Genomic DNA, 257,012 nt, shown 5'->3' on the forward strand with positions numbered 1-257,012 from the left:
CTGTGGGGAAGGGGGAGGAAGGGAAGTATGAATACCTACCTCTCACCAATAACAGAGGTGCCCGGGTCCCCAAAGAGACTGACTCCTGGCCCAGCACGGTGGCTCACACCTGTAATCCCAGCACTTTGAGAGGCCGAGGCAGGCAGATCACGAGGTCAGGAGTTTGAGACCAGCCTGGCCAACATGGTGAAACCCTATCTCTACTAAAAATATAAAAATTAGCTGGGCGCGGTGGTGGGCACCTGTAATTCCAACTGCTTAGGAGACTGAGGCAGGAGAATCGCTTGAACCCCGGTGGGGGGTGGAGGTTGCAGGGAGCCAAGACCATGCCATTGCACTCCAGCCTGGGTGACAAAGTGAGACTCCATCTCAAATGACAAAGTGAGACTCCATCTCAAAAAAGAAAGAAAGAAAGAAAGAAAGAAACTGACTCCCAAATTCCCACCAAGCCTTACCTATATAGCCTTTTTCTTTTTTTTTTTTTTTTGAGACAAAGTCTTGTTCTGTCATCCAGGCTGGAATGGCATGGTGTGATCACACCTCATGACAACTTGACTTCCCAGGCCCAATCGAGCCTCCAATTCAGTCTCCTGGGTGGCTGAGACCACAGATGCCACACACAGCTAATTTTATTTATTTATTTTTGTTTTTGTTTTTATTTTTTTGCAGAGACAGGGTCTCACTATGTTGCCCAGGCTGGTCGTGAACTCCTGGGCTCGAGTGATCCTCCTGCTTCAGGCTCCCAAAGTGCTGGGATTACAGCCACCACACCTGGCCTGGAAATAGCCTTTTAAGTATCCACCTCAGCATGCCTCACAGTGGTAAAATAAGTGGTTTTTTGTTTTGTAGGATCTATAGAAAATCAGGGAACTTTCAAGGCATTTGATAGCTTTTTGATGGGAAGAACTCTGAGGAGCTCTAGGATACTCCAACCTCCAGGACCCTCATTAGAGGGTAGTTGGGTTTCTGTTTGGCCTTTCCCCCTGGACCCCATAGCCTTAAACCTCTGCCTCCTACCTCAGCTGGGAGCACTATCTTCCATGGTGCTTCTACTTCTCTCCTCAACCTGGGGAACATCACAGGGCAGTGCTGCCTCAGGTCCTGCCTTCCCCAAAAGCTGGCTTCTTGCTCCAAGGAGAGAGCATTGGCCTGCATGCCACAGTCTTACCTTTTGCCCAAAGGAGCCTGGTCTTCGGGGCTGCATAGGAGACAGGTGCCTTCTCTGCCTCCCACTGTGGGGAGTACTCATTTCCTCCTTCACCAGAACTTTATTCCAGCCACTAACCCATTCTAACTCTTCCCCCTCTGACTCTCCTGCCCAAGGTCTGTTCCTGGTTTCCCAGATGCATAAAGGAAGACATATCCCTCCCCTGGGCAGCAAGGCTATAATGGGATGGAGGGTGAACATGGGAGCATGTGAATAAAATGGCATTAAATACTGAACCAGGGAGTTCAGCCTCTGCTGTTGCTGCTCTTTTCTTTCTCTGCACCCCAAAACAAAGAACTAACCATCCTGACAAATCCTCTGTCCCATAAAGATCTAATAGAGGTGCCTTTATTTTACAGGCTACTGTAAGAGTTAGCTAGATAGCTAGAGGAAGAGCTGTTCAGTCCTCTCTTATGAACATGGAGTTAGCCTTTATTAAACACAAATGTACCAGACACTGTGCCAGGCACTTCACATACAGTATTTCTTTTAGTGCAACAACCCTGCAGGACTGGTATTAACCTAATGTTGCAAAAGGGGAATCTGAGGTTCCACAGGGCTAATTATCTTGCCCATAATCATAAGCAAGTAAATGTGATTCTCGAGGATTCCAAGGCCCTTACGAAGTTTACTGGCCATGCTGTTTTCTTGCATTTTATGTAGGAAGAACAGGACCCAGGCATCTCCCTCCACCATTGACCTCCAGAGAAGAAATGACACAGTTGGAAGGGCTGTCTAGGACAGGGAGGAAATGGAGTTGGGGGCCAAATCTGAGTTAGGGGATCACTTCTCAGGAGTGAAAGAGCACAGGAGAGTGGTGGCTGGAGTTGGAACTGTTAGAGGCCTGAGGTCTCCAGTCATGCCCCTGCTGCAGCACCAGCAAGGTTCTACTGAGCAGACAGGTATTTGCTTCAGGTATTAGGCCTCTGGGAGGGTGACATTAGCAGGGAATGAAAGGGTGGTGGAGCCTGTGGCTGAGGGAGTAATGTCCAAGATTGTGTCTATGGGTGAGCTGTCAGTGTTCATTCAACGTGGTATCTATGGCTGAGCGAGTGGTATCCAAGGTTGTGCCCATACCTGAAGGAGTGGTGTCCCCACCTGATGGGGTAGCGTCTACAGTTTGGGGACGACAGTGCATCCAGTGGTCGGCAATATTTCTGGGATAGCCTTTCTCGACTCGAAGTTGTTGGTTGAGGCGCCAGTACACTTTGCCCTTGAAGAAGTAGAGTCGGCCGTCCTGCCAACTCGTAGCAGCTGAGGGCTGGTTTGGCACTCCCGTGAACAAACCCTTGATTGGTTTGGGGTAGCTGCTGAAGTCAGTGTGGGCTAGCTCATCCCACTGCCAGTACCCGGAGCCCTGGGTATGGGATGGATGGGGACAGGGGAGAGGAAGAGGAGAGAGCTTAGGGAACCCGAGGTCTACCCCCAGCCCACTGCAGCTGCAGAACATCTCCCTTCCAGCACAAGCTTCGCTTCTCAGTATAAGGTAGCCCACCCCTCCTAAGAAGGGATTTGCCCTTGCTTTGAACTTTATACCTTAAAGAGGAACACCTTTTTGTTGAAAGGCCAATAGAGAGCTGCATCCAGGTTAGGTTCTACTTTGTTCAGCTTCTTGGGGAAGCCAGGAGACATCTTGAAATTAACGTAGCGCCACACCCTGTCTCCTGAGAGCATGTGAGGAGAGCACAAGTCACCTCAGGTGATAGGTTTTGGTATCCTCTGGTCCACCCTTTCAGTAACTTCTCATCTCCCTCCCTTTTATAGTTTCTTTAAGATTAGGCCCTCCTCAAGTAAGACACTGTAATTAGCCCCCTTACCCTTAAAGAAGTGAATCCATTGTGTTCGAGGAGAGTAGACAGCAGCATCCAGGTTTCCAGGGAGCCCCTTCCAAAGGGCAGACACTCGGAACAAGGGGCCCAGTCCTGAATCTGATACAGTCCACACGTAGTCCCCCTTGAAAGCATAGGTCTTCCCACTGGGCCCTGAGAGTAATGGTGTGTCAACAAGTCAAAAAGACAGAGGTCAAGTAGGCAGAGACTTAGGGGTATCTCAGGCAGACTAACAATTTGCCCTCTCCCTGCAGACTGATTCTTCCAAAATTCATTCAACTTTAATTCAAGGAGAAAATTAAAGGCAGGGAAAGAGGACTCAGAACCTTTGTGGATCAGAACATTTCAGCTTTGGTCCACTCAACAGAACAAGAGCCCTGCAGATAGCTGTTCCTCCTTGGGAACCTCACCCTCCTCTCCAGGTGGCTTCCTAGTTGTCCTTCCAGCCAGGTGCAACACCCTCTCTAACAGGCAATCTGGCTAATATAGTTTTCTCCATATTTCCAAATGTGTTCTAGTGGCCCTTGGAGGGTGGCAACCTTGGTAAATGCCTGCCTAAACCACCTTTAATTTGGCTCTGAACTCTCCCTCCCCATGTCACATGTCTCCTTCCATGGTCATTAATACCTGCCTGTGGTCTAACTTCCGTTGCTCATGCTAAAGTCCCATGTCACTCCCATATGTCCAGGCCTCAGGATCAGCAGGCTGCCCCCACTGCCTGCCAACAGCCCGGAGGGGAAGGGCCTCACCCAGCATCATGGCATCCAGTTCACTACTGCAGGGGTCTGGCATGGGACTGGGTTCTGTGGGCACTGGGGGCACAGTGGGCTGCTCTGTCTCTTCTTCCTCATTCCTTATCACTGGAATCTTCTTGCCTATAAGGTGAAGTAAGGCTGTTTAGGGGAAGAACTTACAGCACCTGGCTTCCATACCAGTCTCCTGTGAGTTTTGCTTACAGGAGCAAAACTTTCCCCATACAGAGGGGATAAGGGAATCCTAGAGTGTTTGCATTCGTGGTAAGCAGTATTATGTTGATATCAGCAGGAGACTCATTATAGGTTTGAGAGGCATCAGAAAGGGGGAAGGCAAGGAGGACTGTTAGAATGTGCATTCTCACCCAGCACGGTGGCTTACACCTGTAATCCCAGCACTTTGGGAGGCCAAGGTGGGCAGATCACGAGATCAGGAGTTCAAGACCAGCCTGGCCAACATGATGAAACCTCATCTCTACTAAAAATACAAAAAAAAATTAGCCAGGCGTGGTGTAGCATGCATGTAATTCCAGCTACTCAGGAGGCTCAGACAGGAGAATCGCTTCAATCCAGGAGGTGGAGATTTCAGTGAGCCGAGATCATGCCACTGCACTCCAGCCTGGGTGACAGAGCAAGACTCCGCCTCAAAAAAAAATATATATGCGTTCTCGCTGGGCCCCATGGCTCATGCCTGTAATCCTAGCACCTTGGGAGGCCGAGGAGGTTGGATTGCCTGAGCTCAGGAGTTTGAGACCAGCCTGGGCAACATGGTGAAACTCTGTCTCTACCAAAATACAAAAAAAATTAGCTAGGTGTGACGGTGTACGCCTGTAATCCCAGCTACTCGGGAGGCTGAGGCAGGATAATTGCTTGAACCCAAGAGGCAGAGGTTGCAGTGAGCCGAGATCACGCCATTGCACTCCAGCCTGGGTGACAGAGAGAGACTGTTTTAAAAAAAAAAAAAAAAAGAAGAAGAAGAACAAAGTGCATTCTCCATCCCCAACCACGAGTGTAAGGAGAGAGAGGCCTGGAAGGAAAATTAGACATAGAAAAGTCATAGAGAAACTGTTCCTGAAAATGAAGAAGCTGGCCAGGCGTGGTGGCTCACGCCTGTAATCCAAGCACATTGGAGGCCAAGGTGGGCGGATCACCTGAGGTCGGGAGTTCAAGACCAGCCTGACCAACATGGTGAAACGCCGTCTTAAAAAAAAAAAAGAAAGAAAAGAAAAGAAAATGAAGAAGCCTGAATAACCGGGCTGGAGGAGAAGAAAGATGCCAAGCTATATCTTTACATGGAGGCTAGACCTGTCTCTTCAAGCTTAGACATGGGAGTCAGATTGACCCTCCCCCTCATTAGGGAAAGGGACTGACCATAGAGAGCCTGGATCCCTGCCACATCATCTGAGTGCAGCTTGAAGTGGGGCTGGTAGCCATGGTAGACTGGGGCCATGAGGGCCTGCGTATAACGAGAGTGCCCAAGCCCCAGGGCATGGCCCACTTCGTGGGCTGCAATGATGCGCAGGTTCACCCCGCGGTAGGTCCCCTCAGTCCAGAACTCGTCTTCATCGAAGTGCACACTGCCCAGTTCTGGGATATCAGCATGGGCCAGGACTCTCCCTGAACAAAGGCAAAGGTGAACAGGAAGGAGGTCAGAGCCCGTTAGGCTAGAGCATACCTGCCTATTATAAACTCTAATTAATCCATGCCCTTAAAATTCCCGCAGCTACGTTCACTGTCTCTTGGATGTTTCTTTCTCTCCTTTCAGATTCCTCTGTCATCACCTAGTTCTCTCAGGAATGCCCATCACTGTCCCTTTACCTCCCACCACTCCCTGTCCTCTGGCCCAGTCTTCTCTGGCCCAGTCTTCTCTGGCCCATACCTCTAAGGTATTCCTTGAGCAGGGGAACTTAAGGCAGAAAAAGAAGCATAGGCAGCCAGGGGTGATGGCTCAGGCCTGTAATCCCAACACTTTAAGAGGCCAAGGAAGGAGGATTGCTCAAGCCCAGGAGTTTAAGACCAGCCTGGGCAACACAGCAAAACCTCATCTCCACAAAAAAAAAAAAAAAAAATACAAAAATTAGTCAGGTGTGGTAGCATGTGCCTGTAGTCTTGGCTACCTGGGAGGCTGAGGCAGGAGGATCACTTGAGCCTGGGAGGTTGAGGCTGCAGTGAGCCATGATTGTGCCACTGTATTCCAGTCTCAGCAACAGAGTGAGACCCCGTCAAGCAAGCAAGAGAGGGAGGGAGAGAAGAAAGAGAGAGCTGGGCACAGTGGCTCACGCCAGTAATCCCAGCACTTTGGGAGGCAGAGGTGGGCAGATCACCTGAGGTCGGGAATTCAAGACCAGCCTGAACAACATGGAGAAACCCCATCTCTACTGAAAATACAAAATTAGCCAGGCGTGGTGGTGCATGCTTGTAATCCCAGCTACTCAGGAAGCTGAGGCAGGAGAATTGCTTGAACCCAGGAGGTGGAGGTGGCAGTTAGCCAAGATCGCGCCATTGCATTCCAGCCTGAGCAAAAAGTGCAAAACTCCATCTCAAAAAAAAAAAAAAAACAGGGAGGGAGGGAGGGGAAAGGAAAGAAAGAAGCATAAGTTTCAAAGAGGATGCTCCATCTAGGTGACCAGCTGCTCCCGTAGGGAATATCAGAAGGTAATTAGAGCGTGTACAGTGCAGGTGGGGTAAAGGGCAGCCCAAACATCAAGATTCCAGAGTCCCTGGTTCAAGGAGACAGCGGTAATCTCAGGGGTCTGTGAGGTGGGAACTGAGAACTGTTGCCTACCAGGCCCATCAAAAGCATTGGAACAGTACAGGCTTTGGCGGCCATGGAAGGAGAGGCGGATGTCAGCCCCGCCAGCCTTCACCTCTCGGAAGGTCAAGGGAGCCACGTTGCTCCAGTACTGGAAGGCTTGACGCAGGGCTGCTTGGGCTGTGTGGGGTGGAAGGGTGGAGGGCAGGTTCATGATGCGGAAAGTCAGGTGCTTCTTTCTCCAGCGGCCTAGTTAATGACCAGAAAACAGATTAGAAATACAGATCCTTCTGCCAACCCCAGAGAGCTCGCCTGGGTTTGGGCACTCAACCCCCAAGACAGGTGATAACCAGGTCATCACCAGGTGATTATCTATTCAACACTGAGCTGGTCCAGACTATGCTAATGCCACGCATGCTCCAGAACCACATCACCCCCTCCTCTCCTTTTCTTTTCCAAGCTCCGTTCTTACCCAGCAGCAGGTATTTAAGGGTCTTCTGGTTGAAGGGATCCTCTAGGCCACAACGAGGCTGCCTCATGCGGGCCCTTGTGGCATCATCCAGCTGACCTGAGACTGGAAGTTCAGATGCTTCCTGAAAAGCTCTGAAGGAGGGAGAGGGATGGGTCTACCAGGACAGGCAAATCTGGAATGACTGGGAGCTGGAGATGATTGCTCTTTTACTTCCTGCTGCCCAAGATCATGGCCAAGAATAGCACAGAATCCCTGAAGCTGACAGGGTTACTCCAGCCTCCAGTCCTCATAATCGGGACTTTCTCTTCTGTTCTGCAGAAATGGTGATAGTCCAGCTTCATCTCCCCATTTTCAGTCTCTTTTATTCAAGTAAGTTTGCCCTCAGGTGTAGCCTTCCTCCTCTGCTGCAATTTCTTTCCTTCTTTTCTTTTCCTTCCTTCCTTTTCTATTCTATTCTATTATTTTCTTTTCTTTTCTTTTTGGTAGAGATGGGAGTCTCACTATGTTGCCCAGGTTGCTCTTGAACTCCTGGGCTCAAGCAATCCCCCTGCCTGGGTCTCCCAAAGTGCTGGGATTACAGCATGAGCCACAGTGCTGAGCCCCGCACTGCAATTTCTAACCTTCTCCTATTCTGTGGAGGTGTCTGGCTCCCCTGCTCTGGAGATCTTTCCACTGGTGCTCCCACCTGACAGCCTGTCCTCCTCTGGCCTTCTCCTCTCCTGGCCGGATACCCCTCCCAGCCCAGCTTGCTCTGGAGCAATTTCATTCAGTTATGGACTGTCATAGAGCCTGTGGGCTTTTCAAGGGACCTAAACTTATCTGAGAGCAGAAAGGAAAACAATCCTTTACATCAACATATAAAACTATAAAATAGAAATAAGTACTGAATCAAAGGCCCACAAAAGGTAATAGCATGTCAACAACTCAACTCATAGTTTTACATATCATTATACTTTACGTGGGCTGCAACTAAATATTAGTATTTGAGATATGATGTGGGCAGAGACTCCAAAGGAGTGCATAGGGCCTAGGAAGATCCAATGACTATATTCCTTATCTGTGAATCCCCGTCTCACCCCATGCCCCACCACTGTAATAACGATCTACACCCATCTCTAGATCCCTGGCATGGTTTAGGGTCAGGTGGAGGTGGGCCTGGAGAGAGGAAGAGATGAGAAGGGAGAAGACCTTGAGACCTTGGCCCTAAAGGTATGCACCTCATAGCTTCTCACCTCAGAGCCTCGGTGATATCTTCTAGCTTGAAGTTATTAGGTCCTTCTAGAGGCTTCTGTAGGTACCCATATTGCAACAGGTACTCCTATAATGGGGGTGGAGATAAGCAGATTAAAAGGAGTTAGTCTCAGAATAAAGCTTCTAAGTGACCTAACAGGTCAATCAGGAGAGGATAGAGGCCAGGTGCGGTGGCTCACACCTGTAATCCCAGCACTTTGGGAGGCCGAGGTGGGCAGATCACCTAAGGTTGGGAGTTCGAGACTAGTCTGACCAACATGGAGAAACCTCATCTCTACTAAAAATAGAAAATTAGCTGGACATGGTGGCGCATGCTTGTAATCCCAGCTACTAGGGAGGCTGAGAAGGAGAATTGCTTGAACCCAGGAGGTGGAGGTTGCAGTGAGCCGAGATTGCACCATTGCACTCCAGCCTGGGCAACAAGAGTGAAACTCTGTCTCAAAAAAAAAAAAAAGAAAGGAGAAGAGGAGCCAGATATGGAAGCACTAATGGAGAAGCACCTTAGAGAAGGGGCTCAGGTGGAGCAAGGGGAAGCAGCGGGAGATGGGCAGGGTAGACCATGGGGCAGAGGGAGCAAGGGAAAAGCAGGAAGGCTGAAAGAGGGAGGCTTGGATGGGGCTGTGGAGCAGTAACCCCCGTCTCTCCCCTGGCCCAGGTCTCTTTCCTGGGGGACTTACCATGGCCATCTCCTTCTCTGCAAGCCCCGGGACCCGGCCTGAGACTGTCATGGGAAGTAGCAAGCTCAGCCACAGCTGCTGCCAGTTCATGGTCCCACCAGATAAGAGCTCCAGCGGCTGTCCGTGCACTCTGACCTGAGATTTCTGGGAGCCTGGGGGAGCAGTGCTAGGCAGAGGGGCTCTTACCTCCGGTTCTTTTTACTCTCCAGCCTCTGGTCCTCTTTATAACAACTGAGGGGAATTGGGGGAGAGGCAGAGGGAGGTGACTCAGCCAAGAGATATGTTGCAATTCACCATTTACCCTTGCGCTACCAGAGAGCGGAAGCCGAAGAGAGTTCCCAGTCCCGTCCCTCAGAGTCCTCTGCTGGAGATGGGAAAACTTTTCAAAAGTACTGCCCTGGGGTGAGCATCTGGGTAGGATGAGAACCAGAATCTCTGGAGAGACTAGAGATAGGGATCGTGGCCATCCCTTGCAGTAAGACATTGCTGTGCCCCAGGGGCCCTGGTCCAGAAAAATTGCTCTGCTCCTACCTTCAGGTCTCCCTAGGATAAGCTGAGAGGTAGGAAACAGCTGAGGTAGTTTGGATTTCAGGTGAAGAGTCAAGGGTAAAGTCTCAGTTTCTTTGCATCCAAGACCAAGTTGGGAATATAAATGCTCCTGAAACAACTTTTGTCTGCTTTAATAAAAAGTCATTATTTTGGCTAGGTGTGGTTGCTCACGCCTGTAATTCTAGCACTTCGGGAGGCCGAGGTGAGTGGATCACGGGGTCAAGAGATTGAGACCATCCTGGCCAACATGGTGAAACCCCGTCTCTACTAAAAATACAAAAATTAGCCAGCCGTGGTCGCGCACACCTGTAATCCCAGCTACTTGGGAGGCTGAGGCAGGAGAATCACTTGAACCCAGGAGATAGAGGTTGCAGTGAGCCAAGATTGCGCCACTGAACTCCACTGGGCAACAGATGGAGACTCTGTCTCAAAAAAAAAAAAGCAAAAAGTAAAAAAAAAAAAAACATAGCTACTATGTGTTACATACTTTATATATTACCTCCTTTAGTTCTCACAACCATCCTGTAAGGGGAGAATTCTTCTGGCCACTTTTTGTAGGAGGAAGTAGATAACTCAGAAAGGGAAATTTGACCAAGAACATGGAGCTCCCGACTGGCCTGACCTTATTGAAATCCCTCTGCTGACTCTGTAACTCATGCTCTTTCCTTACCCCACACTGACACTTAGAGCTTTGTTCTTTAATTAGTTAGGAGCCCCCCGAAGCCTCCACTATCAGTTACGCATCATACAAATTTGCATCTTGTTCAAAAGCACAGTGAAGTAGACATAGGAATGGGGAAAAGGGTAACTGAACTCATTCTCAGAAGGGCTAGGAGGCCACGGAACACCTCACAGCCCAGGACCAAGGTGGGGGGATGCTCTGATTCATACTGCTGCCCTCAGTGATGCTGGTCCCTCTGACCCCTCCAACACCCAACTGATAACCATTGGGTGACTAAGTCCCAAGTGATCAGTGGCAGGCAAGGAAGGACAGAAAGTCTCTGAGTGATGAGTGACAGGGCCCATCACCAAGGCTGATGCACCCAGGAAATGATGATGGAGTTTAGGGAGAGCTCAGCCCCCTGCAGGGCTCTTTGTCCTCACTTTCCTCCTTTTTACCCCCTACCCTCCAGTCTTTCTCCTTTTGAGAAAAGAACATGGGTCATTTAAAAATTAATTATGGGCCGGACGTGGTGCAATCCAAGCACTTTGGAGGCCAAGGCGGGCAGATCACCTGAGGTCGGGAGTTCAAGACCAGCCTGACCAACATGGTGAAACCCTGTCTTGAAAAAAAAAATTAATTAATTTTGATTTTTAAAATTAATGTTTTGTGTTTTTTTTAATAAGTTATCCATTATTCATTATAGTATTTGGTGTTAGAAAATACCAAAACAAGGAAGAAAATGAAAACCACCAGTAAATGCTACCCAAAAGAGAACCACTAGTAACATTTTGATGCATTTCTTTGGAGACTGGCTGGGATGAAGGAGAGAGCTTAAGATGCCAGTGTGGATAATGGGGGAGAGGTGGGGCAGGGGAGGGGAAGACACAGACAAGGAGGGTGCAAGGGACAGGAGTAAAGTAAAATGAATGTTACAGCAAATTACTCCCTCCCTTTAGAAACCGCATGTAAGGAAAAAATATATATATAATATACATATTATATATATATATATTATATATTATTATATATATTATAATATACATATTATATATATAAAATACATATTTTATATATAATATACACATTTTATATATATAATATACACATTTTATATATAATATACACATTTTATATATATAATATGCATATTTTATATAATATGCATATTTTATATATATAATATGCATATTATATATATAATATGCATATTTTATATATATTCAAGGCTGTAATGCCCAGGCTGGAGTGCAGTGGCGCAATCCTGGCTCACTGCAACCTCCACCTTCTGGGCTCAATCGATCCTCCCACCTCATCCTCCTGTATAGTTGGGGCTATAGGCACATACCACCTAGCTCAGCTAATTTTTGTATTTTTTGTAGGGACAGTGGAGGGTGGAGCAGGCGGGTTTCCTGTGTTGCTCAGGCTGGTCTTGGGCTCAAATGATCCGCCCACCTTGGCCTCCCAAAGTGCTGTGATTACAGGTGTGAGCAACTGTGCCTAGCCAGAGGAAAAAAATATATATATATATGTGTGTGTGTATATATATATATATATATATGTGTGTGTGTGTGTGTGTGTGTATATATATATGTGTATATATATATATGGTTAGTGTGTTAGTGAGAGACATAGTGGTTATCATAAGCTAAGAGTGGGCACTAACTCTGGCCTCAGAAGGCCTGGGGGTGAAACCACATTCTAGCAGCTTAGGAGGCAGGAGAGAGAATAATTCAAAAGTGAAAGCTGCCACATAGTTAACTTCATTTAAATTTCAACAACAACTCCTGAGTCAGTATTATCCTTTTTTATTTCCTTTTTCTGAGACTGAGTCTCGTTCTGTAGCCCAGGCTGGAGTGCAGTGGCGCAATCTTGGCTCACTGCAACTTTTGCTTCCCGGGTTCAAGTAATTCTCCTGCCTCAGCCACCCCAGTAGCTGGGATTACAGGCGCGTGCCACATACCAGGCTAATTTTTGTACTTTTAGTAGAGACTGGATTTCACTATGTTGGCCAAGCTGGTCTCAAACTCCTGAGGTCAAGTGATCCGCCCACCTTGGCCTCCCAAAGTGCTGCGATTACAGGCGTGAGCCACTGCATCTGGCCAATATTACTATCTTTATACAGAAAAAGAAACTGAGTAACAAGTTGCTTCAGGCCACATAGCTAGAAAGCAGCAGAGCCTAGAGCAGACTCTAAACCTGCCATCTTTGCTTAGCACTCTTCAGTCTCCCGGAGTTCCCACAGGCACCCAAACCAAAGCCTCTAGAGTCAGGAGCTGCAGGCCAAGTACCTGTGCAAGGACTGTATGACTAATTGTTGCCAGCAAAGCATCATGACCACCCCCTTCCACCAGCTCCTACCCCCTGAGCCAGGCTGACCCAGCTCTTTTTCCCTCTGAATTTGTCATCTCTCACTGGGGGAGATGTGGGCATGTGTGTGAAGGGTTAGGACATGTGGCTGACCTGCCCCAAAAAGAGCCCTTGATCTGACAGAAACAAATGGGTTCTTTGTCTTTCCTGAAAACTGATTTTCCTCTCTGTCCACAAATTGTGGCAAAATACTTTTATGGCAATATTTTTAGTGACAATATTTTAAACTATAGCAACTGGGAGTAGGGTAGACTTCTGAGAGTATTTTCTTTCTTTCTTTTTTTTTTTTTTTCCTTTTTTTTTGAGATGAAGTTTCGCTCTTGTTACCCAGGCTGGAGTGCAATGGCGCGATCTCGGCTCACCGCAACCTCCGCCTCCTGGGTTCAGGCAATTCTCCTGCCTCAGCCTCCTGAGAAGCTGGGATTACAGGCATGCACCACTATGCCCAGCTAATTTTTGTATTTTTAGTAGAGACGGGGTTTCACCATGTTGACCAGGATGGTCTCGATCTCTTGACCTCGTGATCCACCCGCCTCGGCCTCCCAAAGTGCTGGGATTACAGGCATGAGCCACCGCGCCCGGCCCCTGAGAGTATTTTCTAATGAACAGGGGCCACGGGGCTAGGGGTGGAAGGCAAAAGTTTATAGAGATTTCTAAGCCCAGGAGAAGCTAATCTCAAAGCCCACCCCCTCTGACATCCACCCTTATCCTGTGGAGGCAGTGGGCAGGGAAGCTGGGGAAAGAAGAAAGGGGAATCCTGGAGGGCTGGACATCCTAATATAAGGGCAAGTCTGGAGCCTGAAACTGGAAACTGGAGGTGAGAAAAACATGAGCTGTAACCAAGTTAGGGCTGGCCCTAACTTTGCCCTTGAGCTGGAGAAATGGGGGAGTTGGTGGTGTTAGGCTCTGACTTGTTTCCCCTTCAGAGCCCCAAGGGGGTCAGGAGATAGGGAATCTTCCCTGGCAGAGTAGGGTGGAATTTTTAAGCTGTTACCCTGGAAACCTCTGTTTTTAAGAGGACTTCCCTACATACCCACAAACACAGACATACACACACACTTCTTTAATTACTCATAAGTTCCTAGAAGCTGTATGGGAAGTGATGGTCAGGACTGTGCACAGCTGGAACCGGTTAGTGACCAGGGAAGTGGGAGGGGCTTGAGGATGGCTCAGGACAGGGCCAGCACATTCTGTTCCCATGATGCTTCAAACTTCCTCAACCCACATAAGAACACTTCCCATTGTTCCCACCCACCTACCACTGCCACTTGCACACACACTGCATCAGGCACTGGCCTGCATCAGCTCAGTTGAGAGGACATCAGACCCAAATCCAGAAGTTCTTCAGTTCCTGCCAAAGTGTGAGGGAGACTAACATCTGCTCCCCTTCTCCATTTCTCAGAAAAAGATGCTGTTCCACAGGGCTCCCCCAGAAATGGCCAGAGCCTTTTCTTTTTCTTTTTTTTTTTTTTGAGACAGAGTCTCTCTCTGTCACCCAGGCTGGAGTGCAATGGCATGATCTCGACTCACGGCAACTTCCATCTCCCAGGTTGAAGCGATTCTCCTGCCTTGGTCTCCCGAGTAGCTGGAATTACAGGCGCATGCCACCAAGCCCCGCTAATTTTTGTATTTTTACTGGAAATGGGGTTTCACCATGTTAGCCAGGATGGTTTCAAACTCCTGACCTCAGGTGATCCACCCACCTTGGCCTCCCAAAGTGCTGGGATTACAGGCTTGAGCCACCACCCCCAGCCTGGAGGCTTCTACTGGTGGTCTTATTACCCAGCACAGGCCTTGTTACATGAAGGAATAAATTCTAGGCCCTGGGACAAGGAGGAGACTAGAGAAATAAGAAATGTCGGAGGGGGGTTGGGGAGGGATAGCATTGGGAGAAACACCTAATGTAGATGACGGGGTGATGGATACAGCAAACCACCATGGCACGTGTATACCTATGTAACAAACCTGCAAGTTCTGCACATGTACCCCAGAACTTAAAATATAATAAATAAAAAAACTAAAAATAAGGAAATGTCAGTGTTCTCTCAGCATCTGGGATGATAGGGAAATGGAGGTAGCACGGGGTTTTTTGCCTCTTCTGGGAATGGTAGCCTTTTCTTTCAAGAAACCAAACTGCTTTTCCTAAGGGAGGTAGGATGTGGGTGAGCACTTTGCCCTCTTGTCCTCACCCTGTGACACCAGGAAACACATCTGTCTTGACGTTTGGGGACTGTCGTGGGCCTGGAAAACCCATGTTTGGCTCCTTTTTTTGTTGGCAAAAGGGCTTGATAGGGGATTGGCAAGGGAAAGAGCCCAGCACTGACCTCTGCTTTTGAAGAGGGTAGTAACTAGATGAGGGAGGGAAAGCTGGGAAAAACCTAGCTGTGATTCTGCCAGACCAGCAACGCAGAGAGGGGTGCTGGGGTGAGAAGGCTGTCCTTGATGGCGAAGGGATGCCTTGACACCTGTTTTGATGGATTCGGAGGTTCTCCCCAACCCCTGTTTTGCCTCCAAGTTTCTTAAGGACACTGGGTGTTCACCAGTGTGTTTTTATTCTTTTTTAAATGCAATTCATTAATTTGACCATAGGGGAAGCGTTGATGCTACGTACAAGTACATCCTGCACATAGGAAGAAAGAACTAAAAGGTTTTAAAGTGGTTTTAAAGGGGCACAATTCCAAACTCAACCTGGAATTGAGCTGTGTGCAGCTGTGGCACAATGAGCACTGCTGCTCAGCTGTGAAGAGTTTTTGAAATGTGAAATAGGAAAAGATAACTGACAAAGAAGACTGTTGATCGTAAGGAGACTGTTTTCTCAGATTGTTCTTTTTTTTTTTTTTTTTCCTTTGAGATCTCTTTTCAAAGTTTTCTCAGATTTTTTATCTTTCTTTGCATTTGCTGGTTTGGAAACTCCTTCACTCTGAGTCCCTCCTGGGCAAACATAATACAAGCTGGTGCCTTCACACAGCCCTGCAAACTGCAGAGGACATTTTACAGGGCTAGCTAGTCTCACCCTCCTCAGTGAATTACTGGAGCCACACAGTCTTGGTGCATAGCATGGTCTTCAGGTCTCAGTTCCCTTCTTAATCCTTAGTCCTGTGGTTTTTAAGTGGAATCAGCATCCCAGACTAAAAAGCAACATCTATGTAGCTCCTTGAACAAGCCACCAGGGAGGCACAAATACCTCCCCATTGTCTATAATACACCCTTACAGATCACAAGCTGGCTGTGATTGTCACCCTGTCTGACCTAGGGTAAAAAGGCACAAAGGAGGAAGCAGAAGGGGAAATTAAGTCTGAACTAAACAATGTCATAAGACAAAGATTTTCCAGACTGTTCTTTTATCCTCTCAACTTCCAGAAGGACCTAAGACCCTGTTAAGTGAAAACTCAAGAAATGTTGACTACATCTTCTGCAAAAGGCTGAAAGAAGACAGAGTGAGGTTGCAGGACCTGAGGATTGATTCCTGGTCCTCAGGGCCTTTTAATTGAAATGGGCAGGGCCCAGCCAGAGAGGACCTAATAGGTTACTTGGATGTTTCAGATAATTTGTCCTGGGGTTGTTGGCTCTTCTCAGCCTCCGGTTTAGAAAACATATGTCTCAAACCATAACAGTCCAATGAGGACATTATATCTTCAAATCTTCCATTTTCAAGTGCCTCATTGCAAGTTGGAGAAACCTGGCCCAACACTTAGCTGACCCCTGACCACATTCCAGGCTTTGCTGCTAGTACAGCAGGGAATTGCTCTGTAGTGTGATCAAAAGCCTTGTTACAGGGGGACCAAAAGCCCTTCCACAAGGGGAACCTAACCCTGTGGATGCCCATCTCCTTTTTGGTTTTCGATGTTCTTTATTTAATATAATACTTGGTTAATATATTTTTTTAAATTGAGAGATAGCACAATGCAATAAAATGTATAAAGCGCACTAATTTTAAGTGTATATCTTGATTTTTAAAAATGTGTATATTGGCCTGGTGCGGTGGCTCACGCCTGTAATCCCAGCACTTTAGGAGGCCAAGACAGGCGGATCATGAGGTCAGGAGTTCGAGACCAGCCTGACCAACATGGTAAAACCCCATCTCTACTAAAAATACAAAAATTTGCCGGGCATGGTGGTTGGTGCCTGTAATCTCAGCTACTTGGGAGGCTGAGGCAGGAGAATCACTTGAACCCAGGAGGCAGAGGTTGCAGTGAGCCAAGATCAGACCATTGCACTCCAGCCTGGGCAATAAAGCAAGACTCCATCTCAAAAAAAAAAATGGGCAAAAGATCTGAAGAGTCACCTGATCAAATAAGATATACAGATTCCAGGTAATCAAACATCAAAAGATGTTTGAGGGCGGGCGCTGTGGCTCACGCCTGTAATCCCAGCACTTTGGGAGGCCGAGGCGGGTGGATCACGAGGTCAAGAGATCAAGACCATCCCAGTCAACATGGTGAAACCCCATCTCTACTAATACAAAAAATTAGCTGGGCATGGTGGCGTGTGCCTGTAATCCCAGCTACTCAGGAGGCTGAGGCAGGAGAATTGCCTGAACCCAGGAGGCGGAGGTTGCAGTGAGCCGAGATTGCGCCATTGCACTCCAGCCTGGGTAACAAGAGCGAAACTCCGTCTCAAAAAAAAAAAAAAAAAGATGTTTGACATCCTATGTCATTAAAGAACTGTGAATTAAAACAACAGTGAGATATCACTTACACCTATTAGAATGATAAGTGTGCTGCCAGGCACAGTGGCTCACGCCAGTAATCCCAGCACTTTAGAAGGCTGAGGAGGGCAGATCACCTGAGGTCACGAGTTTGAGACCGGCCTGACCAATATGGTGAAACCCCGTCTTTAAAACAAATAAATAAATAATTTTAAAAAAGAAAAAAAATCATAAGTGCGCTAATAACTCTTTGTTAAGCTCTATCCTATGTAACTGTTAAATAGACATGCTACAGGCACGTAGTACATTCTATGTCCTTGTACTTTAACCAAGATATCTGTGCTAGATGTGCTCACAGGCATGTCCTAGCTCTCCATTGCTTTTACCTGTTTAAAAAAGTTTTAAGTTGTTAGCCAATTCAGTTTTAGTTTAGATTGTGAGGTCTGGCTCCAGCCAACAGAGATCAGACACAGCAGTAAGGAATAAACTTATGCATATTCCCTTTGTTCTTTCTACTCTTGTGGCACGATGGCTACCAGAAGTACCCTTCCTGCAGTCCAGGAAGTAAAAATTGCATTGCTGAAAGATCCTTTGTCTCACTGCTAACTTTTCTTTGCAGCACTGAGTATCTATTTCCAACATTTATTTCCAACACCTACAAAATTAAACATCCTCTTACCATATGATCCAGCAGTTGTGCTCCTTGGTATTTATCCAAATGAACTGAAAAGTTATGTCCATACAAAAGTTTCCACACGGATGCTTACAGCAGCTTTATTCATAATTGCTGAAACGGGGAAGCAACCAAGATGTGAGCCGAGATGGCGCCACTGCACTCCAGCCTGGCAACAGAACGAGACTCCATCTCAAAAAAAAAAAAGGCCAGGCACAGTGGTTTAAGCCTGTAATCCCAGCACTTTGGGAGGCAGAGGCAGGCAGATCACCTGAGGTCAGGAGTTCGAGACCAGCCTGACCAACATGGAGAAACCCCACCTCTACTAAAAATACAAAAAATTCACCGCGTGTGGTAGTGCAGGCCCATAATCCCAGCTACTCGGGGGGAGCTGGGAGCTAAGGTAGGAGAATCGCTTGAACCCAGGAGGCGAAGGTTGCAGTGAGCCAAGATCATGCCATTGCACTCTATCCTGGGCAACAAGAGCAAAACTCCATCTCAAAATAAATAAATAAATATATTTTGGGGTAAATCACTTTTATTTCCTTCAGTCCCCACTTTAAAACTTAAAAAGGTTTTAAACGTTAAAAGTCAGGTTGATAGCTTTGGAGAGATTTGAGTTGAAGGTTGTTAGATAGAGATAGAGAAAGGAGCTGAAAAACAAATTTGGATAAGTAGAAAAGAGCAAATTTAGATATATCATCCCATATTCTTCATTAATCAGAGTCTTAGTTCTGAGAATAGATCAGTTTGGTTAAACAGCTGTGTCCCATTCCAGGAGGTGCCACTGCAGATGGGCTAGGCCTCTATTTATGATGCAGGCAAACAGATCTTTAGTAAGGGTCATTTCTACGGAACCAGAAGAAAAACAAAAGTTAATGTCTGGAGTAGTCTCTAACTCATTTTTGCAGAGTCTTTAAAGTATCTTCAGATTGCACTGGTGATCTGACAGATTTTTTTGAATTGTAACTCGAACCAGGTGTTCAGGTGAACTTTCTGAGTATCATATACGTTAGCAAGCACAAAGGCTGTTTCTACGTAAGTTGCTGTGGTGATTTCTCCTAGAGTTTGTATCAAGCTATCTAGCTTCAGTTTGCAGGGCTTCAACAAAAGCACAATTTTAATTTTTAGTGAGTCCAAGTCAGAAAAATCATAGGAAAATTTGAAAAATGTTAGTTTGGAGACTCGTATCTGGGAAAGAATTCAGAATCAGTCCAAATTGTAGGCAGATAATAAAGACTCAAAAACAATGCCCAGGACAGGCCAGGTGCGGTGGTTCACATCTGTAATCCCAGCACTTTGGGAGGCTGAGGTGGGTGGATCACAAGGTCAGGAGTTCAAGACCAGCCTGGCCAACATGGTGAAACCCTGTCTCTACTAAAAATACAAGAATTAGCTGGGCATGGTGGTGCACGCCTGTAATCCCAGCTACTCAGGAGGCTGAGGCAAGAGAATAGCTTGAACCCAGGAGGAGGTGTAGGTTTCAGTGAGCTGAGATCACGCCACTGCACTCCAGCCTGGGACAGAGGGAGACTCTGTCTCAAAAAAAAAATCAAAAAACACAATGGCCAGGGCTACAATCTAATATTACATGTACTATAAATATTTTTTGAAACATAATTTTTCTCTTTCCAGTTTCCCATTTCTACCAAAGACAAATAATAGTAAGATCAATTTATTTGCAAAATACATTTTAGTTTTATTTTACGTGGCCTGATTATTTGCATAAAGTGCAGCAAGAATAGTGATTGGTCATATAGGCTCTTTTAAAGTTGTCTTTGCTGGATTTTTTTTTTTAAGACACAGTCTTGCTCTGTCACCCAGGCTGAAGTAAAGTGGCACAATCTCAGCTCACTGCAACCTCAACCTCCCAGGTTCAAGTGATTCTTCTGCCTCAGCCTCCTGAGTAGCTAGGATTACAGGTGCACCCCACCATACCCAGCTAATTTTTGTATTTTTAGTAGAGACAAGAGTTCACCATGTTGGTCAGACTGGTCTCGAACTCCTGACCTAGTGATCCACCTGCCACAGCCTCCCAAAGTACTGGGATTACAGGCATGAGCCACTGCGCCCAGCCTTGCTGGAATTTTTTAATAAGAAACTTTAGATTCAACTTTTAAAAGCCTCAAGGCTAGAAAGCCAAGCCAAAGATTTATCATCAGATTGTGTTTGTAACACCTATATGAAACTGGTGAATTTGTTTCTTCTCAAGGGCCTCAAAATACCTTGAAATTCCTAGACCTGGGTTGAGCGTGATGGCTCATGCCTGTAATCCCAGCACTTTTGGAGGCTGAGAAGTGCAAATCACTTGAGACCAGGAGTTTGAGACCTGCCTGGTCAACACAGCAAAACCCCGTCTCTACTAAAAATACAAAAATTAGCCAGGCATGATGGTGGGCACCTGTAATCCCAGTTTAGGAGGCTGAGGCTTGAGAATCACTTGAGCCTAGAAGGTGGAGGTTGCAGTGAGCCAAGATCATGCCACTACATTCCAGACTGGGTGATGGAGTGAGCCACTGTCTAAAAAAAAAAAAAAAGAAAGAAAAGAAAAAGAAAAAAAGTAATTTCTAGACCTGTCAGAAAGTGGCATTCTTTACTTATCACAGGTCAGAAATCTTGTAAGGGAACTATGTAGACAAGGTAGTGGGCTATGCTTTCCAGGAGGCTTTATATCAACTTCAATTCCTGAAAGCAATCTGGTCATATTTGAAAATATGCCATTCCAGTCAAAGCCTTAGTAAAATAAGCCTCCAATTGTGTCTCATTACAAAAGAAAACAGATTCTTATTGAACTTATTCAAAAAACCATAATGCCATAAACCAAGAATACTTACAAATAGTTTCTGAATTCTGGAGGAATCAGGCAGAGAGAAAAGTGAATATTTTGATTTTGCTCATAGAAGTATAATTTACCCAACTGCTATAAACTATAAATAGCTCAAGACCAAGTGCAGCGGTTCATGCCAGTAATCCCAGTACTTTGGGAAGCCAAGGCTGGTGAATCATTTGAGCCTAGGAGTTCCAGACCCGCATGGGCAACATGGCAAAATGCCATCTTTATAAAAATTATCCAGTGGCTTGTGTAAAAGCACATCCACTGTATAGAATAAGAGAGAAAAAAATAATTATCCAGTGGCATGCACCTGTAGTCTCAGCTATTCAGGAGGCTGAGGAGGGAGGATTGAATGAGCCCAAAAGCTCAAGGTTGCAGTGAACCATGATTGTGCCACTATACTCCAGCTGGGTGACAGAGAGAGACTTTGTCTCAAAAACAAACATTAGGCCACACACAGTGTCTCACACTGTAATCCCAGCACTTTGGGAGGCTGAGGCAGGTGGATCACTTGAGGTCAGGAGTTCAAGACCAGCCTGGCTAGGATGGTGAAACCCTGTCTCTACTAAACTAGGAAAATTAGCTGGGCGTGGTGGCATGAGACTGTAATCCCAGCTACTTGGGAGGCTGAAGTGCAAGAATCACTTGAACCTGGGAGGCAGAGATTGCAGTGAGCTAAGATAGCACCATTGCACTCCAGCCTAGATAACAGAGACTATGTCTCAATAATAATAATAATAAATAGCTCAAAAGAAAAAAAACAGTTTTCATGACTCTGGAAAACAAAACATAAAAAGAATCAGCAATGTTTCAAACAAACAAAAGAAAGTCATTAAAAATTATTTTAGGCCGGGCGCGGTGGCTCATGCCTGTAATCCCAGCACTTTGGGAGGCCGAGGCGGGTGGATCACAAGGTCAAGAGATCGAGACCATCCTGGTCAACAAGGTGAAACCCTGTCTCTACTAAAAATACAAAAAATTAGCTGGGCATGGTGGTGCATGCCTGTAATCCCAGCTACTCAGGAGGCTGAGGCAGGAGAATTGCCTGAACCCAGGAGGCAGAGGTTGCGGTGAGCCGAGATAGCGCCATTGCACTCCAGTCTGGGTAACAACAGCGAAACGCCATCTCAAAAAAAAAAAAAAAATTATTTTAGTCCTCTATTAGTTCAGTCCCATGTAATTAATTTTTCTTCTGCTTGATACTGGGTTGGCAATAGCCATGATTAAAGACACTAATGAAGGTCAGGCATGGTGGTGCATGCCTATAATCCCAGTATTTTGGGAAACCAAGGTAGGAGGATCACTTGAGGCCAAAAGTTCAAGACCAGCCTGAGAACATAGCAAGACATCTCTGCAAAATCTTTAAAAAATAGCTAGGTGCCAGGCATGGTGGCATGTCCCTGTAGTCCTAGATACTCAGAAAACTGAAGTGGGAGGATCACTTGAGCCCAGAAGTAGTTCTTGGCTAAAATGAGCTATGATCATGCCAGTGTACCCCAGTCTGGGTGACAGATTGGGATCCTGTCTCTAAAAACAAAATAAGGAGCCAGGTGTGGTGGCTCATGCCTGTAATCCCAGCATTTTCTTGAGCCTAGGAGTTAAAGACCAGTCTGAGCAAAATAGTGAGACAACACCTCTACAAAAATTTTTTTTAATTAGCCAGCTAGTCAGGAGGCCAAGATGGGAGGATCACTTATGCTTGGAGGTTAAGGCTGTAGTGAGCCATGATTGCACAACTGCACACTCGAGCCTGGGTAACAGAGTGAGACTTTGTTTCAAAAAAAGAAAAGAAAAGACAAAACCACAATTGGTAAGGCAATATGGTTTGGCCGTGTCCCCACCCAAGCTGAGATCTTATTACAATTCAAGATCTCAACTTGAATTGTAATAATCCCCATGTGTGAAGGTCAGGGCCAGGTGGAGATAACTGAATCATGAAGGCAGTTTTTCCCATACTGTTCTCATGGTAGTGAATAAGTCTCATGAGATCTGATGGCATTTTAAACGGGAGTTTCCCTTCACTCTCTTGGCCTGCTGCCATGTAAGACATGACTTTGTTCCTCCTTCATCTTCTACCATGATTATGAGGCCTCCCAGCTATGTGGAAATGTGAGTCAATTAAACTTCTTTCCTTTATAAGTTACCCAGTCTTGGGTTTGTCTTTATTAGCAGCATAAGAACAAACTAATATATAAGGAAATTTGGCTACCTCTGTGGCATATAACAATTTTAATATAATAATCATAATTACTACTGATAACGTGTACCAAGTCTCCTGCCTGTAAACCCAGCACTTTGGGAGGCCAAGGGAGGAGGATATATCAAGGGCATATCAGAATTTTAGAAATAGTCTACATTTTGGAACACACATTAATAACACACTTATTAATATAACTCAAAGTTAAACATTATTTCTTATTTGCCAATGCTTTGGGGGAAAAAGACTTAATTTTAGAATTTGAAATGTGATTTGGGGAAATTAGTCAAATATCAATGGTTTAAAACACTTGATATTAAAATAAGAAAGAGGCCAAACATGGTGGCTCATACCTGTAATCCTAGCACTTTGGGAGGCCGAGGTGGGAAGGTCACTTGAAGCCAGGAATTTGAGAACGGCCTGGAAAACAGAGTGAGACTCTATCTCTACAAATTTTTTAAAAATGAGCAGGGACGATAAGCAGAAGCACATGCTTATAGCCCCAGTTTCTCAGGAGGCTGAGGCAAGAGGATTGGTTGAACCCGGGAGTTCAAGGCTGCAGTGAGCTATGATTGTGCCACTGCCCTCCAGCCTAGGCAACTGAGTGAGACCCTCTCGCAAAAATAAATCAATAAAATTAAGTTAAAAAGGTTTAAAACACTTGATCAAAATAAGATCACAAGTCTGCAAAATCATAATCATTCATTCAGCCAAAGTGATAATAATTCAAATATTTCAAAAAGCGAAAACCTTACTCTTTGATAGAGACTCAGTTTCCCAAACAATCAAAAGACCTATAAAGACAACACAAGGGGCTTGATGTGGTGGCTCATGCCTGTAATCCAAGCACTTTCAGGGAGACTGAGGTGGAGGATTACTTAAGTCCAGGAGGTCAAGACCAGCCTGGGCAACATAGCAAGACCCCATATCTTCAAATCAAGAAAGACAAAATAAGGCAAACAAAATCTCTCCCTCCCCAGCTCCCTTGTCATTCTTTTTTTTTTTTTTTTTTTTGGCAGCTTAATTAAAAGGTAAGCAAAAATCTTTTGCTATCTCTTATTAATACTGCACAAAAACCTTGTTTAAAACAGAAAGCCAAAGTCTATCTTTCCGTGTGTACTATTAATGCCAAAGCTAATTTTAATGAAATCGTATAAACAAATCCATCCAATCTCAACCAGTTTTGACCACACAAGGTAAAGTTTTCATAAACTTTTTATTTTTATTTTTATTTTTATTTTTGGAGATGGAGTTTCACTCTTGTTACCCAGGCTGGAGTGTAATGGCGCGATCTCGGCTCACCGCAACCTCCGCGTCCTGGGTTCAGGCAATTCTCCTGCCTCAGCCTCCCGAGTAGCTGGGATTACAGGCACGCGCCACCATGCCCAGCTAATTTTTTGTATTTTTAGTAAAGATGGGGTTTCACCATGTTGACCAGGATGGTCTCGATCTCTTGACCTCGTAATCCACCCGCCTCGGCCTCCCAAAGTGCTGGGATTACAGGTGTGAGCCACCACGCCTGGCTCATAAACTTTTTATAACCTCTTACAGTTTCTCCATTCCTTTTTTCCTCTGTTGCCCAGGCTAGAGTGCAGTGGCGTGATCTCAGCTCACCACAACCTCCACCTCCTGGGTTCAAGCAATTCTTCTGCCTCAGACTCCTAAGTGTCTGGGATTGCAGGTGCCTGCCACTGAGCCCAGCTAATTTCTGTATTTTTTTGGTAGAGATGGGGTTTCACCCTGTTGGCCAGGCTGGTCTCGAACTCCTGACCTCATGATCTCTCCACCGCAGGTTCCCAAAATGATAGAATTACAGGCATAAGCCACCATGCCCAGCCAAACCACCATTCATTTTTACAGATCAGGAAAAAAGGGTGAATTTGGAGCTGAGAGGCAAAAAAAAATCAATAACCCGCACAACCATCTTAGGATTGACCTCTGTTGATTATGTTTTCCCTTGAGAATTAGTCATATTTTTTGCTTTATGTGTGTGTTGAAGACTTTTGGACTTTTGGATTATATCCTAGACATTGTGAATGTTATGTTATACAGACTCCGCTATATTCTTCTGAAGACTGTTGATGTTTCTGTTTGAGTAAACAGCAGGTTCTGTGTCACCTCTGGTGGTGGGTGGTAGCTCGGATCTCACGGTAAAATTTTAAGGCTAAAATTATTTTAGCCTTAACTGCCAGCTTCTTTCAGATCAGCCAGAGATTTGGATGGTATCTATAAGCAGATTTGGGGGCCCCCATTTCCTGATTTTCTTCCTTCTGTCATTGCCTCCTCACTTTCCCATGACTGTGTATGCCCTGAGCTCTGAACTCTGGTTCTTCAGGCCAGACAGATGGTGGGTTTTTCATCGTAGTTTTAGCTGTCTCATGCCACACCATGTCTGTGGTATGCCCTTAGTCTAACAACACAGATGGGAAACTCACCCTGAAGCAATTCCTTCATCCATCTTCCAACTCTCCTCCTAAATATGCTTGCTTTGGCTAAGTCTCCAGAGCCTTCAGGTCCTTGTTTTATTTTGTGTCTTCGGTTCATGTTGCTATCTGCAGAAGGTAGGACTGTTAGAAGTTTACTTCACTATTCTGGAAGAAGAAACCACTATACCTATGTTACTTTTATTAGTAAATAAATTGCCTATTAAGAAGTAAGCTATAAACGTCAATATATAGTAGGTCATAACAGAGCTAGGCAAAGCTATCAATTAAAGAAATAGAATAGTTCCCAGGTTAGAACAAGACAAAAAAGAAAAACCAGGCCAATCAAAGTAGTTTTGTTAGTCATGGAAGTATCAAAAAGCAGAGCCACAGAAGAAAACACTAGTAGTGACCAAGGATGGTATTTGGGAGAATGAATCTTGGCAATGGACTTGACTATTCAGTACACCCAACTAGGCCATCCCGACTGTGAAAGTAAATGCATCACACAATGGTAGCCTGATGTCTTCAATCTTGCTAGCAGTATAACTCACTCCTTGCATTAGTCCATTTTGCTTGGCTATAAAGTGTTGGAAATAGGCCGGGTGTGGTGGCTTATGCCTGTAATCCAAGCACTTTGGAGGCCAAGGCAGGCGGATCACCTGAGGTTGGGAGTTCAAGACCAGCCTGACCAACATGGTGAAACCCCATCTTAAAAAAAAAAGAATAAAGTGTTGGAAATAGATGCTCAGTGCCAAAAATAAAAATTAGCCCTGAGACAAAAGATCTTTCAGCAATGTAATTTTTGTTTCCTGGACTGCAGGAAGGGTACTCTCACTAGCCGTCATGCCACGAGAGTACAAAGAACAAAGGGAAAACACACAAATTTATTCCTTACGTATTTGGGGTTGCCCTTACTGCTGTGTCTGATCTCCGTTGGCTGCAGCCAGACCTCACAATCTAAACTAAAACTTGATTGGCTAACAACTTAAAACTTTTCTAAGTAGGTAAAAGCAATGGAGAGCTGGGACATGCCTGTGAGCACGTCCAGCACAGATATCTTGGTTAAAATACAAGGACATAGAATGTACTATGTGCCTGTAAGCATAGCATGTCCAACAGCTACATAGGATAAGGGCTTAACAAGGAGTTAATAACACACTTGTGATTTAACAAAAAAGGAAACTTTAAAAAGGAACTTTTCTACTTCCCACAAAAGGAATACCTGAGACTGGGTAATTTACAAAGAAAGGAGGTTTATTTGACTCATGGTCCTGCAAGCAGTACAAGCATGGCACCAGTGAGGTCTCAAGAAACTTTTACTCATGGCAGAAGGTGACAGGGGAGCAGGCGTGTCACATCGCAAGAGAGGAAGCAAGAGAGATGCCAGGGTCTTTTAAATAACCAGCTCTGGTGTGAGCTAAGAGAGTGAGAACTCACTCACTCATTACCATGGAGAGGGCACCAAGCCATTCATGAGGGATCTGCCCCCATGAACCAAACACCCACCTCCAACCTCCAACATTGAAGGTCACATTTCAACATGAGATTTGGAAGGGGCATATCTCTAAACCAGGTCACTCCCCTAGTCCCAATTTCCATGCTGTGATAAGTCGAAAAATGTTTTCTGAAAAAAGATCTTCATTTCCTAATCCCTACACCCTGTAAACAATGCTTTATATGGTAGGAAAAAAAAAAGTCGGGGAGGTGTCTTTGCAGATGTGATTAAGTTCAGGATCCTGAGATTATATTACTCTGGATTATGTGGATGTGCCCTAAATACAGTCAGCTGTATTTGAGAGAGAGGGAGAGAGAGTGATTTCCCACACAAAGAAAGGAGAAGACAATGTGAAGATAAAGGCAGGGATTGGAGTGACGCCGTCACAAGCGAAGAAGTGCTGGCAACTAACAGAAGCTATAAGAGGCAAAGATTACATTCTCCCCTACAGCCCCTGGGGAAGAAGAGTACAGTCTTGTCAATGCCTTGATTTTTCTTTCCTCTTTTTTTTGAGATGGAGTTTTGCCCTTGTTGCCTAGGCTGAGGTGCAATGGCACGATCTCGGCTCACTGCAAACTCCATCTCCCAAGTTCAAGCAATTCTCCTGCCTCAGCCTTCCAAGTAGTTGGGATTACAGGCATGCACCACCACACTTGGCTAATTTTGTGTTTTTAGTAGAGACGGGGTTTCGCCATGTTGGTCAGGCTGGTCTCGAACTCCTGACTTCAGGTAATCTGCCCACCTCGGCCTCCCAAAGTGCTGGGATTACAGGTGTGAGTCACTGTGCCCAGGTTTTTTTTTTTTCTTTTTTTGAGACAGGGTCTTGCTCTGCCATCCAGGCTGGAGTGCTGTGGTGCAATCATAGCTCACTGCAGCTGTGACCCCCTGGGCTCAATCAATCCTCCTACCTCACCCTCCCTAGTAGCTGGGACTATAGGCGTGCACCACCATGCCTGGCCAACACCTTTATTTTGATCCAGTGATATTAATTTTGGACTTCTAGCCTCTAGAACTTTGAGAGAATACATTTCTGCTATTTAAGCCATCCAGTTGTAGTAATTTGTTACAGCAGTCACAGAACACTAATATGCATACTCACCAAGTAACCTTCTGAATATAATTTGGTGAACCAAGGAGCAATGTTTGTGGGCAGTTAGAGTGCTGGTTGTGCTGACTCAAATATTCTATTCCTCATGGTAGGTTTGATTTGTAGAAATTGATAAACTGACATTCTAATTTATATATTCTAGCTTATAAATCAGCCTTGTAAGCTTGACTAATATGAGTCTATCCTCAAGAGTTGGATCTACTCTCTGTGCTGACAAAACCAGGTGTCTGTAGGGATATTGGCAAGATCCAGGCCATGGTAAACACACTAGAAAAAGAAAACTATTTTGTTGAGGTGTCTTGGGAAGTGCATACCTGGTTTTTCCTCATTTTCCATGATCTTGCCATCAGTTTTCTACTTCAAAACTTCATTAATAACTAACTTTAGGCTGGGCATGATGGCTCATGCCTGTAATTCCAACACTTCAGGAAGCCCAGGCGGGAGGACCACCTGAAGCCAGAAGTTCACAATCAGCCTGGGCAATATAGCAAGACGCCGTCTCTACAAATAAAATTTAAAAATCAGCCAGGCGTTGTGGTGCGTGCCTGTAGTCCTAGCTACTTGGGAGGCTGAGGTGGGAGGATCACTTGACCCGAGTTGGAGGCTGCAATGATCTATGATTGTGTCACGGCACTCTAGCCTGGGTGACAGAGACCCTGCCTCTTAAAAAATAATAATAATAACTAACTTTAGTATTAGTATTACAGTTTACAAAGTGCCTTCATATTCATGACCTCATTTAATTTTCATAACAATGTTGCAAACCAGGTTTTATCATCATTTATATTTTTACGGTGAACGAAGGTAACAATCAGAGAAACTGAGAGTTTTGTCTATTGCAAATAGAACTGAGATTTGGGCAGGGCACGGTGGCTTACGCCAAGATCGCGCCATTGCACTCCAGCTTGGGCAATAAGAGTGAAACTCCGTCTCAAAAAAAGAAAAAAAAATTAGCCACGCATGGTGATGTGGGCCTATAATCCCAGCTACTTGGGAGGCTGAGGCAGAAGAATCATTTGAACCCAGGAAGAGGATGTTGCAGTGAGCTGAGATCCCGCCACTGCACTCCACCCTCGGTGACAGGAGCAAAACTCCATCTCAAAATTAAAAAAAAAACATCCTTTTACAACATAGTTCTTTATTTTTATTGTTTTTCTAATCTGTCTTCAGATAGAATAGTGGGTGATTGTTTTTTTTTTTTTTTTTTTTGGTGGTTATATGGCATTTTGTTGTATATCATAGTATATTTCACCAGTGGTCTGTCTGGGGACGTTAAATTCTTCTTTTTTTTTTTTTTTCATTTTGTAAAACTATTCTTTAAAAATCCATGTAATTAATCTTTACATATCTCCTTATTATTTCCTTAGGAAAAATTCTTTTCCTTCTTTCTTCTTTTTGAGACAGTCTCTTGCACTGTCACCTGGGCAAAAGTGCAATGGCTCACTGCAACCTCTGCTTCCCAATTTCAAGCGATTCTCCTGCCTCAGCCTCCCGAGTTGCTAGGATTGCAGGTACTCACCACCACACCCAGCTAATTTTTTGTATTTTTAGTAGAGACAGGATTTCACTATGTTGGGCAGGCTGGTCTTAGGATTACGGGCGTGAGCCACCACGCCAGCCCAAAATTCTTACAAGTATAATTACTGTGTCAGAGAAAATGTACAGTCTTAGCCCTCTCAGTTTAAAACTTTTCATACTTATTAATTGTGATAAAATATAAATAACATAAAATTTACCATTTTAACCATCTTTTTGTCTGTGTGGGAGATCGGGTCTCACTCTGTCACCCAGGCTGGGTGCAGTGATGTACTCATAGCTCACTGCAGCCTTGATCTCTGGGGTCAGGCATTCCTCTCACCTAAGCCTCCTGAGTAGCTAGGACTACAGGCGTGCACCACCATGCCCAGATATATTTTTTAAGTTTTTGTAGAAATGGGGTCTTGCTGTATTGCCCAGGCTGATCCCAAACTCCTGACCTCAAGCAATCCTCCTGCCTCAGCCTCCCAAAATGCTGGGAAAACAGGCATAAGCCACCACACTTGGCCGTTTTAACTATCTTTTTTTTTTTTTTTTTTTTTTTTTGAGACGGAGTTTTGCTCTTGATACCCAGGCTGGAGTGCAATGGCGCGATCTCGGCTCACCGCAACCTCCGCCTCCTGGGTTCAGGCAATTCTCCTGCCTCAGCCTCCTGAGTAACTGGGATTACAGGCACGCGCCACCGTGCCCAGCTAATTTTTTGTATTAGTAGAGACGGGGTTTCACCATGTTGACCAGGATGGTCTCGATCTCTTGACCTTGTGATCCACCCGCCTCGGCCTCCCAAAGTGCTGGGATTACAGGCTTGAGCCACCGCGCCCGGCCCGTTTTAACTATCTTTAAGTGTATAATGCAGTGGCATTAAGTACATTCACAATGTGTTATAACCATCCCCACTATTTCCAGAACTTTTCAATCATCCCAAATAAAAACTCTATGTCCATGAGGCAATAACTCTCAATTCTCCCTGCTAGTCCCCGGCAACTGCTATTCTACTTATCTCTGAATATGTCTATTCTAAGTACCTCTTATAAGTAGAATCATACAATATTTTTCCTTTTCTGTCTGGTTTCTTTCATTTGGCATAATTATTTTCAAGGTTCATCCATGTTAAAGCAAGTTTCATAATTTCATTCCTTTCATGGCTGAATAGTATTCCATTCTATGTATATACCACATTTTGTTTAACTATTCATCTGTTGATGGATAATTAACAGATGGGTTAACTAATTTGGGTTGTTTCTGCTTTTTGGTTATCAGCCTCTAAAACTTTTAACAAATTGCCCATACAAGAAATTTGCACTGGCCAGGTGCAGTGGCTCACGCCTACAATCCCAGCACTGAGGCGGGCGGATCACAAGGTCAGGAGTTCAAGACCAGCCTGGCCAATATGGTGAACCCTCATCTCTACAAAAAAATACAAAAAATTAGCTGAGTGTAGTGGCCGGTGCCTGTAATCCCAGCTACTTGGGAGGCTGAGGCAGGAGAATCGCTTGAACCCAACCCAGGCACTGCACTCTAGCCCAGGGAGAGAGTGAGACTAAGTCTCAAAAAAACAAAAAAAAAAGAAATTTGTACTACCACAAATATGTGAATGTACCCATTTCCCTGAGTCTTACCAACAGTGGATGATTATTTATTTATTTATTTATTTATTTATTTTTGAGACAGAGGTTCACTCTGTCACCCAAGCTGGAGTGCAGTGGCATGACCTCGGCTCACTGCAACCTCTGCCCCCTGGGCTCAAGTAATCCTCCTGCCTCAGCCTCCCGAGATTACAGGGATTACAGGTGTGTGCCACCATGTCTAGCTAATTTTTTTGTATTTTTAGTAAAGACAAGGTTTCACCATATTGGCCTGGCTGGTCTCAAACTCCTGACCTCAAGTGATCCGCCCACCTCTACCTCCAAAAGTGCTGAGATTACAGGTGTGAGCCACCATGCCCAGCCTCTTTTATTTAAACAACACAATAGTAAAGTATATCTTATTGCTGTTTTACATTTCCTTTCTGACAAAGACGCATTACATATATGGGAACAAAGAAAACAATGTAAATCTAAAGACAACAGAATGACATCTTTGAAGTGTTAATAAAAAAAAGTCAACCTAAAATTTTATACCCAGTGAAAATTGAATTGTCTCTTTATGACCATGACAAAGAAACTGGTATCTGACTAACCCATCTATCATTTTTTTAAATTTTTATTATTTTTATTTTTTTATTATTATTATTATTTTGTATTTTTAGTAGAGATGGAGTTTCACTATGTTGGCCAGGCTGGTCTCGAACTCCTGATCCACCCACATCAGCCTCCCAAAGTGCTGGGATTACAGGCATGAGCCACCACGCCCAGCCCCAACTACCATTTTAAAAACTTAAACTGTATAAAATATGTGCAACAACATTTTTCAGATGTTAGACAAAGGTAGCGTAAGATTATGATCCCTGAGGAAAGGGAAAAATAAACAAATTGAGTAAGACTTTCAATTATCCCATCTATCTCCCCAGAGGAACTTTCCAAACTATAGCACAGGAACGGGAAACCCAAGCAGAGCACAGTAGTTTTGCTGACCTGAAAGATCAAAGATCAGAGTTTGGGGAGCTTGAGGAGGTAAACATTATAGAAGAGAGTACAGGAAGGAAGGGAGCTATGCAAAGAAACAGCTCCACCTTGGCCTCCCAAAGTACTGGGACTACAAGTGTGAGCCACCACATGCATCCCTGAAAAACGATTATCAAAAGGAAATCTGAAAAGAAGCCAGAGAAAAAGATAAGTTACATATAGGAAAGCAAAGATAAGAATAATCACTGACTTATTAGAAATACTGCAAGCCAGAAGACAATAATAGAATGACATTTTTAAAGTGCTAAAAGAAAAAAATGTCAAGCTAGAATTCTGTATCCAGTGGAAGTAACAATTTACCCATCAAACATGAAAATATTTTAAGACAAACAAAAGTTGAAAATGTTATCATGTGCGGTGGGGCATGGTGGTTCACGCCTGTAATCCCAGTAGTTTCAGAGGCTAACGAGGGTGGATCACCTGAGGTCGGGAGTTCAAGACCAACCTGACCAAATGGAGAACGCTCATCTCTACTAAAAATACAAAAGTAGCCGGGTGTGGTGGTGGGCGCCTGTAATCCCAGCTACTCGGGAGGCTGAGGCAGGAGAATCGCTTGAACCCAGGAGCTGGAGGTTCCAGTGAGCTGAGATCGTGCCATTGCACTCCAGCCTGGGCGACAAGAGTGAAACTCCATCTCAAAAAAAAAAAAAAAGAAAGAAAGAAAAGGTTATCATTTCACTACAAGAAATTTAAAGGAGGTTCTGCAGATTCAAGAAAAATGATATTAAATGGTAAACTGAGATCTACACATACAAAAAAAAAAAAAAAAACAGGCATGCAGGAGTTAGAGACCAGCCTGAGCAACATAACAAGATTCTATCTCTACAAAAAAATATTTTTTAATTTTCCAGGTGTGGACACATGTGCCTATAGTCCTAGCTGCTCAGGAGACTGAGGTGGGGGCCAGGAATGTTGGCTCATACCTGTAATCCCAGCACTTTGAGAGGCCAAGGTGGGAGGATCATGAGGTCAGAAGTTCGAGACCAGCCTGGCCAACATGGTGAAACCCTGTCTCTACTAAAAATACAAAAATTAGCCGGGCATGGTGGCAGGCGCCTGTAGTCCCAGATACTTGGGAGGCTGAGGCAGGAGAATCGCTAGAACCAGGGAGGTGGAGGTTGCAGTGAGCTGAGATTATGCCACTGCATTCTAGTGTGGTGACAGAGCAAGACTATGTCTCAAAAAAAAAAAAAAAGGAGGCGGGGCGGGGGGAGATAATGTGAAATATCAAAAATAATCCAAAGACAACAGGAAAAGAGGAAGAAAACAAAAAAAGTTGTGCACTGTGGCTCATGCCTGTAATCCTAACATTGTGAGGCTGAGGTGGGCAGACTGCTTGAACCCATGAGTTCAAGACCAGTCTAGGCCACATAGCAAAACCCCATTTTTACTGAAAATACAAAAAATTAGCCAAGCATGGTAGCATGTGCCTGTAGTCTCAGCTACTCAGGAGACTGAGGGAGGATCACTTGAGCCCAGGAGGTTGAGGCTGCAGTGAGCCATGATGGTGACACTGCACTCCAGCCTGGGCAACAGAGCAAGACTCTATCAAAAAAAAAAAAAAAATAGATGGGACAAACAGAAAACAAACAGCATTATAATAGATTATGGTAGACTTAAACCCAACCATCTCAATAGGAATTGTCTCTTTATGTACTTTGCCTATTTTTCTATTGGAGTAGTTGTCTGTTCTTGTTGATTTGCAAGAGCTCTTAATATATTAAAATATAAATTCCTTGTTTTATAATATATCTTTTGTTATATATAAATGCTGGGCTGGACATGGTGGCTCACACCTGTAATCCCACAACTTTGGGAGGCCAAGGCAGGCAGATCACGAAGTCAGGAGATCAAGACCAGCCTGACCAACATGGTGAAACCCCATCTCTACTAAAAATACAAAAATTAGCCAGGCGTCACCGGGAGGCAGAGGTTGCAGTGAGCCAAGATTTCGCCACTGTGCTCTAGCCTGGGCAACAGAGCAAGACTCCCTCTCAAAAAAAAAAAAAGTTATGTTTGGGAAACCTTTCCCTTTCTAAAACAGTGTTTTGACAAGCAAAGTGAGAGGAATAGCATAAACTTAGACTCTGAGGGAGAAAAGCGTAAGCTATGTTCAGGAAGTAATAAGTAGGTGAGTTTGTCTGTAAAAGGCACTTAAGGGAATTATACAGTATAAGACTGAAAAAGGGCCAGGTGCAGTGGCTCATGCCTGTAATCCCAGCACTTTGGGAGGCCAAGGCAGGCAGATCACCAGAGGTTGAGAGTTCAAGACCAGCCTGACCAACATGGAGAAACCCTGTCTGTACTAAAAATACAAAATTAGCCAGGCATGGTGGCTCATGCCGGTAATCCCAGCTACTTGGGAGGCTGAAGCAGAACAATCGCTTGAACCCAGGAAGCGGAGGTTGCAGTGAGTTAAGATCGTGCCATTGCACTCCAATCTGGGCAATAAGAGCGAAACTCTGTCTCAAAAAAAAAAAAAAAAAAGATTGAAAGAGTAATTTAGGACCAGTATATAGTGTGCCTTGATTTTTCAATGGACAAACATAGGTAGAGCAAAGTGAACTAAGAAAGGTGGTTGATGAATGAAATGTACCATCAACATTGGGCTTTAGGGAGCTAACTCTTGTTGAAAATCTAAGTGTTTAGGACATACTGGGGAAGTGGGTGGTGAGGAGAGACCTAAGTTGAAGACCAGTTAGTGTGGACTACTGTTTTGTAGTAGTCTAGATGAGAAGTAACTAAGATATCCACCTGGGTAATAAAAATAGGGATAAAAATTATTATGATCACCATAAAAGCTCATAATCTTGGGCTTCCTTCAGCATTTGGTTTTTATTTATTTATTTATTTATTTATTTATTTATTTTTGAGACAGAGTTTCACTCTTGTTACCCAGGCTGGAGTGCAATGGCGCGATCTCGGCTCACCGCAACCTCCACCTCCTGGGTTCAGGCAATTCTCCTGCCTCAGCCTCCCAAGTAGCTGGGACTACAGGCGCACGCCACCATGCCCAGCTAATTTTTGTATTTTTAGTAGAGACGGGGTTTCACCTTATTGACCAGGATGGTCTCGATCTCTTGACCTCGTGATCCACCCGCCTCGGCCTCCCAAAGTGCTGGGATTACAGGCGTGAGCCATCGCGTACGGCCCAGCGTTTGGGTTTTTAAACAAGTTGAATTTGAAGCACCAACACCAAAATAAGACATCTGATGGTTTCAGAAAGATGGCTGTGCTAGAAAAAGATTGGGCATTATTGGCATAAAGGTAATTATTGAAATCATGGGAATAAATGAAGTCACCAAGAGAGACTTGAGTACAGCAGAAATTTGCAGATTTTCAGGATGTTTCAGAGCTCCTATTCATTTTTCCACACTCAGCCTTGGCCTCCACATCATCTCCTCTGGGAAGCCTTTCCTGAACACTACCTCCCCATCCCCATCTTCATAGCTAATTTAAGCAACCACTCCCGGCTGGGTGCCGTGGCTCACACCTATAATCCCAGCATTTTGGTAGGCTGAGGTGGATGGATTACTTGAGGTCAGGAGTTCGAGACCAGGCTGGCCAACATGGTGAAACCCTGTCTCTATTAAAAATACAAAAATTAGCCAGGTGTGGTGGTGCATGCCTGTAATTCCAGCTACTCAGGAGGCTGAGGCAGGAGAATCACTCAAACCCAGGAGGTGGAGGTTGTAATGGCCGAAATATCGTCACTGCCCTCCAGCCTGGGCAAGAGCAAGACTCCATCTGAAAAAAAAAAAAAAAAAAAAAAAAGAGCCCACTCTCTGCTTCCACCTGTGTATGCTCCTATTAGGGTATTTATCATATTGTAGTGTGGTTGGGTATTTACCTGTGTTTTCCTTTAGTTTCTAGAAAGGAAGTACCAAAATTTATTCAACTTTCTATTCTTCTGGCCCATAGAATGCTCCTGGAAAATGTTTTTATTTTCAATACTTTCATTTATTCAGATTCTATGACTTGTTGCTTTACCAAGGAAGAGATCCTTTAACATTTCTTTGCTCTTCTCCTCTCAGCCAATTATATTACCCCACACAGCCAGTTGTTCATTTGGGGTATAATCTCTATCCCTTCCACTGCAATAGAGCATCTTCTTTAATCTCCAGGAGAGAATGGAATGCATTCCTGATCTTTAAGAGGTGGCCGGCCAGGCGCAGTGGCTCACACCTGTAATCCTAGCACTTTGGAAGGCCGAGGCAGGTGGATCACTTGAGATCAGGAGCTCGAGACCAGCCTGGTCAACATGGTGAAGCCCCATCTCTACTAAAACTACAAAAAAAACTCCTCCAGCCGGGTGTGGTGGTGGGCGCCTGTAGTCCCGGCTACTCAAGAGGCTGAGGCAGGAGAATCGCTTGAACCCGGGAGGCGAAGTTTGCAGTGAGCTCAGATCATGCCACTGCACTCCAGCCTGGATGACAAGAGCAAGACTCCGTCTCAAAACAAACAAACAGACAAACAAACAAACAAAAATAGGCCAGGCACAGTGGCTCACACCTGTAATCCCAGCACTTTGGAAGGCCGAGGGGAGTAAGGAGTTCAAGACCAGCCTGGCCAACATGGTGAAACCCCATCTCTACCAAAAATACAAAAATTAGGCAGGTGTGGCAACATGCGCCTGTAATCCCCATGACTCGGGAGGCTGAGGCAGAGAATTGCTTAAACCTGGGAGGCGGAGGTTGCAGTGAGCCAAGATTGCACCACCACACTCCAGCCTGGGCGTCAGAGCAAGACTCTCTCTAAAAAAAAAAAAAAAAAAGAGGTGGCAATATTGACCAAAAAATGTACCTTCTTGGCCGGGCGCGGTGGCTCACGCCTGTAATCTCAGCACTTTGGGAAGCCGAGGCGGGTGGATCACAAGGTCAAGAGATCGAGACCATCCTGGTCAACACGGTGAAACCCCGTCTCTACTAAAAATACAAAAAATTAGCTGGGCATGGTGGCGCATGCCTGTAATCCCAGCTACTCGGGAGGCTGAGGCAGGAGAATTTCCTGAACCCAGGAGGCGGAGGTTGCGGTGAGTCGAGATAGCGCCATTGCACTCCAGCCTGGGTAACAAGAGCGAAACTCCGTCTCAAAAAAAAAAAAAAAAAAGTACCTTCTTGATCCTAGATTTTCTATCTTCCTCAATTTGTTCACCTCGGTTATATTGCAGAAGCGGAGGAAGATCTAGATACCCTTTCCTGAAATTCTTGGGAGCCTGGGGAGAAAAAAAATTATCTAGCAAAATAAACCTATCTACTACTCCGAAAAAAAGCTGGAGTCTAGCGTCAAGGTAACTTGCACACATTGGCTCCTCCTAGTACCACCTAGTGGACAATAAGAAACTAACACATAAGTTCTGAGCCCATGAAAGTAAATGACCAGTCCTAAAATAACTCACTTCCAGATCCCTAGAGTCTTGGTATTTACACAGTATGACAGAATCACATGCAAGGAGGAGAGCAATATTAAGTAAATAGCCTCAGAAATAGAAAAGAAAGTCAGGGGATAATTTAATTTGCCATAAGCTACAAGGGTCCATTGGGGAAGTAAACTAATATCCTTCTACCTCACGCATCCCAAATATATACATGTATAGATGTAGTATTATATGCAGTCATGTGCTACTTCACAACAGAGTTGTGTCTTGAGAAATGCATCATTAGGCAATTTTGTCACTGTGCAAAGATTATAGAGTGTACTTACACACTAGATGTACAGCCTACTACACACCTAGGTTATATGGTATGGCCTATTGCTCCTAGGCTACAAACCTCTATAGCATGTACAAGCATCTGCTGAACACTGTAGGCAAATGTAACACAATAGTATATTATTTGTGTATCCTAACATATGTAAATATAGAAAAGGTACAAAATGGTACACTATGAATGGAGCTTGCAGGACTAGAAGATGCTCTGGGGGAGTCAGTGAGTGAATGTGAAGGCCTAGGACATTGTTGTACACTACTGTAGACTTCATTATTGTATACTTAGGCTACACTACATTTATGAGAAAGTAATTTTCAGGCCAGGCGTGGTGGCTCACTCCTGTAATCCCAGCACTTTGAGAGGCCAAAGTGGGTGAATCACAAGGTCAGGAGTTTGAGACCAGCCTGACGAACATGGTGAAATCCCATCTATACTAAAAATACAAAAATTAACTAGGCATGGTGGCATGCACCTGTAATCCCAGCTACTCAGGAGGCTGAGGCAGAGAATCGCTTGATCCCGGGAGGCAGAGGTTGCTGTGAGCAGAGATTGTGCCACTGCACTCCAGCCTTGGCAACAGAGTGAGACTCCGCCTCAAAAAAATAAAGAAAGTAATTTTCTTCAATGATAAATTAACTTTAGCTTATTATAAGGTTTTTTTGTTTGTTTTGTTTTGTTTTGTTTGAGATGGAGTCTCGCTCTGTTGCCCACACTGGAGTGCAGTGGTACAACCTCAGCTGACTGCAACCTCCATCTCCCAGGTTCAAGCGATTCTCCTGCCTCAGCCTCCTGAGAAGCTAGGATTACAGGCATGCACCACCACACCTGGCTAATTTTTTGTATTTTTAGTAGAGACAGTTTCACTACATTGGCCAGGCTGGTCTCAAACTCCTGGCTTCAAGTAATCCGCCCACCTTGACCTCCCAAACTGTTGAGATTACAGGCATGGGCCATCACACCTGGCCAACTTTTTGACTCTTTATAAAAACAGCTTAAAACACAAACACATTGTACAGCTGTACAAAAATATTTCTTTCTTTATATCCTTATTCTATGAGCTTTTTTCTATTTTTAAAATTTTTATTTTTTTATTTTATAAACTTTTTTGTTAAAAACTAAGACATGGGGCCGGGTGCGGTAACTCACACCTGTAATCCCAGCACTTTGGGAGGTCGAGGCAGGCGGATCACCTGAGGTCAAGAATTTGAGACCAGCCTGGACAACATGGTGAAATCTCATCTCCACTAAAAATACAAAAAAAAAAAAAAATTAGCCGGGTATGGTGGCGCACGCCTGTAGTTCCAGCTACTCAGGGAGGCTGAGGGCTGAGGCAGGATAATCACTTAAACCCAGGAGGCAGAGGTTGCAGTGAGCCAAAATCTTGCCACTGCACTCCAGCTTAAGTGACAGAGGGAGACTCAATCTAAAAAAAAAAAAAAACCTGAGACATGAGAGCTGGGCACAGTGGCTCATGTCTGTAATCCTAGCACTTTAGGAAGCTGAAGTGAGCTAATTGAGCCTAGGGGTTTGAGACCAGCCTGAGCAACATAGTCAGAACCCCTCTCTAAAAAAAACTTTAAAAATTAGCTGGGTTTGGTGGCACACGCCTGTAGTCCCAGCTACTAAGGAGGCTAAGGTGGGAGGATCACTTGAGCCCAAGAATTTAAGGCTACAGTAACCCATTATCATACCACTGAACTCCACCCTGGGTGACAGAGATCATCTCAAAAAAAAAAAAAAGTCCAGGAATGGTGGCTTACACCTGTAATCCCAGCAGTTTGGAGGCCTATGCAGGCAGATCACTTGAAGTCAGGAGTTCATCACTCAAGACCAGCCTGGCCAATGTGGTGAAACCCCATCTCTACTAAAAATACAAAACCATGCCCAGTCAGCTGGGCATGGTGGCTGACGCCTGTAATCCCAGCACTTTGGGAGGCTGAGGTGGGTGGATCACCTGAGGTCGGGAGTTTGAGACCAGCCTGACCAACATGGAGAAACCCCATTTCTACTAAAACTACAAAATTAGCCGGGCGTGGTGGCACAGGCCTGTAATCCCAGCTACTTGGGAGGCTATGGCACGAGAATCACTTGAACCCGGGAGGCAGAGGTTGCAGTGAGCCAAGATCACGCCACTGCACTCCAGCCTGGGTAACAGAGTGAGACTCTGTCTCAAAAAAAAAAAAAAAAAAAAAAAAATACACACACAAAAACAAAGTGTGACCCTCATCTCTACAAAATATTTTTTTTCTTTATTTGCCCATCTAAATTGGTGTGATACTAAGAGGCAAAATATTTTTTTAAAAAGCCAGCCTCGGTGGCTCACACCTGCAATCCCAGCACTTTAATAGGCTGAGGAAGGCAGATCACCTGATGTCAGGAGTTTTTTGCAATTGTAGTAGAGACAGGGTTTCACCACATTGGCTAGACTGGTTTTGAACTACTGACCTCAAGTGATCCGCCTGCCTCGGCCTCCCAAAGTGCTGGGATTACAGGCATGAGCCACTGCGCCCAGCCAATAATGTTTTTTAAGGTATAGATTCCTGTAAGACGTCTATATTTACAAAGCATCAAACATCTCTGTATAAGCCAATTAAATCTTGCATATAAAATCTCTATAATTTTATAGGAATCCTATGAAAGGGAACTCAGGCTGCTTTTGGTTTCAGACTTGGCTGGGGTGCTCAGCCAAGTACTCATTAAGTGTTCAGCTGTGTGAGGCACTAATTATTCACCATCTTCTGTTCTGCACATGACTTAAAGCCTCATTCATTCAAATATTTGAGAATGTACTATGTCAGTCACTGAGGATGCAATGATGATAAATACAGTCCCAGGGCTCCCGGAGTTCATAGTTTAACAAGAAGGAGGGCTGACAGGTAAGGAAGCATGACAATATAGTATAATAAATGCTACTGCAAAAGGTAAGTTTGAGCTGGGTGTAGTGGCTCATGCTTGTAATCCCAGCACTTTGGGAGGCTGAGGCAGGTGGATCACTTGAGGTCAGTTATTCAAAACCAGCCTAGCCAATATGGTGAAACCCTGTCTCTACTAAAATCACACACACAAAAAAAAGTTAGCCTGGCATGATGGTGCATGCCTGTAATCCCAGCTACTCGGGAGGCTAAGAAAGGAGAATAGCTTGGACCTGGAAGGCGAAGGTTGCAGTGAGCCAAGATCGCACCACCGCACTCCAGCATGGGTGACAGAGTGAGACTTCACCTTTGAAAAAAAAAAAATGAAAGAGGGGCCCGGCGAGGTGGCTTATGCCTATAATCCCAACACTTAGGAGGCTAAGGCAGGGTCAAGAGATCGAGACCATTCTGGCCAACATGGTGAAATCCCGTCTCTACTAAAAATACAAAAATTAGCTGGGTGTGGTGGCACGCACCTGTAGTCCCAGCTACTCAGAAGGCTAAGGCAGGAGAATCGCTTGAACCCAGATGCAGAGGTTGCAGTGAGCCAAGATTGCAACACTCTCCTTCAGCCTGGGCGACAGAGTGAGACTCTGACTCAAAAAAAAAAAAAAAAAAGAAAGAAAAAGAAAGAAAAAAACTTAAGTTTGGAGTTATAAAGGAAGCAAATAAGGGTGCATAAATTAATATTTGAGAGTATGAGGCAAGTGATCACCTGAGGTCAAGAGTTCAAGACCAGGCTGGACGCAGTGACTCAAACCTGTAATCCCAGCACTTTGGGAGGACGAGGCAGGCAGATCACCTGAGGTTAGGAGTTCAAGACCAGCCTGGCCAACATAGCAAAACCCCATTTCTACTAAAAATGCAAAAATTAGCCGGGTGTGGTGGCACATGCCTGTAATCCCAGCTACTCACGATGAGTAAAGGAAGGCTTCCTAGAGAGAGTAACATTTAAGAGAGACAACGGTAGCCAGGCACAGTGGCTCACGCCTGTAATCCCAGCACTTTGGGAGGCTGAAGCGGGCATATCACCTGAGGTTGGGAGTTTGAGACCAGCCTGACCATCATGGAGAAACCCCGTCTCCACAAAAAAGTACAAAAATTAGCTGGGTATGGTGGTGCATGCCTGTAGTCCCAGCTGCTTGGGAGGCTGAGGTAGGAGAATTGCTTGAACTCGGAAGGCGGAGGTTGTGGTGAGCCGAGATCGCGCCATTGCATTCCAGCCTGGTAACAAGAGTGAGACTCCGTCTCAAAAAAAAAAAAAAAAGAGAGAGAGACAGAGAAATGCTAAGAAAACATTCATTAGGGGCTGGGCTCGGTGGCTGACACCTGTAATCCTAGAACTTTGGGAGACTGAGGCAGGCAGATGGCTTTAGCTCTGGAGACCACCCTAGGCCACATGGCAAAACCCTGTATCTATCAATTTAAAAAAAAGTTCATTAGGGAGTCAGAAAGTTTTCTAGGAAGAGGGACAAGCAGAGGCAAATGACTAAGGCTTAGACAGAATATGGCTCATTTGAAGAACTGAAAGAAGTTCAGTATAGCTGCAGCATACAGTTTGATCAGAATTGGAGAATGGAAAGATATGATGCTGGAGTTAAGTAGGGCCAGATTATTTGTGACCTTATGAGTCAGGGTAAGAACTCTGAACTCTTAAAATGGTTCATTACAGCTGACTTCTCACTCCCTTGGTCTCTAATATACTAGCAGCTAGCTAGAGAAAAAGGCTGCGATAAATGAAGATATGGAAACCAGAGGACATGTAAAAATTGTGACAGATCTTTTGACTGTAAGTTTCTCTACATGTGTCATTAATTTGCCCCACAATGTCATCTTGGGGTGGCATCTAAGAAGGTGAAATTTCAAAACAGCTGTCCTAGGTGCAGCTGTGAAGTAAGGTTATCTCCAGAAACAGTAAGGAAGGTACAAAAACTCACATTGCTATTCAGCACACTAATGGCAACATATAAATTAACATGTCAAGTTAAATTTGTTCTAAGTTTCATTTGATTATAACACCAATTTTTTTTACTGAAGTCTTGGCAAACATGCAGAAACCAATGCTGCTAATTTGGTGATAAACTCACAGTTTTAAAAAAATTAAATACCTCTGACCAGGCAAGATGGCTCACGCCTGAAATCTCTGCACTTTGGGAGGCTAAGGCAGGTGGATCACCTGAGGTCAGGAGTTTGAGACAGCCTGGCCAACATGGTGAAACCCTGTCTCTACTAAAAATTAAAAAAAATTAAAAAAAAAAAATTAGCTGGGTGTGGTGGCCCGAGCCCATAGTCCCAGCTACTCGGGAGGCTGAGGCAGGAGAATCACTTGAACCTGGGAGGCAGACATTGAAGTGAGCTAAGATAGCGCCACTGCACTCCAGCCTGGGCAACAAGAGCAAAACTCTATCTAAAAAAAAAAAAAAAAAAAATTAAATACCTCAGGCCGGGGTTGGTGGCTCACGCCTGTTATCCCACCACTTTGGGAGGCCGAGGCAGGCGGATCACCTGAGGTCAGGAGTTCCAGACCAGCCTGACCAACATGGTGAAACTGTCTCTACTAAATACAAAAAATTAGCCAGGTGTGGTGGCGGGCACCTATAATCAATCCCAGCTACTTGGGAGCCTGTGGCAGGAGAATCACTTGAACCTGGGAGGCAGAGGTTGCAGTGAGCAGAGATTGTGCCATTGTACTCCAGCCTGGGCAACAAAAGGGAAACTGTCTCAAAAATAAAATAAAATAGAAGCCGCGGTGGCTCCAGCCAGTTGTCCTGGCGCTTGAGGAGGCGAGGCTATGCGTTCAAGGCCAAGCTGGGCAATATGAGAAACTCTCATTCATTAAAAAAAATAATAAAAGTAAAAATAAATAAAATAAAATAAAATAAAATAAAAAATTAAATACCTCACCCTCATTGACACCAACTATGAGGCAAACAAGTGACTACATGAAGGCACTGCCCAGGCAACTGAAGCCTTTTGAGACTCTGCTGTCCCAGAACCAGGGAGGCCAGGCCTTCATTGTAGGCGACCAGATCTCCATCGCTGACTACAACCGGCTGGACCTGCTACTGATCCACGAGGTCCTGGGTAACAAGTGAAACTCCATCTCAAAAAAAAAAAAAATTCATTGGTCCTAGAGAAAGGGAAGCAAACAGCCCCTGCCTCCCGCTGAAGGTCCCCCTAGCCTTCATTGTGTGAGCCACCACACCTGGTGACCCACAAAGTTTCTAAGAGAAAAAAGAAATCACAAGAAATATTGGGCTAGGCGCACTGGCTCAAGCCTGTAATCCCAGCACTTTGGGAGGCTGAGGAGGGTGGATCACCTGAAGTCAGGAGTTTGAGACCAGCCTGGCTGACATGGTGAAACCTTGTCTCTACTAAAAATACAAAAATTAGCAGGGTATGGTGGCGAGCACCTGTAATCCCAGCATACTTGGGAGGCTGAGGCAGAAAAATCACCTGAACCTGGAAGGTGGAAGTTGCAGTGAGCCAAGATCATACCATTGCACTTCAGCCTGGGTGACACAGCAAGACTCCCTCTCAAAAAAAAACGAAATAGAAAAAGAAAAAAACAGAAATATTGACCAGCCAAGGTAACTCACGCCTGTAATCTCAGCACTTTGGGAGGCCAAGGTGGGTGGATCACCTGAAATCAGGAGTTTGATACCAGCCTGGCCAACATGGCGAAACCCCGTCCCTAGTAACAATTTAAATAAATTAGCCAGGTGTGGTGGCGGGCACCTGTAATCTCAGCTACTCTGGAGGCTGAAGCAGGAAAACTGCCTGAACTCAGGAGACAGAGGGCGCACTGAGCCCAGATTTCGCCACTGCACTCCACTCTGGGCAACAGTGCAAAACTCTGTCTCAAAAAAAAAAAAAAAAAATCACTCCCAGTACTTGCCTTCCTGTGCCAAACTTAGGAGATACAATATCTACTAGGAGTTGAAAATAAGGAGACAAAGCCAGACATGTTTACTTGTGTTTATTCTTATTTTTGTTTTTAAAAAAAAAAAAAAAAGATGAGGGACGGAGAGGGAATTAACCCATAAACACTGCGAACAGGAACCAAGACTCCAAGACTTGGGTGTACTCCCTCTACCCTCAGCCTCAGTTCTCCAAGAGATTCCCACCCACCTGATTTTCTTTTAAACAAGACACCCAAATCAGCAGCAAAGGTACTTTGGGTAGTCACTGAGATTTTGAACACCAGGAAAAAGAGGGGGAAAGTCCAAAAAGTAGAAGTTGGGAAGACAAGGGAAGGATCGAGGGAGATGCTAGGCTCTGGAGGACAGAGCTGGGCCGCAAGAAGTGGAAGTAAGCCAGTACGGGGGGTCCCCCTCCTGACTGCTGTTGCCCATATTCCTCCGGACCCCAGAGAGCCCCATGGTTTGTTCTGCAGTCCATTCCCTATTACCCAAAAGGCTCAGAGGCCTAACTCCAAGTCCTCTAACTCCTCTTCTAGTGCCCGCCTCCTTGCTAGCTTTTCCAGCTGCTCTTTACTGGGCTGGCTGACTTCCCCAGCCTGGATCCGCTGCTGCAGCTCTTCCACCTGCCGGAGCTTTTTCTTTAGGTTCTTTATCTTCTTGGCTTTCTCAGTGATGGCAGCTGAGTCAGGCTGGTCAGATGCAGCTGTGGGGGCTGCCCTGGAGCCCTGTGGAGCACTAGGGAGTTGGGCTGTCTCTTCCAGGGACACCTTGTCAAGAGTCCGGCTCAAGGCCTCTGCCTCTCCTTTCTCTTGCTGCTGCCGCCTCTTCTCCTTTCGCTTCAGGTTGCGTTTGGCTGTCTTGGAGAGGCCTGGTTCACCACCTTCGGGCCTGGATGGGGTGACAGAAGCAGTGGCCTCAGGGCTGAGCCCCGGGGGCAATTCTGGTTTACTCTTGAAAAACTTCACATACTTGTTTTCATATCTGCAGGAAACAGAGGATGTCAACAATTTCAGAAAATTACTGACTTGTTGATCCCTTTTCTTAAAACTTCCAAACACTTCGTCCTCATTACATTCTTGCTTCCTTTTTTGTTGTTGGTGTTGTTTTTGTGGGGGTTTGTCTTTTTTTTTTTCATTGAGACAGAGTCTCACCCTGTCGCTGGGCGCCAGGCTGGAGTGCAGTGGCGCAATCTCAGCTCACTGCAACCTCTGCCTCCTGGGTTCAAGCAATTCTCCTGCCTCAGCCTCCCAGTAGCTGGGACCACAGGCATGCGCCACCACGCCCAGCTAATTTTTGTATTTTTAGTAGAGACGGGGTTTCACCATGTTGGCCAGGATGGTCTCGATCTCTTGACCTCGTGATCCATCCACCTCGGCCTCCCAAAGTGCTGGGATTACAGGCGTGAGCCACCAAGCCCGGCCTGTCTGTTTTTGAGATGGAGTCTCGCTCTGTTGCCCAGGCCAGAGTACAGTGGTGCAATCTCGGCTCACTGCAACCTCCCACCTCCTGGGTTCAAGCAGTTCTCATGCCTTAGCCTCCTGAGTACCTGGAATTACAGGCTTGTGCCACCACGCCTGGCTAATTTGTATTCTTAATAGAGATGGGGTTTCGCCACATTAGCGAGGCTGCTCTTGAACTCCTGACTTCAGGTGATCCACCCACCTGGGCCTCCCAAAGTGCCGGATTACAGATGTACACCACCATGCCCAGCCACTTTTCTCTATCTATGGTCCCTCCCCAGCTTTCCTCTGCTCTGCAGGAGAGGTGCAGCAAAGTCCCTAGAACCTAAAGCTTTGGAGGTTCTGATGAACAGAGGTCAAAAGCATAGGACTAGCGATCTGTAACACTCATTCATCCCTGAACCTCAGCCCCTTCCTCTCCTTTCTCAGATAGCTGTTCCTCCTTCCATTTCCTTGGGGCTTAGAAGAGTCCTCCCTGAACTTGCAGGCATAAGGATATTCTATCCTTCTGTAGGGACCCCATCAGAAAACCCCTCCTCAAGCCTAACCACGCACACTGGGACCTCCTCCTGGGGCACGTAGCCTTCTTTCACCCTCCGCTGCTTGCGCCAGGTTCCGTCAGGTCGCTGTGTTGAGGCGATATACTTGCCTAAAATAAGAAAATTTAAGTTGAATTACTCTTTCTTATTTTCAAAAATTTTACAAGATGAGACAAGAATGTATAAATGTACACATCTTCTCTCAACACCCATTCATCCAAATGCAACCATTAATGCTCCTTTTCTCATACCAACACTCAGGCTCTCTCATCATTGAGTGCCTATACACTGTACAACAAGCCATCCTTGCCCTCAAAAAGCTTCTATTTGCATAATTTAGTAGGTAAGACAGGACAGGGACAGAGGAAGAATTTTTTAAAAAAAACCAAGGCAGCCAGGCACAGTGGTATGTGCCTGTAATCCCAGCTACTCGGGAGGCTGAGGCTGAAGGATCTCTTGAGTTCAGGAGTTCTGGGCTATAGTGTGCTATGCCAATCAGGTGTCTGCACTAAGTTCAGCATCAATATGGTGACCTCCCAGGAGCGGGGAACCACCAGGTTGCCTAAGGAGGGAGCAGGGGACCACCAGATTTCCAGCCCAGGTCGGAAACAGAGCAGGTCAAAACTCCGGTGCTGAATCAGTAGTGGGATCGCACCTGTGAGGTACCACTGCACTCCAGCCTGGGCAACATAGCGAGACCCTGTCTCTAAAAAAAAAAAAAATTAAAACTAAGGCAAGGCCAGACATGGTGGCTCACGCCTGTAATCCCAGCACTTTGGGAGGCCAAGGCAGGCAGATCACGAGGTCAAGAGATCGAGACCATCCTGGCCAACATGGTGAAACCCTCTCTCTACTAAATATACAAAAACTAGCTGGGCATGGTGGTGTGTGCCCGTAATCCCAGCTACTCGGGAGACTGAGGCAGGAGAATCGCTTGAACCCAGGAGGCAGAAGTTGCAGTAAGCTGAGATCGAGCCACTGCACTCCAGCCCCGGTGACAGAGCAAGACTCTGTCCATCTCAAAAGAAAAAAGAAAAACCGTAGGCAACTGTGTGGGGTGGGAATATGAAAGGCAGTAAATGAATAAGAAGCTAAAAAGGGGCAAAAACCATAGGGAGGAGAAATGACAAGAGCAGATGTTGTAAAGAAGGAGACATTTTTTAGATGGACCTTAAAAAATAGGTCAACTTTTAGGATTTCATTCTATAGATATATAAACACTGGTATACAAAGGATATATTTAAAGGGTATTTGGGGGTTTTTGTTTTTTGTTTTGTTTTGAGATGGAGTTTTACTCTGTCACCCAGGCTGGAGTGGGCAATCTCAGCTCACTGCAACCTCCACCTCCCAGGTTCAAGTGATTCTCCTGCCTCAGCCTCCTGAGTAGTTGGTATTACAAGCCCCTGCCACCATGCCCGGCTAATTTTTGTATTATTAGTAGAGACAGGTTTTCGCCATGTCAGACAGGCTAGTCTCAAACTCCTGACCTCAGGTGATCCACCTGCTTCGGCCTCCCAAATTGCTGAAATTATAGGCGCTAGCCACTGCACCTGGCCTTTAAAGGGTATACATTGATGCCTGATTTAAATTGGCAAAAAGCTGAAAGCAACTTAAATGGCCATCAATAAATGAATAATTAGCCAGCACTTTAGGAGGCAGAGGCTGGCAGATCCCTTTAAAGGAATACACTTTAAGGCTGGGTGCAGTGGCTCATGCCTATAATTCCAGCAATTTGGGAGGCCAAGGCAGGTTGGATCACCTGAGGTCAGGAGTTTGAGACTACTAGCCTGTCTGACACGGGGAAACCCCATCTTTACTAATAATACAAAAATTAGCCAGGTGTGATGGCACACATCTGTAATCCCAAATACTGGGGAGGCTAAGGCACGAGAATCACTTGAACCCGGGAGGTGGAGGCTGCAGAGTCTCAAAAAACCAAAGATGTTCTGACACTGCATAGTGTTATGATATACTAAGTGAAAAAGTAAGCTGCAGGATAACGTGTGGAGTAGTGGTCCTCAAACTTCACTTCAGAACCCCCTTTATATACTGTTCTATTGTAATATGCATATCATTACACAATATTTAAGAGATTATATTCATTAATCTCATCGCAAGAGTATTTAAGTACATGGAAGCTATCAAGCTCAGAGTGGGAGGTATAAGTTTTCCAAAATTCTTGGCCAGGTGAGGTGGACGTGCCTATAATCCCAGCACTTTGAGAGGCCAAGGCGGGCGGATCATCTGAGGTCAGGAGTCTGAGACCAGCCTGGTCAACATAGCAAAACCTCATCTTTACTAAAAATACAAAAATTAGCTGGGCATGGTGGCACGCGCCTGTAGTCCCAGATACTTAGAAGCCTGCGGCAGGAAGAACTGCTTGAACCCAGGAGGCAGATGTTGCAGTGACCAGAGATTACACCATTGTACTCCAGCCTGGGTGACAGAGTGAGACTCCATCTCGAAAAAATAATAAGTTTTCCAAAATTCTAATTTTCATTTGAGTGTTTAAATTTTATCACTGGCAACAAATACCATCAGTTATTTTCCTTCATTTTCAGGAAAACGACCATCAGATAGTCAGGTCTGAATTACCATAGTTTGTCATATTCTTTTTCAAGTAAAAAAAAATAGTTTTCCATGAAGAGAAAGTTTGTTTAGCTTGCAAATCAGACAACCATCCTACTTCGTTATGCAGCAGAAGTGTTTCATGCTTACTTCCTATTAGTCACAGAGAACACTAAAAAGATGCTTACTCAAGGGCTGGGCTTAATACATTAATCCTTTTTTATTGTATCATCAATGATATCCTTAGGTGAAACTGGCATTTACAGCAAGTGTGTGGCAGTGAAGAACACAATGATTAGTATAGTTTGGTGCCACTGCCATGACAAATGCATGCTTAGCTTACAGGGCCAGCAGTTTCATCAACCATGTCTTTTGCACCACTGGTAAAAAGTTAACCCCGTGAAACAGACAAATCTTAGTATGATTATGAGAATAGTTCTGCTTGCAGACCTCCCAAAAGTCTTAGGGACCCCCTAAAAGGTGCTGGACCACACTTTGAGATAGCTGGTATAGAGTTTGGTACTTTTTTTTTTTTTTGAGATGGAGTTTTGCTCTTGTTGCCCAGGCTGGAGTGCAGCGTCATCTTAGCTCACCACAAACTCCGCCTCCTGGGTTCAAGCGATTCTCCTGCCTCAGCCTGGGATTACAGGTATGTGCCACTACACCCAGCTAATTCTGTATTTTTAGTAGAGACAGGGTTTCTCCATGTTGGTCAGACTGATCTCAAACTCCCAACCTCAGGTGATCCACCTGCCTCGGCCTCCCAAAGTGCTGAGATTACAGGTGTGAGCCACCACGCCTGACCAGTATGGTACTATTTTTGTTGGAGTAAGGGGCAACACTTAAAGACATGTAGTCTGTGTACAGGGACAAAGAAAAAAGGTATGCAAGGACACATGGCAAACCTTTAATGCTGATTACCTTAAGAGAGAAACTTAACTTATATATATGTTTTGTTGTAGGATTGCATGAGGCCAGGAGTTCCAGACCAGCCTGGCCAACATGGCAAAACCCTGTCTCTACTAAAAATATAAAAATTGGAGACTAGTCGAGGTGGTGTACACCTGTAATCCCAGCACTTTGGGAGGCCAAGGCTGGCAGATCACTTAAGGTCAGCAGTTCAAGACCAGCCTGGCCAACATGGTGAAACCCCATCTCCATTTAAAATACAAAAATTAGGTGGGTGTGGTGGCAGGCATCTGTAGTCTCAGCTACTAGGAAGGCCGAGGCAGGAGAATCTTTTGACCAGGAAAGTGGAGTTGGAGTGAGCCAAGATCGTGCCATTGCACTCCAGCCTGGCCGACAGAGTGAGACTCTATCTCAAAAAAAAAAAAAAAAAAAAAAAAAAAAATCTGGGCACGGTGGCTCACGCCTGTAATCCCAGCACTTTGGGAGGCCGAGGTGGGTGGATTACTTGAGATCAGGAGTTTGAGACCAGCCTGGGCATCATGGTGAAATCCTGTCTCTACAAAAATACAAAAAACAGCCAGGTATGGTGGCGGGCACCTGTAATCCGATACTTGGGAAGGTGAGGCAGAAGAATCGCTTGAACCTGGGTGGCGGAGCTTGCAGTGAGCTGAGATCGCACCACTGCACTCTAGCCTGGGTGACATAGTGAGACTCCATCCCAAAAAAATAAAAATAAGTAAAAGAAATAAAAACACAAAAATTAGCTGGGCATGGTGGCACACTGGTAACCACAGCTACTGGGGAGACTGAGGCACGAGAACTGCTTGAGCCGAGGAGACAGAGGTTGCTGTGAGCCAAGATTGTGCTACTACACTCCAGCTTGGGTGACAGAGCGAAACTCTTTCTCAAAAAAAAAAAAAAAAAAAGACTTAAAAAAAAAAAGTCTAGGCCCTCCTACATGAATTATATATTATTACATGAATTGGTTTTTTGTTCAAAATGCAAATATCATTAATACATTAAAAAAAAAAGGTTGGGCACGGCAGCTCACACCTGTAATCCAGCACTTTGGGAGACCAAGGTGGGCAGATCACCTGAGTTCAGGAGTTTGAGACCAGCCTGACCAATGTGGAGAAACCCTATGTCTACTAAAAAGACAAAATTAGCCAGGCGTGGTAGCACATTCCTGTAATCCCAGCTACTTGGGAGGCTGAGGCAGAAGAATCACTTGAACCCAGGAGGCAGAGGTTGCGGTGAGCCGAGATCGTGTCGTTGCGCTCCAGCCTGGGTAACAAGAGTGAAACTCCTTCGCAAAAAAAAAAAAAACAGTTCGTTCTCAAACAGAAACTTGCACATGGGAATGTCGATAGCATTTTCAGGCAATGGCAAATAGACCAGTCAGGCTGAGCCAGAGAGAAGGCTGGAATGTTCAGACCCTGAATACCAGTTAAAGAGTTTAATATCTGGCACATGGCACGCATTCAACAAATATTTGTCCAATGAATGAATCCTTTATGCAAACTATTGTCTTAGGGCTTTGGATAAATGAACGAATCCTTTATACAAAGCAGTGTTTTAGAGTATTTAATCTAGCATAATAAGAGGGTGACTCGGGAAAAAAAAAAACACCAGAGACCGTGGAAACTAGTTATAGAAAAAAATACTGTGATAATCCTGGCATGAAGGGATAGAATCAGCTGAAACAAAGGCACCGGAAAGGAAGAGACTAATGGTAGATACATTATCAAAGAATCAATAACACTTGGTAATTCACTGACTAGGGAAGGACTAAGAGGGTTAGAAATCAAAGATAATTCAATACACTTTTTCTTTATTTTTTATTTTTTGAGACAGATTCTGCTCTGTTGCCCAGGCTGAAGGGCAGTGGCGCAATCTACGCTCACCGCAACCTCCACCTCCTGGGTTCAAGCAATTCTCCTGCCTCAGCCTCCTGTGTAGCTGGGATTACAGGCATGCACTACCACATCTGGCTAATTTTTATATTTTTAGTAGAGACGGGCTTTCACCATTTTGGTCAGGCTGGTCTCGAACTCCTGACCTTGTGATCTGCCCACCTTGGCCCCCCAAAGTGCTGGGATTACAGGTGTGAGCCACCATGGCCGACCCTCAATACACTTTTTCTTTTAGTAATCTCAGTCTCAATAATTTAGCATAAAGAAATAGTTACAACAGGAAAAAATAAAAACAAAAAAAGAGAGGAAGAGATAATCATATGAACATTATAGCATTATCAATAAACAGTGAAAGGCCAGGCGCAGTGGCTCCCGCCTGTAATCCCAGCACGTTGGGAGGCCAAAGGGGGAGGATCCCTTGAGCCCAGGCATTCAAAACCAGCCTGGGCAACATAGGGAGACCCCCATCTCTACGAACCACACAAAAATTAGCTGGGTATAGTTGGTGGCATGCAACTGTGGTATGAGCTACTCAGGAGGCTGACCCGTGTTGACATAGAGATTCTGAACCAAATATGAGTGACCATGGCCTGTGACACAGACCTCAGAAGGTCCTGAGAACATGTGCCCTAGGTGCTTAGGGTACTGCTTGGTTATATATATAAAATTTTTTTTTTTTTTTTGAGACAGTCTCACTCTATTGCCCAGGCTGAGTGCAGTGGCATGATCTCGGGTCACTGCAACCACCACCTCCCAGGTTCAAACGATTCTCCTGCCTCTACCTCCTGAGTATCTGGGATTACAGGTGTGTACCACCACATCCAGCTAATTTTTGTATTTTTTTTAGTAGAGATGGGGTTTCACCATGCTGGCCAAGCTGGTCTCAAACTCCTGACCTCAAATGATCCGCCCACCTCGGCCTCCCAAAGTGCTACAATTACAGGCATGAGCCCAGCCTGTTTTTTGTTTTTGTTTTTGTTTTTTAAGAAGGAGTTTTGCTCTTGCTGCCCAGGCTGGAGTGCAATGGCGGGATCTCAGCTCCCCACAACCTCCACCTCCCGGGTTCAAGGGATTCTCCTGCCTCAGCCTCCTGAGTAGCTAGGATTACAGGAATGTGCCAGCATGCCTAGCTAATTTTGTATTTTTAGTAGAGACAGGGTTTTGTCATGTTAGCCAGGCTGGTTTTGAACTCCTGATCTCAGGTGATCCACCCGCCTCCGCCTCCCAAAGTGCTGGGATTACAGGCATAAGCCACTGCGCCTGGCAGCCCAGCCTGTTAATAGAGATTTTTTTTTTTTACAAATGCAGATTTCCCCCAACAAAGGATGGCTTTTAAGATGTAGCAAGAAACATGTTTTGGGGTAAAATATTTTTATTTTCTTCCTTGTTATGTTAGAGTCAGATTATAAAGTAAGTAACAAGGCTGGGTATGGCTCATGCCTGTAATCGAAGCACTTTGGGAGGCCAAGGTGGGTAGATCACCTGAGGTCGGGAGTTTGAAACCAGCATGGCCAACATGGTGAAACCCCGTCTCTACTAAAAATACAAAAATTAGCTAGGCATGGTGGCAGATGCTTGTAATCTCAGCTACTCGGGAGGCTGAGGCAGGAGAATCACCTGAACTCAGGAGGCGGAGGTTGTGGTGAGCTGAGAATGCACCACTGTACTCCAATCTGGGTGACAAGAGCAAAACTCCATCTCCAAAAAACCCCTCTGATAAGAATGTATGATTTGGAGGGCATGACTCCACAGACCCCTTAGGTAAAAATTTCGGCAAGATAAAAAAAATCAGAGCTTAGTCCTTATGTGGGAGGATCAATTGAGTCTTGAACAACATATCAAGACACCATCTTTATTAAAAAAACTTTTTTGAAAATAATGTGCAAGGCCGATCACAGTGGCTCACACTTGTAATCCCAACACTTTAGGAAGCTGAGGCAGGTGAGTCACCTGAAGTTAGAAGTTTGAGACCAGCCCGGCCAACATGGTGAAACCCTGTCTCAACAAAAATACAAAAAAATTAGCTGAGCATGGTGGCGCATGCCTAAAGTCCTAGCTACTGGGGAGGCTAAGGTGAAAGAACTGGCTTGAGTCTGGGAAGTAGAGGTTGCAGTGAGCCAAGATCACGCCACTGTACTCTAGCCTGGGTGATGGAGCAAGACTCCATCTCAAAATAATTAAAAAAAGAAAATAACATGCAGCAACAAAAATTATATTGGGGTGATACGATTATAACTTTTCTGTTAAAATTTTCCATTAATGTTGTTGTTATATTGTGGGTTTTTAAAATATATGATTTTAGCTTTCAAGCCTAAATGGCTTAGACAATTACACAAAGGTACACAAAGGAGAGCGAAATTACTTTTGACCAGGTGATTCATAAAAGATTTTGTGGAAGACACAGTATCTGTTGTGATCCTTGGAAGATGAGCAGGATTTTAGACAGGTAGAGGTGGGGGTAGGATTAAGGAAAGAGGAGAAAGGAAGTATTTTAGCCATAGGGCTATGAGCAAAGTCACAAACAAAACTAGTCTTACCTCTATATAAAATTCTTCCTGGATTCCTACTGTCCTCAGGATATTTACACGGATGACGGAGCTGCACATAAAAGGCCCTCTTGATTTACCTCTTGCTAGTTTTCAGCCTTTTAGCATAAAGCCACTATACACTCTCCTCTACAAACAAATATTTGGCTGGTGGCAGTGGCTCATAACTGTAATCCCAGCACTTTGGGAGGCCAAGGCGGGTGGATCTCTTGAGGTCAGGAGTTCGAGACCAGCCTGGCCAAGATGGTGAAACCCTGTTTCTACTAAAAATACAAAAATTAGCAGGCACTGTGGCAAGCACCTGTAATCCCAGCTACTTGGGAGCCTGAGGCAGAAGAGTCACTTGAACCCAGGAGGCAGAGGTTGTAGTGAGCCAAAATCACACCATTGCACTCCAGCCTGGGCAACAAGAGGGAAACTATCTCAAAAGAAAAAAAAAAACAGCAACTGAAATACTGACAAATTTCAACCTGACCCATTTCTCTATTCTCTATGCCTTTTTGCTATTACTTCCTCTGGCCTGGAATAGACTACATTTGCTTATCTTAGTTCATTCCTACTGGTCTTTAAAGGTCAAATTCAAGTATAAACTCAAGGCAGCCTTCTTGACTTCCTTACCCCAAGACAGGTTAAAAGTTGCTTTCTGTGCACTCACAGCACCTGTTTTAGCTTTTATCACGTTCTAATGCTTAACATAATTATTTGCTTACTTGAAAGCAGACTGTCTTTGAACTTTGTAGCAAAGAGCCTGGCCCACAGAAGACACTAAATATGGATTAAATTAATGAATAAATAAATGTGAGTATCTCATTAGGGAAGAGCAAGAATCCAGAATGTTCTGGGCAAAAAGCATATATAATACAAAAAGAGACTCAGGGTAAATTAGTGAGACTATGAAAGGTCTCCAACCTTCACTGAGTTTGGACCGAAGCCTTACATTGTAGAACACTGATGGCCAATAAGGGAGTACAAGTGATCACTTCAAAGCAATGCTTTAAGATTAACCTGAAAAATGTGTACCATAAACTAAAAGTAGAGAAAATAAAAGCAACAGCTGCAATGTGAGAAGATTTGACTTAGATGGTTTCTACAGGTATTGAAAGGAAAATGAAAGAAATTCATTGTGAAGAATAAACCAAAGGGATCCAAAGACTTACCAAGATGTAAATCAGAGAGGAAATAAAACAGTGACACAGTGGATTCAATCTCATGCTTTTCACGTGTATTCTTATTTTTCTCAATATACCATAGGGTACATGGTAATCACATTTATTCACACATGGATTTTAAATGTTTATTGAGCACTTACTCTTGTGTTAACACTGTAACAGAAGCTAGAGATACAACAATGTATAAAGCAAGCAAGGTTCTTGCCTTTTTATAGTATACATTCTAGTGAGAAAGATAACAAACAAGAACACAAACTATTTTTTTTTTTTTTTTGAGAAGGAGTCTTGCTCTGTCGCCAGGCTGGAGTGCAGTGGCACAATCTCAGCTCACTGCAACCTCCGCCTCCTGGGTTCAAGCGATTCTTCCGCCTGAGCCTCCTGAGTAGCTGGGACCACAGGCACGTGCCACCACGTCCGGCTAATTTTTATAGTTTTAGTAGAGACAGGGTTTCACCATGGTGGCCAGGATGGTCTCGATCTCTTGACCTCGTGATCCGCCCACCTCAGCCTCCCAAAGTGCTGGTATTACAGGCGTGAGCCACCACGCCCAGCCGAACACAAACTATTTATAATACCACTCTTGAATTTGGAAAATTGGGAAAATAAAAACTACTGATATAAACAAAGTCTACAGGAGAAAACAACTTTGTGGAAACAACAATTCAATTATAGACAAGCATTTTACATGGAATTTGAGAGAAAGGGACAATACTGGAAACATATATTTAAGTAGACTGCATAGAGATTATAGCTGAAGGTTTAGGAGAAGTAAAGACAGACTGTAATGAAAGAGCAGAAGCTTCTTGAATGGCCATCCGGTATGGAAGCCCTCAGAGATACAAATAGCCCATTATCACAAAGGAGCACCTATTTTATGTTATCTTGGTTCCATCCTCTGGCCTTGATGGTATCCAAGGGTGAAGTCAAAAAGAAGGAAGAGGTTTGGCGGTTCCCACCCCTAGAAATAAAAACCAAGGGCAGAATATCAGGACTTTCAGATAATATCTTGCAGTCAAAAACTAGAGATTGGGGACTGCTACTATAAGAATTTTTTTAAGCTTTGTCATTTTCCCACATCTGCTGTTTTGTAATTTTCAATCTGTTTCCCTAAGTCTATCAGCAATAAAAACCCTTACACTGAAAGGGTCCTTGTTTCCAGGGGTTGCAGGTAGACAGTGAAAAGACAACAGCAAGGCATGGGAGAACTCCAAAGAGGTAGAGAACATAGTTGCCAAAGGTATGAGACCTGCTTCAAATAAGAAAAGAGAGCTAAGTCACAGGTCTAAGCCTGCAGATGATCTCAGGGCCAAAATGGTAAGACTGGTTTCCAACATAGAGAAAAGATAACAAAGAGAAGATTAGAGCTGGAGGAATTACCCTGAAATAATGGTCACGATCATTTCCCTCAAGGAAGAACAGGTGCCAGCAACAACAGGAAATGATTCATAGGAAAGGAGGACCAGGACAGCCATGGAGACCAAAAGTTTTAAATAAAGGTAGGTGATGGCCAGAAGTGATGGCTAACGCCTGTAATCCCAGCACTTTGGGAGGCCAAGTTGGGCGGATCACGAGGTCAGCAGATGGAGACCATCCTGGTAACACGGTGAATCCCCATCTCTACTAAAAATACAAAAAATCGCCAGTGGGGTGGCACCTGCCTGTAGTCCCAGCTACTCGGGAGGCTGAGGTGGGAGAACTGCTTGAGCCCAGGAGTTCTGGGCTGTAGTGTGCTATGCCGATCGGGTGTCCGCACTAAGTTCAGCATCAAAATATGGTGACCTCCTGGGAGCGGAAGACCACCAGGTTGCCTAAGGAGGGGTGAACCGACCCAGGTAGGAAATGAGCAGGTCGAAACTCCCATGCTGATCAGTAGTGCGATCGCGCCTGTGAATAGCCACTGCACTCCAGCCAGGGCAATATAGCGAGACCCATCTCTAAAAAATAATAATAAATAATAAAAATAAAATAAAAATACAAAAATCAGCCAGGCATGGTGGCACGCACCTGTAGTCCCAGTTACTCAGGAGACTGAGACAAGAGAATCACTTGAACCCAGGAGGCAAAGTTTGGAGTGAGCCGAGATTGCGCCACCACATTCCACATTCCAGACAGGGCGACAGAGCAAGACTGTCTCAAAAAAAAAAAAGCAGACCAGGCACAGCTGCTCATGCCTGTAATCCTAGCACTTGGGAGGTTGAGGCGTGCAGACCACCTAAGGTCGGGAATTAAAGACCAGCCTGACCAACATGGAGAAACCCCATCTCTACTAAAAATACAAAAAACTAGCTAGGCATGATGCCACATGCCTGTAATTCCAGCTACTCAGGAGGCTGAGGCAGGAGAATCACTTGAACCTGGGAGACAGAGGTTGCGGTGAGCCGAGACCATGCTATTGCACTGCAGCCTGGGCAACAAGAGTGAAACTCTGTCTCAAAAAAAAAAAAAAAAGTAAATGTGGGTGAATCACGAGGTCAGGCGTTCAAGACCAGCTTGGCCAACATGGTGAAAGCCCATCTCTACTAAAAATACAAAAAAATTAGCCAGGCATGGTGGCGGGCACCTCTAATTCCAGCTACTCAGGAGGCTGAGACAGAGAATTGCTTGAACCCGGGAGGCGGAGGTTGCAGTGAGCCGAGATCATGCTACTGCACTCCAGCCTGGGCAACAGAACAAGACTCCGTTTCAAAAAAAAATTTTTTAATGAAACAATTTACATGTTTGGCACATAAAAAGTGTCCAGCACATTGTTCTGTAATTATCACTATTATGTAAGGGTCATTGTATGGGTTAGAAATTAGTATATATGGCCGGGCGTGGTGGCTCACGCCTGTAATCCAAGCACTTTGGAGGCCGAGGTGGGGGGATCATCTGAGGTCGGGAGTTCAAAACCAGCCTGACCAACATGGTGAAATCTCATCTTATAAAAAAAAAAGAAAGAAAGAAAGAAATTACTATATATGGCCAAGTATCAGGCATAGTACTTGGGCCATTCTAAGTGCCTGCTAAAATTCTAGTTTCTGTTGTCCTGCAAATATTACTGTGAGCTCCTAAACTAGTCATCTTATCTCCAGTCCCTCTTGTTTCATTTCTTCTGATACACTGCTACCAGATTACTGCTTCTTAAGTACAAATTTAGTTATGTAATTTTTGTTCAATATGATTCATCAACCCAGAGTCTGCTGTTATATTTGGCATAATTCTTTCTAAACTTTTTAAACATAGCAGAATCAGATGGCATATACATTTTTATATCTTGCGTTTTCATTTAGCCCTATGAGGTAAATGTTTTTCCTTGCTATTAAAAACTCTATAAACATCTTTATAATACTGACAGAGTGTTTTATGGTTTGTATCTTACCTTTCTTCTGTTATTGGACTTTTAAATTATTTTCAGAATTTTTATTAGAACACTATGAATGTTCTAGTGCATGCATCTTGGTCTGCATTTAGGGTTAGTTTCCTTTTTTTTTTTTTTTTGAGCTGGAGTCTCGCTCTGTCGCCAGGCTGGAGTACAGTAGAGTGATGCTGGCTCACTGCAACCTCCGCCTCCCAGGTTCAAGCAATTCTCTGCCTCAGTCTCCCAAGTAGCTGGAATTAGAGGCGCCTGCCACCATGCCTGGCTAATTTTTTTGTATTTTTAGTAAAGACGGGGTTTCACCATGTTGGCCAAGCTGGTCTTGAACTCCTGACCCCTCGTGATTCACCCACCTCGACCTCCCAAAGTGCTAGAATTACAGGTGTGAGCCACCGAGCTGGGCCTATTTCATTTAAATTTTAATTGTCATAATAATCCTGTGTCGCAGGAGTTATTCCAATTTCATTGATGAGAAAACTAAGGCTTAGATTGCCAAGGTCATATAGCTCACAAGTACTGAAGATGGGATAAGGGTAACAGCAGTAGGAATAAAATAATATCTTGATAACTGATATATGTGAGGAGGGCAAGAGAAAAGTAAAAGATGATGCAAAAATAATACTCCCATATAAATAAAAACACCTAGTGATTAGATCTTAGTTTCTAACATTATTTTTCAGTAAAAAGAACAAGGACTTCATAGAGAAATGGTGGACCGTAGGACTGGAGCAGAGAACACAAAATCATACCTGCAATGATGGTGAATGTCAAAGGGAGATGGGTCAAGTAAAAAACTAAGAGTTCTCAATGTTCAAAACTGCAATATTTAAGCAATAAAGCAAGTAAAATAGTACTGGATTATAATCTAACATATAAAATAAACATCTGTAAGTCCATACTGATATAAATGAATAAACAAACAAAGGAGAAGAGAAAAATCTCCTGGGCAGAAGAACGCCAAATAATGATGGCCAGGCGCAGTGGCTCATGCCTATAATCCCAGCACTTTGGGAGGCCGAGGCGGGTGGATCACGAGGTCAAGAGATCAAGACCATCCTGGTCAACAAGGTGAAACCCCATCTCTACTAAAAAATACAAAAATTAGCTGGGCGTGGTGGCGCACGCCTGTAGTCCCAGCTACTAGGGAGGCTGAGGCAGGAGAATTGCTTGGACCCAGGAGGCAGAGGTTGCGGTGAGCCGAGATCACGCCATAGCACTCCAGCCTGGGTAACAAGAGCAAAACTCCGTCTCAAAAAAAAAAAAAAAAAGAATGCCAAATAATGTGTTTTTTTAATTGCTTTTTTGAGACAGGGTATCACTCTCACAAAGGCTGGAGTGCAGTGCCACAATCACAGCTCAATGCAACCTCAACCTCCCTGGCTCAAACAATCCTCCCCTCTCAGCCTCTCTGAGTAGCTGGGACCACAGGTGTATGCCACCTTACCCAGCTCATTTTTTAAAAAAATCTTTTTGTAGACACAAGGTCTTGCTATGTTGCTTAGGATGGCCTGAAGCAATCCTCCAGCCTCAGCCTCCCAAAGGGCTGGGATTACAGGCATAAGCCACCATGCCCAGCCCTTAATCTGTTTTTAAGAAGAGCACAACTCTCTATTCCTTATGTGTGGGCTAGGAATAGTGACTTCCCTACAGTATGGAAAGGAAGGGGGTAAAGAATAACTTTACAGTGAAGCCTTACAAACAGTATATCTGTCAGGTGATCATGGTCAATACTAACAGGCTGGGCATAGTGGCTCATGTTGCCATGCAATTATAGCAGTTTCTGTAAAACTTCAGTGCCATCATTTACTGCCCACAAGGACCCAAACCTATTGCATCATATTTTTTTCTCTCCTCTTTTCCTTGCTATAATTTTCAGTCTCTAGCACCATTGGAATACTCTGATCTCATAGTTCCTCAGCATGAGACAGTTGACTTTCCTTTGTATTTTCAAACCATTTGCACATCAGAATCACTACAACATGGACCTCATCTAAGACACTGAGTCAGGGTAAAGAAAATGATTAAAAGTAAAGAGAAGTTCGCCAGGCGTGGTGGCTCACGCCTGTAATCCCAGCACTTTGGGAAGTTGAGGTGGGCGGATCACGAGGTCAAGAGATTGAGAGAAGAGATTCATCCTGGTCAACAGGGTGAAACCCCGTCTCTACTAAAAATACAAAAATTAGCTGGGTATGGTGGCATGTGCCTGTAATCCCAGCTATTCGGGAGGCTGAGGCAGGAGAATTGCTTGAACCCAGGAGGCGGAGGTTGCAGTGAGCCGAAATCGCGCCATTGCACTCAAGCCTGGGCAACAAGAGAGAAACTCCGTCTCAAAAAAAAAAAAAAAAGAAAAGTAAAGAAAAGTTTATTGGATAAGTAGCATTTTCAAATCACACATTAAAAGTTGGTAATTAACGAAGGAGCTACTGGGTAGAGAACAGAAGGAAAGAGGTAGTACCACTTTAAATTGTGAGGTTGGGGTAAGTAGCAGCAACCTGGGTTGTCACCAGGTACCATAAGATAGGTGGGCTGAGGTGTAAGGAACATGGAAAGCAGCAAAGAAGCAAAAATGGCACATTTTAAAACAAACCGTGTGTACCAAGGCACAGGCACAGTGTTGCTTCTACAGACTACACATATGAGGGCTACAAAAACAGAAACACTTTACACTTGAACAGCATTTTATAAATTGCTTTCACATATATTATCTTACTTGATTATCATGCTATTACCACTATGCACATTTTTCTAAAGATGAGGCCATTAGGAAGGGACAAAACCATGATAAAAGCTGTGAGTCTCCGTTTTTAACACATACACAGCAGACACTTCAGCATCTCAGCCAGCCAGTCTGGAAATTCTTCCCTAGCCAGAAGGAAGAGTGGGTTTTACCCACTTGTCAAAGGAGCTGGGAGAAAAGCCACTAGACACTTTCCAGTTTGCCTTCTCCCACCTTAGACCACCCTCAATTTCTATCACCATCACGGGAGAAGGTAGAGAAGGGTGGTTCCATCAAGGAGAAAACTAAAGCTGAAAGTTATATCAGGATCCTCTTCCCTTCACACCTCTAGACCTCAGTGACCCAACAAATGAAAATAAGGAAGAGGAAAAAGCACTATGTAGAAACGAGGAGGTCTTCAGCAAATAAAGCTTCGAGAAAAATAATGAAAACGGAGCTGGGGTAGGGCAGAAAGCAAGTATAGCTGAGATGGGGGAGGGGAAAAGGAGGAGGGCAGGAATTGGAGGGAGCTGAGAGTGTAGGAGCCCCCAGGGCTGAAGAACCTAAAAGAGATATGAGTCCTCCAACTGCTGGAGAAAAGCTAAGGGCCCGTGAGGGTCCTGAAACAGGGACTAGCACGGAAGGACCCCAGGGTTTGAGTGACCGGAAGCAGAGACCCCCAAACACGAGACCAGAAGGGGGCGCAGGAGACACCCCGTAGGAGACACCCCGTAGGAGAGAATGAATGGGGAAGGCGGTCCAGGGGGCGGGGCAAAGGAGGGGCCCCGGGATGGGCGGGGCACAGGCCCCTTTCCATGTCCGAACCCCTGCCCCGAGAGCCCGGAGAGAAGCGGCTCCGCGCCTCCCGCACTCACCGCCGGTCTCGTCAGTAACATAGGGAGTCGCCATCTTGAAAACGCAAACCACTTCCGGCGTGAGCGGGCTGGGGTCCCGCCCCCCTCCCCACCGGAAGTGGAGTCCCAATCGTAGCAAGCCACCATCTTAGCCTTAAAGGGAGAGTGCACCATTTCATGGGCGGAGGTGGAGGAGGAGGAAGAGGGGAGAAGCTGAAATAGTTAATAAAATAAAGCCGTGGGCTCTTTTACTGCCACCGATACCATTATTAAGCGCTTGCTGCGTATAAAACAGTCCTCGGGGAGCCAAGAGAATTTCCGAGGCACAGTCCCTCTCATCTCAGGAACTCCTCATATGTCCAGGACCTGTGAGGGGAAAGGGCGCAAGGCCCACCTGCCCCCAGAAAGAGGGGCTTATAAATGAAGAAAGGAAGAATATCCAGGCTATTCTTCCTGCACCCAGATCTCAGAGCGGCTTGACGTGGGGCAGGCAAACTCCAAGAACGCACTGGGGCTCACGAATGTTTCTGGGGACGGTCGAAGACCCCATCTAACCCTCTCTAAGAAGGTGGGGAGGTCGAATTCGCATGCCGATTGCTATCGGCCGCCCCACTCAACCTCCAGAGACCCGCGGGAGGGGCGTGCAAGGCGGAGGGCGCCGCGGGTCGGTCACCTGTCTCCGTAGCCACAGGGTTGCCGGCAGCTTCCATGGCCGAAGAGGCAGCAGGCCAGGTTGGGCGGGTGGCCCTGGCCTGGCTCTGCCCCGCTGGGCGGCGCCGAGGATTCGGCGGCGAAATAACGGGGGCCGTAGTTGCTTCTCGCCTCGACCTCCTAACCCAAAGTGCCTCCTTCGGCTGGGCCCTAGGGTCGGAAGGCTGGGTGAAGGCTTCTGGGCGGACCTACTTAGTATTCTAATTAACCTCGTCCTACCGCTGGTGAGCTAAAGCAGGGCAACTCTCCAATAATCCGGTCCCGTAGAGTCGCTCCATTTGTGATCCTGCCCTGCCCTGCCCCGTACCTCCCTATTGTTCCGACGAACCCGAATGGTCTCCCTCCGCCGCCCATTTCATCAACTGTTGTTCCTTCAGGGCTAAGTCCTGTGAAACTTGTTTCCCCCTACAGCCTGGGAGGGGCCGGCTACAGGTTCCTCTCCTCAGGTGTCAACTGTGCCCTCCTCCACCCTCATATAGCTTTTTCCTTATCAACTCTGTACCTTTCTCCATATATCCGCACTTTGGCTTAGGTTAATGTACAGTAGTACCCCTGGAATGAGGGAGGAGGTAAATATTGGTGACTACCTCCAACACTAGGCAGCCAGCATGTCCCATTTGAAAAACAAAACTAAAAAACAGCAATGGCTGACTAGGACCTTTATAAGACAAATTAGGCCTCAGGTGTTTTCTAGGGGCCGCAGCTTGCCTTCCTTCCTATCCTCCATCTCCGTGACTTCCACTAGAAGCCAACTCAGAATGTCTGGGGGTGAGAGGCCGGGGCTCATTTAAAAAGTATTTGCAAAAATGCAATTAAAAAAAAAAAAGTATTTGCAGGCCGGTCCTGGTGGCTCACGCCTGTAATCCCAGCACTTTGGGAGGCTGAGGCAGGCGGATCACTTGAGGTCAGGAGTTCAAGACCAGCCTGGACAACATGGTGAAACCCGTCTCTACTAAAAATACAAAAATTAGCTGGGTGTGGTGGCTCGTGCCTGTAATCCCAGCTACTCGGGAGGCTGAGGCAGGAGAACCGTTTGAACCGCTGAGGCGGAGGTTGCAGTGAGCTGAGATGGTGCCACTGCACTCCAGCCTAGGTGATAGAACAAGACTCAGTCTCAAAAAAATAAAAATAAAAAATATTTGCATAGATAAACAGTTATTGCAAGTTTTCTGACACTGCTGTCTTTAACCCTTGCTCTCCTTTCACCAGTTGTGCTTCAGCACTGCAGGGTCTAACATCTTGTCCTTAACCTTGTTGCTAACGATTAAAAGTGAGACTGTGGGATGAAGCCTCTAAGAACTAATGGGATACATTGGTCTTGACTGAACTACCTCAGGAGTGGTCTCTGCAGCTTCCAGAGGCTGCTCAATAGATCTTTGTGCAGGAGGGAAACTTAAAGTGGGCCCTTCTCACTACCAACCCTAGGCCCCCTTTGCACCCCCCAGACATCCTGCCTCAGCTCTGGGGTTGACAGGAAGTGAAACTGAATTGTCTGCTTAGTAGACCTGCCTGGGACCCAACCCTAGGCCCCGGATGTGGCCCCCCACCCTGAGGAGGAACGGGGAAGAAAAGGCCGGGGAGACAGGCTGTTGTTTTTTCCTTTCCCTTTGTTCATTGTGGTTTCTTTCTTTCTGATTTTTATGATGTGGTTGATTAAAGAAATGAACACCTGGAACTGTAGGCATTAAACGCCTCCTCCTTAGATGTTTCTCGGCTTTTCTTCCCCACCCACACCCCCTAGTAACTGACTTGGGGTATGACGGAGCACAGATCCTAAAGAAGACCCAAAGAAGTCTAGAATAAGACTGATTCCAACTTATTCCTTACTAGAGAGATAGCATTACATCCCACTTTGAAGTACCAAAAACTGTCTTAAAAGGAGTGTCTTCAACTTTATTTAGGGACATATCTAAAGACAATAGAGTGAGAAACACAGGCAATACATAGGGTGGCATCACTTTGAGCATTCTTTGCAAGGAAAGCTGAGTGCCTTAGAGATTAATAACCTTCCAAGTGTTCTTTTTTTTTTTTTTTCCAAGAGTTCTAAATAAGAGATCCAGGAACAGAAAACTGATTGGCAGTGACGTTTGGGGGCCTATTCTTACTTATATTGTATGTTTGTTTAAAGTAGCTCAAAGCAGAGAGGTTTACACACACTGTACCTCTCTTTGGTATAGTCCTTAAACTGAGCTGTCTTTGCTTGTATTGCAGAACTAAGTGCAGGACTTGGTGTATAGAAGGTCTTCAGAAGAGTTTGTTTACTATGACTAAGGAAGTCATGGAGGAAGGAGAGATGAAGTTCTGCTAACAGTGAAGAAAATACTGTACTGTAAAGACAAAGGATGGGAAGTGTCAAGGCCCTTGTCTTTTCATGATTAGGGGTGAGAGGGCGAGACCTGGAGGGGCACAGGAGCAGAGAGACAGACCCGCTTCAACCTATGCCTGAAATCTCCAGTTTAAATAGAACAACAATGCTCTCAAACCCTATTACTCAGCAGCTATATTTCTGGCAAAGGTGGAGGAGTCTGTTCCAAGTCTGTCTTGAAAGAATCAAGAACTGCTTAGATTCCCGTTTCCACTAGAGGGCCTCATGTATTCATTCCCTTTTCTCTCCAACGCCCACCAAAAATATGTATATATTATGTGTGTGTATGTATGCATACACAATACCCACATATGCGTATACCCTTCTAGTCAGAGGTCTCCCCTCACCCTCCTTCCCACCCCAGGTGTAAGAAGGACTATTCCAGGAACCTAAGGCTTTGTTACTCTCCCCTATTTCAATGAAGGGTAGGAGGGAGTTAGATAGGGGTTGGGGGCGGGGCCAGTGAGCAGGATGCCTGGGTCTCCAGTTCCTGCCAGTAAGTCCCTAGGCCTTCATCTCTCTCCCTTGCTGTACCACATTCACCACCATCCATGCGATCACGAGAGCCTTGATGACTGTAGAAGAGATTCCAGGCAGGAGAAGCTGACAGGACCTTTCACTCCCTACTTTTGGCCGGGGTCTTCTGTACCACCTGCCAAGGTCAGCAGGTAAAGTGGGAGGATGAGGGCATGGAGAAAGGGTGGACACAGACCAGAGTGCAAACTTCCACCCTAGAATTAAGGAGAGGACATGAGTCTTGACAGGAGGTGTCCTTAGACTGGGGGAAATAGTTCTAAAAAGGAGGAGAGGAATATGGAGGAGAAGGTGGGTAGATTGTCTCAAGCAGAGTGGAGCCCTCGGTGGGAGGGAGGTGTTTGGTCAGGTTGTGGAGTCTGGGACTCTGGCCTTGCCCCCGTGGGATATCCTGAGTGTGAAGTCAGTAGTGGATGGAAGGGAGTTGGGCAGGGAAGTTCAGGATGGCAGCAGTCAGGAGAGAGTGAGAAGTTGGTTGGGTGCCCAACTGCCGAGCTGTTCTGTTAGCGGGCCCGCCCGGTATCTTAGCCTCCCAGGTTTGGGATGAGGGGAGAGGCTGTGAGTCAGTAGAAAGAAGGAAAAATAGATAGACGCAGAGCTGCCCCTGGAGCGGGAAGATGAGGAGCAGCTAATGGAGAAAATGTGTCCAAAGCCCCATACATATTCGAGGGAGGGTGGAGCAGGTAATGGTGAAGTGGAAACCTAGAAACGGGCTTCTCCAACTTCGAAGTTCCCAGAGTTGGGGGCGCCGGGCGCGGGCGCGGCGGGCAGGCTGGGGTGGGGGGCGGGCAGCTGTGTCGTCAGGAGCGGGGCGGCCCCGCTGCGGCCGCGTCTGCCTGGCCCGTCCCCTCCAGCCCAGCTCGGGCTCCAGCTCCGGCACCGGCGCTTCAGCTGCCACCGCGAGCCCTCCCAGACAAGGTAGAGACCCCGCGAGCCCCCCAGCGCCCCGCTGTCTCCCCCATTGGAACAGGACAGGGGTCGGGGAGCCGAGGACCCACGGGCTGCATTCGTGCTGCTGGGTCGGGAAGGAGGAAGCGTGACAGCTGGAGCGGGAAGGGAGAAGGGTCTGCTCTGGGACGCGCGGGGGGAGCAGCGGGAGGGCTGGGCCAGAACACGGTGGGTAACGTTTCCCAGACCTTCTCCTCCATCCCTTCCGCTCACTCGGAGGGATGGTGAAGCCCGGTTCCTGGGGACTCGACTCGGAGGGAAGTCCTTTTCAGAACCTCCACAGCGCCACACGGGTGGAGAAGGGTTCTTGTTTGGCCTCCGGGTCCCCAGCTTCCCACCCCATCCTCTCCCGACCTGTCACTGGGAACTTTCTGAAAATACCTGAGTCTGAATCTCACTTTTCACCTTTAGATAGGAGAAATGAGCCTTCCTGAGGAAGAAATGCAAATATTATTGGGCACCTCTTCAGCCTCAGCACAGACAAGCCCACATCCCCCAACCATGCCAGTATCGTAACTTCCTCCTGTACTACGCAATGACACCCTCTACACACACACACACACACACACACACACACACACACACACACACACGCCCCTCAGCCGGGGAACACTGCAGTCTTCAGTGTTTGTGGAGGCTTAGTGAGTTTTGAGGCTTCAAGTAAATGATTCCCTCTTGGGGGCTACCTACTAGCAGCAGGCGTCGGGTAGAGGAGGAGAATACAGTCTGTGATGTGACTCAGGGATTCAGAAGTCCAGGTAATCAGGCCTGGGCCCTCAAATTTGGAGCTCCTGCCCCTCGGCGTTTCTTGTTGGGGCAGCCTCAATATTCTAGGGACATAGCTATTTCCTGAGTAATGGTCGACTTACATGACTTGGAATGTGAGCAATGAATGCTTAAGTGAAAAAAGAAAACTTTAAATACTAACACAGACTTGGAAATATTTGTCTCTTGGTTAAAATTTTAGTATTTGATGTTTAAAATTAGATCCAGAGAGCCAGAAACTCTTAAGATTTTGTGGAATGGACTAAGGATGGGTGTCTAGGGTCTGACCATGCCCCTAAGAGAGTAATTCTCTCACTATGCCTCAGTTTCCTCCTCTGTAAAATACAAGGGTTGGTGACTCCCGGCTCTGTGGATGTTCTAAGATTCTCTGCCTCCAAGTCAGCTTCTTCCTTTCTCACCCCAAGTGGGTAGGGGAGGGCAGGGAAACCAGAGGAGGGAAGGGAAGGGTGAGTCACAAATAGCTGGCAGGCTGGCAGCAGACCCCACCCTCCCAGCCCTGGCATTCGCCTAGACTAGCCCAGGTTATAGCTTCAGGGTTGGGATGGACCTGGAGGAAAAAACTGGACTTGTTCCAGGTCTTTGAGGCCCTAGGATCTTGCAGTTTGCTGCCTTTCAGCTCCAGGGATAGCTAAACTTTCAGTCAGAGAAGTTAAGAGGACCACTGAAAAGATCCCAGGAGCACTCATGTCCAAAATTCCAGCCAAGGGGTGTCCTTGAACCCTGAGAGTCTAGTTCTAGCCACCACATCATCCTCCCAGAGGCAAAGTTCAGGATCCTGATACTACATGTTTGCACCTGACAGATATATTAATAACAAGGGGTAACATGTACAACTGGCTTCACCGATGCTGGAAGTCCCTGAAATTTATGCCTTCCTGGCTCAAAGACATCATTTTTCCTAATCTTCAGAAATGTTTCCCTAGGTACTACCCTTGTGTAATAATGATAATAGCTGATGTTTATTGAGTTCTTACTCTGTGCCATGATGTTTGCTAACTACATTGCATGCATCATCTTATTTAATGCCCATATTGCAGCTGATTTCTGTAGGTGCCCACTTTACTGATGAGAAAACTGAGGTTCAGGGAGATGAAATGACCTCTCAAAGAGCTAGCATTGTGATCCTTGCCTGTCCAATTTGCAAGTCCATTCTCTTAACTTCTACTATATACTACTTCTCCAGGCTTGAGAACTAGGGAGCTAGGGAGGGGCTAGAAAGAGTTGGATCATTGTAAAAAGAAAGGCAGAGGCCGGGTGTGGTGGCTCATGCCTTAATCCAAGCACTTTGGAGGCCAAGGCGGGCGGATCACCTGAGGTCGGAGCTCAAGACCAGCCTGACCAACATGGTGAAACCCCGTCTTTAAAAAATAAAAAAAAAAATAAAAAAAGAGAGGCAGAGAAGAAGCCTGTCCTCTCTCCTTTGCATTGTAACTTGTTCACTCCCTCCCTGTCACTTTCTCCCTCAGATTCCATTTCCTAGAACTTTGGAGTCATCTTAGAATCCCCAGGGGAAATCAGAGAAGCTAATTAAGCTAAAGAGGCCCCATTAACCATAAGACTATTAGTCGTCATTAGATCTGTTGCAGCAGAAGTTGGACTATTGTCATTGAAAAGTGCCAGATGGGTACAGTTCTTTCTCTAGGATGTCAGTATCCCAGAACCCTCTTCTAAGTGTTCCCAGAGAGCTGCTGGAACAGGAATAGTGTGCTGCATAAAGGTGGACAGCAGAGATGTCCCAAGGGCAGAGGCTGCAGAGAAGGTTCTTGCACCATCAGAAAGGAAAGGGGTTGGCCTATTCTTGAACACCCAAACTGATTCCCTAAACCAGCAAACCCTAAATGAGTGGGTGGAGATCGGAGTATTTGATGGGGTACTCAAGAAGTGCTTTTCAGCATCATTCATTCATTTAACAAATATTTATTTAGCACCTACTCTATGTGCTACAAATTATCTCCTTACTGTCAGGTGGATACTCTGGCATCCCATTCCCATGTAACCATATTTGGATTAATAGCCCCAAATTATGAATCCTCAGCTTTACGCAATCATTTGTACAACCAATATTGAGCGCCCACTACATACTGGGAAGGGTGTCCCAGGCAGACAGAACAATAAGTCTCATAGCCCTAAGCAGGGAAGAGTTTGGCATGCCTGAGGAACAGAAAGGAGAGCAGTGAGACCAGATGGCTGGGTGTGAGGAGAGAGTGGAACAAGAGGAGAGCAGAGTGACAGGCAGAGGCACTACCACATGGCCTTGGGCTGGAGCCTTGGATTTTCCATCTATCAACTACCTTAGGAAATCCAAGCTTCTCTGAGCTCGTTTCCTTCTCTGTAGATTTTATGCCAATAATTTCCTATGTCTCAGGATTTGATTCAAATTAGGATGTTATTCTAATTGTTAATACAATAATAGCTACCATTTCTTGTAGGCTTCCTAAATGTCAGGCATTATACGAGCCACTTTTCATGTATTATTTTTTTCTTTTAATTTTGAGCACAAATTTTTCTGATCATATATTATTTTATTTAAGCCACACAACTGTGAAAGATGCGTTCTCAGGCCGGGCGTGGTGGCTCACTCCTGTAATCCCAGCACTTTGGGAGGCTGAGGTGGACAGATCACGAGATCAGGAGTTCGAGACCAGCCTGGCCAACATAGTGAAACCCCATCTCAACTAAAAAAACAAATACAAAAAAAAAAAAAGATGGATTCTCATTCTCCCCATTTTACAGATATAACTTCCCGAAGTCACACAGTGGTGTCAGAGCTAAGAATGAAACCCAGATATGACAGATCCTAGCTCTGTTCCAAAACCGTGCTATATTGTGTTAACGTAAGATATATTATTACTGTTCTTGAATCATCAAGGGAAGTCGCCCACTGCACCTTGATCCCTGGGCAGGATCCACGAGATGGCTCCTCCTTGGTGCCTGGGTCCAGTAGCCAAAATTAGGAGCTCCCTAAGCACTGCTGACCTATAGGGGTGGAAGAAAGTTCCCAATAGCCGAGGCTCCAGCGCTCGGCTCCACCGTCCTGGACTGGGAAACCACGCGGATACCCAGAGCCTCTTCCCCTGCCTTCTCCCTATCCCGCGTGCCCGGGTCCCCGCCCTTCTCCAGTGGAGCTCCGCGGAACGCAGGCCAGGCGGGGCTGGTGCTAGGGACCTTATCAGAGCTGTGTCGCGCGTCAGAAGCGCTAGAGGTCGTTGCGGGGCGTGGGTGGCTCGGGGAGTGGGTGGCTGAGCCGAGCTGAGGTCCGGCGCCACAGGCGGAACAAAATGGGGTTATGCTTAGGAAGACGCGCTAACGCAGTAAGAGTCACCCAGAGGGCTGCGACTGCCTAGGACCCGAGATGGGAGAGAGCGCAGGCTGGGGAGAGTCTGCAGAGGCTGACGACGGCGGGAGAAAGTGCAGAAACAGACGAGGGACACACCCACAGAAACATACAGACTGAGAAAGCCGGGCGCGGGTGGGAAGGTGAGGGTGGTAGGATGAATCAGGATAGGTTGGGGGAAAAGGATTCAGAAATGGAGAAGCAGACGGAGGACAGACACTGTCAGGGAGGGTAGAGGCATAGGGAAGAGGGACATTGGGAAAGGAAGATATTTAGGGAGGGACTCGGAGAGAAGGAAAGAACAAAAATAATAGTGCGAGTAGAAACAGAATGGAGCAGACAGAAGAAAAGACACCCAGACAGCTCGCTTTTCCCACGGTACATTCTGTCACCTTTCCCCAGGCCTACCCTCTGAAAAGGTCCAAGCATCGGAAGTACTACTACCAAGTTGCCTTTCTGGCCATCCTTGAGAAAAACAGACAGATGGCCAAGGAGAGGGGCCTAATAAGCCCCAGTGATTTTGCCCAGCTGCAAAAATACATGGAATGTGAGTCTTCCTGTCAGGTCTTCAGTTCTGGAAACCTTGCCCCAGAGAATCCCTCCTCCCCCTCATTACACCCCCTACCCTCCAGCTTCCTTGGTGGCTTTGAGCAGTGTGCTGCTCAGATGTGTCCGTGACTGGGAATGGGAGGAGAGGGAGATAGGGAGATGCCCAAGGCCTTGGCTCTCTACCCACCCTCGCTATACCTGGACTGCTTGCTCCAGCTCTCAAGAGAAGAGGAGTAAAGACTGGTACTGTTTTGGAGGATCTGAAATATTTTTCCCTCTGTATTTCTGTGTTCCTTCCTGGAATTTCTTCATCTCATTTGAATCTTTTTTCCTGCTGGATTTCTCTGGCAGGAGAGCTCAGCTGGACTAACAATGCTGTTCTCTTACTCTCTCCACACCCTAGACTCCACCAAAAAGGTCAGTGATGTCCTAAAGCTCTTTGAGGATGGCGAGATGGCTAAATATGTCCAAGGAGATGTGAGTAGCAGCTGGGAGATCCTCTCCCTGACCAACTCTTCCCATCTTTGTTTTTGATCCCCAACTTCCAGGAGTGATTCCGGGCCTGTCCCTCGCTGTCCCCTCTAGAGATACCCAAGCATCCATTGTCACTGCGACTATTGCTTTAGGACAAAATGAAAGATTCTCTTAACTCAGGACTTAGTCAGAGAAACCATACTCCCGCCTCAGATGCTTCTTAGCTCTTCACTTATTATCTCTGTCCCCACTACTCCCAATTCTTCAGTCCCAGCTCCCACCTTGAAGACTCCCCAGGGTAATGCTCACTCTCATTATAGGCCATTGGGTATGAGGGATTCCAACAATTTCTGAAAATCTATCTGGAAGTGGATGATGTTCCCAGTCACCTAAGCCTGGCACTGTTTCAATCCTTTGAGACTGGTCACTGCTTAAATGAGACAAATGTGACAAAAGGTATGATCAAGCAGGTAGCACTGGGCTAAGCCTATAGAAGAAAAATCAAACTAGTATGGATTTGGAGATGAGAGTTGACTGAGTCACATGTTGTGCAGGTTGGGGGAAATTGGTGGAGAATAGTCAGGCTGGTCTAGGAGTTAAAGGGAGGAACGTTAACAGGGAGAGGTAGGCCGGGGGCAGTGGCTCACACCTGTAGTCCCAGCACTTTGGGAGGCTGAGATGGGAGGATTGCTTGAGCCTGGAAGTTCAAGGTGCAGTGACCAGTAATCACCCCACTACACTCCAGCCTCAGTGACAGAGTGTGACCCTGTCTCTTAAAAAAATTAGTAAAGAATTTTTTTAAAAAAGGGAGAGGTGGAACAAACAAAGGCTAAAAGATGAGCCAAAGTGGAGAGAGCCCTGATCGCAGATCTACTTTTTTGTAACCAGACGTGGTGTGCCTCAGTGATGTCTCCTGCTACTTTTCCCTTCTGGAGGGTGGTCGGCCAGAAGACAAGTTAGAATGTGAGTTGCCCTTCTGGAGTGAGCTGGTGGGACAGTGAAGGGAGAGACAGGTGTTTCCCAGCCTCCTTTCCCTCATTCCTTCAGGATTCCTAAAGGCTGACAGGGCTAGACAAAGGTGGGGCCAGAGAATGAGCCCATTTCCTCTGTTCTCCCAGACTATTTATACCTAATACCCTTCACCATAGCCACCCCAGTTCTCATGTCTTGTACATTCCCATGTAGGTGGCCTAGGATGTCCTTGGGATATGGATTGTGTACTGTCTCCCCTGACACATTCACTGAGGGTGGAATCCATGCCTGGTTTCCCTTCCTTTTTGTCTCTTTCTCAAACCCATCCCAGGCTCTAGGCTTCTCGCCCAAAAGCTCTCTCCCTGTCTCTTTGTTTCCCCTATATTCTGGTATGAATTCTTTGGGTATCTCTTTCACAAACTGACCCTAGCCCCCTAAAACACCCACAGTCACCTTCAAGCTGTACGACACGGACAGAAATGGGATCCTGGACAGCTCAGTGAGTTGGGGACCCTGTATGCTGGGCAAGGGAATATGTGTTCATTTGTCTACACCCTCCCGCCCCAACTCTTCCAGGGTCTTAAGAAGCAGAAGAGGATGGGGAGAGAGGTTGAGTCCTCTAGGACTAAATTTGAAAGTGAGTCCCAAGCTCTTGATCCCTCAAAGAGAATGCTGGAGACATGAACTGGGGACTGCCTTACAAACATACAAACACATTTATTTACTTGGCAGACGTACCTGAGAATGAGAGGTGTAAATCTGGGGTGGAACCCAGGAACACTGATTTCTGGGAAAGAGTTTGAGTGGTGATAGTAAGGGGGATATGGCTGTGGCTCTTGCCCTTTTTGCTCCAGGAAGTGGAAAAAATTATCCTACAGATGATGCGAGTGGCTGAATACCTAGATTGGGATGTGTCTGAGCTGAGGCCGGTAAGCAGCTCTTCCTTCATGTCCCTTCTTGTATCTTCTTCCTTGGTGAGTCCTGCATCTGCCTTACCTCATCTCTGACAGACAACCTGGTTGCCTTGGATAGGACGGCTGGGCTGGGTATCCTAAGAGGCAGTGGAGAGGTGCTAGGTCTGAAGACTCATTCATACCGAAAGTTCCTTTCTACTCTGTGCTCAGATTCTTCAGGAGATGATGAAACAGATTGACTATGATGGCAGTGGCTCTGTCTCTCAAGCTGAGTGGGTCCGGGCCGGGGCCACCACCGTGCCACTGCTAGTGCTGCTGGGCCTGGAAATGGTGAGAAGGAGACACTTTGGAGGATAAGATAGCTGCCTTGGGTTGTGCTTGCCAGGGTTGGCCCTGTAAGGGCCGTGACACTCCCTAGCATTTGCTGTGCCTTCCTAGACTCTGAAGGACGATGGACAGCACATGTGGAGGCCCAAGAGGTTCCCCAGACCAGTCTACTGCAATCTGTGCGAGTCCAGCATTGGTCTTGGCAAACAGGGGCTGAGCTGTAACCGTGAGTAATGGGACCTGGGAGATGGAGGAAGAGGATCAGCCCAGCGATCTGTGGGAGCTCTGCGCTCTGAACTTAGAAAGACCTAGGTCTGAATCCTGGAATCTGCCAGTGACTAGTTATGTGACTTTGGGAAAGCCACATAATTTCTTTAAACCTCAGTTTCCTCAACTGAAAATGAGGTAATTGTGAGCATTAAAAAAGCTGATGCTCCTGAGATGTTTAATCAGAAAAAAAAAAAATAGCTGATGCAAGAAAATGCTTCAGATGGTGTAGGCACATACTGTAAGATGCAATAAAAAACTATCTATTATGATTACTGTTGCTGTTAGACCTGGGCCTCCCATGCATCACCCATGGATGATGTGGGGCAGGCAGGAGGTAGCAGCTGCTCTTTTAGGAGGAAGAGTAAAGAAAAGGTGTGGGTTTTGGAGGTGGGCCCCTCACCCCAAACTTTAATTCTCTATTACACCCTCCAGCAAGAGATCATATCTGATCCTGCCTCACTCCCAGGTAAAGAGGAAATAGTGGGAGGGGCTGCAGCTAAGCTTTCCAACTTCTTCCTTCTCCCTCAGTCTGTAAGTACACTGTTCACGACCAGTGTGCCATGAAAGCTCTGCCTTGTGAAGTCAGCACCTATGCCAAGTCTCGGAAAGACATTGGTGTGAGTGACATCAAGCCCCCTACATTACCTCCGTCCTGGCCCTGGCCCTGGCCCTTGACCCATCGCTGCCCTCAGCCCCTCGGTCCCCTAGGTCCTGCTCAGACCCTCCCAGACAAGGGACTGCCTTTCTCCCCAAGGTCCAATCACATGTGTGGGTGCGAGGAGGCTGTGCGTCCGGGCGCTGCGACCGCTGTCAGAAAAAGATCCGAATCTACCACAGTCTAACCGGGGTGCACTGTGTATGGTGCCACCTAGAGGTCAGTTTGGGAGCCATCCCTCCTGGCTACATCTTAGGGCCCCGCAGAGCTGTGCTCTCCACGGGCCTCCCAGCCTTCCCTCCCTTACAGCCACAGTTGCCCCTGCTCCCAAGGGCTCTTTCCAGCCCAGACTGCCAGGTTGAGAGGAGGCAGAGTCCCCTTCGTGATCTCTCTGTGCCCACCTCATCTTTCAGATCCACGATGACTGCCTGCAAGCAGTGGGCCAGGAGTGTGACTGTGGGCTGCTCCGGGATCACATCCTGCCTCCATCTTCCATCTATCCCAGTGTCCTGGTGAGACCCTCGGCAGCAGCGGGGAGGGGACAGGAGTGCCTCCCTGATTTCCCACACGCACATAATGGCATTTAGAATAGAGAACTCATACTTTTAGGATTCAAGTCAGACCCCTTTATTTAGGGAGTCATGCACAATCCAGCTTTCCTTCCCTCTGCTTTCCTCCCCTCTCAGGCCACTGGATCAGATCGTAAAAATAGCAAAACAAGCCAGAAGACCATAGATGATTTGAGCACCTCTGAGGCTCTGCGGGTACAGGGCTGAGAGTCTTGGGCTTCATGGTGGGGGGTGGTTTTTCACTGGAGCCCTCATAAGTGGGAATGAAATGGGAGAGCCTGGTGGGGGGCGGTTAATGCTCACTCTCCAGAACTCCACCGTGGTAGGGAGGGAAGGGGAGGGAAACAGGAGGGAGAGGGGAATATCTTGGTGGAATGACAGCCCTCTGCCTCTGTCTCCAGGGCCACCTTAACTCTGACAAAATCCTGCTTTCTTTATCCTTACTTTCTTCCCCCAATGCAGATCGACCCTGTTCCTAACACCCACCCACTTCTTGTCTTTGTCAATCCTAAGAGTGGCGGGAAGCAGGGGCAGAGGTGAGGAGAGAGATATTGGGCCTTCTAAGATGAGAGGGGAGGGCCTGCCTGCAGCACTTGGAAGGTGGAAGGGGATGTGTGTGTCTGGAGGGGCATACCTTGAGGAAAACATCAGGAGGGTGAGGTTCAGAAGATCACCCTCCCTCGCTCCTGCCATGAGCTTTCCTTTTTCCCACACACAGGGTGCTCTGGAAGTTCCAGTATATACTAAACCCTCGACAGGTGTTCAACCTCCTAAAGGATGGTCCTGAGATAGGGTGAGCACAGGTTAGGGGCTGTGCTCCTAACACACAGTGTTTTCATGGGTCTGTGTATCTGTATATGTTAAAAGAGTGCAGGAAAGAGTGCAGGTTGGGAGAAGAGGACTAGAGGTCCCCAAGAGGCCAGAATTCAGAATGTTTCTTTCCCTAGGGTCACTGGGTATCCCATCCTCCAAGCTCTCTGGCCCATCTTTGTCCTGCTCTCAAAGAATGAAGATACCAGCCAGGCGCATTGGCTCACGCCTGTAATCCCAGCACTTTGGGAGGCTGAGGCGGGTGGATCACTTGAGGTCAGGAGTTCAAGACCAGCCTGACCAACATAGAGAAACCCCATCTCTACTAAAAATACAAAAAAATTAGCCGGGTGTGGTGATGTGTCCCTGTAATCCCAGCTACTCCTCAGGAGGCTGAGACATGAGAATTGCTTGAACCGGTAGGTGGAGGTTGCAGTGAGCTAAGATCATGCCACTATACTCCAGCCTGGGCGACAGAGCAAGACTGTCTCAAAAAAAAAAAAAAGGATGAAGATACCAATTTTTCCCTAACCACTGAGGAGTGACTATAACTTTCCCTGTTGTTCTTTTCTCTGCCCTTCATAGAAACTCAAGTCTTTTGACAAAGTGGGAGAGGGTCCTAAGGAATGAGAAACAAGAAGCAATCTGCCTGCCTAGGAGTTGGGTAGCCTCAGTCCTGTTATTCTTCTTCATCTTCTTTCTCCCCTTTGTCTCAGGCTCCGATTGTTCAAGGATGTTCCTGATAGCCGGATTTTGGTGTGTGGTGGAGACGGCACAGTAGGCTGGATTCTAGAGACCATTGGTCAGTGCAGGGAAGAGCTCTGGGAAGGGATCGGGGTCGTAGTCTTGCAGAGCTAACTCTTTCCATCCTTCTCTTCACCTGCCTCCGCAGACAAAGCTAACTTGCCAGTTTTGCCTCCTGTTGCTGTGTTGCCCCTGGGTACTGGCAATGATCTGGCTCGATGCCTAAGATGGGGAGGAGGTAAGTGGTTAGAAATGGTTTTGCTGTGGGCTGGGGGAAGTTGTATAGGAAGGGAAAGGCACTTAGAGAAGTATCTAGGCATCTGGTGTAGAAAGAGGACTGGGGAAGAAGAGGGGCACAGACAGGTGGTTACAAAAATGGAATGTCCAAAAAGAAGAGAGCTTTGGAAGAATCAGGGACCACAATCGGAACCTAGAAGGGTCAAGGGTGATAGTCCCCTCCCCTATAAATATTTTTATGCTTCTCCCAACCAACTATATGGCTGAGAGAATCAAGGAATATGGGGATGGGGGTCAATGTGAGAATAAGGAAGGTTGTATAAGAGCTAAGCCAGATGCTGAGTGATGGAGCTAGCAGGGAGCTTGGTCATGACTCATTCACTCTTTCAAACAATTAACCAGGTAGTCATTAATTAATTCACTATCACTTATTTTCAAGTATTGCAATAGTCTCCTAACTGCTCTCCCACTTCTAATCTCTTACTCCTTTCAAAGAGAAAGAGTTTGAGGGATGGTATTGGTAGATAAAGAGGTCAGTGTAGGGCAGATTGTGTTTGAGGAGTCTTGGAGTTGAGGTTATTGGGTTCAGAGTCCAGCTCTAAGATCCTGCTGGAGATCTTAGGGAATAGAGGTCTGCTAAGGGGAGCAGAGGGCATTCTAGGTGGAGGAGGTAGTGTAAGGCCAGAGGAGCCACCTAACATGGTGGTGCACTGGGGGAACCATAAGTCATTTGTCATGATTGGGACATAGTGTGCAAGGTGGAAAATGTGGAGAAGGAAGACTAGCTGAGCAGAGTCCAGATTATGGAGGGTTATGAACACTGTGCCAGGGAGTTTTTAACTTTATCCTGCCAGAGATTGCAAGCTGCAGTCCACAGTAATTATTTTGTGTTGTTTTGTATTGTTTGCCTTGCAGTGTTTTCAATTTCTTTATACTTGATTATTTCCCTTTTTTTTTTTTTTTTTGAAACAGAGTCTTGCTCTGTTGCCCAGGCTGGAGTGCAGTGGTGTGATCTTGGCTCACAGCAACCTCTGCCTCCCAGGTTCAAGCAATTCTCCTGCCTTAGCCTCCCGAGTAGCTGGGATTACAGGTGCCTGCCACCATGCTCAGCTAATTTTTGTATTTTTAGTAGAGATGGGGTTTCACCATGTTGGCCAGGCTAGTCTCGAACTCCTGACTTCGTGATCCACTGGCCTCGGCCTCCCAGAGTGCTGGATTACAGGCATGAACCACTGTGCCCAGCCTAGAAACGTTTTGAAATTACATATTTTGTGTCTTCCCTGTATTCTGCAAACAAGAATCAAGTTAGCAGAAACAAGCAAACAAGTTAGCAGAGCACGTCACGGTTTTCTGCTAACTTAACCTGAATTGTGACAATAAGGATATATATATATATAGAGAGAGAGAGAGAGAGCACTAATGAGAATGTATGTTGGGCTGGGCACAGTGGCTCATGCCTGTAATCCCAGCATTTTGGGAGGCTGAGGTTGGAGGATCGCTTTAAGGGAGGATCGCTTTAAGCCAGGAGCTGGAGACCATCCTGGACAACCAAGCGAGACCAAGTCTCTACAAAAGATTTTTTTAAAAATTAGCTGGGCATGATGGCATGCTCCTGTAATCCCAACAACTCAGGAGGTAGAGGCTGGAGGATTGCTTGAGCCCAGGACTTTCAGGCTGCAAGGAGCTATGATTGAGCCACTGCACTCAATCCTGGGTGACATGGTGAGATCCCATCTCTAAAAATAAACAAACAAATAGCCAGGTGTGGTGGCACATGCCTATAGTCCCAGCTGAGGCTGAGGTGGGAGGATTGCTTCATCTGGAGAGATGGAGGCTACGGTAAGCCATGATTGCACCACTGCACTCCAGTCTGGCAACAGTGTGAGATCCTATCTCAAAAATTAAAATTAAAATTAAAAAATAAAAAGGAAAACATGTTGACAGTGAAAAAAATCATAAGGTTTGAAGAGGGGCATTGAAAGGAGTATCACTATGGGAGCTCTGTGGAAGATGGAATGGAGGAAGGAGACAGAATAGAAAATTACCTGTTTTGCAGTAGTCCAGACAAGAGATGATGAACGCAGAAGCCAAGGCAGCAGCAATGGAGTTAATGAGGTAGAAGCCACAGCTCTTGATAACTGATGGGTTGTGGAGGAGGAGGTAGAGAGAAGTCTAGGATACTTCCTATGTTTGTGGACTGAGCAGATGGGGGTGGCACTTATTTATTCATTTATTTATTTATTATTATTATTAGTTTGAGATGGAGTCTCACTTCATCACGCAGACTGGAGTGCAGTGGCACAATCTCAGCTCACTGCAACCTCTACCTCCCAGATTCAAGCGATTCTCCTGCCTCAGCCTCCCAAGTAGCTGGGATTACAGGAGTCCACCACCACACCCAGATAATTTTTGTATTTTAAGTGGAGACGAGGTTTCACTATGCTGGCCAGGCTGTTCTCGAACTCCTGACCTCAGGTGATCTGCCTGCCTTGGCCTCCCAAAGTGCTGGGATTGCAGGTGTGAGCCACTGCGCCCGGCCTTGGAGTGGCGTTTATTGAGATTAGGAATACAGGAGGAAGACTACTTTAAGGAAGAAAGATTCCATTTAGGGCAGGTGGAGATGTTGTGGTGGGTAGTTAGAAATACATGTCAGGAATTTAGGAGAGAAGTCACATAGTTTAGGAGATATATGTTTGAGAGTCATCTGCTCCTAGGTGGTAATTGACATTCTGAGAGTAGCTAAGATTACTCAGGGTAAGATGTAAGAGAAGGTGAACAAGGACAGCAAGATCTTGGTAAACACCCTATTTCAGTTGAGCAGAGAAAGAGGAGTTATTAAAGAAGTCTGCATTAGTGTCCCATGGCTGCTGTCACCAATTACCACAAACAGTGGCTTAAAGCAACACAAATTTATTATCTGATAGTTCTGGATGAGAGAAGTCCAAAATGGGTCTCACTAAGCTAAAATCAAGGTGTTGGCAGGGCTGAGTTCTTTTCTAGAGGCTCTAGGGGAGAATCCCTGGCCTTTTCTGGTTTCTACAGGCTGTCAGCATTCCTTAGCTCAAGGTCCCCCTTCCAACCAGTGGTGTTATCACTCCAACCCGTGCTTCCACAGTCACATCTCCTTTTACAACTCTTTTCTGCTGCCTTCCTCTTTTATTTATAAGGACCCCTGTGATTACATTGGTATCACCCAGATAATCCAGTGTGATCTCACACCTCAAAATCCTCATTTTTTTTTTTAAGGCAGAGTTTCCCCGTCTCTTGCCCAGGCTGGAGTGCAGTGGCTTGATCTCAGCTTATTGCAACCTCCACCTCCCTGGTTCAAGCGATTTTCATGTCTCAGACTTCCAGGTAGCTGGGATCACAAGCGTGCACCAACATGCCTGGCTAATTTTTGTAGTTTTAGCAGAGACGAGTTTCACCATGTTGCCCATGCTGGTCTTGGGACTCCTGACCTCAAGTGAACCGCCCACCTTGGCCTCCCAAACTGCTGGGATTACAGGCATGAGCCACCATCCCTGGCCCAAAATCCTTGATTTAATTGTATCTGCAAAGTCTCTTTTTCCATTTAAGGTAACAACATGTTCACAGTTTCTTTTTTCTTTTCTTCCCTTTTTTCTTTTTGTTTTGTTTTTTCAAATGGAGTTTTGCTCTTGTTGCCCAGGCTGGAGTGCAATGGCATGGACTGGGCTCATTAAAACCTCCACCTCCCAGGTTCAAGCAATTCTTCTGCCTTAGCCTCTCAAGTAGCTGGGATTATAGGCATGTGCCACTACACCTGGCTAATTTTGTTATTGTTATTGTTGTTATTTTTTGAGATGGAGTCTCGCTGCATCGCGCAGGCTGGAGCACAGTGGTGCGATCTTAGCTCACTGCAACCTCTGCCTCTTGGGTTCAAGTGATTCTACTGCCTCAGCCTCCCAAGTAGCTGGGATTACAGGTGTGCACCACTACAACTGGCTAATTTTTGAATTTTTAGTAGAGATGGGTTTCACCCTGTTGGCCAGGCTGGTCTCGAACTCCTGACCTCAAGTAATCCACCTGTCTCGGCCTCCCAAAGTGTTGGGATTACAGTTGTGAGCCACTGAGCCCAGCAATATTCACAGTTTCTTGAGATTAAGATGTCAACATCTTTGGGAAGCTAGTATTCTGCCTACCACAAAGACTAAAAAGGAATACTCACAGAGGTCCTCTGTAACCAAGTGATATTTCAGAGGTTAAGTGAAGGCTTTCAAGAGTTAAAATGAGAACGAAAGATACACAGTTGGCAGGAGTCATTGGCAGTCTTTGCCAAAAATATTTCAGCAGGGTGGGATGGGTAACAGGCAAATTACAGTGGATTGAACCCTCAATGGAATGTGAGGAATTGGAGACTTTTTTTTTTTTGAGACAGAGTTTTGCTCTTGCTGCCCAGGCTGGAGTGCAATGGCGTGATCTTGGCTCACAACAACCTCTGCCTCCCGTGTTCAAGTGATTCTCCTGCCTCAGCCTCCCAAGTAGCTGGGATTATAGGCATGTGCCACCATGCCCAGCTAATTTTGTATTTTTAGTAAAGACAGGGTTTCTCCATATTGGTCAGGCTGGTCTTGAACTCCCAACCTCAGGTGATCCACCCGCCTCAGGGTGCCGAGCCAAAGTGCTAGTATTACAGGCATGAGACACTGCGCCCAGCTGTGGAAATATTTTAAAAATTCTTTTTCTCCCTGACTACAAATGTAATACATGCTGGTGGTAAAAAAAATAACTCAAATACTTCATATATATGTGCCAAGAAAGTAAAAGCTCCCTGTAATCTATGCCCTACAGTTTTCAGGGATGTTCCTCCATGTTTTACTTTTGAGATTTCTTTTTCTTTTTCTTTTCTTTTCTTTTTTTCTTTTTCTTTTTCTTTTTTTTTTTTTGAGGCAGAGTCTCACTCTGTTGCCCAGGCTGGAGTGCAGTGGCACAATCTTGGCTCACTGCAACCTCCACCTCCTGGGTTCAAGTGATTCTCCTGCCTCAGCATCCTGAGTAGCTGGGACTACAGGCACGTGCCACCACGCCAGGCTAATTTTTTTGTATTTTAGTAGAGATGGGGTTTCACTATATTGGCCAAGATGATCTCGATCTCTTGACCTCGTGATCCATCTGCCTCAGCCTCCCAAAGTGCTGGGATTACAGGCATAAACCACTATGCCCAGCCAGCATTCAGTTTTTTAATCTTACAAACCATGTTGCAGTGAACACTCGTGTACGTCTATCTCTGCACACAAATATGAACATTTCTCTAGGAGAGAATTCTAAAAGTAAAATTGCTGACTCAGAGAATCTGAACTTTTTTTTAAGTTTATTTTTTATTTTTTATTTTTCGAGACGGAGTTTCACTTTTGTTGCCCAGGCTGGAGTGCAATAGCACAATCTCAGCTCACTGCAACCTCCGCCTCCTGGGTTCAACTGATTCTTGTGCCTCAGCCTACTGAGTAGCTGGGACTACAGGCGTGCAGCACCACACCTGGCTAATTTTTTGTATTTTTAGTAGAGACGAATTTTCACCATGTTGGCCAGGCTAATCTCGAACTCCTGACCTCAGGTGATTCTCCCACCTCGGCCTCCCAAAGTGCTGGGATTACAGGCGTGAACCACCACACCCGGCATGAATATTTTACTATTAATACTTATTTTCTTTTTTAAAAAATTACACAAATAGCCGAACACAGTGGTTCACACCTGTAATCTCAGCACTTTGGGAGGCCAAGGCTGGAGGATCGCTTGAGCCCAGGAGTTTGAGACCAGCCTGGGCTACATAGTGAGACTTCGTCTCTATGAAAAATAAAATAATTAGCCAAGCATGGTAGCACACGCTTGTGGTTCCAGATACTCAGGAGGCTGAGGCAGGAGGATAGCTTGAGCCTGGCAGGTTGAGGCTGCAGTTAGCCAGTGCACTCCAGCTTAGGCAAGAGAGCAAGACCCTCCTCAAAAAAAAATTACACAAATAAATCATCAGTACATTGTAATTGTAAAAGATTTAAAGACTCTTAATATAATGTAAGTCTTTACATACAGCACTCCTCTTTCCTGTCCCCCACCAAATTCCATGTACCTTTGCAGAGATAAACACTGTTTCCTATTTACACTCATTTTTCGGTTTTTATATGCATGCATACATACACATATGCATACACACACGCTTTTTTTTTCTTTTTCTTTTTTTTTTTTTTTTTGAGACAAAGTCTCACTCTGTCACCCAAACTAGAGTACAGTGATGCAATCTCAGCTCACTGCAACCTCTGTCTCCTGGGTTCAAGTGATTCTCCTGCCTTCACCTCTTGAGTAGCTGGGATTACAGGTGCCTGCCACCATGCCCAGCTAATTTTTGTATTTTTAGTAGTGACAGGGTTTCACCATGTTCGCCAGGCTAGTCTCAAACTCCTGACCTTAGGTGATCTGCCCACCTTGGCCTTCCAAAGTGCTGGGGTTATAGGTGTGAGCCACTGCTCCCAGCAAAAAATATGTTATGATAAAATTTGATAAAATTTTGATAAAAATTGCCAAAATGCTTTCCAAAAATGAGTTATCAAGTTATGCTGCAGCTAACAGCAAATGAAAATGCCAATTATTCATAAACTCATTAACAATTTTTTTTTTTTTTTTTTGAAATGGAGTTTCGCTCTTGTTACCCAGGCTGGAGTGCAATGGCACGATCTCGGCTCACCGCAACCTCCGCCTCCTGTGTTCAGGCAATTCTCCTGCCTCAGCCTCCTGAGTAGCTGGGATTACAGGCATGCGCCATCATGCGCAGCTAATTTTTTGTATTTTTAGTAGAGACGGGGTTTCACCATGTTGACCAGGATGGTCTCGATCTCTTGACCTCGTGATCCACCTGCCTCGGCCTCCCAAAACACTTAATTTTCCCAATCTCTTTATACTTTGCCAGCCTGATAGACAACAAAAGTTAGCTAATTGTTTTAATTATGGTTCTTGAAATTTTTAGTAATACTAAGCACCTTTCTTATGCATATTGGCCATTTGTATTTTTCCTTCTGTGGTAGACTTGTTTTTATTATTTGCCCATTTTTCCCTTTTCGTTTTTTGTTTCTTTCTTTGTTTTGAGATAGAGTCTTGCTCTGTTGTCCATGGTGGAGTACAGTGGTGAGATCACAGCTCACCGCAGCCTCAAACTCCCAGGCTCTTGCAATCCTGCATCTCAGAGTAGCTGGGACTACCGTCACATGCCACCACACATGGCTAAGTTTCGTTTTTTTTTTGAGACAGTTTCACTCTTGTTCCCCAGGCTGGAGTGCAGTGGTGCGATTTTGGCTCACTGCAACCTCTGCCTCCTGGGTTCAAGCAATTCTCCTGCCTCAGCCTCCCGAGTAGCTGGGATTACAGGTGTCTGCCACCATGCCCAGCTAATTTTTGTATTTTTAGTAGAGATGGGGTTTCACCATGTTGACCACGCTGGTCTCAAACTCCTGACCTTGTGATCTGCCCGCTCACTGCAACTCAGCATTTTCAGCCTCCCAAAGTGCTGGGATTACACGGAGCACTGTGAGCCACCGTGCCTGGCCTATACTTGGCTAATTTTTACATTTTTTGTAGAGATTAGGTTTTGCCATGTTTTCCAGGCTGGTCTTGAATGCCTGGCCTCAAGTGATCACCTGCCTCAGCCTCCCAAAGTGCTGGTATAACAGGAGTGAGCCACTGCGCCTGGCCTTGTTTGTTTTTTGAGATTGGGTCTCACTATGCTGACCAGTCTAGTCTTGAACTCCTGGGTTCGAGCAATCCTCCTGCCATGTAGCTGGGATTATAGGCGCTACCATGTCCGTCTAGTTTTAAATTTTAATATAATTATATTTATCTTTTTTTTTTCTTTTGGGCTTCTGGTTTTGTATCCATTCAAAGATTATAAAAACATGTACTAATGTTTTCTTCTAGTACAAATTCTGGCCAGGCACAGTGGCTCACACCTGTAATCCCAGCACTTTGGGAGGCCAAGGCAGGCATCTCTACAAAAAAGGCCCATCTCTACAAAAAAATACAAAAGTTAGCTGGGTGTGGTGGTGTGGGCTTGTGGTCCCAGCTACTCAAGAGGGTAAGGTGGGAGGATCCATTGAGCCCAGGAAGTCAAGGCTGCAGGGACCATGGTCACAACACTGCGCTCCAGCCTGGGCAACAGACTGAGATTCTGTCTCAAAACAAAACAAAACAAATTCTGCTTCTTTTTTTTACATTTAAATTATTTGATCCATTCGAATTCATTTTAGTATAAGGAGTGACTTCTACATTTAGCACTATTTGTTTTTCTAATTTTGGATTCAGGGGATATATGTGCAGGTTTGTCACATGGGTATATTGTGTGATACTGAAGTTTGGGTTACGGATGATCATGTCATGCAGGTAGTGAGCATAGAACCCAGTAGGTATTTTTTCATGCTGCTCCTCCCTTCCCCCAGCACCATTTATTGAATAATCTTTCTTTTCCCCATTTATTTGAAATGATATCATAGACTAAATTTCCACATATACTTGAGTCTATTTGGGCACTCTATTCTTTTTTTTTTTTTTTTGACGGAGTCTCGCTCTGTCGCCAGGCTGGAGTGCAGTGGCGTGATCTCGGCTCACTGCAACCTCTGCCTCCTGGATTCAAGCAGTTCTTCTGCCTCAGCCTCCCAAGTAACTGGAACTACAGGTGCGCACCAGCACACCCAGCTAATTTTTTTTTTTTTTTTTTTGAGATGGAGTTTCGCTCTTGTTACCCAGGCTGGAGTGCAATGGCTCGATCTTGGCTCACCACAACCTCTGCCTCCTGGGTTCAAGCAATTCTCCTGCCTCAGCCTCCCGAGTAGCTGGGACTACAGGCATGCGCCACCATGCCCAGCTAAAATTTTTGTATTTTTAGTAGAGATGGGGTTTCACCATGTCGGCCAGGATGGTCTGGATCTCTTGACCTCATGATCCACCCACCTCAGCCTCTCGAAGTGCTGGGATTACAGATGTGAGCCACCCTGCTGGGCCACACTCTATTCTTTACTATTGAACCTTTTATTCCATTCCCTCTGCCAGTATAACACTGTTTAGACATGATTGCTTTATACTGTGGTCTGTCTGAATGGGGAGTAAAAGCATCAGGTGTCGAGGGTGAGAGAGGATTACCCCATCTGTTACCCATCTTTTTATCATTCTCCTGGCTATTCTCTCCAACCTTCCAGATGACTTTTAGCACCATCTTTGCATGTGCACACACATTGGAAACATTCACCCTCCACACAGTGTGGAGGAAAGGTCCATGGGAGCTGTGACCATGCACCCTGCCCTGTCACTGGCAATGGCTGAGAGGCTCTGCAGAAACAGGGCAGAAGGTCCCCGGGAATTTGTGGAGCTGGAAGCCGAGAAGAGGCCTTTTTGGGACCCAGAGCTCAGTGCTAACCCGTCTTCTCCACTCCTAGGGTATGAAGGACAGAATCTGGCAAAGATCCTCAAGGATTTAGAGATGAGTAAGGTGGTACATATGGATCGATGGTCCGTGGAGGTGATACCCCAACAAACTGAAGAAAAGAGTGACCCGGTCCCCTTTCAAATAATCAATAACTACTTCTCCATTGGTGTGGTCAGTGGAATGGGGCCTGGGGAGAAGGGAGAAAGTGGGGGCCAAGCAGGCCGTGGCTGGAGGAGAGCAGAAAGGGAAGGGGGAGGTTAAGTGACCTGTGACACAGGGAAATTCAGAGTGCAGTACAGTGGTGTGAGTTGCAAGAGAAGATCTTGGGACATGCCAGCAGGGAGCAGCATGGGGACTTGGGAGAGGGGAGACGGGGAGGGCGAGAGCGAGCTCTGGACTGAGAGGGAAGGCAGGCCCCTGACCTTCATGTCCTGAACTCTCCAGGATGCCTCTATTGCTCATCGATTCCACATCATGCGAGAGAAATATCCTGAGAAGTTCAACAGCAGGTGAGGGAAAGGAGAGGGGGATGTGGGCATACACAGTGTCAGGAGACAGGTTGTGACCAAGTTTGACTCAGATTGCTTAGAAGAGCAGTGACACTACTAGGATATCCCCCAACCAAAACTACCCTTATTCCCCATGGGACTGAAGTTAGGAGGTTGATGCCCTTCCCTGTCACTTACCACCCCTGCCAGCACTGTGTAATCTGTCCCTCCCTACTGGGCTTTGTGTTGGGGCTGGCACAGAATGAAGAACAAGCTATGGTACTTCGAATTTGCCACATCTGAATCCATTTTCTCAACATGCAAAAAGCTGGAGGAGTCTTTGACAGTTGAGGTTTGTATAGTAAGACTCAACCCTATATCCTTTTCACTTTTTTTTTTAAACTTTTTGAACTTTTTATTTCAGGTATGTCTCAGTACACTTTTATTTTATTTCACGCCTAGTGGTGTGAAACCTTTTCACTTCTTAATAGCCAAGTTTGTCTCTCCATGGCACCCTTAGGAACTTCCCATTTTCTTTCACCTATACTTCTTTGACCTCCCAGCTCTCCCACTCTAGTTTTCCAAATCCTCAAGATACACTAGTCTCTATTTCCATCCCTTGGACACCTCCAAATCCTGCCCTCCCCAGTTTGTCATCTGGTGGAGGAAGTGGTCACATCTATGATTGTGCCATGAGGTAAGGATCTGTGCCCTCCCCAACTGGGACTGTGCCTCCCTCCCCTTAGATCTGTGGGAAACCGCTGGATCTTAGCAACCTGTCCCTAGAAGGCATCGCAGTGCTGAACATCCCTAGCATGCATGGTGGCTCCAACCTCTGGGGTGATACCAAGAGACCCCACGGTGATATCTGTGGGATCAACCAGGCCTTAGGTGTTACAGCTAAAGTCATCACTGACCCTGATATCCTGAAAACCTGTGTACCAGGTGAGAGGAGCAGCCTTGGGAACTGAGTGGGCAGGACCAAGGGAAGGTGTGACTCCCTCTGGGGACACCATGTTATGTAAAACTTACCTCCCTACTTCATCTCCAGACCTAAGTGACAAGCGACTAGAAGTAGTGGGGCTGGAGGGCGCAATTGAGATGGGCCAGATCTATACCAAGCTCAAAAATGCTGGACGTCGGCTGGCCAAATGCTCTGAGATCACCTTCCAGTAAGGAAGACTCCACCAGGGTCCCTGAGGGAAGGTGTGGGGCCTGGACAGCAGAAGAGTCATGGGAATGGTGGGGAGGGGCTTTACTAGATCTCCCGCAGTGACAAAAGGTCTCTAAGCCAACCTGAGAAGCAGAGTTTTGGTATTCGATTGGTAAGGAAATCACCAATGTTCCTTGGCCTCCCATAGCACCACAAAAACGCTTCCCATGCAAATTGACGGAGAACCATGGATGCAGACGCCCTGTACAGTGAGTATTGTCTATGCCAGCCAAAAGCTGTACCCCTCCCATGGGCTCCATGGATCCTAAATCCCCATTCCACAGCTTCTTTATACCCTTCTGATGCCTGAACTTCCCCTGCACATCATTCATCCTAAACTCTGATTTCTCAGCCCCTGGCTTCCCTGTCGTGGCCTCTCTGGAAACCTAGCAACTCACCCCAAACAACACAGATTTCCCTCCAAACCTCTGAAGCTACAGCCCCAAAGCACCAGGTCCTGCCTCTGAATGTGCTCCCTTCCCTTCCAGATCAAGATCACCCACAAGAACCAGATGCCCATGCTCATGGGCCCACCCCCCCGCTCCACCAATTTCTTTGGCTTCTTGAGCTAAGGGGGACATCCTTGGCCTCCAAACCAGCCTTGAACCCACCTCCCTGTCCCTGGACTGGACTCCTGAAGCTCTGTACATTGCTGCCACACACTCCTGCCAGCTTGGGGGAGTGTTCCTTCACCTTCACAGTATTTATTATCCTGCACCACCTCACTGTTCCTCATGCGCACACATGTACACACACCCTAAAACACATACATTGAAAGTGCCTCATCTGAATAAAATGACTTGTGTTTTCCCATTGGAATCTGCTAAGTAAGTGGTACACTTCCTTCTTTTATACCTTGACTCCTTAAATGACATAGATTCTCCCAAGAAGCAAGAAAAAAAAAACCAGCATCAGGTTCTGAGTATTTATTTCAGGTGATAGTAGTCTCCCAGGGAAGATGGGGGGGAAATATAGGTGTTTCTGTCAACCCCAGGAAAATTATGGCATCATACAGGAGTATTCAGACCTGCTGCCCACTGAGAAGTGGGCTGTTCTCACCAATGGGACAAGTGTGGAAGATGCGGGGTAGACGCAGCCAGTGAGTGCTGCTGTGTGACAGCTGGGGAACAGAGAAGGCTGACCCTTGCTTCATAAGTCTGCGCCTGATATTGGGAGAAGGGGTAAACCTGTTAGCAATGGACAAAGGTAGCCTGTCTGTGCTTCTCCAAAGAAGGAAACACACCCATATCCCAGTCTGATTAGCCTTGATCCTACCTCCTTCCCCTTCTCCTCACCTCCAGGGTTTACCCTCTCTTATTTCTGTAGTAACCTCTGTCCATTCCTCCCTCACCCCATAAGCTTTCCTGGCTGAGGACTATGCTACCCCAGGCCTAGCGGATCTGCCCATCTTGCTGGTAGAAAACCCAAACTGCCCCCATTCTCAATATTATTAACAATAGTCATTAATATCAATTATTACACTCCTGCTTCAGAGTCAGGTGTTTTACTCACATTGTTTCTAATCTTTATAACAGCCCCACAGGGCAAGTATTAGTTTACCTACTTTTCAGAGGCTTAGACAGGTTAAGCTACTTCCCCAAGGTCCCACAAGCAAGACGACAGCCCAAGTCTGTCTAACTTACAAGCCTGGGCTCTTTCCTGGACACCATGCTTCCTCAAAGGGAGAGGTGGTTCCTTCTCCCCTTGAGGAAGAGTAAAGGGTGATAACAACATATAAGGGGGTCTGAAACTGTGTGGTGAGGCCCTTACCTATATATCAGAGATGCAAGGACCACAGCCATCAACACCAGCAAGATGCCCACAAACAGGGGAGCCTGCCCAAGGCCTGCTTCTTGACCTGTGAGCAGAATCCCAGGCACTGCTTCAGTCAGTGTCTGCTCCTTGCCAGCTGGCCTCTACCCACTCCCTTCCTCATCTTAACTCTTGTCCAAGGACCTACCAGGCATGACAAGCTGGGTGCTGACCACTGCCAGGCTGTTGGCATCAGCCAGAGACACATTGAGGCAGTATGTCCCTGAGCCACCATTCAGTATCTGGTGCAAAACCAGCTGGCAGGCTGGACTGGGTGGCACAGGCTGGCACAGCCGCTGGGCAGGGGGATGGCACCCTGGCGATGAGATCTCCATGCAGGCTTCCTTGGGCAGCCTGAAAGAGGTGTCAGGATATATAAGGGTATCTGGGAAGGGACAATGAATGCCAGAGATCAGAGAAAGAAACAGTCAACCTGCCGGGCGTGGTGGCTCACGCCTGTAATCCCAGCTCTTTGGAAGGCTGAGGCAGGTGGATTACCTGAGGTCAGGAGTTCAAGACCAGTCTGACCAACATGGTGAAACCCCGTCTCAAATTTAAAAAAGAAAAGAAAAGAAAAGAAACAATCAACCCAAGAGTTATCAGTGCAACTAGTGGGATACTCACCCGCCTTGGCAGGACACAGTCAGCTCAAATGCATCCCCGTCACTGGATGGCACAGCCTGCAGAATCTCAGCATTTTCAATACCCTCTGCAGAGTTGTTGCAAGAGTATCAAGTTAGGATTCCTCTACCAGGCCTCCTCAAAAGCCCATAGACAGGAAAGCCCCAGGGCTGCTCCACCAATCCCATCCCTGTGCCTTCAAATGAGGATTCTGGCATTTGGGTATTCTTCCTATCTAGGTGAGTAATTCTTCCCAAGGTATGCTTCCACTGACCAGCCCTAGGCAGCATACAGCTGCCTCCATCAGCCCCGAGAGTAGGCAAGACTCACGGACAATGTCCAGGGTGACGGAAAAGGAACCATATCGATACAGAACACAATCCAGGGGGACTTGTCTCTTCACCAGCCTTAAGGTGTCTGTACCATCCAGCAGGGGGCTGAGGGAACCTGGCAGGAGAGGATTGAGGAGGCAAGATAGAGAGACAGATGACTCATCTGGAGGCAGAGGCCAACCAGGCATTTTGTCAGGTTGAACCAGAGTTACTGCATTCTGGAGTCACTGACTTGGAATCAGATAAGATCAGAATCTCATTCTATAGATAAGGAAATTGAGGCCCAGAAGAAGAAAATGACTCCTCCAGAGTCATACAGTTAGGTGGTGTTGGAGTTTTAAAAAATCCTCAAATGTTTATTACGCTCCACACTATGCCAGGTACTAGGATAGGCATTCAACGTATGTTAACTCATTTAAGCATCACTATTTCATTACTCTCTTTTTGCTTTGGGATGGGAATCCAGGGGTGGGAAATGGAAGGATCAGGATCTCAGAATCTGGGAAGGATTTCCGTGCATTTATGCTTGAACAGAAAATGAGCTATAAATATGTAAATGATCACAGTCTGTTCCTCACCAACCATACTCATCAGTAGAGAATCAATAAGCTCTTCCCTCATGGCCTAGGGGAAGACCTTGGTTTCCTGAACTTCAGATCTATTCCATGTCATTAAGAGATACTAGAGAGCTTCAGGCCGGGTGTGGTGGCTCACACCTGTAATCCCAGCACTTTGGGAGGCCAAGGTAGGTGGATCACTTGAGCTCAGGAGTTTGAGACCAGTCTGGCCAACATGGCAAAACTCCATCTCTACTTAAAAAAAAAAAAGAAAAAGAAAAAAGAGATACTGGAGGGCTTTATAGCCAGGCCAGTGAGAGCTCTGAGGGGACCATAGTGCTAAGCAAAGGATTGGGTAACATCTGAGTCCTGGGTGAGACTTTCAGAGTACAGTAGGGTAGCCCATATCCATGAACTTCATTCGCACTGGTCCTCTTACCTGTAATAGCTTCTGTAGGCATGATTGAGCTGGCATCTGGACCCTCAGGCTCAGGGGTAGGTAGCTCTCCAGCTGTGGTCTCTACCAACTCTGTAGTTGTTGCCTGTGCAGCTGTGGTTCCAGAAGGCTCTACAATTGACTCCTCTGCAGGTGTCATACCTGTAGCCTCTGGAGTTGACATCTCTGCCAGTGTGGTACCCATGACCTCTGAAACTGGCACCTTCTCAGGTGTCGTACCTGTGCTTTCTGCAGTTGGCATCTGCACAGGTGCAGTGCTTATGACTTCATTGGTTGGCACCTGCACAGCTGTGGTTCCAGAGGGCTCTGCAGTTGGCACCTGACCAGGTGTAGTACCCATGACTTCTGTAGTAGGCACTTGGCTAGCTGTGGTGTTAGGGGCTTCTGCAGTTGGCCTGTAACTATCTGTGGTGCCTGGAACTGGGGAGGAGCCACAGGAGGTGAGAGGAATGGCAGCCTGCAGGACCACCTGGGCAGTGACTGGGCCAGGCTCCAGGTAAGTGTGGGTGACCACAAGTGCCCGAGAGATCAGGGTTCCACTACTGTCTCCAAAGTCCCAAGTATAGGAGAGGTCAGCTTCAGCCAGATAGCCACTGGGGTCATGGAGCTGGAGGGCAAATGTCAGAGGCTGATTTCTCAAGAAGTGCTTGTTCTCTCCATCCAAGGCCTGCAGCTGGGACACGCTCACGGAGAAAGGCACCTGGTCTGGGATTGGAGCCAGAAAAGGTGAGAACCAGGCCTGAGCCACAGCTTCTCCTTTCACAGCCACACCCTCTAACCCCAAGCTGACTGGCTGGCCCTTCACTGGTGCTAAGCCTCATATTTCTCTGCCTAGGTCTTCCTAGCCCTTCCCCTTTAAGTTTGCACACCATTTCACCTTTCCCCTTTCCAGTTCATTCAAGTCTCCCTGCCTTCTCTTGCCCTATAACTGGCCTTGCCCCTTCCTAAACCCTTACCAGTAATGGTGAAGGCCAGGCTGGAATGAGCAAGAGGTACATAGCTCCGAGATCCCCGGCGATGGTAGACAGTCACTTCCATGGTGTGTGTGCCCAGCATTGCCCTGCCTGTCCCAATGCTCAGCCCAGACACTGGGCCCCCTAGAACTTGCCAGTATTGGCCTGAAGTTTTTGGAATGAAAAGCAAGGAAGAGAACATTATTAGTCAAAGGGAACTGAGGGACAGGCTTAGAAACAGGGCACTGGAGATGGGAGGTCAGGAGGTATGATTACTTCTGAGGGTGTTTAGAAGGTGGTGATATGGGGGGACAAGGAAGGGGTCCTAATGGGGCATTCCATGGGGTAGGACCACAATTGAGGAAGAGGATTCCTCTACTAGGCCTCTGGCACATTTCATAATGCCAGAAAGCATTATGATAGAGTTGAAGGGGACTAGGTGCTATGGAAGAGAAAGGATCCCAGAGGAAAATGAAGATTAGAGAAAATCACAGAAGTTAAAGGGGAAGGGGCAGCCAAAAGAAAGGTGATCAGGTAGAAAGAAGTGAACACAAGTATAGATGACAGGCCAAGAAGGGAGTCCCTCACCCCAGGTCTTCCAGACATAAACAAAGCTTCTCTTCTGAGACCAAGGGCCAGATGAGCAAGGTCCACCATCAGGGAAGATGCAGGCATCGTCAGGTTCCTGGGGATACACTGGCTGTCCTCCCCACACCTGGCTCCCTGAAAGGTAAATACAGAGTCACTCTTAAATCCTGGCATTCTTTTTTATATACCAAAACCCCTTAAGTTGCTCCCAGGGTATCAGAGAGGGACTCTGGGAGTATTCCATAGCTAGAAAATACATTCTTCATGGTATAACCATTTGGGGTGGTAGTTGGGGACTGAGGGTATGGAGACTACATTTGTTTTTTGAAGACAGGGTGTTACTCTGATGCCCAGACTGGAGTGCAGTGGCACGATCACAGCTCACTGCAGTGTCAACCTCCCAGGGTCAAGCAATCCTCCCATTTCAGCCTCCCAAGTAGCTGGGACTAAAGGTGTGTGCCACCATACTCAGATAATTTTATTTATTTTTTGTAGAGACAGGGTCTTGATATGTTGCCAGGGCTGGTCTCGAACTCCTGGGCTTAAGCAATCCTCCCACCTCAGCTCCCCAAAGTGCTGGGTTTACAGGCATGAGCCACCGTGCCTGGCCAGAAGCTATAATTTAATTGGCCAGGTGTGGTGGCTCACGGCTGTAAATCCAGCACTTTGGGAAGGTGAGGTGGGAGGATTGCTTGAGGCTAGGAATGCAAGACCAGCCTGATCAACATAGTAAGACCCTGTGTCTACAAAACACATTTTAAAAAAATTAGCCAGGTGAGGTGGTATGCACCTGAAGTTCCAGCTACTCCAGGGGCTGAGGAAGGAGGATCACTTCAGCTCAGGTTGAGGTAGCAATTAGCTATGGTCGTGCCACTGTACTCCAGCCTAGGAGACAGAAAAAGACCCTGACTCTAAAAAAATATAAATAAATAGAAGAAGAAAGAAAGAAAAGCAAAGAATATATATGTGTATATATATACACACACACATATCTATATATACACATATCAAAATATTTAGAGTGATTTGCTCTAGCTAGTGGAATAAAAATAACAGCACTAGGGGGCTGGGTGCAGTGGCTCACTCCTATAATCCCAGCACTTTGGGAGGCCGAGGCAGGTAGATCACGAGGTCAGGAGATCGAGACCATCCTGGCCAACATGGTGAAACCCTGTCTCTACTAAAAATACAAAAGAATTAGCCGGGCATGGTAGCACACACCTGTACACCTGAGGCTGAGGCGGGAGGATCGCTTGAACTGAGGAGGCAGAGGTTGCAGTGAACGAGATCCTGCCACTGCACTCCGGCCTGGGCAGCACAGCCAGAACCTGACTCTGTCTCAAAAAAAAGGAAATGGAGGCTGGGCGCAGTGGCTCACGCCTGTAATCCCAGCATTTTGGGAGGCCAAAGTGGCTGGATCATGAGGTCAGGAGATTGAGACCATCCTGGCTAACATGGTAAAACCCCGTCTCTACTAAAATAGAAAAAATTAGCCGGGCGTGGTGGCAGGCACCTGTAGTCCCAGCTACTCCGGAGGCTGAGGCAGGAGAATCGCTTGGACCCAGGAGGCGGAGTTTGCCATGAGCCAAGATCACACCACTACACTCCAGCCTGGCAACAGAGCAAGACTCTGTCTCAAAAAAAAAAAAAGAAAAGAAAGACAGAAAGAAATGGAAAAACAAAATAAGTAACTTGCCCAAGGTCACATATCAATGACAAGTTTAAATATAGGTCTTTTCAACTTCTAGGTCCCCCGAATTCTGCTGTCCTTTACTTTAGAAACTGTAATTTTATTTTGTTTGCTTTTTGAGACAGGGTCTCACTCTGTCACCCTGGCTGGAGTGCAGTGGCGTGATCATGCAGCCTTAGCCTCCCAGGCTCATGATCCTCCCACCTCAGACTCCTAAGTAGCAGGGACTACAGCTGTAATTTTCTTTTTCTGTGTTTTCTTTCTTTTCTTTCCTTTTCTTTTTGTTTTTTGAGATGGAGTCTTGCTTTGTTGCCAGGCTGGAGTGCAGTGGCTCGATCTCAGCTCACTGCAACCTCTACCTCCCGGGTTCAAGCGATTCTCCTGCCTCAGCTTCCTGAGTAGCTGGGATTACAGGCACGCACAACCATGTCCAGCTAATGTTTTGTATTTTTAGTAGAGATGGGGTTTCACCGTGTTGGGCAGGATGGGCTTGAACTCCTGACCTCAGGTGATCCACGGGCCTCAGCCTCCCAAAGTGCTGAGATTATAGGCGTGAGCCACCACGCCTGGCCTTTTATCTGTGTTTTCTAACTATAATGAGTATATATTACACATATAACTTGTTTTAAAAAGTAGAGGAGGAAGGAGCATTCTCTGGGCTCGTTGGGCATACCAAGGAAACTGAGCCCTAGGAATAAGGACCTAGAATAGAGAAGTACTCACCATTAATGATAGTATTGTTGACCCAGATAACCTGCCCATCTGGCAGTACCTTTTGGCTTCCAGGGAAGTTCAAGGCAATAGAGAAGGAGGCATTTGCACCAATCAGTGTAGGCCCATCATTACTGACCTTGAGGGACACTTGACCACCTGGGAAAGAAAGCTACATTAGCTGGGACTCCTGGGCTTCCCCTCCCTGTATATGTTTCCCCTCCTTATCTTCCCAAGCTACACTCAATGCAGGTCATCTTGCTTTTTTTCCGACCATGCCCTCCCCTGGAACTTCCAAGTTTCTACCTCTCCAGCAGTCAAGTCTCTGGGCTTCTGTCCACTCTGGATACAGCTGCCTATTCCAGTCTTTGGTTCTGAGTTGCCTTGAGACAGCAAGCCAGTCCTGGTTTCTGGGTCCTAAAAGGAATGTGCCATGAGGACTCTAGGATCCTTTCAGTTCCTTCTCAGGGATAACACTCTATTCATGTCGCCCCATTCATTCTCACATTCAAAGTGCATTTTAAAAACTCATTTATTTGGCCAGGCACAGTGGCTCACGCCTGTAATCCCAGCACTTTGGGAGGCCGAGGCAGGTGGATCACCTGAGGTCAGGAGTTCGAGCCTATCCTGCCCAACATGGTGAAATCCTGTCTCTACTAAAAATACAAAACATTAGCTGGGCATGGTGACATGCACCTGTAGTCCCAGCTACTCGGAGGCTGAGGCAGAAGAATAACTTGAACTCAAGAGGCAGAGGTTGCATTGAGCAAACATCACACCACTGCACTCCAGCCTGGCAACAGAGAGAGACTCCAACTCAAAAACAAACAAACAAAAAACACAAAAAAGCCCTCATTTATTTATTAATTTATTACTATTATTATTGAGATGGAGTCTCACTCTGCCACCCAGGCTGGAATGCAGTGGCATGATCTCGGCTCACTGCAGCCTCTGCTTCCCGGGCTCAAGGAATTCTTGTGCCTCAGCTTCCCAAGTAGCTGGGAATATAGGTGCCCACCACCACACCCAATTAATTTTTGTATTTTTAGTAGAGATAGAGTTTTGCCATGTTGGCCAGGCTAGTCTTGAACTCCTGAACTCAAGTGATCCATCCGCCTCAGCCTCCCAAAGTGCTGGGATTACAGGCATGAGCCACCGCGCCTGGCCTGTTTTGTTTTAAATTGAGACATAATTCACATACCATAAAATTTACTTTTGAACATGATCAAATTTGCATTTTAGAAAGATCACAATGGCAAGCAGTGAAAAGGATGGATTAGAGGCAGGCAGAGATTGGGGATGGGGACAGGGAAGACAAAAATTATTGTAACTGACCGAGAGAGGTCTGAGAAAAAAAGGATATGTTGGACCTCCATCTGCCCCACCCAGGTCCAACAACTATCAACACCCTGCCACATTTGCTTTCTTTATCCTTACTAGTTGTTTTTGTTTTGGCTAAAGTATTTAAAAGCAAATCCCAAACATCTTGTCATTTTAACCCTACAAATTTGGTATGTATCTATAACAAATATGAGTATTTTCTTGCATAAGCACAATGTCATTTCATGCTAGACAAAATTATCAAACCCAGTCCATATAAACTTTCATGAATATCTAGAAAAATGTCTTATGATTTTTTAAATCAGGATCCAAAATATAAGTACAATCTTTTAAGAGCCTTAGGTGGGTGGATGTGAACAGACTCTTTCCAGAACACATTAAGGAATATAGTAAAAGAAGAAGAAACTGCAGCACAGTGAGGGAAGTCAGATCAAGGAGAACTTCCTAGAAATCTGTGAGACTAAGCATCTAGGGAGAGAGGAGGGGATGGGATATGATGTATATATTTCAGCACAGCAGAAACTATCCTCACCCCATATTTCTTTTCTTTTCTTTTTCTTTTTTTTTTTTTGATACAGGGCTTTGCTCTCTCACCCAGGCTGGAGTGCAGTGGCACATTCATCACTCACTGCGGCCTCAAACTCCTAGGCTGAAGCCATCTTCCTGAGTAACCTCCCAAGTAGCTAGGATCACAGGTGTTCACCCCCAGGTCTAGCTAATTTTTTTACTTTTTGTAGAGACAGGGTCTCACTATGTTGCTCAGGCTGGTCTTGAACTCCTAGACTCAAGCAATACTATGGCCACAGCCTCCCAAAGTGCTAGGATTACAGGCGTGAGCCACCACAACTGGCCTCCTCATCTCCTTTTTTTTCTTTTCTTTTCTTTCTTTTTTTTTTTCTTGAGACAGAGTGTAGGGCTGTTGGCCCCACAGGGTTGTGGGGTGTCCCTTATGCTGTGCTGGGTGCAGGATCCAAGAAGTAAAGAGACAGGACACTGAAGAACTAGTGAAGAGCATCTGGACTCGGGGGGCCATGCCATCTATAAGCGGAGACAGACAAGGCCCCAGAATGCCCAGAAGCATCCGTATTTATTAGGTACAAGCAGGGGGCAGGGTCGTAAGTGAGGTTATTATCTATAGGCTTAGTAATAGGGCATACATAATCATGTGAGTCACAAGCAAGGGGGCCACCCCATTATGTCACCTGGGCAGAGAGATGGGTCATGCACAGTAGGGGATGGTGCCATGTGCAGTAGTAGAGGGTCGTGTACAGAAAAGGGGTTCACCCCCATTAGGTCACCGAGGCAAGGAGGTGGGCTGTGTGCAACAGGTGTCTTATGCAACACTTTTATCTGGGGGCTAGAGACTTCAAATAATTTCTAATAGAAGGATACTGTAAGCCAATGCAGTGGGAGCTGACAGACTTGTGCTCTTCTCTTAAGATATTTATGGGAGGATGATTTGAGCTAGCACAGAAGTGAAAAAAGACTGACAGGGTGTACAGCTGCCATGACTGGTCACACCAGAGGGGTTCTTTTCCCTTGGTTATTTCCAGGATCTTAGGCCTAAGGCCTACTTTTCACAAGAACTGAATGCAAGGTACTACAACTCCTTTATCAGGAGGAGAGGCTCTTGCTCCAAGCCTGCCATGCAGCCTATGCCCTTTCAGGCAGGGATGCCACTGCCTGGGTCTCTGGTTCTTGTCCTGGTCTGGCTGTTTTCCCATGTACTGCTTCTGTTTTGTAATTGCTCTAGGCATTCCTCCTACTACAAACTACTATATGGTTATATAGAAGAATTATATAAATCAGCACTAAATGTGTCAGTACAGCTCCAACTACGACACCTACATAATTATATAGAAAGATTATATGGAACTAAGTGTAATTGTATATATAAGCTAAATATAGCAAGCAGTAAGTTATACTTCAGGCACTAATTGTGCCTGGGGTCTGCACAGTTCTCCTTCCTTGGTAACCATGGTGGGTGTTACCCACACAGAGTCTTGCTCTGTTGCCCAGGCTGGAATGCAGTGGCACAATCTTGGCTCCCTGCAACCTCCGCCTCCCAGGTTCAAAGTTCAAGCGATTCTTGTGCCTCAGCCTCCCGAGTAGCTGGGATTACAGGCATGCACCACCATGCTAGCTAATTTTTGTATTTTCAGTAGAGATGGGGTTTCACATATTGGCCAGACTGGTCTTGAACTCTTGACCTCAAGTGATCCACCTGCCTCAGCCTCCCAAAGTGCTAGGATTACAGGTGTGAGCCACTTCGCTAGGACTCATCCCCTTTCTAATGTGTGCTGTAACCCTAGTTGACTCTGCTGGGGCAGCATCTGGATCATCTCATTGAGCATCCCACCACTAAAGCAGGAGAAGTCATAAGATACCCCATTCTTTCTCCACTTCCAACTCTCCCTCCTCAGAGCAGCACGAGACATTCCAGACCCTCTCACCACCCCCACCCCCGCCCCTTGCTCCTGTCACGAGGCCCAATCCCCCAGAGCCTTTTCATGTGATGCTCAGCTGAGACCCCTTTGCCTATCTCTCTCCCAGCCCCAGAACAAAAGTTCTGGGCTGTGTTCACCCGTACCCATCCCAAGGGGAGAAGACTGTATCTCCTTAGTCTTCTTACCCAATACCACATTTTCTGACTCCCCACTTTAAATCCCCCACCCCAAGAAACATTTCCTAAAAGAGTCTCCCACACATTTCATCCCTTTGGAGTCCCTGCTCCAGCTCGCTGCCAAGGAAGCCTCAGAATCAGTGCCACAGAGACCTTCTATCTTTCGCCCCTCCAAGCATATGAGACTATTTTCAGGCTCAATCCCAAATCTCCATGTAGGGAGGGAGCCCAGGTGCCCACAACCTCACAAATCAAATAAGTGGGAGAAGCCTGAAATATTGCCGGTATCTCCCATTAGGAGGAGAGAAACCAGAGCAGGGGAATTCATCCCCAAGTTCACACCTGCTCATGTCCACATATCCACACATACCTTTTGTAGCCCCCACAGCCAGCAAAGCACCTATCACAGCCAAATGGAGAAGGCACCTTTTCAGCAACAGATGCATTGTGTTCTTCCCTCCAGCAACCAAAGACACTGAGGGGCTGGGATAGGCCCCTATATAAGAAAAGGGTGCTCATTTGCATAACCCTTCCTCTTCTCCCTCAGAGAAGGCCTGGGGGGTGGGGGGAGCCGGAGGAGAGGAAAAAGAAAAAAAACTGACAAAGGGAACCTGGGCCCTAGACATTGCTTTCCCATTCTGCTATTCAATGACAGTTTCTGGTTTCACTGGGTCATTCTCATCTTGATACACTCTCGGGCAAGAGCTGACTGAAAGGCAGCTGCATAACACATACCAGACACAACAGTTCATCATGGGAGAGTGAATTAAACCAGGAACTTCTCAAATAGACAGAAATAAGGGCGGGCGCGGTGGCTCGTGCCTGTAATCCCAGCACTTTGAGAGGCTGAGGAGGGTGGATCACGAGGTCAGGAGTTCAAGACCAGCCTGGCCAACATGGAGAAATCCCGTCTCTAATAAAAATGCAAAATTAGCCGGGCATGGTGGCACACGTCTGTAACCCTAGCTACTCGGGAGGCTGAGGCAGGAGAATCGCTAGAACTCGGGAGGCAGAGGTTGCGGTGAGCCGAGATCGCGCCATTGCACTCCAGCCTGGGCAACAAGAGCGAAACTTCGTCTCAATAAAAAGGACAGAAACAGAACCCTGCACCCCAAAACAGAGACAGCGTCGGGGTAGGCTATGAGGCAGAGGCAACGACTCTTCTGAGGCCAAGGAATCCTTTACAACGAGATCCCTGACTTCCTGATTTTCAAAGGAGGCTCCTGGGCCAGGTGGAATTTAACCTTAGGTCGATACATATTTTCCCCAGGAGTGGTGGAAATAGTGAGTTAGAAATCAAGAAATCCGTACAGACTAGAAACATAGAAACTCGGACCCTAAGCAGGTACATGGGAAGAGTGTTCAGCCGCCCCACCGGGGAAGAAACTTGTCTAGCCGCCAAGAACCAAACTTGCCTGGGGCGGGGTCATTTGCGGGGAGGAGCTCTGGGCTCGCCCCCCGGCTCTGACGTTGACCAATAAGAAGGTCTGGGGGCGGAGCCAGGGAAACGCGGGAAGGTGGGGCGGGGCCTCTGGTGGCGGTCGGGAACTCGGGGGGAGGCGGCAACATTGTTTCAAGTTGGCCAAATTGACAAGAGCGAGAGGTATACTGCGTTCCATCCCGACGCGGGGCCACGGTACTGGGCCCTGTTTCCCCCTCCTCGGCCTCCGAGAGCCAGGGACCGCCTTCTGCAGGGTTCCCAGGCCCCCGCTCCAGGGCCGGGCAGACCCGACTCTCTGGCGCTTCATGGAGAACTTCCAAAAGGTGGAAAAGATCGGAGAGGGCACGTACGGAGTTGTGTACAAAGCCAGAAACAAGTTGACGGGAGAAGTGGTGGCGCTTAAGAAAATCCGCCTAGACACGTGAGTGGCCTCTGTACCTGGGACTCCTAAGGGGACCTCCTCGACTGTGCCCCCCAACCCCCCACAGGCGGGTAGCGGTCCAGGGACCGGAAGAGAGCAGGGACGGACTTCTTTAGAAGTAGAGGGGTGGGTTGGGGGCCTGTAGAAGGTAGAGAGTATAGGGTGGTGTAGAATCTATGGAAAACTTTCTTCTCAAACTGAGCCCTATGGTGCCCCCAAAATGTGCGACCACAGAGACTCGGGGAGAGAAAGGAAGCCTCTGAGATGAAGTCCAAGACTCTCCATGGAGTTGAGTTATGTGGTAACCGACTAGGAGCGCCTTTCTGAATGAAGAGCCCTCCTCACTGCCCCACCCTCACCTAAGAATTCTCTCCTCTTTCCAAAGAATGGCAGTTGAACCTCACTGGCCCTTCTGGGGAGGCTGGGTGCTACTCCTGCATTTTTAAATTTATTTTTTATTTTTCTCCCCCGTTACAGTCTCCCTGCTTTTCCTTCACCAGGCAGCTTTACTTACCTACCCCTGGGAAAAGAGGAGATAATGACCTTAATATGTCCAAAAGCCACACCCTGACTACCCAGGAATTAGCTCCTTCCAGCACCCTTTCTCTTCTCTCACTTTCCTAGGGGGTGCTGGGTGGTGCCTCCTTGGGGGAAAGAAATGACTGGGTGGGGGGAAAAGGAGTGTTTGTAACCATATTCCCATCTCTGCTTTCCCAACCTCTCCAAGTGAGACTGAGGGTGTGCCCAGTACTGCCATCCGAGAGATCTCTCTGCTTAAGGAGCTTAACCATCCTAATATTGTCAAGTAAGTATGTGTCTGAGAGTAGATCCAGTTGGAAAGAAGGATGAATTCTGTCTGTACAGTGTGGCCATTTCTCTCTCGCACCTCCATTTCCTTGACCTTTCCTTCTCTAGGCTGCTGGATGTCATTCACACAGAAAATAAACTCTACCTGGTTTTTGAATTTCTGCACCAAGATCTCAAGAAATTCATGGATGCCTCTGCTCTCACTGGCATTCCTCTTCCCCTCATCAAGGTAATGCTTCTCATCAGCTCCCCACTATCATGGACGTGTCTTGGGGGACTGATGGCAGGCAATTCCGGGTGATATTTTATGATCTTGGCCTTCTTCTGAGCCCTCATCTACTACACACACACACTCCCCTTCTTTTTGTGTCTCCTTCCCTGCTCATTATACTCATTAACCCTAGGGTTGGACTGAAGAATCAAAGTTGAAACTCTAGTGAGTCAACCTAGCAACTCAGGTGGGAGGTCAGATGAAACTCAGATAAATGGGATTTGAGAGCACCTGGTAAATTCCTCCAAAAAGCCCTTCTGTTTGGTGGAAGAACTAGCCAATGAGTCTCTATTATCTATTTTAGGGCTGGATTCTTCACTCTCAGAGCTACTATCAATCTATTAACAAACATTTATTCAATGCACAGCATATAGAAAAGGAATGCAAAGTTGAGTAAGACTTGGTCCTTATCCTCTCTGGGCTGACAGTTTAATGGGAGAAATACCTTGTAAATATGTAACTATAATCCAACATAGTAAAGGCCTTAGTAGAGCTTTAGGGGCGCAGAGCAAACCCAATCTGCTCATTGTGGTGAAGAAACACAGTCCTCTCTTTCTCCTTTGTCAGAGCTATCTGTTCCAGCTGCTCCAGGGCCTAGCTTTCTGCCATTCTCATCGGGTCCTACACCGAGACCTTAAGCCTCAGAATCTGCTTATAAACACAGAAGGGTCCATCAAGCTAGCAGACTTTGGACTAGCCAGAGCTTTTGGAGTCCCTGTTCGTACTTACACCCATGAGGTGAGTCCCTTTTTGCCTTTCTTCTCTGAGTTTCCCAAGAGGTGTAAACTAGGGCATTCACAAAGTTACTAAAAATATCTGGCCAACAGTTTCTTACTAGGTAGAAGTAATCTCTTGACATCCTAAAGAGTCTTAGGGTATGCGTGGAATTCATGCTGCGTTGCTAACTGGGCTCACGCCTGTAATACCAACACTTTGGGAGGCTGAGGTGGGATAATCACTTGAGCCCAGGAGTTCGAGACCATCATGAGCAACATAGCAAGACCCCATCTCTACAGAAATAAAAAATCAAATAAAATTATGATGACCGTTTGTCTCAAGTTTTTCCAGGAAGATCTCAAATTAGGGGTTCAGAAAATATGGTCTCCAAACTATGGACTGGAAATCAGTGGGGGGGCAAAGATGGAAGGAAGGAAAGTGCTTGTTAAGAGGCCAAGAGTTAGCAGAGTAGTGCTGAGGAACTGAGATATGGGACTCTTTGTACCCTATAAACCACCCCGCCCTCCCTATTCTTGTCCCTCAGGTGGTCACCCTGTGGTACCGAGCTCCTGAAATCCTCCTGGGCTGCAAATACTACTCCACAGCTGTGGACATCTGGAGCCTGGGCTGCATCTTTGCTGAGATGGTATGGAGGCTTGCCCAAGTTCCACCCAGCCCCCTTCTCCCCACATCCAAGAACAACAGAACTGTTTCTCGGCCCAGACCTATGATGCTTCTATCACAGGGTTCTCTTTCTAAAGTAGCACCAAGGGGAATGGTGGGGAAAGGATGCAACTGTTGCCCCAATATCAACCACAATGTTAGGATATCCAACAACAGCCTTAGTACCTAGTATGCATCTCTATCCCTGAAATGAGGTAAAACATTTCTGCAGCTGTTTTAACCGCAGTCTGCATATATTTGGGAGAATGATTCCATTTAGTGCCTCTTTTATTTCAGGGTTTCACTTCAAGGCCTGTAGACCTTGTTGTATGGTGCCAGGAATGTAGTGAAGCCAGTTGTGGTCCCTTTGTTCACACCCTTCATTTAAACCGCAGATTTAGATAGGGCGCAGTGGCTCATGCCTGTAATCCCAGCACTTTGGGAGGCTGAGGTGGGCAGGTCACCTGAGAACAGGAGTTCAAGACCAGCCTGGCTAACATGCTGAAACCTCATCTCTACAAAAAAATACAAAAATTAGCCGGGTATGGTGGCACAAACACCTGTAATCCCAGCTATTTGGGAGGCTGAGGCAGAAGAATCACTTGAACCTGGGAAACGGAGGTTGCAGTGAGATGAAATAGCGCCACTGCACTCCAGCCCAGGTGACAGAGCGAGACTCCATCTAAAAAAAAAAAAAAAAAAAGATTGGCCAGGCATGGTGGCTCACGCCTGTAATCCAAGCACTTTGGAGGCCAAGGTGGGTGGATCATCTGAGGTTGGGAGTTCAAGACCAGCCTGACCAACATAGTGAAACCCCGTCTTCATTAAAAAAAAAAAAAAAAAAAATTTAGATCATGTTCCCCTTCAACCTCTGGCTTTTCAGACTGAAGGATCCTTGAGGCCTGGCCTTATGTAGAAGCTCCCATCTCCTTCAATACAACAGTGCAGTGCAGTAGGCTTAGGCTTCAAATCAGCAATATATTTTATGGTCCTTTATCTGGGTTGTAACCAAGAGCTTAAAGACCCTTAGCCTATACATACGTAATGTGCATTTATCCCCCAGTGCATTACCTTACAATTGCCCATATTCCTCTCTCAATTCATCAAAAAATATTTGTTAAGCACCTAGTGTGTACCCAGCACTGTGCTAGGTGCTGTGGGGAACACAGAAGAAATGGAAGACAGAGTCTCTGCCCGCTGTGCTCCTATCTAGAAGTGGCTGCATCACAAGGTTGGGGGATGACCGCAGTGTCTACCCCACACCCCGTGAGTGGCTTGGGATCCCTTTGCTACATGTCAGTGGCACCCCAGACATTCACCCCCTCCCAGCCCCACCCAGCCTTGGGGATCTGCAAAGTCATGGTTGGGGGAAGGAAGGAGGGGTCAAGGAGACAGATGAAGGGACTTCTTTGTCTCACGTTCAGTGTGACCGACCCCATGAAAGGCCCTGGGGAGGGAGTCATGGGGCCCTACTGACCTTTCACTGCCTGTGGGAACTCCTTTGTATAGAGGACAGTTTTGACTGACGTCAATGTGGGTCTTGGTATTTCCTCTTTCCCCATTTTCAGGTGACTCGCCGGGCTCTATTCCCTGGAGATTCTGAGATTGACCAGCTCTTCCGGATCTTTCGGACTCTGGGGACCCCAGATGAGGTGGTGTGGCCAGGAGTTACTTCTATGCCTGATTACAAACCAAGTTTCCCCAAGTGGGCCCGACAAGATTTCAGTAAAGTTGTACCTCCCCTGGATGAAGATGGACGGAGCTTGTTATCGGTGAGAGTGGGCACCTGCTTCCCCTCATTCATTTCTCCCAGGGAAGGGATTTTACAGGGTGAAGGAAGGATGAGACCCTGAACTCTGGGCCTCAGTATTCCAGTTCCCTGATTCCTTCTTTCCCTGTTGGCATGCTGATTCAGATACAGGAGGATGGAAGTGAGAATTCTGCCTTGGGTAGAAGGAGTTCTGGTTTCCCGATTTCTGGGAACACTTGCTGCCCATTTAGTCCACTACCACATCATTGAAGTCAACATGCATCTCTCCCCTCTCCCTCTAGCAAATGCTGCACTATGACCCCAACAAGCGAATTTCGGCAAAGGCAGCCCTGGCTCACCCTTTCTTCCAGGATGTGACCAAGCCAGTACCCCATCTTCGACTCTGATGGCCTTCTCAAAGCCCCCAGCCCTAATTTCACCCTCTCCTCCAGTGTGGGCTTGACCTGGCTTGGCCTTGGGCTATTTGGACTCAGGTGGACTCAGGTGGGCCCTCTGATCTTGCCTTAAACACTCACCTTCCAGTCTTAGCCAGCCAACTCTGGGAATACAGGGGTGAACGAGAGGGACTGGTAAAAATGAAAGGAAGTTTCAGTATTAGATGCACTTGTTAGCCTCCACTATCCTTTCTCCCTTCTCCTAATTATTGCTAAAGAGGGTTGGTTTTTTTTTTTTTAAAAAAAAAAGCCTCCCTACACATTAGATTTGCCATACCAATCTTTGAATGCCCCATAATTATTATTTCCAGTGTTTGGGATGACCAGCCTCCTGCTGCCACAATTTTTGTAAAGGCCAAATGATAGCAGGGGACTAAGTTGGAGCTTTTGAGAACCAAGTAAAACAAAACCACAGAGAGGAGTCTATTTTAACGAATTCCTTTGAAAAAATAGATCCAATCAGTTTATACCCTCTATTTTAAAGAATTTCTTTGAAAAAATAGATCCAATCAGTTTATACCCTAGTTAGTGTTTTGCCTCACCTAATAGGCTGGGAGACTCAAGACTCAGCCCTGATGGGGCTGCAGAAGAAATGATTGGCCCCAGTCCCCATGTTTATCCCTTCTACCAGCATGAGGAGTCTGGGAGGCCCTGGGACAGGGATTGTGCTTCATACCAATCTATTATTTCACCGCGGCCTTATGAGGCAGGTGAGAGATGTTTGAATTTTTCTCTTCCTTTTAGTATTCTTAGTTCTTCAGTTGCCAGGGATTCCTGATCCCATTTTCCTCTGAAGTCTACCTTCTACCCCATAGGAGTGGAAGTTAGGGTTTAGGCATCATTTTGAGAATGCCGATACTTTTACAGGGCTGTGATTGAGTGAGGGCATTGGATAAAAATATTTCTTTAAAAGAAGGATGAACAATTATATTTATAGTTCAGGTTTTATCCAATAGTAGGGTTGGCTTTTTTTTTTTTTTTGTCAGAGTGGGTGGATTTGTTGCCATGTGCACCTTGGGGTTTTGTAATGACAGTGCTAAAAAAAAAAAGCATCTTTTCTTTTATGATTTTGTCTCTGTCACCCTTATCCTTGCGTGCTCCTGCTATTAACGTTACTTGTAATTTAGTTTGTAGTTCATTAAAAAAATGTACCTAGTTTTATAGTTCATCTCTTTCCTCATCTTATTTACTAAAAGAATGGTAGGAGACAGAATATGACTATGTATATGTGATCATTGATTCCAGACCCCTTTTCCTAATCTCTCTGTAGATGTCTACCCACCCTGCCCCATTTTGGCTAGTGCTGGTGATAAACAAAGCAGTTATTATTGTCCCTATTTATGGCTGGGGAAACTGAAACCTATATACTTCCTACTTCACTTTCTCCACACACCAACAAACCTACTTTCCCCCAGCCAACATACCACACACACACCCCACACATACAACACACACACTACATATGCATATACCACACACACACCACATATACACATACACACACCACACACGCACACACGCACATACAAAACGGCAAGAGAGCTCCCGGGGAATCTGCCTCTCGACACTGCATTTACCAGTAAGCTCGCCGTTTTTCTCCTTTCTGTTTCATATCACAAACAGCAAAGTTTTCCAAAGATTCTTTTATTTACATATACATACGATTCTGAAAAAGCGTCTCCAAGCTACCACTGCTTGTAGTTGCCATTGTCTCAGTCCACCAAAAACCATCTCAGACCGCCCGCGGGCCACCCCAAATACTCCTGTCCCCTGAAGCCTCACTAAAAGGAGGAAGCGCTGATGTCAGGGTTACTTAAATTCCCAGGCTCCGGATCCCTAGGAGAGGTATTTCCCTTTACGACGGCGCATTTGTCATAGAAGGCGGGGCACTACAGCCAGCCCCGCCAAGTCCAGGGGAGGGGCGAAGGTCAGCAGCGGCCTTCCTAAGGCTGCCTTCAACCCCGCCTTGCTGCCAGTCAAATCTTGTATTTTCGCAGTACTGGTTAAAGTTTCGCTTTGACCCGCCTCCATCACTCACCTGATTAGATGTTTATGAGTCAAAAGGCGGGGTCATGGGGTGTCGAGATTTTACTGGTGGATACATGCGCCAGTCGGCAGTGTACCGCCCCACTGTCTTCAGGAGCTTGCTTTTTAATGGCTCCTTACCTCGTCCATCTTCGAGGTTTCTCCCTCGCTATTGGTTTGTGGCCCCGCCTGTCGAGTCCGTTGCTCGTACTTGTTGTTGACAGCACCCAAAGAGACCCGCCTTTCTCCAGAGGATTGGTGGATGAGTGCACATATAGCCCACCCTCGATGGTAGGCGGGTAATCGAGCTATTGGCTGGAGCCCCCGCCCCAGGGCGAGGAGGAGAAGGAGGGGCAGGAGGGTTTGGTTGAGCTGCAGCTGTTTGTCTGTTCGACACAGGCTTGGGGCCGACGGGGGAGACGGAACCCCAGGTACCGAGCTGATGGAACCCAAAGGGCAGGGGCGGAAGCGCCCGGGAAATGAGAGCAGCCTGGCCTGAGTGCCGAGGCGGGTCTGGGCCTAAGCAGGGGGTTAGATTGGCCCACCGGAGAAGGGAGAAGGGGGCCGGGCCCCGGCAGGCCTAATAGGGGCTCAGAGAAGGGGACTGGACGGGCTGGGACCCCAAAGTTGGTGAGTCGGGGAGGCGGCTGGGCTGTGGCGGCGGACGGGCCGGGGGCCGGGCACTGGAGGCCGGGAGCTTGAGTGAGGGCAGGGGCAGGCCTCATTAAGCAGCTCTGAAGAGGGAGGAGCTGGGGAAAGGGACAGGGCAGCGGGTGAGGTAAGCCCATTTGCCGGGAGGTGAGGAGGGGTCAGACCTGTCGCTTGAGCCCGAAGGCTGACTGGGGCTGGGTCCGTCCAGAGAGGTTCATTGGAAGGGCCTGAGAAGGGTTCTTAGTTGGATAAGAAGCGTTCTTTTCAGGGAAAGTGCCTATTGTAGAAGGGACTGAGGGTGTTGTGTTGAACTGAGAGAGATTTGGGTTCAGTGAGGGAGAACTGGGGAAAATGAAGAAGGCTCTATGAATCTAGAAGACTAAGTTAGTTGAGGAAATGGAAGCAGGGCCTGGTATCAGTTATGGGAGCTTCTGGGTATGCTGAAGTGGGGCTGGAGGCTCTGGGTCTTGGGAGTACCCACGCTTTTGTTCCTTTCAGTGTTTAGATGTGGTAATTTGAAGCTTTTTAGAACTCCCAGGGTAGGGATGAAGATGAAAGTAATTTTTTTTTTTCTCTCTAACTGTTGGCTGCTCCATACTCAGCTCCTGCACTTTCTCTTGGCTTCATACCTGGTCTATACTGCAGTCTGTTTCTTAATCTGTTTCATGTCCGGTGAAAGAGCTAAGAAGTTGGATTGGGGGCTTGTTTTGTCCACTTCTTTCATACTTAATAATGTGGTCTATAGTGAATACCGTGTCTCCTAGAACTGAGAATCTATTTCCTATCTATTTTATTATTTATGTGGGAAAGGGGCTTAGAGATCCTCAGCCATCAGGAGATCTTCTGATCATAGTTGGTGAAATTTTTGTGGGACTTAGACTTGACTTGGGTATTTCCCAGGCAGGTAACGGAGTTAACAGGTCCGAAACTATGAGGTGATATTACTGAGGAAGAGATTGGGGAAGAGTGAGAAATTCCATTTCAAAAGCTTGGCATCACCCCTTGTTCTTTGTCTACTTCTTCAAAAGCCCAGATTTCTGTGCTGTTAGAAAGTTGGGTCAAACTATGAAGTGTCTGGGGAAGATGGTGAGTAGAGAAAAAGACAGAGGTGCAGTAGTTTACACCTGTAATCCCAGCACTATGGGAAGCAGAGGCAGGAGGATCGCTTGAGGCCAGGAGTTTGAGACCAGCCTGGGCAACATAGTGAGATGCTGTCTCTACCAGAAAATTTTAAAATTAGCTGGGCATAGTGGCACGAGCCTGTAGTCTCAGCTACTTGGGAGGCTGAGGCAAGAGGATCACTTGAGCCCAGGAGTTCGAGGGTGCAGTGAGCCATGATCTTGCCACTGCACTTCAGCCTGGGCAACAGAATGAGATCCTCTCTCTGAAAAAAAAAAAAAAAAAAAAAAAAGGAAAAGATTGCCAAAGCAGAGGAGTGGAGTACCCTCTTCCCCACATGTTTTTAATGGTCTGCCAACCTTCTTCATCCCTCATAGATTGGAACCTGTTGGATTTCCCTTACTGTATTTCCTTCTTTTCCCCTTCTTTACCAATATATTTTATTACTACATTTCTTAATTTTACAAAAGTAATATGTACATATTTTAAAATATGTAAGCTGTACAGCAATTTAAGAAGTATAAATCCTCCCACACATACCTCACTCATATTTCATTTAGGAAGGTCAAGAATCAGAGACAGCAAATCAGACTAATCTTGCTTTGCTTTGGGGGATGTGCCACAAAAGTCAATTCTGTTTTCATGTTCTCACCAAACTCTAGTCTCATTCTTTCTACAGTTTTCCCTTCTGGGATGATACTCTGTTATTTATCGTGCTCATTTCACAGTTCATTTTGTCTTCTACCAAGTCAGACAAGCAGAGGTCTGTACTGTGGGTTAGCATTCACCTTTAGCACACACACACCAAGTTTTGTGGTGGGTGTCCTAGGAAATGCCCAAATAGATGAAATGAAACTTTTTTTTTTTTTGAGCTAGAGTTTCGCTCTTGTCGCCCAGGCTGGAATGCAGTAGCACTTGGCTAACTGCAACCACCGCCTCCCAGGTTCAAGCGATTCTCCTGCCTCAGCCTCCAGACTAGCTGGGACTACAGGTGCGCACCACCACGCCTGGCTAATTTTTGTGTTTTTAGTAGAGATGGGGTTTCACCATGTTGGCCAAGATGTTCTTTATCTCCTGACCTTGTGATCCACCCGCATCAGCCTCCCAAAATGCTGATATTACAGGCATGAGCCACTGTGCCTGGCCAGAACAAAACTTTATGGGGAGAAAGGATCATTTTTTTGAGGGATAATTGTTGGTATCTCTGCTAAAGAGAGGAATTTCAGACCTTTATCTCAAATTCATAGTCTCTGCATGTTCATGGCCTCTGCATGTTCACATTACTTGACTGTTCCTTTCTTATCCCTGATGATGATGGTTCTCCTAAGAGGCTCCTGTATTTGTCTTTCTTTTCTTTTCTTCTATTTTTAGAGACAGAGTCTTGCTCTGTTGCCCAGGCTGGAGTACAGTGTGTGTCTTTCTATAGTGATCTGAGAAGCTCCAAGCTTCTCTGGATTTGAAATCAGTTTTCCTCTGAATCTCAGAGTCAGAGTACAGCTAGGGCATTTCATACTACGACCTTATTAATTGAATTTGTCGTTACTGGCTTTAAAAGCCCTCTATTATACCCAGCCTTTATATAGTGCCCATAGGAAACCTCAGTTGTCTCCCCCAAGGAACTTTTCTCAACTGCAAGCCAGTTCTAGAGACAGTTGTATGGGGGCGGGGAGGTTTATGTGTGTTTCGTTGTTGTTTTTTTTTTGAAACGGAGTTTTTCTCTTGTCGCCCAGGCTGGAGTGCAATGGCACAATCTCAGCTCACTGCAACCTCCGCTTCCCAGGTTCAAGCGATTCTCCTGCCTCAGCCTCCAGAGTAGCTGGGATTACAGGTGTGTGCCACCATGCCCAGCTAATTTTTGTATTATTAGTAGAGACAGAGTTTCACCATGTTGGCCAGGCTGGTCTTGAACTCTTGACCTCAGGTGATCCACCCACCTCAGCCTCCCAGAGTGCTGGGATTACAGATGTAAACCACCACACCCGGCCATGTGTGTGTGTTTTAATCTCATCTAGTCTTTGCCATTTCGTAAACCCTGGTCATATCCTGTCCCTTTCTTCTGTGCATCCCGTTGTGGATTTGGTTGGTTGATTGGGTTTTTTTTGTTTGTTTGTTTGTTTGTTTTGTTTTTTTTTTGAGACAGAGTCTAGCTCTATTGTCCTGGCTGGAGTGCAGTGGCGCTATGTCAGCTTATTGCAACCTCTGGCTTCCAGGTGCAAGTGATTCACCTGCCTCAGCCTCCCATGTAGCTGGGATTATAGGCACATGCCACCATGCCTGCCTAATTTTTGTGTTTTTAGTGGAGATGGGGTTTCACCATGTTGGCCAGGCTGGCCTCTAACTCCTGACCTGAAGTGCTGGGATTACAGGCATGAACCACCACAGCTGGTCTCCCTTGGTGTTTTTTTGTCTTCCCCTTAATCAAAGCTTACCTTCAAGAAAGGATCTGGAATTGCTCTTATAAAGATGTAAATATCACAGTCACTTAAACTATTAATTTTTCCAACAGTTTTTTGCATCTTAAGAGGGAGTTTAGGAATAGAATTAACAATAAGGAATTTCATACATAGATCTGGAGTTGCAAAAATATATTTGTAGAAGAGGGCTTTCCTATTGCCCTTCAAGTCACACCTCATATCTTTCTAAATTAAAAATTTTTTTTTCTGAACAATCCCTACTGTAGAACATACCTCATATCATCTTTTGTTTTCTTTTCTTTTCTTTTGAGACGGAGTTTCACTTTTATTGCCCAGGCTGGAGTGCAGTGACTTGACGATCTCAGCTCACCACAACCTCCTCCTCCCATGTTCAAGCGATTCTCCTTGCCTCAGCCTTTCGAGTAGCTGGGATTACAGGCATGAGCCACCATGCGTGGCTAATTTTGTATTTTTAATAGAGATGGAATTTCTCCATGTTGATCAGATGATCCGCCTGCCTCACCCTCCCAAAATGCTGGGATTACAGGTGTGAGCCACCACACCTGGCCAGAATATAACTCATATCTTCTAACTCTTGCTTTACTTGGGAGCAAATATTGCTCATTGGTATGAATTTTACTTCTGAGAAGGAGGCATGGGGTAGAAGAAGGAGGCATGTAGTTTGCTCCCTAATCCTAGAGAATTTCAGATTGGAAAATAACCAAAGTGTGCGGCAATGAACTTATAATAAGGAAATACAGCAGCCCTCTTGGAGGAAGGATACCATAAGACCCTACATGGTATACTTCCACTTCCTACAAGCGTTTTGAGAAAGATTTAGTCATTGACTGAAGAGTAACAACTGAATAAGGAGCTACCCAGGTGAACAAAGTGTGTGTACATTTCTGGGCAAGTTTGTAGCTTCTGTTTAGGGACAATAGGTACCATAGAACTCCTGGTTCTATGGTGTTATGACTTCTTTTTTTTTTTAACTTGTGTTTCTCAAGTCAGGAATTAATAGAGAGACAGTGGCCCAAAGCTTTTGACCACTCAACATCAACTAAAAAGTCAGGGAACTTTTTTAGCTACCGTTGCCTCAGTGTTTGGGTGGGAGGGCCACATATTGGGTGTGATTAGGCCATCTGAAGCATAGTAACGGGTGACAGGAAAAGCAGTTAGCCCATGTGAGTTGCAATAGTACCTTGTGGGCACGATCCCAGGGGGGCCCTCTATCCAGAGAGATCATGAGGGGCCAGGAAGAGAACTGGTTTCCTAAGGCCTATTAAAAACATTCCTAAATGGAACTGAGTAAGATCTGTTCAGATGGTACAGAAAGGGAGGAGTTGACTGGGGGAAGGAAGTAGAATTACTTGGCCTTAATTTAGGGAGCATTTAGTGAGCACCTACTAGGGATCAGGCAGCATGCTGTGCTCTGAAGACTTAAGATAACATAAAGAAACTCCCACTTTTTAAGAACTTCACAGTTTAGCAGAGCAGACAGACACGATTCACATACTGTGGTAATGTGATACATACAATTATAGAAATACAGTTTTTTTTTCTTTTTTTTTTTTGAGACAGAGTCTCACTTTATCGCCCAGGCTAGAGTGCAGTGGCACGATCCTGGCTCACTGCAACCTCTGCCTCCCAGGTTCAAGCAATTCTCCCGCTTCAGCCTCCCGAGTAGCTGGAACTACAGGTGTGTGCCACCACGCCTGGCTGATTTTCTGTATTTTTGGTAGAGACAGGGTTTCACTTTGTTAGCCAGGATGGTCTCGATCTCCTGACCTCATGATCTGCCCTCCTCAGCCTCCCAAAGTGCTGGGATTACAGGCGTGAGCCACTGGGCCCAGCTTTGCTTTCTTTCTTTCTTTTTTTTTTTTTTTTTAGATGGAGTCTCTGTTGCCCAGGCTGGAGTGCAGTGGCGCAATCTATGCTCACTTCAACCTCCACCTTCTGGGTTCAAAGCAATTCTCATGTCTCAGCCTCCTGGGTACCTGGGATTACAAGCCTGCACCAACATACCCAGCTAATACTTGTATTTTTAGTAGAGTTGGGGTTTCACCATGTTTGCCATGCTGGTCTTACTCCTGATCTCAAGTGATTCACCTGCCTTGGCCTCTAAAAGTGTTGAGATTATAGGCGTGAGCCACCACGCCCAGCCAGTCTTAATACTGTGGGACCCTACGGGCCTCTAGAGAAGCAATGATGAATTCTGCTAGAGGAGAGGGTGATTATGCAATTTCACTGAAGTAACATTTGAGCTTGGTCTTATGAGATAGATATATAGAATTTTGCTAGGCAGACAAGTAGGGACGAGCATTCCAACCTTACCTAGGTCAATAATAGGGAGTTTGTACTACCATGCTGATAAGAGGTAAGTATGCTTTTTGCCTCTTGGAGAAATATAAGGGAAGGGGTGGGGACGTGGAAGGAATCTCTCATTTAATCTAGTGACTCATTGGGTAACATTGGATCAACAAAATGAAGAGCTGAGCCAAGTGGTAGGACTCTCATTTCAAGATTTTGGTTACTTGGGTTTAAACAAAGTTGGAGAGGAAGATGAAGGTAGTTACTGATTTCTGCTCTACCTTCCCTACTTAGTGAACCTTAGTAATCACAAGGCCCACCAAATCCTGCAAAAGTTACCACTTGTTTTCCTCCTATTGCCTCCCATTGAATTGCTTCTATTTCAACTGTCCTGGCAGGGGTTGGTCAAAGAGCTTCTAGAAAAGAGTAGTGATGAATTAATTCTTCTGTCAGAAGGCTATGGGACTGGATCCCAGTTGCCAGGGAAGACCTGGGTCTTCTTAATTTGTTTTTAGTAAGCAAGTACTTACAGAAACCCTATCCAGTCTAAGCTCTTGATCCTGTCCTGGTGTCCTCTTCAGAGTTCGCATTTCCTGCTTCTTTAAAAAGTATAGTGGTATAAAAGAGGCAGGAGTACCTGACTAGGAATCCTACATTTACTACTTAGCAATTGGCTGTATGGTAACACTTGACAAGTTGACTAATTTTATTTTATTTTATTTTTATTTATTTATTTTAGAGACGGAGCCTCACTCTGTTGCCCAGGCTGGAGTGCAGTGACGTGATCTCGGCTCACTGCACCTCTGCCTTCCAAGTTCAAGTGATTCTCCTGCCTCCGCCTCCTGAGTAGCTGGGATTACAGGTGGGTGCCACCACACCCAGCTAATTTTTGTATTTTTAGTAGAGACAGGGTTTCACCATGTTGGCCAGGCTGGTCTCGAACTCCTGACCTCAGGTGATCCACCCGCCTCGGCCTCCCAAAGTGCTGGGATTACAGGCATGAGCTACCACGTCCAGCCCAAGTTGAGTAATTTTATGTGTCTCAGTTTCCTCACCTGTAAAATATAGAGACTGGAATAAATGACCTCTAGACTGGCTCTGATCTGCCTGACTGACCTTAAGGCTGATAGTTGGTACTGGGTTGGACTCCAGTGACTTGGTCTCCATTGGTAAGTAGTAGACTTCTGGAGGTGTCATAGGTATTTGGTTTAGGGACTCAAAGCTAATAAGTGGAAGAGGGCTTGAGGAATGGAGTCTTACTCTAGCTGGGACTACTAAGACACCTTTACTATTATTCCTGCTTTCCTGCACTGCTTGGGAGATCTATGTCAAAGAACATCCTCCACCCCCATCCCCTGTTCCCAGTGGGCTAACCCATGGTCAGGCTTCAATCCTTCCTAGTTAATGGATCATTTGATAAGCCATTCTTGTGGAGTCGCACTTCTAAGGGAAGTTAAATCTGATTTCTTCTCTTCTGAGCTAAAAGGGTTGAAAGGAAGAAAAACCTCCCCATCTCCCTTTTTCTGAAGGTAATAATCATCATACCACTTGCTGGTTTACCAAAACATAAAAAATAAAATAAAATTAGTATTATTGTGGGAAAAAATCAGAATAGGAAATAAATCAATTGAATCTTATTTGTATTATTCATTTCTGTACCATTGATTTTTTGAGAGTCCAGCTATTACATTTTTTAAATGATACCCTTATAAACATGATGAGATTAAAAATCAAAACTTAGGGCCGGGTGCAGTGGTTCATACCTGTAATCCCAGCACTTTGGTAGGCTGAGGTGGGTAGATCACGAGGTCAAGAGATTGAGACCATCCTGGCTAACATGGTAAAACCTTGTCTCTACTAAAAATACAAAAAATTAGCCGGGCATGCTGGCACGGGCTTATAGTCCGAGCTACTCAGGAGGTTGAAGCAGGAGAATTGCTTGAACCTGGGAGGCAGAGATTGCAGTGAGCCGAGATCATGCCATTGCACTTCAGCCTGGGCGACAGAGCAAGACTCTTCTCAAAAAAAAAAAAAAAAAAAAGATCAAAACATAGAGGTGATCCATCGATTGCTGTGAACAGGGAAGAAGGCAGGACATACTATTTCTTTTTTAGAGATGGGGTCTCGTTATGTTGCCCAGGCTGGTCTCAAACTCCTGCGCTCAAATGATCCTCCAGCCTTGGCCTCCCAAAGTGCTGGGATTACAAGCATGAACCACATGTCCCAGTCAGAACATATTCTTGAGGTTACATATTACAGTTTGAGATAGTCTTTTCTAAGTCAGTAGTTACTGATCTCTGAGAATCCAAGGTTGCTTAATAGCAAGAAAGCTTGCTGACCACGTCTGGGATCTGGCTTGACTTCTCATGTCTGGGAGTTAGTGACAGGGACTTTGCAACTGAACTGTGTCTGCAACTGTTTCCTGTCTTTACACTACCCTAGAGTTCAAGTGATACGTTTAGCCATGAGAATTCAGTCCGTTGTAACTCCCACATTTTCCCATATTGTAGAGTAGTAACATTGAGGCTTAATATTCTACCCCTTGAATCACGTGCTTTGAAATACATAAAAATGTGGGGGAGTAAGTTGAAAAAACTAGTAACTTGTTCTACTGTTTCTTGAGAGTATAGCATATATATGTGACCTGAAGGAAATCTGATCAGCTTATCATCTGTTCTTTTTTTAAAATTGTGTCATTGTCTTGTCTTTTATTTATTTATTTTTGAGAGACCGAATCTTGCTCTGTTGCCCAGGCTGGAGTACAGTGGCACAATCTCAGCTTACTGCAACTTCTGTCTCCTGGCTTTAAGTGATTCTCCTGCCTCAGCTTCCCAAGTAGTTGGGACTACAGGCGTGCACCACCACGCCCAGCTAATTTTTGTATTTTTTAGTAGAGACAGGGTTTCACTATATGTTGTCCAGACTGGTCTCGAACTCCTGACCTCAGGTGATCCACCTGCCTTGACCATCCCAAAGTGCTGGGATTACAGGCGAGAGCCACCACGCCTGGCCTATTTATTTATTATTTTGAGACAGAGTCTCACTTTGTGGTCCATGGCTGGAATGCAGTGGCATGATCACAGCTCACTGCAGCCTCAACCTCCTGGGCTCAAGTGATTCTCCCATCTCAGCCTCCTGAGTAGCCAGGATGACAAGCATGCACCACCATGCCCGGCTAGTTTTTTTTTTTTTTTAATTTTTGTAGAGACAAGGTCTCACTATGTTCCTCAAACTTGTCTTGAACTCCTGGCCTCAAGCAATCCTTCCACCTCAGCCTTTCAAAGTGCCAGTATTACAGGTGTGAGCCACCAAGCCTAAACTCTTTCAAAGTTTAGCATTCTGCTAGTCTGTCCTCTTTTTCCTATGAGACAGTGTGTATGAATACCACATAAATATAAGATGTTTTAGAAGTAATTCATCCTCAGTAACTTAAGCATATCCTAAGAGTGACAGAAAAAAAAAAAAAGAAGTAATTTATCCTTACAGATACCTTAGCAGTAAGTTTCTTAAATATACACGGAACTTTGGAAGTGAATTCAAATTCTGCTCTTTGCCACTTTCCCCAATTCCATTCTGCCCCAAAGATCCTAATAGATAAGGAAACTGAGGATCAGAAAAACAAAAGGAATGAGTAGCCTAAGATCACAGTGGGTTGTGGCAAAGCAGAGAACGGAACTCAGACTTGCCTGATTCTAAAAACTTTACCAGCTCTACAGGACTGCCTCTAAGTTGGCTCTCCCCACTTTCATGATTGTGCTACAACTTTAGTGGCAGGGTTGGAGAATTCTCTGACCCCTGGAAGGCCCATCATTCAGTCCTCATCTGAATTTCATCCAGAAGTGCTTTGAATAGTAACCATAGCTATAGACTGTTCAGAAACTGAATTTATTTCCATCCCTACTAACCCATCTTTCAGTGTCAGCTCTCTCCAAAGCAATGTTTTTTAAACTTTTTTTCTTAAATGATAACTCATAGTTTGAAAAAAATGAATAAATAGTTTAAAAAATAACTGATTGCTGGGCATGGTAGCTCATGCCTGTAATCCCAGCACTTTGAGAGGCCAAGGCGGGTGGATCATGAGGTCAGGCGTTCAAGACCAGCCTGACCAACATAGTGAAACCTCATCTCTACTAAAAATACAAAAATTAGCCAGGCATGGTGGTACATGCCTGTAATCCCAGCTACTCGGGAGGCTGAGGCAGGAGAATCGCTTGAACCCAGGAGGTAGAGGTTGCAGTGAGCCGAGATAATATACATACATACATATTTATTTATTTATTTAGAGACAGAGTCTCGCTCTGTCACCCAAGCTGGAGTGCAGTGGTGCAATCATAGCTCACTACAACCTTCAACTCCAGGGCTCAGGTGATTGATCACAGCCTCTGCAGTAGCTAAGATTACAATCACGTACCACCATGCCCAGCTAATTTTTAAAAATGTTTTGTAGGCTGGGCACAGTGGCTCACACCTGTAATCTCAGCACTTCAGGAGGCCGAGGCGGGTGGATCACAAGGTCAGGAGGTTGAGACCATCCTGGCCAACATGGTGAATCCCGTCTCTGCTAAATAAAAAAAATTAGCCAGGCGTGATGGTGGATGCCTATAATCCCAGCTACTTGGGAGGCTGAGGCAGGAGAATCGCTTGAACTTGGGAGGCGGAGGTTGCAGTGAGCCGAAATTGCGCCACTGTACTCCAGCCTGGTGACAGAGTGAGACTCCAGCTCAAAAAAAAAAAAAATGTTTTATAGAGACTCAGTCTTGCTGTGTTGCCCAGGCTGGTCTCAAACTCCTCACCTCAAGCAATCCTTCCACTTTTATCTCCCAACCCCTGGGATTACAGGCATGAGCTGCCGTGCCAGGCCTGTTTTTTCTCTTTTTCTTTCTCTGTACCACTTTCATGTTGTAGTTGCTGCCCCCACCCCCAGAAAGAGTCTTGCTCTGTTACCCAGGTTGGAGTGCAATGACAGGATCTCGACTCACAGCAGCCTCCACCTCCAAGGTTCAAGCAGTTCTCCTGCCTCAGCCTCCCTAGTAGCTGGGATTACAGGTGCCCGCCACCACACCTGGCTAAATTTTTTTTTCCTTTTTTTTGAAACGAAGTCTCGCTCTGTCACCAGGCTGGAGTGCAGTGGCATGATCTCAGCTCACTGCAACCTCCGTCTCCTGGGATCAAGTGAATCTCTTGCCTCAGCCTCCCAGGTAGCTGGGACTACAGGCATGTGCCACCACACCCAGCTAATTTTTGTATTTTTAGTAGAGACAGGGTTTCACCATGTTGGTCAGGCTAGTCTCTGACTCCTGACCTCTTGATCCACTCACCTCAGCCTCCCAAAGTTCTGGGATTACAGGCATGAACCACCATACCCAGTGTTTTTTTTTTTTTTTTCTTTCTTTTTTTCTTTTTTTGAGACAGAGCCTTGCTCTGTTGCCCAGGCTAGAATTCAATGGCTCGATCTCAGCTCACTGAACCGTCTGCCTCCTGGGTTGAAGGTTTCTCCTGCTTTAGCCTTTGGAGTAGATGGGATTACAGGCATGCACCACCACGCGCAAGTAATTTTTTTGTATTTTTCGTAGAGATGGGGTTTCACCACATTGGCCAAGTTGGTCTCGAACTCCTGACCTCAGGTGATCCACCTGCCTCAACCTCCCAAAGTGCTGGGATTACAGGTGTGAGCCACCATGCCTGGCCTGTGGCTGCTTTTTAGGAATATATTGATAACAACTACTATTGAGATATATTTTAATAGCTATTATTATTATAACTATGCTAAACACATCTTTCACTTAATTTTTGTAGCTATGAGGATGGTATTTTTTCTATTTTACAAAGATAGAAGGTAAGGCTTAGAGAAGTAAAGAAATTTTCTTTATGTCGTATGATTAGTAGTTTAATATTTATTTAGTACTTAGTATATATCAAATACTTAAGTTATTTATATGCATGATTTCATGTAATCTTTACATAACCTTTATGAAGTAGGTGCTTATAAGGCTGTTACCTCATTTTGCAGATGAGGAAATGAATGCACACATACATTTAGTGACTTACTCAAGGTTCATAGCTGATAAGTAAAACTGGAAAACAAACCCAGAGAATTGGACTCCAGAACCTTTGTTCCTCTGCATTGCCTCCTGTATGATTTTCTGTCTTTACTATCTAGTAAGTGGGATTACTGAAATTTTTTAACCCCAATTTAACTCCAGACCCACTAATTGTGACAAAATAATAATGTTTCCCTACATGCCATAGAGTATGATGTCTGTTAAGTCACTAGGATCAGCTTTGGAAAAGGGAAAGATTAATTTGAACAAGCAAAGTACAACTGTCAAGGAGTGCTTACCTTTGGGAGAGAGATTTTTGCATGCTCTGCCCATGCTAACTCCCCTTTGAATTTTATAGCTCCTTTCTGCTCAGTCATGATGATGAAATATATTCAGATTTAGATGATTAGAATCTCCAAGTACCAACTCTTCTCTGTGTTCCCTGCCCCACCAGCAGCTTTCTTAGCCCTCTTAGAAGATAGAGGAGTTGATTCAGTATATTCTTTCATCAAATATTGATTGCTTGCCGACTTATCCCCTATACCATCCTCTGGAGACTCCTGCATGTGTTTAGAAAGTATACCTTTCTCTGCCTCTAATTTGGAGGGCTACAGCTGTTAGGCCTCTTTGGTGTGGAGGGTAATCTAATCCCTAGGCACCAGCAAGACAGCTGCAAGTTGGCAGTAGGTCAAGCTTACTGACTCTCAGACTTGATAGTCTTTCAGATTTGGAAAGAGGGCAGAAACAAAGTGAAAAAAGTGTTGTTAATGAAACAGAGTTGATAATGAATATGATTGGTTGGTTGTATTTCTTTCTTTACCTTCATCAAAAAATGAGAAAGGATAGATTTTCTGTCAATGGGACCCTGGTTAGATCTTTAGAAATGTCTTATCAGGGAGACCCGTCATATATGAAGAATATAGCAGCAGCTACTCTTCTCCCCTTAGAAGGGGTGACTCTTATCCCACACCCCTAGAGTGAATCTCTCATTCTGACAAAAAGCTAAAAGAAAAAGAACAACACAGCACCAGGATGCCAAGGAGATACTGGGGATCTAGGGTACCTGTGGGTGGATCTGGATATTCTTCAGGCCAACCAAAGGTTGATCAGTTTGTGTGACTCAAACAAAAAATCTTAAAGACCTGGTGGGAAATTACTAGGGAATTAAAATCTCTCAGTTTTCAGTCTCTCTATTTCAGCTCCCTTGGCAGTAGAGATTATGTGATAGGGCAAACTCTAGAAGCAGTTCTTATTTTGCTGTTCCCAACTCTTAGAACTGAGTATCAGCTGACTGGGACCTTCTCAGAGGTATAACCTGTCAATAGTGGATGATTGCAAGAGCTAAGTCCTCATAGGAGCAAGGAAATGAAGAGATTCTATCATTTCTCTGAAAAGCAATTGCAGTTCAATGGACCTATGTCTAATTTTATTCACTTTTTTTTCTTGCAGGACTGTTGAAGCCTGGAAATCCCCTCCCCTTCCCCCTCCCCCCTTTACGGCATCCCCCTCCCTCCACCCTTTCCTACTCTGATAATCTGGCCATGACTAGCAGAAGCACAGCTAGGCCCAATGGGCAACCCCAGGCCAGCAAAATATGCCAGTTCAAATTGGTCCTGCTGGGAGAATCTGCAGTGGGAAAGTCAAGCCTGGTACTACGTTTTGTCAAAGGGCAGTTCCATGAGTACCAGGAGAGCACCATTGGAGGTGAGTGCCTTTGGGTAAGAGGAGATTCAATGCTTGGTAAGGCTTTTTACTTTTTCTTTTTCTTTTTTTTTTTTTTGAGATGGAGTCTCACTGTGTCTCCCAGGCTGGAGTGCAGTGGCGGTATCAGCTCACTGTAACCTCCATCTCCCTGGTTCAAGTGATTATTGTGCCTCAGCCTCCCAAGTAGCTGGGATTATAGGTGCACACCACCACAGCGCCTGGCTAATTTTTGTATTTTTAGTGGAGAGGGGGATTCACCATGTTGGCCAGGCTGGTCTCAGGTGATCTGCCTGCCTTGGCCTCCTAAAGTGCTGGGATTATAAGTGTGAACCACTGCGTCCAACCAGTAAGGCTTTTGAAAAGAGATCTAGGACCTGATTATGGAGCTACCCCTCTTAGTCCTATTCTTTTCCCCAGGAATGGAAACCCTTTATAAAAACAGAGGCCAGGCCCAGTGGCTCACGTCTGTAATCCCAGCACTTTGGGAGGCCAAAGCAGGCAGACCACCTGAGGTCAGGAGTTCAAGACCAGCCTGGCCAACATGGTGAAACCCTGTCTCTACTAAAAATATAAAAATTAACTGGGCGTGGCAGTGGGTGCCTGTAATCCCAGCTACTCAGGAGGCTGAGGCAGGAGAATCGCTTGAACCTGGGAGGCAGGCGTTGCAGAGAGCTGAGATCATGCCATTGCACTCCAGCTTGGGCATCAAGAGCAAAACTTTATCTCAAAAAATTAATATATAAAAACAAAGAAAAATAATTGCCATAATGCCAAAAAGCTGGTATATGTTCATCCTTTTGCTTCCTAGAAGAAACAGAGTTTGACCTTTGCACACCAAGAAAATCTATTTTTTATGTCTGTCTGCCTCTTCCTACTCTATTGTCTTAATACCAGTGAAGTTGAATGTCATCTTGAGCAGATAAAAGTTGGTTTGGAGCCAGGCGCAGTGGCTCATGCCTGTAATCCCAGCACTTTGGGAGGCTGAGGCGGGCAGATCACGAGGTCAGAGGTTCAAGACCAGCCTGACCAACGTGGTGAAACCCCATCTCTACTTAAAAATACAAAAATTAGCCGGGTGTGGTGGCACCCACCTGTAATCCTGGGAGGCTGAGGCAGGAGAATTACTTGAACCTGGGAGGTAGAGGTTGTGGTGAGCTGGGAGCATGCCATTGCACTCCAGCCTGGGCGACAGAGCGAGACTCTGTCTCAAAAAAAAAAAAAAAAAAAAAAAAAAATTTGGTTTGGAGCAGTGATTCATAATCAAGAATGTATCAGAATTATTTGGGGGAGCATTTTCAACCTATTCTTGCTTGGGCTGGACCCTTGATCTACTAATTAGTATTAGAGGTAGGTTGAGGTTGGTAGCGGCAGCACATGCATGTTTTTGGAAAAGCTCCTTAGGTGATTCTCATCAAAATATCTGGTAAAATAAGCCAGGCATGGTGGCTTACGCCTGTAATCCCAGCTTTTTGGGAAGCCAAGGCAAGCAGATCACTTGAAGCCAAGAGTTCAAGACCAGCCTAGCCAACATGGTGAAACCCCATCTCTACTAAAAATACAAAAATTAGCTGGATGTGGTGGCATATGCCTATAATTCCAGCTACTCAGGAGGCTGAGGCAGGAGAATTGCTTGAACCCAGGAGGTGGAGGTTGCAGTGAGCCAAGATTGTGCCATTGCACTCCAGCCTGGGTGGCCAGAGTGAAACTCCATCTCAAAAGAAAAAAAAATTAGCTGGGCATGGTGGCACACACCTGTAATCCCAGCTACTTGGGAGGCTGAGGCAGGAGACTTGCTTGAACCCATGAGGCAGAGATTGCAGTGAGCCAGAATCACACCACTGCACTCCAACCTACATGAAAGAAAAAAAAATGAGGTGAAAAAAAAAATCTTGATAAAATAGAGGCTGGAACTAATGCAAACTATAAAGGGTATCTGTCTTTCCCATCTTTGCTGCCTTTTCCCGGCTACTACCCTAAAATAGGGTGCTGATTCAATAAAGGATCTTTTATGGGAATTTCTATATTATTCCTTCCTCTTTTTATTTGTATTTATTTATTTATTTATTTTTGCGATGGAGTCTCACTCTTGCCCAGGCTAGAATGCAATGGCGTGACCTTGGCTCATTGCAACCTCTGCTTTTCAGGTTCAAGTGATTCTCGTGCCTCAGCCTACTGAGCAGCTGGTATTACAGGCATGCCCCACCATGCCTGGCTAATTTTTGTATTTTTAATAGAGACAGCGTTTTGCTATGTTGGCCAGGCTGGTTTCAAACTACTGACCTCATGTGATCCAGGTGATCCACCCACGTTGGCCTCCCAAAATGCTGGGATTACAAATGTGAACCATCATGCCCAGCTTCTTTCCCCTTTTTATTAGTCATCTTAGAAATGTATTCCTGGACCTGCAGCAGATTATATGAAAAAGTAACAACCAAATAATATTAATAATGATGGTACTTGCCATCAAGCTTTAAAATATTCATATTCTTTTTTTTTTTTGATACTGCGTCTCACTTTGTCACCCAGACTGGAGTGCAGTGGTATGATCTCTACTCACTGTAACTTCTGCTTCCCCAGTTCAAGCAATTCTCCTGCCTCAGCCTCCCGAGTAGCTTGGATTACAGGTGTCCACCACCATGTCTGGTTAACTTTTTTTTTTTTTAATTTTTTTTTTTTTTTTTTTATTGCATTTTAGGTTTTGGGGTACATGTGAAGAACATGCAAGATTGTTGCATAGGTGCATACATGGCAGTGTGATTTGCTGCCTTCCTCCCTTTCACCTATATCTGGCATTTCTCCCCATGCTATCTCTCCCCAACTCCCCACCCCCCTGGTTAACTTTTGTGTTTTTAGTAGAGATGGGTTTTCACCATGTTGGCCAGGCTGGTCTTAAACTCCTGGCCTCAAGGTCATCTGCCCACCTTAGCCTCCCAAAGTGCCAGGATTACAGGCATGAGCCACCTCGCCCAGCCAATCTTCTAATTAATTCTTGATGTGACTTTTATCTGAAGCTATTGTCCTTGTCATTTGTTATTCTCCTATTTTGGTTAGAAGGATGACTCATATAAGTGCCAGTTCTTCTGTCCCTCTTAGTTTATGATATACCCCCATTCCTTAGCCAGAGACATTTCTGGCAGAGCCAAGGGCAGTCTTAATCCTGGTTCCAAGACTTACATGTAAAGAGAACTCAAAACCTTTTCCTATAGCTGAGTATCCTGTGGGGTGACTGGTCTTAGAGTGAGGGTAGTTATATTTTGAAGTGGGGTGTGTTCCCATTCATCCTCTCACTTATAGCATCTTCCCTTCCTTTCTCTTATCCATAGCGGCCTTCCTCACCCAGTCCGTTTGTCTAGATGACACAACAGTCAAGTTTGAGATCTGGGACACAGCTGGGCAGGAGCGCTACCACAGCTTAGCCCCTATGTACTACAGGGGTGCCCAAGCTGCAATCGTGGTTTACGACATTACTAATCAGGTAAGTGAGTTAAGAAGACTGTCCTTGCTTATATTTAGAGGAATTAAATTAGATGGAGCCGGTGGGCAGAAAACATGTTCTTGAAATAGCAAATTAGAGTACAAATTATGCTTCCAAGTGCTAAGAAGACAGAGATAATGAATTATCAGAGACCTGTGTTTTCAGTGAGGGAAGGCCACCTGGAAGAGGTGAATTTTAAGATTCATTTTAAAAGGTGATAGATATGGATTGGCAATCATTCCAGACTACTCATTCTCTAAATGTTTTCCTAGGAAACCTTTGCCCGAGCGAAGACATGGGTGAAGGAACTACAGCGACAGGCCAGTCCTAGCATCGTTATCGCTCTAGCGGGGAACAAAGCTGACCTGGCCAACAAGCGTATGGTGGAATATGAAGTAAGGCGGCCCATAGAGTTCCTGGGACCTTTTTTTTTCAAACCAGCCCTCTCTGAAAATGTCAGCTGAGGACATTCATTGTCTCATTCCCTAGTTCTACACCAAGTTAAATACAGCAACACTGTGACCCTAATGACAACCAGGAGATTTTAGAGGAGTCAGAAGAAAATTCCAGAGCAGAGGGTTAGGGAAGTACCAGCTGTGAGGGTACCAATGTGAAAACAGGAAGGAGGGAGCAATTATATTTGAGGTAAGGGACTATTCAAGTGTCAGAACCCAAAAGCTCCCAACCAACTTACCCTCTCCCCTATAATTAAGCTTTCTGACATTTGTGTTGGACTGAATGGACATGGGGTCATCTTGAGGGAGTTGTCATCAAATTATGCATCTGGGCTAGCTAGCTCAAAGGGATATTAATTAAGGGGAAGGAACTTAGGATTTTGCCTAGCTCTTGTGCTACATGGGAGTGGAAATGCAATACTTGTTCCCACCCTACATTCTGAGCACCAATACACCCCACTCCTTGCAGGAGGCCCAGGCATATGCAGATGACAACAGCTTATTGTTTATGGAGACTTCAGCCAAGACGGCTATGAACGTGAATGATCTCTTCCTGGCAATAGGTAAGGTCAGAACATCCTGAGGTCTTCCTTTTTCCCTCATTTATAGGCAGAATTATAGCTAACCCAAATGAAGGATAGGTGTGAGTGTCTCCTTTTGCAAAAACTTTAGGTATGGAAATATCTTAACTTTCTGTTGTGACCTCCATCCTTGGCTGCAGCTTTAGCTCCCTTGTCTTAGTTTGCAAACAGTGAACCTTCCCATCTTCAGAACATTCTTTTAATCTCTCGAATTCTCCCTTTTCCCCAACCCAGTAGCTTTTTTGGAGCGGGGGGAGGCAGAGGAGTAGGGAAGTAAAATCTACCATACTTTGTTCTCTTCTCTTTTTATCTCTAGCTAAGAAGTTGCCAAAGAGTGAACCCCAGAATCTGGGAGGTGCAGCAGGCCGAAGCCGGGGTGTGGATCTCCATGAACAGTCCCAGCAGAACAAGAGCCAGTGTTGTAGCAACTGAGGGGGTGGCTAGCAGCAAACAAGTACGGAGCTAGCACGAGAGCTAAGAAATAACCTCCATCCCTACCCCTCAGCACACAGCCCCTACGGTAACAGCACACTGAGCCCTGGCTCCCAAGGGCTGCCTCCTGACAGCTCCGTCATGGCACTTTTTAACGCTTCAGCAACCAACACCAGGCAGCTGTTGCCACTGGCCTCCTACCCCCTACTCTGGGGCTTGGGGGTCAACTCCCCCCAGGACTTACCTTCCAAAACAAACTTTCTTCACTTTGTATTATAGGTACAAGACAGTGACTTACTTATCTTTTCTCCTTCTCCCTAGTGTTCCTCCCCATTATTTCAGAAAACACTTCTGTCTCCTGTCCCTTCCCCTTTCTGCTTTTGGTCAATCCCTGTTCTTGATCTCTTTTCTCCTCTCCCCAGGATGCAGAAGGTGGTAAACCCAGGAGCTGAGGAAGGAGGTTTCCAGTTCATATACATTAAGGGCCCTGGGGGAGAATAAAGCTCAGAGCAGGAGGGAATAAGGAAACATTTCCTTTTTGTTTTTATTTGGTTTGAGTTTCTCATATTTGAAAACATTGTGGTATCCATGAGTTGGCCTTGTAGAGGGTGTTCCTAGGTAGAGGTGAGAATGGGGAGGCAAGCTCTCAGGCACCAGGCAGGAGGTGTCCTGTAAGCTAACTGGGCAGAGGTGGAGGTACAGTGTTACCTGTGGCTCTGTAACTCTTCCGAGGCCCAGTTTCCCCTCACGCAGCCTCTTAGGTAGCATTTCCCCTATCATGGGGATTGGACCCCAGAGTCCTCCAAAGAATCTTCACTGGTTGCCTGCATCTTTGGCTCTGCTGTGATCTAATTGGAGGAGGGGCCAGTTTCTGATACCCATCCTCTGATTTATACATATGCATTTTTTTCCCTCTGGCCTTTAGGTGGCCTCAGCCCCAACTACCATATGCCCCTGCAGTTTGCACTTTAATTGATGGTAGTTCATTTGGGGTACTTGTTTTATGGAAGTTTTGATTGATTTCCCTGCCCTCCCACCTTCTTTTTAATTCAGTGAAATCTGAGGTTAATATGAGGTTTTGGGAGAGGTTATAGATAAAAGTACCAGTGGCAGCTATTTAAGTCCTGTCTCCACTGTTAGCTTCCTCCAACTCAATTCTTAACCTATATTCTTGCCAACCTAGCTATTGAGTATAGGTTTGCCTTTCCTGGAGAATTAACTGAGCACTTGGGGAGTGTCTCAGGATAGCATAGGCCAAGGTAGGGGGGTAAAAAGGAGGTCAGGCAAAAGGGAGGAGTTTTCTATCCTTTCCCAGGTTTCACACTCAATTTGATATCCATTACCATGTCTTTTCTACTTCCCTGTAAATAGATATGATCTTTATTCCTACTGTACAGTCTGTTCTATCCTCTGCCTCCCACCAGGCCCTGTTTCTTTTTCCTTTGTTAATATCTTGAATTTAGTCTCTCCATTCTTAATCCCCCCATTCCTTTCCACCATGCAACCAGTGGTTTAATCCATGTACCACTAGGGGCTAGTACCACAGAGGCCTCCTTGTGGCGCCCTCATATCATACCACCTGTTCCTGTGGACAGGGAATGACCGGCACCGAAGGTACCTTACGACTGGCTCATATTATCAGAGGACATTGGTCCTTTCTAAATCTTTAGCCTCTCTTCATATCCCTCATTGGGTATTTTAAGATGTATCTGGGAAATCATCAAGGCAAAAGAGAACTTTAAGTTCCTTGTTCCAGCCCAGAGTTTTAGGAAAGAAAGAAAGAAAGCAAAGGTCACAGTGACCTAGGATTGGAACCTTTCTGCCCTTTTGGCTTGCAGATTGCCTTCTATCCCAGAACAGCTGAGAAATCTATGAAGCTGAGATTCTGAAGGACCCAGCTTAGGTTCTTCCACTTAGGCCTCAATTCCCTTCCTTTTCCAGGGGCAGCCTTAGTTCCCATGGCCCTGAAACACACACATTTCCCCCTTCCTTTCCCAGAAGCCACTGGCCCCCCAAAGCACCCAGTACATCCTTTTTATAAGTGGAAGAACTAGGTTGGCTTTCTAAAGTCTCCTAGAAATGAAGTTCTTTCTCTCTGCAGCTTTCCCCCATGGAGTAGGAGTGAAGATGTCTCATTGTCTTGGGGCTGGGAAACCATTTTCCCAGGCTTCTCCCTCCCCTACCCCCATAGAAACAGGATTTGGCCTTAGCTTCTGGGCCTACTGGCTGCCTTCCCTCTACTTCCTACCAGCTCTTCTGCCTTCCTTTGAGCTCTGTTGGGCTTGGGGATCTTAGGGGTTTTTTTTAAATTTCCCAGCTCATTTTTTTCTTCTGGTCAGTTTTTTTAAGGGGGGGTGTTGTGGGTTTTTGTTTTTGTTTTGCTTCTAAGAAAGTATTTGCCTTTCTTCCTCTCCCAACATAACAATCGTGGTAACAGAATGCGACTGCTGATTTACCAATGTATTTAATGTAAGTAAAAAAAGGAAAAAAAGAAAAGGGTATTGGAGTGTTTTTTTTTTTCTTTTTTTTTTTTTTTTTTGCTATTTGTTTGTCAGGTACTAGGAATTTGGAAGAAAGGATACCCAGTAATGTTTTATTGAATCAGAAATACACCTTCCCCTGCATCTTGGTACGTCCTTATTCCTTTTAATCTTTTCTTAAACATCCAGTTTGGAAAATATCCCTTCTATTGCTATTTAATCACCCGTATTCTAAGGCCACTAGATTGTTCATCAAATTGAACCCTATTGTATCTTTTTTAGGCCATCTTAACAGAATGTGTATGCATAGGGTGTGTTCTGTGGATCTTTGGGCCCACTGATGAGATTGGAGGGAGGTGGTGCTATTTGAAGTAGTATACAAAAATGTATGTGCATATTTCTAGGATCCATTTTTATATGTTTCTCAAAGGGGTTCATGACCTAAAGGTTGAAAAACATCACTGAATTAGTTTTTTGGTTGATCTTGTGGCTTCCACCTCAATGGGTAAATTTCCCCTGGATTTGCTCTTGACTCCTAGTGTACTTCAAACCCTTCAGTCCATCACAGTCTAAAAGCTGAGGGAAGGGAGATGAAATAGAAAGGATTATGTATAGTTGCAGGAGGTTTTAAATTCCAGAAAATCTTAAGGATAGGAAAGAGGATTGGTACCAGACAAACCTGGCATTTTAGGCCCGTCTCTGTCAACTTAAAAGCTGTGGCCTTGAGATCACTTACGTTAGTGCTTTCTGCCTCTGTTTCTTCATCTGTAAAATAAATGCTGAAGATTAAGGTCAATTATGTAACGCATCTGTGTAGCACAAAAGTAGATGACACTATTAGGAAGGAGGCTTTTTAGATAATCCCTAACTGACTTCTCTGTATCTTCCTTGGGCTGAGACTGTTTTTTAACTTGCAGCCCTTTCTATGTTTCTTTTTTTTTTTTTTTTCTTTTTGTTTGTTTTAACTGGTAGGATAGGTTGGGCATCAGCCTTCTTCAATAATTTGATTGTATACTGATTGAAATCCTTTCCATTTCCAAGCATTTAAGAGGCAAAGCCAACTTTTCACTGTCGGTTCTCTTACCTTATATCTCTTAGTAACACCCCCCACTCCTATTCATTGATTCCTGGTAAAAGCTCTAGTTGGAGAGCCGAAAGGAAAGGAAAATGATCTTTCAAAATTAAAGGTGAAAACCTTCACTTAAACTGATTAAAATTGTAGCTCCACCTCGGGCCTCTAGAGGGCAGTGTATGGACACATTTGCCCAGGTTAGGGGACTAGGTTTGATAAATTTTGTCCTGCATCAAACGATAAAATGGTAATAAAAAATGTATCCTATGAGTGTCCTTCACTTTAAGAGACTACAACCTTCATACTTTTGGGTGTTAAGCTGCCATTGCTCTTGTTAAGGGGTGATGTGTTTTTGTTTTTTGAGGTAGAGTCTGGCTGTCGCCCAAGGCCGGAATGCAGTGGCGCAATTTAGGCTCACTGCAACCCCCGCCTCCCGGGTTCAAGCGATTCTTCTCCCTCGCCTCCTGAGTAGCTTGGACTACAGGCACGCACCACGGTGCTCGGCTAATTTTTTTGTATTTGCAGTAGAGACTGGTTTCACCATATTGGCCAGGCTGGTCTCCTAACCTTGTGATCCGCCTGCCTTGGCCTCCCGAAGTGCCGAATTACAGGCATGAGCCACCACCCCCGGCCTTGGACGGTTTGTTTTTTAAGAGCTGGGGTCTCGGCCGGGCATCCCTATAATCCCAGCACTTTGGGAAGCCGTGGCGGGTGGATCACCTGAGATCGGGAGTTCAAGACCAACCTAACCAACATGGAGAAACCCCATCTCTACTAAGAATGCAAAAAAATTAACCCGGTGTGGTGGCACATGCCTGTAATCCCAGCTAGGCTGAGGTAGGAGAATCGCTTGAACCTGGGAGGCAGAGGTTGCGGTGAGCCGAGATTGAGCCTTTGCACTCCAGTCTGGCAACAAGAGTGAAACTCCATCTCAAAAAAAAAAAAAAAATACAAAAAGACGGAGTCTTGCTCTGTTGCCCAGGCTGGAGTGCAGTGCCCGCGATCTTGGCTCAGTGCAACCTCGAACTCCTGGGTTTAAGCCATCCTCCCGCCTTCAGCCTCCCGAGTACTGGGGACTACAGGAGTGTACCACCAAGGGGCGATTTTTCTTTTTTTTTCTACACAAAATAAAAAATGGCTATTCAGTGTTGTTTGTTCACTTTTGTTTGTGGAGAAATTCGAGTAGCCCAAGGAATCTCAAATTCTTGGAACCACTATTTTAGGTATTTCTGTTCTTGTGCCTGGATATGAGAATCGAGTGATTGACCTTGCTTTCCCTAAAAGATAAACAGTAGTTGTAGTTGCAACAGGACAGAGGTAGGTCTACCCTGGGGTAAAAGCAGAGATCACAGCCAGGAGAAACCTGACTGGATCCCGAGGCCTCCTCCAGGGTGGGGCGGCAGGGGCATCTCAAATCTCCCACCTCTCAACCCATGTTTTGGATTCCTCCTCACCTTCCACACTGCCCGAGCTCCGGACACACAGCCCCGGGGCGCGAGCGTCCCATTCGTTGTGCTCGGGTGGCGGGGGTGGGGGGGGGCGGCGTGTAACGGACTCCAGACTGGAGTGAAGAGTGGCAGCAAAAAGAGCCAGTGTCTTCTCCGAGGCTTCCTGGCAACCTGCCTGCCTCGGCTCCAGGGGGCGGGCGCAACAGCTTCGAGGCTACGCTTCCAGCCAATGGCTGAGGGATGAGGTGAGGGGCGTGAGTGGGCCTTCACTCCAACCGGACTTAACAGCCGCTGGGCCCGCCCCTTCGCGAGAACTCTGAGCACTCGGCCGGTATAACAGTATTACTGAGGACGCTGGACCCGGTAAGGGGTCTGGGGGTGGGAAAGAAGACGGGGAGGAGGGGGCTGCTGAGTCGGGCAGTGGAGGGGACCTTAAGGCCCAGGTGTGCTCCGAACCTCAGGGACAACAAAACTACCAGTACCTGCATCCACTCCCTCTGGATGCTTTTGAGATCGCGGGGTGTTGCAGCAAGACCCTTTTGTGCCCGGATGCCGGACATATCTTCCTACGTAACGTGCCCGTGGGGAGTGAGGGGTCATCACCTGCACCGACGGGTGGCATTTCTGTATTACAGCAAAAGGCTGTCCCTCCCAAACCTGGGATTCTGGTCTGAGTTCATCTGCGAGTCGGCCCTACCTGCACTGCTCCCGTCTAGTACAAGCAGGCTGCTGGCATTGAGGTAGGTGGCAGAGAGAGTAAGGGTCCCTTGGCCTAGGGGCAAAGTGAAGACTGCTCCTATTCCCATCTCTAGGTTTCTCTGCCTCCCTACCCACCACCCACCCGCCCTGACACATTGGTCTCCAGCATCTCATCAGCAGTTTAGACATTTCTCACCCCTCCTCACTTTGGCCTTGCTGGGTCAGTGCTCTCTGTTCAGCAATGTGAGGAAGAAATTCTTGCAGGGCAGAGAGCAGAAAAATTACATTCCTTCTCCAGCCTGCCCCTGACACTCTGGCCATTAACTCTTCAATTTGCTGAGCTCGCTGCAGTGGCATAGACAAGATGGAGGTGGTCTGGGACCCTGGGTTGGGGTCCAGTTATGAGCTGGGTTCAGTTTTTTTAGGGTGAAGGGAGGCAGAGTCGGAGACTAAAAGGCCTTCAAAGACAGTTATTACAGTAGTCTCCCCTTATCCAATGTTTTGCTATTCAGAGTTTCGGTTAACCATGGTCGACCACTTGGAAAATAGGTGAATATAGTACAATAAGATATTTTGAAGCTAGAAGTGGTGGCTCATGCCTGTAATAATCCCAGGACTTTATGAGGCCAAGGTTGAAGGATCACTTGAGCCCAGGAGTTTGGGACCAGCCTAGGCCACATAGTAAGACCTCATCTCTACAAAAAAACAAAACAAAACACCATGCATGGTGGCATGCACCTGTGGTCCCAGCTACTCAGGAGTTTGAGGCAGGAGGATGGCTTGAGCCTGGGAGTTTGAGGTTGTCGTGAGCCAAGATCATGCCACTGCACTCCAGCCTGGGCAACAGAGCGAGACCCCATCTGAGGTGGGGGGAAGCCAGGCACAGTGGCTCATGCCTGTAATTCCAGCACTTTGGGAAGCTAAGGCAGCAAGATTGCTTGAGGCCAGGAGTTCAAGACCAGCCCTGACAACATAGTGAGACTCCCATGTCTACAGAAAAATTAGCCAGGCTTGATGACACATGCTTGTGGTCCCAGCTACTGGGTAGGCTGAGGTAGGAGGATGGCTTGAGCCCAGGAGGTTGAAGCTGCAGTGAGCCATGACTGATAACTGACTTCATCACCCAGTTTTGTTTTTTTTTTTTTTTTTTTTTTTTTTTTTTGAGACGGAGTTTCGCTCTTGATACCCAGGCTGGAGCGCAATGGCGCGATCTCGGCTCACCGCAATCTCCGCCTCCTGGGTTCAGGCAATTCTCCTGCCTCAGCCTCCTGAGTAGCTGGGATTACAGGCACGCGCCACCGTGCCCAGCTAATTTTTTTTTTTGTATTAGTAGAGACGGGGTTTCACCATGTTGACCAGGATGGTCTCGATCTCTTGACCTCGTGATCCACCCGCCTCGGCCTCCCAAAGTGCTGGGATTACAGGCTTGAGCCACCGCGCCCGGCCTGTTTTGTTTTTTTTGAGACAGGGTCTTGCCCTGTTGCCTAGGCTGGAGTACGGTCGCACCATCATGATTCACTGCAGTATCGACCTCCTGGGCTCAAGCCATCCTCTCATCTCAGCACTTTTCCCACCACCCCAATAGCTGAAACTTCAGACAGACACAACCACGCCCAGCTAATTTATTTTTGTTTTCTAGAGACACAGTCTCACGATGTTGCCCAAGCTAATCTTGAACTCCTGGGCTCAAGTGATCCTCCTGCCTTGGCCTCCCAAAATGTTGGAATTACAGGCATGAGCCACCATGCCTGGCCAAAAAATAAAGATATTTTGAGAGAGATACCACATTCACATAACTTTGTTTTTGTTTTTGTTTTGAGATAGGGTCTCTCTCTGTTGCCAAGCTGAAGTGCAGTGGCACAATCAGCTCACTGTAACCTCAAACTCCTGGGCTTAGATCTTCTTACCTCAGCCTCCAGAGTAGCTGAGACCACAGGTGCGCTCCACCACGCCCAACTAACTTTTTATTTTTTGTAGAGATGGGGTCTCCAACTCCTGGCCTCCTGCCTAGGTCTCCCAAAGTGCTAGGATTACAAGAGTGAGCCACCATACCCAGCCCTTTTATTACAATATAATGTTATAATTTTTCTATTTTGTTATTAATCTCTTACTGTGGGTAATTTATTAATTAAACTATAAGAGGTATGTATGTATAGGGGAAAAAAAACAGTAATACAGGGTTTAATACAATCCATGGTTTCAAACGTCCACTGGGGGTTGTAGAACATATCCCCAGTGGATAAGGGGGTACTGCTGTACTTGTTGACTCTTCATGTTAGCTCTTCAAGGCAGATATTATTTCAGAGATGAGGAAGCAAGTTCAGAGAGGCTTGGTATCTTGCTCAGGAAATAGGGCTGGTTAATGAATAGCAAGATACAGTTTCACAAACCCAAGATAGTTAGCCCCCAGAATCTGGGCTCCTTCACCCAATTAGTCTGCCACTACTTTTTTCACTTTTTTATCCGTTTTAAGTCAGTCTGGGCCAGGTGTGGTGGCTCACACCTGTAATCCCAGCATTTGGGAGGCCGAGGCGGGCAGATCACCTGAGGTCAGGAGTTCGAGACCAGCCTGACCAACATGGTGAAACCCTGCCTCTACTACACATACAAAAATTAGCCAGGTGTGGTGGCAGGCACCTGTAATCCCAACTACTGGGGAGGCTGAGGCAGGAGAATCGCTTGAACCTGGGAGCCAAGATCATGCCATTGTACTCCAACCTGGGGGAGAAAGCAAGACTTTGTCTCAAAAAAAAAAAGTCAGTCTGCCCCTCAGTTGTCCTCTGCTGACTTCAGAAATAATAAACTGGCCAGTAGACATTTGGCTCTGGTCCTTTAGGCCCTTGCCCCAGGCATGGTTCTCTGTGGTGGACAAAGTTCAGAGTGGAAGATGGAAGACAGTTGATTCTAGAAGCACCCATTCCTCATACCCCATTCCCCACCCTCATTACCTGCCATCCTGTCAGCACAGTCTATCTCTGAAATGCTCCAAGTTTTCTCTAATGGCCCATTTGTACTCCCACTCTCAAGACTCCCCATTTGCCCAGAAAGCTCCTTGCTGACATTTTCTGTGTCTCCCTCCTACCCATTCCCTTAGGTCTCCCTAATATCCCCTCCCAAGGTCTCCCTATCTTGATCTCAGAATCTTCCTTCTACAGGTCTGCTACTATGCTGCTGCTGCACAGAGCTATGGTCCTCAGGCTCCAACAGGCCTGCAGGTAGGCCATCCCATTCCAGGACTTGCCTCCTAGCCCCCATCTCCTGCCCTTAGTGTCTTTTACATGTCTTACCTTCCAAATAAGACAGTTGAGAGAGTGTCCAGGGAGGACAGAGAAAGCCAGATCCCACTTTTCCCACCTATCCCTTGAGAAACTGAGTTCCAACTGAAGGAACAAATGGCCAACCATGAAGAAAAGAAGTAGATCCTAGGCCTTCACTGGCCCTTTCATATGACCATACGTGCTACTAAGAAGACCTCTCTCTCTTCTAGACTCAAGGCAGTCCACTTAAGGCTCTGCATTCAGGCCTGCTCCACAAATGAGTCATTTCAGCCCCAGCGCCCCAGCCTCACCTCTGGTGATAACTCCAGCACCAGGGGATGGAGAGTCATGGGGACCCTATTAGGTCTCGGTGCAGTGTTGGCCTATCAGGACCATCGGTGTAGGGTAAGTGGGGAAGGGACTTCATTGTCAGAACAGACTGGGTACAGTGGCTCACACCTGTTATCCCAGCACTTTTGGAGGCCTAGGTGGGTGGATCACTTGAGTTCAGGAGTTTGAGACCAGTCTGGGCAACATGGCAAAACCCCATCTCTAGTAAAAATACAAAAATTAGCCAGGTGTGGTGGCATGTTCAAGAGGCTGAGGCATGAGAATCACTTGAACCTGGAAGGCTAAGTCTTCAGTGAGCCGAGATCAAGATTGGGCCACTTGAGCCCGGGTGACAGAGTAAGACTCCATCTCAAAAAAAAAATTGTCAGAACAAAGGAATCAGTCCTAGTAAACTCCACAGGCAACCCAGGCTGTGACCCATGCTCTTGCAGTTACCACAGAGTCCACAGTCACACAGTCACACACTCTTCATGCACAGTGGAGATGAAATCTGCTACCTTCAGTTCCCAGTGGCCAAGACTGTGGGTTGGGTCAGGATGAACTAGAGTGATTTCTTCTTAATAGTCTCTTCCCTTTTGTCTTACTCCTTCCCTGCCAACAGGCTGCTCAGGAGTCAACACACATATACACTAAGGAGGAAGTGAGTTCCCATACCAGCCCTGAGACTGGGATCTGGGTGACTCTGGGCTCTGAGGTCTTTGATGTCACAGAATTTGTGGACCTACATCCAGGGGGGCCATCAAAGCTGATGCTAGCAGCTGGGGGTCCCCTAGAACCCTTCTGGGCCCTCTATGCTGTTCACAACCAGTCCCATGTACGTGAGTTACTGGCTCAATACAAGATTGGGGAGCTGAACCCCGAAGACAAGGTAGCCCCCACCGTGGAGACCTCTGACCCTTATGCTGATGATCCTGTACGTCATCCAGCCCTGAAGGTCAACAGCCAGCGCCCCTTTAATGCAGAGCCTCCCCCTGAGCTGCTGACAGAAAACTACATCACACCCAACCCTATCTTCTTCACCCGGAACCATCTGCCTGTACCTAACGTGGATCCAGACAGCTATCGCTTACACGTAGTAGGAGCACCTGGGGGTCAGTCACTGTCTCTGTCCCTGGATGACTTGCACAAGTTTCCCAAGTACGAGATCACAGTCACTCTGCAGTGTGCTGGCAACCGGCGCTCTGAGATGACTCAGGTCAAAGAAGTAAAAGGTCTAGAGTGGAGGACAGGAGCCATCAGCACTGCACGCTGGGGTGGCGCACGGCTCTGTGATGTGTTAGCCCAGGCTGGCCACCAACTGTGTGAAACTGAGGCCCACGTCTGCTTTGAGGGACTGGACTCAGACCCTACTGGGACTGCCTATGGAGCATCCATCCCTCTGGCTCGGGCCATGGACCCTGAAGCTGAGGTCCTGCTGGCATATGAGATGAATGGGCAGCCTCTGCCTCGTGACCATGGCTTCCCTGTGCGCGTGGTGGTTCCTGGAGTGGTGGGTGCCCGCCATGTCAAATGGCTAGGCAGAGTAAGTGTGCAGCCAGAGGAAAGTTACAGCCACTGGCAACGGTGCGATTACAAAGGCTTCTCTCCATCTGTGGACTGGGACACTGTCGATTTTGACTCTGCTCCATCCATTCAGGAACTTCCTGTCCAGTCGGCCATCACAGAGCCCCAGGATGGAGAGACTGTAGAGTCAGGGGAAGTGACCATCAAGGGCTATGCATGGAGTGGTGGTGGCAGGGCTGTGATCCGAGTGGATGTGTCTCTGGATGGGGGCCTAACCTGGCAGGTGGCTGAGCTGGATGGAGAGGAACAGCGCCCCAGGAAGGCCTGGGCGTGGCGTCTGTGGCAGTTGCAAGTCCCTGTGCCAGCTGGACAGAAGGAACTGAACATTGTTTGTAAGGCTGTGGATGATGGCTACAATGTGCAGCCAGACACCGTGGCCCCAATCTGGAACCTGCGAGGTGTGCTTAGCAATGCCTGGCATCGTGTCCACGTCCATGTCGCCCCATGAGCATGGAAAGGAGCCACCTCAACCCCTTTCCCCACCTACTGGCCTCACTGCTTCAGAAAAATATTTCCCATCTCTCGACATCTTGGATCACAACTCTGGCCTTCCTAAGCCATACCCAAGTATACGTATAGCACATTTCACCCAGGGACCCTCCCTCTTTGGACAGTATGTTACATACCCGTCTTGGCCTTTGAACCTGTGCCAGGAAGTGTGAGCTGTTACAGTAAGGGGCTAGAAGTGAGACAAGTAATTCTGGAGACAAGCACTATTTTGTCTTCCTACCTCACCTCCATTTCTAATGCCTACTGCCATCGAGGCCTTGTTTTGCTTTTCCTTTTGGAGTCTTCAGAGAAATGTGTGTGGCATGTGTAAGAAAAGTGTATATACTATTTTCTACTGCCTCTCCAGGTTGCCAGAGGGTTGTGAGGAAAGCAAGGGGTGCAACCGTCTCCTTTTATAGTTCTACTTTTCTAATAGTCTGTTTAAGATCATTACTCTTAGGCCTAGGGAGTGAGCCTATTGCAGGAGAGAGGACACATTTGTACTGGGATATATAATGAGATTAGTCCAAAACAAACAAAACTGGGGAGGAAGACAGAGAGGAAGCAGTCTTGTAGGTTAAAAAGTAAGGCTTCCGGCCGGGCTCGGTGGCTCATGCCTGTAATCCCAGCACTTTGGGAGGCCGAGGCAGGTGAATCACTTGAGGTCAGGAGTTTGAGACCAGCCTGGCCAACATGGTGAAACCCTGTCTCTACTAAAAATATGAAAAAAAAATTACCCGGGTGTGGTGGCTCACCCCTGTAGTCTCAGCTACTTGGGAGACTGAGGCACGGGAGACTGAGGCACGAGAATCGCTTGAACCGGGGAGGCAGAGGTTGCAGTGAGCTGACATCATACCACTGCACTCTAGCCAGGGCAACAGAGTGAGACTCAGTCTCAAAAAAAAAAAAATTAGCTGGGTGTGGTGGCAGGCACCTGTAATTCCAGCTACTTGAGAGGCTGAGGCAGGAGAATCGCTTACACCCAGGAGGTGGAGGTTGCAATGAGCCGAGATCGCACCACTGCACTCCAGCCTGGGCGACAGCGAGACTCCGTCTCAAAAAAATAAAATAAGTAGGGCTTCTTTCTCAGGTCTGGCAATATCTGCAGTGGCACCTAGGTGATTGACCTCAGGATACCAGAAAGGTGACAAAAACATGTACCCTCCAACTCCTCTCCCAACAATTCCAATACACTTGGTAGGAAAGGTAAAGAATGCTAGGAGTTGGCCAGGTGTGGTGGCTCACGCTTGTAATCCAAGCACTTTGGAGGCCAAGGCAGGCGGATCACCTGAGGTTGGGAGTTCAAGACCAGCCTGACCAGGTGAAACCTTGTCTTATAAAGAAAGAAGCCGGGCGCGGTGGCTCAAGCCTGTAATCCCAGCACTTTGGGAGGCCGAGGCGGGTGGATCACGAGGTCAAGAGATCGAGACCATCCTGGTCAACATGGTGAAACCCCGTCTCTACTAAAAATACAAAAAATTAGCTGGGCACAGTGGTGCGTGCCTGTAATCCCAGCTACTCAGGAGGCTGAGGCAGGAGAATTGCCTGAACCCAGGAGGCGGAGGTTGCGGTGAGCCGAGATCGCGCCATTGCACTCCAGCCTGGGTAATGAGCGAAACTCCGTCTCAAAAAGAAAGAAAGAAAGAAAGAATGCTAGGAGTTTACAATCAACATTGTCTTAAGAGGTTGTGAAAGTAAAATAAATCTTGGAGCCCCAGAATCACTGAGCTAAAGGGAAAAGTCAAGCTGGAACTGGTTAGGGCAAACTTGCCTCCCATTCAAAGTCATCTCCCTACTCACTGAGATAAATGCGTATCTGATTGTCTCCTTTGAGAGGAATACAACCATTTACCTCTTCTCTACCTATGACCTGGAAGCCCCCTCCCACCTTTGAGTTGTCCCGCCTTTACATATATTGATTGATGTCTCTTGTCTCCCTAAAATGTATAAAACCAAGCTATGCTAGGATCCCCTAGGGCAAGTATCAGGACCTCCTGAGGCTGTGTTACAGGAGCGTGTCCTTAACTTTGGCGAAATAAACTTCCGAAATGGAGACCTGTCTCAGATTTTGGGGGTTCACATGGTACAGAAGGAAAACGTGGCTCTAGGGGCAGAAGTGCCAGACCACGTAGGGCGTCCAGTGTGTGCTTAGATTGCAAACTGGGCGCAGATTAAAGGCTAGTCTTTGGGCTACCTTTGGCAGGTGATGGTGCCTTTCGGACTTAAATCTTTCGGTGCTCAGCTACTCTCCCCTAGCTCCTCTCCCTTTTTCCCCAGCAGTCTCCCCGGCTTGGGGACGCTCGGTGTTCGGCCAAGCCGCCTGTCGCCCGGTAGTGGGACCGGAAGTTGTTAGGGGGAGGGGGACGGCTGTAATGGGGGGGAATATTTGGGGGGGCAGGTCCCTTCTCAGGTGAAGCCGCTGATGGAGATGGAGCCACCGCCGCCGCCACCGCCTGTGAGCCCCCCGGTCCTGGCTCCGGCCCGGCGATTGCCGCCGCCTCAGTGACCTCACTCCCCCCGCACTGGGCCGCCCGGGCCAGAGTGGGGGACCCCTGCCGCCCCGCCTCCCTTTCCCCCAACACCGTCCCCTCTCCCCCACCCTTCACAGCTTGCGCGCGCGCGGAGACGCCTCAGGTGAGTGAGGGGCGGGGCTTGGGGGGGGCAAAGCGGGGGCGGGGCCTCGGTGGCCGGGGGCGGGGCCTGAGGGCCTCGGCCGTTAAAGAAGGGGGAGACGTGGGCGAAGGAAGGGGGCAGGGGGTCGAGGGGCGCGGGTTGGGTAGGGGTTCGAGGGGTGGAAGATGGCCGGAGGAGTTTGGCCCAAGGCCTCAGGGTTAAGAGAGTGGTAACAAGGACTTGGGGGTCCTAAAAAGGCGGGAGACGGATCGAGACAGGGGTCTGAGGACAGGCAGAAGCTGGCAGGCGCGGGGCTTCTCCGTGGGGATGTGGTTTGGGTATACAGCAGAAGGACAGAGAGTTGAAAGGAGCAGCAGAGAGGGTATCTAACAAAAAAAGCGAGGGACCCAGGTGTTGGGTCGAGGAATGCTGAAGACAGGAGTCTGGAGAGAAAGATGTAGGCCTAAGAAGATCTGGGAGGTAATGAGCATATTGGGAGAAACCTGTAGAGAAGAAACTTAGGATGGAGTGAGAAGTGCACAGCGTAGGGCAAGAGGTGTAGGGAACTTAGGAAGCAAGTCTGGGAAGGAAGAGATTCACTTCCTAACAGCCCTAAGAAAGAAATGCAACAGAGGAAGCCCCAGGGCAGACATCCAGATGGGAGCTGCAAACTTGGGAAGCAGGCTGCCTGCTTACTGTGTACTAAAACAGCCCTCCCTGTACCTCCTCACGCAAACCCTATCCCGTTATTTTCTTACCCCTTGTCTGCTAGAGTTGTAGGTTCTCACTTTTTAAATTTTCTGTTATTTCTGTGCCTTTAAAAAATATATATGACTAGTCCTGTCTGGGAACAGTGGAATGTCTAATGGAACGTACCCCATTCCCCCTCCAAGGTCAAGAGCTTCCAGGAATTTTTTTTTTTTTTTTTTTTTTGAGACGGAGTTTTGCTCTTGTTGCCCAGGCTGGAGTGCAGTGGTGGGATCTCGGCTCGCTGCAACCTCTGCCTCCCCGGTTCAAGCGATTCTCCTGCCTCAGCCTTCTAAGTAGCTGGGATTACAGGCCACCATGCCCAGCTAATATTTTATAATTTTAGTAGATATGAGGTTCCACCATGTTGGCCAGCCTGGTCTCGAACTCCTGATCTCAGGTGATGCACCCACCTTGTCTCCCAAAGTGCTGGGATTACAGGCGTGAGCCATCACGCCTGGCTGAAAAATATTTTTGCATGCCTTATTTTGCCTCATTTCTTTCTCACATAAACAAAACTGTCTATAGTTGTGACTCTTATCAACCCTCACTCGTATGTCTAGGAGCTCCTACTGTGCCTCTCTCCTCAGCATCAATGGTGGGCTTGGTATGTTCCCGACATGCTCACATGTCAACTTTAGGTATTCCATCATCATGGTTAACCAGATGACCACTGAAGCCTGTCTCCCCTTACTGACACTTGCTTACTTTGCCTGGGTGAAGATACATGTTAATGTCCTTAAGGAAGCATGAAAATGTTGTCTGACTACCTAGAATAGTTCCACTTAAGATAACTCAGATTCTGAGAACAAGGCCAGATAAAAGGCCAAATCAGACAATCTTTGAAAGCATAGTGTTTCGTTTGGTTGGGGTGTACGAAATGCCCAGCTGGTAATCCCTCACCTCCTCATGGACCTGCCAGTAGGTCAGTGAATCTTGCTCTGTGGTTTGCAGAAGGACTTCAGCTTTTCCTAACAGTCTAAAGCGAGAGAGTCCAGACAGCACCTTGGGTCATGAGAACAGTCAGATGAGTAGCTCCTGAGATAAAAATACAATCTTAAAAGAAGAAAATAGCCTTACCATTGGGAAGCAGGAGAAGTTTCACTGGAGCTGCTGGGGTGGGCTTCAGGGTGGTGTGAGCTGCCCTCATTTTGGCAGCTTCAGAATTATACCTTGCCCTTGTCAATGGAAGTGATGTCTCAAATACAAAACATCATGTCTTTGTTGCCCACTGAGTGCAGTTAGTTAGCTGAATTGTAGCTTCTGGGCAATCCCCTTCCTCTGAGTAGGTTAAGGGTAAGGCATATTTCAGGACTTGGCTCAGAAATAAGTCCTGACTTTTTTCCAGTGAAAATGCAACTGAAACTCTCTTTATGTCCTCTTAGTTTGAAATCTGCAGCTTGAACTTCCCAGCATGGGAGAAACTTATCCCACCTTTCACCCTGCCCCCTCACAACACACACACACCAGTATCCACAAAGGAATTATTTTTTTCCCCAGCTGACCATCTCTCTTTCTCTTTCTACACACACACACACACACGCGCGCGCGCGCGCGCCAAAGAAAAAGAAAGATAGGTATTTCTAGCTTCATTTTACTCTGTAGGAACAAATAAAAGTGGGACCCTGTGTGTGTGGACAATGCCACAGGCAGAGGAACTCCCTTTCTTTATTGGTCTGTTGACTCTGCTGGAGAAAGCTTTGAATTCCAGGCTTTGATTTGCTTCCTCTTCTTAGAAGAGTTATGGACTCTGTTCTGGAAACAGAGAGATAAGTTCAAAGTTTATCAGACAAAAGCATCTAAGAAAGGGTAGTGCTGATATGAATGACCTGGTCCACCTGGGGGTAGGATCCACATTGTAGGCTCTGATGCAATACATATGCTGCGGTAGTCCTCAAACTAAGAGACCCTGTTTCTACCTTAAAGAGACTTAATGACCGTCTAGTTTGGTGTTTTCCTCAGGTCCAATATCTCTGAAAAGAGACATAAGAGGAAGAGGATTATTTATCCTCGCATCCGTAAGCCTGTGTTTTCAGTTCAAGGATTTAGGTCACCAAGACGCAGACCCAAAAAAACTGTTCATTTAATAACCCAAGAAAGAAGGCAAGCAGGGTGGCCCAAATCTTCCAACTGGGGCAAGATTTAATATAGTGTTCCAGTGGAAAGAACCCTCTAATGGTAACCTGGGCTCTGCATGTCCTACTTCTGTTGTTAACCAGATGGGTGACTCTAGGCTTAGTTTCTTCTGTTAAAAACCAGGAGATTGCAGATCATCTCTCAACTCCATTTCAGCTCCAGGATTCCCCATGTCCTGGAGTACCTCTGCCCCAGACCCTCCCCATGAAGAAGAGAGGCTTACCAAATTGGATTATGAGAGCAAGATGTTAGCAGAGGAGGCTGAAAACATCTTTCTGGCCCAAGCAACAGTGAGCTTTTTTTGATCAGCATGTATTAGGGACTTTGGGCCACAATTACAATCAAAGGCAATTGTTCCTGTCTCTTCTACATTTTTTTGCTACTGTACCCTAGTCAGAATAGCTGAGACTTCCCTGTAATTTCAAACTTCACTTGAGAGAGCTAACCCTGTTTTGGGCTTCTTTGGCTTTAAAACTGATCTTTATAAAACTCAAATTGAATATCCCTGCTCTACTTTCTCCATCCTTCCCTGAACATACAGCAGTGACTTCGTGGGGCCTTTCTATAAACAGAGGGCAATACTTGGGGGAATACCCAAAAACCCCAAAAAGTATCATCTCCATTGTATCATATCTAGTGATGTAAAGTGTTTGGCCCTTTTCCTTAGTTCCTTATGTCCTGAAATGAGACACAGGAGGGATAGGATTGTTTCTTCTCCCACTCGTAAACCTTAGCCTTCTCTCTCTTCTGCAGTCTACATGGGGAGGACAGAGAAGCACAAAGAACAAGAGAAAAGATGCATCCATCTGAGATCTAAAAGGAGAAAATGAGGTGATATTTTCCCACTGCCCAGGTGTTGTGTTTTCAGTTCGTACCCCTTTTTATTTTAGAGACTGGCCATTCCTAGGATGACCTGGGAATTCATCCCCTCTGCACTGCTCCCCAAGCACTTGGATAATGAAGCTGAGCAATCTTCAACTGTATTATATGTAGACAGAAGGTTACCATCTACAGCCTGGTGAAAAATAAGTCAGACATTTTCACTGTAAAGACAGACATATGAGCTAAGCTAAGGTTGGTGGGTTTCCTTCAGAGAGCACTAGGTTGACCCTAAAGATTATTTCAGAGTTGCAAATTGCTCAATGTCTAGGTCATTTTCCTGGAAAGGGGCTTGCAGACAATGCCTAATTCCATACCTTTCTCTGGCCCCTTTGCCTTTTCCCCCTCCTCAATTATGCAAAGCTTTGATAGAGAGCAGAGCCAGCTATTCGACTCCAACATGTTTTTGCTCAGATTTCATTCAGTTCAGGAAGGCACAGACAGTAGAGGATGATGCTGTGGGTTTGCTCTACTTGTAGTACCTGAATGGCTCACACCCAAGGCACATGGGAAGTTCTGTCTTGTTAAGAACCACTGGTATCCACCTCAGAACCCAGGTCCTAAGGGAAAGTGGAGAAAATTTTTCCACTTCTCCCCGTTATAGTTTAGAAATAATAACTAAAAACATGGTAGGAATCCTTGCCACTCTCTCCACCTTCACCCTCTTTCCATTCTTCTCATGACCTTTTTACCCCTAGGCCACAATAAGCATGTGTTAAATGACTCTCTTTTTTAGGGTCTCTCTATGTTACCCAGGCTGGCCTTGAACTCCTGGCCTCAAGCAGTCCTCCTGCTTTGGCTTCCTAAAGTCCTGGGATTACAGGCATGTGCCACCATGCCAAGCCTAAATTCCAATTTTGAAGTGCCACTGGATTAAACAGGATTCTTGGTATTTGATGAGTTTTCATTAATTGTGATATCCATTTTATTTCAGGCATTCAGAGCCACCACATAGAAAAAACTTGACTTTCTCACATTTTTGTCACCAATACTTAGAGCCATGAGAATGTTTCTGGGGAAAGGGGGATGGTAGCTGATGCCTGACCTCCTCTTGGAAATCAGACACTGGATTGGTCCTCACTGCTGCCTGTCTGGGAGTCTGGTGGGAAATCTTCTGTCTAGAAAGGATGCCCATTCCCGTTCAAATGTTGTTGGGAGAAAGCCAGGGCCATGGAGGACTCTTGTTTATGCCAAGTAGATTCAAACAAATAAGGAACAGCTGGGCACAGTGGCACATGCACCTGTAGTCCCAACTACTCATGAGGCTGAGGAAGGAGCATTGCTTGAGGCCAGGAGTTTGAGGGTATAGTGTGCTATGACTGTGCCTGTGAACAGCCACTGCACTCCAGCCCAGACAACATAGTGAGATCACATCTCTAGTAAATATAATAAATAAATAAGAACAAGAAAGAAAATCTGTGTCTCCAGAGGTTACAATGACCAACCTTTCCTCCCTCTTCACAGAGATATTCCTTTTGAATTGGAAGACTGATTGTTTCTAGTTGCTTTGTGTTCAGCTCAGAGCTGAATTTACAGTACATATATGCCTACCCCCCATCACTGAGTGATGGTTATGTTGCTTTATTTATTTTGTGGCAGAGTCTCACTCTGTCACCCAGGCTGGAGTACAATGGTGCAATCTCGGCTCACTGCAACCTCTCTCTCCAGGGTTCAAATGATTCTCATGGCTCAGCCTCCCAAGCAGCTGGGTCTACAGGAACGTACCACCATGCCCTGCTAATTTTAGTAGAGACGGGGTTTTTTTTGTTTTGTTTTGTTTTTTTGAGACAGAGTTTTGCTGTTGTTACCCAGACTGGAGTGCAATGGCGTGATCTTGGCTCACCGCAACCTCCTCCTCCTGGGTTCAAGCAGTTCTCCTGCCTCAGCCTCCCGAGTAGCTGGGACTACAGGCGCGTGCCACCATGCCCAGCTAATTTTTGTATTTTTAGTAGAGACAGGGTTTCACCTTGTTGACCAGGATGGTCTCGATCTCTTGACCTCGTGATCCACCCGCCTCGGCCTCCCAAAGTGCTGGGATTATAGGCGTGAGCCACCGCGCCCAGCCAAGACAGGGTTTTACCATATTGGCCAAGCTGGTCTCAAACTCCTGACCTCAAATGATCTGCCCACCTCAGCCTCCCAAAGTGCTGAGATTACAGGTGTGAGCCACTGCCTCCAGCCGACAGTTATGTTGCTTTAAAGCCAATTTCCTTCCAAGATCTTCGATCCAAAACTGTCTGATGTAACTAACTTCCCTCTCCTTATACCTCCTCCTCCTGTAATGTGTCTCCAATTGGCACTGCCTAATTTGACCTAGTTCCTCTAAGGAGACACTCAAGATCTGCCTGCCTGGTTAGGCAGGGGAGGAGGTGCTTCGAGAGTGGAGAGTGGGAAGGTTGGGCAGGATGTGCTGCAGGGCGACTTGAGCAAAAAGTAAAAAGTACATCTACTGATTTGCTCCTGGTTCGCAGAAAACCAGGACTGAGAACAGCAGAGTTTCAGTCCAATCCCCTCTCACTTCCAGGATTACCAGCTTGGCATTAAAACCAGCTAGAGAGTTGGGCGGTGGCTCATGCCTGTAATCCCAATACTTCAGGAGGCCAAGGCAGGTAGATCACCTGACGTCAGGAGTTCAAGACCAGCTTGGCCAACATGGTGAAAACCTGTCTCTACTAAAAGTACAAAAATTACCCAGGCATGGTGATGCACGCCTATAATCCCAGCTACTTAGGAGGCTGAGGCACGAGAATCATTTGAACCCAGGAGGCAGAGTTTGCAGTGAGCCAAGATTGTACCACTGCACTCCAGCCTGAGCAACAGAGCGAGACTCTGTCTCAAAAAAAAAAAAAAAAAAAAGAAAAGAAACAAACACCCAGCTGGAGGCAGCTATGATTTCGCCCAAGATGTGTCAAAGAGCACCTGTTAAGAGCAATTAAGCAGGAGAGCTCAGTTTGCTGTTAGAAAGTCCAACTCAGAAAACAACTCCTTCTGACTCTTCTGGAAATTGTTTTGGGGACATTTGGGCAGAAGTCCAAGAATGAGATACACTTCCTGAGCCAGTGCTAGCTGAACGCTATGCTTCACCTGTTCTGCCCACCTAATGCTTGTGTAGCCCCTCATTTGCACAGGCATTAGGCATGCTGCACACACACGCGCGCGCACACACACACATGATAATATGAGCATATTGCTTCCTCAGAGCCAGCTCAACTTGTTCTTCCTTTTTAAGTAACAGACCCCACTCCCACAGGGATCATAACAAAGGAAAAAAATGCCTTACCTGATGTTTGCACCATGGAAAAGAATTAGCCAGGAGTGGTAGTACATGCCTGTAGTCCCAGCTACTTGGGAGGCTGAGGCAGGAGAATGGCTTGAACCCAGGAGTCAAAATCGTGTCACTGCACTCCAGCCTGGGCAACAGATCGAGGCTCCATCTCAAAAAAAAAAAAAAAAGAGAAAAGCAAGATATATGAAGGCCTTGAGTAAGTAGCCTGGGTTTTGAAAGGTTTAATGGAAAGAGGACACCTCAGAGAGGCAGACAACCTGTGTTCTTGTTCTTGTTCTGTTCTTACCATGAACCCTGGGACAAGTAATGTAACTGCTCTGAGCTTCAGTTTCTCTAAACAGAAAACGAGAAAATCCTTCTCATTTTGCCTCTCCTGCATGGGGAGGGTGTGTAAGGAAGGTTTCAAGTGACACTTTGAACTTTGCATTCTTTTTTTTCTTTTTTTGAGATGGAGTCTCCCTTTGTTGCCCAGGCTGGGGTGCAGTGGCATGATCTCTGCTCACTGTAACCTCTACCTCCTGGGTTCAAGTGATTCTCCTGCCTCAGCCTCCCAAGTAGCTGGGATTATAGGTGTCCACCACTATGCCCAGCTAATTTTTTTGTATTTTTAGTAGAGATGGGATTTCACCATGTTGGCCAGGATGGTCTCGAAATCCTGACCTCGTGATCTGCCTGCCTCGGCCTCCCAAAGAGCTAGAATTACAGGCATGAGCCACCTTGCCCAGCCTGAGCTTTGCGTTCATTTTGAAAAACCCCTAGCTTTGCATAGTGGCAGTATTGTAGCCAGAGATTTATCCGAGGCTCGATTATTGCTAATTGAAAACTTTTCCCAATACCCCACCATGACAACTTGCAATATAGTTGGCATTGGCAATTTTTGACAGTCTCTACGGAGATGCAATTAAAAAAAAAGAAAAACCCTAAAGGGCAATTTTGAATCTAATGATTTGGAAATGAAAGGGCCCCTGAATACCAGACTGCCCTCCTTTATCTTTTGATCTCTATCTCAAGTTTTGTGGCTAGTTCCAGAGAGTGTGAGTTCTCTAACTACTATGGACTTGGGCTCTTCTAATCATTGTTCCCAAGGGACCCTTCAAGGAATCACTTATCACCGTGGCTTGTTCTAGTGGTGCAATCCCAAAGTTCAGTCCATCCCAGGAAGGATGTCAAGAAAAGAGGAGCTAATAAACTTAGCTAATTTTTTTCTCCACACCCTGGCTTCCTAGGGAAATAGGATTGATACTAGAAATCTGTGACAAAATGTAAGAGAGAATTGTTTTGTCAAGTGAACGTAAGCCCATGTTTCAGGTTTTCTCATGAGCCTTTTAAAGGAGTCTCTCAACTCCAGACAACAATTGGGGGAGGGGGCAGGAAAACAGATACTTCTTCTGTGTGCCTTCCTGCACCCCCTCACCCCCACCCTCATCTCTCTCAATATAGCATTACAATCAAACCAAATTTTTAGCCATCTGCCTCAGTGAGATCCTTCAAAAAGACCAAGAATCCCCAAGGCAGCTCAGACAGTTAGTTCCCTTGCCCGATTCTTGCTTCTACCTCAGGTCATTTAGTTTTCATCAGATGAGTGGGGAAAGCAATTTTTTTTAGTTAGGGGGGCAGGTCTCACTCTTCGCCCAGACTGGAGTGCAGTGGCAGGATCTCAGCTCACCGAAACCTCCACCTCCCAGGCTCAAGGAATTCTCCTGCCTCAGCCTACCAAGTACCTGGTATTACAGGCACACGCCACTACTGCCCAGCTAATTTTTGTATTTTTAGTGGAGATGGGGTTTCACCATGTTGGGCAGCCCGGTCTTAAACTCCTGATTTCAAATGATCCACCCTCCTTAGCCTCCCAAAGTGCTGGGATTACAGGCATTAGCCACCACGCTGGCCCCAATTTTAGGTGTATGTACATTTCTACCAGATCCGATTTTTTTTTCTCTCCTCTCACAGGCTCCTAAAGAGATAACTCATTGCAACAAATTATCACTTTTAAGTGTTCTCAGTTCCTGATTGTTTAATACTCTACTGCCAGTTACTGCTTGCCTTCCCTCAAATAGACTAACCTTCATTTTAAATTCAGACTCTCCCCACTTCCTTTTTTAAAATAAGCATTGCAGAGTAATTGATGAGAGGATGGGGATAACCACTTAAAGGCTTAATTTGCTTATTACACCTTCAGTAGAGGACTTATCACTGAACCCTGAGTGGGCTGCTCTCCTCCATCTTCTACTTTTCCTGTCACCCTCCCTCACACCACACATCCAAGACAGAATCCCTTGAATGACTGAACCCAGCTTCTTCTTATTACTACCCCATGTTTTAACTGAGGTATAGAGCCTCTAAGGGGCTGTTTTGCCTCCTCAGGGCTGAGGAATAACCTGTCACCTACCACCTTAACTCCATCTACATACATGGTCAAAATCTCAAAATCCAGGACCATTCTGGATTAAGATAGTGTTTCCACCTCAGAGGCTGGGAAGCCCAGCAGAAGTTGTAAATTGGAGGAAATGTTGGGGTTTATAAATCAGGGTATATTGTCTTTCACCAGGACAAAGTGTAAGGTTTTTCTTCTTTTCTTTCTTTTCTTTTTTTTTTTTTTTTTTTTTTGGAGTGCAGTGGTGAGATCACAGCTCACTGCAGCCTCGACCTCGGCTCAAGTGATCCTCCCACCTTAGCCTCCTGAATAGCTGGGACTACAGGCACATGCTACCATGCCTGGATAATTTATTTTTATATTTTGTAGAGATGGGCTCTCCCTATATTGCCTAGACTGGTCTCAAACTCCTGGGCTCAAGTGATCCTCCCACCTTCTTCCCAAAGCACTAGGATTACAGGCGTTGAGCCACAGTGCCTGGCTAAAGTTTTTTTCGTTAAGATAGTATCAGACCATGCTTAAGTACTCCTTTAGGTTTCTTGCTAACTCAAGAAGTTAAAGAAAAGCCTCCTCCCTTCCCAGATCTATCTTCTAATAGCAGCTATTTTCTCTTTCAGCAGAATCTCTTTAAAATGGACATAGAAGACTGCAATGGCCGCTCCTATATGTCTGGTATGCCTTCTGTGTGTTCTGTTTGTTAGGGGCTGGAAGCAGACACTCTCCGGTAGAGCAGAGAGCCTTCAGCCTAGGCACATGGCCTCTAAATGTCCTAGTCACACAGCTAACACTCATGCTTAGTGGCACTTGATAGTGTGCAATTATTTTGATTTTACATTCCCTAAATAGTAATTCTCTTTTCCAGACTTCTTGGGGGGTAGAGGAAAGGAATAGGAGGGGAATATGAGTGGACATCATTAGAAGAATGATTTGAAGCAAATAGATGGAAAGAAAATATGGTTCCTTCTCCTATGCTCTGAAGTCACCAGCCAAACATGAAATTCTGTTCTATCCAGATAGAGTGGCACAAGGTTTTAGACCTCAAAGACCTGCAGGGGCCAGGTGGGCATGTGAATGAGTGAAGTAAGGTTAGGATAATAAGCAGAAAAGAATGGCGGGGGCTGTCATGAAGTGGAGAACACATATCCCACTTAAAGGGACAGCACCTTTCAGTTTCACTAGTCCTTGTCATGCAGAAATGTGTATCTAGTGTGGCCAAAATTTCTAAATTTTTAAGAGAAATCAGCAATTCAATTTTTTTGGGGGGGAGAAGATATTGAGGCACTTGTACAAAATTTTTTTTTTTTTTGAGATGGAATCTTGCTCCGTTGCCCAGGCTAGAGTGCAGTGGCATGATCTTGGCTCACTGCAACCTCTACCTACCGGGTTCTAGCGATTCTCCTGCCTCAGCCTCCTGAGTAGCTGGGATTACAGGGTACCCATTACCATGCCCGGCTAATTTTTATATTTTTAGTAGAGACGGGGTTTCACCATCCTGGCCAGTCTGGTCTCAAACTCCTGACCTTGTGATCCACCTGACTCAGCCTCCCAAAGTGCTGGGATTACAGGTACGAGCCACCGCACCCGGAGAGAAATCCAAATTTTTATATGAAATGTTTCCATTTTAAAATAATGACTCAAGGCTGGGCGCAGTGGCTTACACCTATAATCCCAGCACTTCAGGAGACAGGCAGATCACCTGAGGTCAGGAGTTCAAGACCAGCCTGGGCAACATGGTGAAACCCCATCTCTACTAAAAATATAAAAATTAGCTGGGCATGGTGGGGTGTGCCTGTAATCCCAGCTACTTAGAATGCTAAGCCAACATCATGCCACTGCACTCCAGCCTGGGTGACAGAGCTAGACTCTGTCTTAAAAAAGTCTGGGCTGAGGTGGCTCACACCTGTAATCCCAGCACTTCGGGAGGCCAAGGCAGGCAGATCACGAGGTCAGGAGATCAAGACCATCTGGCTAACACAGAAAAACCCCATCTCTACTAAAATACAAAAAATTAGCCGGGCATGGTGGCACACATCTGTAGTCCCAGCTACTCGGGAGGCTGAGGCAGGAGAATCACTTGAACCCAAGAGGTAAAGTTTTCAGCGAGCCGAAATTGCACCAATGCACTCCAGCCTCGGTGACAGAGCGAGACTCCGTCTCAAAAAAAAAAAAAAAAAAAAAAGAAACCAAAATTGGGTTTTGAATGTGAAGAGTATCCCTATCAGAAACCCAAGCACCATTGTGGAAATGACCTATAGCTTATTTTTTACTCTAAAGTAGGACCAATGAAGGAATTATTGGCATGCACTAAAGGAGATAGCAAGATGGGTCAGAAACACATATGAGAGTCATTGGCAACACCCGGGTAATGTAAGGTAAGATGTTGACTCTGACCCCTTTCTTGTTTAAGGAGGGAAGGAGTTGGAATGGGTAAAGGCATTCAATACCTGCTACATGCTTGACAGAATGACAGGGATCAGGTAGACTCATTTAATTAGAAGAGACTTTATTAGAGCAAAAGTCATGGCTCTTGTGAGGAGCGAGCCAGTCCTCCTACCTCCTCCTTAGTTAAGCCTATTCAGAAAACCACTACTGAGCAACAAGTACACTTGGGACCCTGTTTAGTGCTGGGGAACACTCAGATGGATAAAATCCAGTCCCTGCCATAAAGCAGGCAAATAAGAAACTACAAATCTTGTGGAGCTCTTTTCAGACCTGTTCATGGAGAATATTGGATGCTCGTGGAAAACTTCTGAGGTGATTTGCTTCACTGTGCTATGAAACCAAGCTTTCCCTGCTTTCAGCAGATTGGCATTTCCTAGATAAGAAGTGGCCTCTGCACAGGATGGTTTTTGAATGGAAGAGGAGGCCAGGAACTCCTCATCTGTACTCTGAGAATTCTAGATGTCAGCAGCTACCTTAGAAAGGGAAAGGGGAAAGTCAAGGTAGGGCTACCATTAGCTCTGAAAAGTACCCCTCTTAGGACTGGGCATAGCTGCCCTCATCACTGACCCCTCTCTCCTGGAAGAGTCATATGGAAGCAGAGGGAAAGGCTGCAGCACGCAGCTCTCCTGAAGCACACTGCGGGCCTCCACAGGCCATCACAGCTCTTCTGCTCCACGCCAGGTGACCTTCCCGCATCTGGCCACTTGATGAAAAGGGTATCTCTCTTGCTCTTCCAAGAGATTTGAATTCCTCCAGAACCTGATTCAGAAAATCTGTCTTTTCTCCCTTTTTCTCTTTTTAAAGGTACAGATTATTCCCTTCTGGAGCAGGGAAAAGGGGGAGATAAGCAGGAGTCTATTTTATGGCACAGATAACCACCCCTCCATTTCCCTATCTTTCAAGCAAAACAGAGTTGCTCAAACCCGGCTCATGCCATTAATCAACTGAGCAGTGAGTTTTCTGAGACTATGAAATGCTTAAGAGAACTTTAGTAGAAAGGGATTCAGGGGTAGGCAGCCCAAAGTTTCACAGCCCCGCCCACCCCCAAATTCTTGGAATCAGAAAATGTAGTCTTCCAAAGTAGGTCAGTTTGTCAGTGAGCAGCTCCTCTGAAAGGGAAGGGAGCAGAGGCCTTGTCCTGATAGAGGGTGGATTCATCCAGGGCTTTCGGCTGCTGGGGCCCCAGGGGCACAGGAGGGAGGGGAGGTGGGGAGCCTTTTTGCCAGGGATCTTAAAAGTCTCAGGGCCCTAGAGCAACACTAGCCTGACACCAGACTGTGCTGGAAAGGAGGGGGCTGTCAGTCCCCAGATCTAGAGAGTAACCTTCCTCCAGGAGGAGGAGGGAAAGAGTTTGGTGGGGGAGGGGCTTTCTGCCCAATCTGAGAGCCTTGAAGCTGTCCGTGTCCTGGGCCCCATGACCTCTGGGGCCTTGGCTTCCCCAGCTGGCACAGGATTGGGCCTTCCCTGGGGCCCCCCTTTTCTCCCTCCCACCCGCAGGCCCATCCATCTCTCTCTCTCTCTCTCTTGCACACACTCTTGCCTCTCTCAGGCATTTGTTGTGCAGTTCCTCTTTGTCTGCTGGGCACGAGGGCAACGGCATCTGCCTTTCCCTCCCTGTGCACACACCCACCCCCATCCCCTTCAATGTCTTGGAAAAGGGATGCTGTAGCCTAGCATCTCCCCCACCATACACACATATACATTCTCTCCAGCCCCCTCCCCAAGCACATCCAAGCGTGCTCTCCCCTCTCCCTCTCTCTGTGCCTCTCTCCCTCTCTCTCTTTCTCTCTCTCTCACACATACACACACACACACTCACACACTCAACACACATACACCCTGGGCTGAGCTGCTCTTGCTGGCTGCAGCCGTGGGCCTCTGCTCACCGTGCTGCTGCTGCTGCTGCTGCCTGCGAAATGACGGCGGTTCCCCTCACTTCCAGGAATCCACGCTTCCTGGAAGGTGAGTGGCTGGGCTCACCCCTGCCTGCCACTGAGACGCAGACATGCATACACCACCCGCACTCCCTCGCCGTTTCCAAGGCGGCGGCCGCGTTCGCACCCCAGGGTCTCACCGGCAAGGGAAGGATAATGTAAGTTCAGGCAGAAGGCGGCTAGTGGAGGGAGGAAGGGGGGTGCTGGGGCTAGGGAGCCAATTCAGTAACAACTCCCAAGCCTGAGGAGATGGAGAGGATGGGGGCTGTGTGTGTGTGTGTGTGTGTGTGTGTGTGTGTGTGTGTGTAGCGGGGGAGGGGGCGTTCCTCCTTTTACTTGCGGAGGATGGGAAAGGGTGTTTGGTGTTGCTAAGCAAAGACGGCGACTTGGACAGTGGGAGCCTGTGGTGACATCTTTATTAGGCCTTGGGGATAGAGGTAGAGCTGCCTGGGGTGAAATGCCGAGACAGGCCTGGGTTGGAAGGGGTAGTGGAGAAAATCAAGGTAAGGAAGAGGAGCCTTGGCAAGCAGATGCTTCAGCCTGGAACAGAGATCTGAGGGGCCTCAGCCTCCTCCCCACAAAAGAGCTGAGGATGGGCGTCTTTCTTTGCTCTTGTACCCACTATTCCCTGCTGGCAGGCTAGGATCCTGCCACCCTGGAGCCCATGGTCAAGAAAGGGAAAGTAGTTATGATGAGGTCCCTTGCAGGGCAGTGTGGAGGTTCTCCAAGCTCATGGCTATTCCCTAGAGGTAGTCACTATTTGAAGGTCTCAAGGAAAGGCAGCAGGAGCGGAGGGCTAGTCTCCTTTAACATGTGAAACACCTTTAGCTTGTGGCCTGTTTCCCAGTTCCTTTCTCTCCTCCTGCTTTTCAGCCTTTACGTACCTCCCAGTTCCTCTGATGTGAACCTCATGATTTGGCTTTGCCCTCTCAGGGTTCAGCCAATCTATGATGACTTTGAGCAAGAAAATTTCTCAGAGACCTAAGAGCAGCCTTAATTCTTGGCTTTGACAGTCTGGGATTTCTTGGGAGTCCCAGACTTTGAAATTCCCTCTCTGGGCTTTCTGGAGCTGAGAGAGGAACTGCTAAACTTTCTAAATCTTACTCTAGTACCCTTTACCCCTGAGCTAGAATTCAAAATCCTTGGTGCCCAAGAAAGACTTTCTGACTCCTGAAACAGATTCATTATTATACATTAGCCCCATGAAAGTAGACTTGAGCCTGTTTTTCCTCTTACCTTAATCTTAGGGAGGGCAATAGCATCAAAGAGCCTCTTGAATTACTGGTATGACTCCTGCTCCTCTTCCTGTTTCTGGGCCTTAATTGGGAAAGCCACAAAGGATGCTTTCCCCTCAGTGTTTCTAAGTGTACTTTTAAATATATTTTCCTCCATATAGCAAATTCCTGGCCTCAAGAGGTAGCCTCAGCCAAATAAGCTGGGACCAGTGATGGATTTCCAACAAGCTCACTCATCCTTTTAGGGTCAAGGCCTCAAAGCCCAGTGCCCTTTTTTCCCTGATTAGTAACATCAAGTGATTTAGGGCAAGTTAGCACTAACATTTGAAAGGGAATAAGAAGATAACCTTTTCAGCCCTTGTAACCCTAGTAAATTCTACACTTAGTTGAAAGGACATATTTAAAACAGGTTCTGAGTCTACAAGTCTTAACTCACAATCCTGAAATGCTCACTTCATGATATGTGTGTGGTTCTGATTTTGGTCAACATTTTTAGGTAACCATGGTTCACCTAAAGAGCCCCAGCTGGGAAAACTCAGATTCAAGCCATAAGGCTTTTTCTATAGATAATGAACAAATTTCCTCAAGCTTTGATGGGATAGAATGGGGGAAATGGGACTTTAGGAGAGGATATGAATGGGAAATGGTCCCAAAGTCCTGAGTGGTTGTTTTCTTCCCACTGACCAAAGCTGGAGAGGGATCCCTCAGGAGGGTGTGTTCCGGATTTCTTGCCTCAGGCCCAAGACTCCAACCATTTTATAATGGAATCTTTATTTTGTGAAAGTAAGTATGTGCATAGCTGGGCAATTGGGTAAAGTACTAATAGGTGGACTTTAGGGATGAATTTTAGGCTTTCTCTCTCTCCTGCTCTCTTGCTGTCTCTCTTGCTCTCTCTCTCTCTTCCATATTTAGGCCTGTGTGCACACATCCATGCATGTTCATGTTAGCAGATAATGTAGAAGGCTACCAGTATGTTTATCCCAGTAGGTATGTTCTCTTTATATGTATCTACATATGTGCTGTGTCTGTGTGTGTGTTTATCTACATGTATTTTTATTTCACCTATATATTTGTGCAGAAGATTGTGGGGAGGAGGGATTTTTTTAAAAAAGACATTCATATCTTTCTTTAGGTGTGTTATCTGATTTTGAAAAACGTCATGAAACCCTTGAAAAGCATTTTTACAAAGCAATTTATCAAAAAATTAAAACACATATATTGAGAATAAATTGATCACTTAACTGTCAAGGAATATAAAATAGTAAACATGTGATTGGAATCAGATCAGTAGGAGGCTTTCTAGAGCAGTCAAATTTTTGCTGAATTTAGAAAGTCTAAGGGGCCAAATTCTTCCCTACTAAGATGGTGACCCCCAATTGGCTCCGTAGGACATGGACACTTATTGTCTGTGATCCCAGTTCCACACTAGCAGCTATGTAACCTTAGACAAGGAACATAACCCGTAACCTTTTTTGTACCTCAGTTACCTCATCTGAAAAAAATGAAGATAATATTAGCACCTACTTCATATAGTTGTTGTGAAGATTAAATGAGATTATTTCAAGAGCATAGAATAAAACCAGCACGCAATATTAACTGCTATTATCATTACTAATATTATCATTAGATTCAGGGACAATTCCAGTTACCTTTCCTGCAGATCCTGAACCTGGCTGGGGTCCCGGAGAGGAACAGTAGGGAAGAATGTCTGTCCTGAACATCTATCCCTTCTGCAGCCCCCGTTTTCCTCTCCGCCCTGGCGCGCCCAGCCCCAGCCCTGCTTCCTGTGGACGTCAGGCAGTGATGCTCTTCCCCTCAGGCCTAGATAAAGGTAGGGTAGGCAAGGCCCAGCCACTGAGCTCACGGAACACAGCACCAGGCATCCAGACTGGCGGGGGCGCAAGGTATGGTGCCCAGCATATAATACTGCCTTGTACATGGCTATGAAGGAAATGTTTGTGAAATTTAACTGAATTTGTTTTTAAAGATTAAGCAATGGACAGTAGATAACTCCAGCTTCAGCTTTACCTGCCCTGTTGTTCTCTCCTCCAAGGTAGCGGGGACTCATCTCTGGAGAAGGAGTTCCTTGGGGCCCCAGTGGGGCCCTCGGTGAGCACCCCCAACAGCCAGCACTCTTCTCCCAGCCGCTCACTCAGTGGTAAGTATAACCTCCTACCACCTCCTGGCAGTAGGCACCCCCATTTGCATTTGGCCTTAAATTTATCTTCTACTGGCAACCATTTCCCCATCGTCTCCTCCAGCTAGTCTCCTGCTCAGTCTCTAAGAGCAATAAGGAGCCTAGTGTCTATGGTTTTTCTGGCTTCTGAAAGGAGAGTGAATAGTCACCGGCAGACTAGGGTAGAATTAAAAGAGATATGGGTAGGATTGAGATAAAGGTTTCAAAGAGAAATCCGGAATTAGAGAAGCAGGTAGATAGAAATAGTCATCAAGTGGAGTTAAATAGGAAATAGAGGGTAGAAGGACCTTCCCATCTCCTCACACCCCATTCGCCTACCCAGACAGGGTCCCCATGACTGCCCCTCCCCAGCTGGCCCTAGATCTGTGACATTCTCTAAATGGTTGGAATAGCCAGGAATGTAGGTCGGAGCTAGAGCCAAAGCCTTCTCCTCACTGTTTCCTCCTTCCTTTATCCCTCCTGCCCTGCCTCAGAGTTTTATGGAGGTGGAGGGTGTAGAGGGGTTCAGCCTAATGGGGTGGGAGGGAACTGTAAGCATGTCTGTCTTCCAGTTTGGCTCTCTTTGGCCTGTTGTCTCCCTTCAGTACTCCTAGGTCTGTTTTCCCGCCACTGTTAACTTGCTGACTTCCTGCCCAAGGCCAAAGCCAGACATCTTTCTTAATGACAAGAGAGTAGAGAAAAAAACTCCTCTTAGTCCCCTCCTCTCCTCAGTGACAGAGGACATCCTATGTACCCTCAACTTGTTTCTCTCTTTTTTTTTTCTTGAGATGGAGTCTTGCTCTGTTGCGCAGGCTGGAGTGCAGTGGCACAATCTCAGGTCACTGCAACCTCTGCCTCCCAGGTTCAAGCGATTCTCCTGCCTCAGCCTCCGAAGTAGCTGGGATTATAGGCATGCACCACCATGCCCAACTAATTTTTGTATTTTTAGTAAAGATAGGGTTTCACCATGTTGGCCAGGCTGGTCTCAAACTCCTGACCTCAAAAAAATCCACCCGCCTCGGCCTCCCAAAGTGCTGGAATTATAGGCGTGAACCACTGCACCCAGCCCAATTTTTTTTCTCTTGACACCTATTTGCCTGGTGGGTGGGAGAAAAGTTTGTCTCAGGTTCCAGAAGGACTCTGAAATCACCAGCAGGGATATTAGAGTATCGGCTCCATTTAAGGCTTGAATGTCTCAGGGTCTAAAGACACTCTCTTAAATTTTAAGAGTGCCAGTGCCATTCTGGGTTGGTCATGGTGGGTCATGCCTGTAATCCCAGCACTTTGAGAGGCTGAGGCGGGTGGATCACCTGAGGTTGGGAGTTGGAGACGACCCTGACCAACATGGAGAAACCCTGTCTGTACTAAAACTACAAAAATTAGCCAGGCGTGGTGGTGCATGCCTGTAATCCCAGCTACTTGGGAGGCTGAGGCAGGAGAATCTATTGTACCCAGGAGCTGGAGGTTGCAATGAGCCAAGATTGCACCATTGCACTCTAGCCTGGGCAACAAGAGCGAAACTCCGTCTCAAAAAAAAAAAAAAAAAAAAAAAGTACCATTCTGGCCTGGGAGCAGCTTCCCCCTATGCCTCTCTCTCTCTTCTAAACACCATCCCACCCCTCAGCCAACTCCATCAAGGTGGAGATGTACAGCGATGAGGAGTCGAGCAGACTGCTGGGGCCAGATGAGCGGCTCCTGGAAAAGGACGACAGTGTGATTGTGGAAGACTCATTGTCTGAGCCCTTGGGCTACTGTGATGGGAGTGGGCCAGAGCCTCACTCTCCTGGGGGCATCCGGCTGCCCAATGGCAAGCTCAAGTGTGACGTCTGCGGCATGGTCTGCATTGGACCCAACGTACTCATGGTGCACAAACGCAGCCACACTGGTAAGTAAGCCAGAGGGGCTCTGGGAGGAGCTCCCAGGGTGGGGTTGAAAGGCATGGGCAGTGCTGCGACAATAGCGGGGATGGGGCTGGAGGAGGCCCTGCAGGGGGTGGGTGGCCTCAGAAAGGGAAGGGTCTCTCCCAGCACATTTTTAAGCTGACAAAATGAGGTGGGCTTGGGTGTGGGGTGTGGAATTTGAATTCCCCTTAATAAACCTGTAGTCTCCTAGCACTTTTCTCAACTGCTGTTATGAAAAAAAAAAAGCTGATATGTTTCTCAATATATGAGGGAGGGGAAGGTGTGGTAGCCTCAAGAATTAGTTAATGATCCTACAGGGGTAAGACTCCTGGGTATTCTTTGGGCCCTCCCATCTCATAATTAAAAAAAAAAATTGGCCAGGCACAGTGGCTCACGCCTGCAATCCCAGCACTTTGGGAGGCTGAGGTTGGCAGATCACGAGGTCAGGAGTTCAAGGCCAGCCTGAACAACATGATGAAACACTGTCTCTACTAAAAATACAAAAATTAGCGGGCATGGTGGTGTGCACCTGTAAAGCCAGCTACTCAGGAGGCTGAGGCAGGAGAATCGCTTGAACCGGGGAGGCAGAGGTTGCGGTGAGCCAAGATTGCGCCACTGCATTCCAGCCTGGGCAACAGAGCAAGACTCCGTCTCAAAAAAATAAAAAAATTAAATTAAAAAACCCAGAAAACAGAAGCCTCCTCTTCTCAGCTTCCTCAGGCTTTGGGCTTCTAGGGCATAGTGTAGCCTGTGGGGCTCAGTTTTTGGTAACAGTCTTTTGGCCTCGTGTTCCAGGCCCCTCTCCCTGCCACACACCTCTAATCCACACTTTCCCCAAGGTAAGACTATTCCCAAGGGATCTTAATAAAGCAGGATTTGTGTGCATGGCACTTCTGCCCATCAGCAATGTGTTCAGAGCACCTCTCTTTGGGCAAGGTAGAGTAGAGGGTGGGGCCTTCAAAGTTCCTCACATGCAGTCCTCTGGGATTGTTCTTTCACTTGCAGGTGAAAGGCCCTTCCACTGCAACCAGTGTGGTGCCTCCTTCACCCAGAAGGGGAACCTGCTACGCCACATCAAGCTGCACTCTGGGGAGAAGCCCTTTAAATGTCCCTTCTGCAACTATGCCTGCCGCCGGCGTGATGCACTCACTGGCCACCTCCGCACACACTCAGGTCAGTGACTGTCCAGTGGGAGGAGGGAGTGAGGCTCCAGCACACCCAGTATGTAGAGCTCAGTGATTTCTCTTGTATTTGGGGAGTTTGTTTGTCATTGTTTGTCCTCCTCTGTTTGTCATTGAGGAGGGGAGAGCATTTACAGAGCAGATAGGGCCCTCAGCCTCTCTCAACCATCCTCTGGGCAGCAAAGCCCCATCGGGAATTTGGGAGACACCCTGATGGGGTATTTTATATCTACCATAGTCTGTGACTTGGAACAAAAGAAATATGGGCAATATTCTTTTTTTTTTTTAATTAATTATTTATTTTTAAGAGACGGAGTTTCACCATGTTGGCCAGGCTGGTCTCGAACTCCTGACCTCAAGCAATCCACCCACCTCAGCCTCCCAAAGCGCTGGAATTACAAGCGTGAGCCACCTCGCCTGGCCATATGGGCAATATTCTTGGCTGTTAACAGTCACCCTTCCCTGACTTTTGTTTGTTTGCTTTTTCAAGACAGGATCTTGCGCTGTTGCCCAGGCTGGAGTATAGTGGTGCAGTCTTGGCTCACTGCAACCTTGATCTCCTGAGCTCAACCCATCTTCCCACCTCAGCTTCCTGAGTAGCTGGGACCACACACACCACTACACCCAGCTAATTTTTGTATTCTTTTTTAGAGACAGGGTCTCCCTATGCTGCCCAGGCTTGTCTTGAAGTCTTGATCTCAAGCGATTGGCCCACCTCAGCCTCCCAAAGTGTTGGGATTACAGGCATGAGCCGCTGCGACTGGCCTTTTCTAACTTGTTTTAGATTGTTGATGTCGCAATCCATGCCCTATTACCCCCAACATCTAAGCCCCTGGGAGATCCCTACTCTCATTCCCGTCTGCTCCAGGCCTCACACCTGTCATCATCTTTACCCTCCTTTCCTCTACACCACCAGAGGTCTTAGGCAACCAGTCTGTCCTCTTCTTTACTTCCTGATGGCTCCTGGAAATATCCATGGGCCTCTCAAACTGAAAAAAAGGGAGCCTAGGACGTCCAAATAAGAAAAGAGTATCCTATTTCTGTTCTCTATCCCAAGATGTTGTCACCTTCCCAGATGCAAGAGAAAGTCCAGAGGGTGCCTAGAGATCAATGTTTGGAAGAATGCTGGGAAACTGGATTAACAAGATTTTCTAGCCCAGTCAAGACTGTTTGAATCAGTATCTGTCTGAATCAGCTGGACAGATAGCACTTTTTAGGCGTTTTACTAAGCTTTAGGTTTTTGGCTTGGACTTGGGAAGAGGCCAGGAGCTGAGCTGGCAGGAAGGAGGAAGCTCAAGATTGGGAAAAGGCAGGAAGAAAGGAAGATGGGGAAAGAATTAGTAGGGTCTGTCCTTGGAAACTTTACTGGCTATTTTTCTCTTTTCTTAAACTCTCCTGAGCCAGGATTTAAAGGGACAGAGCAATAATTTCACCACCCTTTACTTTCTCCATCCACTTACCTTGTTCCAGGTTCTCCCACCTTGTAACTGGGACCTCTTTATCTCTATGTATGTGGAGAAACAGGGAAAAAGATCATCATTGATTCATGCTTTATATCTACAGAGCATTTCACTTGTGTGTCTTCATGTGATCCTCATAACAGTTCCAAGGTAGATGTGATTATCCCTATTTTGTTGAAAGGAAAATGAAGCTGTTGTGGGGAATAATGACTTGGGGTCACATAGCTATTCTGCAGCCTAGCCAGAACCCCATCAAGGTCCAGTGCCAGAAATATGTACTCCTTTTCCTCAGAAAAGGGCCTACTCCCCCTGCTGGTTTGGAAAAAGGATAGCTTGGCTCCCAGAATTCCTACCGACTACACAGTGAGGTCAACTGGGTAGATTTTGGATGTTGTTCTGTAGATTCTTAACAACAGAAGCAGAGCCAGGTTCAGTGGCTCATGCCTGTAATCCCAGCACTTTGGGAGGCTGAGGTGGGCAGATCATGAGGTCAGGAGTTCAAGACCAGCCTGGCCAACATGGTGAAAGCCCATCTCTACTAAAAATACAAAAAATTAGCCAGGCATGGTGGCGGGTGCATGTAATCCCAGCTACTTGGGAGGCTGAGGCAGGAGAATCGCTTGAACCCAGGAGGTGGAGGTTGCAGTGAGCTGAGACCAAACCACTGCACTTCAGCCTGGGCAACAGAGCAGGACTCCATCTCAAAAAAAAAAATAATAAGAAGAAAACAGAAGCAGACACAGATCTACTGTTGCATTCAATCTCTGTGAGGTGCTTTCTGTTGTAACCCATATTATAAGAAAAAAGAGACTGGATATATGTTCTTACTCATGTGGGAGCTAAAAAAGTTGATCTCATAGAAGTATGGAGTAGGCTGGGCATGGTGGCTCACACCTATAATCTCAGCACTTTGGGAAGCCAAGGCCAGTAGATCACTTGGGCCCAGGAGTTTGAGACCAGCCAGGGCAATGTAGTGAGACTTTGTCTCTATACAAAAAAAAAAAGTTAGCCAGGTGTGGTGGCACACACCTGTAGTCCCAGCTACTCGAGAGGCTGAGATGGGGAGGATCACTTGAATCTGGGAGGTGGAGATTGCAGGGACCTGTGATCATGTCACTGCAGTCCAGCCTGAGTGACAGAGTGAGACCCCATCTTGGAGAAAAAAAAAGAAGTAGAGAGTAGAACAGTGGTTACCAGAGGGTGAGAAGGGTTGGGAGTAGGTGGATAGGGAGAGGTTGGTAAATGGGTACAAGCTTACAGTTAGATAGGAGGAATAAGTAGTAGTGTTACACAGCATAGTAGAGTGACTGTAGTTAACAATAATTTATTGTATATTTCAAAATAGCTAGAAGAGATGATTTTGAATGTTCCAAACACAAAGAAATGATAAATGTTTGCTGGGCATGGTGGCTCACGCCTGTAATCCCAGCACTTTGGGAGGCCAGTGTGGGCGGATCATGAGGTCAGGAGATTGAGACCAGCTTGATTAACATGGTGAAACCCCATCTCTACTAAAAATACAAAAAATTAGCGAGGCATTGTGGCGGGTGCCTGTAGTCCCAGCTACTCAGGAGGCTGAGGCAGGAGAATCTCTTGAACCCAGGAGTCAGAGGTTGCAGTGAGCCGAGATCACGCCACTGCACTCCAGCCTGGGTGACAGAGCGAGACTCCATCTCAAAAAAGAAAAAAAGATAAATGTTTGAGGTGACAGATATGGCAGTTACCCCAATTTGATGATTATACATCATATACATGTATAAAAATATCATATGTACCTCATAAACTTGTATAATTATTATGTGTCAATTAAAATTTGAAAAAAAAGAGAGGCTGGAGGATCATTCCGCTTTCAGATGTTAAACCATTTCCCCAAGGGTCTTTATGTGGATAGGGACCATGGTGTTCATCTTGTCCCTAAAATACAAGGGTTTACAGAGCCTGAGCAAAATGCAGTAGACTGATATAATCAAGGCCTAGCTTTGGCATGGCAGAATTAGGGGTGACTAGTAAATACCAGCTTCCTAGAGATACCTTCTCCTGTCTCCCTGCATAAAATATACACTATTTTGTTTCTCTTCACTTTTTTCTCTTCTCTCACAAATATCTCTTAAGAGTTATCTTTAGGCTGGCTGTGGTGGCTCACACCTGTAATCCCAGCACTTTAGGAGGCTGAGGCGGGAGGATCACGAGGACAGGAGTTCAAGACCAGCCTGGCCAAGATGGTGAAACGCTGTCTCTACTAAAAATACAAAAATTAGCCAGGCATGGTGGCAGGCACCTGTAATCCCAACTACTCAGGAGGCTGAGGCAGGAGAATCACTTGAACCCAGGAGGTGGAGGTTGCATTGAGCCAAGATCGTGCCACTGCACTCCAGCCTGGGTGACAGAGTGAGACTCCTTCTCAAAAAAAAAAAAAAAGTTATCTTTAAATGAAGTACCACTCTGTTTTCCAATTTTTTTCTTCAGTAGAAATAAGATCTTTATGACCTGTTCTTTATTACAAGCACATAAACAAACAAACTTGGTGTTCTCTTCTTTTTAACTCTTCTCTGTTCTTTTATTCTTTTTCTCTTTTCAGAATTACTCTATCAAGTGATGGGCTTTCTAGGTCTCTCTTGGTATCTCAGTGTAGAGAGACAGAAAGGCAAAATAATCAGTAAACCAGGCTAGGGCTGGAGGTCAAAATACAAATAAAGGTCAATGAAAACTGCCCCCTCCCCACATTGGGGAGATCTAAGGGCTCTCATTTCTGTCATGCCAGCCCACCAATTTCCCCCAAACCAAAGCAGATAGTTCGTAAGCAAAAAGTCCCCTTGTCTGATAAACAGCACTTACATCCGCCTGCCAAATGGAAAGGTTAAACCACAGTCTGGGCCCCAGATTCTGAGATCCTGCAATGGGGCCTGCCTGCCTGCCTGCTAGGGATGATCCCCTACAAGGTCCCTGGGTCCTCACTTCCTTTGAGCAGCAATTTGGCCATCCTGAACAAGCCCACCACCAGTCTGAAGCCACATGCCCTGGGATTCCCTTGTTCCCATAACTGTACATTTTCCCTCATCACCAAATATGGTTATTTGTCCATGGTTGCAGCTCAAGTTGGGGAATGAACAAGCAGAATGACTCAATTTAGCAACATCCTTTCCTCCCCATGCCAGTGTATACTTGCTACTGGCTGAATCTGGAGAGCCAAGGCACAACAAGAAATAGCTCTGATGCCATCTTTCTTCTCTCCTCCACAGTCTCCTCTCCCACGGTGGGCAAGCCCTACAAGTGTAACTACTGTGGCCGGAGCTACAAACAGCAGAGTACCCTGGAGGAGCACAAGGAGCGGTGCCATAACTACCTACAGAGTCTCAGCACTGAAGCCCAAGCTTTGGCTGGCCAAACAGGTAGGGCTGTTGATGTACTACTGGGGAATGAAAGGGGATGATGAGAGGGAGTGCTGGACAAGGGTGACTCTAACATCTCCCCCACCGAGGGATGAAGTCTGTGGAACAGGGGATGGTTACCCAGTAAATCTGCCAAGCACCCTATTCCAGGTACCCTAGTTGGTGCACAGCCTTGTCTGTGGTGGGTGCCTTAGGGAGATCGAGAGGTAGAGGAAGTTTGGGTCTATATCTTTAGTCTAATAGGAGAGAGAGAGAACACAAGCAGTATAAAACCAAGGGCCAAAGCCGGGCACAGTGGCTCATACCTGTAATCCCAGCACTTTGGGAGGCCAAGGCAGGCAGATCACGAGGTCAGGAGTTCAAGACCAGCCTGGCCAACATAGTGAAACCCTGTCTCTACTAAAAATACAAAAATTAGCCAGGCATGGTGGCATGCACCTATAGTCCCAGCTACTCAGGAGACTGAGGCAGGAGAATTGCTTGAACCCAGGAGGCAGAGGTTGTGGTGAGCTGAGATCGCGCCACTGCACTGCAGCATGGGCAACAGAGCGAGACTTCATTCAAAAAAAAACAAGGGCCGGATGTGTATGATTTTCCCCAAATGATCTGAAATGTTGCTGGGGTGAGCTTTAGGTAGGGTAAAGTAAACAGAGCCCAGTTTCCCAGGCATCTGATATGACCTTCCTTGGCTACTGACCTGCTGGTTTTCTCCAGGCAAAGGTTGCTGGGCCAGTGCTACCCCTACTCAACTACTACTACCTGTCCCCACCTCCTTCCCACTAGGTGACGAGATACGTGACCTGGAGATGGTGCCAGACTCCATGCTGCACTCATCCTCTGAGCGGCCAACTTTCATTGATCGTCTGGCCAACAGCCTCACCAAACGCAAGCGTTCCACACCCCAGAAGTTTGTAGGTAAGAATCTAGTTGGAAAGAGATATCGGCTTAAACCCACAGCTCAAATACGTCTGAGCTGTGTGGTCTGGAGATTTGGTTTAGGGAAACAAAGCAGTCTGGTGGCCTCTGATACTCAAATCTATCCTCAGTACGGAGGGAAGTAAAGAGGGAAGATGTACTCAAAGAGAGTGGAGAGGGGTTGGCACTGAAGACTCTTGTGGTGGTTGTAAGGGACAGAGGTTGAGGGATCAGGCTGTCTCTGTTTTTGAGAATAACAAGAACTTCAGTCTGTCTGTGTGGGCCCTTAGAGAGTGAGAGAAAGGAAATGAGTATGTGGTTCCCCCACTCCCCAGCACTAGTCATTAGCTCTCTAAGGACCTGGAGCTTTATGGAGAGTAATAAAATGAAGTATTAAACATCAGTGGGCTGGGATTGAGTCCTTCTCTAAGATTACAGCCTAGAGTCAGGGAGCAGTCCCACAGAGACCCTGGAGAAAGTAAAGTAGTAAATAATGTTACATCCAGCCCCACAGGTAAGAAAACAAAGAAGTAATCCTGAGGAGAGTGTAGGAATTATCTAAACCCAGCCCTGCTGAGTTCCTCTTCTCCACAGGCGAAAAGCAGATGCGCTTCAGCCTCTCAGACCTCCCCTATGATGTGAACTCGGGTGGCTATGAAAAGGATGTGGAGTTGGTGGCACACCACAGCCTGGAGCCTGGCTTTGGAGGTTCCTTGGCCTTTGTGGGAGCAGAGCATCTGCGTCCCCTCCGCCTTCCACCCACCAATTGTATCTCAGAACTCACGCCTGTCATCAGCTCTGTCTACACCCAGATGCAGCCCCTCCCTGGTCGACTGGAGCTTCCAGGATCCCGAGAAGCAGGTGAGGGACCTGAGGACCTGGCTGATGGAGGTCCCCTCCTCTACCGGGCTCGAGGCCCCCTGACCGACCCTGGGGCATCCCCCAGCAATGGCTGCCAGGACTCCACAGACACAGAAAGCAACCATGAAGATCGGGTTGCGGGGGTGGTATCCCTCCCTCAGGGTCCCCCACCCCAGCCACCTCCCACCATTGTGGTGGGCCGGCACAGTCCTGCCTACGCCAAAGAGGACCCCAAGCCACAGGAGGGGTTATTGCGGGGCACCCCAGGCCCCTCCAAGGAAGTGCTTCGGGTGGTGGGCGAGAGTGGTGAGCCTGTGAAGGCCTTCAAGTGTGAACACTGCCGTATCCTCTTCCTGGACCACGTCATGTTCACTATCCACATGGGCTGCCATGGCTTCAGAGACCCTTTTGAGTGCAACATCTGTGGTTATCACAGCCAGGACCGGTACGAATTCTCTTCCCACATTGTCCGTGGGGAGCATAAAGTGGGCTAGCAACCTCTTCCTCTCCCCTCAGTCTACCACTCCACTACCCTGCCTGTAGGCATCTATCCCTGCTCCCACCATTTCCCAAGGAGTTTTCCTTTGTAGCCCCCACTACTGGCTACCTGACCTCACGCCTGACCCTGACTCCTCCCCACCTATTCTCCTCTATCCTGACCGATTTAAGCATTGTGATGAAACAGGTCTTTTGCTTATGTTTTTCCTTTTTCTCTTCTCTTATCCCAGCATACAGAGTTATTTATTAATTAGTTGATTTTTTTTGCCTTTTTTTTTTTTTTTTAACTTATATCAGTCACTTGCCACTCCCCAACCCTCCTGCCCACAGTTCCTTTCCACTTTAGGCCAATTTTTCTCTTAGATCTTCCAGCAGCCCCAGGGTTAGGAAGCTTCTCTTAGTACTAAGAGATTTCAAGCTTCTTGCTTTAAGTCCTCACCTTTTACATTATCTAATCCTTCAGTTTTGATGCTGATACCTCCCCTGGTCCTACCTTAGCTCTGTGGCATTATATCTCCTCTCTGGGACTCTTCAACCTGGTACTCCATACCTCTTGTGCCCTCTCACTTTAGGCAGCTTGCACTATTCTTGAATGAATGAAGAATTATTTCCTCATCTGGAAGTAGGAGGGGCTGAAGAAATTCTCCCCAGGCACTGTGGGACTGAGGGTCCTCTTGACGTTCCTCTAGTAATATGAGTTCCTCAAAGCCTACATTCAGGATCTCCCTCTAGGATGTGATAGATCTGGTCCCTCTCCTTGAACAACCCCTCCACACTGCTCTAGTCCCTTCAACCTATGGGTCTATTCAGTGGTGGCTTTTCTCTCCTTGGAGTGCCCCAATTTTATATTCTCAGGGGCCAAGGCTAGGTCTGCAACCCTCTGTCTCTGACACATTGGGAGCCACAGGTGCCTAATTAGGAACCAGGACATGGGAAAGGGGTGGGTCAAAATTCTTCTCTTTCTCCTCCACCCCTCAAACTTCTTCACTAGTGACCTTCCTAGGCTCTCAGGGGCCCCTTCGGTCCCCATCCTATGAGAAACTAGTGGGTTGCTGCCTGATGACAAGGGGTTGTCTCAGCCCCTCAGTCATGCTGCCTTCTGCTGCTCCCTCCCAGCAGGATTCACCCTCTCATTCCCGGGCTCCTGGGCCCTGTTCTTAGGATCAGTGGCAGGGAGAAACGGGTATCTCTTTTCTCTCTTCTAATTTTCAGTATAACCAAAAATTATCCCAGGATGAGCATGGGCATGTGCCCTTCACCCCATTCCACTCTTGTTCCAGCAAGAATGGGATGGGTACAACTGAACTGGGGTCATCCTTTACTGTCCCCTTCTGCACTCAGCTCCCAGACACAGGGTAGAGGGGGTACTCCTCCTGGCTACTGCAGAGACCCCTGGCTATCTGAGTAACCTAGGATTAGTGAGAAGGGGCAGAAGGAGATACAACCCCACTGCAAATGGAGGTCTCTTCCTACAAGAGTTTTCTACCCGAGGCCACAGCCATCCCACTCTCTGCTTCCTTGAGATTCAAACCAAAGGCTGTTTTTCTATGTTTAAAGAAAAAAAAAAGTAAAAACCAAACACAACACCTCACAAGTTGTAACTCTTGGTCCTTCTCTCTCTCCTTTTCTCTTTCCTTCCTTCCCCTTTCATCTTTCTTTCCACATGTCCTTTCCTATTGGCTCTTTTGCCTCCTACTTTTCTCACTCCCTATCAGGGATATTTTAGGGGGGATGGTAAAGGGTGGGCTAAGGAACAGATCCTGGGATTGGGGCTCCTAAGGGCTCTGAGAGGAGTCTACCTTACCTTCTTATGGGAAGGGAGACCCTAAAAAACTTTCTCCTCTTTGTCCTCCTTTTTCTCCCCGACTATGAGGTTTCCCCAAGAGAACCAGATTGGCAGGGAGAAGCTTTGTGGGGTGATTGTTCCTCCTTGACAATGTAGCAATAAATAGATGCTGCCAAGGGCAGAGAATGGGGAGGTTAGCTCAGAGGAGAGTGGTCTCTAGAGAAAGGAAGAATCCTCAACAGCACCCAGGGGTGCTAGCTCCTTTTTAGAATGTCAGCAGAGCTGAGATTAGTATCTGGGCTTTTCCTGAACTATTCTGGTTATTGAGCCCCTTCCTGTTAGATCTACCCTTCCCACCTCTTCTGTGTCTGCTGTGTATTTGGTGACACTTCGTAAGGACTAATCCCTTCTGGGGTATCAGAGCCTTAGGGTTCCCCCATCCCCTTCCCCAGTCAGCTGTGGCACCTGTAACCTCCCGGAACATGAAGGACTATGCTCTGAGGCTATACTCTGTGCCCATGAGAGCAGAGACTGGAAGGGCAAGACCAGGTGCTAAGGAGGGGAGAGGGGGCATCCTGTCTCTCTCCAGACCATCACTGCACTTTAACCAGGGTCTTAGGTACAAAATCCTACTTTTCAGAGCCTTCCAGCTCTGGAACCTCAAACATCCTCATGCTCTCTCCCAGCTCCTTTTGCATAAAAAAAAAAAAAAGTAAAGAAAAAGAAAAAAAAAAACCACACACTGAAACCTACATGGAGAAAAGAGGTGTTTCCTTTTATATTGCTATTCAAAATCAATACCACAAACAAAAAACTTTCTAAATAGACACTTTTCCAGACCTTTGTTTTTTTGTGTCAGTGTCCAAGCTGCAGATAGGATTTTGTAATACTTCTGGCAGCTTCTTTCCTTGTGTACATAATATATATATATATATTTTTAATCAGAAATTATGAAGAACAAAAAGAAAAAATAAACACAGAAGCAAGTGCAATACCACCTCTCTTCTCCCTCTCCTAGGGTTTCCTTTGTAGCCTATGTTTGGTGTCTCTTTTGTCCTATACCCCTTCACCTCCTCCTCTCTTCTGATTTCCCTTCCCCCACTTTTTTAAAGAGTTTTTCTCCTCAAGGGGAGTTAAACTGGCTTTTGAGACTTATTGCAAAGCATTTTGTATATGTAATATATTGTAAGTAAATATTTGTGTAACGGAGATATACTACTGTAAGTTTTGTACTGTACTGGCTGAAAGTCTGTTATAAATAAACATGAGTAATTTAACACCTCTGGTTGTTTTCGCAGACTTCCTTGTCTTGCTTTTCTACGAAGAGGGAGGGGTCCTCCTTGCAGCATCTTGTATCAACTACTGAACAGTTTAGGAGGTGAACCAAGACAGAAGAATTTTCAGCCTAGAATGGGAAATGGAGGAGATTTTCCTACCAGGAAAGAGTGCCTTCAGGATAGGAAAGAAAGTCTGACTTGCCTGTCTGCCCAAAATAGAAATTAATCAAACATGTGTTGAGTACCTACTATGCACAAAACATTTTTTACTGGTGAAAAAATAAAAGCCCAAGAGAGAATAAATACCTTGTCCAAGGCTCACCAGCCAGTAAGTGACAGAACCAGAATTTGAACCCAGGGGTGTGTGACTCCAAAACATATGCTTATCCCTTTATGCCAGGGAATGCAGCCAGTGAAATGTCTAAGCTAGAAAAATCAGAAGTAAGAACATCAATTTGTTTGTCTTGAATATTAACTACTTTATTTCCTTCACTCTGAACTTTTTTCTTTTCTCTTCCATCTACCTCATTGCTATTCCATACACTAATGTCTGTCTTCTGTTTTCCATGAGACTACAGTGAAGTGAAAATTAGACACTCCTATCTAGAGTCTATCATTTTCCATGTCCCATTGAAACTGACAAATTCAAAGTCAAAACAGACAGGGAAGCCGGACTGGTGGAGCACACTTGTCATCCCAGCTACTTGGGAGACTGACTTGGGAGGATCACTTGAGCCTAGGAGTTCAAGAACAGCCTCAGCAACACAGGGCAACACCATCTCTATAAGAAATTTTAAAAGTTAGCTAGGCATGGTGGTACATAACCGTAGTCCCAGCTACTCAGAAGGTTGAGACGGGAGGATCACTTGAGGCCAGGAAGTTAAGCCTGCATTGAATTGTGATTGTGCCACTACAGCCTCCAGACCCATCTTAGAAAAAAAAAGGCCAGGTGCAGTGGTTCACACCCGTAATGCTAGCACTCTGGGAGGCCGAGGCAGGCAGATATCCTGAGCTCAGGAGTTAGAGACCAGCCTGGGCAACATGGCGAAACCCCATCTCTACTAAAAATACAAAAATTAGGTCAGGCACAGTGGCTCACGCCTGTAATTCCAGCACTTTGGGAGGCCAAGGCAGGCAGATCACGAGGTCAAGAGATTGAGACCATCCTGGTCAACATGGTGAAACCCAGTCTCTAAGAAATACAAAAATTAGCTGAGTGTGGTGGCACGCACCTGTAGTCCCAGCTACTCGGGAGGCTGAGGCAGGAGAACTGCTTGAATCCGGGAGGCGGAGGTTGCAGTGAGCCAAGATCGGGCCACTGCAATCCAGTCTGGCACCTGGCGACAGAGCGAGACTCTGTCTCAAAAACAAACAAACAAACAAAAATTAGCTGGGCATGGTGGCTCATGCCTGTAATCCCAGCCACTCAGGAGGCTGAGGCACAAGAACTGCTTGAACCCAGGAGATGAAGGTTGCAGTGAGCCAAGATTGCACCACTACACTCCAGCCTAGGCAACAGAGAGAGACTCTGTCTCAAAAAAAAGAAGAAGAAGAAAAAAAAGTAAGAAAACAGATTTTAGCTCCAAAAAGTGGGTTAAAGGTTAAAAGAAACCATGATGGGTTGCTGGAGGAAAGGTGAATCTTGTGTGCTCAGACTCTAGAGTGAGTCATGAATGAACAATGGTTTCCATCTGTGCTATCTTGGGTGTGAATGCTAAGAGGCCCTCTTGCCACCCTAGTGTCTTCAACTTTGAAGACAGTGGGTGGTTGATAGCCATTCCTGCTCAAGGATTAAGCTTTCTTTTGCTCAAGGGTTAAGCTTTTTTTTTTTTTTTGAGACAGAGTCTCACTCTGTCATCCAGGCTATAGCACAGTAGCCCAATCTTGGCTCACTGCAACCTCTGCCTACTGGGTGCAAGCGATACTCCTACCTCAGTCTCCCAAGTAGCTGGGATTGGTGTGCACTACCAGTCCCGACTAATTTTTGTATTTTTAGTAGAGATGGGTTTTCACCATGTTGACCAGGCTGGTCTCAAACTCTTGACCTCAGCTGATCTGGCCCCCTTGGCTTCCCAAAGCGCTGGATTACAGGTGTGAGCCACAGCACCTAGCCTAAGGCTTAAGTCTTTCTGATGGCTTTCCAGAGGTAAATGAAACTTATACATAAGAATCTTTCAATTAGGGGTCAGAATCACTAATGAGTGATGAAATAACTTTCGTGGTTTATGATCAGCATTTATTAAAATAAAATACAGAACAGAAAAAAACACAAATAAAATAGAGAAAAGAACATACCAGTGTACCTTATGACATTGTTTCATGAAGCTTGTGTTTCAGTTTTGTATGTGCATGTAATTGTGCTTGTGTGTTGTACTGGGCACCAATGTAAAATGTATTCGTGCTACGGATCTGGGTGAAAAACGTTTAAGTCATTAGTCCAGGCTATTCCTCCATCCATTTGTTAGGTGACATACAGCATAGTATAATGGAGCCAGAATACCTACTGCACCTCAGTTCTTCAATCTTTATTTTTTTAATTTTGTTTTTGTTTCTGGGTTGGTTGGTTGTTTTTGTTTTTTTACGGAGTTTTGCTCTTGTTGCTCAGGCTGAGGTGCAGTGGCGCGATGATCTCGGCTCACCGCAACCTCCGCCTCCCGAGTTCAAGTGATTCTCCTGACTCAGCCTCCTGAGGAGCTGGGATTACAGAAGCCCACCACTATGCCTGGCTAAATTCTTCGATCCTTTTTTTTTTTTTTTTGAGACGGAGTTTCGCTCTTGTTACCGAGGCTGGAGTGCAATGGCGCAATCTCGGCTCACCGCAACCTCCGCCTCCTGGGTTCAGGCAATTCTCCTGCCTCAGCCTCCTGAGTAGCTGGGATTACAGGCACGCGCCACCGTGCCCAGCTAATTTTTTGTATTTTTAGTAGAGACGGGGTTTCACCATGTTGACCAGGATGGTCTCGATCTCTTGACCTCGTGATCCACCCGCCTCGGCCTCCCAAAGTGCTGGGATTACAGGCATGAGCCACCGCGCCCGGCCAATTCTTCGATCTTTAAAGTGAGGATAATAATAGTACCTACCGGCCGGGCGCGGTGGCTCACGCCTGCAAACCCAGCACTTTGGGAGGCTGACGCGGGCAGATCACGAGGTCAGGAGTTCGAGACCACCCTGGACAACATGGTGAAACCCCATCTCTACTACAAATTTAGCCGAGTGTGGTGGCAGGCGCCTGAAATCCCAGCTATTCGGGAGGCTAGAGCCGGATAATTGCTTGAACCTGGGAGGCAGAGATTGCAGTGAGCCGAGCCGAGCCGAGATCGTGTCACTGCACTCCAGCCTGGGTGACAGAGCAAGACTCCGCCGGCAGGTGGCGGTGGCGGGGGGGGGTAGGAGGGTGGGAGGGACATAGCACCTACCTATAGGCTTGGTGAAAGTTAAATGGGTTAATATTTATAAAGGCTCTTACCACAGTGCCAGGCATTGTGCCCACGGGTCCAGAGATAAAAAGAATGAGAAATAGTCCCAGCCTCAATGCACTTCGTTGTGGGGTTTTCTCCTTATTGGAAGGAGGGATTCACAAAATGTTTCTCTTAGGTCTTCCTCTTCGTAATCCTACACCTAGCTAGTAGCAAGGCTGTCAGAGAAATGAGCCGAGAGCGTCCTCCGGTGGCGCAGCGTCGCCTTCAGTCTAAGGACTTGGGGCCGGGGGTCCTCTTGGCTTCGCACTACAACTCCCACCAGGTATCTCTCCTTCTCTGGCCTCCAATAGAGAGTGCGCCTTGTAGTCCAGCGCCGGGCAACTTCCGCGCCTACCGTCGCATAAACCGGAAAACTACACCGCCCAGAATTGCGTCCGGGTCGACGCGGCGCGAGGTTTGCTGGGAGACGCATAACCTCGATTTTCTTCCGCCAGCCGGCTAAATAGTCCCACGTGCACGTTGTTCCACGAACAAATAAATGCTAGGAACGCCTTCCAACCCTGTATTTCAGTAGAAATGCTAAACGTAAAGGAATATTTGAGTAAAGTGTGTTGCCGTTCTTGACGCCCGCCACCTAAGGATTCTCCCGGTGTGCGCGTAGGGATCTCTTACTATATAAGAGGGCCCTGCGGCTTGTCGCCTTCTTTCTCCGCTGCGAGCTTCCAAAATGGTGAGTCCTGCCGCGTGGTAAGCGTGGGGGTCGGGTGCGGACTCTGGGATTGTGGAGATTTGAGATCCTCGAGCACGGCTGAGGAGTGGGTAGAGTGTACGTTTGCTTCGGGGCTTGGCGGGATTTGCGGAGGAACAGGAGATCCGAGCAGCGCCTTCCTGGGGGCTGCCAGTGCGGCTTGTGGCCTGAGGCTGGGTAAGTTGCGCGGTCTTCTTAACAGGTTTTCCATCCTGATGCAGACAAAGAAAAGAAGGAACAACGGTCGTGCCAAAAAGGGCCGCGGCCATGTTCAGCCTATTCGCTGCACGAACTGTGCCCGATGCGTACCCAAGGACAAGGCCATTAAGAAATTCGTCATTCGAAACATAGTGGAGGCCGCAGCTGTCAGGGATATTTCTGAAGCGAGCGTCTTCGATGGTAAGTGAGCCACCGGCGCCAACTGCGCGAGGATCTCAGTACCTAAAAGCCTTTCCCGAACCTTGACTTTCTACAGGCTCCGTTCGTTGGAGCCTCTCAGGCAATTTCCACATATTTAAGGTGGTTGCTGGTAGAAGACAACAGTGTAGTATATTTTCTTGTTTGTTGTTTTGATTCTTCTCTGGGCAGAGGGTGACTTTTTGTGATAGAGCACACAGCCTTTACTGTGAGGTAAAAGTTTGCCTATTTCGGGTCTGAGATTCCAAAAAACACTAGGAATTTGGTAAATTTTACAATTCTTGTACTATTGATTATTTGTAGAGAGCAAGGTTCGGGGTAGGCATTAGGGCTGGTGTAGCTGTTGAAGGAACTGGATTCTCGGTTTATTGCATTTAGAGTGTCAGTCTGGTCCTTGTAGTGTCAAGGTGAACTCACATGGGATGTTACTCATTTGTAAAACTGTGGGTTGTACATCAGGTGCTTTGGGGGTCCTTTTGTGTGCCTGACAGGCATTTAAATAAGTTTAGCTTTACTTGATGTAAATATGTCAGATGCTATTCGTTCATGTAACAAAAAAGCAAGGTAGGTATATGATACCAGTATAACTTAATTTTCTATTCCTTAGCTTATGTACTTCCCAAGCTCTATGTGAAGCTACATTACTGTGTGAGTTGTGCAATTCACAGCAAAGTAGTCAGGAATCGATCTCGTGAAGCCCGCAAGGACCGAACACCCCCACCCCGATTTAGACCTGCGGTGAGTATTTTAAAAGGAGACTGGAAGCCAGGGGAGTGATGGTTTAAATTAAGATCTTTGCCTCAGGTTTAGGTGTAAGACAGGTGAGACCCACGCCTGAACATGCTTATTAGAGACACTGCAAAGCAGTGTTACAATCAGAATTGGTTTTCAGGAAGCAGAGTAGTGTTCTCCCTCCACCTAAACCAGCTTCCAATGCATTTGTAGCCTGAATACATTGAGAGGATGGTGTCAAGTTATATAAGGGAAGGAAGTCTTGGATCCATGGTTTTTAATTTACTCTTGTTTTTGTTTTTTTCTTAGCTGCAGCACAGAACAAATTTACTCTTATTCCTTTGTCTTTCAGGGAGCTGCCCCACGACCCCCACCAAAACCCATGTAAGGAGCTGAGTAAAAGATTGAAGACAACTATTCTCTGGAGAAAAATAAAATGGAAATTGTACTTGATAATTGTCTATTAAGTGTATCTGTGCCAGATAGGGTGGGGATTTTGTGTGTGTTAGACCAAGTGTGAAATAACAAGTAGTATTTTCATGGGGAAGAAAGCTTATTTATGTAATCAATTTTTTTGTCGTTGTAGGGGGAGGGGTGGGAGATGGGAGTCTTGCTCTGTTGCCCAGGCTGGAGTGCAATAGTGCTGTCTCAGCTCATTGCAACCTCTGCCTCCTGGGTTCAAGCGATTCTCCTGCCTCGGCTTTCCAAGTAGCTAGGATTAGAGACGTGTACCACCACACCCAGCTAATTTTTTGTATTTTTAGTAGAGATGGGGTTTTACTATATTGGCCAGGCTGGTCTGGAACTCCTGACCTCAGATAATTCACCCCTTAGGCCTCCTAAAGTGCTGGGATTACAGGTGTGAGCCATCATGCCTGGCTGTTCATTTAAATTAAACCTTGTTTGCAGTCATGTCCTTGGCCTCACAACTTGCATAGCTGTGTGAAATAAAAAGTTTAGGCATCTGTGACTTGCATTCATTCAACTGCGTCAATTTTAAGTTGACATCCTAAAAATGGGTAAAGATCAGGAGAATAAGGAAAAACAGTTGAGAGAGGAGCATATTGTGAAGTGACTGAAAATTGAGGTGTTTATACCCCTGGAGGGGGGACTTGAATAGTAGATGGATGTCTTGAATAGCTTCAGAGCCTGAAAGGATTCATGTTCAGATCCTTACTTTCCTACCTTGGAAAAAGACACAAGGCAGTTGTAGAAACCTGAGACATCCCAGAAAATACATAGAGAGGCTCTACCTTACTTGTATGTGACAACAGTTTTGTCCTAGAATTCAGGGAAAAATATATTTGGGAGTAAATTGTTCTTACTGACTGCCAGTAAAAGGTAAGACCTATATAGCTTGGAGATTTTAGACACTTGGGAGCTGCCTGCACCCCTGTCCCCTTTAAAGCAGTTCTACCTCAACCTCCCAAATTGCTGGGATTACAGGCATGTGCCAGCTAATTTATTTTTTTGGTAGAGATGGAGTTTCACCGTGTTTGCCAGGCTGGTCTCGAACTCCTGACCTCAAGTGATCCACCTACCTTGACCTCTCAAAAGTGCCGTAGGCCACCACACCCAGCCTAAGAAGGGTAGAGTATTTAAGTGTGGAGGTTGTCCTGTTAATTGGAATGCACTCCCCCACAAAAGTCCCAGACGGGAACTACTGACCTGACTTGACTATCAATATACCAGTGCATGTACTGGAATAGCTGTGGCAAATCCTGAGTTTGTAAGAACATTCAATTTGGCAATATAGATCCTTTAGGGAGACTCAAGTTATCAGTGCCCTTCCTTTACACTTACTACACTGTAATAACCTGATCACACCAAGGGTAAACAGGAAGTGACAGAAGAAAATTAGAGGTCCATGGCAAAAATGGGTGCTGAATCTGGCTCTAAATTCCAGCTTGCTCTGTATGAGCAGATTCAAATACTAAATCATGGCTGTAGTTCTATTTACAGAACTGATCAAGATTTCTCCTGAAGTGTCTAGAGGCACAGCCTGTCACGTGGGTCCTAAACCTGTTCTATGAGTTTACAAACTCAAAACATACTCTTCGTTCTAAGTATAGAGTATGCTGTTTGATTCTGACTCCAGGGATTCTTTCAAGAACCTAGCTGCTCCCAGACTTTTTTTTTTTTTTTGAGACGGAGTCTCGCTCTGTTGCCCAGGCTGGAATGCAGTGGTGTGATCTGGGCTCACTGCAGCTTCTGCCTCACAGGTTCAAGCAATTCTGCCTCAGCCGCCCGAGTAGCTGGGATTACAGGTGTGTGCCACCATCCCTGGCTAATTTTTGTATATTTAGTAGAGACAAGGTTTCATCATGTTGGCCAGGCTGGTCTCGAACTCCTGATCTCAAGGGATCTGTCTGCCTCAGCCTCCCAAAGTGCTGGGATTACAGGCATGAGCCAGCACGCCTGGCCAGGAATCTGCATTTTAGTAGTTTCCCAAGTGATTGTGATGCAACTGGTTGGCAGACTAAACTGCAGAGCAGATGTGAGGGGAATGTTGACATTGGAGGATTTTATTGATGGTGAATCCTGGGTTCCAGAAAGCTGTGAAAGGGTTTCAGGAGATGGGTAAGAGTGCAAATGGGGTCAGAAAGGGCTGCATGGGAATTCGAATCAGAGATGTGGATTGAGCTGCAGTCCTGGGCTTCTGGTGACTGCATGAACAGATGCTACTGAGCCCTGGTGAACATCATGCTCACAAGCCAAGTGTGCAGTGTGACCTGGAGTCCCAAGTCACACTACCTACAGATCCAAAGACCCTGACTTCACAGCTGCCTCCCAAGGCTATTTTCCTACCCTTTTCTCTCTGCTCTCGTCTCAGATCAGTGTTGCATTCATCATTTTTGAAATATGAGAATATGTGGGAAGGGAGCAAGGTGAGATAGGCCCAGAAACATTGGGAGGGGTGTGGGGAGCAGTTGGAGAGGAATAGATAGATTGGGGTGGGGAGGAAGAATAGTCTCCCTCCCACATCCCTGGACCCCAAAAATAAGTTCTTAGGACACATCCATTTTTCTAGGGTAATGTACTACTTACCCTGATCCAGGCACTCTGGATGAAAGTTAGGTGGGTGGCTTCCTGGCCGTGGCTCACGCCTGTAATCCAGCACTTTGGGAGGCCAAGGCAGGTGGATCACCTGAGGTCAGGAGTTTGAGACCATCCTGACCAACACGGGGAAACCCTTTCTCTACTAAAAAATACAAAATTGGCCAGCTATGGTGGCATGCACCTATAATCCCAGCTACTTTGGAAGGCTGAGGCAGGAGAATCGTTTGAACCCGGGGGCAGATGTTTCAGTGAGCCAAGATTGCGCCACTGCACTCCAGCCTGGCAAAAGAGTAAAATTCTGTCTCAAAAAAAATAATAATAATAAAGAAAGGTGAGTTCATTAGTTTACAGTTAAAGATCTCATAGATAAGAAGCCAGGCCTCACTGATGTTAGTACCTCGGGCAGACCGTAGAGGGCAGTATCATGCAGCAGTTAAGAGCCCAGCTTCGGAGTCCGACAGACCTGAGTTTGAATTCTTCCTTCGCTCTTTGGTAGCTTTGTGTGTACCCTTGGGTAAGTTACTCTATCTAAACCTCCAAAATTTCATTTAAAAACACTTCACAAAACTGTTCTGAGAACTAAATGAAATAATCTATGCAAAGGACTTTGCAAAGAAACTGCCAGATAATGCAACATTACAAATGGGAGGGGTTACTATTTTTGGCCCAGTTTTATGCTTTGTAAGTCTTTTTTTTTTTTTTTTTTTTTTTTTTTTTTTTTTTTTTTTTTGAGTTAGAGTCTCGCTGGAGTGTCGCCCAGGCTGGAGTGCGGTGGCAGGATCTTGGCTCACTGTAACCTCTACCTCCCAGATTCAAGCAATTCTCCTGCCTCAGCCTCCCAAGTAGCTGGGAATACAGGTGTGTGCCACCATGCCTGGCTAATTTTTTGTATTTTTAGTAGAGATGGGGTTTCACCATGTTAGCCAGGATGGTCTCGATCTCCTGACCTCGTGATCCACTCGCCTTGGCCTCCCAAAGTGCTGGGATTACAGGTGTGAGCCACTGCACCTGGTTGCTTTATAAGTCTTTTTTTTTTTTTTTTTTTTTTTTTTTTGAGTGCAATGGCGCGATCTCGGCTCACCGCAACCTCCGCCTCCTGGGTTCAGGCAATTCTCCTGCCTCAGCCTCCTGAGTAGCTGGGATTACAGGCACGCGCCACCGTGCCTGGCTAACTTTTGTATTTTTTTTAGTAGAGACGGGGTTTCACTGTGTTGACCAGGATGGTCTTGATCTCTTGACCTCGTGATCCACCCGCCTCGGCCTCCCAAAGTGCTGGGATTACAGGCTTGAGCCACCGCGCCTGGCCTTTTTTTTTTTTTTTTTTTTTTGAGACGAAGTTTCGCTCTTGTTACCCAGGCTGGAGTGCAATGGCGCAATCTCGGCTCACCGCAACCTCCGCCTCCTGGGTTCAGGCAATTCTCCTGCCTCAGCCTCCTGAGTAGCTGGGATTTACAGGCACGCGCCACCATGCCCAGCTAATTTTTTGTATTAGTAGAGACGGAGTTTCACCATGTTGACAAGGATGGTCTCGATCTCTTGACCTCGTGATCCACCCGCCTCGGCCTCCCAAAGTGCTGGGATTACAGGCTTGAGCCACCGTGCCCGGCTATAAGTCTTAAAAAATCAAATTTTTTGTTATAGATTTGTTGAGAGTAATTGAAGTACAATACATTGTAGGTATTTAAAGTGTACAATTTGAAAATTTTTTGTTTTTGTTTTGTTTTGTTTTTTAGAGACAGAGTCTTGCTCTGTCACCCAGGCTGGAGTGCAATGGTACAATCTCAGCTCACTGCAACCTCCACTTCCTGAGTTCAAGTGATTCTCCTGCCTCAGCATCCTGAGTAGCTGAGTTTATAGGCAAGTGCCACCATGCCTGGCTAATTTTTGTATTTTTAGTAGAGATGGGTTTCACCATGTTGTTCAGGCTGGTCTCGAACTTCTGACCTCGTGATCCGCCCGCTTTGGCCTCCCAAAGTGCAGGGATTACAGGCATGAGCCACCTCGCCTAGCTGAAAAGGTTTGACAAATGTGTATACCCATGAAACCATCACCATACTCAAGATAATGGACATACAGATCACCCCAGAAGTTGCCTCTTGCACCTTTGTAATCTCACCATCCTGCCACTCCCAGCCCTGTCCCCAAGCAACCACTGACCTGCTTTCTGCAACTATAGATTAGTTTGCATTTCTAGAATTGTAGAATTGTACGTAAATGGAATCCCACAGTGTATATGTGTGTATACTAAAAATATGTAAATTAGCCAGGCATGGTGACAGGCACCTGTAATCCCAGCTACTCGGGAGTCTGAGGCAGGAGAATCGCTGGAACCCAGGAGGTGGAGGTTGCAGTGAGCCGAGATCATGCCACTGCACTCCAGCCTGGGCGACAGAGTGAGACTCCATCTCCAAAAAAAAAAAAAAAAAAAAAAACACCAAATAACATTGCTACAAACATTTGTGTACAAAGTCTGTGTGGACATATGCTTTCTTTTCTCTTGTGTAAACAGAGTCATGTGTCCTCAAGCACAGGGATATGTTGTGAGAAATTCATCGTTAGGCAATTTAGTCATACAAACATCTTAGAGGTACTTACACAAACCTAGACAGTATAGCCTACTACACACCAAGGCCATATGGTAGAGCCTCTTACTCCCAGGCTACAAACCTGTGCAGCATGCTCCTGTACTCAACCCTGCAGGTAATGGTAACACAATGGTATTTATGTATCTAACCATATCTAAACATAGATACAGGCCAGGCGCTGTGACTCACGCCTGTAACCCCAGCACTTTGGGAGGCCAAGGTGAACTAATTACTTGAGGCCAGGGGTTCAAGACCAGCCTGGTGGTTCAAGGCCAACATGGTGAAACCCTGTCTCTACTGTAAATACAGAAATTAGCCGGGCGTGGTGGCAGGTGTCTGTAGTCCCAGCTACTCGGAGGCTGAGGCAGGAGAACTGCTTTAACCCTGGAGGCAGAGGTTACAGTGAGCCAAGATTGCACCATTGCACTCCAGCCTGGGTGACAGAGTGAGACTCATCTTGAAAAAAAAAGAAAGAGAAAAGGTACAGTAAAAACATGGCATTAAAGATTAAAAATGGTCTGCCTGTATGGGGCACTTACCATAAATGGAGTTTGCCGGACTGGATGTTGCTCTGGGGGAGTCAGTGAGTAGCGGGTGAACATGAAGGACATCACTGTGCACCACCATTGACTTTAATAACACTGTACACTTAGGCTACATTACATTTGTTTTTAACATTTTTTTCTTCAATAATAAATTAACCTTAGCTTCCCATAACTTTTTTTTTTTAATTTTTCTGAGATAGATAGTGTCTTGCTCTTGTCACCCACGGTGGAGTGCAGTGGCACAATAATGGCTCATTGCAGCCTCCACCTGAGTGACTGGAACTACACGCATGCACCATCATGCCTGGCTAATTTTTCTTTTCTTTCTTTCTTTCTTTTTTTTTGTAAACACGAAGTCTCACTCAACTAGCAAGGGAGGCTGGTCTTGAACTTCCAGGCTCAAGCAATCCTCCCACCTTGGCCTCCAAAAGTGCTGGGATTACAGGCATGAGCCACTGCATCTGGCCCCAGGTTAATGTAATTCTTTTACTTTATAAACTTATTAACTGTTTTACCTTTTGACTCTTTTGTAATAACACTTAGTTTAAAACACAAAAACATTGTACATCTGTACAAAAATATTTTTTTCTTTATGTCTTTATTCTACAAGCTTTTCTCTATTTAAAAAATCATTTGTCTTTTTTTCTTTTTTTGAGACTGAGTCTCGCTCTGTCACCCAGGCTGGAGTGCAGTGGTGCAATCTTGGCTCCCAGGTTCAAGCGATTCTTCTGCCTCAGCCTCCTGAGTAGCTGGGACTACAGGCGCCCGCCACCATGCCTGGCTAATTTTTGTATTTTTAGTAAAGACGAGGTTTCACCTTTTTGGCCAGGATGCTCTTAATCTCTTAACCTCATGATCTGCCCACCTCAGCCTCCCAAAGTGTTGGGATTACAGGCATGAGCCACTGCACCCAGCCAACTTGTTTCTTATAAGTAGAAAATGTACACTCTAGGCCAGGCGCGGTGGCTCACACCTATAATCTCAGCACTTTGGGAGGCCAAGGAAGGCAGATCACGAGGTCAAGAGATCGAGACAATCCTGACCAACATGGTGAAACCCCGTCTCTACTAAAAATACAAAAATTAGCTGGGCATGGTAGTGCGCGCCTGTAGTCCCAGCTACTCGGGAGGCTGAGACAGGAGAATTGTTTGAACCCAGGAGGCGGAGGTTGCGGTGAGCCGAGATCGCGCCACTGCACTCCAGCCTGGATAACAAAAGCAAAACTCTGTCTCAAAAAAAAAAAAAAAAAAAAAAAAAAAAGAGTACACTCTAGGATAACAATAAGATATAGAGTAAATACATAAACCAGTAACAGTCATTTATCAAGTGGTATGTACATAACTGAATATGATAGACTTTTATACAATCAGCAGTGCAGTAGGTTTGTTTACACCAGTATCACGACAAACATGTGAGTAATGCATTGTGCTATGATGTTATGATGGCTACCTCTCTAAGCCATAGGAATTTTTCAGCTCCATTATAATCTTATGAGACCACCATCATTAACATAGCTATTGTCAACCAAAATATCATCATATGGTGCATGACTGTATCTAGGAGTGAAATTACTGACTGTGTGAGTCATATAGTAGGCATATACTTAACTTTTTGTTTTTTCTCTGAGTCTGCTTGCTAGGGAATATACTTAACTTTTTTTTTTTTTCTTTTGAGACGGAGTTTCGCTTTTGTTACCCAGGCTGGAGGCAATGGCGCGATCTCGGCTCACCGCAACCTCCACCTCCTGGGTTCAGGCAATTCTCCTGCCTCAGCCTCCTGAGTAGCTGGGATTACAGGCACGCACCACCGTGCCCAGCTAATTTTTTTGTATTTTTAGTAGAGACGGGGTTTCACCATGTTGACCAGGATGGTCTTGATCTCTTGACCTCGTGATCCACCGGCCTTGGCCTCCCAAAGTGCTGGGATTATAGGCGTGAGCCACCGCGCCCAGCTATACTTAACTTTTTAAGAAACCACTGCCAGATGCGGTGGCTACCCCTGTAATCCCAGTGTTGTGGGAGGCCAAGGTGGGAGGATTGCTTGAGGCCAGGAGGTGGAGGTTACAGTAAGCCAAGACTGTGCCACTGCATTCCAGCCTGGGTGACAGAGCAAGACTCTGTCTCAAAAAAAAAAAAGCTAACATCAGTCGCTTTCCTGGGATAGTTCCTCCTGCCCAGGAAGTTAACTCAGGAGACCAAACTATAAAACTAAGTCTTGTTTAATCAGCACAGGATTAGGGCTGGAGTAGTCAATTGCTCCTCTACTCCAGGGACAGTTTTATCTAGGAAAGATAATAATCATTTCTGTATAAACACAACACACTCTCTATGACTCTATAAACAATTTCTAGTAATCTTTCTTTTTTGTTTTTGTTTCTTGGGTTTTTTTTTTTTTTTTTTTTTTTTTTGAGATGGAGTCTCACTCTGTCGCCAGGCTGGAATGCTATGGCACCATCTCGGCTCACTGCACCGTCTGCCTCCTGGTTTCAAGCAATTCTCATGCCTTAGCCTCCCGAGTAGCTGGGATTACAGGCATGTGCCACCATGCCCAGCTAATTTTCCAGTAATCTTTCTACATTCTCCTCTTAAAAACAACGACAAATGCATTTGCTCTGTTCATGCATGGACTATTTCCAGAATGATTCTCAAGAAACTGTTAACAGTTGTTGCCTCCAGGGAAAAGAACTAGGTGACTGGAGGACAAATGGATGGAAGAGTTCTTTTTCAGTGCTGTGGTACTAGTCCAAGCCACCATCATCTCTCATCTAGATTATATCAGGGCTTCCCTCCTGACCTTCTTGACTCTATTCTTGCCCACCACAGTTCTTTTACCACATAGTAACAAGACTGATTACTTTATTATTTTATTTTATTTTTTGAGACAAGAGTCTCATTGTATCACCCAGGCTGGAGTGCAGTGGCACAATCTTGGCTTACTGCAACCTCTGCCTCCCAGGTTCAAGCGATAACCCTGCCTTGGCCTCCAAGTAGCTGGGACTACAGGCATGCACCTCCATGCCTCGCTGATTTTTGTATTTTTATTTATTTATTTATTTATTTGAGACGGAGTTTCGCTCTTGTTACCCAGGCTGGAGTGCAATGGCATGATCTTGCCTCACTGCAACCTCCGCCTCCTGGGTTCAAGCAATTCTCCTGCCTCAGCCTCACAAATAGCTGGGACTACAGGCGTGCACCACCATGCCCAGCTAATTTTTGTATTTTTTAGTAGAGATGGGGTTTCACCTTGTTTACCAGGATGGTCTCGATCTCTTGACCTCGTGATCCACCCGCCTCGGCCTCCCAAAGTGCTGGGATTATAGGCGTGAGCCACCACGCCCTGCCCGTATTTTCATTTTTTTTAGTAGAGACAGGGTTTCACCATGTTAGCCAGGCTGGTCTCGAACTCCTGACCTCAAGTAATCCATCTGCCTTGGCCTCCCAAAGTGCTGGGATTACGGACATGAGCCACCGCACCTGGCTAAGACTGATTGTTTTAAAAAGCAAACCACTGCCAGGTGCGGTGGCTCACACCTGTAATCCAGTGCTGTGGGAAGATCCCTTAAACCCAGAAGTTTGAGACCAGTCAGAGCAACATGGTGAAACCTTGTCACTACAGAAAAATTTTAAAAGTTGGCCAGGCGCAGTGGCGCACGCCTGTAATCCCAGCACTTTGGGAGCCCAAGGCGGGCAGATCACCTGAGGTCAGAAGTTCAAGACCAGCCTGGCCAACATAGTGGAACCCCATCTCTACTAAAAAAAAAAAAAAAAAAAAAAAAAAATACAAATTTTTTTTTTTTTTTTTTTTTTTTTTTTTTTTTTGAGACGGAGTTTCGCTCGTTACCCAGGCTGGAGTGCAATGGCGCGATCTCGGCTCACCGCAACCTCCGCCTCCCGGGTTCAGGCAATTCTCCTGCCTCAGCCTCCTGAATAGCTGGGATTACAGGCACGCGCCACCATGCCCAGCTAATTTTTTTGTATTAGTAGAGACGGGGTTTCACCATGTTGACCAGGATGGTCTCGATCTCTTGACCTAGTGATCCACCCGCCTCGGCCTCCCAAAGTGCTGGGATTACAGGCTTGAGCCACCGCGCCCGGCAAAAAATACAAATATTAGCCAGGCAGCCGGGAACGGTGGCTCATGCCTGTAATCCCAGCACTTTGGGAGGCTGAGGCTGGCGGATCACCTGAGGTCAGGAGTTTAAGACCAGCCTGACCAATATGGTGAAACTCCGTCTTTATTTAAAAAAAAAAAAAAATTAGCAGGGCATGGGGGCGGGCGCCTGTAATCCCAGCTACTCAGGAGGCTGAGGCAGGAGAATGGCTTGAGCCCAGGAGGTGGAGGTTGCAGTGAGCTGAGATTGTGCCACTGCACTCCAGTCTGGGAGACTGAGCAGGACTCCATCTCAAAAAATAAAATTAGCCAGGTGTGGTGGCATATGACTGTAGTCCCAGCTACTGGGAAGGCTGAGGTGGGAGCATCCCTTGAGCCTGGGATGTAGAGGCTGCAGTGAGCCAAGACAGTGCCAGTACACTCCAGCCTGCACAGTGGCCCACACCTGTAATCCCAGCACTTTGAGAGGCCAAGGCAGGCAGATCACGACCATCCTGGCCAATATGGTGAAACCCCGCCTCTACTAAAAATACAAAAATTAGCTGGGCGTGGTGGTGCACACCTGTAGTCCCAGCTACTTGGGAGGTTGAGGCAGGAGAATTGCTTGAACCCGGGAGGTGGAGGTTGCAGTGAGCCAAGATTGAGCCATTGCACTCCAGCCTGGATAACAAAAGCAAAACTCCATCTCAGGGGGAAAAAAAAAAAAAAGGCCAGGCATAGTGGCTCATGCCTGTAATCCTATCACTTTGGGAAGCTGAGGCAGGTGGATCACTTGAGGTCAGGAGTTCAAGACCAGCCTGGCCAATATGGTGAAACTTCATCTCTACTAAAAATACAAAAATTAGCCAGGTTTGGTGGCAGGCACCTGTAATCCCAGCTACTTGGGAGGCTGAGGCAGGGGAATCGCTTGCACTCAGGAGGTGGAGGTTGCAGTGAGCAGAGACCAGCCACTGCACTCCAGCCTGAGAGACAGAGCAAGACTACCTCAAAAAAAAAAAAAAAAAAGCAAATACAAAAATACAATCTCGTCACTCCCCCACTTGAATTCTTTCATGGCTTCTCTCTGTAATTAAAATTTGCACTCCTTACTGTGGTATATACATTCCTGCATGGTCTGGCCCCTCCCTTCCCCTCTAGCCTCCTCCTCTCCCATGGCCTCCCCATTATTCTCTCTGTTCCACCACACTGGCCTCCTTTCTGTTCCTCAGACCCTCCAAGTTCATTCTTCCTTCAGGCTTTGTGCACTCTCTAGTTGCTCTTCTTTCTGGTCAGCACACAACTGGCTCATTTTCCTTATTCCAAGCTTAGTACAAACGACACTACCTCAGAGAACCCCCTTCTGATCACTCTGTCTAAATTAGCTCCTCCAGGTGCACAGCCATGGTCACCTTCCCAATACTTTGTTTTCTTTATGCCACTTACTACTGAATTATTTTCTGAGTTATTCATTGGCTATCTACACTCCCTAGAATTTAAGCCCCTTGAAGGCAGGGACTTATCTCTTGTTTTTCTCCTGTGTCCTCAGTGTTTGGAGCAACACGTGGCACTGAATGAATGAATGAATGAATGCATGTATGGGGGCGCATGGAAAGGACGCAGGTGGCAGGCGGTTGTATTCATTGCCTCTCGCTGCTATAACAAATTACCACAAACTTAATTTTATTATCTTAGAGTTCTAGAGGTCAGAATCTGAAATGGGTCTTACAGGACTACAAGGTGTTGGCAGAGCTGGGTTCCTTCTGGAGGCCGTAGGGGAGAATCCATTTCCTTCCCTTTCCTTCCTTTTTCAAGCTTCTAGAGGCTGTCCGAATTCCTTGGCTGGGGGCCTCTTTCTCCAAGTTAAAGTCAGCCTCATCACATCTTCAAATTTCCCTGTCTGACAGTTCTATCTCCCTCTTACGAGGACCCTCGTGATTATATTGTGGCACTCAGGTAATCTATGAAACTTTTCCCATCTCAAGATTCTTATTTTAACCACATCTAAGTCTCTTTCTTCACATAAGGTAACAGACTCACAGGTTTTGTAGACAAGGACGTGGGCATCTTTGGGGGCCATGAATCTGCCCAGCACAATGATAAACCTCTGTCCTGGAAGTCTACCCTGGCCACCGTAACTCAAGTATTACTTCCTCCCCGAATCCTTTTCAGAACTTATCACCTGCAGACGTAGATGGCCAGTCCTTCTTTTGCACCTACATGGTACTTGAACTCTGTAACGGCACTTACCACACCCCATAGAAATTGCTGAATTTACTTACCTGCTTGTCTCTTCCATTAGGCTCGGAGTCTTTTAGGGCAAGGTCCAAGGCTTTTTTCATCTCTGCATAATCAACATCAATTTATTTTTTTTTTAAAGAAATCAATTTATGCCGGGCGCGGTGGCTCACGCCTGTAATCCCAGCACTTTGGGAGGCCGAGGCGGGTGGATCACGAGGTCAAGAGATCGAGACCATCCTGGTCAACATGGTGAAACCCCGTCTCTACTAAAGATACAAAAAATTAGCTGGGCATGGTGGCGCGTGCCTGTAATCCCAGCTACTCAGGAGGCTGAGGCAGGAGAATTGCCTGAACCCAGGAGGCGGAGGTTGTGGTGAGCCGAGATCGCGCCATTGCACTCCAGCCTGGGTAACGAGAGCGAAACTCCGTCTCAAAAAAAAAAAAAAAAAAAGAAATCAATTTATGTAAAAAAAGAAATTGCCAGGCACGGTGGCTCACCCCTGTAATCCCAGCACTTTGGGAGGCTGAGGTGGGCAGATCATCTGAGGTCAAGAGTTCAAGACCAGCCTGACCAACATGGAGAAACCCTGTCTCTACTAAAAATAGAAAATTAGCTGGGCGTGGTGGCACATGCCTGTAATCCCAGCTACTTGGGAGGCTGAGGCAGGAGGCAGGAGACTGAGGCTTGAACCCAGGAGATGGAGGTTGTAGTGAGTCAAGATCCCGCCATTGCACTCCAGGCTGGGCAACAAGAGTGATACTCTGTCTCAAAAAAAAAAAAACAAAACTGATCTGGGTGCACCAATTTTATTAGTCCCTGGATGTTTCAAAGATAAATCAGTGCAGTCCAGGTGGCTCATGCCTGTAATCCCAACAGTTTGGGAGGCCGAGGTGGGAGGATCACTTGAGGACATGAGTTTGAGATCAGCCTGGGCAACATAGCAAGACCCTCTTTCTCTCTCTTTCTCTCTCTTTCCCTTTTCTTCTTTCCTTTCCTTTCCTTCCTTTCCTCTCTCTTTCTTTCTTTCTTTTTTTTTTTTTGAGACAAGGTCTCACTCTGTCGCCAAGCGCGAGGCTGGAGTGCAGTGGAGCGATCTTGGCTCACTGCAACCTCCGCCTCCTGGGTTCAAGCAATTCTCCTGCCTCAGCCTCCCGAGTAGCTGGGACTACAGGCACCTACCACCATGCCCAGCTAATTTTTGTATTTTTAGTAGAGACGGGGTTTCACCATGTTGGCCAGAATGGTCTCGATCTCTTGACCTCGTGATCTGCCTGCCTTGGCCCCCCAAAGTGCTGGGATTACAGGCATGAGCCACCACACCCGGCTTGCTCGCTCTTTCTTTTCTTTCTCTTTCCTTCCTTCCTTCTTTCTTTCTTTCTTTCTCTCTGTCTCTTTCTTCTTTCTTTCTTCTTTTCTTTCTTTTTCTCTTTCTTTCAAGACGGAGTCTTGCTCTGTTGCCCAGGCTGGAGTGCAGTGGCATAATCCCAGCTCACTGCAACCTCCATCTCCCAGGTTCAAGCGATTCTCCTGTCTCAGCATCCCCAGTAGCTGGGATTACAGGCGCCCACCACCACGCCCAGCTAATTTTTATATTTTTAATAGAGACAGGGTTTCACCATGTTGGCCAGTCTGGTCTGGAACTCCTGACCTCAGGTGATCCGCCCTCCTTGGTCTCAACTTAGACCTTAGCATCACCAAAAATTGTACCAATCTCAAGCTCAAATCTCCAGTAACTTCCCCTTTTAGCTCACTTACTCAACTATGCCCATGTCAACAATTTGTGTCCTTCACATTCTCTCCATCCGTTGGTCCAACCATTTCCCCAGCATCCAACAGTCTCCACATATTTCTTCAAGAATCTTGGTTTCTTTAATGAGAAATGACAGTTAGAATTGGGCATAGTGGCTCACACCTGTAATCCCTGTGACTTTGGAGGCTGAGGCAAAATGATCACTTGAGTCCAGGAGTTCAAGACCAGCCTGGGGAACAATAGTGCCCAATAGTCTCTACAAAAGGCCGGGCACGGTGGCTCATGCCTGTAATCCCAGCACTTTGGGAGGCCGAGGCGGGTGGATCACGAGGTCAAGAGATCGAGACCATCCTGGTCAACATGGTGAAACCCCATCTCTACTAAAAATACAAAAAATTAGCTGGGCATGGTGGCACACGCCTGTAGTCCCAGCTACTCGGGAGGCTGAGGCAGGAGAATTGCTTGAACCCAGGAGGCGGAGGTTGCGGTGAGCCGAGATCGCGCCATTGCACTCCAGCCTGGGTAACAAGAGCGAAACTCTGTCTCAAAAAAAAAAAAAAAAAAAAAGTCTCTACAAAAATAAAAAACTTGGCCACGGGGCCAGGTGTGGTGGCTCACACCTATAATCCCAGCAATTTGGGAGGCCAAGACAGCTGGATCACCTGAGGTCAGGTGTTCCAGACCAACCTGGCCAACATGGTGAAACCCCACTTCTACTAAAAATACAAAAATTAGCTGGGTATGGTGGCAGGTGCCTGTAATCCCAGCTACTCAGAGTCTGAGGCAGGAGGATCACTTGAGCCCAGGAGGTGGAAGTTGCAGTGAGCTGAGATCATGCCATTTTACTCCAGCCTGGGCAACAACAATGAAACTCTATCTCAAAATAATAATAATAATAACTTGGCTAGGCGTTGTGGCATTTACCTGTAGTTCCACCTACTTAGGAGGCTGAGGCAGGAGGATTGCTGCAGTGAGCTATGATTGCACCACTGCCCTCCAGCCTGAACAACAGAGTGAGACCCAACTCTAAAAGAAAAAATAAGGTAAGTAGAGACTACCATCTCTGCACTACGATGCTTATTACTATTGAAGATGCTCATGACTATTGGGTTGGTCAAATTTGGGACTATGAAACTATAGAAAGTCTGTGTTTTCTTTCTTCCATCAAAAGTCATGGTTCTGGCCGGGCGCAGTGGTTCACGCCTGTAATCCCAGCACTTTGGAAGGCCAAGGTGGGAGGATCACGAGGTCAGGAGATTGAGACCATCCTGGCTAACACAGTGAAACTCTGTCTCTACTAAAAATACAAAAAATTAGCCAGGCATGGTGACACACACCTGTATTCCCAGCTACTTGGGAGGCTGAGGCAGGAAAATCGCTTGAACCTGGCAGGTGGAGGTTGCAGTCAGCTGAGATCATGCTACTGCATTCCAGCCTGGGCAACAGAGCGAGACTCCATCTCAAAAAAACAAAAAACAAAGGAGTCATGGTTCTTATGGACACAGAAATGAGAGAACTAGAATATTCCATATTTCCTCATTTGTTTTATCCTACACGATTTGTTAAACAGTCTCAGAATACCTAGTAATACTACCTTCATCATTATGGTTACTAAAAACATATTTAAACTTTTTTGTAAATGCTATTCCCTTTCTTTTATTTTTTATGGTTATAATGTCTATATATTATCAGATCATAAGGCCATTACATACTATACTCTCTCTTTTGCCTTCATTTAGTCTCATTTCCATGAGTAACTAGTATACAGTACTGACCCTCAGCCCTTATGTTGACGTCTCTCCAGCCAGTTGGTCTCAAGTGCATTCTCCAGTGGATTTCTCAGGAAGGGGTCATGGGAACAATAATCCCTGAGTCCCTGCATGTTGATAACAATTTGTCTGTGCCCATTATAGTTGAAGGTTAGCTTCCCTTTTTTTTTTTTTTGAGACAGAGTCTCACTTTGTTGCCCAGGCTGGAGTGTAGTGGCATGATCTCGGCTCACTGCAGCCTCCACCTCCTGGGTTCAAGTGATTCTCCTGCCTCAGCCACCTGAGTAGCTGGGATTATAGGTGTGTGCCACCACATCCAGCTATTTAATATATACGCTTTTTTTGTGTGTGTCTTTTTGTTTTTTTCTTTTTGTGGAGAATGGGGTCTTGCTATATTGCCCAGGCAGGTCTTGAATTCCTGGGCTCAAGCTATCCTCCTGCCTCCGCCTCCCTAAGGGCTGGGATTACAGGCATGAGCCATAGCACCTGGTCTATTTAAAAAATATATATATGTGTATATTTTTTTTATTAGAGACAGGGTTTCACCATGTTGGCCAGGCTGTTCTCCAACTCGTGACTTTAGGCAATCTGCCCGCCTCAGTCTCCCAAAATGCTAGAATTACAGGCATGAGCCACCACCCCCGGCCTGTTCTTCCTTAAATATTTAAAATACGTCAGCCAGGTATGGTGGCTCATGCTTGTAATCTCAGCACTTTGGGAGGCCAAGGCAGGTAAATCACTTTGAGATCAGAAGACCAGCCTGGCCAACATGTGGAAAGATAGACCCCCCATCTCTACCAAAAAAACACAAAAATTAGCCAGGTTTGGTGGTAGTTGCCTGCTGTCTTTTTCAGATTACAATATTTGTCATTTTGGACAAATGAGATCACTTTATCAGTTTGGATCACTTGAGGTCAGGAGTTCAGGACCAGCCTGGCCAACATGGCAAAACCCCATCTCTACTAAAAATACAAAAATTAGCTGGGTATGGTGGTACATGCCTGTAATCCCAGCTACTTGGGAGGCTGAGGCATGAGAATCACTTCAACCTGGAAGGTGGAGGTTGCAGTGAGCCAAGATTGCACCACTACACTCCAGCCTGGGCAACAGAGTAAGACTGTCTCAAAAAAATTATTTATTCATTCACTTATTTATTTATTTTAGAGATGAGGGGGTCTCACTCTGTTGCCCTGGCTAGAGTACAAGTGCAAGCCACAGCGCCCAGCTTCTTTCATGTCTTTATTTTTTTTTTTTAAGACAGAGTCTTGCTCTGGAGTGCTGGAGTGCAGTGGCATCATCTCAGCTCACTGCAACCTCCACCTCCCAGGTTCAAGTGATTCTCCTGCCTCAGCCCCCAAGTAGCTGGGACCACAGGCGCACACCAACATGCCTGGCTAATTTTTGTATTTTTAGTAGAGATGGGACTTTGCTATGTTGGCCAGCTGGTCTCAAACTGCTGACCTCAAGTGATTCGCCTGCCTCAGACTCTCAAAGTGCTGGGATTACAGGAGTGAGCCACCACACCCGGCCTTATATAATTTTCTTTCTTTTTCTTTTTTTTGATACAGAGTCCTGCTCTGTCACCAGGCACCAGGCTGGAGTGCAGTGGCACAATCTCAGCTCATTGCAACCTCCCCCTCCTGGGTTCAAGCAATTTTCCTGCCTCAGCCTCCTGAGTAGCTGGGACTACAGGCACACGCCACCACGCCCAGCTAATTTTTGTATTTTTAGTAGAGACGGGGTTTCACCATGTTGGCCGGGATGGTCTCGATCTCTTGACCTCGTGATCTGCCCTCCTCGGCCTCCCAAAGTGCTGGGATTACAGGCGTGAGCCACCGCGCCCGGCCTTAACCGACCTATTCTAAATTCTCTTTTCTTTTATGGTAACTTTGTGTGGAATTTAACACATACTCTTCTGTTGCTCACATGTACATAAATTTAATTTTTCTGAAGGATTTGTTCAGATGGCTTTCCTACCTACGCCGAGCTCCTTCTTCTGTCTGTCGTCTTCTGGTAGTGTTCAAAAACATGATGTCTTAAAAAAATAAGAAAGAAAAGAAATAAAAACATGATATCTTGCTCTCTACTCCTACCCCACTTTTGTCTGAATCTACTCTTTCTTTGTCTCTGTTGTCCACGTCCTACTAAGTTTTTGTTTGTTTTTTGAGACGGAGTTTCATTCTTTTTGTCCAGGCTGGAGTGCAATGGCGCAATCTTTGCTCACCTCAACCTCTGTCTCCTGGGTTCAAGCGATTCTCCTGCCTCAGCCTCCCAATAGCTGGCATTACAGGCATGTGCCACTACCCCCAGCTAATTTTGTTATTTTTAGTAGAGATGGGGTTTCTCCATGTTGGTCAGTCTGGTCTCAAACTCCCAACCTCAGGTCTCTACAAAAATAAAAAACTTGTCCGCCTACCTCGGCCTCCCAAAGTGCTGGGATTACAAGCGTGAGCCACCATGCCTGGCCCATGTCCTGCTACGTTTTTTTTAGACAGAGTCTCGCTCAGCCATCCAGGCTGAAGTGCAGTGGTGCAATCTTGGGGCTCACTGCAACCTCTGCCTCCTGGGTTCAAGTGATTCTTGTGCCTCAACCTCCTGAGTAGCTGGGATTTCAAGTGTAGGCCAGCATGCCCAGCTAATTTTTATATTTTTCGTAGAGAGGTGGTTTCACCATCTAATAAAAATACAAAAAAAAAAAAAAAAAAAAAGAAAGAAAAAAAGAAAAAAAAAAGGCTGGGCGCGGTGGCTCGCCCCTGTAATCCCAACACTTTGGGAGGTCGAGTCGAGCAGATCACAAGGTCAAGAAATCAAGACCATCCCAGCCAACACAGCGAAACCCTGTCTCTACTAAAACTACAAAAATTAGCTGGACGTGGTGGCAAGGGCCTGTAGTCCCAGCTACTGAGGAGGCTGAGGCAGGGAATTCCTTGAACCTGGGAGGCAGAGGTTGCAGTGAACTGAAATCACACCACTGCACTCCAACCAGGGCAACAGAGCAAGACTCAGTCTCAAAAAAATAAAATAAAATAAAACAAAATTAAATGAATTAAAAAGAAAACTAAAGGGGAAAAAAACATTTTCAAAGATCTGAAGGGTTGTTATATACAAGAGGGATTAACCAGAGGAGATAGAATTAGACCAGCTTGGTAGAAGTTACAGAGAAACATGGGGTGCAGAGGCTCATGCCTGTAATCCCAGCACTTTGGAAGGCTGAGGCAAGTGGATAGCCTGAAGTCAGGAGTTTGAGACCAGCCTGGCCAACATAGGGAAACCCTGTCTCTACTAAAAATACAAAAAATTAGCTGAGCATGGTGGTGGGCTCCTGTAATCCCAGCTACTAGGGAGGCTGAGGCAGGAGAATTGCTTGAACCTGGGAGGCGAAGGTTGCGGTGAGCTGAGATTGTGCCATTGCACTCCAGCCTGGGCAACAGAGAAACACAACTGATCTAAAATTTTTCTTCCTTCCTCCTTTCCTTTCCAATTATTTTATTTTTGATCACATAAAACAAAATATAAAAGGTACAAAAGAATGTAAAGTCTTGCATTCAGTTCGTCTTCCTAGAGCCAGTTTTTGTGTATTCTTCAAGCTATATTTTAAGCATATATAAGGAGATTTTTAAATTTTTTTAAAGGAATTTAATATGCTTTTAGATAATGAAAGTATTTCTTATTCTTGTAGCAGCAGCCTTGCAATGACTGTCTCAGGCATTTCCTGTCCTGGGGCTATTCAGGGGAAATAAACAAGAAATCATCTGGGGCATTTTTTTCTCTATTTATTTATTTATATATTTATGAGACAGAGTCTCGCTCTGTCGCCAGGCTGGAGTGCAGTGGCATGATCTCAGCTCACTGCCTCCTGGGTTCAAGCGATTCTCCTGCCTCAATCTCCTGAGTAGCTGGGACTACTGGCACCCACCACCACGCCTGGCTAATTTTTGTATTTTTAGTAGAGGCAGGGTTTCACCATATCGACCAGGCTGGTTTCAAACTCCTGACCTTGTGATCCCCCTGCCTCTGCCTCCCAAAGTGCTGGGATTGTGATTCGCCTGCCTCAACCTCCCAAAGTGCTCACAGGCGTGAGGGGGCACAGTGGCTCACCCCTGTAATCACAGCACTTTGGGAGGCCAAGGTGGATGGATCACAAGGTTAGGAGAATAAGACCATCCTGGCTAACATGGTGAAACCCTATCTCTACTAAAAATACAAAAAATTAGCCAGGCATGGTGGCACGTACCTCTAGTCCCAGCTACTTGGGAGGCTGAGGCAGGAGAATCGCTTGAACCCAGAAGGCAGAGGTTGCAGTGAGCTGAGATCGCACCACTGCACTCCAGCCTGGGTGACAGAGAAAGACTGTCTCAAAAAAAAAATTTAGCCAGGTATGGTGGCAAACAACTGCTGTCCCAGCTACTTGGAAGGCTGAGATAGGAGGATCACTTGAGCCCAGAAGGTCTAGGCTGCAGCAAGCTGTGATTGCACCACTGCAAATAATAGGAGATAAAGAAGCAGAAGTATGGACCAGTGGTCTCCAAAACGAGGACCACCTACATTAGGAGGTGTGTGAGAAAATCCATTAGGGTGGGAGGAGAAAATATTAGATATTCAATTTATATTTATCTAATAATGTTTACTAATTTTTAATTTGTGAATTGACAAGGATGTCCTCAACCAACACAAAAGAACAGTAGTCACATCTTAAAGTATGGCACAAGAGGCCAGGCGGGTGGCTCATGCCTGTAATCTCAGCACATTGGGAGGCGGAGGCAGGTGGATCTCCTGAGGTCAGGAGATCAAGACAAGCCTGACCACTGACCAACATAGAGAAACTCTGTCTCTACTAAAAACACAAAAATTAGGCAGGCATAGTGGTGGGCACCTGTAATCCCAGCTACTCAAGAGGCTGAGGCGGGAGAATCATGAACCCGGGAGGCAAAGGTTGCAGTGAGCTAAGATCGCGCCTTTGCACTCCAGCCTGGGCAAAAAGAGTGAAACTCCAAAAAAAAAAAAAAAAAAAAAAAAAAATATATATATATATATATATATATACACACACACACACACACACACACACACACGGCACAAATGCTGAGGAAATAGGTAGACAGTGGTATTCTCTCATTACTCTCTTGTTTTTCTTCTATTTCTTTTATCTCTGCTTTAGTCTTTATTATTTCCTTCCTTCTGCTAGTTTTGAGTTTAGTTTGCTCTTCTTTTTCTAGTTTCTTGAGATATAAAATTGAATTATTGATTTAAGCTATTTCTTTTTTTGTTTTATTTTATTATTATTATTACTATTATTTTTGAGATGGAGTTCTGCTCTTGTTGCCCAGGCTGGAGTGCAATGGTGCGATCTCAGCTCACCGCAACCTCTGCCTCCCGGGTTCAAGCAATTCTCCTGCCTCAGCTTCCCGAGTAGCTGGGATTACAGGCACGCGCCACAACACCCAGCTAATTTTGTATTTTTAATAGAGACAGGGTTTCTCCATGTTGGTCAAGCTGGTCTCGAACTCCTGACCTCAGGTGATCGGCTCATCTCAAACTCCCAAAGTGCTGGGATAACAACCGTAAGCCACTGCACCTGGCCGTTTGTTTTATTTTTTTTGAGATGGCGTTTCATTCTTGTTGCCTAGGCTGGAGTGCAGTGGCACCATCTCGGCTTACTGCTACCTCTGCGTCCTGGGTTTGAGTGATTCTCCTGCCTCAGTCTCTCAAGTAGCTTGGATTACACGTGCGTGCCACCCCACCTGGCTAATTTTTGTATTTTTAGTAGAGATGGGGTTTCACCATGTTGGCCAGGCTGGTCTCAAACCCCTTTCCTCAGGTGATCCGCCTGCCTCGGCCTCCCAAAGTGTTAGGAGTACAGGCATGAGCCCCTACGCCTGGCCTATTTCTTCTTTTGGAAAGTAGGCATTTACAGCTACAGATTTTCCTCTGAGCACTGCTTTCACTGCATCCTGTAAGTTTTGATATGCTGTGATTTCATTTGCTTTCGTCTCAAAATATTTTCTAATATTCTTTGTGATTTCTTCTTTGACCCACTGACTTTCAGCAGATTGAAAACACAAAACCAAAAGTTGGTTCTTTGAGAAAAGTCAGTAAAATTGACAAACTCTAGCACTGAAATGATCCTTTGAAAAAAATAATAAAAAAAGAAATAAAGGAGAAAATTGACAAACTCTTAGGTAGTCTAAGAAAAAAAGAGAGAATACAAATAATTAAAACCAGAAATGAAAATGAAGCCTGGGCATGGTCGCTCAGGCCTGTAATCCCAGCACTTTGGGAGGCTGAGGCAGGAGGATCACTTGAGCTCAGGAGTTGGAGACCAGCCTGGGCGACACAGTGAGACCTTGTCTCTAAACTACGAAAATAAAAAATAGTAATAATAAAATAAATAAAAATGAAGACATTACTACCAACCATACAGAAATAGAAGGGACTATAAGAATACTATGAGTAATCCTATACCAACAAACGAAACCCTGGTTTCAACACTCCAGGATGCCATCACCTAGTGCCATGGGGGTGATGCTGCCACCCCAGTGGCTCCAGAGGATGAAGCATCAAGCCGAAGAGGATTATTCTCAAGGCTTGTGATCTAATGGAGTTTGCCTTGCTCGATTTTTTACTTGCATGGGATTCATCACCTCCTTCTTCTTTCTGATTTCTACCTTTTGGACTGGGAATATCTATCTCATGGTTGTCTCACCAGTGTATTTTGGAAGCACATTGACTGGTTTCATAGATTCACAGCTAGAGAGAAATTTTACCTCAGTATGAATCATTTCTAGTGTCTCACCCATACATAATCTGATTTAGATATTTAGATGAGACCTTGGACTTGGAACTGATGCTGAAATGGTTTTAACCTTTAGAGAGTGTTGGGGGGTGATAGAGTGAATGTATTTTGTATGCCAGAGGTACATGAATTTGGAGGCGGCAGAGAGCAAAATGTTATGGAGTGAATTGTGTTCCCCAAAATTCATATGTTTAAGTCCTAACTCCCAGTGTGACTATATTTGAAGATGGGGCCTTTAAGTGGTTAATTAAGGTTAAATGAGATCATAAGGGTGGGACCCTAATACAACAGGACTGGTGTCTGTAAGAAGAGGAAGGGGCCGGGCACGGTGACTCACACCTGTAATCCCAGCACTTTGGGAGGCCAAGGCAGGTGAATTGCAAGGTCAGGAGTTCGAGATCAGCCTGGCCAACATGGTGAAACCCTGTCTCTACTAAAAATACAAAAAATAAGCTAGGCATAGCGGTGGGCACCTGTAATCCCAGCTACTTGGGAGGCTGAGGCAGGAGAATTGCTTGAACCTGGGAGGCGGAGGTTTCAGTGAGCCGAGATTGGGCCATTGCACTTCAGCCTTGGCAACAGAGTGAGACACTGTCTCAAAAAAAAAAAAAAAAAAGAGGAAGAGACTCCAGAGCTCTCGCCATGTGTGAGCAGAGAAAAGGCCATGTAAGCACACACAGAGAAGCTGCCATCTGCAAGCTGAGAGAGACCTCACCAAACTCAACCCTGTCAGCACCTAAATTTTGAACATCTAGCCTCTGAAACTGTGAGAAAACAGACTTCTTTGGTTTAAGTCACCCAGTCTGTGATATTTTGTTACAGCAACCTGAGTAGACTAAAATTGTATATATAGGAAATTCCAAATAATTTATAAGAAAGCTATTGCCGGGCGCAGTGGCTCAAGCCTGTAATCCCAGCACTTTGGGAGGCCGAGGCGGGTGGATCATGAGGTCAAGAGATCGAGACCATCCTGGTCAACACGGTGAAACCCCGTCTCTACTAATACAAAAAAAATTAGCTGGGCATGGTGGCGCATGCCTGTAATCCCAGCTACTCAGGAGGCTGAGGCAGGAGAATTGCCTGAACCCAGGAGGCGGAGGTTGCAATGAGCCGAGATCATGCCATTGCACTCCAGTCTGGGTAACAAGAGCGAAACTCCGTTTCAAAAAAAAAAAAAAAAAGAAAGAAAGCTATTAAAGTTGTCCCACAATTCCTCGAGCTCTTCCTTTGCAACTTGGACCCGACAGAATGGCTCCCACAAAGAAGGGTGGCGAGAAGAAAAAGGGCCGTTCTGCCATCAATGAGGTGGTGACCCGAGAATACACCATCAACATTCACAAGCGCATCCATGGCGTGGGCTTCAAGAAGTGTGCCCCTCGGGCACTCAAAGAGATTTGGAAATTTGCTATGATGGAGATGGGAACTCAAGATGTGCGCATTGAGACCAGGCCCCACAGAGCTGTCTGGGACAAAGGAATAGGGAATGTCCCATACTGAATCCGTGTGCAGTTGTCCAGAAAACGTAATGAGGATGAAGATTCACCAAATAAGCTCTATACTTTGGTTACCTATGTACGTGTTACCACTTTCAAAAATCTACAGACAGTCAATGTGGATGAGAACTAATCACTGATTGTCAAATACATCAAATAAACTTATAAAATTGCCTTTAAAAATAAAAAAGAAAGCTATTAAAGTTAAATGAATTCAGCAAAGTTGCGTGTTATGAAATCACATTATGAAATTATCAACCCAAAAGGAAGAAGCCAAGGCAAAATTAATGTAGGTAGAGAGTTTGTGTGTGCCAGTCTTAAGGACTACAACCCAGGAGCACAGATTCAAGTTGTCCTGAATATACACTCTGATTAGCAGCCGTTACAAGTGGATTTTTTTTCTTTTCAAAAATTTTTTAAAGACAATATGTTACTATGTGGCCCAGGCTGGTTTTGAATGCCTAGGTTCAATGATCCTCCTGCCTTGGCCTTGCAAAGTGCTAGGATTACAGGCACGAGCCACCTGTGCCCAGCCAGCAGGCAGATTCAAGAGACTAATACACAGTTCAAACGGGGGAGTAGGACATGATTGTTCTTTTTTTTCTTTTTTTTTTTTTTGACAGAATCTCGCTCTGTCGCCAGGCTGCAGTGTAGTGCAATCTAGGCTCACTGCAACCTCCGCCTCCCAGGTTCAAGCAATTCTCCCTCGTTCAGTCTCATGAGTAGCTGGGATTACAGGCACCCACCATCATGCCCGGCTAGTTTTTGTATTTTTTAGTAGAGATGGAATTTCACCATGTTGGCCAGGCTGGTCTGGAATTCTTGACTTCAGGTGATCTACCCGCCTTAGACTCCCAAATTGCTAGGATTACGCCCGGCCTGTTACCTCATTTTAATGTATCTCAGGGGGCCTCATAATTAAAAGAACTTGCATTCTCCAGATAAAAGTTATTTTCTTTTATCATTTCTTCTCTTTCTTTCTTTTTTTTTTGAGACAGAGTCTTGCTCTGTTGCCCAGGCTGGTTTCAAACTGCTAAGCTCAAGCAATCCTCCTACCTCAGCCTCCTGGATTTCTGGGATTACAGGTGTGAGCCACCATGCCCCAACCATAAACCACTTTTTGAGAAGAATCAAAGTAAAACAATAATTGTCTATGAATGACAAAAGACTTTTGGCTTGACTATTCTAGCCATGTTTAATGACACAATTGATAAAGAAATATAGTTATCTCCTCTCGGCCTTAGCGCCATTTTTTTGGAAACCTCTGTGCCATGAGAGCTAAGTGGAGGAAGAAACGAATGCACAGGCTGAAGCGCAAAAGAAGAAAGATGAGGCAGAGGTCCAAGTAAACCGCTAGCTTGTTGCACTGTGGAGGCCACAGGAGCAGAAACATGGGATGCCAGACGCTGGGGATGCCGGTACAAGTTGTGGGACTGCACGCTACTGTCTAGAGCTTGTCTCAATGGATCTAGAACTTCATCGCCATCTGATCGCCGATCACCTCTAGGACCCACCTTGCTTATGACCAAAACTGCCCATGTTGGTCCTTTGCCCTGGACCTGTGACATTCTGGACTATTTCTGTGTTTACTTGTGGCTGAGTGTAACAACCATAAAATAAATCACCTCTTCCGCTGTCTTAGCTGAAGAATTAAAAAAAAAAGAAATATAGTTATCTCTGTAGTATATATCAATTTAACATAATAACCTTAATTGTTGTTGATAACATATATTAAGATATATCAGAATTTTAGGAATTTCAGATAATTTTGAAACATATATATTAATAACATATTTAAACAAATATGACCCAAAGAAAGTTAAACACTATTTCTTGGCCAAGTACAGTGGCTCACTCCTGTAATCCAAGCACTTTGAGAGTAGGAGGATCACTTGAGGCCAGGAGTTCAAGACCAGTCTGGGCAATATAGTAAGATCCCATCTCTACAAAAAAATTTTAAAAAGAAAATATTCATTGGCCGGGCGCTGTGGCTGACGCCTGTAATCCCAGCACTTTGGGAGGCCGAGGCGGGTGGATCACGAGGTCAAGAGATCGAGACCATCCTGGTCAACAAGGTGAAACCTCGTCTCTACTAAAAATACAAAAATTAGCTGGGCATGGTGGCACATGCCTGTAATCCCAGCTACTCAGGAGGCTGAGGCAGGAGAATTGCCTGAACCCAGGAGGCGGAGGTTGCGGTGAGCCGAGATCACGCCATTGCACTCCAGCCTGGGTAACAAGAGCAAAACTCCGTCTCAAAAAAAAAAAAAAGAAAAGAAAAGAAAAGAAAATATTCATCAACCTGGTGGCACACACCTGTATTCCTAGCCATTCAAGAGGGTGAGGCAGAGGATACCTTGAGCGCAAGGAGTTTAAAGCTGCCATGAGCTGCGATTGCACCACTTTACTCCAGCCTGGGCGACAGAGTGAGACCCTGTCTCAACAAAAAAAAAAAAAAAAAAAGCCAGGCGTAGTGGCTCTCACCTGTAATCCCAGCACTTGGAAGGCTGAGGCAGAAGAACCGCTTGAACCCAGGAGGCAGAGGTTGCAGTGAGCCAAGATGGTGCCACTGCACTCCAGTCTGGGTGACAGAGCAAGACTCCATCTCAAGAAAATAAAAAATTTAAAAAAAAAAAGCCTTCTCTTCCTGGTTCTTCCTGGAGTCTGGAAAAGCTGGGTTGAGAGAGTGGAAAAAAAATAAAAAAGTATTTTGGCTTATTTACTTAATACATGAGCACTTTTTTTTTTTTTTTTTTTTTTGAGACGCAGTTTCGCTCTTCTTGCCCAGGCTGGAGTGCAATGGCGCAATCTCAGCTCACCACAACCTCCACCTCCTGGGTTCAAGCAATTCTTCTGCCTCAGCCTCTCAGTAGCTGTGATTAAAAGCATGCTGGCTAAGAGCACTTATTTATTTATAAGTCAGTTTGATACCCATGTAGACAGTATATGAACAGACATATACACCTACACATAAAGATACAGACAGATACAAAGACTTTATAGTTTTTATTTTAGAATTTTAGCCAGGAGACTAGTAAAACTCACTAGTTTAAGAGGACACTTGGGGTCAGGCACAGTGGCTCATGCCAAGGTGGATGGATGGCTTGAGCTCAGGAGTTTGAGACGAGGCTGGGCTACATGGCAAACCGCCGTTCCCTACAAAAAAAAATGCTGGGTGTGGTGGCTTTTGCCCTGTAGTCCCAGCTACTTGAGTGGCTGAGGTAGGAGGATCACTTTAGTCTGGGAGGTCAAGGCTACAGTGAGCCCTGTTTGTGCCACTGCACCTCAGCCTGGGCAACAAAGTGAGACCCAATAAAATAGAAGGACAGCTGGCTTCTCTGGAGTGATCATGCAAGAAGCAGATGCAAGAAGCCAGACTCCAGGTGTCATGTACTATAAATTTAGTGGCTTCACACAGAAGTTGGCAGGAGCATGGGTTTCGGAGGCTTACAGCCTGCAGGGATTAAAGCCTGTAGTTTTCACAGAAGCACCACCTACCATATTTGCCACATCAACTAAGCTGATCCCTGATTCCACTGCACATAATTTGACTGAGAAAAACAAAGTTCCACAACTGCAGAAATCTAATGGTGTGTCTATCCACCTGAAACAAGGCCTGCCTGACCAAATACTTTACCAGACCATGTGGGAGGAATGGTCTACTGCCTGATCACCTTCTGTACAACTTCACAGCCCAAAAACAAATGACAGGCTGCAGAGAACTGGTTTGCTTTTTGGCATAAACCCTTTGCATTTTCATTTTTCTTGTTTTCTTTTATTTCTTTCTTTTGATCTTGGCTCACTACAACCTCTGCCTCCTGGATTCAAGTGATTCTCCTGCCTCAGCCTCCTGAGTAGCTGGGATTACAGGCGCCCACCACCACACCCAGCTAATTTTTTAATTTTTGTATTTTTAGTAGAGACAGGGTTTCACCATATTAGCCAGACTGGTCTTAAACTGCTGACCTCGTGATCCACCCGCCTTGGCCTCCCAAAATGCTGTCATTATAGGCGTGAGCCATGCGACCGGCCGCATTTTCATTTTTCATTGTTTCTGTTAAATCTTTTTTTTTTTTTTTTACTTGGATGGCTTACTTAACATTTTTGCAAGAAAAATAGAAATATATGAAGACAGTATTTTGGTTAGTTTATGAAATGCAGATGATTTGTCAGAGCTCATTCAACAGCTAAAATTATTGTTTAAAGAGGCTGGATGTGGTGGTACCAGCCTGTAATCCCAGCATTTTGGGAGGCCAAGGCTGGCAGACTGTTTGAGCCCAGGAGTTCAAGACCAGCCTGGGCAACATAGAGATACCCTGTCTCTACAAAAAATACAAAATAGGCCGGGCGCCCCAGCACTTTGGGAGGCCGAGGCAGGCAGATCACGAGGTCAAGAGATCGAGACCATCCTGGCCAACATGGTGAAACCCCATCTCTACTAAAAATACAAAAAAATTAACTGGGCATGGTGGCATGCGCCTGTAGTCCCAGCTACTGGGGAAGCTGAGGCAGGAGAATTGCTTGAACCCGGGAGGCGGAGGTTGCAGTGTGCCGAGGTCGCGCCGCTGCACTCCAGCCTGGCGCCTGGTGATGGAGTGAGACTCTGTCTCAAAAAAAAAAAAAAAAAAAAAATACAAAAATTAGCCAAGTGCGGTAGTGGGCACCTGTTCCCAACTACTCAAGTGAGGTGGGAGATTGAACCTAGGAGATTGAGGCTGCAGTGAACTCTGATGGTGTCACTCTACTCCAGCCTGAAAGATAGGGCGAGACTCCATCTCAAAAAAAGAGGGAAAAACTGTTATGGCTTTTTAATTTAATTTAATTTTTTTTTTGAGACAGAGTCTTGCTCTGTTGCCAGGCTGGAGTGCAGTGGCGCGATCTCGGCTCACTCCACCTCCCGGGTTCAAGCGATTCTCCTACCTCAGTAGGAGAATCCAAGTAGCTGGGATTACAGGCGTGCACCATCATGCCCAGCTAATTTTTATACTTTTAGTAGAGATGGGGTTTCACCATGTGGGTCAGGATGGTCTCGATCTCTTGACCTTGTGATCTGCCAGCCTCAACCTCTCGAAGTGCTGGGATTACAGGTGTGATCTACCATGGCTGGCCTGTTTTTTTTTTTTTTTTTTTTTTTTTTGAGACAGAGTCTCACTCTGTCCCTCAGGCTGTAGTATGGTGGCATGATCTCAGCTCACTGCAACCTCTGCCTCCTGGGTTCACGTGATTCTCCTGCCTCAGCTTCCCAAGTAGCTGCTGGGATCACAGGTGTGTGCCACCACACCTGGCTAGTTTTTGTATTTTTAGTAGAGACAGGGGTTTCTTTCTTTCTTTTTTTTTTTTTAAAGACGGGGTTTCACCGTGTTGGTCAGGCTGGTCTTGAACTCCCGACCTCAGGTGATCCGACCGCCTTGGCCTCCAAAGTGCTTGGATTACAGGTGTGAGCCACTGTGCCCAGCTGAGACAGGGGTTTCACCATGTTGGCTAGGCTGCTCTGGAACTCCTGACCTCAAGTGATCTGCCCGCCTCGGCCTCCAAAAGTACTGGGATTACAGGTGTGAGCCACCGCACCTGGCCATGTTATGGATTTATATCACAATTTATTGTGACTAGAATAAATACATGAAGGAAAAAAAAATAAAAAATAGGATAGCTGGATTCATGCTGGGAACACTGTGGACCCCTGGGTGGTGACTGAGCAACCCCAGGCTTCTGGAGGAATTGGCAAAACCCGAGCTATCTGAAATAACAAGAAGAAATTGTTGTTGATTTTTAACCTGTAAATTCTCTTAGAATTTGGTTTCCCTGAAATGAGTTATTTGCTTTGTGATGCTTGTTACTTACTCTATCAATTATATTTGAGAAAATGAAGAAGAATGTGAAAAGTTAAAATGTAGCTGGTAACTTTGGCTCTGCTGAAGCTGTAACTTCTAACTTTGGCTCTGCTGAAGCTGTAACTTGTAACTTTGGCTCTGCTGAGCCTTTCTTGTAAAAACAGGAACTCTGTGAAAGGAACAAACCACACAGCCTGACTGCCGGAGAGAGATGACAACATGTAATAAGCTTCTCATTGCAGAGAGCTCATAAACGGACGTGTAATGGAGAGGCTCATTACCCAGATTCCTTTCCCAAGAAAGGCATATTGATTATGGCCCTGGAAAGGGAATGCGACCCTTATGGAGAGCCTATAAACGGATGCATGAGGGGTATCTGTCGTGAGGAAAAACCTCTGTGGTTGAGATAAGGACGTAAAAGTCTTTTTTCTCCCGCTGCTCCTCCAGGCCTGCATGGAGCCCCCTCCTCTTGCAGTTTTGTGGTCAGGCTGGTTGTCCTGTGTCAGATCCTGTTCCCCCTGCAGCTGTGAGCCCAATATATTCTTGCTGATAATTATAAGTTTATGTTTAACCTCTATTCTTGCTAAGGTGTATGGTTTCTATGCTGACACACAGAAAGTTATCTTTACGTTGTTCTGCTTTTATGATACCGTGTTGTGATTTTTGTGCACCAGTTTTTGCGATATATTCTTTTTGTATGATCATTTCCACACTGTTATGTAGCCTCACTCCCCCTCCCCTATTGAAAGAGTCTAATAAAAAACTGTGGTTTTCAGGGGAATTTTAGACATCCACGGAGCAGCATTATGTGGTGTCTCCCCGGCCCAGCTTTAAGGAAAACTTTGTCCTTGTCTCCCTTTCTTTTTCACCAACCACTCGATCACTTTGAGAGGTCTTGAATCCACGTTGATGTATTGGGAGCTGGTCTTCCAATAGATTCAAACTATGCCTTTTTTTTTTTTTTTTTTTTTGAGACCAAGTCTCCCTCTGTCACCAGGCTGGAGTACAGTGGCGCCATCTCGGCTCACTGCAACCTCTGCCTCCCAGGTTCAAGCGATTCTCCTTGAACCGGGTTCAAGAGGGAGAGACAGGTTTTCACCATGTTGGCCAAGATGGTCTCAATCTCTTGATCTTGTGATCGGACTGCCTCATCTTCCCAAAGTGCTGGGATAACAGGTGTGAGCCACTACGCCCAGTCCCAAATTATGCCTTTGTAAAAGAAACAAGTAAAATATTCTCTGTCCCACATGGTCCAAGCCCTTACTGAGTTTTAGAGAAAGCAGGGTAGCAATTTACATCTCAAAACACACAGAGAGAATTTAAGCTTTTCCAAGAAGGAGTTTAGGTATGTCATAGGAAGATTAAAAATGGATGACAGGGGCCAACCTCACGCCTGTAACCCCAGCACTTTGGGAAGCCAGGGTAAATTCCTTGAGTTCTCTACTAAAAATACAAAAATTAGACTGATGTGGTGGCATATGCCTGTAATCCCAGTACTTTGGGAGACTGAGGCAGGAGAATCGCTTGAACCAGGGAGTTGAAGATTGCAGTGAGCCGAGATTGAGCCACAACACTCCAGCCTGGTGACAGAAAGAGACTCCATCTCAAAAAAAAAAATCCTGGCTGGGCGCAGTGGCTCACGCCTGTAATCCCAGCACTTTGGGAAACTGAGGCGGGTGGATCACAAGGTCAGGAGTTTAAGATCAGCCCGGCCAAGATGGTGAAACCCCATCTCTACTAAAAATACAAACATTAGCCGGGTGTGGTGGCGGGCACACGTAATCCCAGCTGCTCAGGAGAATTGCTTGAACCCAGGAGGCAGAGGTTGCAGTCAGCCGAGATCACGCCACTGCACTCCAGCCTGGGTGACAGAGTGAGACTCCATCTCAAAAAAAAAAAAATCCTACAATAAATTCCTATCATCATTTTGCATTATCCTGTTATCCTTTTATTCTTTTCTTCTTTTTTTTTTCCTAGCGGGGTCTCACTCTGTCACCCAGGCTGGAATGCAGTGGCATAATCATGGCCCACTTCAGCCTCGACCTCCCAAGTCCTAGTGATCCTCCTCCTTCAGCCTTCTGAGTGTGTGGAACCACATGTGTGCACTACCAAGCTTAGCTAATTTTTAAATTTTTTTGTAGAGATGGAATCTCACTGTGTTGCCCAGGTTGGTCTCAAACTTCTGGCTTTAAGCAATCCTCCTGCCTCAGCCTCCCAAAGTGCTGAGGCTTCAGGTGTGAGACACCATGCCAGCTAACCGTAAGATTTATAAGGATACCGATTTCATTTATTTGCTTTTGTTTTTCCTTTTTGAGACTGAGTCTCCCTCTATTACCCAGGATGGAGTATAGTGGCGAAATGTCAGCTCACTGCAACCTCTCTCTCCCGGGTTCAAGCGATTCTCATGCCTCAGCCTCCCAAATAGCTGGGACTACAGGTGTGTGCCACCACGCCCAGCTAATTTTTGTATTTTAGTAAAGATGGGGTTTCGCCATGTTGGCCAGACTGGTCTCAAAACTCCTGACCTCAAGTGATTCGCCCGTCTTAGCCTCCCAAAGTGCTGGGATTACAGGCGTAAGCCACCACTCCTGGCCCCAATTTAATTAGACAGCTTTTAGTTTAGTCTGTATTTTCCACCTGGACCACTGAGCTCAGGGCAGAGCCCATTAAGGAACAAGGCCAACAAAGCCTTTGCGGTTTGTAGGGCTTAATCATTTAAACATGTGAAAGGAAGGTGGCGTTGGAAGGCAGAGTATTTAGACCTTTAAAGGACAAGGAGATGGGAAGGGGAACAAAAAAAAAAAAAAAAAAAAAGATCAAGGATTCCACTTTTACCTTGAATCCCAGGTCCCCAGAAAGAGGGAAACAGGTTCTTTTGCTGCCTGACCGCCACCATCATGTGTCACCTGCATGCTCCTGGGAAGGGCCTGTCCCAGTCGGCTTTGCTCTATCGCTGCCGCAGCGTCCCCACATGGCTGAAGTTGACATCTGATGATGTGAAGGAGCAGATTTACAAACTGGCCAAGAAGGGCCTGACTCCTTCACCAGGCAGTGTGATCCTGAGGGATTCGCATGGTGTTGCACAAGTAGGTTTTGTGACGGGCAATAAAATCTTAAGAATTCTTAAGTCTAAGAGACTTGCTCCTGATCTCCCTCAAGATCTCTACCATTTAACTAAGAAAGCAGTTGCTGTTCAAAAGCATCTTGAGAGGAACAGGAAGGATAAGAATGCTAAATTCCATCTGATTCTGATAGAGAGCTGGATTTACAGTTTGGCTCGATATTATAAGACTAAGTGAGTCCTCCCTCCCAACTGGAAATATGAATCATCTACAGCCTCTGCCTGGTTGCAATAAAATGATTATTTAACTAAAAAAAAAAAAAAGGGAAACAGGTACAATACTCTCACTGTGCATTTCACTACAAAGACATTTTTCTGAGAGTTTAAACCACACATTTCTAAACACTCAAGAAACAAGCAGCGCCTGTAGTAATAACTACTTACTGTAAACAACTGCCCTCAGCCACCTCCAAAACTGCAGTTCTCAATAGTCAACACACACACGCACCAAGGTCAAATTCTCTTTCACAGTACAGAGTAATCTTTGGTACCGCCAAAAGCCAAGACATCAGGTAATGCAATACAAAAAGGAGTAGAGTTTTAGACCTGAGAGGAATCTGCCCATGACTCTGACTCTTTAAACTCCACAGGAAGACAGAAGGCCCTCAGCTCCTGAGTAGCTGGATTTGTAGATTTTTTGTGTGCTTTTTTTTTTTTAGTTTATCGGCTGTTGTTACTGTTAGTTTATTTTACCTGTGGCCCAAGACAATTCTTCTTCTTCCAGTATAGCCCAGACAGAGACCAAGCCCTTATTCTTTTTTTTTTTTTTTTTTAAGATGGAGTTTCGCTCTTGTTACCCAGGCTGGAGTGCAATGGCGCAATCTCAGCTCACTGCAACCTCCGCCTCCTGGGTTCAGGCAATTCTCCTGCCTCAGCCTCCTGAGTAGCTGGGATTACAGGCACGCGCCACCATGCCCAGCTAATTTTTTGTATTTTTAGTAGAGACGGGGTTTCACTATGTTGACCAGGATGGTCTCGATCTCTTGACCTTGTGATCCACCCTCCTCGGCCTCCCAAAGTGCTGGGATTACAGGCGTGAGCCACCGGGCCTGGCCCGCCCTTATTCTTAAAGAGAGGGTTTGAGGCCGGGTCAGTGGTTCAAACCTGTAATCCCAGCATGTAGGGAGGCTAAGGCTGGTGGATCACAAAGTCAGTAGTTCAAGACCAGTCTGATCAAAATGGTGAAACCCTGTCTCTGAAAATACAAAAATTAGCCAGGTGTGGTGTTGGGTGCCTGTAGTCCCAGCTACTTGGGAGGCTGAGGCAGCAGAATTGCTTGACCCCAGGAGTAGGAGGTTGCAATGAGCTGAGATCGAGCCATTGCATTACAGTTTGGGTGACAGAGCAAGACTTTGACTCAAAAAAAAAAAAAATTAACCAGGTATGGTGGCATGCACCTGTAATCCTAGCTACTCAGGAGGCTGAGGCAGGAGAATCATTTGAACCCAGGAGGCAGAGGTTGCAATGAGCTGAGATCGCACCACTGCACTCCAGCCTGGGTAACAGAGTGAGACTGTGTCTCAAAAAAGTGAAGGTTTGAAAAAAACGGCCCATGGCTGGGCATGGTGGCTCACGCCTGTAATCCCAGCACTTTGAGAGGCTAAGGTGGGCAGATCACCTGAGGTCAGGAGTTTGAAACCAGCCTGGCCAACATGGCAAAACCCCATCTTTACTAAAAACACAAAAATTGGGTGTGGTGGCATATGTCTGTAATCCCAGCTACTCAGGAGGCTGAGGCAGGTGAATCGCCTGAACCTGGGAGGAGGAGGTTGCAGTGAGCTGAGATCATGTCACTGCACTCCAGCCTGGGCAACAAAGTGAGACTCCATCTCAAAAACAAAATGCTAAGAAAGTTTATGAATTTGTGTTGGGCTGCATTCAAAGCTGTCCTGGGCCACATGCAGCCTGTGGGCCTCAAGTGGAACAGCTTGTCCTAGCTTCTTGGGAGGCTTGGGAGAGGAGGATTGCTGCAACCTCTGCCTCCCAGGCCCAAGCAATCCTCCCACATCAGCCTCCCAAGTAGGGGGATTACAGGTACATGCCACCATGCCTGGCTAATTTTGTATTTTTTGTAGAGACCACGTTTCGCCATGGTGCCCAGGCTTGTCTTGAACTCCTAGACTCCAGTGATCCACCACCTGCCTCAGCCTCCCAAAGTGCTGGGATTACAGGCTGAACCACCATGCCCAGCCTGAAGTCTAGACTTTCAACTAAAGACTGAGAGGTACAGTTTGGGGAGAGCTTACCTGAAACACCTGATGGAACATTTGAAGACAGAATGTTCCTGCTGGTACTAAGTGCTGTTTTCAGAGAGAAACACTGGGTTGGAAGGGGGAGAGTGGGAGTAGTCACTCTGAATCCTGCCAACTATGCCAGATATGTTGACCTAAAAGGAAGAAGCTGAGACAAAATTAATCTAAGTGGAGTTTATTTGAGCCAAGATTGAGGATCGCAACCAGTGAGCATAGACTCAAGTTAGCCCGTATATATACACCAATTAACAATTACAAGTAGATTTTTTTTTTTTTGAGACAGAGTCTCACTCTGTCGCCAGGCTGGAGTGCAGTGGCTCTTGGAGTGCAGTGGATTTTTTTTTTTTTTAATGGCCAGGAGCAGTGGCTCACACCTGTAATCCCAGCACTTTGGGAGGCTGAGGTAGGAGACTCACTTGAGCCAAGTTTGAGACCAGCCTGGGCAACAAAGTGAGATACCATTCCCCACACACAAAAAAATAAATAAATAAAAATTTTTTAAAAATTGGCCGGGCATGGTGATGGGTGTCATAGTCCCAGCTACTCAGGAGGCTGAGGTGGGATGATAACTTGGGCATAGGAGTTTGAGGTTATAGTGAACTATGATCAGGCCACTGGACTCCAACCTGGCCAAAAAAGACCCTATCTCAAAAAAAAAAAAGAAAGGAAACAGCTTTTCAAACAAATATAAATATTTTTCACTGTAGCACCATTCACCATAGCCAAAAGGTGGAAACAACCCAAATGTCCCTCTATGGATGAATGGATAAACAATTTGCATAGGCCAGGTGCTCATGACTATAATCCCAGCAACTTGTGAGGCCAAGGTGGTGGGATTGCTTGAAGCTGGGAGTTCAAGACCAGCCTAGGCACCAAAGCAGGACCGCGTCTCTAAAAAAAAAAAAAAAAAAAAATTAGCTGGGCATGCTGGTATGTGCCTGTAGTGCCAGATACTTGAGAGGCTGAGGCAGGAGGATCACTTGAGCCCAGGAATTCAAGGCTGCAGTGAGCTATGATTGCACTACTGCATTCCAGGCTGGATGACAGAGCAAGACCCATATCTCATCTTAAAAAAAAAAAAAAAGCACAATTTGTGGTATTGCACCCAATGGAATGTTATTCAGTCATAAAAAGGAATGAAGTACTAACTCATGCTACAACATACATAAACCTTGAAAACATTATGTTAAGTTGAAAGAAGCCAGGCACAAAAGATTACACGTTGTATCATTCCATTTATATAAATCCAGAATAAGTAAATCCGTAGAAATAGGAAGACTGGTGTTTGCCAGAGGCTAGAAATAGGGGGAGATAGAGAGTAACTGTCTAACAGATATAGGGTTTTATTTTGGGATGATACAAATGTTTTGGGCTGGGTGCAGTGGCTTGTGCCTGTGATCCCACACTTTGGGAGGCTGAGGCGGGCGGATCACCTGAGGTCAGGAGTTTGAGACCAGCCCGGCAAATATGGCAAAACACAGTCTCTACTAAAAATACAAAAATTAGCTGGGCTTGGTGGTGCTTCAAGCCTATGTTAACTCTCTTGCCCTCTGTCATAAAACAATCTGAGGCTGGGCGTGGTGGCTCACGCCTGTAATCCCAGCACCTTGGGAAGCCAAGGCGAGCAGATCACAAGGTCAAGAGATTGAGACCATCCTGCCCAACATGGTGAAACCCCATCTCTTCTAAAATACAAAAATTAGCTGGGCGTGGTGGTGCACCCCTGTAGTCCCAGTTACTCAGGAGGCTGAGGCAGGAGAATTGCTTGAACTCACGAGGTAGAGGTTGCAGTGACCCAAGATTGTGCCACACTGCACTCCAGCCTGAGCAAGAGTAAGACTCTGTCTCTAAAAAGAAACAAACAGCTGAGCACTGTGGCTCATGCCTGTAATCCCAGCACTTTGAGAGGCTGAGGCAGGCAGATCATGAGGTCAGGAGTTTGAGACCAGTCTGGCCAACATAGTGAAACCCTGTCTCTACTAAAAATAGAAGAATAAGCTGGGTGTGGTGGCACTCGACTGTAGTCTCAGCAACTTGGGAGGCCGAGGCAGGAGACTCATTTGACCGTGGGAGGCGGAGGTTGCAGTGAGCCAAGACCATGCCGTTGCACTCCAGCCTGGGTGACAGAGTGAGATTCAGTCTCAAAAAAAAAAAAAACATGAACAGTTAAAGGTCTCTCACTATATTGATCTGCTACATTGATAACATCATGCAAAGTGGAATGGTTGAGCAGGAAATGACAAGTATGTCAGATGCCTTGGTAAGACACTTACCCTCAGGCTGGGCGCGGTGGCTCACGTCTGTAATCCCAGCACTTTGGGAGGCCGAGATGGGTGGATCACTTCAGGTCAGGAGTTTGAGACCAGCCTGGCCAACATGGTGACACCCCATCTCTATAAAAACAAACAAACAAACAAAAAGACACTTGCCCTCCAGATGGTGGGATATTAATACACTTTAGTTCCGAGTTCTTTTCAGGATTAGCTGAAGTCTTTTTTTGGGGGGTTAGGGGCGGAGACGAAGTCTCGCTCTGTTTCCCAGGCTGGAGTGCAGTGGTGCAATCTTGGCTTACTGCAACTTCTGCCTCCTGGGTTCAAGTGATTCTTCTGCCTCAGCCTCCTGAGTAGCTGGGATCACAGGTGTGTGCCACCACACCTGGCTAATTTTTGTATTTTTAGTAGAGACAAGGTTTCACCATGTTGGCCAGGCTGGTCTCAAACTCCTGCCCTCAAGTGATTCACCTGCTTGGTCTCCCAAACTGCTGGGATTATAGGTCTGAGCCACCGCACTTAGTTGTTTTTTTTGTTTGTTTGTTTGTTTTTGATGATACAGGGTCTCACTTTGTCGCCCAGGCTGGAGCGCATGGCACGATCACAGCTCACTGCAGCTTCAACCTTCTGGGATCAAGCTGTCCTCCCACTTAGCCTCTGGAGTAGCTGGGACCACAGGTCCGCACCACCATGCCTGGCTGCTGGTCCGGTGCCTACTCTGCAGCCAAACTTCTTCTGTCCAGTCCTGCTTCCCGCTTTCTTTCCTAGGAGTATTGATACCAAGTGCACTCACTCATAAGCTTCCCACACTCTAGTTTCCACCTTAGAATTGGCTTCTGTGGAAACTCTGTGATCAAGGGGCAAGCTTTACCAGACAAAAACAACCCAAAAGACGAGATTTTTTTTTTTTTTTTGAGATGATCTCTTGAACTGTCTCCCAGGGTGGGGTGCAGTGGTGCGATCTCCTCTCACTGCAACCTCTGCCTCCTGGGTTCAAGTGATTCTCCTGCCTCAGCCTCCTGAGTAGCTGGGATTACAGGCATGTACCACCTCACCCAGCTAATGTTTTTGTATTTTTGGTAGAGACCGGGTTTCACCATGTTAGTCAGGCTAGTTGCAAACTCCTGACCTCAAACGATCTGCCCACCTCGGCCTCCCAAAGTGCTGGGATTACAGGCGTGAGCCACTGTGCCTGGCCTGTTTGTTTTTTGAGACAAAGTCTAGCTCTGTCACCCAGGCTGAAGTGCAGTGGCATAATCTCAGCTCACAGCAACCTCCACTACCTGTGTTCAGATGATTCTCCTGCCTCAGCCTGAGTAGCTAGAATTACAGGCATGCACCACCATGCCTGGCTAATTTTTGTATTTTTAGTACAAACAGGGTTTCACCATGTTGGCCAGGCTGGTCTCAAACTGATGACCTTAGCCGGGCACAGTGGCTCGCACCTGTAATCCCAGCAATTTGGGAGGCTGAGATGGGCAGATCACCTGACTTCAGGAGTTCAAGACCAGTTTAGCCAACATGGTGAAACCCCATTTCTATTAAAAATACAAAAAAATGGCCAGGCTTGCTGGCTCACACCTGTAATCCTAGTACTTTGGGAAGCTAAGGCAGATGGATTGCCTGAACTCAGGAGTTCGAGACCAGCCTGGGCAACACGGTGAAACCCCATCTCTACTAAAATACAAAAAATTAGCCGGGCATGGCAGTGTGCACCTATAATCCCAGCTACTCGGGAGTCTGAGACAGGAGAATCACTTGAACCTGGGAGGCAGATGTTGCAGGTTGCAGTGTGCTGAGATTGCCCCACTGCACTCCAGCCTGGGTGACAGAGCAAGACTACATCTCAAAAAAAAAAAAAATTAGCTGGGTGTGGTGGTGGGCACCTATAATTCCAGCTACTTTGGAGACTGAGGCAGGAAAATTGCTTGAACCAGGGAGATGGAAAAAAACAAACACACACACACACACACACACACACACACAAAGAAAAATTAGCTGGGCGCGGTGGTGCCCACTTGTGGTCCCAGCTACTCAGGAGGCTGAGGTGGGAAGATCACTTGAGTCAAGTGATTGAAGTCAAGGCTGCAATGAGCCATGATTGTGCCACCACTGCACTCTAGTCTGGGCAACAGAATGAGATCCTGCCTTAAAAAAAAAAAAAAAGTAGTATATTTTTACAGTTTTTTTCTTTTTTCTTTTTTTTTTTTTTTGAGATGGAGTCTTACTCTGTCACCCAGGCTGAAGTCCAGTGGCACGACATCAGCTCACTGCAACATCCGCCTCCTGGATTCAAGTGATTCTCCTGCCTCAGCCTCCTGAGGAGCTGTGACTACAGGACTGCACCACTACGCCCAGCTAATTTTTGTATTTTTTAGTAGAGACAGGATTTCACCATATTGACCAGGCTGGTCTCGAATTCCTGACCTCGTAATCCACCTGCCTCGTCCTCCCAAAGTTTTGGGAGCCTACAGACATGAGCCACTGGGCCCGCCATTTTCTTTTTTTTCTTTTCATTTTTTTCCACACACATTCTGTTTATGTATGATCTATCAGTTTCTAAGAGAGCTATGTAGATATTTCCAATTTCAGTAGTGTTTTTCTTTTCTTTCTTTCTTTTTTTGTAAACAAAGTCTCACTCTGTCACCCAGGGTGGAGTGCAGTGTCAGGTTCACTGAAGCCTCTGCCTCCCCAGCTCAAGCTGTCCTCCCAGCCTCAGCCTCCTGAGTAATGGGGACCACAGGCACACACCACCACTTCAGGCTAATTTTTTGTATTTTTGGTGGAGACGGGGTTTCACCATGTTGCCCAGGCTAAAAAAGAATTTCTGCCAGGCGTGGCGGCTCATGCCTGTAATCCCAGCACTTTGGGAGGCCGAGGCGGGTGGATCACGAGGTCAGGAGTTCTAGACCAGCCTGACCAACATGGTAAAATCCTGTCATTTAAAAAATAATAATAATAATTTCTATGCAATAAACAATATTATTGACTGAGTTAATGATAAAAGATTGGAGATATTTACAATGTCTAATATCAAAGAAGGACTAATATCTGACATACATAATAAACTATTGCAAATCAACATAAAAAATATGGGAAACTCTATACAAACGTGGGCCAAGGAAAATAAATAGGTAATGCTTAAAAGAGAAAAACTAAAAGTGAGAAAAAATGTGAGCAGATGCTCAAACACATTAGTAATTAAACTTGCCACGAGATACCTTTTTTTTTTTTGTTTAAGATGGAGTCTCACACTGTTGCCCAAGCTGGAGTGCAATGGCACGATCTCAGCTCACTGCAACTTCTGCCTCCCAGGTTCAAGCGATTCTCCTGCCTCAGCCTTCCAAGTAGTTGGGATTATACGCATGCACCACCACGCTCAGCTAATTTTTTGCATTTTTAGTAGAGATGGGATTTAACCATGTTTGCCAGGCTGGTCTTGAACTCCTGACCTCAGGTGATCCACCTGTCTCAGCCTCCCAAAGTGCTGGGATTACAGGTGTGAACCATCACACCCAGCCTATTTTATTTTATTATTTATTTGTTTATTTTGAGACACTCTTTCTCTGCTGCCCAGGCTGAAATGCAGCGGCATGATCTTGGCTCACTGTAACCTCCACCTCCGGGTTCAAGCGATTCTCATGCCTCAGTCTCCCATGTGGCTGGAAAATTGGAAACTTCAATGATGTCAAGTATTGGCAAGGCAGTTGATGTGTAGAAATCCCACTATTGGTGGTGGGAGAGTACAGACATTCCAGAGAGTGTAGAACTCTGTATGTACAAGAAATTATAGTCTCAATGGAGACATGTAGGAGCATATTTATTGCAGCATTGCTTGTGGCAGCAGGAAGTTGCAGGTGATCTAAGGGTTTGTCACTGGCATAACAAAGAAATAAAGTGTAGGGATCCACAAAATAGAACATCTTACAGCAGTTAAGAACAACAAGCGCCAGGCAGTGACTCACACCTGTAATCCCAGCACTTTGGGAGGCTGAGGCAGGTGGATCAAGAGGTCAGGAGATCAAGACCATCCTGGCTAACACGGTGAAACCCTGTATCTACTAAAAATACAAAAGAATCACTTGAACCCGGGAGGTAGAGGTTGCAGTGAGCCGAGATTGCACCACTGCACTCCAGCCTAGGTGACAGAGGGAGACTCTGTCTCAAAAAAAAAAAAAAAAAAAAAAAAAAGCAACAAGCCTGGACAAGATGGTGAAACTCCATCTCTACCAAAAATACGAGGGTTAGGTCAGCACGGTGGCTCACGCCTGTAATCTCAACACTTTGGGAGGCCAAGGCAGGCGGATCACCTGAGGTCGGGAGTTCAAGACCAGCCTGACCAACATGGAGAAACCCCGTCTCTACTAAAAATACAAAACATTAGCCAGGCGTGGTGGTGCATGCCTGTAATCCCAGCTACTCGGGAGGCTGAGGCAGATGAATCGCTTGAACCCAGGAGGCGGAGGTTGCGGTGAGCCCAGATCACTCCATTGCACTCCAGCCTGGGCAACAGGATTGAAACTCTGTCTAAAAAAAAAGAAAAAGGAAATAAAGAAAGAGAGAAAAGAAAAAAATAAGAAATCCTAGGTAAAAGTCTGAGCGTCACCTCCCAATCACCTCAACCAGTGTCAACAGGTGAATGACCTTGGAGAAGTCACACATTTCCAGTTCTGTAAAATGGAGAGTTATATTGCAATTTCTTTCTTTCTTTGTCTTTCTTCTTCTTCTTTTTTTTTTTTTTTGAGACGGAGTTTCGCTCTTTTTGCCCAAGCTGGAGTTCAATTACGCGATCTTGGCTCATGGAAACCTCCACCTCCCGGGTTCAAGCAATCCTCCTACCTCAGCCTCCCGAGTAGCTGGGATTACAGGCATGCGCCACTACACCGGGCTAATTTTGTATTTTTAGTAGAGACGGGGTTTCTCCGTGTTGGTCAAGCTGGTCTTGAACTCGCGACATCAGGTGATCCGCCCACCTTGGCCTTTCAAAGTGCTGGGATTACAGGCGTGAGCCACGGTGCCCGGCCTTATTTATTTATTTATTGAGACAGAGTCCCGCTCTGTCGCCAGGCTGGAGGGCAGTAGCACAATCTTGGCTCACTGCAATATCCGACCCCCGGGTTCAAGCGATTCCCCTGCCTCAGCCCTCTGAGTAGCTGGGATTATAGGCGCGCACCACCAAGCCCAGCTAAGTTTTTGCATTTTAGTAGAGACGGGGTATCACCATGTTGGCCAGGATGGTCTCGATCTTATGACCTCGTGATCGCCCACCTCGGCCTCCCAAATTGCTAGGATTACAGGCATGAACCACCAAGCCCGAGTCAGATCATATAGTTTTCTGTTAAGTGATACATTCTCTATGGCACTAAGTTTGAGGACATACTTTGTAAATGAAATGATATATGGAAATACCTATATATATTAATGGTTTTGTTGTTGCTATTATTATTATTATGACTGCTATACATGTGGTCTGGAGAAAGCCAAGCTCCTCAAAGCACAGATTCCCCAACAGAGAACAGCCCGCTAGGTTGCATACCAATAGGAAGCATGTTTAAGGAATGTTAGCCGGTAGCCTGAGGGGTAGATTTTTTCTTTATCAACTGTTCTCGAAGTCTTCAGGCTTGAAGTTCTGGGGAAAATAATTAGGCTCTCTGGGCGAGATCCCGAATACCAATGTAAGGGATCTGAAAAGCAAGGCCGTGTGAGACTCCACTGCCGCCACGTGTTGGGCACCAGGCGGCGCGGGTCCGATCTGTCCCGGGGCTAGCAGGGCTTTCGGCAGCAACCCTCAGCGAGCCCGACGGCCTCTGGCCAGGTCCGGGCAGCTGATGCAGGAGGTTCCAGGGGTCCACGCCACTCATGAACGCAGTCTCTAGTATCCTCTCCGCGTCCCACCCCCTTTCCTGCGCGAGCCTGGATTTGGAAGGCACCGGGGACGGTGTGAGCCTATCTGGGTCCCCAGAAGAGCGGCGGGAACTGCAGCCGCTCGGACGGCGCCGCCGCCAGACTCCAGTGTGGAAGGGGAGGCAGCTGTTCTCCCAGGCGGCCGTGGGGGGCAGCAGAGGGGACGGCGACAGGTGCGGGAGCCCCTCCCGGGGTAGAAGTGGAAAGGCGGGCTCCGGGTTCTGTTCCCAGGCTGGAAACCGCCCCCGCCCCCCATCCAAATCCCCGGGAGAGGCCCGGCCGGCGCCGGGTCTGGAGGAGGAAGCGGCCGGAGACAGTGCAATTTCACGCGGCCTCTGTGGCTCGGGTTCCTGGGCTGGGTGGATGAGTTATGGGGTTTCGAGTCTGGGAGAAACTGAGGTGGCCCTGACGTGAGGCAAAAAACACCCTCCCCCTGAAAAACACACAGAGAGAAATATTCACATTCAGAGAGAAAATCCACCAAGTGAACCAACCGGCTAGGGGAGTTGAGTGATTTGGTTAATGGGCGAGGCCAACTTTCAGAGGGCAGGGCTTCGGAGCGCTTTCCCCACCCTCATTCATTACCCTTCCCTGGATCTGGGGGCTTTTTGGAATCTCGACCTCTCCTTGGCCCAGCTCCTGCAGAAAAATTAGGGCGAGCCCCATTCTCGATCTGCTTCGCCAAGTTGCGGGACCGCGGGGCGTGGCGCGGCGCGCTCGGGGCGGGCGGTCAGAGGCTCCGCAATCCCTACTCCAGCCTCGCGCGGGAGGGGACGCGGCCGTGACTCACCCCCTTCCCTCTGCGTTCCTCCCTCCTCTCTCACACACACACACACACACCCCTCCCCTGCCATCCCGCCCCGGACTCCGGCTCCGGCTCCGATTGCAATTTGTAAACTCCGCTGCCGCCGCCGCAGCCGCCACCAGTTCGCTGGCGGCTCAGGTGGCTCTCGCCTCGATGTCCTAGTCTAGGGACCCCCGGGCTGGACTGGGCTGGGCTCCCTTCACCCTCCGCCGGAGTCATGAGGGCGAACGGCGCTCTGCAGGTGCTGGGCTTGCTTTTCAGCCTGGCCCGGGGCTCCGAGGTGGGCAACTCTCAGGCAGGTAAGCGGCGCGGGAGCACCGGAGGGCTCCGCACCTGGGAGCCCGAACCCAGTGCGCACAGTCTCCGAGGGCAGGGGCAGGGTCCCAGGCGGAGCGGGGTGTGGGTGCTGCCCCGGGTCCGCCGGGACCACCTGGGAGTGGGGCGGTCGGGCTCGGGTTATCGGCGTGGTCCGGCCGAGGGCGGCATTCCTGGACCCTCAAGCCCCGCTTCCCCAGAGCGTCGCCGACCCTCTAATTGGTCTCCCCAGAAGATACTGAGGCCGAAACAGTAGTTCACACTTCTAAGGGGCCCTGCAGGGAGCGGAGCGAGGACCTTCATTCTGTAAACAGGAGGTGCTTGGAGGTGAGGACCTTGGCAGAAGGGTCTCGGTTTGCTCTCCAGCCTCCTACCCCCTACCTCGCACCGATTTCAGCCACCCCTAGTTTCGTTGTTTTGCCGGCAGGGCGGAGCTACACAAGGTTGGAGGGGGTTGTTATTCTCTGGTGTTGGAAAAACAGGAGCGGCACCTCCTCTTCCGTGAGTGAGCCTGCCCTGAGGAGGTCTGAGATTAACCAGAGGGCCAAGTTCAGGTGACATCAGGCGGGAGGCCCAGCAGAGGCTGGCGCCCGCTTTCCTCAAAATAATAGAGCTTAAGCAACATCTCTTTGTCAAGACCCAGGTCAATGCAACTCATATTTATTGAGCATCTACTATATACAAAGCCCTAGGCCAGGAGCTGTTGGGGCGAGGATGTCCAGCCTCTTGTCTTTTCTCTCCCCAACCTGAGGATCAAGAGGGCACCTCTGCTACTTTTTAAGCCTCCTACCTTGGGGAGTCCTTCCTGGGCCCAGCTTGTGTGCCCCCGTCCCCATTTTGTTTATTGTCTGACACTGTCTCTAGGACCCTAGACAGACCCCTGGATTGCTCTGCTCTAGTCCTCCCCCGACTCCCATGCTATCTGAGCCCACTCTTTGGGGTGTCTCTGGAACCCTGGACACCTGAGGATTGAAGTCCTGTGGCTCTCCTCCCCTCCCCCAGATCTCAGCTTGGGGTTTGGCACAGCCAGGGCCCCTTCCCCAGTGTGGGAGTGGAAGAAACCACCTGTGCTTCCCCCACAGTTGCTGGGCCTAAATTTAGAGTCTGGGATTTTGAGATGTGAACACTCCCAGCTGGTGGAGGGGGGTGGTCTGGGGACTGGCGTGGGAGGGAGCAGTGGAGTAACTGTATAACTGTCCCATCCAGACACTGCAATCTTCACCCAGAAACCCAGGAGTGCTAGATTCTGGCCACCCTCCCTGGGGAGGCAGGAGGCAGGCATGGTTGGGTCTCTTTACCCTTTATCTGGGTCCTGCAGCCTCTGGGCATCCGGCCCTGTCTCAGTCCTTCTATAGCCCCTTTGTCCTGGCTGTGATGGGGGTGGGGGATGTTGGAGGGGAGGCCTCTGCTTAAGGAGGGGCTGGAGATTCTGGCTCTGTCCCACCCTCAGTGCTCTCTACCAAAGGAGGGCCTGTGACACTGCCCCTCCCTATGCTCCCAGTCCCTGGGTACCGCAGGGATTTTTATGATTCCCTCCCCTGCCCTGCTCCCAACCTGGCTCCTCCCCAGAGATGTTGTTTGTGCTCCCTTATTGCCCAGGCCCTTTGCCCCCTGTCTGTGTAACATGGACTTTACCCTTAAGGTAGTGGGGAACTAGGCTACCTCTAACACTGTAGCCTTCCAAGCACAGACACAAAATCTGCACAAACACTTATGGGCACGTGGGATAGATAGGGCCACCTGAAATACTTCCTGCAAGGAAATCCAACTGTAGGTTTCTGGGCCAGCAGGACCGATGTGTACGTGTTCGTGTGTGTGTTGTGTTCATGTGTTGTGTGTGTATGTGTGTGCCTGCACTACTACTTCCTTGTGCAGAAAGCTTGGCTCCTCCTTATCTGAGTAGAAGGGTTGGCACCATAACTTGGGAAAGGGGGTGTCCTGCCAGGAAGGGGGTTGGGGTGGGGCTGTCCAGAAATGACTAACCTTCCCAGTCTCTTTCATTTCAACCCAAGGACTAAGGAGTTCCCCGCTCCTCTGGAACTAGCTCTCTTTGGTGGGACTATCCAACCTTCATGGGGAGTGATAAGGAGGTCAAGAGGTCAGACTAGGGGTGTATGTTATAGGAGGGATTGGGGCCTCACCAGTCTCCCTCCCTCCATTCCCACTGAGCTACCACCGCCTCAGGGAAGGGTGGCTGGAACAGGTGGTATCTACCCCCTACTCCCCACCCTACACACATGGTCTTTCACTGAACCAGAAGAAAGAGACTGGGGTAGGGCTTCAGAATCCAGGATTTCCCATAGCCCATTGTCCACCACATTTGCAAAGAAGAGTGAACTCCCAAGGCTGACACGCCTCACGTGCCTCTAGTCTAGGCTTTCGCTTAGTGGGGGTGCGGACTGCCTTGGTGAAAGCCTTTTTCATGAATCTCTTCTAACAATGAATTGGGAGGCTCAGTGTGGGACATCTGCTACTGTTTCTCTCCAGGCTTCTCTGTATTTGCTGAAAAATACTCTAGGGCTGGAAAGTGATGCCGAGGTTGTTAGAGTGTGTTGGGATAGGGGGAGAGAGTGAGAAGGGAAGCCTGAGTTTAGGAAGAGGGGGAGGTAACCAGTTCCTTATCTTCCAGTTTTAAAGACAAAGCTCCCATTGACCCCCCCACGACTGCCAGAGCTCCCCCCTCTAGTGAGGTCACTTGTCTGAGCCCAAGGCTTGAGGGTGGAGGGGGGTGCTGCTGAGGACGGGGTGTCTAGGGACAGGGTGGGGCAGCCCCCCTCCTGGATAGAATCGCCTCATTGTGGGCTGGACTGTGGCCCCAGGCACTGCCCCCACCCTCTGCCCCCATCCCACCCTCAGTAGACACAATAGGGGCTGTGTACTAGCCCCAAAGAGATATTTATTCCAGGACCTAGAGAGAGGCAGGATGAGGGGTAGAGAAGTGAGTGCCCTGCTTGGAGAGGGAGAGGAGGATAATCAAAGTTGCAGCCCTTTCCCAACTTCTCCTTTCTAGAGAGGGAAACAAATTCCCTGTCTTCTTTCTCAATTAACCCCTTAGTACCCAAAGTAGTACCCAAAAGAGGCACAGAAGGGTCCCAGGTAGAAAAAGGAAATCTTCACCTTCCCGTTCATGGAATGGGGAGGCGATTCTGAGAAGAGAGAAGGCTCTCAGGCCACTCCAGCCTCTGTCTGTCGCTTGTGGGAGGGTTGGAGGCAGATGCCCTCTGATCCTGTCTAGTGTAACTGGAAGAGGGCAACCAAGGGGGTGATCTTGGGGGTGGCAGACGGACTGAGAACTTGTGTTCAGCCCTCAGCCACTCTTCCCTCTGCTTTGAACAGTGTGTCCTGGGACTCTGAATGGGCTGAGTGTGACCGGCGATGCTGAGAACCAATACCAGACACTGTACAAGCTCTATGAGAAGTGTGAGGTGGTGATGGGGAACCTCGAGATTGTGCTCACGGGACGCAATGCCGACCTCTCCTTCCTGCAGGTTAGCAGGCCCGCCCTCCTTACTTAACCTGTTTCTCTTTATTCTCCCCTGGAAGCCTCCTTCTCTCTTCAGGGCTACCTTCTGCTGGAGTTCACCCTTCCTAAGACTCAGGAGTTCCTAAGATTCAAACCTGTGTATTTATGGGGACAGTGGCTGTAATCTGGGGCCTGTGGTCTCATTGTTGTAGCCAGGGATATGTAGGGGGCAGGGGGCAGGGGCAGGTGGTGTTCTGTGATAGTGCAAGATCAGCAGGGACTAGTGCAGAGAGACACCTGAGGACCAAGAGGGTATCTGGGGGGATGAGGAAGGGATCCTCCTGGCATGAGGAACTTTGAGGAGAAAGCTGCCTGTCTTTACTCCCAGAAGTGACACAGTAGTGTGACACAGTCTGCTCCCTACTCCAAAATAGGAATTAGAGTTAAGGCCGGGTGCAATGGCTCATGCCTGTAATCTCAGCACTTTGGGAGGCCAAGGAGGGCAGATTACTTGAGGTCAAGAGTTCAAGAGCAGCCTGGGCAACTTGGTGAACCCTGTCTCTACAAAAATATAAAAATTAACCAGGCATGGTAGCACATACGTGTAGTCCCAGCTACTCAGAGGGCTGAGGTGGTAGGATCACTTGAGTCCAGGAGTTTGATGCTGTGGTGAGCCAAGATCGTGCCACTCCACTGCAGCCTGGGTGACAGAGCGAGACCCTACTCACACACAAAAAAAATAAAAATAAAAAGGAAGGAAGCAAGGAAGACTTAAAAGAGTTAAAGAGTCTTTTATGCCTGAGGGAGGGAGGAGGATTGAGTTTTTTTTTTGCCCTGTTGCCCCTCTCATTGACATAATCTGCTCTGTCACAGTGGATTCGAGAAGTGACAGGCTATGTTCTCGTGGCCATGAATGAATTCTCTATACTACCATTGTCCAACCTCCGCGTGGTGCGGGGGACCCAGGTCTACGATGGGAAGTTTGCCATCTTCGTCATGTTGAACTACAACACCAATTCCAGCCATGCTCTGCGCCAGCTCCGCTTGACTCAGCTCACCGGTCAGTTCCCCATGGTTCCTTCTGGCCTCACCCCTCAGCTAGCCCCAAACTTGTTTTGGGTTGATGATGACCCAAGATTGCTCACTCTAAGTGCCTCTTCCAAGGTGCCCGTCACCTTAGCAACTGTGGTCTAAAGGTCCATTGCTCCCTAAGCAATAGAGGGCCCCCAGTAGGGGGCGCTAGGGGCATCTGCTCCAGGGAAAGGAATCCTGTGTCCTGGTGGGCCTGGAGTCAGAGCTGGATGTTACCCATTTCTCTAACTTCAAAGTACAGTGTACCAGAGGCTGGGCACAACGGCTCACACCTGTAATCCCAGCTGCTTGGGAGGCTGAGGTAGGGGAATCACTTGAACCCAGGAGGCAGAGGTTGCAGTGAGCCAAGATCGAACTGCTGCACTCCAGCCTGGGGGTCAGTGAGACTCCGTCTCAAAAAAAAAAAAAAAAATCCAAAGTACAGTATACCTGGATGTTCCTCCTTTCCTGGGAATCTTATCTTTACTCTCCTAAACCAAACCTCCATGAGCTGGGGGAATATAGGGGTTAAATACCACCTGTCCGTCTTCTCCTTCTCCCTGTCCCAGTCAGTTGGAAAACATACAGGCAGGGTTTGGGGGGTGTTGAGTCAGAGATCTTCTCTCCCTCTCTCCCTTTCCCTCCCCAACTAGCTAAACCGGATCTGGACAGGTGACTGAAGAGGCAGGAGTGTCTTTTGGCCTGACTCCTCCTCTTATAAAGCGAGTCTTCTCTGCAGGTTGGATTTAATTAGATCTATCTGCCTTCCTTGTTCTCCCACTCCTGAGTGTCAAGTGTCCTTTTGGATGGGTAGGAAAGTAAGGAAGAGGTGTTCCGCTGCAGCCCTTAACCCTGTCACTTCTTTCCCTACCACAGAGATTCTGTCAGGGGGTGTTTATATTGAGAAGAATGATAAGCTTTGTCACTTGGACACAATTGACTGGAAGGACATCGTGAGGGACCGAGATGCTGAGATAGTGGTGAAGGACAACGGCAGAAGCTGTGAGTGGCCGTGATCAAGACTGCTCCCCCACCCCACCAAACCAGAGTGACTCCCTTCTTCCCATCATCCTTACGTTCCCGATCTGAACCCGCCTCCCCATGGAACAAACACCTCAGGTCCCTGACCGAGCAGCCCACCAGGAGGGACCATGCCAGTCCCCTGGAATCCAAACCACAGAGGAGGTGTTTCAAGAAAAGGAGCAGGCCAAGTATGGTGGCTCATGCCTGTAAACCCAGCCCTTTGGGAGGCCAAGGTGGGAGGATCACTTGAGCCCAGGAGTCCAAGACCAGCCTGGGTAACATAGCAAGACCCTGTCTCTACAAAAAATTTAAAAATCAGACAGGCGTGGTGGCTGGCACACACCTGTAATCCCAGCTATCCGGGAGACTGAGGCAGAGGATTGTTTGAGCCCAGGAGGCTGCAGTTGCAATAAGCTGTGACTGTGCCATTGTACTCTAGCCTGGGCAACAGAGTGAGACCCTGTCTCAAACAAACAAACAACAACAAAGAAAAACCACAAAGGTTCCTGGGTACTAAACAGGGAAGCCAGATATTTAGACTCCACATCTGTTATTTGTTCCACTAGAATATGCTCCCCTCTCCTTGGAGCCCACCTTCCCCTGACCATTCACATGCATATATTCAGTTTGCCCAGGAGGAACCAAGTTCCTGGGTTGGGACTGGGGCTAAGGTTGGCATTTGCCCCAGTCCCTCCCCTTCAGCTGCCCAGTGGGTGGTGTGGAGGTGTGGCCCCGCCCCTTGTTGACAGGTTCATTTGAGCCCAGCCCTCCTCTCCAAGGGCAGGGAGGGACACAGCCCTGACTTTTTGCTTCCCGGGATTGAGGTGCCTGTGTGCTGACATCACACCCTGTTGATTCAAACAAGCCTTTCTTAGCCCTGATGGCCCCTTGTGTTGTCTTCCTTCCCAACCAGGTCCCCCCTGTCATGAGGTTTGCAAGGGGCGATGCTGGGGTCCTGGACCTGAAGATTGCCAGACATGTGGGTTTGAACTTCCCTCCAAAAACTTCACTCATACGCTTTCATATCCCTTCCTCTCCAAGCCTGGGTCAACACTGCGGGGGAGGCATGAGCAGTGGCCTCAGAATTCAGTCCCAGGAGCTCTAACTGCCATGCTTTCTCTCCTTCTGTAGTGACCAAGACCATCTGTGCCCCTCAGTGTAATGGTCACTGCTTTGGGCCCAACCCCAACCAGTGCTGCCATGATGAGTGTGCTGGGGGCTGCTCAGGCCCTCAGGACACAGACTGCTTTGTATGTACTCTTTCCATTGTCTGCATTCTGAAATTGGGATGTGGCCTTTGGGGAGGCGGTTGGGGTACCTATGTAACAGCAATCTGATGAGCCTGCTTTTTTCCCCAGGCCTGCCGGCACTTCAATGACAGTGGAGCCTGTGTACCTCGATGTCCACAGCCTCTTGTCTACAACAAGCTAACTTTCCAGCTGGAACCCAATCCCCACACCAAGTATCAGTATGGAGGAGTTTGTGTAGCCAGCTGTCCCCGTAAGTGTCTGAGGGGAAGGAACAATCATCAACAATAGTAGATCCAAGATTTTAGACAAAATTTTGGGAGGCAAAAAGAGTCTGGTTGGGTGATAAATAGGGAGAATGGTGAATGGTTATGATCATCGAACCACCCCAGTGAGTGACCCTTACGTCCTGTCCGCCCATGACTTCAGCTATCACCCTTACTTCTGCTCCTGGTAGCATCAGAGAGTGATGAGACTTTCAAATCTATAGGGCAGCACTTAAGGAACCTAGGGTGGCAGGTGGAGACAAATCCAGTGCAGAGCAGGAGAGAACCCAGACCCAGAGCAAGGGTTCCATTGGTAGCGGGCAGTGTTTGTCCCTCCTCTCTGATGGTATCCTCCTCCTTCTCTTCCGTAGATAACTTTGTGGTGGATCAAACATCCTGTGTCAGGGCCTGTCCTCCTGACAAGATGGAAGTAGATAAAAACGGGCTGAAGATATGTGAGCCTTGTGGGGGACTATGTCCCAAAGGTGGGTAGGAGATGGTAAGAAGTTGTAAAGAGACAGCCTTTCCTCTGAGCCTGCGCAGACCCCCTCACTGAGCCTCTCTTAACATTTGCAGCCTGTGAGGGGACAGGCTCTGGAAGCCGCTTCCAGACTGTGGACTCGAGCAATATCGATGGATTTGTGAACTGTACCAAGATCCTGGGCAACCTGGACTTCCTGATCACCGGCCTCAATGGGTTAGAGATCCTGCCTTCCCTCCCTAGACCCCAGCCCACACACCCTTTACAGTTCATGTCATTGGCCTAAACTTTCCTATGTGGAGCTGACTAGGAATCAAAGTTGTAAAATCCTAGTCTGTTACAAAGGACCTGAGAGAATGCTTAACACATCCTCCATCGAGGCCTTGGGTCCCCTCAGGGATATCTTTGAACAATTCAATATCACCTTGCCAAGGAACAAGAGACAGGGACAGTATATCCTCCTTCTTAAAGTTTTCTTGTTTCTTCTTTTTTTTGAGAAAGGGTCTTGCTCTGTCACCTAGGCTGGAGTGCAGTGGCGTGATCTTGGCTTACTGCAGCCTCGACCTCCTGGGCTCAAGTGATCCTCCCACCATAGCCTCCTAAGTAGCTGGGACTATAGGTGCACACCAACATACTTGACTGATTTTTTTTTGTATTTTTTGTAGAGACAAGGTCTCGCTATGTTGCCCAGGCTGATCTCGAACTTTAGGGCTCAAGCGATCCTCCTGCCTTGGCCTCCCAAAGTTCTGGGAATCACAGGCATGAGTCACCACACCTAATCTCCTTCTTAAAGTTTTCTAAAAGTTCTTAATTAAATTTGGATAAAAATCTGTCTCTCCATGACTTTTAGCTAATTTCACTCATTCTCCTCCTTGGAGCAATAAAGAACAAAGGGACTTTCTAATCTATAGGACAGCACTTAAAATGTATGTGTGTCTGTGTCTCTGTGTGTGTGTGTGTGAGAGAGAGGAAAAAAAAAAAACTATGACCACCTGTTTTTTTTCCTTTAATTTTTTATTTTGACATAATTTTAGATCTACACTGAAGTTACAAGAATGGTATAAAATTCCCCCTATCCCTTTTTTTTTTTTTTATGACAAAGTCTCACTCTGTCGCACAGGCTGAAGTGCAGTGGTGCAATCTTGGCTCACTGCAACCTCCGCCTCCCAGGTTCAAGCAATTCTCCTGCCTCAGCCTCCTGAGTAGCTGGAATTATAGGCATGTGCCACCACACCCAGCTAATTTTTGTATTTTTAGTAGAGACAGGGTTTCACCATGTAGGCCAGGCTGGTCTTGAACTCCTGACCTCAAGTGATCTGCCCACCCCAGCTTCCCAAAGTGCTGAGATTACAGGTGTGAGCCACCATGCCTGGCCCCCCGTATACTCTTTTACTCAGATCCTCCAAATGTTAACCTACTACATATGCTTTATCACTTCTTCCTGCACACACACACACACACACACACACACACACACACACACAAAACATATGCTCTTGTTTTTCTGGATCACTTGAGGGTAAATTTTCACACATGGTTCTTTCTTACCCTTGTTATATTTCATTGTGTATTCCTTAAAAACAATAATATTTTCTTTTTCTTTCTTTTTTTTTTTTTTGAGACCGAGTTTTGTGCTTGTTGCCCAGGCTGGAGTGTAATGCGCAATCTCGGGTCACTGTTAACTTCCACCTCCCAGGTTCGAGCAATTCTCCTGCCTCAGCCTCCCGGGTAGCTAGGATTACAGGCATGCTCCACCACGCCTGGCTAATTTTGTATTTTTAGTAGAGACAGGATTTCTCCATGTTGGTCAGGCTGGTCTCGAACTCCCGACCTCAGGTGATCCGCCCACCTCAGCCTCCCAAAGTGCTGGGATTACAGGCGTGAGCCACTGCGCCAGGCCAAAAACAATAATATTTTCTTACATAACCACGGTATAGTTGTTTGAATCAGAAAATTAACATTGTAATACAAATAATAGCAAAATATTATCGGGCCAGGCACAGTGGTTTACACCTATAATCCCAGCACTTTGGGAGGCCAAGGCTGGCGGATCACAAGGTCAGGAGCTCAAGACCAGCCTGGCCAACATGGTGAAACCCTGTCTCTACTAAAAATTAAAAAATAGCCAAGCATAATGGCTCACACTTATAATCCCAGCTACTCAGGAGGCTGAGGCAGGAGAATCACTTGAACCCAGGAGGCAGAAGTTGCAGTGAGCTGAGAGCACGCCATTGCACTCCAACGGGCAACAGAGAGAGACTCCGCCTCGGAAAAAAAAACATATTATCAACCTACACACTTTATTCAGATTTCACTAATTGTCCTCCTAAGGTTTGGGATCAAACATTACATTCCGTTATCGTGCCTCTTCAGTCTCCTTTATAACAGCTCCTCAGGTTTTATTTATCTTTCATGATATTCTTTTTTTTTTTTTTTTTGAGACGGAGTTTCGCTCTTGTTACCCAGGCTGGAGTGCAATGGCGCGATCTCGGCTCACCGCAACCTCCGCCTCCTGGGTTCAGGCAATTCTCCTGCCTCAGCCTCCTGAGTAGCTGGGATTACAGGCACAAGCCACTGTGCCCAGCTAATTTTTTTGTATTTTTGGTAGAGACGAGGTTTCACCATGTTGACCAGGATGGTCTTGATCTCTTGACCTCGTGATCCACCTGCCTCGGCCTCCCAAAGTGCTGGGATTACAGGCGTGAGCCACCGCGCCCGGCCATCTTTCATGATATTCTTAATGAGTATAGGTTAGTCAATGGGCAGAATGTTCTTCAGTTAGGATTTGTTTGATGTGTCTTCATGATTAGATTCAAGTTTTTGTAGGTTTTTTTTTTTTGTTTTTTTTTGAGATAAGGTCTGGCTCTATTGCCCAGGCTGGAGTGCAATGGCATGATCTCGGCTCACTGCAAACTCTGCCTCCCGGGCTCAAGCGATCCTCTCACCTCAGTCCCCGGAGTAGCAGGGATTACAGGTGCACATCACCACACGGGGCTGGTTTTTTATGTTTCTTATAGAGACAGGGTTTCACCATGCTGTCCAGGCTGGTCTCGAACTCATGAGCTCAAGCGATTCTCCCACCTCAGCCTCCCAAAGTGCTGGGATTATAGGCATGTGCTGCCTCCAGGCTGGAGTTTGATAGGAACACTACAGAGGCTGTGAGCTCAGGGCATCCTATCGAGGATGCACGTGATGTTGATTTGCCCCAGCACTCGCAATAATGTCTCTGGTCGCTTAGTTAAAGTGATATCTGTCAGGTTTTTCTGCTGTAAAATTACCGTTTTTTCCATTTGCTATTATTAAACATCTTGGGATAATTGCCTGAATCAATTATTGTTATGATAGTTGCCAAATGATAATTTTCTAATTCCATTATTTCTTCTGCATTTGTTTGTTGGCATTCTAGTGTTAGGAATAGTCTTTCCAGTGGGCACAGTGGCTCATGTCTGTAATCTCAGCACTTTGGGAGCAAGTGGGAAAATTGCTTGAGCCTAGGAGTTGAAGGTTACAGTGAGCTATGATCACACTACTGCTCTCCAGCCTGGGCAACAGAGTGAGACCCTGTCTCTTAAAAAAAAAAGTCTTTCTTTCCTATTTATTTATTTACTCTTATGGATACTTATTTTATTCTAGTCAATGGTTATAATCCTTTACAATCATTATTTATTTTGGTGTTTAGGTGTCCCTGATTTGGCCACTGGGAGTCCCTCCAAGCTGGCTCCTGTGTTCTTTGGGCTGTATCCTTAGTTCTTTGAGTCTTTCCTTGTTTGCACAAGATGCTCTAGGCTCATATTATAGTTCCCCTGTCGCAGCCATTTCTCCAAGGAATGTTTCCTTTTAGTGGAGAATAATATTTAGAAACCAAATTCTGAAGGCCAGGCATGGTGGCTCATGCCTGTAATCCCAGCACTTTGGGAGGCTGAGGTGGGCGGATCACCTGAGGTCGAGAGTTCGAGACCAGCCTGACCAATATGGAGAAATCCCGTCTCTACTAAAAATACAAAATTAGCTGAGCATGGTAGCCCATGCCTGTAATCCCAGCTACTCAGGAGGCTGAGAGAGGAGAATCGCTTGAACCTGGGAGGCCGAGGTTGCAGTGAGCCAAGATTGTGCCATTGCACTCCAGCCTGGGCAACAAGAGTGAAACTCCATCTCAAAAAAAAAAGAAAGAAAGAAAGAAAAGAAACCAAATTCTGAGGCTGAGTGTGCTCATTGACACTGGGTTATACCTTTACCTTGTTGACTGGTTTCTACTATTCTCCTCAGAGACCCCTGGCACAAGATACCTGCCCTGGACCCGGAGAAGCTCAATGTCTTCCAGACAGTACAGGAGATCACAGGTTAGTGGCAGAGTTTGCCCTTTCTAGATAGGTGAACCACTGGCATAAATTGCAGTATAACTACTTGAGAAAAATCACGTCCCAAGTTACAGGGGAGGAGCCGGGAGAACCCAATAAAGAGGAAGGCTCCCTGCCCATATTGTGTCTCTCCAACCCCTCAGGTTACCTGAACATCCAGTCCTGGCCTCCCCACATGCACAACTTCAGTGTTTTTTCCAACTTGACAACCATTGGAGGCAGAAGCCTCTACAAGTGAGTAAAGGGTATGGAGGAAGTGGCATCTCCAGGCATGAAGCATGTGCCATATGCATTATTGAGTAAAATACAAGGCACTGTCTCATACAGCAGTGCCTCAAAACCAAAGGGTTTCAGAGTTTGATGAGGAAAGAGCAAAAGAAGGGGGACTCCCTCTCAGTGATCTGACTAAGCACTGAGCACATTTCTTGACTAACATGAATCCACTGCATAGTCAATGTTCCCTTTGTAGTCTCTCCTCTCATCCTGTCTCCTTATTCTCAGCCGGGGCTTCTCGTTGTTGATCATGAAGAACTTGAATGTCACATCTCTGGGCTTCCGATCCCTGAAGGAAATCAGTGCTGGGCGTATCTATATAAGTGCCAATCGGCAGCTCTGTTACCACCACTCCTTGAACTGGACCAAGCTGCTTCGGGGGCCTTCGGAAGAGCGACTAGACATCAAGCATAATCGGCCCCGCAGAGAATGCGGTGAGGGAACGGGTCTGCTGGGTGGTGAGAACAGGGAGTCAGGGAGAAGAGGGCTGGAAGGACACTTCTGCCCACACGTGGGAGTAGGGTTGAGGGATGAAATCAAGAGAAGGGGGATGTTAGGATGGAAGCAGTAACAAGGAAGAGTAATGAGGAGAGGGCCTGCGGGGAGTCCTCAGACCTCTCTCCTAATCTACCCTTTTTTTTCCAGTGGCAGAGGGCAAAGTGTGTGACCCACTGTGCTCCTCCGGGGGATGCTGGGGCCCGGGCCCTGGTCAGTGCTTGTCCTGTCGAAACTACAGCCGAGGAGGTGTCTGTGTAACCCACTGCAACTTTCTGAATGGGTACAGTGAGGGGAGCCAGTCAAGGATGGGCGGGCGTGAGACCCTGCAATGGAACTGTTCAGGTGGCATATAATAAAAGCCTTTAGAAAGCTTTCGGCATATGCCTTGGTGGGAGTGAGATAGGAGACCTGTGGTTGTGGGACCAGGGCATGAAGGTCAGGACTTGGAAGTGACTCCCCTCCCTTTATTCCCCGATGCAGGGAGCCTCGAGAGTTTGCCCATGAGTCCAAATGCTTCTCTTGCCACCCGGAATGCCAGCCCATGGAGGGAACTGCCACATGCAATGGCTCGGTATAGTAGCAGCACCAGGATCTCCAAGGGAGACAGAGAAGGGGCAATACTTGGAGCATGTGGGGAATGATATGGCTAAGGAGAGTACAGAGAGAACAGATAATCCTAGGGTCTGCAGATAGAAGATTCTGAATGTCCGGGCTGGTCTTTGCTGGGAGGTATGGAATTGACCTTGGATCTGATTCTTCCTGATCTCTCTTCCACTCAGGGCTCTGATACTTGTGTTCGATGTGCCCATTTTCGAGATGGGCCCCACTGTGTGAGCAGCTGTCCCCATGGAGTCCTAGGTGCCAAGGGCCCCATCTACAAGTACCCAGATGTTCAGAATGAATGTCGGCCCTGCCATGAGAACTGCACCCAGGGGTCAGTGATGGGATGATAAGAAGAGGGGGTCAGGTGGAAGGGTAGGAGCACAGAACTAGAGTGAGGGAAGCAGAAAGAAGAGAGAGGCTGTGATTTAAGAATCACTCCCAGCTGTGTACTGAAGGATTGGAGAAAGGGAAAATCAGTAACAGCACAAAATTACACCACAGTTTTGAGAACATGGAATAACCACAGTTCAAGGGAGTTTTACTCAAGAGGGGCTTGGGGAGAGCTAGTGAGCTGGAGGTGAAGGCTATGTCTTGGGATCAGCTTTGGGCTCCAGGATGGAATGCCATGGTAAGTTCTGAAATAAGTTTTGTATGTTGAGGTTGTTGAAATTGAGCCTCTGTTGTCCAAGCTCTCATTTAAGGTGGTGACTTTCTTCCCTAGGTGTAAAGGACCAGAGCTTCAAGACTGTCTAGGACAACCACTGGTGCTGATCGGGTATGATGGGTTTGGAGATTCTGGAAACCGGGGATATTTGGGAGTTGGGAGAGAGGTGGTTACCTGGAGAGAAGAGCGAGGGTGTCTTCATTCTGGCCTTTTATGTACGCGGTCCACTATCACTGGAATGCAGGCTTCTGGACTTCCCTTTCTAAAGTTAACCTGCAGTAATCTGAGAGTGGTTCTGATTTAGGTTGGTCCCTTCAGTGCTTAAGGATATATATGTGAATGCTAATTTCTTGCCCCGGATCTGCACCATACCTTCAGCACAAGTATAGTTGACATTTGTAAGGAAGATGAAAACCCAGAATAATGTTGGGTTTCTATATATCCCATAGCAAAACCCACCTGACAATGGCTCTGACAGTGATAGCAGGATTGGTAATGATTTTTGTGTTCCTGGGTGGCACTTTTCTCTACTGGCGTGGGCGCCGGATTCAGAATAAAAGGGCTATGAGGCGATACTTGGAACGGGGTGAGGTGAGTACTTAGTTTACTTTTGTTTTTTCTTTTCTTTTTTTGCATGCCCTGGAAATCTCTTTATAGCTTAATTTTTAGTGGTACCCTGTGTACCCAGTGGTCAGTGATGGGATGAACGTCACTCTCCTCATCTTTCCCCAGAGATTTGATCCCTTTCTTCAAGGAAGTAGTGTGATCCCCTAGAAAAAACACTGGTCAGAGAAATGGGAGGCATGCATTCTAGTCCCAATTTTGCCATTAATTTGCCACATGACTTTGAAGAAGTTATTTCTCTTCTCTGTGCCTCAGTTTATGCATCTATAAGGAGAAAATAACATTCATCCTTCCAGGATGGCTGTAAGGGTAAAGAGAGATGATGTAAAAGTGCTTTGGAAAGCACAGAGCACTGTATAAAAGGTAGTCAAGGTGGTAATAGTATTACCAACTCTCCCTAGCTGTCCCTTTACCCCACTTCTTGGTCCCCTGTTAAAGGGAAAACCCAACCCCTTTGATTCCTGATCTCATAAGCACAAATAACTTCCTCAATCTTCAAGGTCTGTTATTCCTCAATATGCCTATAATGCTTTCCAGGACTAACGATGATTTCTCTTCCTGCCCTTTTGGCTCGCTGCTTTTGGCATTCACCTCTGGGGAGTGGGTTGGAGTGGGACATGGGAATGGTCTTTCCTGAGTACCTCCTTCCCATTTGCTCCTTAGAGCATAGAGCCTCTGGACCCCAGTGAGAAGGCTAACAAAGTCTTGGCCAGAATCTTTAAAGAGACAGAGCTGAGGAAGCTTAAAGTGCTTGGCTCGGGTGTCTTTGGAACTGTGCACAAAGTGAGTGACCTATAGGAATTCTGGAGAGGTGGGGAAAGCATCTAGGGCAAAGGGGTGAAAAATTTTTGCAAAGGACTGACCTAGGGAGAATGACCCTATGCTGACTCCTATCCCAAACTTCCCAGGGAGTGTGGATCCCTGAGGGTGAGTCAATCAAGATTCCAGTCTGCATTAAAGTCATTGAGGACAAGAGTGGACGGCAGAGTTTTCAAGCTGTGACAGATGTAAGTGAAGGGTATTCTGCATGTTGCTAGGAGAGAGGACAATATTAGATATAATCATGTAGAAGCATGGTCCTGTGCTTCTCAGCAGCTACTGTGTTAGCCACGTTGATGCACTTGAATGTTGGGGGATCCCCTGGGCTGGCTGTGCACATGCTGAGTGTACGTGAACCTGGTGGTTTCCTGGATAACACCTTTTGTGTCTCTTAGCATATGCTGGCCATTGGCAGCCTGGACCACGCCCACATCGTACGGCTGCTGGGACTATGCCCAGGGTCATCTCTGCAGCTTGTCACTCAATACTTGCCTCTGGGTTCTCTGCTGGATCATGTGAGACAACACCGGGAAGCACTGGGGCCACAGCTGCTGCTCAACTGGGGAGTACAAATTGCCAAGGTGAAAGGAGCCTGGAGGAGTTCTGTGATAAGAACGGCTTGGCTGGGGGCAGGCCAGGAAAAAGTGGGAAGGTTGAAGTTCTGAGAGGCAGGGTCCCCAACCCCGGGCTACAGGCTGGTACCGGTCCATGGCCTGTCAAGAACTGGGCCACATAGCAGGTGAGCGGCAGGCGAGTGAGTGAAACTTCATCTGTATTTACAGCCAGTCCCCATCACTTGTATTACTGCCTGAGCTCCACCTCCTGTCAGATCAGCGGCAGGATTAGGTTCTCATAGGAGCGTGAGTGACCTCTATTGTGAACTGTGCATGTGAAGGATCTAGGTTGTGCACTCCTTATGAGAATCTAACTCATGCCTGATAATCTGAGATGGAATGGTTTCATCCCAAAACCAACCCTCCCCTTCCACCAGAAAAACTGTCTTCTACAAAACCAGTCCCTGGTGCCAAAAAGGTTGGGGACCACTGCTGAGAGGTACCTGCAAGATTTGGGGGAATTCCAGATCTCAGTGACTGATTCCCCCAACTTTAAGAATACTTTCTTCCCCTCTATCTACAGGGTATGTACTACCTTGAGGAACATGGTATGGTGCATAGAAACCTCGCTGCCCGAAATGTGCTACTCAAGTCGCCCAGTCAGGTTCAGGTGGCAGATTTTGGTGTGGCTGACCTGCTGCCTCCTGATGATAAGCAGCTGCTATACAGTGAGGCCAAGGTGAGGTGACACAAAGGGCTGGGTCAGGTGGTGGGGGTGGAGTGAAGCATGGGGATAGGGAGCAGTCAGTGCTATCTTCCAGAGGCAAGCAGATGCTTCATAGTAAGTTCAAGGAGAAGAGGCTGCAGATGGCCAGTTATCTTAGTTCAGAGAGCAACAAAGAAAAGAATGATCAAAAACTTGGGTGGAAAAAACCAACATGGTAACACGAAAGATGCCCAGGATAAAAAAAAAAAAAAAAAGAACTTGGGACTTAGCCGGGCATGGTGGCTCACACCTATAATCCCAGCACTTTGGGAGGCTGAGGTGGGTGGATCACGAGGTCAGGAGTTCGAGACCAGCCTGATGAACATGGTGAAACCCTGTCTCTACTAAAAATACAAAAATTAGTTGGGTATGGTGGCATCTGCCTGTAATCTCAGCTACTCCAGAGGCTGAGGCAGGAAAATCTGTTGAACCCAGGAGGTGGAAGTGGCAATGAGCTGAGATCACACCACTGCCACTGCACTCCAGCTTGGGTGACAGATCAAGACTCCATCTCAAAAATAAATAAATAAAGGCTGGTCCGAAAGTAGTGAGTTATCTCGATTGTTCACCATCAGTTACAGATCGAACTCCTTGTTCTACTCTTTCCCCCCTTCTCACTACTGCACTTGACTAGCCTTAAAAAAAAAAAAGAACTTGAGACTTGGAAATGCTAAGAAAATTTGTGGAAATAAACTGGTGATACCTCTATCTTTAATCCACAGACTCCAATTAAGTGGATGGCCCTTGAAAGTATCCACTTTGGGAAATACACACACCAGAGTGACGTCTGGAGCTATGGTCAGTGCATCTGGATGCCCTCTCTACCATCACTGGCCCCAGTTTCAAAGTTACCTTTTGAGACCCCCTCTTAGAATCTTAGAATTTGTAAGCACTTCAGATTTTTGTGTCAGATCAGGTTCTGCCTTCCCTTCACTTCATGCCCATGTCTACTATTTTGCCAGTGACTACCCCATTTCTTCCTGCACCAGGTGTGACAGTTTGGGAGTTGATGAGCTTCGGGGCAGAGCCCTATGCAGGGCTGCGATTGGCTGAAGTACCAGACCTGCTAGAGAAGGGAGAGCGGTTGGCACAGCCTCAGATCTGCACAATCGATGTCTACATGGTGATGGTCAAGTGTGAGTTACCTGCTAAGCCCGGATATTTTCTTTTTTTTTGAGATGATGTCTAGCTCATGTCACCCAGGCTGGAGTGCAATGGCACAATCTCAGCTCACTATAACCTCCACCTCCCGGGTTCAAGTGATTCTCTTGCGTTAGCCTCCAGTGTAGCTGGCATTACAGGCACCTGCCACCAGGCCCGGCTGATTTATGTATTTTTATTAGACACGGGGTTTTGCCATGTTGGCCAGGCTGGTCTCAAACTCCTGACCTCGTGATCCTACTGCCTTGGCCTTCCAAATGCTGGTATTACAGGTATAAGCCACTGTGCCTGGCCTGACCCCAGCTATTTTCTGACTTCCCTCTGTACTCTTCTTATGGCTCTCTTCCCTTTTTTTTTTTTTTTCTGAGATGGAGTCTCGCTCTGTCGCCCATACTGGAGTGCAGTGGCATGACCTTGGCTCACTGCAACCTCTGCTTTCTAGGTTTAAGCGATTCTCCTTTCTCAGCCTCCCAAATAGCAGGGACTACAGGCGTGCACCACCTAGCTAATTTTTAAAAATATTTTTAGTAGAGCCAGGATTTCACTATGTTAGTCAGGCTGTAAACTCCTGACTTCAGGTGATCCATGCACCTTGGCCTCCTAAAATGCTGGGATTACAGGTGTGACCCACTGCCCCTGGCCATGGCTGTATTCCCTTTCATGTCTCTACCTCCTACATCTTACCTCCAGGTTGGATGATTGATGAGAACATTCGCCCAACCTTTAAAGAATTAGCCAATGAGTTCACCAGAATGGCCCGAGACCCACCACGGTATCTGGTCATAAAGGTGAGTAGGCAGTAGGAGGTGCTAAGGAACTTTTAAAAAGCGGGGGTTGGCTGGAACCAGGATTTCCGCTAACAATCACCTATCAATATAGAGAGAGTGTGGACCTGGAATAGACCCTGGGGCAGAGCACCATGGTCTGACAAACAAGGAGCTAGAGGAAGTAGAGCTGGAGCCAGAACTAGACCTAGATCCAGACTTGGAAGCAGAGGAGGATAACCTGACAACCACCACACTGGGCTCCGTCCTCAGCCTACCAGTTGGAACGCTTACTCGGCAACGTGGGGTAAGACACCTTCTAATTACCTAACACTTTGCATCCTGAACCCTCATGAACCCTACAGAGACCCAGATTAACTACTCAAAGGCCCCCATGGTGCATGTAGAGTTCTCCCTTCATCTTAACCTTGTCCTTATTTTTTCATCCTAGAGCCAGAGCCTTTTAAGTCCATCATCTGGATACATGCCCATGAACCAGGGTAATCTTGGGGAGGCTTGCCAGGTAAGGTCAGTAGCTGAGAGGCTGGGTTTTAGGATCGGATTGATAGTAGTATGGAAGACGTTAGAAACCTTTGAGGTTTAATTAGTGTCCTGAAAAAAAGAAGGCAGTGAGGGCCAAGCATGGTGGCTCATGTCTGTAATGCCAGTACTTTGGGAGGCCAGGGTGGATAGATCACCTGAGGTTGGGAGTTCAAGACCAGCCTGGCCAATATGGTGAAACCCTGTCTCTACCCAAAATACAAAAATTAGACAGGCATGGTGGTGCACACCTGTAATCCTGGCTACTCAGGAGACATTGCTTGAACTGGAGACATTGCTTGAGACAGGAGAATTGCTTGAACTGGGAGGCAGAGGTGGCAGTGAGCTGAGATTTTACTACTGCACACCAGCCTGGGTGACAGAGACTCCGTCTCAAAACACAAAAAGGCTGGGCACTGTGGCTCATGCCTGTAATCCTAGCACTTTGGGAGGCTGAGGCAGACAGATCACAAAGTCAGAAGTTTGAGACCAGCCTGGCCAACATGGCGAAACCCCATTTCTACTAAAAACACAAAAATTAACTGGGCATGGTGGTGGATGCCTGTAATCCTAGCTACTCGGGAGGCTGAGGCGGGAGAATTGCTTGAACCTGGGAGGCTGCAGTGCACTGAGTTTGTGCCACTGTACTTTAGCCTGGGCAACAAGAGCAAGACTCCATCTCAAAAAAAAAAAAAAAAAGGGCAGTGAACAACCCAATCTCCTTCTAAACAAATGTCACTTATTTCTTCATCTGTGTAAATCTCTTTGCATTATTTTTGGTTTATTTTCTTCCTTAGGAGTCTGCAGTTTCTCAGGGCAGTGAATGGTGCCCCCGTCCAGTCTCTCTGCACCCAATGCCACGGGGACGCCTGGTATCAGAGTCATCAGAGGGCCATGTAACAGGCTCTGAGGTTGAGCTCCAGGAGAAAGTGTCAATGTGTAGGAGCCGGAGCAGAAGCCGGAGCCCACGGCCGCGTGGAGACAGTGCCTACCATTCCCAGCGCCACAGTCTGCTTACTCCTGTCACTCCTCTCTCCCCACCAGGGTTAGAGGAAGAGGATGTCAATGGTTATGTCATGCCAGATACACACCTCAAAGGTGCCTGCCTCTTCCTAGGGCTTTCCTCAGTTCTTCCTCAAATTCTTCCCCCAGGCTCCTCTAAATTATTTTGTCTTCTCTGATCATATGCCTCTATCCTATTCATTTTTTCAAACTTTCCCCTACCCCCATGAAGTTCTTCACATACCTAGTCTTTCTTCTCTACCCTCAGGTACTCCCTCCTCCCGGGAAGGCACCCTTTCTTCAGTGGGTCTCAGTTCTGTCCTGGGCACTGAAGAAGAAGATGAAGATGAGGAGTATGAATACATGAACCGGAGGAGAAGGCACAGTCCACCTCGTCCCCCTAGGCCAAGTTCCCTTGAGGAGTTGGGTTATGAGTACATGGATGTGGGGTCAGACCTCAGCGCCTCTCTGGGCAGCACACAGAGTTGCCCACTCCACCCTGTACCAATCATGCCCACTGCTGGCACAACTCCAGATGAAGATTATGAATATATGAATCGGCAACGAGGTGGAGGTGGTCCTGGGGGTGATTATGCAGCCATGGGGGCCTGCCCAGCATCTGAGCAAGGGTATGAAGAGATGAGAGCTTTTCAGGGGCCTGGACATCAGGCCCCTCACGTCCATTATGCCCGCCTAAAAACTCTACGTAGCTTAGAGGCTACAGACTCTGCCTTTGATAACCCTGATTACTGGCATAGCAGGCTTTTCCCCAAGGCTAATGCCCAGAGAACATAACCCCTGCTCCCTGTGACACTCAGGGAGCATTTAATGGCAGCTAGTGCCTTCAGAGGGTACTCTCTTCTCCCTATTCCCTCTCTCTCCCAGGTCACAGCCCTATTTCCCCAGTCCCAGACAATTCCATTCAACCTTTGGAGGCTTTTAAACATTTGACACAAAATTCTTATGGTATATAGCCAGCTGTGCACTTTCTTCTCTTTCCCAACCCCAGGAAAGGAGAAGGTTTTCCTTATTTTGTGTGCTTTCTCAATCCCATTCCTCAGCTTCCTCACAGGTATTTCTGGAGATATGAAGGATTACTCTCCATATCCCTTCCTCTCAGGCTCTGACTACTTGGAACTAGGCTCCTAGGTGTGCCTTTGTTTCCCATCAGACTGTCAGGAAGAGGAAAGGGAGGAAACTTAGTAGAGAAAAGTATAATTTTAGTTTATGACTCTTAACCCCCTAAAAAGACAGAAGGTTAAAATCTGTGGGGTGAAGATAAAGGTTAGGAGTAGATATTGATTACTTTTATAATTCAGCACTTAACTATGAGCCATGCATCTATACTAAACTTTACCTACATTATCTCACTTAGTCCTTTATCATCCTTACAACATTCTGTGACATAAATATTAACTCATTTTACAAAAAAGGGAAGCCGGGCATGGTGGCTCATACCTGTAATCCCAGCACTTTGGGAGGCTGAGAATGGGAAGATCACTTGAGCCCAGGATTAGAGACAAGCCTAGGGAACATAGCAAGACACCGTCTCTAAGCGGGGGGGAAAGAAACTGAGCCTAAAAGAGATTAATTAAGTAGTAGGTCCAGAATGCAAAATCCTCCCAATTCCTGTGCATGTGCTTTTACTGTAAGGTGCCAAGGAAAACTGATTTAAGTCACAGCCCTTGTAAGGGGCAACGTTTCTTGTTTGCACTGAATCAAGTCTAACCCCAACAGCCACATCCTCCTCCTATACGAAGACATCTCATCTCAGGAAGTGGTGGTGGGGTAGTCAGAAGGAAAAATAACTGGACATCTTTGTGTAAACCATAACCCACATGTGCCGTGAATGATCTTTACTCCTTATCTGAGGGCAGATTCACAAGGATACCCCAAGATCCACTTTTAGGAGCCATTCTCGTTCAGCAGTGAGAAGCTTCCAGGTAGGATAGAAAGAAGACCCAGTTTCACGCCTCTGTTCCTTTGGATGGGGAACTGAGGGAAAATATCTGTTGTATCACTGAAATTTTTTGTTTTGTTTTTATACGTGTCTGAATAAAAATGCCAAAGTTTTTTCAGCTTCCTGTCTGTCAAATGAAAACATTTCATATGTTAGATATGCTCCTCAGCAGTGGACAGTCACCTTTCTGTCTTCTGACAATGCTACTCTGTCCCATGCAGCTTTCTCTAGTCCTATTATTGTATTTCTTTTTTTTTTTTTTTTTTTTTTTTTTTTGAGACGGAGTTTCGCTCTTGTTACCCAGGCTGGAGTGCAATGGCGCGATCTCGGCTCACCACAACCTCCGCCTCCTGGGTTCAGGCAATTCTCCTGCCTCAGCCTCCTGAGTAGCTGGGATTACAGGCACGTGCCACCATGCCCAGCTAATTTTTTGTATTTTTAGTAGAGACGGGGTTTCACCATGTTGACCAGGATGGTCTCGATCTCTTGACCTCGTGATCCACCCGCCTCGGCCTCCCAAAGTGCTGGGATTACAGGCGTGAGCCACCGAGCCCGGCCCTATTATTGTATTTCTTAAGAACAAGCATAAGGCCGGGCGCGGTGGCTCAAGCCTGTAATCCCAGCACTTTGGGAGGCCGAGGCGGGTGGATCACGAGGTCAAGAGATCGAGACCATCCTGGTCAACATGGTGAAACCCCGTCTCTAGTAATACAAAAAATTAGCTGGGCACGGTGGCGCGTGTCTGTAATCCCAGCTACTCAGGAGGCTGAGGCAGGAGAATTGCCTGAACCCAGGAGGCAGAGGTTGCGGTGAGCCGAGATCGCGCCATTGCACTCCAGCCTGGGTATCAAGAGCAAAACTCCGTCTCAAAAAAAAAAAAAAAAAAAAAAAAAAAAAAAAAGAACAAGCATAGCGTATAGTCCTTTGGGGTTTTAGTAGGAATCTACAAGGCAAACAATTGAGAATAACAAAAGCAAAGAACCCACGTGCTTGGGGACTTATAAAAAGCCCTATACGTGTCCGGTCAAAGGCCAAATACTGAAACCTCCACATGCTTCTGAATTCATTCTTAGAAAAGTCACCAAATCTTTTTATTTTGTTTTTTCACGGTAAGCGCTCTCAACAAACATCTGTCTTTCTGAACACTTCCCTTAAGTGCTCCATCCAGCCTGTTATTGGAACAGTGTCATGTTACTTCTTTAGGAGTCCAGCCTCTAGATTGGGAGGCCTTTAAATGGATGATCCCTCCGGATTCTGGCTGCCCAGTTAGCCCCTGCTCCCAGCACCCTAGGTCTTCTTCCACCTGTTTGCCTCTCCCTGTTCTCTCAGCTTCGCAGGACGACTGGACCGGCTGGGCGGGTTTCGCCAGCCGATCCAGGGATCCAAGGAAGGGCGCACCCCACCTCCCAGCCGTAGGTGTAGACACTGCCCATCCGCCGCGGCTCCACCCTTGCCCGGCCGCCTCTAAACCTATTTCCCCGCCGTAGCTCCACCCCTCTCCCCTCAGCCCGCCCCTCTCTGTTATGGGCTCTCGCTCAGAGTTCTCGGTGGAAGTGGTTTTTCCCGGAGAGACCACGCTTCCCCGCAAGCTCCCCAACGGCTCCGCCTTCCCGCCGGAGCCTGACCCTTCCCGGCGTGCCCGGCAATTCCGGCGTGCGAGGCCCTTGGAGGGCAAGGCCCCTGGGCCTGGCTTAGGAGGGCGAGAGGCAGGCTGGGAATTGTAGTTCTAAAGCCCCCGAGGGCGGCTAGAGGCTGGCGGTGAAAAGGACTAGTTGTCCCAGCGTGCCCTGCGCCTCAGCCCGCGCGCTCGCAGCTTCTCGCTCTCGCCAGCCTGCCCGCTCCCTTGCTTGCTCGCGCTTTCGCTCGCCCTCTCCTCGAGGATCTAGGGGACTCTGACCACAGCCTGCGGCTGGGAAGGGGGACAGAGGCGGCGGCTCAGGGGAAACCAGGGTGCAGTGGTGGTGGTAGGAAGATGTCGGGCGAGGACGAGCAGCAGGAGCAAACTATCGCCGAGGACCTGGTCGTGACCAAGTATAAGATGGGGGGCGACATCGCCAACCGTGAGTGCGGCCTCAGGGGTCGGGGAATCAAGGCTGACAGGGAAAGGTGCCGGGCTGGCCCCAAAGAGGCTGGAGCGGAGGGGTCATGCGGAATGAGCTACTGAGGGGTCCGCACCGGTCTTCTGGGGGCGGCGTGGTGGAAAGACCCGGTGTCGCGCCTGGGACCTGAGTGGCCAGGCCCAGGCTGAAGTCTGTGGAGGTGCGGGCCGGCGACTGGGATGAGCGCAGAGAGGGACCCCTGGCAGGCTCCGACCCGAGGCCGTTTGTTAAGAGGCAAGACAGGTTTTCTCCTGTTCCAATCCTTCAATCCCGATTTCTGCTTCCTCTGATTCTGGCAGCGGCGAGGCCACCTCGAAAAGGAAGCGCCCAGCTATTGGCGACAGAAGCGCCCCTCTGTTTTGTCGATTCTCTGGGGCGTCAGGAGCCGAGCCAGCACGTGTTGCTGGGTCCCCTTGCGGATGGCTGGCCCCCTTCTTCCTCCACTACTGTCCCTGACACCAGCTTCCCCGCCACGTGCTTTGCTGGAGGCTTTCCTTCTTTACTTCAGTTCTTATCCTGGTGGGGGCCCCCTCTACCCTTGGGCCAGCTAAGGGGACCGTTGGAGAGCACTCCGGGAGCTTCTGACCCAAGTCTTGGAGATATATATGGCTTTTCTTGAATTTACTCATTACTACCACCTTTCCAATCTATGCAGATAGCCTTAGTTAGCATTCACATTTGTTGTTCTCAGTGACTTGACAACTCAAATGTTTTGGAGTCCCCGTCTTATCCCAACTAGGCAAGCTTGCAAACAGTACTGGAAAAGGGAGGACTGATTTTAGGATTGTCACAAGTCCTTATTCAAGCTGTGCTCTGACGGTCTCAGCAGTAGCCTGCCACTCTAGGCAGATGTCACTTTCTCTTTTCTCTCTTTCCAATTTGCCTTTCCATTTTACTTAAAACTTAGGGAGATACAAACTGCTTGTCCGTGGGCTTTTAAGTGTTTTTTGGGGTTTGTGTGTGTGTGTGTGGTTTTTTGGTTTTTGTTGTTGTTGTTTTTTGAGACAGAGTTTCACTCTTGTTGCCCAGGCTGGAGTGCAATGGCGCAATCTTGGCTCACTGCAACCTCCGCCTCCTGGGTTCAAGCTATTCTCCTGCCTCAGCCTCACGAGTAGCTGGGATTACTGGTGCGCGCCCCTATGCCTAGCTAGTTTTTTGTATTTTTAGTAGAGACCGGGTTTCACCATGTTGGCCAGGCCGGTCTTGAACTCCTGATTGCAGGTGTGAGCCACTGCGCCCAGCTTTTAAATGGTTTTAACAGCAAAGATGGTGGGGAAGTGGTATTTAGGATGCCTCCGGTCCTGTGGGTGAAAATCTGAGTTTTTATCAGCTTTCAAAGAATCACCAAAACTGAGATTTCAAAAATCAAACCTGTGCTTTACAGCACAGTGGACATTTAGTATAGTGCCCTGGTTTTTGGTGCCTGTTAGTATTTGAGATAGTAGTTGGAGTCAGAAAATTTCTTTCTTGCAGTTTATAACTTCAGGCCATTGTGATCTCAGATATAAAGTTTGTAACTTTGGCCTCACATCTCTTTGAGATAAGCCATGATCCCCCGAAATGAAACCCAGGGACCTTAGGTTAAAGCCCCTTTGGCTCATACATTTGTTTATGAGGAAATAAGTCTACATAGATTGAGATTCCTAACACCTAATTAGAATGTCTGAGAAAGGAAGGTGGTAACATTTAATAATGCATCAGCTTCGAGTCTGCAATTCTGTCTACCTTCTTGTTGTCCCTGATACCTATAAATTTCATCTTGTCTTTGCGTGTATGTGGGCATACCTTGGCAAGAACTCTCTGAAGTTCATAACTGTCCTGTTACACCAAAGGTAGCATCTTTGGAAAGTCCAAGGCCTTGCCTAGGAAGATGGATTGTATATACCCACTTGTCACATAATAAGGAAGGGAAGGGAATGTTGTCCTTTCAGCCTCAGGGCAATAGCACTAGAGAGTATTACCAACTCTTAAGTCCAACTTCCAGGTATTCCTTGGGTGGTAACTAGACAATAAATACATACAAGGCTGACATGATGGGATTCTGTCCTCAGGGGTACTTCGGTCCTTGGTGGAAGCATCTAGCTCAGGTGTGTCAGTACTGAGCCTGTGTGAGAAAGGTGATGCCATGATTATGGAAGAAACAGGGAAAATCTTCAAGAAAGAAAAGGAAATGAAGAAAGGTAAAAAAAAAAAAAAAAAAAAGCCCTCACTAATTTCCTGTTTGACCCTTATTTGGTTCTATATGTTTTATTTTTTTCATTGTAATGATGCAGTCTCCACTCCAGCTCTGGTTGAGATATTTGGAAATTTGGAATGGCAAGTGGGATACAAGCAGTTTTCTTCCTAATCCAAACAGATGAAACTTAAGCAAGTCCCTGAAAACATCCTTACACTTTTCTGAAGGGCAACAGGGCTCCCAGGAGACAGCAAGGCAGTAGGCTGATGATTCTTTCTTTACAGGTATTGCTTTTCCCACCAGCATTTCGGTAAATAATTGTGTATGTCACTTCTCCCCTTTGAAGAGCGACCAGGATTATATTCTCAAGGAAGGTGACTTGGTAAAAATGTAAGGTCAAACTGTTTTTTGTTTTTTTGTTTTTTTGTTTTTTTTGGGGCGGGTTGTCCTGAGGGGCTGCCCCCAGCCTAAGGGTGGGGCCGGTGGGGCAGGTCGGTCAAACTGTTTTAAAGCATTTTTCTTTTTTTAAAGCATTTACAAAGTGCTAGTTCCTAACGCAGTACTCTGATCTTGCCTTTCAGTGACCTTGGGGTCCATGTGGATGGCTTCATCGCTAACGTAGCTCATACTTTTGTGGTTGATGTAGCTCAGGTAGGTGGCCTGCTTTTGATCTCCGTTCAGCCTTGGGGGTGGGGGGAATGCGCTGCCATTTGCTTCTCATCCTCACCCCCAATCACCATGTAAGTTGAGAGAGTCTCTAGTGAAGCAAAAGGAGAAGGAGGAAGGTGGTTTTTTTTTTATTCTCCTGTTCATTAGCTGGCCTTCACATATGGGCTCACAGATATTAACCAGATAGCCAGCTGAGTTAACAAGCTTTCCAGGAAGACACTGATTGCATGTCCTTATCTACAGGGCACCCAAGTAACCGGGAGGAAAGCAGATGTTATTAAGGCAGCTCACCTTTGTGCCGAAGCTGCCCTACGCTTGGTCAAACCTGGAAACCAGGTAAGCTATTTTATCCAATTCCAAATTATAAAACAGCTTTTTAAAATTAACTATATTTGGCTGGGCACAGTGGCTCATGTCTGTAATCCCAACACTTTGGGAGGCTGAGATAGGAGGATAGCTTGAGGCCAGGAGTTCAAGACCAGCCTGGGAAACATGGTGAAACCCTGTCTCTACAAAAAATACAAAAATTACTTGGGCGTGGTAACGTGCACCTGTATTCCCAGCTGCCAGGGAGGCTGAGGTGAGAGAATCAGATGAGCCTGGAAGATTGAGGCTGTGGTGAGCTATGATCATACCACTGCACTCCAGGCTGGGTGACAATGAAACTATGTCTTAAAAAAGAAAAAGGAAAAATAAGCATTTGCTGTCCCCACGAAACTGATAAGAATGCCAGGTAAAAAAGGATTAACACTGGACTTAATATCAGAAAACCCAGGCGTAGTGGCACGTTATCTGTAAATCCAGCACTTTGGAAGGTCAAGGTGAAAGGATTGGTTGAGCCCAGGAGTTTGAGACCAGCTTGGGAAACATAGCAAGACCCATCTCTACAAAAAGAAAAAAGAAAACCCAGGTTTATGACCAAGTTCTTTCACTTAACAGTCATTTAACCTGGGGCAAATAATTTAACCTGAGACTCAGTTTCCTTGTCTTCTAGATTGGGATATACATCTGCCCTGCTCACTTGCAAAATTTATCAAATTAGACCATCTTTGTGAAAGCACTGGGTAAAATGATATGCAAGTACAGCTGTTCCTCAGCTTGATGGCGCTTTCAGTAGAAGCTATGCTTTGTGTACCCATACAATCATTCTGTTTTTCATTTTCCATATATTTTGTAAATTACATGAGATAGTCAACATTATTTTTTTTTTTTAAAGACAGGGTTTCACCATGTTGGTCAGGCTGGTCTTGAACTCCCGACCTCAGGTGATCTGCCCGCCTTGGCCTCCAAAGTGCTTGGATTACAGGCGTGAGCCACCATGCCCAACCGATAGTCAACGCTATTATAAAATAGGCATGTTTTAGATAATTCTGCCCAACTGTAGGATAATGTTTTCTAATGTTCTGAGCACACTTACTGTAGGCTAGGCTATGATGTTAGGTAGGTTAGGTGTATTAAATGCTTTTTGGGTTTTTTTGAGATGGAGTCTCACTCTGTCGCCCAGGCTAGAGTACAGTGGTGCAATCTTGGCTCACTGCAACCTCCGCCTCCCAGGTTCAAATGATTCTCTTGCCTCAGCCTCCTGAGTAACTGGGATTACAGGGGTGTGTCACCACACCCAGCTAATTTTTGTATTTTTAGTAGAGATAGGGTTTCACCATGTTGGTCAGGCTGGTCTCGAACTCCTGACCTTGTGATCTGCCCGCCTCAGCCTCCCAGAGTGCTGGGATTACAGGCATGAGCCACTGTGCCCGGTTAAATGCATTTTTGACTTAGTGATATTTTCAACTTATGCTGAGTTCTTTTGAGATGTAACCCCATTATAAGTTGGGAGCATCTATATAAAGTATTTTTAGATTACAAGGATAATCGAGCTATGAAATGAAAATCCAGTGAATGAGAATCATTGGTACTGGATGGAGGGTATTAGAATGCTCTGTTCTTTTATGCTTCTTATTCTCATTGTAGAGAACTTATTAGCTCCTGATATCTCACCTTTTGTTTGATGTTGTACTTCTAGAACACACAAGTGACAGAAGCCTGGAACAAAGTTGCCCACTCATTTAACTGCACGCCAATAGAAGGTGAGAACAGTTAACAGGGTTGAGGGTCTAAGAATGAATGGCTTTGCAGAATTCAGGCTTTTGCTCCCTTGAAGATCTATCCTGGCTATAGCCCAGTCGAAGCCAGAAATCTCAGAGCCCTGTCTTTCCATAGCCAGGTACTTTCTCACTGCCTGCCCCTTCAAACTACTGAAATGGGTGGATTTGGAAACCTTTTGGGGTTCTGGATAGCTTGTTCCATAGGCTATGTCCTGTCTACAGGTATGCTGTCACACCAGTTGAAGCAGCATGTCATCGATGGAGAAAAAACCATTATCCAGAATCCCACAGACCAGCAGAAGTAGGTGCCAACCCCACTCATCACCTTCTACCAAACTAGACTAGTCATCAGGCTTTTTTCTATACTCCCAACTGAACCTTGTCTACCTTCTACTCCTTGCTTTCAGGAGTGACCTATTGCTCTTAATATTCCCTTTCTCTAGGCCAGGCGTGGTGGCTCATGCCTGTAATCCCAGCACTTTGGGAGGCCCAGGCCGGTGGATCACCTGAGGTCATGAGTTCGAGACCAGTCTGGTCAACATAGTGAAACCCTGTCTCTACTAAAAATACAAAAATTAGCTGGGCATGGTGGCGTGTGCCTGTAATCCCAGCTACTTGGGAGGCTGAGGCAGGAGAATTGCTTGAACCTGGGAGGCAGAGGTTGCAGTAAGCTGAGATAACGCCACTGCACTCCAGCCTGGCGATAGAGCGAGATTCCGTCTCAAAAAAAAAAAAATGGCCAGGTGTGGTGGTGTGCACATGTAATCCCAGCTACTCGGGAGGCTGAGGCAGGAGAATTGCGTGAACCCGGGAGGCAGAGTTTGCAGTGAGCCGAGATCACGCCATTGCACTCTAGCCTGGGCGACAGTGCGAGACTCCATCTCAAAAAAAAAAAATTCTTGTCTGTGAGGAACATGAAAATATAAAAAAGAAAAAAATATATAAAAATTAGCCAGGCGTGGTGGCATGCAGCTATACTCCCAGCTACTCAGGAAGCTGAGGCAGGAGAATTGCTTGAACCCAGGAGGCAGAGGTTGCGGTGAGCTGAGATCACGCCACTGCACTCCAGCCTGGGTGACAGAGTGATACTCTGTCTGAAGAAAAAAAAAAACAAAAACCTTTCTCTCTATTTCTTTTAGGAAGGACCATGAAAAAGCTGAATTTGAGGTACATGAAGTATATGCTGTGGATGTTCTCGTCAGCTCAGGAGAGGGCAAGGTGAGGAGAGTACCAGAGTTGGCAAAGAGGGGTGACTGAAAGTGTTTGCCAGACCAAATGTTACTTAAATTACTCTTGCAGGCCAAGGATGCAGGACAGAGAACCACTATTTACAAACGAGACCCCTCTAAACAGTACGGACTGAAAATGAAAACTTCACGTGCCTTCTTCAGTGAGGTGGAAAGGCGTTTTGATGCCATGCCATTTACTTTAAGGTACTACACGTAGCAATGATAGTACTTGGAACCAGTCTGACTCACAGACCATACACCCAGGAACACTTTTTCCTCTCCCTTCCTGCCTAGACTTGTAGCGTGCACGTGCTCACTCCCTCCCTCTCTCTCCCCATCTCCTTCTCACTGAAGGTAATGTAAAAGAGCAATCCTAAGCATGATTTCTGCCTGAGGGTAGGAGCTATTTTAAAATATGAGCAAAATGGTAAGACTTGATGGGGAGTTAAGAATACTTCTGAATATCATCTTCCCCTGCCAGAGCATTTGAAGATGAGAAGAAGGCTCGAATGGGTGTGGTAGAGTGTGCCAAACATGAACTGCTGCAACCATTTAATGTTCTCTATGAGAAGGAGGGTAAGTTCTAAAAAGAGCTTCACTTTGGATTCCCTGATTATATGATATCTTTTGTATAAGTTCAGAAGAGCTAAGTATGACAACAAAGGAGATTTTTATCAAAATACATCTTCATTTTTGCCATAGGTGAATTTGTTGCCCAGTTTAAATTTACAGTTCTGCTCATGCCCAATGGTCCCATGCGGATAACCAGCGGTCCCTTCGAGCCTGACCTCTATAAGTCTGAGATGGAGGTCCAGGATGCAGAGCTAAAGGTTAGTATGAAATAGAAGGTGGCGAGTATGTATATGGTACCTGTCCTGGGAGTGAGGGCTAAATGCCAGCAAAGTCCTGAAAAGAGCTACAGTGGCCAGGCGCGGTGGCTCACGCCTGTAATCCCAGCACTTTGGGAGGCTGAGGCGGGTAGTTCACGAGGTTGTGAGATCGAGACCATCCTGGTCAACATGGTGAAACCCCGTCTCTACTAAAAATACAAAAAATTAGCTGGGCATGGTGGTGCATGCCTGTAATCCCAGCTACTCAGGAGGCTGAGGCAGGAGAATTGCCTGAACCCAGGAGGTGGAGGTTGCGGTGAGCTGAGATCGCGCCATTGCACTCCAGCCTGGGTAACAAGAGCGAAACTCCCTCTCAAAAAAAAAAAAAGAGCTACAGTACTGAAAGTAACCCTTTTTTAAAAATTTCCTCCACATTCCTCAAAATTTGTTTCCTTCTTCCTGTTTTCCAGGCCCTCCTCCAGAGTTCTGCAAGTCGAAAAACCCAGAAAAAGAAAAAAAAGAAGGTGTGTTGTGATCATCCCTCTCTGGCACGGTGAACCTGATCCCTCTTTCTCCCATTGTGTTAGGTCGTGGTGGGATATGGATTTTTGTACAGATACTCCTCAGCTTAAATGATAGGACTTTGTCCCAGTAAACCCATCATAAATTGAAAATAACTCAAAATGGATTAAAAAAAATTTTTTAACTTGGTGCAATGGCTCACGCCCGTAATTCCAGCACTTTGGGAGGCCGAGGTGAGCAGATCACCTGAGGTCAGGAGTTTAAGACTAGCCTGACCAACATGAAGAAACGTCATCTCTTAAAAAAAAAAATTTAAAAATAAATTAAAAATAAAAAACTTTCATCTCTAGTCCGAGACACTACCCCCCAAATAGTTAGAAACTGACACGTCTTCTCCCTCTCCTTTTCTTGCACATAGGCCTCCAAGACTGCAGAGAATGCCACCAGTGGGGAAACATTAGAAGAAAATGAAGCTGGGGACTGAGGTGGGTCCCATCTCCCCAGCTTGCTGCTCCTGCCTCATCCCCTTCCCACTACACCCTAGACTCTGTGAAGTGCAGTTCTTCTCCACCTAGGACCGCCAGCAGAGCAGGGGGTCTCCCTGCCCCCACCCCAGTTCCCCAGCCCACTCCCTTCCAACAACAACCAGCTCCAACTGACTCTGGTCTTGGGAGGCAAGGCTTCCCAACCACGGAAGACTACTTTAAATGAAAAAAAGAAATTGAATAATAAAATCAGGAGTCAAAATTCATCGTCTTCAAGCCCCTCTTTCTAGCCTTTTCTACTACTCTCTGCTTGGTCAAGGTTTGTAGCCCTACCACAGAACAGGGCTAAATTAGCCACCGCCACTGAAAACTCAGCTGAATTTTTTTATACCACTCTGATGTCAGCGTTTTTCCATCTTTTTGGGGCTTTTTCCTCTCTTTTTCCCATTTTCCCCAAGTATTTTATCTGGCTTCAAAATTAGGAGGATTATTTTTCAGATTGTTTTTATTCAGTGTGGCCGATTCCTCGTCTTGATTCAGGTCGTCCAGTCGGGCCCCTCCCATTTTAGGAGTTGGAGCCTTCATTTATGAAGAGATTCTCATCTATGAAATGGATCCTCATTTGTAAATCTTTGTTCTTCCATTTTCACAAAGCTGTAAAGAAATAATTCATCTCAACCTTACCCTTTTCTCTGGAGTCAGTGGGGTCTTCCCTCACTCCATCTTACACAAACCTGAGCTGGAAGCTCAACTGGTTTTGTTCCCTGTTTGAAATATTGTGATCTCCCTCCCTTGAAAGAAAAAGGAAGAACCAGAGGAGTAGACTGACTGAAGATACAACTCCTGGCTTTCTGAAGCTGTGGACTTGGATTGGATTGCTGGGGGTTTGTAGAGAAAGGTGACACATTTAAGCACCTCTGTCATGCTGTTCCAGGAAACTAGGGCTCCCACTAACTTATGAGGTTTTTAAACACATTGAAAATGACATGACATTAAAATAAATTTGGATTTGCTCATAATGTTGTGCTTTGTATGCTGCTTTGATAGAGGTGGGGAGAATGTCAGTTGAAGTAGTTCTGGAACTGTTTCTCCACAGTGCCATGATCTACCTTCCTATAATGAGGAATGTCTTGACTTGCAGAAGACACAAATCCTAGAATCTTTGATGATATAAATTATCTGCTGGAGTTGGGTGATGTAATTTTCTAAGTAGAAACGGTACTCACTGCTAAGATTTATTTGGGGTTAGGACACTTAATGCGTACTGCAAGAACAGCACAAGTGTTTATCTTGATTCAGGAAGCCAGGAAGAATGTCTGGTACGCTAGTTTTCAGGGCCAGACTGAGGTTGGATGGGTAATTAGTTTATCTTGTTACATGTCAGGCATTGCTAAACTGGAGATACAAGTGAACAGAACTGAACACAGGACAAATGTGTAATGATGTATATCCACTGTTAAAATACACAGACCAGTTTCAGAGCCCTAAAAATCCTCTGTGTTTTCCCTGTTCATCCCTCTCTCCTTGATTACATATTTATCTGAAGGCAAAGAATGTACAACACCAAGAGTGAACCCTAGTGTAAACTAAACTGGATCTGGAGCGATAATGGTATGTCAATATAGGTTCAGTTGTTAAATGTACCACTCCGGCAAGGTGGAGGGATGTTTATAAAGAGGGAGGCTAGGCTGGGCATGGTGGCTCACGCCTGTAATCTCAGCACTTTGGGAGGCTGAGAGGGCAGATCACAAGGTCAAGAGTTCCAGGCCAGCCTGGCCAATGTGGTAAAACCCCGTCTCTACTAAAAAT

General features: G+C 46.7%; 12 protein-coding genes, 1 long non-coding RNA gene, 1 other non-coding gene and 2 pseudogenes across 45 annotated transcripts; 12 read left to right on the forward strand and 4 right to left on the reverse strand.

Moving 5' to 3' along the window:
- Window positions 1-1,618: 1,618 nt before the first annotated feature.
- On the reverse strand, window positions 1,619-9,154 carry MMP19 (matrix metallopeptidase 19). The gene is made up of 9 exons (XM_012450400.2): window positions 8,941-9,154; window positions 8,245-8,330; window positions 7,013-7,143; window positions 6,574-6,789; window positions 5,160-5,405; window positions 3,786-3,911; window positions 3,025-3,189; window positions 2,744-2,871; window positions 1,619-2,564 (listed from the first exon to the last, which is right to left on the reverse strand). The coding sequence occupies exons 1-9, from the start codon at window positions 9,028-9,030 to the stop codon at window positions 2,223-2,225; spliced, it is 1,530 nt and encodes a 509-aa protein (XP_012305823.1). The 5' UTR covers window positions 9,031-9,154; the 3' UTR covers window positions 1,619-2,222.
- A 35,489-nt stretch (window positions 9,155-44,643) lies between these two features.
- Window positions 44,644-63,636, reverse strand: PYM1 (PYM homolog 1, exon junction complex associated factor). 2 transcript variants are annotated; one of them, XM_012450402.2, is made up of 3 exons: window positions 63,306-63,636; window positions 46,619-46,712; window positions 44,644-45,584 (listed from the first exon to the last, which is right to left on the reverse strand). In XM_012450402.2, exons 1-3 carry the CDS (start codon window positions 63,340-63,342, stop codon window positions 45,101-45,103), a joined length of 615 nt encoding a protein of 204 aa, XP_012305825.1. In that variant the 5' UTR covers window positions 63,343-63,636; the 3' UTR covers window positions 44,644-45,100. The 2 variants fall into 2 exon arrangements, with proteins under 2 accessions (XP_012305825.1, XP_012305826.1); XM_012450403.2 differs by lacking the exon at window positions 63,306-63,636 and adding an exon at window positions 62,654-62,955.
- A 2,550-nt stretch (window positions 63,637-66,186) lies between these two features.
- Window positions 66,187-98,750, forward strand: DGKA (diacylglycerol kinase alpha). Of its 13 annotated transcripts, none has more exons than XM_064377199.1 (25): window positions 66,187-66,376; window positions 71,713-71,857; window positions 72,263-72,336; window positions 72,654-72,789; window positions 73,222-73,296; window positions 73,755-73,942; window positions 74,160-74,234; window positions 74,430-74,549; window positions 74,658-74,772; window positions 75,345-75,433; window positions 75,571-75,690; window positions 75,885-75,983; window positions 76,158-76,235; window positions 76,503-76,576; window positions 76,759-76,833; window positions 77,567-77,652; window positions 77,743-77,832; window positions 87,260-87,420; window positions 87,694-87,758; window positions 87,999-88,089; window positions 88,484-88,682; window positions 88,789-88,909; window positions 89,099-89,159; window positions 93,395-93,455; window positions 98,591-98,750. In XM_064377199.1, the coding sequence occupies exons 2-25, from the start codon at window positions 71,794-71,796 to the stop codon at window positions 98,677-98,679; spliced, it is 2,406 nt and encodes an 801-aa protein (XP_064233269.1). In that variant the 5' UTR covers window positions 66,187-66,376; window positions 71,713-71,793; the 3' UTR covers window positions 98,680-98,750. The 13 variants fall into 13 exon arrangements, with proteins under 13 accessions (XP_064233269.1, XP_064233268.1, XP_012305834.1 ...); XM_064377198.1 differs by having other exon boundaries at window positions 66,187-66,368; XM_064377200.1 differs by lacking the exon at window positions 66,187-66,376 and adding an exon at window positions 66,396-66,925.
- On the reverse strand, window positions 89,862-101,131 carry PMEL (premelanosome protein). Of its 2 annotated transcripts, none has more exons than XM_012450418.2 (11): window positions 101,006-101,131; window positions 96,978-97,088; window positions 96,684-96,830; window positions 94,271-94,405; window positions 93,686-93,847; window positions 92,712-93,434; window positions 91,714-91,830; window positions 91,387-91,471; window positions 90,911-91,116; window positions 90,721-90,829; window positions 89,862-90,113 (listed from the first exon to the last, which is right to left on the reverse strand). In XM_012450418.2, the coding sequence occupies exons 1-11, from the start codon at window positions 101,079-101,081 to the stop codon at window positions 89,972-89,974; spliced, it is 2,013 nt and encodes a 670-aa protein (XP_012305841.2). In that variant the 5' UTR covers window positions 101,082-101,131; the 3' UTR covers window positions 89,862-89,971. The 2 variants fall into 2 exon arrangements, with proteins under 2 accessions (XP_012305841.2, XP_012305842.2); XM_012450419.3 differs by having other exon boundaries at window positions 90,721-90,808; window positions 101,006-101,113.
- CDK2 (cyclin dependent kinase 2) lies at window positions 99,475-108,328 on the forward strand. Of its 4 annotated transcripts, XM_064377204.1 has the most exons (9): window positions 99,475-102,497; window positions 103,225-103,302; window positions 103,413-103,533; window positions 103,880-103,963; window positions 104,143-104,313; window positions 104,837-104,938; window positions 106,078-106,221; window positions 106,524-106,727; window positions 107,008-108,328. In XM_064377204.1, the coding sequence occupies exons 1-9, from the start codon at window positions 102,382-102,384 to the stop codon at window positions 107,110-107,112; spliced, it is 1,125 nt and encodes a 374-aa protein (XP_064233274.1). In that variant the 5' UTR covers window positions 99,475-102,381; the 3' UTR covers window positions 107,113-108,328. The 4 variants fall into 4 exon arrangements, with proteins under 4 accessions (XP_064233274.1, XP_064233275.1, XP_012305844.1 ...); XM_064377205.1 differs by lacking the exon at window positions 106,078-106,221; XM_012450421.2 differs by lacking the exon at window positions 103,880-103,963.
- A 1,199-nt stretch (window positions 108,329-109,527) lies between these two features.
- On the forward strand, window positions 109,528-132,189 carry RAB5B (RAB5B, member RAS oncogene family). Of its 3 annotated transcripts, none has more exons than XM_064377206.1 (7): window positions 109,528-109,616; window positions 116,419-116,541; window positions 123,170-123,424; window positions 126,748-126,899; window positions 127,172-127,294; window positions 127,824-127,917; window positions 128,252-132,189. In XM_064377206.1, exons 3-7 carry the CDS (start codon window positions 123,262-123,264, stop codon window positions 128,365-128,367), a joined length of 648 nt encoding a protein of 215 aa, XP_064233276.1. In that variant the 5' UTR covers window positions 109,528-109,616; window positions 116,419-116,541; window positions 123,170-123,261; the 3' UTR covers window positions 128,368-132,189. The 3 variants fall into 3 exon arrangements, with proteins under 3 accessions (XP_064233276.1, XP_012305846.1, XP_064233277.1); XM_064377207.1 differs by lacking the exon at window positions 116,419-116,541 and adding an exon at window positions 112,686-112,783 and having other exon boundaries at window positions 109,550-109,616; XM_012450423.2 differs by lacking the exon at window positions 116,419-116,541 and having other exon boundaries at window positions 109,530-109,616.
- Window positions 132,190-133,505: 1,316 nt separating this feature from the next.
- Window positions 133,506-140,514, forward strand: SUOX (sulfite oxidase). Of its 3 annotated transcripts, XM_012450428.2 has the most exons (5): window positions 133,506-133,730; window positions 134,003-134,107; window positions 137,222-137,281; window positions 137,554-137,728; window positions 138,276-140,514. In XM_012450428.2, exons 3-5 carry the CDS (start codon window positions 137,232-137,234, stop codon window positions 139,683-139,685), a joined length of 1,635 nt encoding a protein of 544 aa, XP_012305851.1. In that variant the 5' UTR covers window positions 133,506-133,730; window positions 134,003-134,107; window positions 137,222-137,231; the 3' UTR covers window positions 139,686-140,514. The 3 variants fall into 3 exon arrangements, with proteins under 3 accessions (XP_012305851.1, XP_012305852.1, XP_012305850.1); XM_012450429.2 differs by lacking the exon at window positions 134,003-134,107; XM_012450427.2 differs by lacking the exon at window positions 133,506-133,730 and having other exon boundaries at window positions 133,763-134,107.
- Window positions 140,515-142,091: 1,577 nt separating this feature from the next.
- Window positions 142,092-172,820, forward strand: IKZF4 (IKAROS family zinc finger 4). Of its 9 annotated transcripts, XM_021666047.2 has the most exons (12): window positions 142,286-142,360; window positions 145,976-146,053; window positions 152,382-152,433; window positions 154,036-154,133; window positions 156,146-156,295; window positions 158,062-158,155; window positions 159,426-159,530; window positions 161,173-161,433; window positions 162,455-162,622; window positions 167,330-167,479; window positions 168,263-168,394; window positions 168,989-172,820. In XM_021666047.2, exons 5-12 carry the CDS (start codon window positions 156,209-156,211, stop codon window positions 169,747-169,749), a joined length of 1,758 nt encoding a protein of 585 aa, XP_021521722.1. In that variant the 5' UTR covers window positions 142,286-142,360; window positions 145,976-146,053; window positions 152,382-152,433; window positions 154,036-154,133; window positions 156,146-156,208; the 3' UTR covers window positions 169,750-172,820. The 9 variants fall into 9 exon arrangements, with proteins under 9 accessions (XP_021521715.1, XP_021521722.1, XP_064233278.1 ...); XM_064377208.1 differs by lacking the exon at window positions 156,146-156,295 and having other exon boundaries at window positions 152,379-152,433; XM_021666042.2 differs by lacking the exon at window positions 156,146-156,295.
- LOC110567220 (uncharacterized) lies at window positions 144,717-156,217 on the reverse strand. Its single transcript, XR_002477664.2, has 3 exons — window positions 156,090-156,217; window positions 149,382-149,535; window positions 144,717-144,841 (listed from the first exon to the last, which is right to left on the reverse strand). It is a non-coding gene; the product is annotated as an uncharacterized LOC110567220 (long non-coding RNA).
- LOC135275583 (U4 spliceosomal RNA) lies at window positions 150,145-150,283 on the forward strand. Its single transcript, XR_010343197.1, has one exon. It is a non-coding gene; the product is annotated as a U4 spliceosomal RNA (small nuclear RNA).
- A 4,055-nt stretch (window positions 172,821-176,875) lies between the features above and the next one.
- RPS26 (ribosomal protein S26) lies at window positions 176,876-179,098 on the forward strand. 2 transcript variants are annotated; one of them, XM_012450438.2, is made up of 4 exons: window positions 176,876-176,966; window positions 177,206-177,383; window positions 178,009-178,139; window positions 178,486-179,098. In XM_012450438.2, the coding sequence occupies exons 1-4, from the start codon at window positions 176,964-176,966 to the stop codon at window positions 178,519-178,521; spliced, it is 348 nt and encodes a 115-aa protein (XP_012305861.1). In that variant the 5' UTR covers window positions 176,876-176,963; the 3' UTR covers window positions 178,522-179,098. The 2 variants fall into 2 exon arrangements, with proteins under 2 accessions (XP_012305861.1, XP_012305860.1); XM_012450437.2 differs by lacking the exon at window positions 176,876-176,966 and having other exon boundaries at window positions 177,187-177,383.
- Window positions 179,099-202,172: 23,074 nt separating this feature from the next.
- LOC105716039 (large ribosomal subunit protein eL31-like) lies at window positions 202,173-202,589 on the forward strand (annotated as a pseudogene).
- A 3,255-nt stretch (window positions 202,590-205,844) lies between these two features.
- Window positions 205,845-206,164, forward strand: LOC110567219 (cytochrome c oxidase subunit 7A-related protein, mitochondrial-like; annotated as a pseudogene).
- A 5,020-nt stretch (window positions 206,165-211,184) lies between these two features.
- LOC110567218 (small ribosomal subunit protein uS15-like) lies at window positions 211,185-211,586 on the forward strand. Its single transcript, XM_021666032.2, has one exon. It carries the CDS (start codon window positions 211,185-211,187, stop codon window positions 211,584-211,586), a length of 402 nt encoding a protein of 133 aa, XP_021521707.2.
- An 11,075-nt stretch (window positions 211,587-222,661) lies between these two features.
- ERBB3 (erb-b2 receptor tyrosine kinase 3) lies at window positions 222,662-245,209 on the forward strand. 2 transcript variants are annotated; one of them, XM_012450439.2, is made up of 28 exons: window positions 222,662-222,938; window positions 226,291-226,442; window positions 227,291-227,477; window positions 228,365-228,490; window positions 229,425-229,490; window positions 229,643-229,761; window positions 229,870-230,011; window positions 230,396-230,509; window positions 230,601-230,721; window positions 234,772-234,845; window positions 235,007-235,097; window positions 235,365-235,570; window positions 235,782-235,914; window positions 236,115-236,205; window positions 236,414-236,568; window positions 236,959-237,012; window positions 237,351-237,492; window positions 238,189-238,308; window positions 238,434-238,532; window positions 238,740-238,925; window positions 239,482-239,637; window positions 240,387-240,462; window positions 240,654-240,800; window positions 241,516-241,613; window positions 241,705-241,896; window positions 242,041-242,112; window positions 242,927-243,227; window positions 243,400-245,209. In XM_012450439.2, the coding sequence occupies exons 1-28, from the start codon at window positions 222,857-222,859 to the stop codon at window positions 243,924-243,926; spliced, it is 4,029 nt and encodes a 1,342-aa protein (XP_012305862.2). In that variant the 5' UTR covers window positions 222,662-222,856; the 3' UTR covers window positions 243,927-245,209. The 2 variants fall into 2 exon arrangements, with proteins under 2 accessions (XP_012305862.2, XP_012305863.2); XM_012450440.3 differs by lacking the exon at window positions 222,662-222,938 and adding an exon at window positions 223,192-223,281.
- A 1,677-nt stretch (window positions 245,210-246,886) lies between these two features.
- On the forward strand, window positions 246,887-256,223 carry PA2G4 (proliferation-associated 2G4). Its single transcript, XM_012450441.3, has 13 exons — window positions 246,887-247,151; window positions 249,242-249,370; window positions 249,651-249,756; window positions 249,948-250,017; window positions 250,279-250,371; window positions 252,056-252,119; window positions 252,360-252,438; window positions 253,277-253,355; window positions 253,437-253,570; window positions 253,848-253,942; window positions 254,069-254,196; window positions 254,667-254,720; window positions 255,137-256,223. The coding sequence occupies exons 1-13, from the start codon at window positions 247,064-247,066 to the stop codon at window positions 255,200-255,202; spliced, it is 1,185 nt and encodes a 394-aa protein (XP_012305864.1). The 5' UTR covers window positions 246,887-247,063; the 3' UTR covers window positions 255,203-256,223.
- Window positions 256,224-257,012: the final 789 nt, after the last annotated feature.

The sequence above is a fragment of the Aotus nancymaae genome, unplaced genomic scaffold, assembly GCF_030222135.1.
Source record: "Aotus nancymaae isolate 86718 unplaced genomic scaffold, 86718_ANA_hifiasm-v0.15.2.pri h1tg000016l, whole genome shotgun sequence".
NCBI lineage: Eukaryota > Metazoa > Chordata > Mammalia > Primates > Aotidae > Aotus > Aotus nancymaae.

Excerpts from the sequence above, each read along its gene's own strand:
- CDK2 (XM_064377204.1), top strand. The coding sequence starts at position 102,382 with ATGGAGAACTTCCAAAAGGTGGAAAAGATCGGAGAGGGCACGTACGGA. Across the intron at positions 103,534-103,879 it reads TTCCTCTTCCCCTCATCAAG|GGCTGGATTCTTCACTCTCA; the intron begins GTAATGCTTCTC and ends TATCTATTTTAG. Across the intron at positions 106,728-107,007 it reads ATGGACGGAGCTTGTTATCG|CAAATGCTGCACTATGACCC; the intron begins GTGAGAGTGGGC and ends CTCTCCCTCTAG.
- PA2G4 (XM_012450441.3), top strand. The coding sequence starts at position 247,064 with ATGTCGGGCGAGGACGAGCAGCAGGAGCAAACTATCGCCGAGGACCTG. Across the intron at positions 252,120-252,359 it reads TAACTGCACGCCAATAGAAG|GTATGCTGTCACACCAGTTG; the intron begins GTGAGAACAGTT and ends TCCTGTCTACAG. Across the intron at positions 254,197-254,666 it reads TCCAGGATGCAGAGCTAAAG|GCCCTCCTCCAGAGTTCTGC; the intron begins GTTAGTATGAAA and ends CCTGTTTTCCAG.
- IKZF4 (XM_021666047.2), top strand. The coding sequence starts at position 156,209 with ATGCATACACCACCCGCACTCCCTCGCCGTTTCCAAGGCGGCGGCCGC. Across the intron at positions 162,623-167,329 it reads CCACCTCCGCACACACTCAG|TCTCCTCTCCCACGGTGGGC; the intron begins GTCAGTGACTGT and ends TCTCCTCCACAG. Across the intron at positions 168,395-168,988 it reads CACACCCCAGAAGTTTGTAG|GCGAAAAGCAGATGCGCTTC; the intron begins GTAAGAATCTAG and ends TCTTCTCCACAG.
- DGKA (XM_064377196.1), top strand. The coding sequence starts at position 71,641 with ATGGAGCAGACAGAAGAAAAGACACCCAGACAGCTCGCTTTTCCCACG. Across the intron at positions 72,337-72,653 it reads CTAAATATGTCCAAGGAGAT|GCCATTGGGTATGAGGGATT; the intron begins GTGAGTAGCAGC and ends CTCTCATTATAG. Across the intron at positions 87,759-87,998 it reads CCTGAGAAGTTCAACAGCAG|AATGAAGAACAAGCTATGGT; the intron begins GTGAGGGAAAGG and ends GGGCTGGCACAG.
- RPS26 (XM_012450437.2), top strand. The coding sequence starts at position 177,200 with ATGCAGACAAAGAAAAGAAGGAACAACGGTCGTGCCAAAAAGGGCCGC. Across the intron at positions 177,384-178,008 it reads TGAAGCGAGCGTCTTCGATG|CTTATGTACTTCCCAAGCTC; the intron begins GTAAGTGAGCCA and ends TCTATTCCTTAG. Across the intron at positions 178,140-178,485 it reads CACCCCGATTTAGACCTGCG|GGAGCTGCCCCACGACCCCC; the intron begins GTGAGTATTTTA and ends TTTGTCTTTCAG.
- LOC110567218 (XM_021666032.2), top strand. The coding sequence starts at position 211,185 with ATGTGTCACCTGCATGCTCCTGGGAAGGGCCTGTCCCAGTCGGCTTTG.
- PYM1 (XM_012450402.2), bottom strand. The coding sequence starts at position 63,342 with ATGGAAGCTGCCGGCAACCCTGTGGCTACGGAGACAG. Across the intron at positions 46,713-63,305 it reads CCCTGTGGCTACGGAGACAG|GCAAGTATATCGCCTCAACA; the intron begins GTGACCGACCCG and ends TTCTTATTTTAG. Across the intron at positions 45,585-46,618 it reads CCCCAGGAGGAGGTCCCAGT|ATATGAAAACAAGTATGTGA; the intron begins GTGCGTGGTTAG and ends TGTTTCCTGCAG.
- MMP19 (XM_012450400.2), bottom strand. The coding sequence starts at position 9,030 with ATGAACTGGCAGCAGCTGTGGCTGAGCTTGCTACTTCCCATGACAGTC. Across the intron at positions 7,144-8,244 it reads GATATCACCGAGGCTCTGAG|AGCTTTTCAGGAAGCATCTG; the intron begins GTGAGAAGCTAT and ends TCCCTCCTTCAG. Across the intron at positions 2,565-2,743 it reads AAAAGGTGTTCCTCTTTAAG|GGCTCCGGGTACTGGCAGTG; the intron begins GTATAAAGTTCA and ends TCCCATACCCAG.
- SUOX (XM_012450427.2), top strand. The coding sequence starts at position 133,869 with ATGCTTTTGAGATCGCGGGGTGTTGCAGCAAGACCCTTTTGTGCCCGG. Across the intron at positions 134,108-137,221 it reads AGCAGGCTGCTGGCATTGAG|GTCTGCTACTATGCTGCTGC; the intron begins GTAGGTGGCAGA and ends TTCCTTCTACAG. Across the intron at positions 137,729-138,275 it reads ATCAGGACCATCGGTGTAGG|GCTGCTCAGGAGTCAACACA; the intron begins GTAAGTGGGGAA and ends CCCTGCCAACAG.
- PMEL (XM_012450418.2), bottom strand. The coding sequence starts at position 101,081 with ATGCATCTGTTGCTGAAAAGGTGCCTTCTCCATTTGGCTGTGATAGGT. Across the intron at positions 91,472-91,713 it reads CGTCACCCTGGACATTGTCC|AGGGTATTGAAAATGCTGAG; the intron begins GTGAGTCTTGCC and ends ACAACTCTGCAG. Across the intron at positions 90,114-90,720 it reads CTTGCATCTCTGATATATAG|GCGCAGACTTATGAAGCAAG; the intron begins GTAAGGGCCTCA and ends TCCCAATATCAG.
- ERBB3 (XM_012450439.2), top strand. The coding sequence starts at position 222,857 with ATGAGGGCGAACGGCGCTCTGCAGGTGCTGGGCTTGCTTTTCAGCCTG. Across the intron at positions 230,012-230,395 it reads TTGTGTAGCCAGCTGTCCCC|ATAACTTTGTGGTGGATCAA; the intron begins GTAAGTGTCTGA and ends TCTCTTCCGTAG. Across the intron at positions 243,228-243,399 it reads GCCAGATACACACCTCAAAG|GTACTCCCTCCTCCCGGGAA; the intron begins GTGCCTGCCTCT and ends CTCTACCCTCAG.
- RAB5B (XM_064377206.1), top strand. The coding sequence starts at position 123,262 with ATGACTAGCAGAAGCACAGCTAGGCCCAATGGGCAACCCCAGGCCAGC. Across the intron at positions 126,900-127,171 it reads TTTACGACATTACTAATCAG|GAAACCTTTGCCCGAGCGAA; the intron begins GTAAGTGAGTTA and ends ATGTTTTCCTAG. Across the intron at positions 127,295-127,823 it reads AGCGTATGGTGGAATATGAA|GAGGCCCAGGCATATGCAGA; the intron begins GTAAGGCGGCCC and ends CACTCCTTGCAG.